General features: G+C 34.8%; 43 protein-coding genes, 2 long non-coding RNA genes, 3 other non-coding genes and 1 pseudogene across 71 annotated transcripts in view; 25 read left to right on the plus strand and 24 right to left on the minus strand.

Annotated features, from left to right (window-relative positions):
* Nucleotides 1–2,245: 2,245 nt before the first annotated feature.
* LOC123221651 (monothiol glutaredoxin-S7-like) lies at nt 2,246–2,996 on the plus strand. Its single transcript, XM_044644523.1, has one exon. It carries the CDS (start codon nt 2,549–2,551, stop codon nt 2,855–2,857), a length of 309 nt encoding a protein of 102 aa, XP_044500458.1. The 5' UTR covers nt 2,246–2,548; the 3' UTR covers nt 2,858–2,996.
* A 4,283-nt stretch (nt 2,997–7,279) lies between these two features.
* LOC123219990 (acyl-CoA-binding domain-containing protein 6) lies at nt 7,280–14,707 on the plus strand. 3 transcript variants are annotated; one of them, XM_044641972.1, is made up of 17 exons: nt 7,280–7,603; nt 7,747–7,836; nt 8,023–8,104; nt 8,177–8,329; nt 8,437–8,514; nt 8,621–8,725; nt 9,593–9,659; nt 9,735–9,796; nt 10,300–10,439; nt 10,587–10,713; nt 10,863–10,977; nt 11,594–11,682; nt 12,017–12,100; nt 12,181–12,534; nt 12,832–13,347; nt 13,434–13,493; nt 14,305–14,707. In XM_044641972.1, the coding sequence occupies exons 2-17, from the start codon at nt 7,799–7,801 to the stop codon at nt 14,383–14,385; spliced, it is 2,151 nt and encodes a 716-aa protein (XP_044497907.1). In that variant the 5' UTR covers nt 7,280–7,603; nt 7,747–7,798; the 3' UTR covers nt 14,386–14,707. The 3 variants fall into 3 exon arrangements, with proteins under 3 accessions (XP_044497907.1, XP_044497910.1, XP_044497909.1); XM_044641975.1 differs by having other exon boundaries at nt 7,751–7,836; XM_044641974.1 differs by having other exon boundaries at nt 7,773–7,836.
* A 322-nt stretch (nt 14,708–15,029) lies between these two features.
* Nucleotides 15,030–22,071, minus strand: LOC123221922 (anaphase-promoting complex subunit 7). The gene is made up of 18 exons (XM_044644902.1): nt 21,858–22,071; nt 21,692–21,760; nt 21,559–21,609; nt 21,048–21,185; nt 20,885–20,947; nt 20,432–20,547; nt 19,542–19,626; nt 18,984–19,043; nt 18,597–18,642; nt 17,695–17,768; nt 17,271–17,321; nt 16,963–17,163; nt 16,804–16,848; nt 16,565–16,658; nt 16,286–16,431; nt 15,964–16,193; nt 15,780–15,840; nt 15,030–15,583 (listed from the first exon to the last, which is right to left on the minus strand). Exons 1-18 carry the CDS (start codon nt 21,924–21,926, stop codon nt 15,497–15,499), a joined length of 1,686 nt encoding a protein of 561 aa, XP_044500837.1. The 5' UTR covers nt 21,927–22,071; the 3' UTR covers nt 15,030–15,496.
* LOC123221924 (E3 ubiquitin-protein ligase Topors) lies at nt 22,068–24,262 on the plus strand. Of its 2 annotated transcripts, none has more exons than XR_006503324.1 (5): nt 22,068–22,633; nt 22,742–22,799; nt 23,221–23,474; nt 23,625–23,725; nt 23,846–24,262. XR_006503324.1 is itself a non-coding variant. In XM_044644905.1 (5 exons), the coding sequence occupies exons 1-4, from the start codon at nt 22,158–22,160 to the stop codon at nt 23,681–23,683; spliced, it is 858 nt and encodes a 285-aa protein (XP_044500840.1). In that variant the 5' UTR covers nt 22,075–22,157; the 3' UTR covers nt 23,684–23,725; nt 23,846–24,262. The 2 variants fall into 2 exon arrangements, 1 of the variants encoding a protein (XP_044500840.1); XM_044644905.1 differs by having other exon boundaries at nt 22,075–22,633; nt 23,614–23,725.
* Nucleotides 24,263–24,488: 226 nt separating this feature from the next.
* Nucleotides 24,489–29,355, minus strand: LOC123221923 (probable serine/threonine-protein phosphatase 2A regulatory subunit B'' subunit TON2). Its single transcript, XM_044644903.1, has 12 exons — nt 29,024–29,355; nt 28,352–28,443; nt 28,079–28,141; nt 27,871–27,969; nt 27,557–27,715; nt 26,835–26,906; nt 26,583–26,715; nt 26,351–26,415; nt 26,024–26,099; nt 25,690–25,791; nt 25,351–25,543; nt 24,489–24,972 (listed from the first exon to the last, which is right to left on the minus strand). The coding sequence occupies exons 1-12, from the start codon at nt 29,160–29,162 to the stop codon at nt 24,735–24,737; spliced, it is 1,431 nt and encodes a 476-aa protein (XP_044500838.1). The 5' UTR covers nt 29,163–29,355; the 3' UTR covers nt 24,489–24,734.
* On the minus strand, nt 25,096–25,213 carry LOC123222246. The gene has a single exon (XR_006503569.1). It is a non-coding gene; the product is annotated as a small nucleolar RNA snoR104 (small nucleolar RNA).
* Nucleotides 29,356–32,821: 3,466 nt separating the features above from the next.
* On the plus strand, nt 32,822–35,432 carry LOC123220447 (probable serine/threonine-protein kinase PBL15). The gene is made up of 8 exons (XM_044642666.1): nt 32,822–33,337; nt 33,450–33,630; nt 33,726–33,958; nt 34,037–34,163; nt 34,247–34,318; nt 34,386–34,569; nt 34,669–34,801; nt 34,972–35,432. Exons 2-8 carry the CDS (start codon nt 33,477–33,479, stop codon nt 35,221–35,223), a joined length of 1,155 nt encoding a protein of 384 aa, XP_044498601.1. The 5' UTR covers nt 32,822–33,337; nt 33,450–33,476; the 3' UTR covers nt 35,224–35,432.
* A 2,106-nt stretch (nt 35,433–37,538) lies between these two features.
* LOC123221604 (GTP-binding protein OBGC, chloroplastic) lies at nt 37,539–41,879 on the plus strand. Of its 2 annotated transcripts, none has more exons than XM_044644457.1 (7): nt 37,539–38,552; nt 39,081–39,354; nt 39,601–39,892; nt 40,052–40,202; nt 40,927–41,035; nt 41,430–41,568; nt 41,663–41,879. In XM_044644457.1, exons 1-6 carry the CDS (start codon nt 37,573–37,575, stop codon nt 41,523–41,525), a joined length of 1,902 nt encoding a protein of 633 aa, XP_044500392.1. In that variant the 5' UTR covers nt 37,539–37,572; the 3' UTR covers nt 41,526–41,568; nt 41,663–41,879. The 2 variants fall into 2 exon arrangements, with proteins under 2 accessions (XP_044500392.1, XP_044500391.1); XM_044644456.1 differs by having other exon boundaries at nt 37,540–38,552; nt 41,645–41,879.
* A 5,147-nt stretch (nt 41,880–47,026) lies between these two features.
* LOC123219932 (ethylene-responsive transcription factor ERF086) lies at nt 47,027–48,169 on the plus strand. Its single transcript, XM_044641905.1, has one exon. It carries the CDS (start codon nt 47,152–47,154, stop codon nt 48,121–48,123), a length of 972 nt encoding a protein of 323 aa, XP_044497840.1. The 5' UTR covers nt 47,027–47,151; the 3' UTR covers nt 48,124–48,169.
* A 967-nt stretch (nt 48,170–49,136) lies between these two features.
* On the minus strand, nt 49,137–56,617 carry LOC123221200 (zinc finger CCCH domain-containing protein 58). 4 transcript variants are annotated; one of them, XR_006503233.1, is made up of 8 exons: nt 56,215–56,617; nt 55,941–56,080; nt 55,618–55,683; nt 55,037–55,156; nt 54,634–54,933; nt 54,227–54,544; nt 50,180–50,642; nt 49,137–49,418 (listed from the first exon to the last, which is right to left on the minus strand). XR_006503233.1 is itself a non-coding variant. In XM_044643963.1 (7 exons), exons 1-7 carry the CDS (start codon nt 56,291–56,293, stop codon nt 50,259–50,261), a joined length of 1,407 nt encoding a protein of 468 aa, XP_044499898.1. In that variant the 5' UTR covers nt 56,294–56,617; the 3' UTR covers nt 49,603–50,258. The 4 variants fall into 4 exon arrangements, 2 of the variants coding, with proteins under 2 accessions (XP_044499898.1, XP_044499900.1); XR_006503232.1 differs by having other exon boundaries at nt 49,642–50,642; XM_044643963.1 differs by lacking the exon at nt 49,137–49,418 and having other exon boundaries at nt 49,603–50,642.
* Nucleotides 56,618–61,807: 5,190 nt separating this feature from the next.
* LOC123219976 (transcription termination factor MTERF4, chloroplastic-like) lies at nt 61,808–64,338 on the plus strand. Of its 4 annotated transcripts, none has more exons than XR_006502959.1 (3): nt 61,808–63,162; nt 63,646–63,736; nt 64,025–64,338. XR_006502959.1 is itself a non-coding variant. In XM_044641955.1 (2 exons), exon 1 carries the CDS (start codon nt 61,989–61,991, stop codon nt 63,147–63,149), a length of 1,161 nt encoding a protein of 386 aa, XP_044497890.1. In that variant the 5' UTR covers nt 61,808–61,988; the 3' UTR covers nt 63,150–63,162; nt 64,025–64,338. The 4 variants fall into 4 exon arrangements, 2 of the variants coding, with proteins under 2 accessions (XP_044497890.1, XP_044497889.1); XR_006502960.1 differs by having other exon boundaries at nt 63,646–63,732; XM_044641955.1 differs by lacking the exon at nt 63,646–63,736.
* A 1,176-nt stretch (nt 64,339–65,514) lies between these two features.
* LOC123220311 lies at nt 65,515–67,671 on the plus strand. The gene has a single exon (XM_044642444.1). It carries the CDS (start codon nt 66,240–66,242, stop codon nt 66,780–66,782), a length of 543 nt encoding a protein of 180 aa, XP_044498379.1. The 5' UTR covers nt 65,515–66,239; the 3' UTR covers nt 66,783–67,671.
* A 1,892-nt stretch (nt 67,672–69,563) lies between these two features.
* Nucleotides 69,564–73,652, plus strand: LOC123221771. 3 transcript variants are annotated; one of them, XR_006503285.1, is made up of 3 exons: nt 69,569–69,728; nt 72,047–72,456; nt 72,606–73,652. It is a non-coding gene; the product is annotated as an uncharacterized LOC123221771 (long non-coding RNA). The 3 variants fall into 3 exon arrangements; XR_006503283.1 differs by having other exon boundaries at nt 69,564–69,728; nt 72,047–73,652; XR_006503284.1 differs by having other exon boundaries at nt 69,564–69,728; nt 72,106–73,652.
* On the plus strand, nt 69,727–71,947 carry LOC123221770. The gene is made up of 2 exons (XM_044644676.1): nt 69,727–70,563; nt 71,154–71,947. Exons 1-2 carry the CDS (start codon nt 69,757–69,759, stop codon nt 71,247–71,249), a joined length of 903 nt encoding a protein of 300 aa, XP_044500611.1. The 5' UTR covers nt 69,727–69,756; the 3' UTR covers nt 71,250–71,947.
* A 327-nt stretch (nt 73,653–73,979) lies between the features above and the next one.
* LOC123221553 (transcription termination factor MTERF6, chloroplastic/mitochondrial-like) lies at nt 73,980–75,107 on the plus strand. Its single transcript, XM_044644380.1, has 2 exons — nt 73,980–74,654; nt 74,744–75,107. Exons 1-2 carry the CDS (start codon nt 73,980–73,982, stop codon nt 75,017–75,019), a joined length of 951 nt encoding a protein of 316 aa, XP_044500315.1. The 3' UTR covers nt 75,020–75,107.
* Nucleotides 75,108–77,221: 2,114 nt separating this feature from the next.
* LOC123220075 lies at nt 77,222–78,996 on the plus strand. The gene is made up of 2 exons (XM_044642077.1): nt 77,222–77,390; nt 77,594–78,996. Exon 2 carries the CDS (start codon nt 77,718–77,720, stop codon nt 78,576–78,578), a length of 861 nt encoding a protein of 286 aa, XP_044498012.1. The 5' UTR covers nt 77,222–77,390; nt 77,594–77,717; the 3' UTR covers nt 78,579–78,996.
* A 1,964-nt stretch (nt 78,997–80,960) lies between these two features.
* On the minus strand, nt 80,961–81,881 carry LOC123221554. Its single transcript, XM_044644381.1, has one exon. It carries the CDS (start codon nt 81,879–81,881, stop codon nt 80,961–80,963), a length of 921 nt encoding a protein of 306 aa, XP_044500316.1.
* Nucleotides 81,882–82,867: 986 nt separating this feature from the next.
* On the minus strand, nt 82,868–88,349 carry LOC123221555. Its single transcript, XM_044644382.1, has 2 exons — nt 87,015–88,349; nt 82,868–84,872 (listed from the first exon to the last, which is right to left on the minus strand). The coding sequence occupies exons 1-2, from the start codon at nt 88,167–88,169 to the stop codon at nt 83,589–83,591; spliced, it is 2,439 nt and encodes an 812-aa protein (XP_044500317.1). The 5' UTR covers nt 88,170–88,349; the 3' UTR covers nt 82,868–83,588.
* Nucleotides 88,350–92,276: 3,927 nt separating this feature from the next.
* On the plus strand, nt 92,277–104,514 carry LOC123220569 (protein ALWAYS EARLY 3-like). Its single transcript, XM_044642829.1, has 20 exons — nt 92,277–92,508; nt 93,097–93,227; nt 94,105–94,203; nt 94,481–94,543; nt 95,155–95,232; nt 96,337–96,526; nt 96,803–97,062; nt 97,155–97,521; nt 98,304–98,381; nt 98,550–98,776; nt 98,879–98,935; nt 99,852–100,178; nt 100,260–100,438; nt 100,548–100,830; nt 101,152–101,397; nt 101,775–101,906; nt 102,355–102,498; nt 102,608–102,826; nt 103,625–103,927; nt 104,058–104,514. Exons 2-20 carry the CDS (start codon nt 93,123–93,125, stop codon nt 104,223–104,225), a joined length of 3,525 nt encoding a protein of 1,174 aa, XP_044498764.1. The 5' UTR covers nt 92,277–92,508; nt 93,097–93,122; the 3' UTR covers nt 104,226–104,514.
* Nucleotides 104,515–105,162: 648 nt separating this feature from the next.
* Nucleotides 105,163–107,052, minus strand: LOC123220570. The gene is made up of 5 exons (XM_044642830.1): nt 106,891–107,052; nt 106,660–106,814; nt 105,784–105,842; nt 105,588–105,692; nt 105,163–105,501 (listed from the first exon to the last, which is right to left on the minus strand). Exons 1-5 carry the CDS (start codon nt 106,986–106,988, stop codon nt 105,442–105,444), a joined length of 477 nt encoding a protein of 158 aa, XP_044498765.1. The 5' UTR covers nt 106,989–107,052; the 3' UTR covers nt 105,163–105,441.
* A 568-nt stretch (nt 107,053–107,620) lies between these two features.
* On the minus strand, nt 107,621–114,307 carry LOC123221626 (sucrose nonfermenting 4-like protein). Of its 2 annotated transcripts, none has more exons than XM_044644495.1 (13): nt 113,545–114,307; nt 113,376–113,463; nt 112,772–112,951; nt 112,332–112,466; nt 112,149–112,208; nt 111,745–111,834; nt 111,167–111,301; nt 110,543–110,687; nt 110,290–110,463; nt 109,861–109,924; nt 109,703–109,772; nt 109,347–109,461; nt 107,621–108,151 (listed from the first exon to the last, which is right to left on the minus strand). In XM_044644495.1, the coding sequence occupies exons 1-13, from the start codon at nt 113,682–113,684 to the stop codon at nt 108,036–108,038; spliced, it is 1,512 nt and encodes a 503-aa protein (XP_044500430.1). In that variant the 5' UTR covers nt 113,685–114,307; the 3' UTR covers nt 107,621–108,035. The 2 variants fall into 2 exon arrangements, with proteins under 2 accessions (XP_044500430.1, XP_044500431.1); XM_044644496.1 differs by having other exon boundaries at nt 107,621–108,127; nt 113,545–114,305.
* A 2,954-nt stretch (nt 114,308–117,261) lies between these two features.
* LOC123220298 (cysteine-tryptophan domain-containing zinc finger protein 3-like) lies at nt 117,262–125,850 on the plus strand. The gene is made up of 11 exons (XM_044642415.1): nt 117,262–117,754; nt 118,683–118,755; nt 118,873–118,982; nt 119,105–119,500; nt 119,585–120,891; nt 121,107–121,546; nt 121,641–123,181; nt 123,339–123,496; nt 123,676–123,836; nt 124,431–124,585; nt 125,126–125,850. Exons 1-11 carry the CDS (start codon nt 117,653–117,655, stop codon nt 125,342–125,344), a joined length of 4,662 nt encoding a protein of 1,553 aa, XP_044498350.1. The 5' UTR covers nt 117,262–117,652; the 3' UTR covers nt 125,345–125,850.
* Nucleotides 125,851–126,203: 353 nt separating this feature from the next.
* LOC123220299 (cullin-1) lies at nt 126,204–133,338 on the minus strand. Of its 3 annotated transcripts, XM_044642418.1 has the most exons (21): nt 133,185–133,302; nt 132,823–132,858; nt 132,418–132,568; nt 132,208–132,307; nt 131,475–131,660; nt 131,221–131,268; nt 130,934–131,137; nt 130,758–130,835; nt 130,467–130,556; nt 130,285–130,365; nt 130,114–130,176; nt 128,606–128,641; nt 128,442–128,528; nt 128,209–128,358; nt 128,068–128,123; nt 127,846–127,966; nt 127,555–127,716; nt 127,286–127,429; nt 126,952–127,170; nt 126,692–126,859; nt 126,204–126,600 (listed from the first exon to the last, which is right to left on the minus strand). In XM_044642418.1, exons 3-21 carry the CDS (start codon nt 132,555–132,557, stop codon nt 126,499–126,501), a joined length of 2,235 nt encoding a protein of 744 aa, XP_044498353.1. In that variant the 5' UTR covers nt 132,558–132,568; nt 132,823–132,858; nt 133,185–133,302; the 3' UTR covers nt 126,204–126,498. The 3 variants fall into 3 exon arrangements, with proteins under 3 accessions (XP_044498353.1, XP_044498351.1, XP_044498352.1); XM_044642416.1 differs by lacking the exon at nt 132,823–132,858 and having other exon boundaries at nt 133,185–133,338; XM_044642417.1 differs by lacking the exon at nt 132,823–132,858 and having other exon boundaries at nt 132,418–132,574; nt 133,185–133,327.
* A 7,210-nt stretch (nt 133,339–140,548) lies between these two features.
* On the minus strand, nt 140,549–141,192 carry LOC123221661 (nuclear transcription factor Y subunit B-1-like). The gene has a single exon (XM_044644541.1). It carries the CDS (start codon nt 141,126–141,128, stop codon nt 140,655–140,657), a length of 474 nt encoding a protein of 157 aa, XP_044500476.1. The 5' UTR covers nt 141,129–141,192; the 3' UTR covers nt 140,549–140,654.
* Nucleotides 141,193–145,440: 4,248 nt separating this feature from the next.
* LOC123221556 lies at nt 145,441–146,074 on the minus strand. Its single transcript, XM_044644383.1, has 2 exons — nt 145,772–146,074; nt 145,441–145,581 (listed from the first exon to the last, which is right to left on the minus strand). Exons 1-2 carry the CDS (start codon nt 146,072–146,074, stop codon nt 145,441–145,443), a joined length of 444 nt encoding a protein of 147 aa, XP_044500318.1.
* Nucleotides 146,075–149,094: 3,020 nt separating this feature from the next.
* Nucleotides 149,095–153,979, plus strand: LOC123221229. 3 transcript variants are annotated; one of them, XM_044644002.1, is made up of 4 exons: nt 149,124–149,184; nt 149,352–149,388; nt 150,448–151,206; nt 151,686–153,979. In XM_044644002.1, exons 3-4 carry the CDS (start codon nt 150,448–150,450, stop codon nt 153,351–153,353), a joined length of 2,427 nt encoding a protein of 808 aa, XP_044499937.1. In that variant the 5' UTR covers nt 149,124–149,184; nt 149,352–149,388; the 3' UTR covers nt 153,354–153,979. The 3 variants fall into 3 exon arrangements, with proteins under 3 accessions (XP_044499936.1, XP_044499937.1, XP_044499935.1); XM_044644001.1 differs by lacking the exon at nt 149,352–149,388 and having other exon boundaries at nt 149,095–149,184; XM_044644000.1 differs by lacking the exons at nt 149,124–149,184; nt 149,352–149,388 and adding an exon at nt 149,424–150,330.
* Nucleotides 153,980–154,856: 877 nt separating this feature from the next.
* LOC123221307 lies at nt 154,857–156,907 on the plus strand. Its single transcript, XM_044644116.1, has 3 exons — nt 154,857–155,328; nt 155,529–155,653; nt 156,395–156,907. Exons 1-3 carry the CDS (start codon nt 155,172–155,174, stop codon nt 156,677–156,679), a joined length of 567 nt encoding a protein of 188 aa, XP_044500051.1. The 5' UTR covers nt 154,857–155,171; the 3' UTR covers nt 156,680–156,907.
* A 189-nt stretch (nt 156,908–157,096) lies between these two features.
* On the minus strand, nt 157,097–162,836 carry LOC123221305 (mitochondrial thiamine diphosphate carrier 1-like). Of its 4 annotated transcripts, none has more exons than XM_044644112.1 (8): nt 162,692–162,836; nt 162,333–162,472; nt 161,525–161,641; nt 160,765–160,876; nt 159,042–159,169; nt 158,295–158,447; nt 157,721–157,870; nt 157,097–157,601 (listed from the first exon to the last, which is right to left on the minus strand). In XM_044644112.1, exons 2-8 carry the CDS (start codon nt 162,447–162,449, stop codon nt 157,383–157,385), a joined length of 996 nt encoding a protein of 331 aa, XP_044500047.1. In that variant the 5' UTR covers nt 162,450–162,472; nt 162,692–162,836; the 3' UTR covers nt 157,097–157,382. The 4 variants fall into 4 exon arrangements, with proteins under 4 accessions (XP_044500047.1, XP_044500049.1, XP_044500050.1 ...); XM_044644114.1 differs by having other exon boundaries at nt 162,624–162,754; XM_044644115.1 differs by lacking the exon at nt 162,692–162,836 and having other exon boundaries at nt 157,721–157,858; nt 162,333–162,684.
* Nucleotides 162,837–163,403: 567 nt separating this feature from the next.
* On the minus strand, nt 163,404–164,800 carry LOC123221557. The gene is made up of 3 exons (XM_044644384.1): nt 163,844–164,800; nt 163,581–163,769; nt 163,404–163,496 (listed from the first exon to the last, which is right to left on the minus strand). Exons 1-3 carry the CDS (start codon nt 164,798–164,800, stop codon nt 163,404–163,406), a joined length of 1,239 nt encoding a protein of 412 aa, XP_044500319.1.
* A 1,222-nt stretch (nt 164,801–166,022) lies between these two features.
* Nucleotides 166,023–167,610, plus strand: LOC123221558. The gene is made up of 3 exons (XM_044644385.1): nt 166,023–166,339; nt 166,622–166,821; nt 167,327–167,610. Exons 1-3 carry the CDS (start codon nt 166,023–166,025, stop codon nt 167,608–167,610), a joined length of 801 nt encoding a protein of 266 aa, XP_044500320.1.
* A 2,180-nt stretch (nt 167,611–169,790) lies between these two features.
* Nucleotides 169,791–171,018, plus strand: LOC123221654 (protein SRC2-like). The gene has a single exon (XM_044644526.1). It carries the CDS (start codon nt 169,859–169,861, stop codon nt 170,855–170,857), a length of 999 nt encoding a protein of 332 aa, XP_044500461.1. The 5' UTR covers nt 169,791–169,858; the 3' UTR covers nt 170,858–171,018.
* A 3,068-nt stretch (nt 171,019–174,086) lies between these two features.
* Nucleotides 174,087–174,625, plus strand: LOC123220104. The gene is made up of 2 exons (XR_006502984.1): nt 174,087–174,140; nt 174,223–174,625. It is a non-coding gene; the product is annotated as an uncharacterized LOC123220104 (long non-coding RNA).
* Nucleotides 174,626–179,195: 4,570 nt separating this feature from the next.
* On the plus strand, nt 179,196–181,379 carry LOC123221947. Its single transcript, XM_044644938.1, has 9 exons — nt 179,196–179,411; nt 179,714–179,754; nt 179,862–179,973; nt 180,063–180,118; nt 180,191–180,350; nt 180,461–180,495; nt 180,624–180,735; nt 180,832–180,887; nt 180,974–181,379. Exons 1-9 carry the CDS (start codon nt 179,301–179,303, stop codon nt 181,236–181,238), a joined length of 948 nt encoding a protein of 315 aa, XP_044500873.1. The 5' UTR covers nt 179,196–179,300; the 3' UTR covers nt 181,239–181,379.
* A 26,664-nt stretch (nt 181,380–208,043) lies between these two features.
* On the plus strand, nt 208,044–208,892 carry LOC123220241 (60S ribosome subunit biogenesis protein NIP7 homolog). Its single transcript, XM_044642326.1, has one exon. It carries the CDS (start codon nt 208,170–208,172, stop codon nt 208,731–208,733), a length of 564 nt encoding a protein of 187 aa, XP_044498261.1. The 5' UTR covers nt 208,044–208,169; the 3' UTR covers nt 208,734–208,892.
* Nucleotides 208,893–210,142: 1,250 nt separating this feature from the next.
* Nucleotides 210,143–210,213, minus strand: TRNAG-CCC. Its single transcript has one exon. It is a non-coding gene; the product is annotated as a tRNA-Gly (tRNA).
* A 3,160-nt stretch (nt 210,214–213,373) lies between these two features.
* Nucleotides 213,374–213,992, minus strand: LOC123220536 (flowering-promoting factor 1-like protein 3). The gene has a single exon (XM_044642783.1). The coding sequence runs from the start codon at nt 213,897–213,899 to the stop codon at nt 213,600–213,602; it is 300 nt and encodes a 99-aa protein (XP_044498718.1). The 5' UTR covers nt 213,900–213,992; the 3' UTR covers nt 213,374–213,599.
* Nucleotides 213,993–222,042: 8,050 nt separating this feature from the next.
* LOC123220131 (vesicle-associated membrane protein 724) lies at nt 222,043–225,011 on the minus strand. Its single transcript, XM_044642157.1, has 5 exons — nt 224,668–225,011; nt 223,656–223,797; nt 223,432–223,552; nt 222,485–222,547; nt 222,043–222,403 (listed from the first exon to the last, which is right to left on the minus strand). Exons 1-5 carry the CDS (start codon nt 224,855–224,857, stop codon nt 222,254–222,256), a joined length of 666 nt encoding a protein of 221 aa, XP_044498092.1. The 5' UTR covers nt 224,858–225,011; the 3' UTR covers nt 222,043–222,253.
* A 2,203-nt stretch (nt 225,012–227,214) lies between these two features.
* LOC123220402 lies at nt 227,215–229,381 on the plus strand. Of its 2 annotated transcripts, none has more exons than XM_044642617.1 (7): nt 227,215–227,460; nt 227,572–227,610; nt 227,701–227,754; nt 227,839–227,892; nt 228,785–228,838; nt 228,924–228,995; nt 229,097–229,381. In XM_044642617.1, the coding sequence occupies exons 1-7, from the start codon at nt 227,407–227,409 to the stop codon at nt 229,205–229,207; spliced, it is 438 nt and encodes a 145-aa protein (XP_044498552.1). In that variant the 5' UTR covers nt 227,215–227,406; the 3' UTR covers nt 229,208–229,381. The 2 variants fall into 2 exon arrangements, with proteins under 2 accessions (XP_044498552.1, XP_044498553.1); XM_044642618.1 differs by having other exon boundaries at nt 229,103–229,381.
* Nucleotides 229,382–231,126: 1,745 nt separating this feature from the next.
* Nucleotides 231,127–235,775, minus strand: LOC123219907 (probable protein phosphatase 2C 40). Its single transcript, XM_044641871.1, has 4 exons — nt 235,358–235,775; nt 233,138–234,344; nt 232,718–232,982; nt 231,127–231,535 (listed from the first exon to the last, which is right to left on the minus strand). Exons 2-4 carry the CDS (start codon nt 234,317–234,319, stop codon nt 231,402–231,404), a joined length of 1,581 nt encoding a protein of 526 aa, XP_044497806.1. The 5' UTR covers nt 234,320–234,344; nt 235,358–235,775; the 3' UTR covers nt 231,127–231,401.
* Nucleotides 235,776–237,315: 1,540 nt separating this feature from the next.
* Nucleotides 237,316–240,781, minus strand: LOC123221273 (alanine--tRNA ligase). 2 transcript variants are annotated; one of them, XM_044644072.1, is made up of 9 exons: nt 240,567–240,781; nt 240,334–240,480; nt 240,123–240,235; nt 239,521–239,613; nt 239,229–239,331; nt 239,069–239,143; nt 238,369–238,464; nt 237,787–237,871; nt 237,316–237,538 (listed from the first exon to the last, which is right to left on the minus strand). In XM_044644072.1, exons 1-8 carry the CDS (start codon nt 240,654–240,656, stop codon nt 237,812–237,814), a joined length of 777 nt encoding a protein of 258 aa, XP_044500007.1. In that variant the 5' UTR covers nt 240,657–240,781; the 3' UTR covers nt 237,316–237,538; nt 237,787–237,811. The 2 variants fall into 2 exon arrangements, with proteins under 2 accessions (XP_044500007.1, XP_044500006.1); XM_044644071.1 differs by having other exon boundaries at nt 237,316–237,545; nt 240,567–240,780.
* A 604-nt stretch (nt 240,782–241,385) lies between these two features.
* LOC123221274 (40S ribosomal protein S21-2-like) lies at nt 241,386–243,210 on the minus strand. Its single transcript, XM_044644073.1, has 3 exons — nt 242,791–243,210; nt 242,582–242,714; nt 241,386–241,582 (listed from the first exon to the last, which is right to left on the minus strand). Exons 1-3 carry the CDS (start codon nt 242,838–242,840, stop codon nt 241,517–241,519), a joined length of 249 nt encoding a protein of 82 aa, XP_044500008.1. The 5' UTR covers nt 242,841–243,210; the 3' UTR covers nt 241,386–241,516.
* A 2,133-nt stretch (nt 243,211–245,343) lies between these two features.
* LOC123220590 (heat shock factor-binding protein-like) lies at nt 245,344–248,358 on the minus strand. The gene is made up of 5 exons (XM_044642853.1): nt 248,248–248,358; nt 247,023–247,076; nt 246,518–246,541; nt 246,380–246,422; nt 245,344–245,784 (listed from the first exon to the last, which is right to left on the minus strand). The coding sequence occupies exons 1-5, from the start codon at nt 248,248–248,250 to the stop codon at nt 245,645–245,647; spliced, it is 264 nt and encodes an 87-aa protein (XP_044498788.1). The 5' UTR covers nt 248,251–248,358; the 3' UTR covers nt 245,344–245,644.
* Nucleotides 248,359–251,162: 2,804 nt separating this feature from the next.
* Nucleotides 251,163–252,895, plus strand: LOC123220588 (xyloglucan 6-xylosyltransferase 2-like). The gene has a single exon (XM_044642852.1). The coding sequence runs from the start codon at nt 251,378–251,380 to the stop codon at nt 252,764–252,766; it is 1,389 nt and encodes a 462-aa protein (XP_044498787.1). The 5' UTR covers nt 251,163–251,377; the 3' UTR covers nt 252,767–252,895.
* A 3,593-nt stretch (nt 252,896–256,488) lies between these two features.
* Nucleotides 256,489–260,467, minus strand: LOC123221304 (translocase of chloroplast 159, chloroplastic-like). The gene has a single exon (XM_044644110.1). The coding sequence runs from the start codon at nt 260,335–260,337 to the stop codon at nt 256,648–256,650; it is 3,690 nt and encodes a 1,229-aa protein (XP_044500045.1). The 5' UTR covers nt 260,338–260,467; the 3' UTR covers nt 256,489–256,647.
* Nucleotides 260,468–261,746: 1,279 nt separating this feature from the next.
* LOC123222214 lies at nt 261,747–261,942 on the minus strand. Its single transcript, XR_006503538.1, has one exon. It is a non-coding gene; the product is annotated as a U2 spliceosomal RNA (small nuclear RNA).
* Nucleotides 261,943–263,041: 1,099 nt separating this feature from the next.
* On the plus strand, nt 263,042–266,189 carry LOC123221321. Its single transcript, XM_044644142.1, has 4 exons — nt 263,042–264,213; nt 264,694–264,911; nt 265,533–265,742; nt 265,840–266,189. Exons 1-4 carry the CDS (start codon nt 263,112–263,114, stop codon nt 265,969–265,971), a joined length of 1,662 nt encoding a protein of 553 aa, XP_044500077.1. The 5' UTR covers nt 263,042–263,111; the 3' UTR covers nt 265,972–266,189.
* An 84-nt stretch (nt 266,190–266,273) lies between these two features.
* LOC123221322 (TOG array regulator of axonemal microtubules protein 1) lies at nt 266,274–267,822 on the minus strand. Its single transcript, XM_044644143.1, has 5 exons — nt 267,469–267,822; nt 267,249–267,355; nt 267,004–267,151; nt 266,717–266,911; nt 266,274–266,632 (listed from the first exon to the last, which is right to left on the minus strand). Exons 1-5 carry the CDS (start codon nt 267,679–267,681, stop codon nt 266,399–266,401), a joined length of 897 nt encoding a protein of 298 aa, XP_044500078.1. The 5' UTR covers nt 267,682–267,822; the 3' UTR covers nt 266,274–266,398.
* Nucleotides 267,823–268,987: 1,165 nt separating this feature from the next.
* Nucleotides 268,988–271,679, minus strand: LOC123221349 (annotated as a pseudogene).
* Nucleotides 271,680–271,918: 239 nt separating this feature from the next.
* The window catches only part of LOC123221348, a 5,203-nt gene continuing 2,511 nt past the window's right edge, over nt 271,919–274,610 (plus strand). Inside the window, exons 1-7 of one of the 2 annotated variants that reach the window (XM_044644194.1) lie at nt 271,919–272,239; nt 272,327–272,510; nt 272,612–272,680; nt 272,764–272,862; nt 273,724–273,803; nt 273,906–274,000; nt 274,100–274,610. The exon at nt 274,100–274,610 is cut by the window's right edge and continues 130 nt beyond it. In XM_044644194.1, the coding sequence (XP_044500129.1) occupies nt 271,983–272,239; nt 272,327–272,510; nt 272,612–272,680; nt 272,764–272,862; nt 273,724–273,803; nt 273,906–274,000; nt 274,100–274,610 (1,295 nt within the window). In that variant the 5' untranslated portion in view covers nt 271,919–271,982. Of the gene's footprint in view, nt 272,240–272,326; nt 272,511–272,611; nt 272,681–272,763; nt 272,863–273,723; nt 273,804–273,905 lie in introns of both variants that reach the window. The other variant, XM_044644193.1, reaches the window with a different exon arrangement.

The raw sequence follows: 274,610 nt of genomic DNA on the forward strand, positions 1-274,610 counted from the left end.
GAAGAGTATAAATCTAAACCCTAAAGTCTGGCTCTTGGCCTCCCAGTTGGGCCAATTATAATTTTCTGATAATATATACATATATATATATATATGACCTGAAAGTTACGTATCAATGAAAAGTATAAATCTATATAAAATACGCATACTTTTGACGTTACAATCAACATACCCAAGATTCCAACTGGTGACGAAAAGCTAGAAAAGAAAGTGAATTAGCTTTTACGTTTATTGGATCATGCCGGAGATGGCATCTTTCTTAAGCTTTTTCTTTAAAAATAATAATAATTGAATAAAAAATGAATGACTCAGAAAACAAAAAGTGCAAAATATATGAATTTCTTAATCGAACGCTTACTTCTTTTTTTTTTCTTTTATTGATGAAACAATAGGATAATGCTTCTCTTTAGTTGATCACTAAGATAATATATTCTTATACAGGAGCCTTCTCAATAAATTCAATATTTTTCAGTGTTTATGCACCATCTAAACTAATCTGGGTGTTTCTGTAATACGTCAAAACTGAAATGCTTTGACGAATTCCATTAAAATTCTATGAAAAGATTTTAGAATTTTCTAATAAATTTGGAATTTTAAGAGAGATTTTGTAGTATTAATTTTTATAGGAATTATGTATTTTGATAAAAATATAAATAAACAGGTTTGTATTAATATTATATTTAAGCGCTAATTCAGTTCTCCTTAATGGCTATTAATTCTCACCAAACAGTGGAGTGGACAGTGTTAGATGTTGCCTTGTTCCATGTTAGTTGGAAAGAGGGTTATTGTTAGAGTATAGAAAGTCTCACACCCATGATGAGAGAGACCTAATAATATATAACAATGGTATTAGATTCAAATTTTAACTCGAAAGTTTACTAGAGTGATTGGTTGATATGAAAGTTCACTCAGTATCTCGTTGCTCTTTCAAATTGTTATTTGTGAGAAACGTTGAACTGATGACCCCAAATCTCAATGTGTAAGATAGAAATTGTTGAATTTTTTTTGCAATAATAGAGAGTATGATTAATTGTGAAGAGTGTCAAATCAATAACCCGATATATGAGAGATAAGTTATGGGTTGTCCTACATAGATCATTGGAAAAGGGACTAGTATTAGTTTAAGTACAAGGGAACGATTTCCCCCTTAATCTAGTTGTTAGGGTGAGAGACATCTTTCTCTTGGTAGAAAAATGAATGCTGAAAGTGAATTCGAAGTTGCTGGCTTAGTTTATAATATATAGTTGTGTAGACAATATTTCGTACAATTAAAATATAGAGAACTCTTAAAGAAGTAACTTAGTCTATTTTATTTTTAATTTTATATATAGCTTATTTTATATAATTTCATACAATTTCAGATCCAAAGTTCATGCGGAGACTTTAGAAAAAATTATAAATACATAAATTACAGGATAGATTTGAAGGTAAAACATCTAGAGTTTTAAATAGCTGATCAAGATTCCAAACTTAATATAAATTATATACAGATCCGCTGACAAAAATATAAATGGAAAACTTTTTCAAGATCAGAAAAGAGAGAGGGAGAGCCGAAAGCCATATATAGAAGATATATATTATCTGTTGAAAACTGTATCAGATGGTTTTAAAGTTGAGTTTCTCTATTTTAAACAATGTAGAATTTAACTTCTTTCTTGGCTATCAGTTTCATTTCTTGAATAGGATGCGAATCTCATTGTGAGCTGTGACATGAACAGGTCCCAACTGGATAACCCATATGTCTCCAACTCAGCAGATGCCTCTAAGATAGCTATAGAAAGAAGAGAAAACGCACTTAAGTTGTCCAAGGTCAATAACACAAATTAAAGCAAAGAGTAATGATATATATGCTTAATTTTGTATATAAACAATGATGTATTATTATGTAATTAGATAATTAAAAATTAAAAATAAAATATACTAAATCATATGATAATATATTATTATATGTAAACCTTATTATTTAGTATCAAGCAATATGCCTAACATATGTAACCAACCCATTAATGTCTCTTAAATCTTAATATATGAACGGAACCAACCCTGGGTCCGAATGTTACTAATCGGATCCATCATAGGCTCCACATATGATAAATTTCTAGAACGCACTAAAAGAGAAACTTGGGAACCAAAATAAAAGGTAGACCATATTCATATGTCTACATGCAATATAAGCCGTACAAAGCACCAATCTCGAACTATTTCCGGATGCATAGATTCGTTCTTGAGCAACTTTATTTTCATCTTCAATCTTTTCAGCTAATGATCGATATAATGGAAACCGACCGAACCATCTAATGGAACATTCTCGCTATTTTTCTCTATCAAATCTGCCAGCCAATCCACATCTTCCCGCAACCTACAGAAATCCTATATAAAGAGTTGCATGGCAGCTCAATCATCTCACAGCGAAAACTCATCAAGTGTTCAAGCAAAGCTTTCATATATATAAATTCATCAAAAGCTCGAATAGCTTTAAATTGCGCAATCATCTTTTCTTTCACATTCTGTGAGTAGCGTTTGAAGTTTGAGTTTATTTCAAGGTGCGATGGATAAGGTGACAAGAATGACATCTGAGAGGCCGCTGGTGATCTTCAGCAGGAGCACTTGCTGCATGTGCCACACCATCAAGACTCTCTTTAGTGATTTTGGGGTGAACCCCGCCGTCCATGAGCTGGATGAGATCCCGGCTGGACGTGAGATTGAGCAGGCTCTGTCGAGGCTAGGGTGCAGCCCTACAGTGCCAGCCGTGTTCATTGGTGGTGAGCTGGTGGGTGGAGCCAATCAGGTCATGAGTCTTCATCTTAATCGGACCTTGATACCAATGCTTAAACGAGTTGGAGCATTATGGGTTTGATTAATAGTATTAACCCAACATGCACACCACGCACTAATTATTAATCCTACCGAGTCTGCTGTATCTTGTGCGTTAACTTTTAGCCATGTAATATTATGTTTCTTATAATAAAATTGCAGAGTTTTCTGCGCTTAATCCACTGAAACTCCTATTTGTTTAAGGTTCCGTTCCTTCGTGTTGCTTATAGCTGGCCGTATGATATTATGTGGTAGGAAGGTCAATTACGTTGATGACTGTTAAAAATATATTCTATAGAGATCAAAATTCATATTATACAAAATTAATTAGTTTGTGTTAAGATTAATTCACATATTTATATACTACTCACTTGACTCAATTTTATTAGACGTGATATTCTCTTTCTTTTTATTTGAGTCTCTAATATTTTTGCTCAAGTATAATTATTATAGACTATTATATTCATTATTTGGCTCAATAGGTTTTTAGCTAGGTTTGTCGTTATTTGTCTTTAGGAACAAGTTAAACTGTTAGATTCACCGTTTTGTCCAAAATATATTTGACCTATAAGTATAGAGATCGAAACTCATATTACACAAAACCGATTGACTAATATTAAAATCCAATATCACACTTATACACTATTTACTTTACTTAATTTTATTAGATATGAGACTCTTTTTTCTTTTTATTTGAGTCTCCAATATCCTCGCTTAAATGCAACCGTTATAGACTATTAAACCCACTATTCAACTCAATCAGTTTTTGGTTAGGTGTGTTGCCACTTAATATATTTTCGATATGGTATCAGAATATATGTCAAACAATGTGTCTAACAGTCTAAAGTGTTTATAAATACAAGTGACAATGCATCCAACAAAAAATTAATTGAGCCCAACAATAAATCTAACAACCTATGATGGTTTCACTTGAACAGAGGTGTTAGAAACTCAAATAAAAAAAAGAAGATTCTCACATCCAATAAAATTGAGTAAAGTAAATGGTATATAAGTATATGAATTGAATTTTAACATAAACTAATTGATTTTGTATAATATAGATTTCGATTTCCATACTAATTGCTCAATATATTTTCTATATTAACAACCTAACAAGTCCATGAGTTTAACCTGAAATTTTTATTGATTTATTCAGATTAATGTTACTCACGTGGTGCTGGGCGGTAAGGCCGAATGCCGATGTTGATGCACGGGCTCACCCACCTGCCATTTGCTAAATAGAAGATTGCTTGACTGCACCATTTATATTTAATTATGGACCGCAGACTTTCTATACTTCCACACAATGTTTAGCTTAAAACACATTTCCACATAATGTTTGACATTCTGAATTTGGTTCGCGCGCTGCTACATCTTCATGCAAGACAACATGGTGTATAATGGCTTCAAGGACACTCAACTTACCTGCGTTGGCAGGACTTACACAAAGCATGTGTGTAAACTTGCCATGTCCAATGATAACACATGCCTAAAATTTCCAGTTCATCACCTGTAAAATATCTCAAAGGGATAACACCTGTAAAATATCTCTAAGGGATATAACTTATGTAAATCTAAGACCTATTGATGTGCAGTATCAATTTGGTGTGATAGTCACAATTCACATCATCTATCACCATCGTAAAGATTAATAACTCATATTAAAACAATTGATATAAAAAAATAAAAAGCAAGCAAAGCTCCAATCTGTTTCATAATTCGCAAAGGCTAAAGGACTATATCCCACCCAAACTATGATGACTTCTCAAAGTTCCCCTAATTAACTTTGAAAAACCCATTTACCCACCTATGAGCCGTTAAACTTAATTGAATCCGTTGGTCATATCATTTTTTTCCCCAAACCATAAAAACTAACACTTTTCCCCCAACCTAAGTTTTCAAAAACTACATTTTTTCCCTAGGGTTTCCAAACTTCAGATTCAATTTTTTCAACGACCACCAACGCTCTTCAAACACCTACTCTCCCTCCCCGACGACACCTTCTTCCGACCGTGCGGCCTCTGATGCTCCTACGTGTCATCGTCGACGATGATGCCTAGGAGTGTCGGAGGCCGCACGGTCGAAAGGAGAGACCGTCGAGGAGGGAGCGTAGGTGCTTGAAGAGCACCGATCGTCGTCGAAAAAATTGGATCTGAATTTGGAAACCCTATGGGGGAATTGCAGTTGTTGAAAACTTGGATTGTGGGAAAAGTGTTAATTTTTAGGGTTTAGGGGTAAAAATTAAATTAAATTAAAGTTTATTTTTAATATTATAGATGAAATAATGATTTTATGTCTTAATCCGTTAATCTGTCATTTTTTTTAATAGTTCATAGATAGATATACAGATTTTTCAAAGTTAACGGATAAAAATTTATAAAAAAAGCATACCTTGGGTGGCAATTGGTCCATTGGCCATTCACAAAAATGATTAAGCTTCATTGGTAACCTCCACAAATCTAAACACGAAAAGAACTTCAATCAATCAAAATGAGACAAAAGACAGGGTTGTCAAAAACAAAGGACACGACAAATAAAGCACACTAGTGTTTTGGTGAGGATAGAGGCTTCAAGGCCCATGAGAACCATAATGGTTTTATGGCAATAATAATATAATAGTCATCAAGGTTTACTAGACATATGATAAAGATGTGAGAGATGATGAGCATGGGAGAGAGAGAGTGGCTTGCAAGGTTGAAATGTACGGGGTGAATTATTTGGGTAAGGGGGTGGTAGCTCAATAGTAACATTACGGATAATACAAAATAAGGGTGTATTAATGCAAATTTAAAAGCCATAAGTGGCATGGAGTTTTTTTTTTAATTTAGGGTGATATAATAATGTAAAAAAATATTAAAATATAATAATACAATAATTTAATTTTTGGTAATATTTGATATTTTCTATTTAAAATATGTTGAAATAATAAATTCTTTATTTATGTATAATATTCAAATCTATAATTATTATATTAAATAAATAATTTTTCTTTAAATATTTTAATATAATATTAATTTTATTAATCCTTAAAATCATCAATAAATTCATATAATTTAAATTTGAAAAAACTCATTTGTTCACCTGTTATACACAAATGTCTAAAATTGAGTAGAAACACCCACACGTAAATTAATAGTTTAATTTTAAAACGTTGTAAATAGGTTTTGAACTTAAGTGGTTTGGCTGTCCCAGTTTTGTCACTCAAAGATAGGGCAAAGGATATTTCCCACCCATGTTTTAGCCATTTCTCAATCACATACTCACATCAGATGAAAAACCCAATTATCCATCCAAAATTTAAGTTGTTTATTTCTACCCACATTTTTTCAGTAAGATTAAGGGGCAAATTAGTAATTTCATCAATAATATTAAATAATTAAAATTTTATCTCATTTTTTCCTTTTTAATTTGAAAAACTAATATTTGTCTTCTTGAATTAAGTTTTAAAAAATTCACTTTTTCCCCCTGAAATACAACAACTTTTTCTGACGATGGTTGAGAAGATTTCGTCCAGAAGTCGACCACCCCTGGACGACGATCGTCGTCCAAGAAGGACGACATCTTCCAGATCTGGATGACGAGCATCGTCGTCCAGATCTTTGGAGGAAGAATCATCATCCAGATCTTTGGAGGAAGAATCGTCATCCAGATCTGGATGACGCTTCTTCGTCCAGATCCGAACGAAGAATCGTCGTCTAGGACGACGAAGCATCGTCTTCCGGACCAAGAATCGTCGTCCAAGACGACGAAGCATTGTCCAGATGAATGACGAAGCGTCGTTCAGTCTGGACGATGTTTCATCGTCTATTCTGGACGACGACCATCATCGTCCAGTGAAGCTCAACGAGCGTCGTCCATTCGTCACTCTCCCTCCAGCCACGTTGTCGTCGATGGCCAGAGGGAAAGTGAAAAAAAAATTAGGGATTTAGGGAGGTGAAAGTCACTTTTCAAAGTTCAGGGATAGGGGTAAAATTAGTTTTTAAAATCGGAGGGGCAAAAGGCGATAAAATCATTTAACTGGAATATAAACAGTAAAATGATGGTTTTACCCCTCTATTTAACCTAGAATTTAACAGTAGTTTAGAGATGAATGAATGTTTGGATTTTTTATTTGATGTGGGTATGTATTTGAGATAGCGCTAAGACATAGGTGGGAAATAGTCCTTCTCCCCTCAAAGATACGTTATGGGTTAGTGGTACTTCTCTTAACCGTGGTAATTATTTTGGTAGCAACCAGTCCTACCCTAGCAGTGAGTTAAATACAATTTCACTCTGGCGTACAAATGTCGTCAGCTTTTGATTTCACCCGTGTAAAAGAGATTCGACAACATGCAGGAATCAATTCCCAAGGCCCAGAACCCGCCAAGCCAAGCAAGGGACAGGGGCCCTGCCCCACACTGACCGCACACAATTAATGCCTCGACTATCTAAATATAAAACTACACTACAAAACCTGGCCTCACTTAACGGTCATTTCGTTTCACAAATATGGTATCATGTGCCTCTCTTCACTTACCCGCGTATAATAGAACCGTCCACCATGTCTCTTTCTGTTTACAGCTAACATCATCGCGACCACGCTAACCTACGCCTCCTCTATCTCAGCACACGCAACGACTAGTACTAGTGAGCAGTAGCACTCTACAGTCTCTCCATCAATCAGTCAACAATAAACAAAAATAAAAAATAAAATAAGAAAAGAAACTTCTATTTTTTTCCTTCACTTTCTCTACAACCAAACAGAGGTTGATTGTACTGTCAGAGCTTTTGATAGCGGAGTTACTACTAGGTACATTAGTAGTAAAAACGGAATCATCATCATCCTTCTTCTTTCTGTTTATTTCACTGCTCTGAAACTAGTAGATAAGTTTTTTTTTCTATTATTTTATTTTTTGTGGTGATAGACTGATAATGCGGCTTCATTTTTGAAAGTTAGGGTTTGTCTCGTGAACTTGTAGTTGTTGTAGAGGCTATACTTTACAAAATGTTCGGTTTCTCTCGAAGACGCATGAAGCTTGGAAGGTGAGTTGTCATTTTATGCTTGATTTTATGTGAAGTTCTGAAAGTGTATTGGTAACTGAAAAGCCGGAGCTAAGTTTTTCAAGTTCGTTTGAAACTTAACTAAAATGTAACGTTTATTTTATATTATCTTTTATTTCTTTATTGTAATGGTAGATTAATCTAATTGTTACGAATCTGTTGCTTTAGAGTGAAGAAGGTTCAGCTATCAGACTCTGCTCAGGGAATTAAGAGTCCTATAAGGCCTCCAAAACGAAATAACAATCCCGATGTGAGGCTCTGAATTAGTTGTTATGCAGTTGTTATGCCAGCAGTGTCTGAAGCCATTTTAATTTTTGTGCAGGGTGAATGCGCTGCTCCTACAAATAGTCATTCTGATGAACGCGATTGCCAGTGTTCATCTGCTGTGCCCGAAACTAGTAGTGGCACATCTGGAAACTCTGAGAATTGGATGGTTTTGTCAATTGCTGGGGAAAAACCTGCCCCCCGTTTTAATGTAAGATATTATTGGTTCTTGAATAAATTCATGTTAATTAATTCGTGCATTGGTGTGTGTACTTGTTTTTCTGCTCAAAGTGAAAAGTTTAATTGTGTGATGAATAGCATGCAGCGGCTGTAATTGGTAACAAGATGATAGTGGTTGGTGGTGAGTCAGGGAACGGATTGTTGGATGATGTACAGGTAAAATTGACAAAGTGATGCTAGTGGCAAATGAGTTATCTAGAAATGATTCAGCTGCAGATTTACAAACTTTTGCTACTGCAACTAATCTCATTCTTCTGGTTAGGTGCTTAATTTTGACAGATTTACCTGGACGGCAGCTTCATCAAAACTCTACTTGTCACCAAACAGTTTGCCACTAAAGATTCCTGCATGCAGGGGACATAGTCTGGTATAAAATCTCCAATGCATTGGATTTTATATTGTAGTGATTGATAGTTTTTCAATAAAATCTGAAATCTGGCATTGTTCCCTATGTGATTCATGGGATGCCATTTGAATTTAGATTTGTGTATAGGATATGGCTAACCATAGTATATAACTAGAGATGACAGACATTTAGCCCTAGCCTGGGAAGAGAGAATGGTGACGTGAGGGATTTGAATTTAAGACCTTTTAGCTTTGACACTATGCTAAGAAGCCACTAAACTCAAAAACTTGATGATAAGGACCTGACAAAAGTACTTAGGTCTAACATTCTGGTTACCGTAGTATTATAATTTTGTCTTCCACCCTGTTTAAAGGAAGTGGGAAACGAAAATCTGTAGAGAGCAAAAAGTAAAGGAGATGACAGACATTTAGCCCTAGTCTGGGAAGAGAGAATGGTGACGTGAGGGATTTGAATTTAAGACCTTTTAGCTTTGACACTATGCTAAGAAGCCACTAAACTCAAAAACTTGATGATAAGGACCTGACAAAAGTACTTAAGTCTAACATTCTGGTTACCGTAGTATTATAATTTTGTCTTCCACCCTGTTTGAAGGAAGTGGGAAACGAAAATCTGTAGAGAGCAAAAAGTAAAGGAGCTGATAATCATATTCTTAAAAATTTAAAGAAAAAAGCAGTAGGAGATTGGTGATTAAGGTGCATAGAAAAGGCTGCAATGTAAAAGGCTTTTTTCTTCTCTCAACACAACAACTAGTTAGCCGAATTAAAATTGCTTAACCAATTAAGAACTATAATTCTTTTCACTCCTTGGGCTACAAAAGCTTCAAGGGCACTTGTGCTGAAAGTTCTTTCTGTTGTTTGTCTTGTACAGGTCTCTTGGGGAAAGAAGGTGCTCCTAGTTGGAGGAAAAACTGACTCTGGGAGTGACAGAGTTTCAGGTTGGATCACTTTGTTTCTATGGTTAATTTTATCATTTATAAGAATGATTCTTATCCTCTCTCTGGTCTTTTCAGTTTGGACATTTGACACAGAGACAGAGTGTTGGTCTCTGATGGATGCAAAGGGAGACATACCGGTAACCTCTTTTAAACTTATCAAATGTGCAAATCATACTTTTGGGTGAATGCCACTTACATTCATCATTAGTTTTCTATGGAGGGCATGCAACTTCATTATTTGATAAATTATATTTCCATGTGTCACATGTATACCTAATATCGCAATATAATAAATATCAATGTGCATAATTGCATTCACTCACTCATAGACTTAAATGGAAGTGCCTGTGGATAACAGGGCAAAGGTTTGGTGAATACTTAGTATATTTTATTGAGTAGAGTAGGCATAACATGATTGTGGGCATCACATTTCTTAAATGAGGGTAGGATAAGAGCATTTCTTGGGTAATATCCCATTGCTTTCATTTCTGTTTTCTGGCTGTTTTCTTGTGGAAGTATAACATGAGTAATCACAGTCCATTTAGAAGGCAGCAGCATTCTATAATGTAGACAAAATTAATTCCATCATTGAAGCTCTGTAGTCGTACAAAACCCTAACTAAAAGTTTTATACTTTACAGGTTGCTCGCAGTGGACACACTGTGGTTAGGGGAACTTCTGTTTTAATCTTATTTGGTGGAGAAGATTCTAAGAGGAGAAAACTAAATGATCTGCATATGTTTGATCTAAAGTCTTTGACATGGCTTCCTCTTCATTACAAGTGAGTGAAATCCATTATATTCTGGAATTTGTCAACCATTCACTGTTAACATTGCAGCTGATGGATGATCATGTTTCTTGTATCATTGAAATACCACATTTTTGTTGTTGTTCCCTCTCATGAACTATCATCCTCTACTTGTGACAGAGGAACAGGGCCATGTGCTAGAGCAAACCATGTGGCAGCACTTTATGATGACAAGACACTCCTTATATTTGGAGGATCATCAAAGTCCAAAACATTGGATGACTTGTATTCACTTGATTTTGACTCGGTGTGTCAGAACTAGCCAATCTAAGTCCCATTACTGATTGACCAAACAAATTAATTTCATCAAAGACAACATTAAAATTATATTAGCTGTGAAATATTGACAAGTTCTCTCTCTCTCTCTCTCTCTCTCTCTCTCTCTCTCTCTCTCAGATGATATGGACTAGAATAAAGATTCGAGGCTTCCATCCATCACCTAGAGCTGGATGCTGTGGGGTTCTATGTGGCACTAAATGGTATATAGCAGGGGGCGGAAGTAGGAAAAAACGTATGCTCAATGAGCTTAATAGTATATACTTGCACAATTTTTTATAGTACTGCCTTCTTTTATATGCTATGCCTTTGAGTTTGGAGGAAATAACAACCTCCAAGCTTGTGATTTTAGCTTGGGCTTGCTTATGGATGCATAATCTGAAAGGAAATTCCAAGGGTCTTATATCAGGCTGGTTATGGGTCTTGAGAAATACCTAAATCATATAGAAAATAAGAAAAAGAGAATGGGTACTGATGAAACTTGTACAGTACCTGTGATTGGTTGAGTTACTAAATTTGTTGTTAGAGCTTGAATGTTGTTATTAGATCCTTAACTAGAAGCTGAAGCCTTTGTGTAATAGTTAATATTTATATTAGAGCCAAGTTGGTCAACAGATGCATTGTTTCTTTTGAACAGTATCAATTTTCATGCTTGATGTGGTAGGAACTGGATATCATGTCTGATGTGAAATATATGCTCCTTAAATGGATTTAATTCAAGCTGAGCTTATACAACTGCAGATTCATGAAATAATTTGGTCTTTGCAATAACCGGAGTATTTATTTTATATTTTCACTCAATCGTGGCCTTAATTTCCTATTTACTTCCAAACCCATTTTGTCTGTGTTAGGACATGCTGAGACTTTGATCTTTGATATTCTAAAAGTGGAGTGGTCTTTGGCCATTACATCTCATCCATCTTCTGTCACAGGCAACAAGGTGAGCCATAATGAATTTTTGCACATAAAATTTCTGATTTTTCTATGACATATAACTGTAATGAACACCTACTCTGGATATAACATTCACTTCTACATGTCAACCATGAAATAAATTTGGTTTCCGTGTTTCATAGATTATCAACAATGTTGTTATAAATGATTACCCATAATTGTGGTGAGTTTTTGAATTTATTAGTTAATTTTGGGTTGTAGGATGGCTGAGTCATTATAGCTACACATATCATTTGTAGATGCAAAGCTCTCATTGGTGACAATAATATTTATTTTTCTACTTTGTTATTGTTTCCTCAAGATGATTCTTTTGTTCTCAGGGATTTAGCCTAGTTCTTGTGCAGCACAAAGAAAAGGATTTTCTTGTTGCTTTTGGAGGATCCAAGAAGGAGCCATCAAATCAGGTTTGACTTTGAAGTCATAAATTGAGCTATAGTTGATATTTCTTGAATCATCCATTATAATATTTTTTTTGATCTTTTAGGTTGAAGTACTGAGCATTGAAAAGAATGAATTATCTATGGGTCACCGATTCACACCAATTGGTAAAGGTCCAGGACAATTGCTATCGGAAAAACGCTCATCATCTGTGGCAATGGCAACTCAACTTAATAATGGGTCTTCCCAGCGTTCAGTTGACTCTGTTGCAAGGCAAAACCTAGCCTCTGCCATTGAACAACATGGTTCTGGTCGGAAATCTTTGTCAGAGTCTTCACTAGTTGATGCAAACACTATTTCTGGAAATGTCTCTCTTGGCAAGCAATTTCAAAATGAGGAAGAATACAGCACAGCTGTTAAGCCGGCAAAAAGTCTGGAGGATGAAACTTCTTTTTCTCAGGTAAGCTTTAGAAAATACCCTTGCTATACCATATCTATCAATCTTTAATTATGATGATTATGTGTGGTGTGCTTAAGACTCATAGATAATATGAAATTCAAACATCTTATTTTTATTTAATATTCATTCTTAAAATGAAAAACACAAAAAAAATCGCTATCTTAGGGGTTTGGTTTTTCCAGTCACAATAGAAGATACACTATAACACTCTTATTATCAGTAAATCATCCCAACCTATGGATTTATAAGAAAAGTATTCATAATCTTTTGTTAACATACCATTCTGGTTCGTTTCAGGCAAATGAACACAGAATAAACCAATCTGATTTGGGAACCCAGGCTAATATTGGTGGAGGAAAAGTCAATACGGATGAAGTGCTTTCATTTTATGCTGAAAATTTAAATATCCAAGCCGTTGGAAACTTTCCTGCAGAGAATGATGATGTAATATACGCACACAATGACAGTAAATCAGGAGCATTATCAGGTCCTTCAAGCATATATCAGTTTTATGAGGCGAAGATGGCCACTCTGATAAGAAAGAATGGTATATTAGAAGGACAATTAGCAGCAGCATTGTCAAATCGAGAAGCTGCAGAGAAAAATTTGTCTTCTGTTCTGAGGAGCAGACAGGAGTTAGAGAAAAAATTGGTGGATACAATGAAGGAGATGGAGTTGCTGAAAGGAAAGGTTGCTGGTTTAGAATTAGCACAAGAAGAGGCGAACAGCTTGTCGAATATTGTCCACTCTGACAATGTAAGGCTTGAGCATGATGTGGCTTTTCTAAAGGCAGTTTTGGATGATACCCAGAAGGTATACTATTGATGTAATCACAATCACAATTGCTTTAAACTCCTGTAAACAGTTGTGGGGATTGGCTGATTAGATGATTTTTGCAGGAGCTACACTCAACTAGAGGAGTCCTTGCAGGGGAGAGAGCAAGAGCATTCCAATTACAGGTACTGATTTCATAAACAAAAGTTAGAAAACCATAGCCTGTTTGATTCAGATGCAGTACGCAAAGTATCACATTGAATCAAAGCATTTTAAATAGTTGGGATCAGGGTTGCTAACAAGCCGAACCTAACTCAACTCGATTATTGTCGAAGTAGGTTTGAGCTCGTTAATTCTTGGTTCGGTGAGCTCGCAAGCTTAGGTGAGTTGTGTAATATCAATAAATCTCTAAAAGTTTGAAATTTTACACCTATACCCCCAAAACCCTCCCTTAAAACTTATAATCCCATTATATTTATATATTTTAGAATGAAAAATTTTATCAGGACCCCTTAGCTTTTAAATTTGCCACATACAACCCAACTTCAAATTTTGAATATAAGGGGTAATTAATAAATATATAAGCTAGAGGGTTTATTTGTAATTTTTCGTATCGAGTTTGAGTCAACAACTCCTATCTCTAGCTCTAGCATAGTCAGTGCAGTTTGATTGCAACCCTCGTTGAGATAAAATGCCACTGGCTTAATTAATACCCATTGAAAATGATATAATTTGACTCTGGTTTGCCCAGTGTAGTGGTTGTGAAGGTTTACCTTTCTGGTAAAGTCAGTCAAGGCTCTCTTGATTACCAAAAAAAGGATATAATTTGGATGCCACTGGCTTAACCTTGTCTGGAGTTATATTTACAGCTTCACATAATTTGTAATTTTTTGGATGCTACTCTGGTGCAAGGCTCCATCTTCTAGTAGACATAAATTTATCACAATAATTGTTTTAGATCAAATAAGAATTTTCTTCGTAAATTTTGCCTTGCAGGTTGAAGTTTTTCATCTAAAACAAAGATTACAATCTTTGGAGAACCGAGCACCTACTCCCAGGAAACCTTTCAACGTGTAATATGAAGGAGAAATCAGAATGAATAAGGTTACTGTTCTGTTTTCTGATGCGCACGAAGTGCTCTTTCAAAGCCAGCCAAATCGATCTGTTCACTCGGCCAACCACAGGAATCTCCATGCTAGGTTCCTAGCTGGTAGTATGATCAGAGGGAGTTGTTTTATTGTAATGTGCTGTATATATATGTAACTGAACTATTGCCACGATATATGTATTCAGTCGTAAAATTTATTTAGTCTGAATTTGGAGGATGTTCCTATGAACCAACGTTTATTAATGTGCAAAACCCAATATATGTCAAATAACTTTAAATTTCTAGTTTTAACCTAGAACAAAATTTCATCTCCTGCCTAAAGAATCTAAGCATCTCACAGAAACAGAGTAACTTGGGATAGATTTGAACTGAATGGCTCACACTTGGTCCACCGAACTTGGTTTTGCAATTTTAGCTCAATCACCTTTTTTTGGCAACTCTTCTCCCATGATGTTACTGTTTTCCCTTCAGCATTCTACTTATCAATTAGAATCTAACATTTTAGATTTGAGTCAGTTTAAACTTCCCTTTACTTGGGTTGATTCGTAACGAAGAACTAAAAGAGATTGTATATTATTTTCTACACAAATTCAATCCAGTAACACCTATGCACTGTTGCCAAACGAGAGGATCCATTTAATGAAAGCAAGTCAGCAGATCCTCGATGCAATGTTAGTCTACGGTTTCAATGTGTCAGCACCGTTCTTTAATAGTACAATGTGCATAAGTAATTTAGAAACTCCAATGGCTACATCGCAAACACAATACAAAACACAAACAAACTACTACAACATTGAATACATCGACAACACTATGCTATTGCAACTCTTCTAGTTGAAATGATTAAACCAGCTATTCATTTCACCTGTTCTTCTCAGCATAGCATTATCCAGTCCTTCAACAAATCTTATTTATGTCATGAATTTTCAACCATCGTTTTGGATAAGTTACTTGAAAAATGTGATACCTGGTTGACAGTTTGCTCTCACGTGTTGTTAGCATGGCACAACATGGCATTACATGACATTTTTCTCGCAAAAAGTGTAACTTCTCTCAAGCTTCTTTTAGTGTAGTTTAGCTTCACAAAAGCTCAGTCTCTTCCTGATCTCCATCAGCATCCTCAACCTCGTTCTCTTCATCTTCCTCAGGAGCATCAGGATCCACTCCCTACACAGTCATCATTTAACAGAGTTATTTTCCGCAAAAGCCACTTCCATTTCTTTTACCAAATCAAGTCCTGCCTCAAAGGAACTCATCACCGTGTTTTGGACTACCAATCACTTGACAGCAAGAAAGCCCTTATTGCACATGCATATTATACAGGGGGTAAAGGAAAGATAAAATAAATGGAAAGAAAACACACCTTCATCTGCTTCTCCAAGCGCTCTAACCCTTTTTTTGCAGCTTCATTCTGTGGGTTTATTCTGCCACACACATCAAACATGAATTGAGGACTTGAAAATCAACTCCAAAACAACTCAGGTATGGAAAGCTTTTCGGCAGACTAAAAGAAAGAAATTGGTGAACATCTTTAATAAAAATGTAACCTCAAAGCAGCCTCATAATGTGATAAAGCCTCTTCCAGCATATTTGTGGCAGCAAATACTTGAGCCAGCTTGACATGAAGGGAGTCATCAGCCCAATCTTTGAGATATCTCTCAAGCAGAGATACAGCGTCTCCATTTCGGCCCTCAATGACGTGGAGCTCAGCCAAAGCTAAAGCAGCTCCCAGGTAACCAGGTTCCAGTCTGAGTGCAGATTCATAGAATCTTTTTGCCTGTTACAAGTTCAGATGAGCTTAAACTTTTCACACCTTGACCAAAGGCAATCTCTACTTCAAGTTGATACAATAATTCATTACAGGTTTACCTTCTCTCGGCCACTAGCATTACTTGCATGTACATCCCCAACTAATTTTAAAGCCTTTGCAGATTGAGGCATTGCCTTCATTGCCTCCCTGGCAGCATAAAGAGCCTCCTTGACTTTTGAGAATGCCAAATAAGAATGGACCAAACCTGAAAATATAGTGTTTTTCTATTATTGTCTTTATGACAAAATGTACCATTCAAAGGCAGACATAAGATGCAACTTATTCAGGTGGAGTAATGAACAATTAAAATATCATATTTTTCCCCTTACAAATCGCACCTTGATAAGAGCGAAGATCAGGTCTCAATTCTTGAGCTCCTCTGAAGGCAATTACAGCTGCTTCTGGTCGCTTCATAGATAAAAGCAGATTACCCTATGGATATACAAGAAAATTTAGTTGATTGCTATTATTGATATACAAGTAAGAAACCAGAATATTCGTGGTGTACTGCATAAATTAATTATCAGAAAAACCTCAACAGAAGTGATCTCCATCTGGTTGAAGATTATTTCAGTACCTTCATTATATAACCTGGTATGTGCCTCTCATCAATTCGGATACTCTGATTCAAAAAAAATTACAGAAATCATGGGCACAATTGGAACAATTATTCCAAATTAATGCACTAACCTTGTTAAATCTATTCTTTTTTCCTTTAAAAAAAGGAACAACTAACCTTTTCAGCATAAGATAGTGCTGCTCTCTCATCTTTCCCTTCCCACAGCACAGACAAGGCCACAAAAACTTCTGGCCTTGAAGGATCAATAGTCAGCAAATCATGCACTAATTTGCTTAGCTTTGCATAATCACACTTCATCTTTAGAAGCATTGCATACTCATCCATGTACGCTATGATATAAGGATCAATTGATCGAACCTGCAAAGACCATGAATTTTAAATATATGACATGTTATTTGTAAGTGTGCATATATCTGGGTTGTTACAAATAATTCTAGGACATTTTAAGCCAGACGTCCTCTTACCTTTTCAAAATTTATTATGGCCTCATCATTCTTTCCAATAATTGCTTCAACCTTAACATATTTAACAAGTCAAACAGAAAAAAAAAATCAAAAATTGATGAACCAGCAATTTTAAGATCTAACATCAGTGGTCAGCTTCACTCTCTAAAATTTGACCAATACATGATAAACAGACAGTGGCCAGCATAAAGCATATCCATAACCTAAAAGGTTTGCTCCCTATTTTTGGCTTTTCCTAATCAAGAATTCCCACATTTGGAAGAAAACCAAAAAGCAAAACATTATGATGATACGAAGAACTCAGAATAGCATACTTTCCAAAACCTGAGAACTAGTCATACTTGCCACTGAAAAAGGCGAGGGAACACATAATTATCGGCATATCTTACGAGTTTAAATTCATTAAAGTCTAACTATATCCAACCTTTGCAATTTCAAGTAATAAGTGTGTGTTATTAGGAAAACGTTGTAAAAGCTCGACAAAGAGTTCCAAACCACCTGCCAAAACAGGAAAGGACCAAAGATGAATATATAATAATAAGTAACGACTAAAGTAAGTTTTCCAAGTAAAATATGAGGAATATTTTACATTAAAACTATATCTATGTATGAGGAAAGCTTATATAGAAGAAAACAAGTATGAAACTACAGTGAACAACATAATAACAGGTGAAATTAGTTGTTTCACATAAGATGAATTTTGCCAGTATTTGTGAGTCACATAACTCATTCAGTGATCAACAGAAAATTTGCCATTTTTATTTACAGTTACCTCTGTCCTTTGGTTTCACTTTCTTCAGGTTATAATACTTGTAATACAGACCCCTTTAAAAAACTAGATACAAATCTCATCAAACAACAATACTTGACATATAAGACAAATCAAAGACCATCATAAGAGCAAAACAAATTATCAATTATGCATGTAAAATTCATAAAATGGATTGTGCAAATTTATGACGTCCATGCAAGAATATATAATTCATTAAACTAATATTCAAGATTGACTATGTCTCATTCCGTTCAAGAAAATTTTATATTGACATGCCAGTAGCTTCCAGCATTTGCAGAACTAGATGTTAAATGCAAAGTTTACCCAAAGAAAAACTAAATGGCACATAGAGGGAATGCAGGATCAGTTTGGGAAGAAATATATCATCTATACCAGCTAAACCTCTTTTATCAAATTAAACGGTCATATGTTGCACAACTCAAGGTCAAAACAATTCAAGAGGTGAAGCATTGCCCACAAATGGCACACTTATCCATAGCAATGAATTGCACATATACATTAAGAAAATCTAAATCAAAATAAAGATATCTTACCTTTGTAGTCATTAGATGCAATACAACACTGTGCTTCAACATAACGCTGTGCAGGAATTACAAATTATTCACTGTTCAAAGTAAAAACTAGCAGGAGTACAAACAATGAAATATAAACAACATAAAGTAACTTTGTACAGAAATCATTTCAACTCCCAGTTTTGTTCATTATAAAGACTGCCAAAACTACACCAGCGTATGCTTCAAACTGATTTTCAGGATCAGAAATCAGTTGTCCTAGTGATACAGACAAATGTGTTAAGCCAAAACCCTATATTTTATTTGATGATCCCAAGTTTCCCAAATTTAAAAAAACAAAAAAAAACCATAAAGCTGTAAGCAGCTTAAAAATGGGACAAGACATTAACTATTTCCTTATTAACTTACTTGCAGCCAGCGACTTGAGTCAGTATGATCAAATGGAGGCTTTGAACTTCTATTAGGAGTCTGAATAAAGCAAGACAGCACCAAAATATCAATAAGTAAACAACTTAAATTAGATGCAAATAATAATATTTATTACTTCAATGATTCTATCAATCCTCTTTTCCCCCTCAATTAAAGAGATGCTAAGCTAATATTCAAACTTACTTTCAATTCGACTTAAGCTGTGTTAATCAGGAAGAAAATTACCATTCATTCAATTAAATTATCCTCTCCAGTGGATGCTAAAAGAATTGATGGTTGTATAACCATATCTATGAGGTAAGAAGTGTCATACATCATTTATTAAAGTTAATTCAAAACTCCTCATATCATATATTTTTATCAATGTGGTGAATCTTATCTTAAGACAGATTCAGCAACACAAGAAGCTCTTATCTGTACTCAAAAAGGCATAGGAAGGAACATTTATACTAAGACTATGTCAATGCCAATAGATTTGGAAACATGCTATATTTCTTATTTAGCTACATGAACATATATCAAACTTTAATCAGACACCTGAACAAACGATGAAATGATTTCCTTTGCCGAAGCTCCTAACTCCGCCAAAGCTGTGATTGCCTCAAGGACATAAGGGGAGTGCCTACCAAAAAGAAAAGTGCATGCTTTCAGAAAGTTAATTCAGTAATATTTTCACACATTGACACACTTATGTAGTAAGTATGTTATTGAAAATTAGAAATCTAAATGTAAATTCAGCCAACACTCACAGATCTGAAATACTTTTTTTGTTGACTAATAGTAGAGATAATATAATTAACCGAAATAATAATATAGACAATGCAGGCAAAGAAAAAGATAATCTAGCTTTGAGGCGCTAGAACCTTCTGCTTTCTTATCCTTCTCTTCTAACTGTTTCTTCCTCATTTCTAGTGCCGGATATCCACGATCACTGCCTTCTTATCCTTCTCTTCTTGCCATTTCTAGAAATAGTTTTAGCAAACCAACTGAATGTTCTCTCATTGCCTATTCTCTAACCGAACTATTTCTTTGCCTACTTTGCCCCTAGGACTAATACTTTTATAAACATTAAGGCCAGATGGCATAACGTATGACATGAGAAGTAAAAAATATGAATTATATAAATAATGAAGATGATTATACAATTACACACACTAATGCAAGTAAGACACAGAATTAAATGGAGCAACTATTATAATTTTCATGAGAAAAGGAAAAAGACCTTAGGGGAAGGGGGGAGTGGGCCTAACAATATTATATAATGCCAATAGAGTCATGAATTATGCAGCAGAAAATTACAAAATTTCTGTGTTTGTTATGTGAATCTAACACAACTAAATTGATTTTTTTCCAAAAGGGCCTGCAATTTATGTAATAATGACAAGAAATGCAGAAAGACTGAGGCATAGAATGAAGAACAAGTAAACCTTAAACACTCTTTATAACAAGTCACAGCCCCACGGTTATGTCTAGAATTCCGGTAAACCTTTGCCATTAATAGACTCATCTGCAAGTTTCTTGCTTTGATTGGAATTCCCTCTAGCTGTATAACAAAAATTATGAATATGCAAGATTAAATAAGAAGGGAAATGAAAAGAAAATTTAAGAGAAAACTGACACCATACACGCAAAAATTCATCATTCTTGATATCAGTTTCAAAATTCCATGTTAGCACTGAATGGCCTACACTGCAAAATGCGAATAAACCTGTGTACAGAGATTTTTCTTCATGAGCAGTGCTCATTCACATTAAATGAGAAATGCAAACATGAAGCAATAGCAATACAGACTGCAAATCTTGCAGAATGCATAAATGTGCTTTCAAGAACAAACTTGAAAAAATAGAATTATAAAGTAAATGAAAAGGATGAAGCAAAACCTCAACAAGAGCTGCTTTACCCTCACTCAGAGCAAAATAACATGATGCAATCTTATACTTCACCTGTAACAGAGACAGAAACAGATAAATTAAGAGATAATGATTATTGCAAATCATCCCATAAAAGATTTAAGATTTAAGTTAGGTGAGAATATTAATCTACCTCATTTTCATTAATTGCTGAAATGTTGACAGAATTTGGAGAAGAAGATCTGTTTGATGAGGGCAAAGGACTTCTAGAACTTGTTGAGTTTTGTTTGGGAACAGTCTTGTAATATTGCAAGGCTTGCTTGTAAACATGCTGTCGTCACACAGAAATAACACAAAGTGAAACCAAAACGATTCCAAATTCAGCAATTGTTAGGTATAAATCTCTGGAAAATGATGTACTGGTATTATATTTATATCATGAGAATATATCAACAATGAAATAAAATCAACTTTCCAGCACTATAAAATCGAATAACAAGCCATTAACCAACAAATACTGTCAATTTATGCACATCAAGCTCAATAAAGCATACAAGGTATCATCTCAAATAACAGTAAAGTGATAAATAATTTCACTAATTCTTTAAGGATCACCAGATAATCGTAATTGTAACGTAAACTGGTAAATTCAGCTCGCAACTCAAACAAGTAGCGCAACTACTATAAACTATAGATGCTCTTACAATTGCTCTGCGAAACTCTCTATCGCGAAATAACGCATCACCAAGAAGAATCTGTAAAATATTATATTAAGAAAAAAAACGTAATTAACAATGCTGAGCAATTATTTCAAAAACAACAAAAATTTTGACTGACTAGATTTTCCGCCTTCAGTTGTGGACTGGCTTCGCCATTTACAGCCGATGATGAAACGAGAAAACAACCCTAACAGAAAAATGAGTTAAAAACAAACAAAAAGTGAAATTAATTTACATTAATTTGAAATCAAATTAGTATTAAAATTAAGAGAATGCAAGATTACGAGCATTTGAGCAGAGTCGAAGAGGCCATGATCAAGAAGAGTGGTGATTTGGTCCTTGGAGATGTCCATTTTGCGAGACAGAGAGAGAGAGAGAGAGCGCTAAGCTCCAACGATGGCTTTGTTCAGTGTGAAATTCAAGTTTTTGAAATTAACACACACAAACCTGTCGCTTTTAATAAATAAAATATCTAAACCCGCTTTCTTTTTAAACCCTTACCACTGCGGTGTCGTTTAGACATTAGTAAATACTAACCACTCGAGTATTGACCCCAGCGATATTTTTCTTTCTCCCGGTAAAGAATGGACTCGTCTTTTTCTCGAAGATCAGATTGCTACCGCACAGACAAAGAGAAGAGCCACCTCCAGAAGTTCGTATCGAGAGTACTTTCACCAGCAATTCGGGGGCAAAATTGTCCAATATGTTTAAACCCTCTCGCCGATCGCAGAGCTGCGGTGCTTACAGATTGTAGCCACGCTTACTGTTTGAATTGCATCAGCAAGTGGAGCAGTTTGAAGCGGAGCTGCCCTCTCTGCAACGCGCCGTTTCATTCCTGGTTCTACAAAATCAACCTCTCCACTCGAAACTTCCTCCAACAGCGATTACTGCCTCTTTACAAGGGCAAAACTGTCACTTCTCAAACTCACTTCAGATCAAGGGATGAATTTATCGGCGGTAGGCAAGGAGCTAGACAATTGCCATGGAGACGATCGTTTGGACGGCCAGGAACGGTGCCTGACCACGCCATCGCTAATAGAAAACTTCAATGGCGTTCCAGGTAAATTACGAGACATATGAAAATTGTCAATGTTTATTATTTTGGCTAGTGAAATCAATTTACTGCAACGAAAACGTGAAATTGAAATTTGATATTGGTTTTTTGTAGCGTGTATAACCAACGCTTGCAAGCTGTGCCTTTGTCTCCTAGGAAATGCATTCACCAGGTACGATATTGATTCAATTGAATTGATTTTATTTTGAAAATTGCTGTTTCTATTTTTCTGGAAGAGACTTCAGGGATCAGACTTAAGGGTGGATACGAGCAGGATCTGAATAGGGGGCAGCCTCAAGCTGGGCTCGAATCCAAAAGTGCAGCTGTAGCTTGAGCTCACTCGAGTTAGTAATGAGTTTACTGTAGAAGCCACCAGATAGAAGAAAGGTCACCTAATATGAAGAAGAAAAATCGCCGGAGGGATGAATCTACCAATCTACCTGCGACTGGTTGGATTCAAGTCTGGCTTGCTTAAGGTGTAAACCGACTTGGCTTAGCTCGGTTCCACCCCTAATCAGGCCTTTCTTTAAGCTGCATTTCAATTTAGTAGAAATTCGCAGAGTTTGAGTTAATGGTTTTTTTTTTTAATTCAGAATGTTGTAGTGAATAAATTTGTGAAAGAAAGAATGCTGCAGAGAATAGAACCTTGGATCCAAAGGGAGCTCACTGCTATCCTTGGAGACCCAGATCCATCCATTATTGTTCATGTGGCCTCCTCACTTTATATTGGAAGCCTAGAAGGAAAGCTTAATCCTCCTTCAAGACTGCTTGGTGTTAAACACGACTTTTTAGCACCCTTGCAACGTTTTTTGCACAACCAGACTGCCATGTTCTGGCATGAATTGAGGTACATAAATGATATAATAAAAGCTTCTTGGAAACATATAGGCATGGAATCTAATTGTGAAATATATATGTACATGTATATATTTTGTTTGTTGGTTATCATATTTCATGATCATTATGGATTGAGAAGTATTTCTCAGATGTTTTGCAGAGAGTTCATTTACAATGGAAACATATGATTTAGTGGTTGAATATAAAGAGTTGGCTTAAGTGCTGCAGGATAATGTTTCCCTGATTTGTTGGCAGCACGAGGTATCAGTTCATTCACTAAGTTCTTTGTACTTCTCTCTGGCTTTTTCGCTTACGTTTCCTTTCCTGGTGTCCATTCTTCTGTCAGTTCCTAACTGCAAGGTATATTGTGATGTTTTGCAGCTTGTTTATTGAGGATGAGCCGAGTCTTATGGAGCAAAGATGTCACCTTTGATTCAAAACTCAAGAGTTGCAACCAGGAGCTCTTTACTGAACATAGTGGTTATGTCAGAGGGTAGCAGGGATTTATCTCATCATGAGTATACAGGAGGTTAATCTGTCTGCCGAGAAAAAGAAATCAAACTCTTAATCAGGCTTCATGAGATGCAGTGATGGAATAGTGTGAGAAGTATATGCAGCTGCATTGACATCAACAGATGCAGTCAAATAACCGAAAATTCCTGGATGACCCTAATCACGGAGATCGTCATGATTTTTTTTCATGTGTACCAGTTTGGTTTGTCATTACCATACGATTGTTTATGCATTTTCTCTTGTAGCCGAAGAGCTGAAATACAACCAACTTTCAATTAAAATCAATGACAGACTGAATTCATAGATTGCCAAAAAAGCTATTCAACTCTGTATATTTTTATGAACACACCCCTCTGATGCTCTTCGTAAAAGAGCCATGTATAAAACGAGATGATAAATAATAAAGTAAAGGGGTGTCGCCCTATGTTATTGAAGGTTTTCTATATTTGTTAATACTTCAAAGACCCCTGTCAATGTGGCTACAACTTACTCTTCCCTGTTATGGCATGCCTTATCACAAAAATCCCATGTGCTTTATGCCCAATCATAATCAGTAATACCAACAACAATCCCGTGGTCAAACATACAAAATCCAAAATACATCAAACAATTCCTATCACCTTCTACATCTCGATAACATATAAATACACATACTACGTGTTCATTACAAGATTCAGCAACGAATCAAAACAATAAATCAACATCAGCCACCATTCTTGTTAGTGCAAGCTCAGCCTTTAGATCACACACACAATTTTCATTCTTCTTCTGGTTCTTCGTCTTCTTGGAGAAGATTTTCTCTGTTGTCATGGGCCCAAAAACCACGCACATCTATGAGCATGCTGGCTACTGTCCCACCTTGTTTACAGCCTAGCAGATCGGCCAGTGTAATCTTTAATGGGTCAGCAGGTTTAACCATATCCCAGATCTCATCCCTTACATCCTCAATACATAATTCATAGTTTCCACCCTCAATCCATTTCTGGTGCACATCTCTGTTTTACACACAAGTGAAAATAACCGGTTTCAGCGGACAGAACATATATAAGGCTAAATTTAAAAAATATCATTAAAGCATGAAAACCATGAGAACAGCAGATCTCAATGGGTTTCTGAGTTTGTGTCTCTGGAGAAATGAGACTCGCAGAACTTGCTTAAGCCCTACAAGCAGGAAACTACAGAGTTTTTTTGTTGGAAGATTGTATCAGGCGACATCTCAGCTTTTGGATGTTCCCCTTCTTTACTTCCGTACATAGCTTACAATTGCTATGCTGCTCAAGAAACATTAAATTCCCCAAAATTTGCTTTCAGCAACCAAATAAAACAAGAGAATTCAAGCTCACAATTCAATAATAATGCAGAAGAGTGTTAACCTGAAAAGGGTGTGTATATCAGCTGTTGTAAGGTACCCACGTCCTTGCAGATCAAGACAGCGAAACAAGTATGTTAGCCCTTCTGGAGTGTCTTTGTTTTCTAGGGCCAAGACAAAGTCAAGGAAACTTTCAAAATCCATCTCCCTAGAATTTACTCCACTACTTTTTCCACGACGGACATGTTCATCAAATACTGTGGGTAGCACAAGTACAAAGAAGAACACATGAGAACCTCTCCTTGGTACTTTATTGATGACCTCAAAGTAGATTAACAAGCACATGAATCAACTACAAAAATTTACAGTTTATTTTCAAGAAACATAAGAATAGCATTGGTACCTCTTTCAATGAATATTTCTGTCAGTGTCCCATCTGCATATTCTCGAAGATTCTGCTTGCTCAATGTTCCATTCATATCTTTATCAAGGGAAAGATACATGTCTATGGATAGAATTAGGACCAAGTTAATTAAATGAACAATATAGACTCAGTTGTAAGCTAAGCTCCTTAAGAGCATCATAATATTTTCCATGAGCTTTACAACTTCTAGAAAGACCAAAACCACAAATGACAAAGTAGCTGCATATAACTAAGTACTAAACTACCACTATTGATGTACATTGCAAAACTAATACATATGAAGAACAAGGGAAATCATAGAACATGTACTCACCACATATGCGCTGTGCAGATGTCAAAGAAAACCAATTTTCAGCTTGTTCTGTATCAGTGACTTCTTCCTCACTTTCCTATTAAGAATAAAAGGCAAAAAATCAAACTGAGGCTGTCAATTGTATTAAACATATCATTATTATCAGCCAAAAGAGGAGTAAAAAATGCATTCTACGATTTACAGCAATGCCACTTTTAATAAGATACAAAGAATAGAAAACCAATATAAATTAACAATAACAAAGGGAAACTAGTAAATAGTCTTCAATGTATAACAAAGGAATCCTTGAAAACAGATTGTAACATATTTAAAAAAAAAACAATTTACCTGGTGGAGTTCCATTAGTTCCTGGAGACAGTTACTGAGTAAAACTTTCTTTATGCAGGCCTTTCCTATAACAAAAACCAATTGTCAAAAATTTTTGTAGAACCAAATCAATAATAAAGATCCAAGCAAAAAACAATTTGAAAAATATATATATACACCAGATTTTTTTTCATATATTACTGCTTTACAGCCATATGCATTCTGTTGTAAGTAAAACCTAGGTCATGCAAACCTCGTCTATGAGGATCACAGAAGAAGAAGAACTTGTGTGCTGCTATCCGACAATACATTTGAACAAAGCTTGCAGGCATATCCCGTAGCTGTGCCAGACTAGGAATCAGACCTCGTATATAGGCCTCCATTTCCTGCAAAGAAACAGAAACAACTATAGACTTAAAAGGTAATCAAAACAGATAGACATCAAAAATCAGAAGAAAGAGGGTTTATCCCCACTTTCAAGGTTTAGAAATCCAAAAGCTCATACATGAGGTTGAAGGAAACCATCAGAATCTTCATCAAGCTCACTCATATCAATTCTAGCCTGTGTAAGTGAAACCTGAACAAAATACACAGGGAGCAACAGTCATGAACATTGAAGCCACATTAATCAAAATTTAAAAAAAAAAGTAAAAAATATTCAAACTTGAAAGAAAAAGTAAACATTTCCTAGTCACCATATGGGAACGGGGACGAGGAAAAAAGATTCAGAAGTTGAACATGCTGCTTCAACCAACCATTTACAAAAGGAACCAAACAAAACTTCATTGACACAATCAATGGAATTTCCATCAACATTGAAAAACCCTTAAACCTGACTCCTCAACTTAAGACAGCTATAAACACAAGTCCTCTTTCTTTTGAATAAACAGAAAAGAGCAAAGACAGTCAACCAACATGAGCAAAGGGCAAAGGCACTTCATAAAAAAAAAAAAATGAGATAATCCAACCTCTACTCCCCAATCAGGTGAGTGAAAGTTATAGATTGAATCATCCCCAAAGGGGAAAAATTATATTACAATGTTTAACATTTTAATATCACATGGATTTATGCTTCATTAGATTTTGTAAATATGTGAGAATGAATATTGGCATACCATGACAGCATGCAGAGAGGTGAAACTGAATAAAATATGTCATAATATCATTTTAATGATTCAAGAAACCAAAAATGATATTTGCACAAATTATATTCCAAGAAATACCCACCGTACGCATCACATAAAGATAAAATGGCAAAATGGCAATTCTTCCAGACTCATCTTTCTCGAACTTCATAAAATTTGATGGGCTGAAAAAGCGCCGACACTTAGGGCCTATTTGCTCAGTACATACAGAGGCAATGTGGCAAAAATCTTCATAATTCATCTGCAATACAACAACTCAGGAAAGTTTAGCATCATTGTAAGATTAAAATTCATCTCTTATCAAGAAAATCATTGCAAATAACATATATAAAAAGCTTAGTCATGGATAATGTCTTAACATAGTGAGAAAGCAGATAAAATGAGAAATATAACAACCTTTTCTGCACCAGTGGCATCATCAATCACACAGTTTTCCCTCAAGCAAACCCACATTGCATCAAGATCATCAGCGTTTAGCAAAAGATCTGATTGTTTCTGCCAATATAAGTGAAAAGATTCACTTAGCAAACCACTAGTTGTTTAAGTTCTCAGTACTATAACAAGAAGTAGGCCAAACACGAAATCCAGAAGAAAAGAAGTGTACCTTTAAGAATCGGTACTTTGCCAGTCTTTGGACCCTGTGACTGATCGATCCTTCTTCAGGTTTCTGAAACAACAGTATATAGGAAGAGCAAAGGAATATCAGAGCATAATAAAAGAAAAGTAGGGAATGAAAATTTAAAAGATAATAAAACTTAACATTGATGTAGGTTTCTAAAAGTTATTTTTTTGGTGAAATTGGATATCATATAAAATGTGTGCTAATATATCAAATCATTCAAAGTAAAGTACTAAAGCAAACAATTCTTGCACTTGCCTTCTTGTAAAAACTAGGTATTGTACCAGCTTCAGCACTTTTTTGTTGTTTCTCTCTAAATATATCAAGCAATATTCTCTTTGTCTCAAGCTCTACAAAGGTGCAAACAAAAGAACCGGTTTACATTGCAGACAACAAAAGGAAAAAAAGTGTATATCGTTCCAAGAAATGCATACTCCACCTGCATGTATATGATAAACTAGTATTTCCACAATAACAATAATAGCAAATGTGCATTCTCGCACTTTCTTTAATAAACTCCTCATTTTTGTTTCTCTAAATAAAACAAATCACTTCAGCAAACCAGGTGCATTAGGCTCATTAAAATCACAAAATTCATTTTCTCATCCACAAAATAACCCAAATCGCTAATCTTATACTCTTCTTTTTTCCCTCACAATGTCAGCAATAAAAAATAAATGACTCATTAAGCACATTAGTCCAAAAGTAGCTACAAATCCACCAAATAACTTTCCAACTTAATTCACTTTAATAGCAATAAAATCAAATTAAGCAAAACAAAAGAAAAAACCTAATGAACTAATTATATTTTTTGTCACAAGATGTAACGGCAATCTATAATCAAGAACAATTTCCAAATAAAAAATCAAATAAATAAAAATTAATAAAAATACGAATTAAAACGCAAATTAAGTAGGGATAGATAATGACCCATTAGTGCTTCGGATCCGAGTCCAGCTCCAGATCCAATGAACCGGCGCAGATTACGGACCCAAGGCATGGACGAAGCAGGCGGGATCTTCCTTTGCGCAGCCTCGTGGCTCTCGCCATCGCTGGACCCACTGTACATCGCCGGTCCGAGTCACTGATCTGAGTCGTCAGTAACCTCTAACAAGTTCGACGTTCCAACAAAGTTAAATAAAAAAGAACACGAGAAATTGAATTTAAACCCTCGCTATGGTTGGGCACAACCGAGTGAAAAAAAAATTCAAAATATTATTTGATCTGTTCTTAGTTCATAATTTTGTAGCCATTTCTGAAAAAATGTTTTGGTAAAGTTATTTCCGAATTCTAAAATATCACTTCAGTCCATAAGAATTATTTTCTGGCTCTTATGTTTTTGTATATTACTTAAGACTCCCCTGCATTATTACATCTGTTTTGTGAGGCTTAAACTTTTTATATTTACAGTCCACCTGATAATATTTGGGGGCTAGATTTTATTAGAGTTGCTCAAACTCGAATTTGAGCTCACGTTGAATGAGTTAAATTTAAGACAAGTATTGAATTTGTCTTTATAAAATAAATTGAGCTTAAGTTAACTAAACATTGAAGTTTAAGTTAACTTAAATCGAATTTAACATTAAATTATTTTTAATTCAGTTTAAAACTCGATTTGTTGTTCTTGAACCAATCTCAAACTGGATTCAGGTAAATCTTAAATTGAGTTCAAACTCAAGTTTGTCAAAATAGTAAAGTCTCAGTTTGAGCCCAATATAGGAATAATTGACTCAAGCTCAATTCAGACTCAATTAAAAATTAATTTAAACTCTTTAATTTTAAAAAATGTATTTAAATTTTATAATTTATATATTTATAATTTATATATTTATAATTTATTTTATATTCAAAACTAAGTGGATAAGATTTTAATTTAGGGATGTAATTTCATTTTTTTAATATTTTAAAAATAATTAATATTTCATTTTATAATAATTAAGCTAAGTCAGGTTTAAGACAAATTGAACTATAGGCAACTCACAGGTAGTTTAACGCAATTTTAACTCTAAATTAGGTCATTTTCAAGCGTCACTCGTATCAAAATCCAAACCTAATTATATATAAAATAAAAAAAAAGGCATTACTTTCCGTCATTTCCCTTTCGCAAGATTGTAGGTGGGTCAAGTGGCTTTGCCATTGAAATGAGATAAGATGCAGTGGATTGTGGGTTCATCCAAGGGCAAGCAATTTGACAAATTTTTGCAGCTATTACAAAAACAATAGCAGAAAAAGGGATAAACAGACAAGTGGGAACATAAGAAAACAAATAGTGATTTCCTATTTTAGAGTGAGGTCTAATCCTGCAATATAACATAAATTCATGGAAGTTTTTACAGGCAAGGACCTTCCTGTTCCCCCAGGAAACAACCCTTTTTTTTTTTTTTCAAGTTATTTGTCCAATCCAGTGGACTCCAGCTCAATTTCCTACGTACATAATTTTACATCAATTTTAAAAGGTCAAAAGACTATTTCCCATATAAAGTTCGTCACACATTTAAAAGTTTAAAAAAATTGCATATTTTTTATTTATTATCTATTTTTGTTGATGAATTTTATTTAATATAAATGCAAGAAAGTCATTTTATATAAATTTTATATATTTTTCATTTCAAATTGATATTTGCTTGGAAGATAAATGAAAATTTTTAATATTTTTTAGGAGGGTTTTGGGAAGTTTTAAATAAGTTTGAAAATTTTATTATATTTTTAACTGTTTAAGAAATAAGTTTTTAAATTAGTAATTTGATATTTATATTAAATATTAATGACAACTTTATAATTCCAATAAAAAGACAAAACATGCTTTTCAAGGAAAACCAATTTGAATTCTTTAATTGAAGTGGATAATAGATGAAATTTTAATTTTTAAAAAATTAGGGGTGTGATTGTATTTCATCAAACCTTGGGTGGGACATAATAATTTAATCACCAACCTTTCTTTCTTCAACCAATGTCTTTATGCTTATTAATTAACCCTTGTTTTATGCACGTTTGTTATGATCTTTCAACTGGAAAGATGCTTTACCATTTGGGCCATTGTCAGTTCAACCACTAATGCATCTACAACTTTATACTAATTTTCACTTTGGAGTCTTTTGTTGTTTTGTTTCAGGTATCCGAATTTACATTGCGTTTTGGGGCTTTTTACTTGTAGCTTTTTCTTGTCCAAGTAGTAACAGATACACATCATGTGGGTTGATCATCTACAGCATTTGAGCCATCAACTCTTTTCCAAATTTGATTTAATAATTGCCAAAAAAAGTGATTTTATTCTCATATTCATAAATACCCATTATTTTTTTCTTTTTTTTAATCAATAAATATAATTATTATTTAAGTGATTGCAAAAAAGTTTAAACAGTATTTACCCAGAAAAACAATTTAATTAGAGTGTGATTGGTTTAAATAATTTTTAATATCAAAATAAAATATTATTATAGAGATAAATTATACAAAATTATATTTGATAAAATTTGATGTAAAAAAAAGTGAGTATGCATAGTTTTATTTGTGATTATATAAATAGAAGAAAACATAGCAATAGACAGATTAAAGCTTCCAAGAACCGTAAGAATGGACTTCTGATTTTAAATACTGTGGATTCTTACCATGAACAAGAGTGTAAACAATGTGCTGTTCATAGTTAACCATCCTGACATTTTACTTTACAATTCTGCAGAAAAAACAGGAGGACAGTCACAGCCAAAAGGATCTATTGTATCTAGGGTTTATACAATTTGAAGGACCACAAAGGCAGATCTTAACATGGGCACAATTTTTTTGATATGTGTCCCTGATAATTTAACCATAAATACCTAGATGGTCCCCCTTGCAGAAGAAAAGAACAAATAGAAGACAAGAGAGGACAATGGTTATGGAATGCTGTTTGACTGGGAGAAATTTTTATACTATTTCAGAAGACGTTCTGGTTTGCAACAGAACAGATTTATTTGCATATAGATGTTATTTTAGTTTTGGTGCAGTAAGAATGAGATTATACAAGCAAAAGAAAGACCAAGTTAGTAACCTTACTTGAACCAGATTCACTTCGGTCCTCACTCAAGCTACCCTTTGGACCACGGATCCTCATTTGCCTTTTAGACAAACCCAGAAAAGTACAAATTCAGGAACTCAAACAAAAATAAATAAGAGAGACTTACATTTCATTACAGCTCAGTAGGCTTCCCCACTCTTTGTTGATTGCATCATAAGAAACAAATTGTGTACACAAAAACAGGCAAAGAGAGAGAGGACATTCCAATAACTCTCATTTCCAAAATTAAGTCTCAAGCAATAACATCTATCTAGCCATGGAAACTGAGTACCTGTTTCTCCGTCAATGTCCTGTTTTAGCTCAGCTGTCATGACCCCATCGAGTAGCAGTTCCATCTCCATCTATATACAAAATTGGCTATGCCTCTCTTCTTTCCAGATCAGATGACAAGAAAGGAGCAAAAAGAAAGATTGAGCGAATTCAGGAAGACACTTGAAATTGATGGACTGACAACTACTTTTTTCTTTTGATCCCCCTTCAATAATTATGTCTTCTCCACTTCCTCTCCTTTTGAAGTCACTTTCAGGCTTGTCCACATCTATTTAGTAAAAACATCTTACATTTACAGTTGGTAACAACCACAAAACTGTCCACAGGGCCTTAGATTTCCAGATTGACAGATTCCACATTGTGTCCCAATTGTCCAGTGATATCACCGTGAGAGACTCTATACTTTCTCATCTCTCTCTTTTACCTTCTCCTATGAATAATACCTTCATATTTCTGCCTTCTCAAAAATTTAAACAATTTTATTATAACATCTACTCTTCTGCATCTACTACCGGTAGACCTAGCTTCTTTCATTGCCCATATCTCCATTGATCAGCAATTTATAGAAAGGGAGTGGCTTGGATTTTTTGAGGACGATAAGATGTTCTTCTAAGATGGGGGCTTTCTATAAGTGACATTTTGATAAGATGATAAACATAGGACAGCCAAGTGGGGTACTCAGAAAGACAAATGAGTTGTCTACTGAGTTGTTGTTTCCGATTTCAGCTGAATATTCAACATTACTGCCAAATATCTGATTCCATGTGGATTCTTAAGATCCGCAAGCTTTGTGTCTCTCAGTACATGTGGGCACTAGAGAAGTAGTACTGAAATGGCAGCAGCGTGTTGTTCGCATATTAATGTGAACAAGAGAAATTTCACTAAAAAATATCTTCTTCGACTGTAGTTTAGAGGCATAGGTATTGGAATGTTGAGCTCCTAAATCTGAAAATCCCCTCTTTGATGCAATTCTATTTTGAGTTATATTTATTCCTCTAAGCTGATGATAAGCCACTGATGAATTTATCACAGGTTCAATGATCAAGTTCTTGAAACCTTATGTCGAAATCGATTGCAACTATAGTTGGAGGTGCTACAGGAGCACTTGTTTTAATGGCAATATTCGTCGGACTTGTGTGGTTCTGCAAGTCACAGTCTAAAAATTCTTCAAACAAGAATTCAGAGACGGGCTCCTCAGATCCATCTGCATTTGGTAAGTGATAAATCTTCTGTGTGCAAAGAGAAAGAAGCTTCTTTTAGCCGCTCATCTCACAATGTGTGTTCATTTGTTAACTTTCCAACATACAGTTGAGTGGAATAGAGAGGCAGGACCCAGTTCAGCCAGAGACCAGCCTCAATTTGGACCTGATGGAGCAACGCATTTCACAATGGCAGAGTTGGGGCAAGCCACCAGGCACTTCAGTGAAAGTAGTCTCATTGGCCATGGAAGCTTCGGGCCAATATATAAGGGCTTGCTTCGTGACACTGTGGTTGCCATCAAAAGGCGCCCTGGTCCTCCTCGACAAGAATTTGTTAGAGAGGTATGGTTAAATTTTAACATATTACAAAATATCTTTTAAAACTCAATTAGAGATTAATGAGTTCTTTGGAGTAGACAGGTTAATTACTTGTCAGAGATTCGGCACCGGAATTTGGTTACTCTTCTCGGTTATTGTCAGGAGGGTGGATCTCAAATGTTGGTATTTGAATATTTACCAAATGGCAACATGTGCAATCATTTATATGGTATGGTTCACTTGTAAAATTCTGTTTCATATGATTATTTATGTTTGAAATGTTACAAGAATTTTTCTTTCAAACTTTGACAGATACTGGTCGAGAGTCATCTACTAAACTGGAGTTCAAACAGAGGTTATGCATAGCTCTGGGGGCTGCTAAAGGTAAAGGCAATGAAAAAGTTATCAAGAACTGGGAAGAATTCGAATCATAGTATTTGAATTTTTGCAGGTTTATGCCATTTGCATAGTCTAAGACCTCCCTTGCTGCACAAGAACTTTAAAATGGCGAATGTATTGGTTGATGAGAACTTCATTGCTAAAGTTGCTGATGCTGGAGTCTCAACACTACTAGAAAAAATACAAGAAGCAGCTCCATCCCACATGACTGATGTCAATGTTTTCAGAGATCCAGAGTAAATTGATTCCTTCTGATTCTCTATTTAGTTTTAGCTGTAAATTAAGTACCTTTCCCTCCTATTTAATCATTCATCATGTAAAACACCAATGCTTAGGCTAGAAGAACCAGGAGCCTTCATGGAAACGAGTGACGTTTACAGCTTTGGGGTGTTTCTTTCTGAGCTTGTAACCGGACATGAGGCTTCTCATATAGCCTCCTTAGGATCTTATGAAGCCATAATTGAATGGGTAAGTAAAATATGATTTCTTTATTTCTCTGAAACTTTAGTCCAAGGTTTCTATTTCTTAAAGTTATTAAGATTTGCAACATTAAAGGGGGCTCCAGTCTTGTCCCCAAGTCTTTTTTAGCAGCCAATAAACATGAACCTCATTAATGCTGATTTCTGTATCTTGCCAAGGTCCGATCAAGATTGAGTTTAAATGATTTTGTGGACGGCCGACTGGTGGGAACTTTCACAACGGATGGAATGAGGGACTTGATCAGGTTGACTCTTCAATGCATGAGCTCTCCTGGAAGAAAAAGACCCAGAATGGAAAAGGTCATGTTTGAGCTTCAACGGATTCATGAGAAAGAAATGGCACTAACAACAGTAATGGGCGAGGGAACTGCAACAATAACTCTAGGAAGTGAGCTATTTACTTCAAAATGAAGCCACATTTACATGGTGCCTGTGTTTGAGCCAAGCTTAAGCATAAAAACACCAGCAACAATTTGATTATAAATATCATTTTGTAAGAGTTAATGGGTTCCTGTAAAGGGATTAAATAATGAACAGAAACAAGCAGACCCCATACAGATCTTCTGAGTTTCAAGAGACAAGCAAATTCAGTAGAAAGATTTGGTCTTGATTGCTCTTCACATGTGTGGTCTTTTCCCTGAAAATCCCACAAGCAAGCAGAAGAAAGACTATCAATTCCATTAAGAAAGTTAATGAATTAAGCTAGACACATTCAAACTTACAACTCATGTTCTTTCTGCAAGCCCCATCAAGATTCCTTGTTCCCCAATGGACCCACCAGACGATTTCAATGGCGGGTCCAGAAAGATTTCAGGCAGCTTACTCTACTGAGAAACCACCTTTCTTTTCGTCATTTCAGGATCATGTCCATTCATCTATCCATTTCAACGTAAAAAGTCTACCTGTAAAAATAAGCAAGCCAGGTAATAAAAACAAAAGATTGATGCAACAAAACATACCCACAAGTTATCTCTTTTGGAAAACCTATGAAACATGAAATTCTACTAATAGAACAAGATTGAAATGGAATTCACTAGGCTTACAAAGTGTCTAGAGAAATGAAATGGCTTCAACTATTTGACACTCATATTTTTAACATTATTACCAATCTCTTTCATAGATAGATTAAAAGTCTTTTTCTTTATCTAACCATAATGAGACAATATTAATGCATATGTCTAGCATCGAATAAGAGGATCTGCACTTTTCTCAAAGAAGCCCCTCTCTTTCATGAATATTATAATTATATTGGGTAAGAGTGGATTTAAACTTAATTTGAATCTATAAAGGTCAGTGTGTGATCAAAGTTTATTCATTCGATTAACAAATAATATAGTAAAAAAAAAAAAATCACTTGTAAGATAAATTTTGATGCATTCATATTGATAAAATGTCGATTTTGAATTAAGTTTGAGCTAAATTTTTTTATAACATATACTATCAGGCTTAACTCTTTTTATGAACTATATTATAATTGAACATTAAGCTTGTTCTGGTTGGCTATGATTTCACCATAAAAAAAATATTATTCAATCTTATGTTACATAAAGTCATGTAATAATTGACGTAATCTTTTATCATCCACTAATGCAATTATTAACCCTTTGAGAATCTGATTGAGGGCATGATTAACTTAGAAAAATAACTTGGATGGCACATGCTTCAGGTTATTATCTTTTCAAAATGCTATTATTAGTCCACTAATTATGAAGCCATGACTCTAACAATGATAATCGCAAAGACCTTCTTTTTTTATAATAATGATTAGTGCTCTTGTTTATCATAATTAATTATAATTATTAAAAGTGAAATTAGCATTTTGTATGGTTTGGTGTAGGGTTATTGCAAACTATTTGAGTTTAAGTTTAGTGCAAATCGAGTCCAGATTTGATGTTAATTTGGTGAGTTCCACAACTCTATTTAAATAAAATATAATAAACTCAAACTCTTAAGGTTTTAATTCTTACATTTACGTCCTTCAACTCTTAATTTATAATTTGAATATATGAGACCATTATTTAATATTTAAATTATAAAGTTTATATATACATATATGTGTGTGTGTGTATAAAATTAAGATGTTAAAATGTAATTTCTTGGTTAAACTCAAGTTAGTGGTTTTTATCTTAAACTTAATCTCGATCGAAACTCTATCAACTTGATAAAGTCAAACTCAAGCTATAACTTTATATATATATATATATATATGTAATTGATCTAAGCTCAATCCTTGTATTACTCAATTTGGTTCAACTCATTTGTACCCCAAGTTTGGGTTTTGTGTTATTTGGTGATGAAAATAAGGGTAAAAAAGGAAAAGAATTGAGAAAAGATTTTATATTCAATAAAACTATGTATATATATTTTTAAGTATATAAACAAGTATATATATGATATGTGATTATATGATTAAATGATTATAAATTAAAATTAAAATTAAAATAATATTTAATTATATAATAATATATTATATATATTGAAATTGTATGCACATGATATCGTTCATTTGAGTTTTAAAGTTTTACAAATTTTAGGGTTAAATAATTTTGGCAGGATCTCAGATGGAACTGATTGTTCCAATTTTGCAGGTCCAATCCAACTAGACTCGGCCCGTTTTCAAATAAAATAAATCATTTCATTGCGAAAATCAAAACGATACCGTGTAGGGTGACAACAATAAACCTGAACCAAACGACACCGTAGTAGCATTTCTTAATTGCATTATCCAATTGGTGCACTGTGCCGCTTCTCACAAATCGAATGGCTTCGCTTTCGGCAAGCTTCGTATCTCCGATTCAAGTCGTATCTCGCTCGAGAACTCGGAATGAACCAAAACGTGCGAAAAATCTTCCACAGAAAAAGCATAACAATAAGCTCAAATTACGAAGCAATTCTTTCAAAGCCCTTCCGCAGCCACTGCCTGGCGGTCAAGCCACCACTTACACGCGCCTCCCGCCAAAAGACGACTTTTCTGTTGAAATTTCAGAAGAAATCAAGCTCTCAGATTTTGATGTAGCCAAGCTCAATATTGAGAATGATTCTGAAACTGAAATTGAAAATCTCCTAAGCGAAGATGAAGAAGACGAAGAAGAAGAAGAGGAGGAGTTGAATAATAGCTTCGGGATGAATTACAGAAGACTCGATATATTCGAAGGAACCGGGCAATACGATAGTGACGATGAAGAATACGACAGCAAATACGAAGACAGTGGCAAAGTGGTATATGTTGATGATGAGAATGGATATTACGAAGGCGAATTGGATGTGAAAGAGAAGGGAGTTCCTGCCGTTATGCGATGCTTTGACCGAGCGAAGATTTATGTAAAGGCAGGGGATGGTGGAAACGGTGTCGTTGCATTTCGTCGCGAGAAGTATGTGCCTATGGGTGGGCCTTCGGGTGGCGACGGAGGGAGAGGCGGGAACGTATACTTTGAGGTTGATGATTCGGTGAATTCTTTATTACCGTTTCGTAACAGCGTGCATTTTCGGGCCGGTAGAGGGTGCCATGGGCAAGGGCGGATGCAGTTCGGAGCAAAGGGTCAGGACGTGGTGATTAAAGTGGCCCCTGGGACGGTTATTAGAGAGGCTGGAAAGTCAGAGGTGTTATTGGAGTTATTGCAACCTGGACAAAAGGCTTTGTTGTTGCCTGGTGGTAGAGGTGGCAGAGGAAATGCTTCGTTTAAGTCTGGGATGAATAAGGAGCCCAGAATTGCAGAGAACGGGGAAGAAGGTCCCGAAATGTGAGTTCTTCCAACATTTTATATCCTTTGGAATTGCAGCATTTACTTACGCTTGTTGTGATTGTCAATAAGGCGGTGTGTGTGCATATTTTTTTATTTCGGGTAGAGATGCTTATTTTTTTTGCCTCAAATTGCTTTTAAAATTAGTTTGAGTTGATATTTAGGGAGAAATGAGAATTTTGAGCATCTTTTGTGATTTGTGTGCCGAAAGAACTTTATCTTAATAAGGGTTCAACAAGTTATTTGGGTACTTGTATTGAGAAGCTAAGCAGATACTTTATGTTTTTCTAATATGTACTTGCAAATTTTGAGATTAGATGGTTGACTTTTGTCAGGTGTCACAAATAGTAAGGATGAGTGAATTTCAATTTCTCCCCTTTTGGTCTTTTAGTAGTTTGGGGTAGTTGGAGGAGGTTCTTATCAACTGGCCTCCTTCTCCATTCAACACCAAGTTATAGCAGAGCAGTTTACATCTTTGCATGGCCCATTATTCATATGGACATTGGGGATAATGGTATTCTTGATCAGGTGGTTGGAGTTGGAACTGAAGCTGGTGGCAGATGTCGGAATAGTAGGTGCGCCAAATGCTGGGAAAAGCACACTCTTGAGTGTAATAAGTGCTGCTCAGCCAACAATAGCAAATTACCCTTTTACCACTTTGCTTCCCAATCTTGGTGTTGTTTCTTTTGATTATGATTCTACCGTGGTAGTGGCAGATCTGCCTGGTTTACTAGAAGGAGCCCACCGGGGTTTTGGTCTAGGTCACGAGTTTTTACGGCACACTGAGAGGTGTTCTGCCCTGGTATAGAATCTTTGTCATAGCAACAGATACCTCTAATTTAGCTTTATATTATTGAATTGTTGCATACTTGGAATCAATCAAATTGTAGAAGATGGAAAATTCCACAACCAACCTAGCATGCTTGTTATGACAATATAATTGCTAGTTCTTATTGCCATAGCTCTCTGTCACTCTAGTCATTTATTTATATTTCTTTCCAGTTATCTAATTGTAACTAATACAATGTCTGTCTCTTTGGAATCCTAGGTTCATGTTATTGATGGCTCAGGAGAACAACCAGAATTTGAGTTTGATGCAGTTCGTCTTGAGCTAGAATTGTTTAGTCCTGAACTTGCTGAAAAACCTTACGTGGTTGCCTATAACAAAATGGACATTCCGGAAGCATATGAAAAATGGTCTTTGTTTAAGGAAAGGTTACATGCTCGTGGGATTGAACCTTTCTGCATGAGTGCAGTGAAAAGGGAGGGCACCCATGAAGTAATTTGTGCAGCTTATGAACTTTTAAGGAACAGTAAACAAGCCAATAAAGACTTTGAAGGTTAAAATTATTGTTTAATTTTTAAGGCTTTTTTTTTTTTTAATTTTTTATGTTGTTTATTTTGTATTGTCTGCCTAAGTCTATGTTTATTCCAAATAGTTTAATCCTTATAATATGCTGCTTGTATAGTGTTGACTAGTTACATTTTTGATTGTATAGGTCCAGTAAACTTGAACCATGTAGCTGATATGGTACATAAGCAGAGAAGAGCTGCTATCAATGAATTTGAGATCTCTCATGATAGTAGTTCCAATACTTGGCATGTAGTTGGATCTGGCTTGCAACGTTTTGTTCAGATGACAAATTGGCGGTAATATATACTCATATGATCACTGCTATTGTTATTTTACCGAATTTCCTCATTACATTGTTGTATTGTGTTCAGCTGTCTCTCCTATCCTCATTTTTCACGGTGCCCTTATTATGAATGTGGATGGATAAATCAAAGCCCTTGCAGCTAACTTTTTCTTTTTGTAATCTGAGATAATTTCATATTTTTAATTTCCAATTAAGTAGTTGTTTGTGTATTTGGAAAATGTGGACCCAATTCAAATCCTATTGTCATTTTTTTGTTTCTTTGTTTGAACTTCTTCAGTTGTCATATATTTTTTTGGGCATATAAAATACACATACTCTAATATCATCCCACCTAAGACTTCCTATTTTTTACAATAATTTGAAATTTTTAATTCCCCCCACAAACATAAGACATATCTAGCATATTACTCAGGATAAACATTTATGTTTTTTTTTTTTATCCCCTAAATTCACCAATCAAGAATATGCATTTGCATGATAAAATTCTAAGCATTTTATTTTTATGAGATTTCAGTTGAAACAAAAGAGATATATTTCTCTGACTATTGGATGCATTTTTTATACAAAGGCCATATCTGTTGAAAAGTAGCAAATGCAGCTCCTACTAATGTTTTTACTTCCACCAAGCTCTACATCTCGAGAATATGCTTCAAATTCATCATGCATGAATTTTTCCCATCTGGGATTAAGTGCCTTTTTCTTTTCTGTGGAAACAGATATATAGATTCTGAGAAGAGATTCCAACATGTTTTGGAGGCTTGTGGCGTGTACAAATCCCTTATGAAGCTTGGTGTAAAAGAGGGAGACACAGTGATTGTTGGAGAGGTATGTTTTAACGACCATATAATTTGTCATTCACGTTTCCACGTTGTGTTGTATCTCTCCCTAGCTCTAAATATTGTGCTTTAGACCACATTTAAGCCATATGCATGCACATGATCAGGACCACATTTTCAAGACCATGTGTGTTTAGCTAAATGTAGAATCTATTTTTACCCTATTTTTTGGACAGATATGTGATTTAGGAAGGAGTTTGTCCTCATGATATTTGGCATGGTTCTCACATTTGACATGCAAAATAAAAACATGAATAGTTCCAGTTTATAGCCCTGATCTTCTCAGTTATGTTCTTTTCTCTCAGCCCAATACCATGCTGAACTAGGTTAGGTTTTGTGTTTTTATTTAATTGCCATATGTTCCGTTTTGTACTCCCTGCCAGATGGAGATGGTGTGGCATGACTATAATGAGAATTCCGATCCTTCAAAGGTGAAGAAGGGATCAGAACCTTCAATCAGATGGCCCCAGTGGAAGTGACATATCCGTGTTGTCAATACTTGTTCAACACCAGTCATGGCAGGTATCTATATCAAGTTTCAATTTCATTGCTTCAAGTCATTTGCATGCAGCTAGGTTATATGCCACTTTTCATGCAGAAAGAAATTTGCATACAGAGATCTGATCTACAGCTGCTGAAGCATCCAGGATACAATGAGTGGTTTTGGGAGGGATTATATAGAGGTTGGTTTAGAAGAGAGACAGCAGAGACAGATATAACATTAGACGTTTATGTAATATGCAGCCATGTGCCTGTCAAACCTTCACTCAAGGCTGCTCTATGTATTCAACAAATCATCCTCGAGTTTTTTATGGTAAAATCTGATTCCTTCATCATAGTCCCAATGCAAATTAGTGGTTTTATGGATACGCATTCTAAGTCAAAACAACTGGGCTCTAACCAATTTGAATATTTGAGTTTGAGTTGATTTGAATCAAATTTTTATTTAATCAAGTTTGAGTTTTAATTTATTAATTTTTAAATCAATTTTTAATTGACTTTTAAATTCAAATCAATTTTAAGATAAGTTTTATTTAATTTGGTTTGGATTAAATCAAGGCCTGCTTTGTTTTTTATGTCACAATTATATATTACGTATTAGTCTAGATCTAGAAATGTGGAGGTGTGAGCCCAAAATTCGTAAAGCTCCAAAGACAAGCCGTCCAATATGAATCAAACCGTCAGAATTAAATCTTTGACCCACTACTTTGTTCTTACTCTAATAAATCTCAATCTTCTTTCTGATCAACCTCGTATCTTCCTACCAACTGGTTGCCACGTATAGTGGGTCGATCCCTAGAGACGTACTTGTTTTCGTGGTAACAGTATTGACGTGTCGGACCTAACAGATTGAATTGTGTGATTGGCTCATGTGTAATACGTGTCAATTTTCCATTGGGTTCCGAACATAGAGGCAGATTTTGAAGCCCGCTTGTCTTGGCTTTTGCTTGATATGCTCACTTGCCCTGATCTTTCAAGATTTTTTACCCTAAATTTTTTCCAAAAAATGTATTCAGAATTATTCTATGTGGAACCCTTTTGTATGGCTTTCTAATTTATCATGAAGCCTTCTGAATTTTTTTTTTTTTAATTTCAGAATATCATTGATTATACAAGAATTTAAATACTGTGAAATGGGATAATTGAAGTGCATCTATCTATGATTAAAGCCTCAATAAGCATTAATAATTCTTTCTGATAAATTATAATTCTAAGTTAGGTACTATTTTTATAATAATATTATGCATACATATTTATTTTATATATAAATTAGATATACAGATAATATATCATCATGTAATTAAATGTTATTTTATCTTTAATTTAATATCATCTAATCATATAAAAACACATCATATATATATCTAAATTATATATTAAAAATATATATACATAATTTTATTAATTTTTATATATAGTTAAATTAGAGCTAGAGCTAGAGTCTAGAGACAGTCCATTTAATTTCAGCAGAGGATGAATAGGAGAAGAAAATATCAATATGATTTACACAAGAAGATAAGATAAATATATAAACATGTGTTCTTGATGATGACAATGTGATTAGCAGATATCTTATTTTGGTGTAATTATCATGTCCACATACAAAAATTATAATGCCCTATACTACAAAAAAGTTAAACGACATCAATAATAGCAAGCACACTTAATAAAACTACCTCAATTAGGTTTGAATTTTAGGCTTGTTACAAAGCTATATATGAGAAGCACACTAGGGATGGATTCAAGGCTAAAATCTATGTTCCAGTTCAGTTTACATTCTAATAATATCGTTTATATATGTTTTGTCAATATTGATCACACTACTTAAAACATTATTTTTTTTGTCAATTACTTTTTGACATTGTACATCAACTTAAGTTGAGTTTTAAAGAGAGTTATTTAAATTTAGTTTGATTCAAATTAATCCTTAAGTGTATGTTTAATGTGCATGCCCTACGCATATAAAGGGTAGTAGGATAAAATTATCTAGTGGCATGCATGCATGCGACTGTGAAAGAAAAAGTTTAGGTTATTTTCTATCTGGGTTGAGTTTAAAAATTATTATTTAGCAGCAAGAACACATGGTTCATATATGAGCATAATTCTCTAGTGGAATGACACGAGTGTGTTTGACTGCTTGACCTAAAAGGAGCCGAGTCTTTTGATAAATTAATATTTGATCGATAAAGCCACAGCCAGCTCCATTGCTGATCTGGTTAACTCTTTGCCTGCCTTTCGTCAAAGTCCAAGTCTTACGACATGCAGTCGTCTTTTTCCCCTGAATCCCGGATAACCTTTAGAACTTGAAACTTAAAATTTTGATTCTGTTGAATGTGCAGAAATTCTCTTGATGATTTGACCCAAAAACAACCAGTCGCATGTCACCAAAACTTGGAAGAAAATGAAAAAGCAGAAAGAGATTTAGAACTAGGCCCCTACCAAACTTATAGTATGGCCATTTAAATGTAGTTAAAAGCTCCCAATCGATCTATTTAAAAGAAACTGGTAAAAATACTTTTCTGATGAAATCTTTTAGTCTTGAATTCCAGGTCACAACTTTTAAGAAGAAGAGTTTATTGACTCAACTTTCTTCGTTCTCTACAAATGGTAAGCTTCAGCGCCAAGAAAAGCAAGTATATTTTCTTCTTCATTTTGCCCTACTCAAATTAATATATAATTATATGTTTAAGTGGGTAATTAATTGGAGCGGGTTGAATAAAATATTTTCATCTAGAATTCATAACTTCTAATGATTGCACTTCCCTAACAAATTATAGGGATTATATATAAGCATGAATTCAGATCAAGTCAAGCATGATTCGACCAATTTTGAAGAATATGAGCTTGATTTTCAGTTTAATATGTTGAGTGATACTTGAATTATTCTTTTATAGGCTCAATATTGTAGAATGGAGTTTAAACTCGATAAATTTAAAGCAAACCATCATCAGTATAGCAAAAATGACATCATTTTCTTTATATACTAGAATTGTTCTTAAGTTTATTAAATTAAACACCCTTATAACTTGAATTCAAGTTAAATAACGTCATATACTCATGACTTCAGTTTAATTTATAATTATTCATTTCAAACTCAAATAAGTCAGGTTAGCAATCTAACTTGACTCGAACCTATCCTATAATTATATATCGGATTAAGTTTTGGTCGAATTAAGAACATTAATTATGATCCCATGTTCTAAAATAACCATATGTCCATATTTCTTAGATAGGGTCGGTTGGAATGAATCCTGTCTACTTCAAATCTCTTAGTGGAGTAGTCAAGCAAGGCTCATGGATTGTGGAGCAAACTTATGTCATTTCTCAAAAGAAACAAAAACATTATAAATAATAATTATTTATTCCAAAATATATACCATCTGAAGTTTGTTCATCGATTGAGTTTCACTTCATGATATAATTTAGAATTGGGAAAATGCTAAAAACAAGAAACAGGTCGACCCATTTTGATTATGATTATTGTTGCCATTCCCAATACCATTTTAGGCATGTGAGTGTTCATCAAGAAGGAACAAATTTATAATTAAATTATACTAATAATCAATTCAATGTCTCTTAGTGCCCCACTTAGCGCAGCTTCATTTTAATTTATGTTGCTTTACAAAGTGCTTGATTGCCCTTTTGACTGTAGCCTTTTCCACTCACCTCTGGGGATCACAGAGAGACAAAGAACCCATGTTTTCAGATTGGATTTATCTGAATTAGTTCAAAGCAAATTTATATCGAAAAAATTTATTTCAAACTAGAGTTTTTGTTTAATAGTAACAGTTCAAAACATTAGATTTTGATTCAAACTTAAACTAATTTTAAATTCGATTCGAATTAAATCCTCACTTCCTTGATGTTTCTCATATTCCCACATAACATTTACTTGGTCTCTTTGCAAAATATACAAATGATTTATGCATTAATCTTTTATATGTTCATCAACAGTAGAGAGACAAAGCGCCGACTGTGATGATTCCAGTCCAAAAATGAGTCTTAATGATAATTCAACAGAGAGAGTCATAAATGAGAGAAATTAAGTGTATAAACTGACAAAAGAAAGATTAAACTTTGACTTAAGAGGCATTTATAGATTAATATAAAGGGGTACGTCTCTTTCTTCTTTGGCTTCTTGTTACTTTGATTCTGGACACGGGAGCCCTCTTAGAATCATCTTTGTTTTAACCCATTTTAATTCTGCTATTGAAAGAGATAAAGATTAATAAAAGCTTAACTGCTCCCTTTGAAAAATCCTGAAGCAGACAAGTAATTTCTTTGATTTATTTTGCTTAAAACGCGGATTCACATGCGAAATATTTGCTAATTGTCAATGGGATTTTTATTTATATACATATATATATATATATATATATATATATATATATATATGTCTTTTCAAATCTACGTCCGGTCCACTCGAATTGAAATTTTAGTTTAATAGTCCAATTCAAATTTAAGAGCTCATTAATATCATCATCAATATCATCATACCAAAGCTCTTCAACTACACTCTCAGCTAGTTCTTATTTAAACAAGATTTTCCTTCCTCGATCATGACATGATCCATGATCTGTGTTTATTAATTAATTTAAATTAATGTACTAATTAAGTTTGACATTCCTCCTAGCTAGAGCTACAAGGTTCCTTGGAGATTAATATTTATAATGACACTTAAAAACCTCAGTAGCAGAAGGAGCTATAATAATAATAATAATAATAATTATTATTATTATTATTATATAGTGTCAATTTCAGGTTGATTACTGGTAGCTCTCCCACGTGACTTGATCATTTTTTAATTTCATTTATTCTTCCCATGAACCTCACAAGAATGTAGATCGATCAATGCTTGCATTAGTATGATGCGATAATTATCTCATTAAGCCAAGACAACCAATAGTTATGTTTCTGTGAAACCACTTATTAATAAGACCCTTTAAATGTTTAGGATAATACAAGCTCGTAAGTGTTGATTTGATCTAAATTGACTTAATTCAAATTTATCGTTCAATTTAAATAAATCTATTTCAAACTAAAACTTTAACTCAAAAAATAATATTGAAACTAGCTTGTTTGTTTATTCGATTAATGATATTATATATTGTCGACAATAATAATTTGTATTAAGTTGAACAAGTTCAAATTGGTGTTATGAACTCAATTTAAACTCGAGATAACCCTAAATTAAGTTTAATTCGAATTAAATTTATTTTTATTAATATGTTATTATATGATTAGATAATCTGTTTATACAATAAAAATTATTGCCATTTTCATTCTTTTAAGTTATAATTAGAATTGGCTGATTGAAAATGGTAGAATTGAAGGGAGATGAAGTGGATTGAGAATCTAAAATTTTCATTTTGAGAGTTTATTTTTAAAAAATTTGTATGGAGAAGTAGGTGGAAAAGTTTGGACTGGGAATGGCACTTGCATTGTCCTTGATCTTCTCACTCTCTCTGTGTTCAAATCAGAGTCTTTAAAAGACTTACCTATTCTCCCCTACACTTCCTCACACTTCCATTCAAAATCAAAACCTTCTTTCTCCCAAAACTTGTTCATTCGTCTTCATTTCTCTTCACTTCTTAAAACACTTCAATGTCTGCCTCAAAAACCTTTGATAAGCCCTTTCAATTTTACGAACCTATAGGTCATCATGGTCCTCAAATGGGGTTCACAATTCTTCAACGAAACACATCCCCTTCTCAACCCGCCGAGAGAAGAGGCCGGAGAAAGCAAGCTGAGCCAGGAAGGTTTCTTGGCGTGAGGAGACGGCCGTGGGGTCGGTATGCCGCTGAAATTAGAGACCCTAATACGAAAGAAAGGCACTGGCTTGGCACATTTGACACGGCTCATGAAGCGGCTCTTGCTTATGATAGAGCTGCGCTTTCCATCAAAGGCACACAAGCGAGAACCAACTTCATTTATTCATCAGATAGCACTGTTAATCTCCCTTCTCTTCTTTCACCTTTTGATATTCAAGCTCTCTTGACGCCATCATCCACAAATAATGCTGCTGCTAATATTTATAGCCAGACTAAACAATCTACACATCTTCAAAACAACTCAGCTGAAATTTCCAAAAATGAGACTGGTAGTGTTGAAACTCCAGGTGGGTCATTCGATGATTCCAGTTTCTTTTTCTCTACTGATTCTTGTAACTCTGGCTACTTGGGCTGCATTGTTCCCGATAGCTGTTTAAACCCTTCTTCAAATCATCAAACTGGTTCTCTTTCAAATGAACAAAACAACTCTGGGTCAATGAGCTCAAGCTCAAGTGTGCCAACAACAATGGCATCCGAGGCTGGAGATTTCCCTTACTTTGGTGAAGAACTTAATAATGGATTTTGGAGAGATAATAGTCAACAGTCATGGGAGATGATGATGAACTGCGATGAACTCTCATCCATCATCAACAACAACCCTATAATGGTGGAAGACGGCAGTTGCATGGGAAGTTTGTGTTCGATTATGGATAACCCTGGCCATGGATTATTGCCTCAAGTCATGGCTTCTCCTTCAGCTCCTTTTGGTGGTGATGTAGTTGACTTTGGTTATTCACTCCTTTGAGTGATTATTGATTAATTATAAGATTGCATTGAATTGTATTATTTTATGCCTGTTTTCATGCACTTTCTTCTTAATTTATATATCTATCTATCAAAGTGTCTTTAGCTTTTTCTGGCCAGTCATCTCCTTCCTTTTTTGTATGTGAGTAGAACTATGCTTTCATATTTGGTCGAAAGCATTTTTTCGACCTAATTAAACCTAAACTGATCATAGTAAACAAGAGAAACATAGTCGCCCTCCTCCATTTTAACTGCAATTACATGAAAACTTTCCACTTGTGAGCAAGAAGAAAAAACTGAAGGAAGCTGATTCGAAAGGCTCCTTTTAAAGCCAAAAAACTGATGGTCATAGATGGAAGTCTCATTTCGAACTTTGGATTATTATAGGTAGTCTCTCTAAATTTGGCGATTATAGTCTGTGTACTCTCGGACTATGGCTGCATGGATGTCTCTCCTTTTTCGACAACCCTAATCTACCAACCATCCATGCCACAGTAAGAACTAGGTGCCATTGAACAATAATTTTCGCAACCCTTCTCTGATTTTCTTTCACCAAAGTAAATTTTTGGTTTAACAGAAGTCAAAAATGAAAAAGACAAAAAAAATCCACCCTTGTAAAGTTTCATGTTAGACCACATATACTTTTTACTTGAACTGTTGGCTGTAGAAAACGAGCGTGTGGTAATAATAAAACTAGACAATTTTCAAATGAAGCTAATTTAGTTGATTCCCTAAATTAAGGGTGGATCCGAAATCTTAAACAAAAAATCCAACTGGACTTAGGATCAACTCATTTGTCCATTAAATGACTTTGTTCATCTCATTGATAATAATATTCACTCATATAATATACTATTCACTCCGCCACCAATATTCTAGTGATATTGTGCACCATCTCAAATAAGTTCAATCCAAACTCAAACCAACCAAAGACTCGGCTCCTTAATCAGATCCATCCCTAATCTAAATATGGTTGTACTTTCACAACTACTGAACTGTTAGCAGATTTCAAGATTCAACAAAAGTACCTGAAACAGCAAATAAAATAGATTATGAATTGTTGCTTAAGAACATACAATGATACTAACTGAGCGTTGTGGCCCACTATGAACACTTGCAGAGTCTCTTTCAATAAATTCACAGAAACAGATGCGTAACTATTGATATTAATTTGGCATTTCAGCGAAATAAAACCTTGTTGTCCCTGTACTTGTATCTTTTCTTCTCTCTGTCAATGGCAACTTCACCCTCCAACTATCTTTCCATTACAAGAATTGAAATTGAAATTTATCATTACTGCGGATAAGAGTAAAGGTAATCATTATCAGAGTGATTCCATTCATAACAAGCTAAGATATCAACACACAAAAATAATTTGCCATCCCAGAATTCTGCAGATTCATGCAAGTAAATCTCCAGTCCAAAATTAAACTAGAACCCTATAGATGCATATAGATGTCTACCCAAAAAAGATCAAGAATGAAGAGATAAAAAGAGAGAGAGAGAGAATGATTATTACAGAGTCAAGAGTGATTTTCCATATATTTGTATAGGATAATAAATTTATTGCCATGTCTTGCATTATCTAAATCCCATATAAGGTAGCATGGTGATGCTTCCTTTTGAGTCTCTTTAATCCTTTTGATACCTTCAAATTCCTTTCTATGATGAATTGGAAGCTTGTTCCTGAACTTAAGAAGAAATCTAAAAAAGATAGCATGAACACACTGATCGATGTAAAGGAAAAATGCTGTGGGTCGGATCTTTTGCGTTCCGAAAAAGGTTGGAGCATAAATAAACATAACTCCAAAAATCGGAGGGGAAAACACAGACTTCCCTAATGGAACAGAAGATTCTTCCGTGGTTATTCAAAAGCAAGGTGTAAAGGCTATTGGGTTTTGCTTAAGCTCTGAGGTTTGGCCATGGCTTATTCAAGATAAAAAGGGCCGGCCATATAAGAGATTATATGAACACAGAGATAATCAGAGCTGATGGGGGCTAGACCTGAGTTGTGAAACCATAACAGAGAAATGAAGCCTCCTATTTTAACAACTTACAGAAAAAATAAGATTTGGTTCATGATTTTGATCAAAAAGAGGAATGAAGAAGAGCCTTTCTTCTTGCTTAGTTTGATGTTTAAGTCTCAGTGCTGCTGCTGCTGCCAGCAGTTGAAGAGCCAGAACTCTGCCCAGATTGTTGTGAGGTTGAATGAGGAATGGGTCCACTCTTTGAAAATATTGAACCCACTGGTCCACTAGTTGAGCTAATTGTTGAAGACATTCTTGTTGAAACAGGCTCCTTGCTGGATCCTGAAACAAGTTCTGGCCGCAAGTCTGATGACGAGAATGACGGGGCTAAGGTACCAATTGAAGAGCCCACAGGGTAGGGTGCGACCGGCATGTCAGCTAGAGAAGATGCAGATGGGCTGTAGCTTAGTGCTCCCATTGGATGATCAAATTTGCAATCACGCCCAAACTTGCATACTCCACGTTGCGTATAATGAGTGCAAGGAGGGGCACCCTGATAATCAGAGGGGAAAAATAGAGAGAGGAAAAAGAGAGAGAAAAGAAAGAAATATCAGATACAAAACAACTTTATCTAGGTCGCAAATATAGTAAACCAGATGCATGATTTTATGAATGACTGTAGTTTTGAAAGCCCACATTGACAAATGACAGCACAATATAAGTCCTCTAATCACTTTCCTCAATGACAAATATCAACAAGCTTTTACAGAACAAAGCAGAAACTTGTATTGCATTAATAACTTTTAGATAGCATGCTTCAACAAACATGTCATGATCTGCTTTGAGACAATTGTCTATATGTTTGCACATCCAGAGGCACCAGAAAATTTATATTTCCATGTTTACCTTACACAAGGGATAGAATTGAAAGAAAGAGAACTCAAAAGATTGAGAAGAAGAAATCAGCTTTGAAGTGGACCAATATGAGATATGAAATCAAATAATTACTACAGATAAATGGTAATTTGAAAGCAGACAAGTCACAAGTAGTAAGAAGAACGAAAATTAGGAATGAATAGATGATAGAACCAGAGTAACATCATAAAGAAAAGTAAGACAGGTTAGCAAAAAACATGACAAACATCATTCAAACCAAACCACATATGACAAGCAGAAGATCTTGAATGGCAAATGGTAGGAAATTATAACTTTAAGGCTTGACAGCTTTCCGCCAGTCCATAAGAATTAGTACCCCTTCAGTCTCCCCAATATATGCATTACAAAATCAACTAAACCTAAATCTACTGTTCCCACTAAGCAGCTCAAAATTAATAAAAACACAGCTATATTTAATGTCAACATTTTAACTCGTCATATTTCAGAATGTTGTAAATATAGAAAACAAGGAGTACGCCCTTAAAATAAATAGGCCCATATAAAAGAATTATATCTTTTGCAAATGATGAAGAAATGAACAGATGATATATTCTGTGCATGGAAGACACCATGATGAATGTGAATGAAGAATATGAAGCAGGAATTAACTTAAGTATAAACAATAAGATGGCACTAACAGTAGACATGACTGGACCTGTGAACCAATCCAAAACAGAGACACTAGGTTCAGTAAAAAGATCATTGAACAAATTTCTGTCACTGAATCTTATGTCTATTTCGTGATGAATTCTCAAATTTATGAATTTCTTAGACATCCTAGCATCCCACAATACAGCCTACAATTTCAACCTAAAAGATCGACAGGACTGAGCAGTGAAATATTTTAAATAAAACTATTTTGGCCTTATTTATGCGATCAGAATAAAACAGCAATCTTATTAATATTACCAATTAATTGCTCAACCTTTGTCCTCACCTGGATATGTTTAATATCAAGAGCATTGAGAGAGGAAGGAGGATGAAACATCTTTCTTGCAGGAGCTTAACTCCAGTTCAAGCATACAAGAGATAATATAGAGGGAACCATATTCATTATCAAAATCTAAAAAATCTTACGGTGAACTAATTTGACCATAAACTAGCAATATTCATTTACATGTACAATAGATTAACATACCAAAATCAAGAACTGTCATAATTCTCATTCCACATATTATACTCTCAATGTTTCTTGCATTAACTTTAGGATCAAATAAATTTCTTCAAATTTTACTGCAGAAAATTAGGGTGCCAACTTTTGTCCATATGCATCTATCTATCAAAAAAATTAGAGAAAGTAAAGCTGTCAAAGATGATAAATTGTTAAACAGAAGAAGAAAAAAGTTCAAAAGGATCACACTTATGATGGACAGAAAAACATAATAAATATACGCAAGTAATTTAATTCATAACAAAATTGTCAATCAGCACAAGGATATTTTATATATTAGGTTGGCAAGCAAAGGAAACAGGCTCATATTTTTCTTAAGTCAAGAATGAGTGCACATATTTCTTTCCAAAAAAGCGTTTGCTGAGTCAACTATTCATAAGTATCTAATTATATTCATGATCCAACCTGGGAAAACAAGGTTAGTAAGCATATTGTGAGCAAACTTGAAGAAGAATATGTAACATTTAAGTCTTCAAAAATGGTCGTATTTACAAGGTTAATCCTTACCCTTCTAAAAGTCCTTTGATTTACTCTAATGGCTAAGCAAATATGAGAAAACAGAAGGCAAAAGGTTTTTAAGAGAGTTTACATAATTATTACTCTGATAGGAAACATCGAAATCAACAAATGAATCAAAAGAAATGCATAAAATTGGGGAACCAGTAGTCCGTAAAACAAAACTGTAAACCAAACAGGAATGCATAAAGTTAAGCCACTATGGATTTCAAATCTCTAAGACTGACCCAAAAAAATAAGTAAACTCCACTTTCTTTGAAACAGCAGGGTTTGCTTTATTAATTGATTCCTAAAAATAAGACAACCATATTAGTATAGGTTTTAAGCCTTGCCATATTGTATCCTAATCCAATTGAACGAGAAGGATAAGTAACTAGGTAAGAAGAAAAGTTCCAAAATTCTAGATTCAGACACATCCCACCTACGCCACATGTACCATCACAAGTAAATTATGTTTGTTCAACTTTAAGGCCAGAGTCCAGCGGTGACTACTAAACAATACAAATCTCAAAGCTTAATCCCCATAAGCTAAAAAGAGTTGGCTCAAAAATATACACTTAATCATAATTCAAAGGGAACAGCAAAATAATTATCTGGCTGAGTTCTCTCCCAGAAACAGCAGAAAACAAAAAATTTAGATAATTTGTTATATCAGTTCCCTTGTAACAATCGTTCAATCCAATAAGCCCAGTCTATTTGTCCTTCAACTTCCCATATCAACAGTGGAAGCCAATCTCTTTGCATTCTTCAAGTAACTCACAGTGAACTCTTAAGCAAAACAAGAAGAGAGGAAAATCTATCAATGAATGACAGAGCTTTGTGCTTGCGCACCCTAACATGAACTCTAGGTTTAATGCAACAAGAAAACCTTGTGTTTGAGGAAACTTCCAATAAACTCAAGGAGTTAACAATGACATAAATGTTTCTTTCTTATGAGAACCTTACAACATTATAATGAGAAACAAATTTTATTTTCTGAAAAAAAAAAGAAAACCAATTAACATACATATTAAGTATATGTAGTAATTGTTAACACACAGAAAAGAGAATACACCAGGATGAAAAATAATTCATCAAGGAAAATATATATACCCAAAAAACTTGGGGGGGGGGGGGGGGGGGGGGGGGGGGGGGTGGTGTGAAGAAAAAAGCATGTGGATCCAGTAAAATTACAAGGATATGATGTCAACAGGGCCAGGCTTGAGTTTTAGGAACAGATAAATTTGGGCTATGCAAGTTATGTGACTTATATGCTCTGGCAGGCACCAAAGATCGGAAGCACATACAGGAAGGCTTGATAGCACTAATTAAGAATCTGCCATGTATTACATTGTGTAGCCCTTTCTTACCAATCATACTATTACAATTGCAAAAGTTGTTAACTAATTTTAAAAAATCATAGTAAAAGATATAGACAAAATAGGACAAATCAAGGTTTTGAAAAATATTAAAGAAATACTTTGTTCTATGATATAAAACATGATAATGCAAAGGAGTTGAAAAATAGTGCTTACTGGACGTAAAGGAAGACCCACGGGGCTGAGGTTGACATCAGTTTTTGATACAGTCATTTCTCGAGGATGATGATATTTACATGAGGATCCAAATTTACACTCCCCAGTTTTCTTGTAATATTGACAGTCTGGTTGCCCAGGTCTCTCTGGAAATGAGTGCTCCTTCTGGCTACTGCTTGAAGGACCAACTGTAGAAGGTATTGTTCGATAAGCTCCAGTATAGGCAGGTGCTGAAGCAGAGAGAGGGGTCATCCCATAAATTGAGCTTGATGCAGGAGTGGGTTGAGTGCCAGGAGGGGCAACTGGGTTCATGGGTGTCTGCAGCAAGGAGCAGCAACAGCTTAAGATAAATTGTATAGACAACATGATGCAGAAGATGGAGTGAATGACACTTCACATCTGCCTACCGGGTAAGGACTCCAACTTTGATAGGGAACCATGCCTGGGGAAACCAGCACAGTACCATAAGGGCCTCCATAAGGGCCTTGCCCATATGGGCTTGGCAACAGAGGAGGCCTTGCAACTACAAAGGGATACTGTTGAGCTGAAGGAACAGATGGCGATTGCACAGGTGGATATACAGTGGGTGGAGGTACTGGAGTAGGCACAGGTGTAACTTGAGAAGCTGGCTGTGGATGATGGAATTTACATGTTGTACCAAACTTACACTGCCCAGTTTTCATATAATACGAACACTCTTTTTCATCCTGTTTATTAAAACACCCAGCTTTTCAACCTTGTAATTATGAAATATATATATATGAACTAATAGAATTTTGGAAAGTGAAATATCAATTAAAATATACAAACCGGACGTAATGGGTAACCATGATAATTTAGGGTCACATGAGTGACAGAACCAGCTCCTTGTCTAGGATGGTGGTATTTACACGATGGACCAAATTTACATGTTCCAGTCCTCATATAGTACTGCAAATTGAATATAAATAACAAAAATCAGTTGAATCACAACTTCCTCAAACTGTCGAACAGAGAAAACACAGCAGCAACTAAAACCGTAAGTCAGTGTTTAACTACTCCATCCGAAAATTGATATGCTAAATATTACTAACATTTAGCTATGCATGTCAAATAATCAAACAACAGTTAAACAAAATACTGAATTGTATGACTCTGGCAATCTCAATATACAGGAGAACATCAATGCATGAACTATGATCACATGTGTCACAATCACACAGCATGTGCTGTACTCTTTTCTACAAGTTTCATCAGAAAGTAAATTTGTGCAGCAAATTGAGGCGGATATAGAATTATTCCAACTCTAATCACGTAGTACATAGATGAAGCAAACAATACTTTCTATGAAAAGAATCAAACTCATGTACATTGTCTGCAATCAACCACCTCCACAAGAACCAATTCAGTACCTTACACAAGGGCTCGTCCACTCGCTCTGGATACTCTCCTGCACCGGCTCTTGCAGCTCCCATAACCTACCAAAACCAATAATCACCACTTTCTCAGTTACTGATCGACAGGACAAATCACACAGTCACAATCAGATCAATTTCCAATCATCATAATCTCGATCATGCAACTTCAAATAACAAAATGCAATTAAACTTACCAAACTTGACAAGATCAAAACAGAATGAACGGTGCAAAACACATGATCACATTCTAAAAATCAATCAAAACCCTACAGTTCATTAAGCCCTAAGAAAAAATAGAGAACTAAAAATAAAATTACCCCGCCCCGGTCACGTGGATGATTGAACCGACACCTAGGCCCATACCCGCAAAACCCGGTCTTCAAGTAGTGACTACAATCGGCCTCGTCAGGCCGCTCCGGGTACGATCCCACAGCGACTCCCAACTGCCACATAGACTCTAACACATTTCCGCAATAAGAAAATCAAACTCAAGATCACATAAAACAGAAATCGCATTCAACATTTAATCATAATAACAAAATTGAAATGCGGATATGAAATAATAATAAACACGATTGTAATATAAAATACCTTCGAGTCCGGTTTCGGGTCTCCATTCAGGTGACGGATCGGACTGTGAACCTTCACTGACCCGACCGTACCGCTCCATAAGATGTGCGGACGGAGAACCGGACCAAGCAGACAAATAACCGGAGAAGAGAATCCCGAATGTATGTACAATGAGAGACCCCGATCGAATCGGACAGGACTGTTTGGTTGGGTTTTTTGTGTCTGTGTTTATGCGTGTGCTTCAAATTTGCTTCTTGAATTTACACAAAACACTTCAAAACACAACACAACAGAAACACAAGCAGTTTTTATGCTTCTGTTTGGTTTGGGTCTTCGGACTTTCTCTCTCTACTTTCAACACTCCCTCTTCAGTTTCAGTTATTCAAAGCGATCTTTAATTTATTTCTGTGTGTGTTTTTATGTAATAAATTTTATTTTTTTAGTTTTAGGGTTGTGTAAGTGTTGGTTCATATACGCGCCAAATAGACGTCAAATTACCGGGAATACTGTGAGTGGAAGTGTTAGAATGACGGAAATGTCCTTCAGTTGATGCATGTGATTGGATGATTAATTTTGTGACGAATTTGTCCTGGAGTTGAAGGGTTATTTACGAAAAATGTAGTATAGTGGCTGCTGGTGCAGGTAAAGGTAATGTTGCCGGGCAGAAAGAGGAGAGGACGAAGTGAAAAGATAGGTGAAGATTAGCGCTACGTGGCATCACGGGAGGGTCTTGCATAAAAGTGGTAAATAGTGCAAAGTTGAACTATATTTTTGAAACATTTTGCATAATTTACTAAAATAAATATACAAATTCATTTATTTATCATATAAAATTATATAATTAAATAAAATAGTCAAAACTCAAAGGTAGATAATAAAAAAATAAATACATAATTTATATCTATCATTATATAATTAAATAATTTTAAATTAAAATAAAATAATATTCAATCAGGTAATGATACATATAGATATGTATCTATTTATATACTCAAAATAAGTATATATAATACTTACATATAAATAATAGATAAAAATACTTGTAATAACAATAAATATTAATATATGTTTTGATGAAAAGTATGTCTATTAATCATTCTAACTAATTTATATACAGATATAATTGAATAATTTTAAATTACAAATAAAATAATATATAATCGATTTAAAATATGTTTTGTTATCTATGGTATAATATATACATTAATATTTCATATACTAATAATGCATACAAATACGGGTTGGATTTAAGTTAAGATATTTCAAACTTAATTCTCAATTCAATTCGATTAAGTTTAAAACCAGTAATCATAGGTCGAACTCAAGTCATAAGTATATGATGTTATTACGCTTAAGCTATGAGAATGTTTATAGTTAAAGCAACTTTATTTTACCTAATTCAAAATGATATTATTTTGTTATGTAATTTAATATAAAAACTATATCGTTTTGTTATAAATTTATCGAATTCTTGTATCTACGATATTAAACCCAGACAATTTAAGCTCTAGCATCATTTGTTTTATCGAACCTAAATTTTAAATTTATGTCCTTTTAAATTCATCATGTTTAAGTTTACCTCTTTATATGGATGGAGTTAGGATAAACTAAAACTTCAACTAAATTAGAAGGTATTTCTAATATCCTCAATAATTGAATAACATTATGACGCATTCATTCATTCATTTTAGCTATGGAGGGCAAACTTACGAGATTGGACAAAAACATTCAGGGGCAGTACACTTTTTTCCATGGGCCAACCATCAAATGCCACGTCCAACCAAACAAAGCTACAGTAGTCTTACTTTAACAGTTTTCCAACACTTAATTCCTCCCCACGCTCCTACTTAGACGGTAATGTACAAGCGAAGCAAATCGAATATCTTCTGTGGAATCATGAATGTAATAATCTACATGCAATTTTTTGCAAAATTATGAGAGTGATTTCTCCCTATAACCTTTTTTTTTTTTTTAATTTTTAAAAGGTTTTTTTTATGTCTAAATCATGCATAGCTTTTGAAATGAAAAGTTTACAATTGTTTATGACAAAAATTCACCGACAAAACTAAGTAAAATAAAAAATTTAAAAATATCTAATAAAATATCGATACAAAAATAAGAAAAATAGATTATTAAGTAATTATATAAATAAAAATAATTAAAAAATTGATTATTCTATAAAAATATTGATCAAAATATAGAAAAATTGGAATTATAAAACTCAATAAAATAGCTAATCACACAATAATAATAAATTTTAAAGAAAATAAAATTCACATAAATTAAGTCAGATACTCACCTTGCCAATTACATTAAAGTTTTTTTATTTTGTTCAAATTATAAAATATAAACATTTTTACTAATGTCTGAAAGAGTAGCGCGTGGGGAAGCATTGAACTTTTAAAGTTGTTAAAAGACAAATGAATCTCGTAAACATCATGTGAAGGCTGTTTCAGTTGCATTCCGTTGCGGTTACCAACGGCTGAGATTTAAATTACCGGAGGAATGAGACTTGGCGCGTAGTAGGTTACAAGTACATACAAAATAAGTGACGGGAAGTAGGCGGTTGAGGATGGAGTGATGGGGAGAGAAGGTACGAAAGCAGCCAGGTAGCCGGTGAAAAGTGGTTTTGTTTTGACATGGACAAGTTTTTGCCACGTGTAATGTTTAAAAGATTTGGTTGGTTTTGAAGCGTAGTAAAGTGACCGTATCTAATGGACCAGTGTCGGCGAGGTGAAGCGTATGTTGGTGACGGGTTTCGGATCTTTTGAAAACGGTTCCCTTCGGCAAGAACAATAATCACTTAACATTATTACAATTTATTGATTTTGTTTTTATTTGTGCATTTACAATAATGCCACTCATCAATTTTTAATTTAATAATTAACGCCTTTTAAATTCTGCAATTGAAATCTTGTCCCTATCACAATCATGTACGTAGAGCAAATCAGATAATGCACCCAAAGTTTGACCCAAAATGTTTTGGCCAAACGACTATTTCCCACCCAAGGTATGCTGTAATGACAAGTTTCCCCCCTTTAACTATAGAAATACCAAACACCCACCCATGGCTAGTTAAAAGTAACGGGGTTAAGGGTAAAATGGTCATTTTCTCTATAATATTAAAAAATAAACTAAAATATAATTTCCTTTTGCCCCCCTAAAGTTTGAAAACAAAAATTTTCCCTCAGCCTAAGTTTAAGAAAATGGTAGTTTCACCCTAGGGTTTGGTTTTGAAATCTCCGACGACCTCTCCTGCTCCGTTGCCGACGGCTTCTCCCTCCCGAAGAATCCTCTCCTTCCGGTGATCGGTTTCCTCCCATTTGGAGGCCCGATCGTCGCCGGAAAAGCTGTGGGAGACGAAGAACTTCGTCGGGGAAGACGAAGTTCTTCGTCTTCGTCTGACGAAGAACTTCGTCTTCCCCGATGAAGTTCTTCGTCTCCCACAGCTTTTCCGACGACAATCGGACCTCCAAATGGGAGGAAACCGATCACCGGAAGGAGAGGATTCTTCGGGAGGGAGAAGCCGTCGGCAACGGAGCCGGAGAGGTCGCCGGAGATTTCAAAACCAAACCCTAGGGTGAAACTGCCATTTTCTTAAACTTAGGCTGGGGGGAAATTTTTGTTTTCAAACTTTAGGGGGGCAAAAGGAGATAAAATTTTCAGGCGTTAGGGTTCTGTTAAATTTAACTGGTCATGGGTGGGTGTTTGGTATTTCCATAGTTAAAGGGGGGAAACTTGTCATTACAGCATACCTTGGGTGGAAAATAGTCGTTTGGCCAAATGTTTTTTGCATTTTTAGATAAGATAGATAAATCCCACCTAAAACAAAAAATAAAGTTATTATTTTAATAATATTATTTTATTTTTCAAAATTACCAAATAATCTAATATTAACAAACAAAATTACAAAAACCCCTTAAATTTTTAAATTGCTAAGAACCCTCATATATTTTTCCTTTTATCCTCACTCATTTTTTTATCTTTTCATAGTTTCAAGTTACTGTCAACGGTTTCATCATATTCCTCTAATTCCTTCGTTCCCTCTCTTTTTGCAATTTTCATCTTATTTCTTTATTCATTTATCCAACGATTTCAAATTATTGTCGATAACAATTTTTATTTGATCATTTAAAGGTTATCATTGATCATTGCTTATATCATAATAAATAAGAGGATAGTTAGGAATAATAATAGTGAGATCTTGACGGTAATAAAAAGAGTAAAATCAAGAGTTAAAATTTCTAAATAATTAATAAAACAAATTTGTAAAGTTTTTAAACATAATAATTAAATAATCATATTTTAAACGTTTAGGTTTAACTGATAAATGGGTTATTTTTAATTTTTTTCAATTATGAAAGGTAAAATTGCTAATTTTTTTTATTGTTATCTTGTTAATTATTTATTCAATAAAATTTTATTTTGGGTAAAAATGTCATTTATATTATTGAAAGATGGAAAAATATTTTTAGGGCAAATATTTGGTTAAAAAAAAAATGTACCCTATGTATGTATTTCATTTACTGGGGAATATTTTCTCGATATGTTTAGCAAATCTCATAATTCATTACAAATTGTTGGCTATAGATTATTTTTTCTCTATGAGGTGAATTAGCAATTATGAGTTAGTCTAGGGGGTATAAACTTGCAATATCACTATCCTAATGGACCACAAAACAAAATTTATTTTTTACAATAAATATGAAGAAACTTATTTCAACGTTGAGATGACCAGGAGCTTTCATACCAAATACTCTCTCTTTAATGACACATCATTCTCAACGGTCAATGGTCCATGGTCAACATGTGTTAAAAAGACATTAAATTTTCATGCACAACCAAATTGTTAAAATTAAAAAAGGGGAATAATAAAATATTAAAATAAAAAAAATTTAGATTCAAATTTTTATTATGTACTTAAAAAAAAATTGTTGAAACCCTAAACGTGAGACCACAAATTATGAAGAATAATACTTAATTATATTAATGGGTGATTATTTATTTCTAAATAAAAATTATTCATGATTTATAAGAATAAATTAATAAAAAATTGATAAATATAATATTATATAATTATAAATTTTGCAACATCGAAGAACAAACTCTGGATAAAGCCCAATATATTGGGCCACAATAGGAGCCCAATAGTGCATAGTTTGGTTGAGCTTGGGCTTTAATATTAAGACTTAGTTTGTTATCATATACTCTCAATCAGCATATTGTTTGAAAAACTCTACTTTGAAGGTTACATAGTAGGGTAAATAAATTTCAATAAAACCACACAGATGCATTTTTGGTATGTAAATAAATATATATTAATTTATATAATTATATAATTTTAAATTAAAAATAAAAATAATATTTAATTACATAATAATACATATAATTTTTAGATTTAAGTTGTCTAGACTTTTTTTTTCAAATTTTTAGATGAAAAAATTATCGTTTTACTTTTATGATATTAATTTATTTAAAACAAATTTTATTTTGTGGGTGAAAGTGTGATTCATAGTATTAAGGGGAAACATAATTTTTGTGCCAAACCTGGGTGGACAAATAACTCACTCTTGTTTAAAAAAATTATGGTTCCAGCTATGCAAATACAATGTTGTGTTTATACTGTGCAGTTTTGCCTGATACGTTGCCGTTTCGTAGTGTAGACTGAAAGTTCTCCATAGTATTCTAGGGTTTTAGTTTCTTCCAATTAACGGATTTCTAAGCATTCTGGCTTTCTGAAGGAGATGTCTCGAGCATAAGGTGATAGGTAAGTGTTTTCTATTATTTTTGCAACCATGGCGTTAAATTTTCTTCTCAAAACTTCAATTCAGAATCATGGAAGATACACTGTTAGTGCTTCACTAAACCATAGATTTGAATATTTTTTAGATTCAATGTTTGTCAAAAAAATCTCAACCAATTCAAATGAGCAATCTTTTACTGTCTCTTACCTCATTAATTCATGTGGGTTGTCGCCAGAATTTGCTTTAAAAGCATCCGAAAAATTGCAATTGGAAACCCCTGAAAAAGCTGATTTAGTCCTTACCTTGTTCAAGAACAGTGGATTCTCAGAAACCCAAATTTCTGACCTAATTGGAAGATACCCATTACTGCTTTTGTCCAATCCTGAGAAAAACCTTCTGCCCAAACTTGAGTTTTTTCTCTCCAAAGGCTTCTCAAGTACTGATCTTGGCACTGTTATAAGTCGGTACCCTAATATCTTGGGAAGAAGCTTAAACAACCATATAATACCTTCTTTTACTTATCTAAGCAACTTACTTCAATCTACTGAAAAGGTTATTAGATCAATTAAACGCTACCCTAGTGTTCTTAATAATGATCTTCATATTCTCGTTCAGCCCAAATTTAATGTTTTGCGAGATATTGGTGTACCTGAAAGACGTATTATTAGGTTATTTCATATGTGGCCTCGTGTATTCATAAATTATTCTCGTCATTTTGATGAGGCTGTGGACTTATTGAAGAAAATGGGTATGGATCCTTTAAAGTCACAGTTTGACAAAGCTATTGTTGTAATGTCATCGATGTCCAAATCTGAGTGGGATAAGAAGGTTGATTTTTACAAGAGGTTGGGTTTGTCTGAGGAAGATATTCTTTCTGCCTTTAGGAAGAATCCTTGGTGTATGGTGACATCTAAGGATAAGATAACTGGGGTGATGGACTTTTTCGTGAATAAAATGGGTTGGGAGCCTTCTGCCATTGCCCATAGGCCAATTCTTCTTTCATTGAGCCTGGAGAAGAGAATTATTCCTCGTGCTGCAGTTGTTCAGTTTCTTTCATCCAAAGGCTTGCTTAAGACCAATTTTATTTCGCTTACACCGTATAACTTGTGTGATGAACGCTTCCTGCAGAAGTTTGTGAATTGCTATGATGAAGCTCCCCAGCTAAAGAAGCTGTACAAAGAGAAGCTGGATCTCACAAAGATGGTCAAGTGATCAATAAATAGTGGTATGCATGTATTGTTTCTGACTTGGTTACATCAGAATGGTCGAAATTCTTTCTCACTTGATTTTCTATATTTCTTTGTATCCAGACTTTCTATAGTCAAATCAGAAGGAGCATTCGGTCCTGACTAATCTTGGTTTACTAGCATTTGATCTTGTTAGAATTGTGATAGGAATGCAGCAATTGTGACATGTACACATGAGAATTTGAACTTATGATATCAAGCCAAAAAGTGCTTTTCACCAGATTACTCATATGATTTATTTGCAGTTTCTGTCCAGAGTGAAGAATATGCCCAGCAATGAGATTCTAAGATTTATAACCATTATCATACTGAAATCTTTAGGCTTGCCGACTCCTGATACTGCTCTGTAACTGTTTCTCTTTTTTCCTAACTTCAGCTAAAGCCCAAAATTACTGTGTAATATTGATTTCGTTGATCTACTGAGCTAATTTTAATTTACAACAAAACAAATCATTTTTCAGATAAAAGAAGTAAATGACGGAAACTGTTGCCAAAGATCCAAAGATTTGTGTCAGAAATACAACCCTGGAATTTCAAGACACAAACAGTTTGGTAATTGGTTCTAAATTGCAATCTTCATCAACAGACTGAAAGCATGTTCTTTATTCTCTATTTCTTTTCTTTTCACTTAAACCAATCAATTCTTCACATGATATGTTTGTGATCATATGCTTGTTATTGTTAACTTAGTGTTATGATCCATATACAAAGTATGAGACTTTAATTCTACATTAAAAAAGAAAGTACAAGATTTTAGTGTTCGACCATGACTTTGGACTTTTCAATCAAACAACTACACTCTTTGCAAATTTCTTTACACATTTTAAACTTGTTTTTCAGGAGAATGCCTTTATGCTCTATGCAATTGTGAATCTGCGACACATTGTCTTATTAGTGAAGGTTCTCACCATTATTAAGAAAATTGATGTCTTCTGAAGAACATGCTAAACAAAGGCAGTTTGATCCAGCCAAATCTAGATTTAATAGATGGTGTGATCCTTCCCAAATTGTAGCATGTGATTTTGTTGGAATTGCACTTGGGATATCACGATTCAAGTTGGAATCACTCTTGAGAGTTGAGACAATGCAATTCAGGCAAAATAGTACTATCTTGATCTAATCCAACTGGAATTACAAGAGGATACTTGCTCGAATCTCAGCATTCCAGATATGATTTCTTATTAATTGCATCATCTCAAATGTGATATAATCAAGACGTAACCAACTAGTTCATTGATAATTTTATTAACGTTAATTTTATTTTTATAATTATTAATTATAATAATTATAAAATTTTGAAAACAAAGTATTACCCGGCTTCAATAAACATTATAAAGATAATAAAACTTATTTTCTATCTTTTCAATGGTAGCAGCATATCAATGAACAAATTTACTGATGAAACATGATAATGGGTGGAAAAACTGACCGTTAAACCTTATGGTATGAAAATGTTATTACTGTAAACCTTAGGTGGGCCGTTGGAAAGCTCAAAACTTTTTCTATCTAGACGCTGTCATTTAGGATCAGATTAAAGGCTCACCCAAGGTTCGATAAAAACCTAATTTTCATCTATTAACAATTAAAATTTCAAATTTTTACCTATAAACAGTTAAAAGTAATATAAATAATTAAATTTAGGGGTGAAATTATCATTTAACTTATAATATATTAAAAATAATAAAATATTATTTATTTTTCATTAGATTTAGAAAATTAATAATTTTTTTAATATTGAACTTTAAAATATTACAATTCCCTTTTAGAATTTTTCTCTCTCTTTTTTTGGCATCAGAACTGGTGGTTTCACTCTCCCTTCCCTTTTCCGATGCATCTCCGACGTAAATTCCTCTATAGTGACTCTTTTTCATCCTAAGATGAAGACAAATCATTTTTGTTCCCAGATGATCATCCTCATCATTAGAAGAAGACTATATGCCTTGATTTGATAAAGAAGATGAGTCACTATTGGGGGGTTTATGCAAGAGATGCACTGAAAAAGGGGAGAGAGAGAAAACCCACCTGTTTCGATGTCGAAAAATGTGAGAGAGAAACTCTAGAGGAAAAATGTAATATTTTAAAGTTTAATCTTGAGAAGAAATTGTTAATTTTCTAAATTAAAAGAAAATAAATAATATTTTATTATTTTTAATATATTAGTAGATAAATGACAATTTTATTTCTGAAGTTAACTAATTCTGTTAATTTTAACCGTCTATAAGTGAGAGTTTACATTTTTTATAGTTAGTGGGCGTAAGGGGACTTTCCACAAACCTTCGGTGGGACATAGTGATTTAGCCTAGATTAAATAATTTTCTCCTGCCTGCAAATCTGCAACTTTCCAGGGTTTCACTTTCCCCTGTTCAACGGCTCTCCGACCATGCGAGTTTAGAGAACAAATTGTCTCAACTCTGTCGCTTAGTAAGTATATTCCATTTTTGCAGTGATGTTTAATTTTCTCTGCAGAACTTTACGTCGATATCATGGTAGAGATGCATATTTCTCTAACCATAATAAATTTCAAGCTTTCATGTGTCCAGTATTTGTCAAACACATCTCAACCAACTCAAAAAAACAGTCTTTTACAGTCTCATACCTCATTAGTTCATGTGGGCTGTCTCCAGAATCTGCTTTAACGGCATCCAAAAAAGTGCAATTTGAAACATCAATAAAACCAGACTTAGTGCTCACCTTTTTCAAGAAAAATGGCTTGTCAGAAACCCAAATTTCAGATCTCATTAGAAAATGTCCAGTACTGCTTTCGTACAATCCTGAGAAAACCCTTTCGCCCAAACTTGAGTTTTTTCACTCTAAAGGCTTTTCCAGTGCTGATCTTGCAAAAATGATTTGTTGCTTCCCTCGTATCTTGGAAACTAGCTTAAAGAATCGTATAATTCCATCCTTTACGTACCTTAGTAGCTTGCTTCAATCTTCTGAAAAGACTATTACAATAGTTAAACGTTGTCCATCTATTATTTATCGTGATCTTCAAAATTGTCTTCCTCCTAAAATCAATTATTTGCTAAACAGTGGTGTGCCTGAATAAAATATTATTATGTTTTTTTACAATTGGCCTAGGAATTTTTATTACTACCCTGGTTTGAAAGAGGCTGTGGACTTTGTAAAGAAAATGGGTTTCAATCCTCTAAGGTCACAGTTTGTTGCTGCTGTTAATATAATGTTGTTTATGCAAAAAGCTGAGTGGGAAAAAAAGTTTGATGTTTACAAGAGGTGGGGTTGGTCTGAAGAAGAGATTTTCACAGCCTTTCGAAAACACCCTTGGTTTATGATTACTTCTGAGAAGAAGATTATGGCAGTGATGGACATTTTTGTGAACAAAATGGGTTGGGAGCCCTCTGCCATTGCTGAGCAGCCAATTCTTTTTTCAGTGAGCCTGGAGAAGAGAATTATCCCGCGTGCTTCAGTTCTTCAGTATCTGTTGATCAAAGGTTTGCTTAAGAATAAACCTCTTGCTGCTAGAGCATTCACGCAATGTGAAAAGTCCTTCTTGCAAAAGTTTGTGAATTGTTATGCTGAAGCTCCTCATATAATGAAGCTGTACAATGAGAAGCTAGATCTTTCAGAGAATAGAAACTGATTACAATAGAGAGATAGAGTGTAATGCAGTATCTATAACAAGTTTACATCAAAAACAATTTGATGCTTATTCTCTTTGGTACTTGATCTTGTATTTAGATAAAAATTTTGGTCAAGGTCACTTACGGTTTATTTTCAATTTCTTCCATATTTGTATCTTAAGTTAAAAATATTCTTAGCAGTGCTACTTTAAGTTGCAATCATACTGGAGCCTTCTGCCATTGCCCAGAGGCCAATTCTTCTTTCAATGAGCCTGGAGAAGAGAATTATTCCTCATGCTACATTTGTTCAGTTTCTTTGATCCAAAGGTTTGCTTAAGACAAATTTTATTTCACTTACACTGTATAACTTTTGTGATGAAGTCTTCCTGAAGAAGTTTGTGGATTGCTAAGATGAAGCTCCCCAGCTATAGAAGCTGTACAAAGAAAAGCTGGATCTTTCAAAGATGATCAAGTGATCACTAGGTAGGTATGTATTGTTTCTGACAAGGTTACATCAGAATGGTCGAAATTCTGTGTCACTTGATTTTCTATAATTCTTTGTATCCAGACATTCTATAGTCAAATCAGGAGTATTCAGTCTGGACTAATGTTGGTTTACTAGCAATTGATTTGCTTGGTGATTAGTATATGGTGATAGGAATGCAGCAATTGTGACATTTACATATGAGAATCTGAACTTATGCTATCAAGCCAAAAAGAGCTTTTCACCAGATTACTCATGGTTTATCTGCAATTTCTGTGCAGAGTAAAGAATATGCTCAGCAATGAGATTCTAAGATTTATAACCATTATCATTCTGAAATCTCTGGGCTTGCTTACTCCTGATACTGCTCTGTAACTGTTAGCCGTTGTGTTTAACTTGTTTGTCAGGAGAATGCCTTTATGCTCTATACAATTGTAAATCTGCAATTCATTGTCTTATTAGTGAAGATGCTCACCAATCATCAGGAAAATTGATATGTCCCGCAGAAATTGATAAAACAAATTTAGTTTAGATTAGTGACTGATTTGGATATAGATTTTGACTGAAAAAATTATTTTCCCGTGATCTAAAGTAGTAAAGTTAATCATCTACTCTATCCCTCCATCAAAGATTTTCATGTTTGTTCTATCATGGTGTGACAGTAAATGAGATAGATTTCTACCCCCTAAGCATCTTCTTTAGAAGCATTAGTTATAGAAGCTGCAGTCTATGCTTTGACCTGCAGTTAGATATCCTTCACTTAGAGATAGGAATCGATCACTTTTGTTCATCTGACTAAGATGAAAATCAATAACTTTTATGTCTTTTTCAACTCCTATTTGTTATTTTATAACACATAAGATACTTAAGATTAGATAAGCTAAGCGTTATTGCCTTTTGAACAACCTAGTAACTCTTTGTTTGAATATTTTTCAGGACATTTTTAAGTACTTCATAACATTTGTCTATGTTAAAAAACTATGATATATCCAATCTACACACTTTATGAATACCATTATTAATTTAATCCAAATGTCTTTGAAGTGAAGACATTATCTCGATGTGATTTCAATTGAAATTACACTAGGATAGGTGTTCAGAACTTACCATCCCAAATGTGATTTAAACCCAATTACACCATTTTGAAAGTAACATGATTGAAGTCTTATGTCAATAGTTTGTAGATGACTTTTTTAATTAATTTTTTTTTTTATATAATATTTACCCACAAATAAATAATGTTAGAATATATTATAAATACGTAGTTTTCTAAGTTAGTGTATATTCTAAATATATATTTTCCTATTATATAATAATATATATAAATTCATGTATTATTTTGACAATTTATATATATCAAAAATACAATTTATTTATATTTTATTATAGTATTAAAATTGAATGTTCTCGTCAGTATTTCCTTTATATACGTGGAAGGATGAATTCATTAATTTGACAAACTTGTGTCATCACATACATGAAAATATGATTTCGTTAGTTTGGTACACTCATATTGTCACCTACATAAAAAGATAAATTCATTGATTCAACATATTCACGTAATTATCTATATAAAAAGATGAGTTTATTAATTCGGTATACTCACATTGTTATCTTGTTAGTAAAACATTTTAATTCACTTTTATACCTTTTATTAATGAGATAACAGACGTTTTTACTTCTTGACTTTGCATCACAAACTTAATTTAGTACTTTCTTTGCCTAATTAGAGTTTGAGAGATCTAAGAACACGTTAAAATATATGTCAAATATATGATTTCCTATGTTAAAATTTGTCCTAAATATATGGTTTTCTAAGTTAACAAATATTATAAATATATGTTTTCCTGTTATATATTATTTTGTGTGAGCGTGTATATATATATATATATCAGTAATCAAGAATCCCACTCGGTTTTGTTGGATAGGTAAACCCTGGGATATAGTAACTGAACCCCCCCACAATCATTGCACTGAGTAAATTAGAGTTTTACAAACATAATAAAATTTCAAACTCAAACCTTCTTTTTGAAAATTTTATTATTTTATCAATTTAATATATAAAAAATATAATTTATTTATATTTTACTAGTAAAAATATGATTAAAAAAATAATTTAATTAAAATTTCAGGGATAAAGTGTAATTAAACATGGGCAGCCATTGTAATGACAACAAAACTTATTTTGTGTTTTTCAATCACAGTAGCATATATAGGTTGACAAATTTACCTGTTAATTGGGGGAAATTTTGACTTTTTAAATTAAACGATAGAAATTTTATTACAGCAAACATTGGGGGGTTCTGGTTACAAAACCCAAAACTCCTCCTGTCCAGACGGTTTCATTTACGAATAGATTAAGCATGTTTAACCTGCCTTCAAATCTGCAACTTTCCAGGGTTTTTACTTTCCCCTGTTCAGCGGCTCTCCAACTGGCAACCATACGACATTAGTGAAGAATTGTCTCAACCCTGAAGCTTAAGTAAGTATATTCTATTTCTGCAATCGTGATGTTTAATTGTCTCTGCAGAGCATTACTTCACTATCGTGGTAGAGATGCTTATTTCTTTAACCATAATAAATTTCAAGATTCCGTCTTCCCATTATCTGTCAAATACATAGCAACCAACTCAAAAGAACAATCTTTTACAGTCTCATACCTCGTTAATTCATGTGGGTTGTCTCCAGAATCTGCTTTAAGGGCATCCAAAAAAGTGCAATTCGAAACATCAATAAAACCAGACTTATTGCTCACCTATTTCAAGAACAATGGCTTCTCGGAAACCCAAATTTCAGATCTCATCAGAAGATATCCGAAACTGACTTTGTACAATCCTGAGAAAACCCTTTCGCCCAAACTTGAGTTTTTTCACTCCAAAGGCTTCTCAAGTCCTGATCTTGCAAAAATGATTTGTTGCTACCCTCGTATCTTGGAAAGTAGCTTAAAGAACCGTATAATCCCATCTTTTACTTACCTTATTAACTTCCTTCAATCTACTGAAAAGACTATTACAGTAGTTAAACGCTATCCAGCTATTATTTATTGTGATCTTCAAAAGCATCTTACTCCTAAAGTCAATTATTTACTAGAGAGTGGTGTGCCTGAACCAAATATAATTATGTTTCTTTACAACTGGCCTATGGCTCTTTTACACTACCCCCGTTTGAAAGGCGCTGTAGACTTTGTAAAGAAAATGGGTTTCAATCCTTTAAGGTCACTTTTTATTGTGGCTGTTTCTACAGTGTTGTTAACACAAAAATCTGAGTGGCATAAGAAGTTTGATGTCTACAAGAGATGGGGTTGGTCTGAAGAGGAGATTCTGTTAGAACTCATATATATATTTTCTGCAGGAAAAGAGGAAGCAAAAAAAAGAGAAGACCTTTGGCTCTGGGAGAAAAGATCAGGAAACCACTGCTCTATTACAAATTCAGCCATAGAAAATAGAGTGACGTGGCAAAAGAAAGGAAAGTGACGGCTGGAAAAAGTTAAAAAAGAAGGAGGCGCTTCAGAGGAGGCAAGAAGCAACATTTTGGGAAAAGTAGGGAGAGAGTAGTTCTCTTGGGAGCAGGGCTTAGGCAGTGGGGACTCTATTGAGTATTTTGTGAATCTCTTTGTGAAGCTGATTTACGTCTGAAACTATACTTCTTGATTAGCAGTTTATGCACAATTGATTTGTGGAAATAGTCATTGTATTGAAGAATTTACTTTTGTAATATTCACAATCAATATTCAATACAATACATATTTTCATCATTTGCTGTAATAGAGTTACATTCCTATTTTTCTCTATTCCATTGCGTGTATAATCTTGCTGTTGTTGTGGAAGTCTGCTGGAAACTGGGGAGAGTGCAGAGGAGTTGCCCAGAACAGGTTCTGTAGTCAGCTCTTGGCCCAGGTATCTATCAGATTCTAACAGCATTTCAGAAACACCCGTGGTGTATGATGACATCTGAGAATAAGATTATGGCAGTGATGGACTTTTTTGTGAACAGAATGGGTTGAGAGCCTTCTGCAATTGCTGAGCGGCCAATTCTTTTATCATATAGCATGGAGAAGAGAATTATTCCACGTGCTTCAGTTCTTCAGTATCTGATGATCAAAGGTTTGCTTAAGAATGAACCTCTATCAGCTAGACCATTCATTCTATGCGAAAAGCCCTTTTTGCAAAAGTTTGTGAATTGTTATCCTGAAGATCCCCAGATAATGAAGCTGTACAAGGAGAAGCTGTTCAAGCTGGATCTTTCAGAGAATAGAAACTGATTACAACAGAAAGATTGGGTGCAATGCAGTATTTATAACATGTTTACATCAAAGTCAAATTGATGTACTTGATCTTCTATTTAGATAAAAATTTTGGTCAACACTACTTACAGTGTATTTTCAATTGCTTTAATGTTTGCCTCTTGTGTGAAAAATATACTTAGTAATGTGACTTTAAGATGCATACCCACGTATCATACTGTAATATTAGACATTGCTTAGTCCTCTTACCGCTCTGCAGCTAGTTTCCTTAGCTTTCGGTTGTGACCTCCTTTTTCTAAGCCAGAAAACTTCATACATTGATATTGTTGATTTGACCACAAAGTCGTTGTTTAGAAAGGATAACAATTCATTTGATGGTCGAAATCTTCTGTAACATTGAAGCATAGAAAAGTGAAGCTGAATTGAATAGGTTAACAATTTCAATGGATTTTGTAGAATTTTTGGTGTGTATTTATTTATATGGTTTATTTATGTTTTCCCAAATCAGCCTGAAATTTTACTTCTCTCATTTGACTTAACTTATTAACTTGTTTCAGTCTACTGAAAAGGCTATTGCTGTCGAACAATTTTCAACTATTGTTGATTCTGATTGTAGTGAAGTGACACATGACTTAGCGGTTGACACTTTATTACACTCAAGCAGATGAAGCGGCTAAGAACATTTGGCCGGTCAATCTAGTTGTATAAGAGAGGTGTGAATTTGGGTTGAGCAAGAAGCTAGTGCGACTTGTGGTAGAGTTGCGACCAGGAGAGCTCTTTGGCCAAGAGAGTTGCGACCTGTGATAGAGCAAGAGTGCAACCTCTGAAAGACTAAGGGACAAGAAGTAGGTGAGACCTGGAGGACTAGTCCAACAAGAGCAGGTGTGATCCCTTGAAGCTAGTAGAAGAAGAGGTATTATATACGCGTGGGCAGCTTTTGACTGGGGGTATAAGTCAAAGTCTAGAGGTAAAACTCCTTTGCTTTAAGTATGGCCATAACAAGGGAGATTCTCCTAAAATAAGAAGAAATCTAGTGATAAGGATGTTGATGGAAATGTAGATGCAGGTTGTAGATATCATATGACTCCTAATAAGAATCTCCTAATTAATTTTCAGGGACAAGAAGCTGGGAGAGTACTTATCTTGCAAAATTAATTTGTTTGAGAGCTTGGAAAGTAGATTAGAGAACCATGTTATCCCATCCTTTATACTTGCTTCCGTAACTATCTTCAATCTAAAGGAAACAATAGTACATATGCTAAAAGCTTCGACCTATAAATTGTTGTGATCTTTAAAATCGTCTTACTCCTAAAGTCAATAATTTGCGAAACAGTGGTGTGCTACAATTGGCCTATGGCTCTTTTATGCTACTCTCATTTGAAAGAGTTGTGGACTTTGTAAAGAAAATGAGTTTCGATCCATTTAGGTCACAGTTTGTTGTAGCCATTTCCATTACCATTATGTTGTTAACTCAAAATTTTAAGTGGGATAACAAGTTTGATATTTACAAGCGGTGGGGTTGGTCTGAAGAAGAGATTCTAACAGCATTTGGCAAACACCCTTTGTGTATGATGACATCAAATAATAAGATTATGGCTGTGATGGACTTTCTTGTGAACAATATTGGTTGGGAGCCTTCTACCATTGCTCAGCGGCCAATTCTTTTTTCATTCAGCATGGAGAAGAGAATTATACGTTGTGCTTCAGTTCTTTAGTATCTGTTAGCCCAAAGGTTTGCTTAAGACCAGATTTACGTCATTTAGGCCATATAACATTTGTGATGAAGCATTCCTGCAGAAGTTCATGAATTGCTATGATGAAGCTGTACAAAGAGAAGCTGGATTTTTCGAAGATGATCAAGTGATCAACAAATAGAGGTAGGCACGTGTTCTTTCTGATATGGTTACTTCAGAATGGTCCAAATTCTGTGTCACTTGATTTTGTGAAATTCTTTGTTTTCAGGCTTTCTATAGTCGAATCAGGAGCATATATTCCTGACTAATTTTGGTTTACTGTTGATTTTTTTAGCTATTAGTATATTGTGATAGGAATGCAGCAATTGTGACAAGTTTGCATGAGATTCTGAATGGATGCTCTCCTTCTGTAGCACTTGATCTTATTTTCAGATTTACTTCAATTGAAGCCAAAAAGAGCTTCATTCCAGAAACCATTGCCAAAGATTTGCCTTGAAAATACAACCAACTGGACGTTTATAACAATTTGTAACCCCTGAATTTCAAGACAAAATTAGGGTGTTAATTGAATACTTCTAAGTACTAACGTAAATTGCATTCTTCATCAAAAAAACACAATCAACCACTTTGTCATGGATGTTGTGATTCAAGTTAAATCATATTGTGTGATTTGATTGGAATTGTATCAAAAATATTACAATTCAAACGATATCATGCTCTCCAACCGTGCGAGATTAGTGAAGAAATTGTCTCAACCCTGCGGCTTACGATAGTACGTGCTACTTCTGCAATCGTGATGTTTAGTTTTCTCTGCAAGACTTTACTTCGCTATCATGGTAGAGATGCTTATTTCTGTAATCATAACAAATTTCAAGATTTAGTGTGTCCAGTATTTGTCAAACATATAGCAACCAACTCAAAAAAACAGTCTTTTACAGTCTCATACCTCATTAATTCATGTGGGTTGTCTCCAGAATCTGCTTCAAGGGCATCCGAAAAAGTGCAATTCGAAACATCATTAAAACCAAACTTAGTGCTCACCTGTTTCAAGAAAAATGGCTTCTCAGAAACCCAAATTTCAGATCTCATTAAAAAATGCCCAACAATGCTTTTGTACAGTCCTGAGAAAATCCTTTCGCCCAAACTTGAGTTTTTTCATTCTATAGGCTTTGCAAGTGCTGATCTTGCAAAAATAATTTGTTGCTACCCTCGTATCTTGCAAAGTAGCTTAAAGAACCGCCTAATCCCATGCTTTATTTACCTTAGCGACTTGCTTCAATCTACTGAAAAGACTGTTACAGTAGTTAAACGCTATCCAGCTATTATTTATCATGATCTTCAAAATCTTCTTCCTCCTACAGTCAATTATTTGCGAGACACTGGCGTGCCTGAGCCAAAAATTATCATGTTTCTTTACAACTGGCCTATGACTCTTATATACTACCCTGGTTTGAAAGAGGCTGTGGACTTTGTAAAGAAAATGGGTTTCAATCCTCTAAGGTTCCATTTTATTGTCGCTATGCATATAATGTTGTTTATGCGAAAATCTGAGTGGAAAAGAAGTTTGATCTTTACAAGAGGTGTGGTTGGTTTGAAGAAGAGATTCTAACAGCATATCGGAAACACCCTTGGTGTATGATGAAATCTGAGAATAAGATTATGGCAGTGATGGACTTTTTTGTGAAGAAAATGGGTTGGGAGCCTTCTGCCATTGCTGAGCGGTCAATCCTTTTTTCATTGAGCATGGAGAAGAGAATTATTCCTCGGGCTTCATTTCTTCAGTATCTGTTGGCCAAAGGTTTGCTTGAGAATAAAGTTCTCTCTGCTACACCATAGAAGCTATGTGAAAAGCCCCTCTTGCAGAAGTTTGTGAATTGTTATGATGAAGCTCCCCTGATGCTAAAGCTGTATAATGAAAAGCTGGATCTTTCAGAGAATAGAAACTGATTAGCGAGGTGGAGTGCCATGCAGTATTTATAACATGTTTACTTCAAAATCAAACGGATGATCATTCTTTGCAGTACTTGATCTTCTATTTAGAAAGAAATTTTTGTCCAGTTACTTATGGTTTATTTTCAATTTTCTTTCATGTTTCTCTCGAGTGAAAAAATATGCTTAGTAATGTGACTTAGTAATATTAGACCTTGCTTGGTTCTGCTCAGCAGCTAGTTTCCTTAGTTTTCGGTTATACCAGTTTTTGCTAGCCAGCAAAATTGATACATCCATATCGGCCTTTTGACCACAATGTTGTTGTTTAGGAGTTCATTTTATGGTCAAATTATCTACTCTAACATTGAAGCACGTAAAAGAGAAGCTAAACTGAATATGTTAATGACTTTTATGGAATTTGGAGAATTTATGTGTGTGCGCGAGTTTATATGTTTTATTTAAGTTTTGCCAAATCCACCTGTAATTCAAATTCTGTCTCTTTACTAACTTGGTAACTTGCTTCAATCTACAAAACTTTGCCAGATTTATGAAGAAATTTTCAGTATTTCTCAAGCATAGTATAGGTGAATTGTTCAATAACTTTCGCGACTATGATGTTTAATTCCCTTCAGAAATTTACTTCACAGCCAGGTAAGTACACTAGCTTATCTCCACTGGACCTAAATCAATTTCAAGATTTTTTGTTGTCCGAAATTTGTCAAATACATCTCAACCAACACAAATGAACAATCTTTTGCAGTCTCATACCTTGTTAACTCATGTGGGTTGTCTCCAGAATCTGCGTTAAAGGCTTCCAATTATGCTCTATCCTTTCCTTCAATCACTCTAGTAACCTGCTTCAATCTAGTGAAAAGGCTACTACTGCTATCAGAGACTCTCCAGCCCTTCTTGATTGTGACCTTTAAAATTGGATTTAACCTAAAGCCAGTTATTTGCGAGATAATGGCATCCCTGAATCAAATATTGTTATGTTACTCTGTAAATGGCCTAACAGATTTTATAAATTACTGTGTCAGTTTGAAGAGATCATGGACTTGGTAAAGCAAATGGGTATGAATCCTGTAAGGTCACAATACAAGAGATGGGGTTGGTCTGAGGAAGAGATTCTCTAGTCAATCCGAACGTATCCTTGGTGTATGATTATGGCAAGAATGGGCTTTTTTTTTTATGACAAAAGTTGGGAGCCTTCTGCTAGCCAAGAGGCCAATTGATCTTTCATTTAGCTTGGGGAAGAAAATAATTCCCGGTGCTTCAGTTCTTCACTTGCTCTGATCTAAAGGTTTGCTTATGACTAATCCTTGTAGAGTTTTGCAAATTGTTGGGATGAAGCGCCGCAACTAATGAAGCTGTAGAGAGAAGTTGGATCATTCAAAGATTGCATACTGAAAGGTGTTATGAAAACAGAAGAATCAGCAATAGGAGATAAAGAAAATTTCACTACAGGTGGAAAAGATAATAAATCGAAGAAAGATTATTTTGTTCTATTTAATTATGTTGAATATTCATACTCATTTTTATATGCAATTTTGATATAAAATTTATATACAAATTTTAGTTGGCAGATATATACATGTGTATTTGTAAACTACGTGTCCTTAAAATGACATTTGTATCACTATTTATAAATTGCATGTCAATAATAAATTGCACATGTTTATCAATAACTTATGCCCGTTTTATTATAAATCAGACCTGTTTTATCATAGATTTTTTTAAAAAATTCATATTTCAAATATATACTTTATGAGTTTGAATTGCCCCTTTTCAAATTTAGGTCACCATTATATAAGAGAAATAAAATAGCGTATTTATGCATTAAAATGAATGAGATTAAGTGATAAAGTTTTATATTTTTTTCAATATAATCTTTTTACTTTCTATCAACTTTACTTTTTTTACCTCCAAGGGGATGATTTGGGTGGTAAAAAGGTGGGTTTTTAAGGTACGGAATTTGAGTTTAGGTCTCTCAACACAATATCAAGATAATACCCTAAATCCGAAGTTTTGGCCTGGGCAGTGTGGGAGTCATTTTGCTATAAGTGTCCTCCCCCGTGATTTTAGCTATAACTGATGACGTCTAGGGTATTGACGTCCCAAATAATACGCTGCCGTTATTATGGGATCTATAAATTTGTCAAGTCCACCCGAATTCCCAAACTCACTAGGGTTTTGCACTTAGTCGTTTTAAATTTCAAGTTCAACGCCCCTCCAGATTCATGCGAGATTTTTAGAAGAAATTTTCTCGGCTCTTAATCAGGTGAGTTTAATTTTGTCTTGTGCAGCCATGACGTTTAATTGTCTCTTCAGGAATCTACTTCGTAGTCATGGAAGATACGCTAATTTAGCTTCATTAAACCCTAATAATTTTCAATATTTTATGTGTCCAATTTTTGTCAAATACATCTCAACCAACTCCAATGAGCAATCTTTTACTGTCTCATACCTCATTAATACATGTAGGTTGTCTCCAGAATCTGCTTTAACGACATCTAGAAAAGTTCAATTTGAAACTCCCGAAAAACCAGACTTGGTGGTAAACTTTTTCAAGAGAAATGGCTTCTCGGAAACCCAAATCTCTGAAATTATGAGACAACGTCCAAGACTGCTTTTGTGCAATCCTGAGAAAGCCCTTTCGCCAAAACTTGAGTTTTTTCACTCCGAAGGTGTTTCAAGTCCTGACCGTGCAAAAATTTTAAGTCGATTTCCTCCTATCTTACAGAGGAGCTTAGAAAACCAAATTATCCCTTCCTTCCATTACCTTTGTAACTTGCTTCAATCTAGTGAAAAGGCTATTACTGCTATTAAAAGATCTCCGTGCATCCTTGGTGATGATCTTCAAAATCGGGTTGAACCTAAAGTCAATTATTTGCGAGATATTGGTGTGCCTGAATCGAATATTGTTAGGTTACTTTGTAATTGGCCAATCATATTTTTAAACTACCCCAGCTTTGAAAAGACTGTGGACTTGGTAAAGAAAATGGGTATAAATCCTATAAGGTCACAGTTTGTTATTGCCATTGTTACAATGTTGGTAGTTGGCAAATCTGAGTGGGATAAGAAGATTGATGTTTACAAGAGGTGGGGTTGTTCTGAGGAAGAGGTTCTTACGTCATTTCGAAAGCATCCTTGGTGTATGATGATATCTGTGGATAAGATTATAGCATTGATGGACATTTTTGTAAACAAAATGGGCTGGGATCCATCTGTCGTTGTCAAGCACTATAATCTTCTTACCCTTAGCTTGGAGAAGAGATTAATTCCGCGTGCTGCAGTTCTTCAATATCTGTCATGCGAAGGTTTGCTTAAGAATAATCGTTATAGCCCTGTTACAGCATTTCGAGTTCCTGAAGAAGAATTCTTGCAGAGGTTTGTGAATTGTTATGACGAAGCACCCCTGCTAATGAAGCTGTACAGAGAAGCTGGATCTTTCACAGATGGCAAGTGAAAGGAAAGCATCTTTTGTAATACGTTTATATCAGAATGGTACAATTCTTCTGCTTTTAATATGTTACTCGATCTTGATAAATTCTTTGTATTGGGACTGGCTTCACATTGAGCATCTAGTTCAGATTACTTACAGTTAATGGAAATTTTGGTTTTCTTCTTGTTAGATGTTGTCTCTTGACTGTATAATAAGCTCAGCAATGTGATGTATAATCATGTATCGAACTGTAATATCTGGTTTTTGACTAAAGCATAACCGTAGAGGATGTATCTGATGAGTGTTACAGTGTTACTGTACTTGTCTCATCAAAATGATTGCGCTTTTTTAGCAGCGGTATGTCAGCTCAAATCAACTCGGAGACAGAAGTTGTCACTTGCATACTGTAATAATCTCGAACAGAAAAAATTACTTTTCTCTACGGGAAGTGGGTTTATGTTTTTATATGTTTCTTCGTTGCCTTAATGGTACCGACTCTTAGCATTCTCTTGATGTACTATTAACAGTGGGAATCATTTGACAAGATTCTGTGGTAATGAAAATGGGAGTATTGAGTAAATCCACCCCAGTTCCCCGAAACCACCCTGTTTTCACAATGTTTTGGTATGACAGCTTCTTTCACATCCGGTCTTGGAGATGTTCTTTAAGCAGTTTAGATGCTAATTTGATGTTATCAGTTCATATATATATACTGAGGATTTTGCGAAGTATATGAGTTATGATGACAACTAATATTAGCAAAACTTATATTTAATCATTTTTCTGTTTCTCCTTACTGTTTTGCTACTGCTACTACAAAATGATTTTGGATGAGATTATATTTTCAGCTGATGGCTGAAAGAATTTTAAACTGTTGCTTTTTCAATATAACAGTAGCCAGCACCGAAATTGATTATAGTTGAAAAGATTGAAGCCTCTAACACCAGTGGCTGTGACATTATCAACTCCAGCGTCACGATGCTAAATTAGACATGGGGTTATTCATAACAGCATGACATTATTCTTTTGAAAGTTTCACTCCGCGTAAAACAACTGGGAAGGCAAAAATTGGAAAGAAGATACTAAAGGTGTGGGTTTGTCTTTTTCAAACTTAAAATAATCAAGACACCTTTTAATAGGGCATTTAGTTTGAGAAATATTTTATTACCAAAATGAAAAGATTATTTTGAAAATAGATTACTTTGAAAATCATTGGATATAAATTATTATTATGTTTGATAAAATTTGATAAACGAGATAGGTATAAATAATTTTTGTGTTTAATTAAAAATAATAATAAAATATTAGTATATTATTTTACTTAAATATCTTTGAGTATAATTATTTTAAAATGTTTTTTTATATTATTTATTATATTAATTTAAAATGCGATTATTTTTTTCCTAAAAAAATAATAAATAAATATATAGTTATAATAAAATGAAGATTATCTTGCTAATTTTTTAATACTTAAGGTGGAAGTAATAATCAAATTACCCTTTATATTACTCACCACATCACTAATAGAACATTACCACAATCTTTTATTACTCATAAATTAAACAAAATAATATAAATAATAAAATATAGATTATCAGAATAATCTTTAATGCCCATAACCAAACGTACTCTAAAGGTTTGTACAGGGTAAATTTTAATTGTAAATATAACTTGTATTACTGATATTGAGTGACTCTCACTTTCACAATGAAAAAACCCTTCAAAACAACAATAAGAGATGACCAAAATAAAAATAAAAGACTCCTTATACACTTGAAGTTCTTTCTTGTATAAATGATATAAAAGTTTGAAAAAACAACAAATTTCTATGGTTTTACCTTTTTAATAGATTATGCACACATGACACAATACCAAAACAGAGATACATCTTCCTGGTGGCACACAGAGACCCAAACCTGTTCAAAACACTGTTCAATGTTCATGTACATCATAAATATATGACAGATGAATAACCAACATTGGTTAGCATTCATTCATATCCTTACATCATTGAGCTACATTTTAACATAATTTTAAAAGTGGGAGAGACAATTTCTCCAGATGCTAAATCTATGTGCAGGAAATAACATCATACAAGCAGCTGTTCTTATGGGATTTTCTTCATTTGAGGTTAAAGTAAGAAAGCGAACGAATAGGCACAGTTGTAACAGGGCCTGGCACAGAGAGAGAGAGAGAGAGAGAGAGAGAGACTTGCAGCATGCTATTGGGCATTGAAATAGGGAAACAAATATTACAAAGATTTCATAATTAATCAAGACTAATAAATCCCTCTGACTGGGGCTACAAGATAGGAAACAAAGCATTTATAAAGATTCATCAACACCTGAAAAATAGAAACGATTTTGGTCTCAAAACTGAAAAATAAAACTCTTAGCCCATCTACCTTTATGCAGGTGATTTTGCTCTCTTTGAAAGATCTAACTTCTCTTTGTAAAGTTTAAGCAGCTGGGGAGCTTCATCATAAGAATTCACAAATCTTTGCAGAAAGGTTTCTTCAGAATACGTGAACAATGTTGGCATTTTAGTATATTTCCTACCAATCAAACCTTTTGATGACAGAAATTGAATAACTGCAGCCCTGGGAATGATCCTCCTCCCCAAGCTCAGATTAATAAGAGTCGGGCGTCTTGCAATAATAGCAGACTCCCAACCCATCTTTTTCACAAAAAAGTCCATCACTGCCATAATCTTATGCACAGATGTCAACATAATAAAAGGATACTTTCGAAATGCTACTAAAATCTCTTCCTCCGACAAATCCCACATCTTATAAAAATTGAGTTTCTTTTCCCAAAGGGATTTGTTGACTGTCAATTTCACCGCAATTGCTACAACAAACTGCGATTTCAAAGGATTGATACCCATTTCTTCTACAACCTCCACAACATTTTTAAAACCACTAGTCCTTGTTGTAAAAACACGAGGCCACATGTATAATAATCTGTGTATATTTGAATCAGGCACACCACAGCTTCGCAAAATATCAATCTTAGGAGCAACATTAATGTTCATACCCTCAGACAGAATTCGCAAATTGCCTCTAATAATACTGATAGTCTTCTCTCTAGATTGAACCAGATTGCTAAGTTCATTAAAAGTAGGGACTATACACTTTTCTAAGCTTCTATTTAAAATACGAGGGCATAGGGAAAACATACAAGCAACATCAGGCTTTGAGAAACCTACAGAGTAAAAAAAATTCAGTTTTGGCAAAATGTTTTTCTCAGGATTAGCCAAAAGCAGTCGGGGCTCTCTTTTGATGAGGTCTAAAATTTGTGGTTTTGAGAAACAATGGTTGTTGAGCATGGCAATCACAGAGTCTGGTTTTTCTGGGGATTTAAATTGAACCCGTTTGGAGATAGATAAAGCAGATTCTTGAGAGAACCCACATGAGTTTATGAGGTAAGAAACAGTAAACGCGTTTAGATTTGAAGCAGTGGAGATGTATTTAGTAAATAAGATGGATTTGTGATTTTGACGACAACAACACAGTTGGTGCGTTGGCAATCCATGCAAAATGGTTTTGCACAGAAAATAAAACATGGGAATTGAAATTAAAGACTGGGAGAGAAACGGCTTACGATTCTTGAGTGAAGGCGTTCGTCTTCTTTGATGGAGACAGCCTTTTGATACCTGTGTAACCTGCCAAAACCCTTGAGCTAATGGACACTCACACCGCCGCCAGAGCGAGCTCTTCTTTACATTGAATTTCTTGCGGGTCTTTGAAATTTAAAACAAACAGAACAAATTTGAGAGTAAAATTAGAAAACAAAAATAACTTCATAAAACGGTGCGTTTATGCGGGGCCATTCTGAGCCTTCTCCATTGAAACTCACTCATTCTTGGAAAAGATCAACCGTGGAGGACGTTTGGTTTTGGGACCAAAGGATTTTAATAATTTTTTATTGTGCAAGTCGTATTTATAATTCCCATCTTCGTTTCCACAGCATTTTCGTATTTAACTTCATATATATTTCCGTGATTCTATGCCTTCTCCATGGATTGTATAATCATATATTTGAATATTATTTTATCTATAATTCAAAATAAACTATAATAATTTGTAGACCCAATTATATATGTCAACAGCATTGTTCCCCTATATCATACTGATCCAGTTCCCAGTCTGATCAGCTTCTAAATATGTTCATTATCAAACCCCAGAACAAGAATACTAATCCCAACATCCACTGCTTGTGTCCAGTGTTGAAAAACTCTTTTGCTGAAGAGTAATATTTCATGCATCAACAATAAATAACCAACATTGCCTAACATTCATTCAAATCCTCACATCATTGAACTCCATTTTTGCATAACTTCTTAAGGGAGAGAGACAATTTATGTGCAGAAAACAGTATCATACAAGAAGCTGTTCTTATGGGATTTTCTTCATTTGGAGTTACAGTAAGAAAGCAAACAAGTAGACATAGTTGTAACAGGACTTGGCAAAGACACAGATTTGTAGCATGCTATTGGGTTAAACCTTGAAACATAGGAAACAAGGCATCTATAATCAGAACCTGAAAAATACAAACGATTTTGGTTTCACGCCCGAAAAATGCAACTCTTAGCCCATCTACCTTTATGTGGGTGGTCTTGTTTCCTTTGAAAGGTCCAACTTCTCTTTGTAAAGCTTCAGCAGTTGAGAAGCTTCACATCAAAAGAATTCACAACTCTCTGCAGGAAGGCTTCTTCACAACATATGAACAATGACAGGTATGATAGTATATTTCCTACCAATCAAACCTTTTGATGACAGAAATTGAATAACTGCAGCCCTGGGAATAATCCTCTTCTCCACTAATAGAGCCGGGCATCTTGCAATGCTATTGGCTTAAACATTGAAACATCATTGGGCTTATGGTTAAGTAGCAAGAAAGTAAAAGCAGGGAAACAAGATAGAAAACAAAGCATTTATAAGATCAATTAGCACCTGAAAAATTGAAACGATTTATGTCTCACACCTGAAAAATACAACTCTTAGCCCATCTACCTTCATGTAGGTGATTTTGCTCACTTTGAAAGGTCCAACTTCTCTTTGTAAAGCTTCAGCAGTTGAGGAGCTTCATCATAAGAATTCACAAATCTCTGCAGGAAGGTTTCTTCAGAATATAAGAACAATGTTGGCATTTTAGTATATTTCCTACCAATCAAACCTTTTGAGGACAGAAATTGAATAACTGCAGCCCTGGGAATAATCCTCTTCTCCAAGCTCAGATTAATAAGAGTCGGGCGTCTTGCAATAATAGCAGACTCCCAGCCCATCTTCTTCACAAAAAAGTCCATCACTGCCATAATCTTATGCTCAGATGTCAACATAATTAAAGGATACTTTCGAAATGCTACTAAAATCTCTTCTTCTGAAAAATCCCACATCTTATAAAGTTTGAGTTTCTTTTCCCAAAGGGATTTGCTGATTTTCAATTTCACACCAACTGCTGAAACAAAATGTGATTTCAAAGGATTGAGACCCATTTCCTCTACATCCTCCACGGCTTTTTTAAAACCACTTGTCCTCTCATTAAAAACACGAGGCCAGATATACAGTAATGTGCGGATATTTGAATCAGGCACACCATAGCTTCGCAAAATATCAATCTTAGGAGAAACAATAATGTTTATACCCTCATAAAGAAATCGCATATTGCCTTTAATAATACTAATGGCCTTCTCTCTAGATTGAACCAGATTGCTAAGTTCGTTAAAAGTTGGGACTATAAACTTTTCTAAGCTTCTATTTAAAATACGAGGGCATAGGGAAAATATACTAGCAACATCAAGCTTTAAGAAACCTATAGAGTAAAAAAAATTTAGTTTTGGCAAAATGGTTTTCTCAGGATTAGCCAAAAGCAGACGGGGCTCTCTTTTGATGAGGTCTAAAATTTGTGGTTTTGAGAAACAATGGTTGTTGAACATGGCAATTACAGAGTCTGGTTTTTCTGGGGATTTAAATTGAACCCGTTTGGAGATAGATAAAGCAGATTCTTGAGAGAACCCACATGAGTTTATGAGGTAAGAAACAGTAAACGCGTTTAGATTTGAAGCAGTGGAGATGCATTTAGTAAATAACACAGATTTGTGATAGTGAAGAAAATAATAGAATGGCTGTGTTGGTAATCCATGGAAAATCGTTTTGCTGAAAAAATAAAGCATGGGAATTGGAATTAAAGACTGGGAGAGAAACGGCTTACGATTCTTGAGAGAAGGCGTACGTCTTCTTTGATGGAGAGAGCCTTTTGATAACTGTACACCTGCCAAAACCCTTGAGCTAATGGACACACAACACTCATCCGGCCGCTAGCTAGAGCGAACTTTCTTTACACTTATTTTTTGGGTTTTTTTTTTTTCAAAATTAGAAAACAAAATAAAACAAAAATAAGTGTAAAATTAGAAAACAAAAGAGTGCTTTTGAGTGGAATTTTATTATAATTTTATTCCTATTTAATAAATTTTCAAGAAAAAATACGCTAAACCTCATTGCACTGTTTTACCGTATTCATAATATTAAAAGGTGTCCAAAATTATCCAATAACTGAATTAAACTAATTTTTGAACTAAAAATCAAACCAAAAATAGATTATTTAAAAAATCAATTCGGATACTGATTTAAAAATATAGAAAACTGGTTTTTTTAATTTTGTTATCTATTTGTATAATTTTAAAACCAATTAATCGAGCCTAACCGGACCAATTATTAAAAGTTAAATAAAATATTGAATATATTTCTAAAAAAATAGAATAAAATAATAAAATATAATTATTTTTTTAATTCAGTTCAAAAACTAGTTAGATGAAAATTTAGTTCAGTTAATTAGTATTTTTAATTCAGTTTAAAATCAATTAATCTTTAAATTAGTTTGGTTTCGGTTTATATTTTTTCTAAACCAAAAATTTGATTCAGTTCAAAAAATTGACAAACTCATCCGGTAATCGTTTTTAAAAACCCCTGCATATAATTTTTTAGACAAGATCACTAGATATCCAAGTAAAATTACAAGACATCAAACCTATCACTTGTCCTAACATCACTACATCGACAACACCATTTATCGTGCGAATAAGATGACGAGGATTGAATTTTGCCACGTTGCATTAAAAAAAAAAAAAGAAGAAGAAGATGAGAGGTTTGTATCGGATCTTCGTATCCGAATGACCATATCACCACAAAATTTACATAATTAAAAGAAAAAATTAGATATCCAATTTCCAAAAGACCTTATTCTTTCTACCTTCCTTTCACTTTCACCCTATTCTTCGACCAACCCACCCCTTTACCATCTTAAAGCTACAATAGTTGAAACTAGAACAAAATCATTGACGATTGAAGCCCTCCCAAAACTACTATGTCTTTTCACCAACTAATTAACCTATAACTTCAACTCTAAATCTGACCATTTTTTACTAAATTGGTTGATGTTAGATTCTCGAATTCCATCGACAAATTGTTGACATTGTTAATTCATAAATGAAGTCTAACGAAATTGACTTCTTTCTCCAACTACCTGTGATTGAAGTAGAAGTTGATAATGTTATTGTAGGTGGTAAGAGCTGAGGAGTTTGTATATGTGAGATTTCAATCAACCACCAAAAAACCTAGAGTTTTCAAATGTTTGTAAGGACTAAATTATAAGTTTTTAAACTTATTGAGAGAACCTACTTGTCATATTTAAATCGGTATGGTAAGAAATAAATAAGAGTTATTATTTTTCATTTATTATAAATTTTTAAATAGTAAATTACTATTTTACCCTTACAACATTAATATTTTAAACAAAGGTTGAATCAAGAAGTGAAAAAGTGTTCTTGGTTAAAACATTGAGTATGATAGCGCACTTAAAACAACATGTCAAGCTGATTCAGTTATCAACTATGTCAGCTTCTATACATGTTCATTCCCCAAAAACACATGGACTAATCCCAACATTCATTGCTTGTGTCTATCATGAAACACCCTCTTGCCAAAGAGTAATTCTACATGCTTTACACTGAATAACCAACATTGCTTAACATTCATTCATGTCCTTACATCATTTACCTCCATTTTCGTATAACTTTCTGAAGGGAGAGAGAATTTCTGCAGAGGCTAAATCTATGTGCCGGAAATAACATCACACAAGAAGCTGTTCTTGTTTGGGGTTACAGTAAGAAAGCAAACAAGTAGACATAGTTGTAACAGGACTTGGCAAAGACACAGATTTGTAGCATGCTATTGGGTTAAACATTGAAACATGAATGGGCTTATGGTTAAGTAGGAAGAAAGTAGAAACAGGGAAACCACTATTAGACAAATTTCATAATTAATCAGGACTAATTACTCCCTCTCACTGTGGCATAAAATATAGGAAAGAAGGCACTTATAAAGATCAATCAACACCTGAAAAATACAAACAATTTTGGTTTCACAGCTGAAAAATACAACTCTTAGCGTGTTTACCTTTATGCAGGTGATTTTGCTCTCTTTGAAAGGTCCAACTTCTCTTTGTAAAGCTTCAGCAGTTGAGGAGCTTCATCATAAGAATTCACAAATCTTTGCAGGAAGGTTTCTACAGAATATAAGAACAAAGTCGGCATTTTAGTATATTCCCTACCAATCAAACCCTTTGATGACAGAAATTGAATAACTGCAGCCCTGGGAATTATCCTCTTCTCCAAGCTGAGATTAATAAGATTCGGGCATCTTGCAATAATAGTAGACTTCCAACCCATTTTTTCCACAAAAAAGTCCATCATTGCCATAATCTTATGCTCGGATGTCAACATAATATAAGGATACTTTCGGAATACTACTAGAATCTCTTCCTCTGACAGATCCCACATCTTATAAACTTCGAGTTTCTTTTCCCAAAGGGATTTGTTGATTTTCAATTTCACACCAACTGCTAAAACAAACTTCAATTTCAAAGGATTGATACCCATTTCCTCCACAACCTCCACAACATTTTCAAATTTACTTTGCCTCACTTTAAAAATACGAGGCCAGATATACAGCACTGTGCCTATATTTGAATCAGGCACACCATAGCTTCGCAAAATATTAATCTTAGGAGCAACATTAATGTTTAAATCCTCCAACAGAAATCGCATATTGCCTTTAATAATATTAATGGCCTTCTGTCTAGATTGAACCAGATTACTAAGTTCATTAAAAGTAGGGATTATAAACTTTTCTAAGCTTCTATTTAATATACGAGGCCATAGGGAAAACATAAGAGCAACATCAGGCTTTGAGCAGCCTACAGAGTAAAAAAAATTCAGTTTTGGCAAAATGGTCTTCTCCGGATTAGCCAAAAGCAGACGGGGCTCTCTTTTGATGAGGTCGAAAATTTGTAGTTTTGAGAAACAATGGTTGTTGAACATGGCAATTACAGAGTCCGGTTTTTCTGGGGATTTAAATTGAACCCGTTCGGAGATAGATAAAGCAGATTCTTGAGAGAACCCACATGAGTTTATGAGGTAAGAAACAGTAAATGCGTGTAGATTCGTAGCAGTGGAGATGTATTTAGTAAATAGCATGGATTTGTGATTGTGAAGAGAATTATACAGTTGGTGTGTTGGCAATCCACGGAAGATGGATTTGCATTGAAAATAAAACATGAGAATTGGAATGAAAGACTGGGGGAGAAACAACTTACGATTCCTGAGAGAAGGCGTCCGTCTTCTTTAATGTGAGAACCTTTTGATATCTGTATAAGCTGCCAAAACCCTTGAGCTGATGTTCACAGAATCACAGGACACTCACCCAGCAGCCCTTGAGGGCTCTTCTTTAGATTGAGTTTTTTTTTTTTTTTTTTAAAGGGGGGTTGCTCTCGAAAGTTAAAACAAAAGCCCAAAGACTATTTCACCCCCAAGTTTTAATGCATTCTTAAAGCCACATAAACAAAGTTTGAAAAACTCAAAGTCCTACCTATTGACTAACTTATATTAAAAAAAGTAAAAGTAAAATTGTTATTTTATTAATTATATTAAAATAATATATAATTCATTATTTTTTTTTCTCACAGTCTTAAAAACTAGCAAATTTACCCTTCTCTAAAGTTTTCTAACTTTCAAAAGTAATATTTTTTTCCCTAAAAAAACCTAGGGTTTATTTTTTAGAGGCTCTTCGGTCACCGTCTCTGGCAATCAGAGAAAAAGCTTTAACCCACTATCTCACCGGCCACCTCTGAGGCTTCCAGATGATGCACCAAAGACTCATCTTTGTCGATTATAGAATAATCGATAAAGTCTTCATCAATTCTAGATGAATAGATGGAGACAAGGGTCTTCGTCGATTCATCTGGAATCAACGAAGACACATCTTCGTAGCCTCTTCTTCCACTGGAGAGTGAAGATTTGGTGGGTAGTAGGTTGAAACGTTGTCATCGGTTATCGAAGAACATCTGAAAAATAATCCCTAAGTTTTAGAGGGGGATGTTACTTTTGAAATTTAGAAAACTTTAGGCAAAGGTAAAATTGTTAGTTTTTAAAATTGTGGGAGGGAAATATAATGAATTTTATATTTTTTTAATATAATTAATAAAATGATAATTTTATCCGTACTTTTTTTAACAAAAGTTAGCCCATAGATAGGATTTCGAGTTTTTCAAACCACGTAGGTGTGACTTTAAGAATGCACTAAAACTTAAGGGTGAAATAGTCCTTTGGCCTAAAACAAAACAAATATATGAGAGAGTCCCTTTTACCAAAATCTCTATAAATTTAATTATGTGGTAAAAATTTCATGCATATCTAAAATAATAATAATAGGTCGGAGGACTATTTCCTTCCCAAATTTAATCCAATCTAAAAAACACACTTATAATAGTTCAAAAGCTTATATATTCATTCATAAGTTGACTTCTATTATCTTCTTTTTTTAATAGAAATAAGGGTAAAATCATTATTTTACTACTAAACCCTAAAAATATATATTAATTTTCTCTTATAGTTTGAAAAACTAACCATTTCCCCATTAGATTTAAGTTTTAAAAAGTTATCATATGCCCTCTAGGGTTTGAAAATCATATATGGCTAACTAATCGAGCAAACAGACTATGGTTGAACAATGACAGGACGACATCTGGATGATGCTTCTCAATGATGAAGCGTCATCCTTTGTCATCTGAATGACGCTTCATCATCCAAAAGTCATCATTTCATTGTTTGGCCATTATCTGTTCACCGGATTAGTTGGGTGAAAACGATTTTGAAACACTAGGAGGAGAAATTGTAACTTTTTAAAATTTAATCGTAAGGAAAAATTATTAGTTTTACAAACTATAAGAGAGAAAGTGATTTAGATTTTTAGAGTTTAATAATAAAATGATGATTTTACCTTTGTTTCTTAAAAAAAAAATCTAATATTGTTAGCTCATGGGTGGGTGTTTGAGTTTTTAAACTGTTATATATATACTTTTAAAATTTAACTAAAATTTAGGTTAAAAAACAAGTCATTTGACCAGACTTAATCCATGTTTTACTTTAATAAATCAAACTCAAATTAAAACTTCAATCTTATCAACAATTCCTTATTATAACTCTCACTTTGTGATTATCCTTAATTTGTCATAGTTCATTATTTAAATCAGTTCAATTTCATTATTGTGAAATTTAATTGAGTTGGAATTGACCTTTGTTCAAACTCGGTCATATTTAAATCCACTTTTATTCTAATTTCAATAATACTTATACCACAAAAAAAAAGTACAAATGTGAGTATAATTGTTGATATATTAAAATTGAATGATTTAAAATTAAAAATAATAACATATCGTTATGTAATAACACATTAGTAATAGGAGTGTCAATTGGGTTGGGTAAGCTCAAAGTCTAATTGTTTCGCTCAAAAAATTTTGTTTCGGATTGATAGAATTCAAGTTTCAAATGGCTTTGAATAATAAAATTTGTCTATTAAATTATGAACAGGCATAATAGATCCAAAAATTTATTGTGGATAGAGATGTATTTGATAGATTGTCAAACCTCATAGGAAACTATAAGAATATTTGGGCAACTTTTTAAAATTATAAAATATGTTTGAAAAAAATTTGAGACAAATTGAAAACTTGTAAAATTTGTATAAGGCCAAAGTTTTAATCTATTTCCAAACTCACATTTGCGGGTTTTAAAAAGCTAAATATCTATCTATTATCCAAACTATGTTAAAATTTTTGTTATTTATAAAGGTAAAATTATTATTTCAATAATATTATTAAAAAAAACATTTAATTTTATCTCATTTCCTTCTGATTTTGAAAACTAATACTTTCACTTTTATATAAATTTTTCTAGTTTTGAAAAATGACTATTTTCCTCTTATACTTAAGTTTTTTTTTTCCCTCTTTCCTGACTGTTGTTGTGTCTCTGACGACCTCTTCTTCCCACCCAAACTGTTTGTCAGCTCTCCCTTACCGTCAGGAGACTAAGAGATGTCAAAGAAATTGATGAATGGGCAAAGATTGAATCTTCTTCCTTTGTCTACCAAAGGACAGACGAATCTTCGTCTATAGACAAAGAGAGACGAATGGTCTTTGTCTTTCTTCGAAGAGAGATGAAAACGATTTGTCTCTCTTCATCAACAGATGAAAGACAAAGATTCGATCTTTGTTTGTTTGTCGATTTTATTGTTGCCTCTTGGGCTTTCAACGACAAGGGAAAACTAACTAACTGTTTAGGTGGGAAGAAGAGGTTGTTGGAGATGCATCGATGGTTGGATAGAGAAGAAAAAAAACCCTAAGTGTGGGGGAAAAATAGTCACTTTTCAAAATTAAAAAAAGTTTAAATAGAAATGAAAGGTTAGTTTTCCATTTTAGGGGGGGGGGGGGGGACGGTGTGGGATGAAATAAAATTAATTTTTTTTGGGGGTGGGTGGGATGAAATAAAATTAAATGTTTTTTAATAATATTATTGAAATTAAGATTTTATCTTTAAGATAACAAAAATTTTTAATAGAGTTTGGATTGTGGGTGCGCGTTTGGATTTTTAAAACATTACAGGTATAAGTTTGAAAATGAACTAAAACTTGGATGAGAATAACTCCTTTGGGCTTTTTATAAACCAAACTTAAACAAAAGAAATCTTAGAATCAATTAGATAAACTGCACATTTAAAACCAAATTTTTGTATAAATCGACTTTAAGAGTTAACAAAATTGATGAAACATTAAAATTTCAAAGATAAAGGTCTTAGTTTGAGTTTTTGTTATGCTTGTAAAATTTTTATTTATTTAGTGTAATGATTATGAGTCAGATTATTATACCGTAGATTTATCTTATTGTAGATCCAGTCGCTATATTTTAAATATAGATCAATTACTATACCTCAAATAAAGTTTTATCAGTTTAACAAATATAAATTAGATTTAATCCCTATATCTTAAATACAATTAAGTCTATCTAATAAATATAAACAAAATTTAATTATTATATCTCGAATATAGATTTACTTGTTTAACAAACACTCATAAAATATCTGATTATAAAAAAAAAAAATTTATAAACCCGAAGGCAGCGCCCTTAGTTGTACCAACAAAAGAGTCAATCGAAAAATACTTTTGAAATTACCGAAGTAAGCGAAGATCAGAGGTGAGAGATCAGTATCCAAGGGCTCTGATTGGCACCCCACCACTTATTACATGTTCCATATAACACCCAAGAAAACCTAAATTTAAATTTATTTTTAAATAAAATAGAACTAAAACTACTGAACACTTACACTCCCTTTTTCGCCAGAAAATATTTTTATTTTTAAAGTTTTCGCGGTTATATCCCAAAATTTTCTTCTTCAATTTCTTCATTGTGATTATTTTAATCCACCAGAACAAACGAAAGGATATTATTTTTTCTCTTAATCTTCTTCGCTGCTCGGCTTCTGTGCTTCGATCGCTTCGCTTTTGCCTCTTCTTCTTGGCTCTGACTCTTCAACAATGCCTCGCCAATCAGCTTCTCTTTGATCGGTGAGTGACTCAATTGGCATCTCGTTCGTTTCCTTTGTTGTTTCAGATCTTTAGCTTTTGCTCTCGATTAGGGTTGGGGAATTAAATTTTGTTAACTGCGAGTATTGAAGTTGAAATGAAGGTTTAGTTGGTTTGCGATTTTGAAATTGTGTTTTCTTTGCTTCCATACTTGGTTTCTCAGCAGTCAGCTACTAAGCTGATCTCTTCCGAACTATTTCTTGCTTAGTAGCTTTTGTGTTTCTGATAATTGTGGTTTAGCTTTTTGGATAGGTTTGATTGCATTATTTTATTTCTTTTTCTTTTTCTTTTCATATGAAGTCTATGGTGCTGTGAAAATTTAGACGTTAATTTGTTTTGTTATGATTTTTTTTTAAGTTGTTCTTCTTTTTGCCAGTTTTAATTGATCTTAATGGTTATTTTTATATCTACTATAGGCACGTGTTTGTGAGTTGTGTGTATGTTTGGGGATGTGGAGTAAGATTATGGTGAAATTAATTAAGTGATCATGGTTAACTGCCCTTTTTATATATTGGATCTGGAGTTTTGTGAAGGATAATAATTGGCTAAATGTCTCTTGTTATTTGGTAGGTTTCGGACTGTTGAGGTAGTCATTTATGGCGCCTTCAAGAAAATCTAAAAGTGTAAGTAAGCGGTATTCATATGCTAGCGAAGTTGCATCCAAGAAGAAAGGCGAAAATGCTGACAAAAGTGGGCAGCGGGTGAGTTCTGGCTTTGTTCAGGGGCTAATTCCATTCAAACTTTATCAAAATAAATGGGGCTTTCTCCGTGTTGTTTAATCAAAATGACAAATAATGTTCCAGTTATTTTCAGGTTTAGGTAGTAATGTGATAGCCCATTTATTCAACTTACTGAGTTCATAGGTTCAAGTGAACTATTATATAGAAATAGTTATAATTGCAAGAATTATATCCGAAGTGAAATGGTCACTCATTGGTTCACTTATTGATTCTTATCTATAATTTATATATGGGATGAAATCATAAAATAAATCGTATGTTGACACTCCCTTTAAATAAGTACTATGATCTTATTTAAAAAATATGAATTCTATGGCAGATTTCCTTTTTAAATTGTAAACCATAGTAATTCTTGTCATGTATCAGCAGAATCTGGTAACGTTCTACTCTTTTTCCTCCTTGGTGTGATAATTTGTTAAGATAATAGTTATTTCATTTTTTAGTTATTAACTTTCATATATAATAATTTCTTGCTCTAGAAAAATCATGCTTCCACATACTTAGTTCCTTTAATCCACCTTTTTCAACTCCTACCAAGTTTTTTTTTTTTTTTCTTATTGTTAATTCTTATAGTGTCCATTCGTAGAGATGCAATTGAAAGTATTAAACCCACAGTTATGAATTTCCATTTAAGTATATACCCTCAGATAAGTTTTATCACTTTATTGTTGTTTCAGATTATGATTGTGATCCTGACATAAATGATTAGTAGGATTTTTTTTTTCAGTGTAGTAAGATCCTCACATAAAATCAATAATGTTAACTTCTAAATTGTTTGTTCATGGACTCAGCAATTAGTTTTTTTTTTTTTTTCACTATTATTTATTATTGTGCTCAGAAAAGGAAGCTATCAGATATGCTAGGGCCACAATGGAGCAAGGAAGAACTTGAACAGTTCTATGAAGCCTATCGTAAATATGGAAGAGATTGGAAAAGGGTTAGTTCCAGCTTGCAAATTGGAATTATTGTGCAGTGATTCTATGAAATATAAATTACTAGGTCAAGTGCCATTACTTCGTTTCCATGGCTGATATGAAATAAATGCAAATTATATTACAAAGAACTTTGTTGTAACAGGCTTGTGACTTCATGTGTGAAACTTAATTCTACTACTTTATTATTTGGATCAATTCTGTATCTGGTATGGAACAATGCATTTATTTTCTGTGACAAGCTGCGGCTTCATTTAGTTTTTGTCTCATTTGCATCTATAGGTGGCTGCTGCAGTGCGTAACCGGTCTGCAGAAATGATTGAAGCGCTTTTCACTATGAATAGGGTAAGCATGGTCTTATATTACCTGATAATAAACTTTAACTTATTTCAATTTCTATACCTTGTGAACCTTCTAATTGTTCTCTTTGATGTTTACCATGTATAAATTCAACGTGTTACCTTTTTGCATCGTTTTGCTTCACTTGAGGCATCACCTTTCTTTGTGCATTCCTAGGGATTTCTCATACAAATTTAAACTGTGTTTCCACATTCCAACAGGCTAACCACTACTTTCAATTGGTTAGCTTAACTTAAGTGAAATAATGTTGTTCGCTGTTATGCAGTAATTTTCTAAAAAGATACTGCTTTCACTTCAGCTGAATGTCCTGGACAAATTATCTTGTAAAGGAAACTGCTTCATAGGACTGCATAGATGAAATTAGATTAGACTGGAATCACCTAATGTATTTAAAACTTAGACCAGTTTTTGTAGTTTTGGGTTTATGAAGCTCATATTGAACTTGAACAATTTAATTCAAGTGGCATAGATGCTAATATGCTAGTATGCATGTTTATATGGATTTTTCTTAAAATAAATCTAATTTTTTTATATTTTGACTACAAGTGAAACAATAAAGAAATTGATTTTTATCATTGCTTTTGTTTGTCTTTCAGGCTTACTTATCTCTTCCAGAGGGCACTGCTTCAGTGGTTGGATTAATAGCAATGATGACTGATCATTACGGTATTCTGGTGAGATTGAGATTTAATATATCAGGCTTGTGTAGGTTATAATATAGATCTCAGTGTAAGATGTTTTGTGCTTGTTGCTCAAAGTTGGTTTGCACTTGATGTGGGAATCAAAACAGTTGCTTTATTGTTGCTGCAAGTACAGCGCAAGCAAGGAGATAAATTAACCAGAAATCATTTTTGCAACAAATACAAGTGCATAGTGTGATGAAAAATACAGGATTTTCCTTTGCCAATAAGAAGTTATTTTTTGGCTACACAGACATCCAAGTAAATTCATGCAAACATATGAAAAGGATATATGAATCTGCCACACCATTTTTTTGTATGAGCCTCTGCACTTGTCTTCCATATATAATTATGTCTGTCCATGTGAGGGTATTTACTGATGTTTTAAATTGACATAAGGGGGTAATCAGATCCTCCCACTTTTGCTGGGTTGACTGGTCAAGAATATGACACGACCATCTAACCAGCAGGAGTGATTCCTGAACTTTGTTAGGAAATCAAGAATGAGCCACTTTTCGTGACAAATAAATTTCACCAAAAAGGGGGAAAAAAGATAACAAAAGTCAGACAGGAAGAGTGATGGAATCTCATTTTAGGAAAATTAATATGACTAGAACCTGATTTGGTGTTCTCTCATTCTCTCTCTACTTTTACTTCCCTTCCTCTGTTTTGCTTGCTATCTGTCTAGGGTGTATCAATCAAAGCGAAGTGTATTAAGTATCTGATGATCCATTTGATTGAGTAGCAAACTGCAACAAAGTATACAATTTTAAAATTGATAAAGTTGTGAAGTGCTATCTTTTATTGTCTGCCTGAAACTCTTTCTCTAGTGAAAATCTACCACTTCTCGCTCTCTTGTTTTCTCTCTCTCTTTTTTAATTATTATCATGCTTACCAAAGTGCACCAGTGATTTTGTTGTGGTGGTTTTTTATTTAAATTCAGTGTCCCAACATTTATAGCTGTATCCAAGAATGCATATTTGATCATTCATTCTATTTTATCTCTATCAAATAGCTTGGTGCATCTAGTTGGTTCAATAAGCTTATAAGGAAGGATGGGCTATATGGAATTAAAGTTAATATTTTGTGACCTGGCAGGAGGGAAGTGACAGTGAACAAGAAAGTGATGAGGGTACAGGAGCATCTCAAAAATCTCAGAAGCGTGCTGGTGGAAAATTTCGAAATCACACCACAAAAGGATCAGAAGAACCAGTTACAGATCTTCTCCAATTTCAGTCAGCTGCATCAAATTACGGGTGCCTGTCATTGTTGAAGAAGAGACGTTCTGGTAGGAAAGATTGTTTTTTAAATCTCTCTCTCTCTCTCTCTCTCATGCTTGAAGCTGGTAATGTGCTCTTAGTCTAAAGAACCTGCTTAGTGTGTTATTCACCTGTAGGTCTTGTTTAATTAAAGTTTGAGGACTTAGGAAGAGTTCTTTGTGTCCATTGACTCACATACTGTTCTTCTCCAGTAGGTTTTAAAAATGGTATTTCTGCTCCTCTTATTTACTAGTTCTTAAGTGCTACTAACACTTTATTTTCTTGTAATTTTCAATGTGTTCTAGGAAGTAGGCCTCGAGCTGTTGCAAAAAGGACTCCTCGTGTCCCTGTTTCATATTCTTATGACAACGATAATATGGAGAAGTATATTTCACCAATTAGGCTGGAAATGAAGCCAAGGGTTGGTACTATTGATGATGATGTTGCTCATGAGATAGCCGTAGCATTGACAGAGGCTTCTCAAAGAGGTGGTTCTCCTCAAGTTTCTCAAACACCAAAAAGGAAAAGGCAAACACCATCACCTGTTAAGAATAATGCAAGGATGGTAATTTCTCTTTATATGATAGTGTTTTTTTCTTTTTTTGGGCTTTTTCTAAAATCACTTAATGATATAAATTAATTGTGTGTGGTGTTTAGCATGAAGAATCAGAAATGACCATCTCCAAGCTTCATGGTAGTGAAATGGATGAGGATGGTTGTGAATTAAGCTTAGGGAGCACAGAAGCTGATAATGGATATTACACTCGAGACAGAAGTCATTTGATGGACAAGGAAAGTGCTGGTACTTTTGAAGGTCAACAAAAACGAAAAAGAAGCCATAGCAAGAGGCCAAATTTTGAAGAAAGTGTAACCAATCAGTTGGATGACATAAAGGAAGCCTGTAGTGGGACAGAAGGACAGACATTGGGTGCTGTTAAATTTGGCATGGAGGTTGATGAAAAAATTTCAAGGTCCACTTATAAGGGCTCGAGGAAGAGGAGTAAAAAGGTTTTGTTCAAAAGAGGTTAGTGATTGCATCTGATCCGAATCTCCTCCCTACTGTGATCTAGAACTCTGGATGCATTTAGTTCCTTTATTGAATATAGTGATTTCTTTGTGATCTCTGTAACTTTCTTGCTTATTATTTTTCCTTCTTCAGAAGGTTATACTGTTATGGAACTTGACATTTATTTATTTGTTCTTATGAACATCCATGTTGTTTGTGTCTGTTATATTGAGTAGAGGAAGCTAATTTTCTTCCCTATAGAGTGATTAGAATGATCTTATTGGATTTGCAACATTTTAAATTTAATTAAAAAGGAAGTTCTTCTTTGTCTATATCTGTCAAGGGGCAAGCAGTAATTAGGCTGCAGAAGGTTGGAAATTGGTTAAGTCACTTTTTTCTCTTCATTCTAAACTTTTAAATATATACAAAAGATGAAAATGACATCATTCTTAAAGGTTCACTGTATACTTCAATTTTGTGAACTGAATGAGTACTTACCACCCAGTCGGTGGCATCTCCCACAGCTCATGATGCTCATATGGCCACTTCAAAACTTGCTTGATTCTCTTGGGTGACCAAATTCATGTTTCTGCATATTGTGAGGAATTAAAATGTTTCTTTTTTTAACTAATACATTGTCTGACTGTTATTTGTTTCTTATTTCACTGAAATGACTGTAGTATCTGACTTTTGAGAAGTTTTGTATGCTGAATTGAGCTTCAGCTTTGACTTATCTTTGTCTCCTTCTTGTAGAAGCATCTGCTTATCTCTTAATATTTGTTATACTTTTGACTCTGTAGATGAAGGCTCTGCCTTTGACGCCCTGCAAACATTGGCAGATCTGTCATTGATGATGCCAGAAACAACAGTTGACACTGGTAAGAGATATCAATGGTGTAACCATTCTTTGCATTATCTTTTCTCCAGGCTTACAGCTATCTTGGGAGATTTCTGGTAGAATTCTGGGTGGTGTTAATTAATTTATGATTTTATTTTCAGCTGAGTTTATTCTGACCATGATCTAATCTTTTCTTTTTCTGTCAAAGAGTCATCTATTCAGTTAACGGAAGACAAGCCTATTGATCAATCTAAGTTGAAGGGTGTTCATTCAAGTCCTGGAGTTAAAGTTACTGCCCATAAAACATCTAAGCTGGGAAAATATTGCACTGATAACAATAGCAGTTTACCAGAAGCAGAGGAGGGAAATCATCAGATAAATGCTGGAAGCCGTACAAAGAGACAAAAGTTCTTGCCATTTAAGCTAAGGATGGATGTAAGTTTTTTGTCTACATTTTCCTTTATCTGCTGGTCAAAATTCATTTGTTCTTACTAGTTCATCTCATACACCAATGACCAAAGTTGTTTCTGGGTACAGATTCCAAAACCTGAAGATAATACTGATTCTCATTTGAACAAATCTCAGAAAATTGAGGTGTGTAATTTCTTTCTGTTAAAAATATTAATGGCTGATCTTTTGTCTGTTCTTTTGCCAAATTGATGGCTTTTTTCTGATTTCATGCTACTTAAATATTATAAAAATAATTATAGATAATGTGTTATTAATGCAAAATATTTATACATGTTATTCATTTCTGAAGTTTAACTGTGCTGAAGTGTACAAGTTCAGTGCCCGTTTACATCATTTAAGTTACTTTTTAGGGATTGGGGTACAATAATGCCTTGTAAAGTGAGATTGACTACATTCATAATAATTGATATTGACCATGGGTTTGATCAAATCACCAAGTAATTTCCTCGTTTAATCGTATGAAAGTACTGGCTGTCTGCTTTTGCCTGTCACACTGACTCTTAAGAATTGATAGTTAATGGAATTTGAAGTTCAGGTCCAGTGAATTTCTATTCTGGTTGGGGAAGATATTCATATAAGTTAGAAGAAAATTGACAAATTGTTGACTGTCTAATAAAGCTAAGAGAAGAGGAGGCATTTATCAGAGGAACTTTATTTTGTTAGCTCCTATAGAGATTAATTTTGGAGCAAACCAGATGTAACGAAGCTTGCACTCTGTGCTTGTGTTTTTCCTTTTAGTAAATATTGTTTCTCTTTGTCATTAGTTTGTTTAAGGGAAAGTTCCAGGTTTTAAAGCTTGTGCTGATTTTTTCTTTTTTTCCCTATTATGAGCCGTAAGTTGCTATTATTTATCCATATGGAAATGTGTTATAAATGGATGTGTCTGTTTGTTGCAATTTGATTTTGTTCTTTATAACTTTTGTGTGACTATTGCAGTTGAGTTTACATTTCTCTTCATGCTAGTTGGTTAAAAATTTTGTTTCTTTGTCATTTTTGGCCTATTGTCCTGTTTTCCAATGTTGTCCTTTTTTCTTTGTAGGCTACAGATGAGTTGAAGAAGCTTGTGAGTAAAGGTAAGCGCACTCACAGTTCAGCACAACCTAAACAAGGAAAATTGGTGAAACCTCCTGAAAGTACTTCAAGTACTGGTCAGAGAAAGGAATTGAATAATTCAGGTCCATCCATTACACACGTTCTGTCAACAGATGAGATCAATCTACCCACCAAAGTGAGGAGCAGGCGTAAGAATACTCCACAAAAATTCCTGATCGAGAAAGATACTAAGTCTTCTGAGGATCTTTTAAATGGACAATCTTATAAATCAGTTCCTTCTCTCTCTCTTAATGAAAAAATACTGAATCTAAAGGTCCAATGTGGTTCACTGTTCAAATTCATTAGAGTTTCTTGAATCTTGATTTTTGTCTTATTTTGTATATTATATATACAGGATCAGCTTTCTGGTTGCCTATCTTGGTACCTGGTACGGAGATGGTGTGTTTTTGAGTGGTTCTACAGTTCAGTCGATTACCCATGGTTTGCTAAAAGGGAGTTTGTTGAGTACTTAGGTCATGTAGGGTTGAATCATGTGCCAAGATTAACTCGAGTTGAATGGGGTGTCATTAAGAGGTATCAGCCTTTTAACTGATTTTCAGCATGGAGTTTCTACTGTAGTTTTGCTGCATTCTTAAGACATTTGGCCATAGACATCTTCATTATGATTTTCTTGTTGGCACAGTTCCCTTGGCAGGCCACGGAGGTTTGCTGAGCCATTCTTGAAGGAAGAAAGAGAGAAGCTTTATCAATACAGGGAATCTGTCAGAAATCATTATTCTGAACTTCGTGCTGGTACCAAAGAAGGACTTCCAACGGATTTGGCCCGACCTTTATTTGTTGGGCAACAGATTATTGCTGTCCATCCAAGGACAAGAGAGATTCATAATGGAAGTGTACTAACTGTTGACCGCAGTCGATACAGGGTTCAGTTTGACCGACGTGATCTAGGGGTTGAGTTTGTCGAGGTAAATCTTTTTATTGCAATTCTAATGATGCCTCATATCTTTATTTTGTTTTTGATGAAAAGGCTCTAAATATATTCATAGAAGTGAACATCTTTAACATAAATAATTGGCACCATGGAGATATTTGTCTTGTATTGTGATGCTAGGTCTGGAAAAATGGCAAAACACCAGACGAAATTCTAGAGGCTTCTGTTAGACTTAGGATATTGTGTTTTTTTTTTTTTTTAATGAATATTAGGCATGGTTGCCTTCTGAGACAAATTGCTTCTTACCATATTCTGGCCTCTCCCTTATCGTGACATAATTCCTCTTTCATGACAGGACATTGATTGCATGCCTTTAAATCCATTTGAAAATATGCCTACATCTCTTGCAAGACAAAATGTCATCTTTGGTAAATTTATTGAGAATCTCAATGAGCTCAAAACGAACGATCAGCCAAGAGAGAGGAATATGGAAGGATACATGAAATTCACCCCATGTGAGAACCTGGAGAACACCAATGGTCCATCTCATATGTCCCCTTCGACTAACTATCACATCAACCATTCATTACATCATCAAAAGGTAAGTGGTTTGTAGAATTTCCTTTTGTTGTATGCATATTAAATTAGGTAAATCACAAACCCTTGATGGTGTGAGATGTATATTTATAATATCACAATTTGTAACTTCAACAAAAGATAGGGTGCTCTTTTGCTTTTCTGAAAACTAATAATTTTAAATATGTATTTGTTTCCTGGCATTGTTGTCATGCACAACCAAGTGAAACATTATACCTAACCTAAACCCCCCTTTCTCTTTCTCTTTGAGTGCTTGTGTCCATGGCTCTGTAATCTCATCCCTGAGCTAAGATTACAGAACTTTCCAGAAAAAAATCATGTTTACCTTATAAAAGAAGACACTATTTTGCTCGGGGGATTTTATCAAGCTATAAATTGCAGGTTAAAGTAGGGCCTGGTGAAATCATTAATGCCCAGCATACGGCTGTGCAGCCTTCTGTTACTGTGCAGTTCCAAGTAAAGCAAGCTGATGTCCAAGCTCTTTCTGAATTGACTCGTGTTCTTGACAAAAAGGTATTTATAAACTTAAGATTTTTTTCCTCTGGTAGAATCCTTATCTAATATGAATATAAGTAATTCAAAGAAAGATGTCTCTTTTATCCTTGTTTAAGTGCCATTCTTTCCTAAATGCATTCCGACCATTTTTTAGTAATTAGTGTCACTGCTATCCTGAGGTTTCAATTTTACATTGTTGTGGAAGCCTTATAATTTTCACATATCATTCCAGAGAATATCCAGGAGATCTTTGAAACAATTCCAATGGTGCTCTAGTGTCATGATATGAAATTACAGAGAAAAAAACATCTTGGTTGTAGTTATTTTGATTAATATGGGTTATATTCTATACTATATACCCCCACCCGCCACACCCTTTGTCTTCTTTTTGACTTCTCTTTTCCATTGTTTCATCAGAAGGTTCATTTATAAATAATTTCAAGTTCTGATGATATTGATCTTGTAGGAGGCTGTGGTGTCTGAGTTGAGGCGCCTGAATGATGAGGTATTGGAAAACCAAAGGGATGGTGACAACTCTTTTAAGGATTCAGAACTTTTTAAGAAGCAATATGCTGCTATACTCTTACAGCTAAACGAAGTCAATGAGCAGGCATGAATTACCCTTGGACCACTTTCCAGATTCTTCCTTTTCCTTTGTCGTGAAACATTTTACTCTGATCATGTAACACTTGCTTGACTTGATTTTCTTTTCCATACAGGTTTCTTCTGCTCTCCTTTGTTTGAGGCAGCGCAATACATATCAAGGGAACATGCCTGTTATATGGTCAAAGCCCATGGCCAGCCTCGGTGATCCCAGTGCCCACTCAAGTTCTTATGATTACTCAGCATACCAAACCCAAGAATCTGGGTCTCATGTGGCTGAAATTGTTGAAAGTTCTAGAATTAAAGCCCAGAAAATGGTTGATGCTGCTGTGCAGGTAAGAAAGCCCATATAACCTTATCTCATTCCTCATTGGCTCGTTGTGGACATCTGCTATACTTGAAACACTTTATCTATACTAGTTCTTCTACTTCTTTAACCTTATCTAGATTTAAATATGTTTTTTTAACTATTTTAAGTATTTCAATAGTTTGCTTGTTTTCACATGGGGAAGGTAGCATTGTCTTGTGTAAATTTGTTCCCCTCATCTTTGTTTCTGTATCTTTGCAGATCTCTAATCTACTAATGTACCTTCCTCTACCTCTTCTTTAATATATGGTTTTATTGTTTCTTATAAGAAATTAAAAAATTGAACCCTGTTTTTATCCCTTCTTTTCTTCATTTTTTTATTCTTTTTGGCTGGTGAGTGTGGTTATATATAAGAAGTATATCAAGGGTACATATGTTAAACATTAAGCATCACACACAAATCAGATTTACCTCTTTTCGTAACTCGCCGGGTTTCCACATCCATTTTAGCTAAATGCTTGGCCCACTCGTGAAACCATTTTCCTTCCTTACTACATGACAAACATAGGTCAGGTATTTAGCACTTTTCAGTCTCAAGGGGATTTTTTCTTTTTGGGGTTCTGTGGCTTTCAGTTGAGACCTGATTTTTCCACTTAAAGGGAAAAGTTTCTAAAGATCTGTTAGGTACATGGCAATGAATTCAGTCTCTTGATCAATAGGGTATTAATTTAAATATTCAAAAAATTGATAATAATCCTATCATGGTTGTCGCCTCAGCTTAGCTCTAATACAGTGCATTTATTCTAACTGCATTAACCATTTTCAGGCAATGTCATCTTTGAGAAGTGGAGGAAATGGCATTGAGAAGATAGAGGAGGCTATGGATTTTATAAACAATAGGCTTTCAGCGGATGAATTAGGTGTTCCGCCCATGCCTTCTACCCCTGGAGATTCAATTCATGGCACTCTTACTTCACGAGTTCCGGATCAGCCAAACACCTGCATATCAAACCCATTGGTGAATAATGATGCACTCGATTCTAAGTTGAACAGTTTTTCTGACGAAAATGCAGCCCCAATACCTTCAGAACTAATTGCAAATTGTGTTGCTACGTTTCTCATGATTCAGGTGATATTGGTTGCAAATTTTCAGATTTTGGTTGTCTTGCTAAATAGTTGTTTTTTGTTAAATAAAATTTTATTTCGGCGTTATGATATAACTGACTCTTATTGCCTTAATAAAAAATAAATAAATGCAGAAATGCACAGAACGACAGTTCCCTCCCGGAGATGTTGCGCAAGTACTAGACTCAGCTGTCACAAGTTTGCAACCATGTTGTTCACAGAATCTTCCGATTTACGCAGAGATACAGAAATGCATGGGAATCATTAGAAATCAAATATTGGCTCTCATACCAACCACATAGTTCTCTTATGCTCGAGATTGAGTATGTAAAATCTGTACGCTCTCATGTTGAATTCTGTGCCATATCAGTTTTTAGATGTGTTCATCAACACTTTTATTTTATAATTATTCATATGAAACGCAGAATAGGATTCTATAGTTATATCAAAATAGCAAAATAGAACCTTTCAAAATAAGAGTAGCTGAGTAATTTCGACCGATTATGTTTCCAGATTATGAAGCATACCGTGTAATGAATAATGATTTTCATGTTGTTGTCAATGTTTGCAATGGAATGACTCTTTGAAAAATTACAAACACTTTACAATACAATTTTAATCTCATTCTTCGTTGTTTACCTGTTTGTCACAATCTTCTAATGAGACTAAAAGCTGCATGAGCTTAGTTGTTATAATTGGTCTCACTTTCAACCTAAAAAATGATACTCCGGCAAAGCACCTCTGCCTTTTCATTTGAAAAAAAAACATGACTGTTATGATACAGGAAAGCAAAAAATTGAAACAGCACCCAAATGTTGCTTTCAGATGATACTCGGCTCTTGAAATTCTATGAATATATCAGACTTAATTCAGGTTTTGAAGCATATTTTGGAGGAATTTGGCAACTGTTTCAATATGGTCAAGTTGAAGAGTCCAGCAATATGGTAAAGCTGAAGTATACAATAATTCCCAAATTACGTTTATTTATACGAATCACCAATTATGATGTGCCTAACAATTCTTTCCTCTCAGCAACAATCTTGTTCTCAAGGCTGGATTATGAAAACTTGAGTTTCGAAGCCCACTTACATTGCTCCAAAAGTGATTAAGAGCTCTAATTCTTTACCAGAACTTTGGGATAAATATAGCAAAACACCAACTTGGGCAAGACATAAAAGAGGTTGTAGTTGAAAGAAATCTAGTTGTCTAAAGAAAGAAATATTGCAAATGCTATCAGGGTGGTCAATCAACTGCATATGTCTCATGAATAATCAATAAAAATCCCTTCTCCACATTCTATAATTTCATTCAATAATCTAACCTGCATTACGAGTGGATTCCTATCAAAGATTGAAAATGGTTGGCATCCTCTGAGACTACAAAATTTTTATTAAGTACGCGACTTATCTCATTCCATTGATTTCAAGGCATTTTGAATCTCCTGCTTCTCCGAACAACTTCTGCTTTCCATGCCCAAGTAGATTTTTCAAGCAACATACTGGTTCAAGGACAATACAATCACAATTTCAACTTCTTTTTGGGCCCTTTCAACATAGTACTCTCATCATCCTTCACCATCTGAGCATAATAGAATAGACTTCACTATCTACATACAACATGAGCCAAAAGGACAAAGAATGCAAACACCATAGATGAGAAATCACCTGTTGTTTTTTCATTTTCTTTGTTTTCTCTTTTTTCTTCTTTTGCTTTCTCTTCTTTAGTTTCTTTGGTTCTGAATTTCCAATTTCTACTTCTTCAAGTGACTCCTGTCAAATTCACAAACCAATGACAAAATGATAAAAAAGAACATCTCAAACAGCCTACATATATCATTCAACGCTTATTAACTCTATACACCTCAAAATCACCAAATGAGGTCACGTGTCGAACCAGTCTTCCTGAATTTGAAGAACCACCTATGAGTAAAAGACAAGAAGAAAAATCAATCCAATTTCAACTCAAAAACTACTTGCTACATGCAGAAAAGCAAGCCAGACCATTTGTGTACCACATATAACCACATAGTCAGAGCCTAAACAAAGTAGTGAAGAATGAAGATTTTATGGTTAATTTGGAGCTCCTTGGCAACTCATATGTCACATCAGGATTTTCTCACAATAAAGTAGCAGAAAAACCATTAACTGATATCTTTTCTCATATCTGAACAACTAAATTTCAAAAAGAGACAACAAAGTCTCCCCTGGTTTTTTTTTTTTTTAAAATAACCGAAGCAGTAAAACTATATGCACTACCAATAAATCTAAGTATTAATGATGACATAATTCAAAATCACTCAATCATATGACAATGCATCATCAATATACAAATTAGTGCAACAATACACATATATTATTACTCATTGTTAGTGCAAATAGTTTTATTATAACCACATATTCCCAAATCTCTTCTAACTGAAACTCAAGTTGGAAATTCGGCCCTTGTCAACCCTTGCAATCCCATCACTATTTTTTTCTATTATTTAATAAGAAACTATGAAAGACCACTACACTAACTTTTAGGGGTCACAAAATGGAGGTTCATCTGATGAATGAACTGGTCTCTATTTATGCCTCTGGAACAATTCACCACCTTCAGCATTAATCACAAACCCAGTCCAATAGATTGGCATCGACACAACCTATTTAGTAGTTTCAAAGAATACTAGAATTAAATTGCCAAAGGTATTCTGCAATTACGAAGTAAAGAAAATAAGTAAATAAAAGAAGGGCATACTTGTTAGGGCAGTGTCTTGGGCATTCTTGACGGCCAGTTCAAGAACATCTGGGTTAATAGAAGACAACCCACTAGGGTCCTTGAGTTTTCTCTCGAGGAACTTGGCTAAAGCCGCGGCCTTGTTCGTGGTCAGAGGTCCACCAGGGTGCGCTAACCTGTAAACAAAAGTATATGCATAAATTCGAAGAAGAAAAAGAAGTAATGTAATAAATAAGAAGAAAAAAGAGGAACCTGGGTTGGGTACGGGAAGAAGAAGGGGGCAAAGCAGGAAGAGGAGCAAATTTGCTGCCTCTCAAAGCCCTCTTTTCTTCCTCACTTAATTCTTCCATCTATTTTGAAAGAGGGCGCAAAGAATCAACGAAGCAAAGTACATTTATAGCTAATTAAATCAGTGTTCTGAATGAAACACTAACACGACTCTTATTCTTAACACAAACATATTTTTATTGATTAAACCTAAATTGGTTCTCCATAAATTAGGCCCAAATCACTACTGGGCCTAAGAGTGTTGTCCCCCATCGTGCCCACTCATTGATGAACAGGTTCTCGTTCTTAACGGGTTAAACCTGAATAGCTCTTCATAAATGATATAATTACAATTTACTTCTCTTTGCCCCAATCTGGTTAAGTTAACATGAAATTGTTTCTTATTTCAATATTCCTTAACAATCTATGACATTAACTATTACAGCAAAATTTAATAAGAAATTCTTACTTTAGTCCTATCATCTGACAGATAAAATTATAAGTCCAATAATCAATTTCACAACTATTACATTTAATAATTTGGTATCCCCGATTTTACTTAAATTTAGTTGCATTGTTCGGCTTGTTGACTTGATGATTTATCTTCATTCTCATGGTTGAACTTTCTTTTAAAAATCTTTTGCTTCATATACAAAAAAGAAAGAAAAAAGTAGAAGGCAGGTTTTCATGAAGCAGCCATAACTCATAGCACAGATTAACAAACGTTAGTTCCTAGTTCCACATCTTTTTCACTAGTAACTTTGTATCAGAAATTAACAATTACAGGTTTCATCTCATGCTCCCCAAGAACATGGCATCTACATTACTGCCACAAAGTTTTTAACATCAGAAGAAATTATATGGGCGGAGGGGAGATGAGCAAAATTTTGGTTAAAAACTGAATGCTCTCAAATTACAAGCCTCTTTTTCTTCCAGCCTAAAATTCTAAAAACAAGGCATTCAAGAGCAAGAGGCCCTGTTCATTGATAAATTTTATACCAAACAAAGATCAAATCACCATTAGATGTACTCCGCAATCGATTTTAACAGAGGCATGAAACTTAGCGCAAAAAGTCGTGGAATATCTGAGACCACTGCATATTAGGTTGACATTCAGCTATTATTCTTATTTAACCAAGCAGGAACCTAAAAATGTCACTGATTGAAACAATGCCCTCCACACGCTTACTGCCCGCCTCCACAATCACAAGCCGTCGAACACCTGAAATCCAAGGTAAATGCACAGCTAATATATTCAATATAGCATTATAGCAAAACTCACACCTTGAAGGCAACCAATTACCAGTTGAGCAATATAACTAGCATAAAGAGACTAGAAAGCAAGTCGTTGAACTTGTGGTAAGTTGAGATTTAAGCCAATATATAGAATTCAAAAAGTAGATGCGACACAAGAATATAGGATACATGAATAACACATGCAGCTTTTGGGTGACAAACCTCTCATCATGTACAAGTTCAGACTCAACATACTAGCATAAAGAGACCAGAAAGCAAGTCATTGAAGTTGCGGTAAGTTGAGATTTAAAACCAATATATAAAATTCAAAAAGTAGATGCGACACAAGAATATAGGATACATGAATGACACATGCAGCTTTTTGGTGACAAACCTCTCATCATGTACAAGTTCAGACTCAACATACTTTATGCATCAGATTTTATTGCAACGTATATATTCGGAATAGCTTCACAAATTCACAGCAATCCTACTATTTTCTTTTTCCCCATAAAAAACTAATTTATTTATATAAACTGACGTGAAAACATGTGATTGTGTGCTAGAAGTAAGATAAAAAAGTAAACAATCACGTTATCTAATCACATGTTGTCACATTAGTTTGTATGAATAAATGTGTAAGATTTGTTTATACACAAATTACTCAAGAAATAAATGAATGTGCTTTGTAATGAAGAAAGCAAGTGATCTTGCAATTAACATCAAATTATGAAAGCATCAAATTCCATTACAGTGGATGGACGTCAATTATGTTGGAATTGCAAAACTTGAAAACTACAAATGAATATTATAAATTAATAGAAGTCTACGCACAACATAAGAAAAATATATCATTCCCAAACAACATGCTGGAACAATGGTGAAACATAAGGTTAAATCATATCATTATTTAACAAGAGTAAAAAGGAAACATTGACACAGCTAAGACAATTCATGCTGCAAACAGTTGACAAAAGCTTTCTAATAAAAGTGTTCCAAAATAAGATTTCCCTATGGTGCTCTATTGTATAGTAGAGACATACAAAAAAAAAGGAAGCTGACTACACAAATATCTATGACAGATTAAAACCATTCCTGCATCTAATAGCAATACCACAACATTTAGCCAATATCACGAAAATATTCACAGTTTAAAGAAATTAGGGCATATTGCAAAACAAAAATAAAAAGAAGAATTAGTATACCTGGATTTGCCAAACGCTCTATTACTTTATGCAACGAATCTGATGGTAAACACATCTGACATCTTTGAGTTTTAAGCTCATAAGGAGAATATGAGTCTTGTCCCAATTGCAATGCCTAAAGTTCATTTATTAAAGGAACAGAGTTAGAAAATGGAGTGAGCCAAGTTCTCTGTCAGGCATACCATTCAAAAATTTAATCTGAGCTTTGCTGTAAGAGTATGGATAATAAATATAGCATCAACCAAAGATAGCTGAACAACAAAGATAGATATAATACCAAAGAAAAGCAATAACTTATATACAAAAATGTATTATATTACTACTTACAAAAGGGATAAAATGAAATTTTACTCTACCTGATGAACAGTCATTTCATTAAGATTAATATGGGCATAAGCTCTGTCTTTTGCCAAAGCGGTTATGTCACTGTATAATAGTAACAATTATTACCCTCAAGTAAAGAACAGAAAAAAGGTTCTAATTCTAGAAATATACATCCAAAAGCAACACTTACCTCCGACAGTATATATCCAATAGCGAGTCATTATCATCAACTATTGGTATCGAACTTACTTGAGCTGCAACAGCAAAGCACATGGTGAAATAGCATGAGATTGTAGCAAAAATAGATAAATCTGGCTGCAGTCTAAATCCAAATTATTGTATTCATTAACATTATAAACCAACCAAATACAGCTTCTAGTATCAGTACTGATACAAAAACTAACATATTCTAAGGAGAAAGGATTATCCACCAAGGAAAAGAGAAGGCATGGTATAACAATAAACCTACGTCCACCAAATAGTTTAATATCATCATAGAAAAACACTATGGATTTGGAAGCATTCAAATTCAACTTCCAAAACAACACTAACTTATTTGCTTGCAACAATCTCTCTCTTCCGTTTAATTTTCTGAAATAGCTGAAATCAAGAAGCACACCTTGAACTAACAAATTTAATGCTGAACTAAGGGAAGCACTAGGTTTCAACATTGCTAACGGTCTTCGATTAGGTTCTCCAATTTTTGGAACCCATGTACCCACAGGAATTGCACAAATTGGTACATTTAGTATGGGCAACAACTCCGAACAATGCCTAAAATATCTGCAAACACCTGAAAATTGAGATCCATTAGTCAGAAATAAGCTATAAAATGTTCCTTGAACACAAAAAAAAAAAAAAAAAAAGCTTACATTTTAGTATTCCACACATTGAAGCAAGATGTAATAGCTGGGGAAATGAACCATCTTCTGAAGCCGAATAGATTATGGGAACTGTAGCCACCTCATTTTGCAAAATTTTCAAAGTAACATCCTTCAAGTTATCATTGGGACCAGCCTGCATAATCAATAAATATTGGGGTCAAGATACATAGCCATCCATCCAAGATAACACCAGAAGATGCTGGTTTTCTCAAACTGTGCAGCAGAAAGAAACCAAGAGATGAGACAGGTGGTAAAATGGATCAACTTAAAGATGCCAAAAGAGTAGGATCCTAATCAAGCTTAAATATGTATTCAATGTGATGTATTAAGGAAATTAAGATAGAGTACAACTCACATTGAAGCTTTGTGTGCATATATCAACAAGCAAAAAAGTTCTCACATAATTTGTACTGAAATAATAATATTGTAAATCTTCATTATTAGAGCCCTACCAGCGTTTTTGCTCTTCATTAATCCATTTAGATCTTTTGCCTTTTTAACCCTTTTTTATAAGAGCTGTATTTCTTATTACATAAAAATGTTAAAATAGAAAATCTGGATGGACCAATAACATATGACATATACAAGCTTGGCACAAATCACATCACTTACATGGATGAGAGGTCTTGAAAATGCCCTCCCATGCCCATCAATTTGCCCACTCAAATATGCTTTCCCCTCCTTCCAGGCTGAAATGGTGTGTGTTTCGAGCTCTTCCTCTGTCAGATTTGAGCAATGGTTCCCAAGCTGCATGTAAAATTTGACCATACTTTACAAGGAACCCAAAGGTATGATTCAATTGTAAAAAGCTTTGACTAATAATTCTAGCATAAAACAACAACATTCAATATGCTGAGCGAAAATGGTCAACAAAGATTCAAGTTAAGATTTCACAGAATTTCTAATACCTTTGAATTTTTTACATCTAAATAGATATATCCCATTTGTTAGTTCTAAAGAAGTAGAACAGCCATCAAATATTGCATTATAATATAAAATGAAAGAAAGAGTGTAGCATGAAGATTCCTGGTTGAGTTTCTCTCATCCGGTCTACAGTTCCACAATCTAACAGATTAGCAGATTCAAAATCATTAGACTTTTTCAATATTTAGTCTACCCAAGGATCATGAAGAAACAAGAATTTAAAAAAACTGACCACCAATAAAAAGAAATTGACTTTACATACATACCTCTCTTAAAATCAATATAAAATCTAATGCACTAAGTACTCCAACAATCTGTCCTTTGCAGAAGTCCCAAAGTGGAGCTATGGAGATACCCTGGAAACAACTTGCCTCAGAACAATTGCATATCAAGCTCTTTGACAGATAAAATAATAATGTTTCAAGCTTCCCATTTTTCTTTTTATGTTAACATCCTAAGTTCTATAAATACAATCATTGATGAATTTCAAAACAGAAAAACTGATGGGAGAGAGAATAAAAAAAGGCACAGGCCATAGACTAACAAACTTCTTGGTAAGCCTAAGCTCACTGGAACAGGAAGGATGATTAGTCAACCACCTCAATACACAAATTCCTTATTGCATAATGGAATCACTAACCCCACTGTCAAGAAAATATTATTTAGATACCTGCTCGTATAGTATATGAAATGCTTGTTTTACAGGTAAATCAATGTCCAATGCCACAACCTGTCAATGAGGTGTATCTAAATTAGGAAAAGATTGGTATTAATATTTTGTAATCATGTTCAAGTACACTATAAAATATAGATCTCGTGGAGGGCCAAATGGACAATGGTAAAGCATCCAAACCTTGCCTGACTCGGGAAGTAACTCATAAGCAGTGTGTGTAGATAAGAACCCAGATACACGATGACGAGAGACCTGCAATTCAGCTTCTGATACCCTTGGCATTCCCTCAGTCAAAGTGCCATCAGAAATCCGAACCTCCATTAAATCAGAATGTCAGACCATTTAAAAATCTCAAATTTAGTGAATCAGAGCCCAAAAGAAATATATATTCAAGAAAAAAAAGGATGCACAAGATGGACCAGATGACCACACAATAAATAAAAACAATACAGGAGGACGAACAAAAACTACATAGAAATGTCTGAATGATTCTGAAGCTGTCTATTCACTGAAAGCAAGGAAATGTTAGACCCCTTCATCAAAAGCACCCCCCATAAAGACAAACTAACTTAGAACCTCTTCCCAATATATCTATATATATACATGAAATTAACTCTCACCACACGTTGAAATGCTTCATTATCCACATCCATGTTAGATCCACAAGAAGCCAATGGATTAATTCCAGGCATGAAACTAGGTTCTGCAGTTAAAAACACAGTGTTCACAGTCCCGTATTCACCACTCATGTAAGGTTGGTGGTCGTCATGTTGCCATTCTCCATCAACAAAAAACTTAAACTGCATGTTACAAAGATTAAAGAAGTATATAAGTCTCCAGCATCAATTTAAAACAAAAACTTCCAGCAAAAATCTAGCAAATTTATGTACTACTTCAACATCTTCAAAACAAAAAGCTAGTAATTCTTAAGTGAGTAAACATGCACCAACTGTATAGCTCACTCAATTCATTCTAATTGATCTCTTCTCCAACAGCAACTCACCGGTAACAAAGAAATGCTTGTCTTAACCCAAACAAGTTAATGAATCCCTATGATTGTTCCCCAACCACGAAATTTTAAACCAAACACCTCTATCTTTTTTATTACAGTGAGAGCAACAGTAGCTAAAGCTATGAGGGTATGCATAAATTGGCCTCAGCACCTCATAAACACAAACACAATTTACCACCACTTTAAGAAACTCTAACACTAAAAAAACTCACCTGGTGGAAACCTGGTGGCACGCTCCAAATAATCTGGAATACAGTAGGACAACCTTCCACCGGCGACATTGGCAAAAGCTCAGACCACCTTCACAAAACCAACAAAAGAAAAGCCTAACCCGTGAAAAAATTAGTGATTTAAAAATAAATAAAGTTGATAAAGTGTTACCTATTAAAAGAACCGCTTAAAAAAACAGTTCTTCCTCCATGAGGCCAAACGAACCGATTTGGAACAAGTACGGCACCTGAAACTCCGCTAGTTTCCCGGGCAGCATCCATGCCCGGACTAAACATTTGCCCCGAATTCATAAATTTGCGTTCCAAAAATACCCCTCCTTCAATCAATTCTCCCAACTGTCAGTGTTCCTTCCCCTTATAATCACCGTAGAAAAAATTGTACGTCAATTGCAAAATCGTACGGATTTGACAAGTTAAAAAAATAATTATAAAAAAAACCCCGAACTTCGACAGAGTCACGTTGAACGAAACCCTAACAAAGAAGAAAAAGAAACAAAAAAACGGATTGAATGTGCTATAATCTTGAGAAGAAGATCGATAATGGAGAGAGATAAATACGATGGAATCCGATTTTCTTTTCGAATCCTCCAGGAAAAAAATTAGGGAATTTTGATAGGGACGTTGAAAATTAATAATAATAACCAAAAAAACGTATAAACAATAATATAAAAGATAATGATTCGTGGAGTGAAAAAAACAAGGAGACAGTCCAGTCAATCAAACACAAAACGCGGCGTCGCGTTGCGATAGAAATAGAAATGGTTGATGTGGCGGCGACGATGATCAGATGATGATGTGTTAACTGTTATAACTGTAAAAAAATAATCAGAGGGAGGAGGCTGGCCGTGGTCATTTTCTTGCTTTAAGCTGATCGTTTTGTTGAATCTCTTTGTTGGTTTCGTGCTATGTGCACGTGCGGGTCATGAGATGATAGGAGGCGATTCGATAGCATGGAATAATAAAGGGCGTGCTTTTGTCTTTTAGTGAGAAATGTAGTGGCGTGACGTGGCGTTGGCTGGTTTACGCTTTAGATTTTCGGCGTTCGTTTTCGGTAATTTCATACGAGGGACTCTGTATTCTTTTGCGCTATTATGGAAACCCAAAGCCCCTCTTATATTTTTTGGCCTTTTCTTTTATGGAAAATTTCTTTACCCACTCACTATATTTTTCAACCTCCTCTTTTTTTTCTATTTTCCAGAACATCCCTTCAAGTTTTCAAATTTGTCAAGACATCCCCTTATTTTAGGGGTGGATTCAAGCTTAGTGGGGTTTGGTTTGAATCCATGTTAAGTTTGATCAAGCAAAAGCTCTAGTTCAATTTGAGGTCGAGGATTTGTCAATATTGTATTATTATTGCATCAAAATTTTTTTTCTCTGATGATTTTTCTTCTTCTTCTTCTTTTGTGATAATTGCACTTATTTTTCAAATATTTTTTCTCTAATGATTCTTTTTCTTTTGTGATAATTTTCTTTTTAACGACTTATTATCTTTATATTTGGTCTCATTATTCACTAACTAATCGAATCGAATTTAAGATTGAGTTGGTTATTCTAACTCTAAGTTGAGCTAAAACTTTAGTTAACTATTCTGAATTTAATTCAAACTTGAACTCGAGTTGATTATTATGATTTTAAGTCAAACTCGAATTAATTGTTGTTTAAACTTGGTTTAATTCGAATCCACTCTTACTTATCTTGCTATTCATATCAAGGGCTTGTTTGGTATATTTTATTCAAATAGAATCATCAAAACATTTATTTATGGTATTATTAATTTACCAATGATATTAAATATATAATAAAAGATCAAAAACAATGGAAATATTTTTAAAATTTCAATATATTAAATAAGCCTGAAATGAAAATGTCTATAAGGGGCCGTTTGATTGAAGTATTTTAAATATAACTTTGATAATCTATATTTTATTACGTATATTATTTTGTTTGGTTTAGCAGTAATAAAATATTATAGTAATCTTCTATTACCAATGCTAACGTGGTAGGTAATATAAAGGATTACTAAGGTAATCTTGATTTTATTATAATTATATTATTATTTATTAATTTTTTAAGACAAAAATAAATTTATTTTTAATTAATATAATAAATAATATAAAAAAATTTTAAAATAATTATATTCAAGGGCATTTATGTAAAATAATTTACTAATATTCTTTTGTTACCGTTAACCAAATATATTAATTATTTATACCATTTATTTTTACCAAATTTTATCAAACGTAGTAATCATTTATACCTAATAATCTTCTCAGTAATTTATTTTTAAAATAATATTTTTATTTTGATAATAAAACATTATCTAAACTAAACACCCTATAAGAGCATCTCAAATTCTCTCAGAAGCCATAGAATAAATCTTATATATGCTTTATTTTGAAAGGGCTTGTTGCCTTCATGTAAATTCTTTTGGTCATTCCTGCTTAACCAAAACAAACACTCAATGTCAATTTTACCCTAATTGAGTAATATATTTTTTCCCATCCTAATTTCATCGAAAGTACAGATTGTATGTCTTAAGTGTTTGACCTATAAATACCCAAAAATGAAAAACCCATTGTTAAATATAAGTAAAGAAGGATAAAATAGTCATTTTGTATGCATTAAAATTTTAGCACACCATGTATAGTTATACCTTAAAAAAAATAAAAACATAAATTGTCATTTTCAAAATGTGAGAATGAGAGTATGTCATTAAAATGGAAAATGAGTATGAAATGGTAATTACGCCTAACAACAATTCCATATATTGTTTAGCATATTAAATAATTTTTATAATTTTCATACGAATTTTTTTGTTGCTGATTCATTGCATTTTCTTGTCAATTCACTTGGCTGATAATTTTTTATATGACAAGCTATACATGTCCAGAGGATAGGTCGACATATGCCCCAACTTAGAGTTAGATTCGAACTGAGTCAAGTTTAAACTCGGTTCGATTTATATATAGCTGAGCTTGAATTCGAGCTCATGAAAACCAAACTCAAACTCAATTCGAATTCAGTTCGACTCATTTTTTATTATTAAAACGATATTGTTTTAATACATATTAATTAAAACGACGTTATTTTATATCAAAATTTTTAATTAAAAAATTTGACGAATAGCTCAAGCTCGAGCTCACATTGAACTAACTCATTTCACACTTGTTTGAGTTGAGTTTGAGCTCGAACAGGCTCGATTTGAGTCCAACTCTAGCCCAACTCGACGCCTTGAAAAAACATGGTTGCGGGGGACTAGACCTGCTAAGACCTTTAGGGTCTAACTCACAAAAAATATAAATTAAAAAATAAATATATAAAATGACATCGGTTAGCTAAAGATCTACAAAAACACAATCCAAAAGTTTTATCCATTACCTTGAATTTTGTCGTGCCACGGTTTGACATATCTCACAGGATCTATCTTTTGATAAACCTTAATATAATGTAATTTATAAATGTGATAAGTCTTATTGAATTTGATCTGACATAATCATAATCGTGTATACGGCAAATATTTTAAATAATATGGTAATGAAACGTGACATGCATGGATCTAGACATAATTCAAATGAAAAACTGAACTAGATAATATATAAAAAAGGAATATAGAATAAATTTTGATGAAAATAAATATTGTGCAAATATTGTGTGAGATTTGAAGAATCATGAAATGGAAATGACAGAAAAGCCAAAAACATAAGCATAAACGTGACGACTCTCTGGAGCAGTCACAAGACTTCCAACTGACTCCAAGCACAACATCAATATTTAATTTTTAAATAGAAGCCCAAAAAACCGACACCGAAAAAGGGCAGGGGGAAGTGAAAATAAAAATCAAATAAATAATTTTGCAACCCAACCAAACACTCTACAAATAACAGGAAAACCCAAAAAAAAACAAAAAAAAACACGTATACGCAGCAGCACTCTCTCTGCCCCCCCTGGAAACTTCTGAAACTCACCCGACTCCGCCGCGTATCGGGTGTTCAATCTCCACAGTCTGATCACGAGATTGAAGTTTATAAAGAATAATATATACAGTTTATAAATTATATTTTTGATGGGTCATTGATAAAGTTTCAATGAGGGTTTGATTTAATAACTTTAAAGTTGCGTTTGGGTGATTTTCCCTGCGGGTTTTGGTGGGTTTTTGTTTTTTTGAGTATTTTTTTGGTGGGTGCCTTCTTGATTTTCCTGGTCATGTAGGGTTTTTTGGATAGGATTTTTTTTTTTTATATATTATTTTTTAATTTTGGATGGTAACAATGAAAGAGAATTTTGAGCTTGAAGAAGGAGAGGCTCACTATTGCAAGGGTGATGAAGGAGACATTAACCCTGACACTGATTTCTCTTACATTGTAAGGGTTGTTCTTTGTGTAACTTTTTTATCCACTGAATTCTGTGCTCCAGTACATTCAAGTTTGAGTATTTTTTACCTCTAAAACAAATTTTAGGAATATGCTTAATCGTGGAGATTAATTAAGACATGCAATGGTTATCAAGCTGAATTCAGTTTTGCTGTATGCAATGTATTGGTGGGGGATGTTGGTATCATGAGAAAGAAAATAAAATAAATTGATCTTTTTTTTCATTCTTTTCCGAAATTGAGATCGTGTTTTCATGGAAAGCAACATTTGTTATAGAGTTGAAAATTTAATCTTTGGAATGGGAAAAACGATTACAAAGGGTTCAAACTTTCTGTCGTGCATTTGTTTTGCTTGATTACCTCAGTAATTAAGCAGAGGATGAAGGAAAAAAATCTTTGACATTGGTTTTGTGTGTACATTTACTGGGTGCTTTAGTTGTTTTGTCCTGAAATGAACTTAATAGGGGATGTTTGAAGTGCTCAGTGTTGATTGATGGACAATGAGCAAAATTTTTTCTCAAAATTTTTAATTATTATGGGAAATGGTTTTGCTGAGGATATTCAAACCATACATCTGCTTTTCTAGAGATTTGCATGGTTTATCTTCCAGAACTTTGAAAATGACTTAGTTCCATTGGAGCCTGGCAATTGCTGACTGATTAATTCTTTCCAGACGAAATTTAGAGGAAAGAAGGCAGTCAATAAAAGGGTTGACACTATATATGATCCTAGGGCTCCAGAACTTGTTAATACATATAGTTAACCTAATGATATGAGATTCTTGTTGAATGGTAATAACAGCTAGTCTAATGATTTGTTGTTCCTCAAGTTACCTATGTTTTTGAAGATCGACTTTGGTGTTCATAAAGTGTTTCCAATTTAATGGCACTAGTAAATGGTTTAGTTTCTTTTTCTTGAAGGATGAGAAAGTTCACAATGTTCTGGGGCATCATCTAAAAGCTTTTGGTGGTGCAGTTGCTGTAGATAATTTAGGTAAGTGCATATAATGGAAGTTGATGGTAATGAAAAGGCTTTATAATCACAGTTGTGCAGGGTAATTAAAGTGCTTATGTACGAATGGTCTTATGATGTCTTAATTGTTCTGGATAGGGGCTAAATTCAATCCATATGGCACATTTTTACCTACATATGAACGGTTACCCTTGACTCCACAGAGAGACTCTGCTGCACTAAGATCCTGGTATAATTTATCCATGGAGGTAAATGCACAAACTTTTATTTTTATGTTTTGACATTTGCTTGTAAGCAAGTATATACAACTGAAAGTTACGGCTTGGGAAATCCAGTTTGTTTTAGCACTGTCAGTTGTGTTATAATGCAGAGTGCCTCTCAAGATTTAAAGCCCACCTCAAATGCGCCCCCCTCTGCAAGAGTTGCCATTGCTTCCTGCAGTGACCACTCATTGCAGAACTCAGGGATGCTACCTGGAGGTGTTTCTGTGAAGCATCACTCGCCCATATCTTCTCAAGTTGCTGAAAAGTTCAAGTTGAAGGATGGAAGTCCAAACAAATCAGAGAATCTGGCCAACCAAAGACCACTGAGAGTTCGAATAAAAGTGAGTTTTGATAAAATGGCTCACAAAAGTGCCACACTATATGGCAGTCTTGGGCTTGAGAACACTCCATCTTCATCATTGGGGAACAGTGCTGAGGAAAATCGAGGACATGATCCTGTATCTCAGGAGATTGCTGACGAGTCTCCCACTAGTATTCTTGAGGTAACAGTCCTTTTTATGTTTCGTTTCTGTTTGTTTATCACGAGTTGAACTTTAGGGATAACTGATGGTGTTTATTCAAAACAGATGATGACTTCCTTTGCAGTCCCTGAGGGTGTGCTGATATCACCACTTCATGAAAGTCTGCTTTGCCTGATAGGAAAGGATTCTAAAGGCCAGGAACCTGTGCCTTCCCTTAGGAGCAGACAAGAACATTCTGCCTTGTTATTGGATGATACTTTTGCCAATATGTGTGATGGGAAACTGTCAACAGAGAAGAAAACAAAATTAATGGGAATGAGTGGAAGACCTTTAGCATTAAAGCATATGACTGATATGAAGTATGAGAGTAATACAACCTCTCTTCCAAAGAAAGAATTTGAAATTGAGACCTCAGGGGGTAAGGAGATAAATGCTAATTCCTACACTGTGAAAGGCACAGGGAATGCACCTGAAGTCTTTGGGGAGGCTAATAAGAATGAGATGCGGAATATATTAAATTCATCCAACTTGTGGATGGAGGATTCATTAGAGTCAATATCTGGTCAGGACAGTGGTGGGAGTCAGAAGAATGGTAAAAGTGATTCACTGGATTGGGAACGGGGAGGGGTATGTTCTCAGAATGATGTTTCACATTACCATATGCATATTGGCAGGTGTAAAGACAACAAAGCTACTGCCCCTTCAAAATCTCATTCAGACAGATCCAAATCTAATGAAGGTGTGATAGCTCCTCGAAAACGAAAGGTTGATAAGAAACTTCCAAATAATGCACAAGATAAAACTGATGACAATGGCGTGAAAACTAATCCATCCATTGAAGTTAAAAGGTCAAATGGCAACCAGAGAAGAGGAAAAGTTGTTGCTCTTTCAGTAAAGGAAAGCTCGAGGAATGGTACTGGTGTGGCACCAAAAGATATATCTGCTACTTACAATGCTTCTACATGCAAAACTAGGATGCAGAAATTGAAATCGGGAAAAGATATTAATAAGTACAAAAAATTTTGTTATGATTTTGCAAATGCAAATTTGGGGAAGTCAAAGAATCAATTAGAGAGGCAGTCTGGCAGGAGGTCAAAGGACTCTGGCCCAAATACTATGGAAGTTGAACTCAAACACAATGCATTGTTGGATAAATCATGGGAAAATTCTAGTGGTAAAAAAGTTGCCATTCAAGCAATGCATGGGTCATTCATCAACAATGCTCCATTTGCCAGTCCTTGTAACCTGGGAAGTACACATGGTACTGAGAGTGTTGCAGCTGCCATGACTCCTATACTTATAGAAGAGAACTGGGTCTGTTGTGACAGTTGTGAGAAGTGGCGGCTGCTGCCAATGGGAACAAAGCCTGAACAATTCCCAGATGACTGGTTGTGTCGCATGCTAAACTGGCTGTAAGTTTCATTTGATTTATGGTGTTAAACAAAAACCTTAAGATAAATTTGTAATTCTTTTAATTATGCATGGTTGTCATTGTTTATTGATGCAGTCTCACTGTGTATGTGTTATGTGCATAAATTTAATTCAGTGAACAGAGATATGGACATCCATATATTTATAAAAACATTACTCTCTGTGATTATTTTTTTGCTTCTGGCATGTTGTTTAGGCCTGGGATGAATCGGTGTGATATCAGTGAGGAAGAGACAACAAAAGCTGTCAGAGCTTTGTACCAACCTCCGGTTATTGAGGGTCAAAATATCATTCAAAATTATGGTAATGAAACTGCTTCAGCAACAACTTTAGCTCATGGCAGACAGCATGACCAGAACCACAGGAGCCTCAGTTCTTCTGTTTCAATTTGTGGAAAGAAAAATAATGGCTTGAAGGAAACATCTAAAGCAGATAGCAGTGGTGGGATTCAGACATCTAAGTCCACCAAGAATGAACTGCAGGGTTTTGTGAAAAGTAGAAGTATAAATGACATGAACCATCCTCTTCCAGAATCAAAGATTATGAAGAAACCTAGTTCTCTCCATTTCAATTTGTCATGCAACTCTAATGCAGGGAAAGAAAAATTAAAATCAAAAGAAAAACAAGTGAATGGAGGTATCTACCTAATTTTAGACTGATTTTCCACTGGTTTCAGACTATTGATCCGATTGTGTATAATTAGTTAGCTTCTTTTGTATTATATCTTCAGGTGATGCCAAGCAGTTAAAAATAAAAAACAAGAGGAATGTTGATCAACATGATTATGCAACTTCGAAGAAAGCTAAGATAGAAGATGTGTGTGCAACTGACAAACTTAAGTATTCTGATGTGGACATTGGGAGGGTGGATCACCAGACAAATGCTGGTTTGCAAACTAAGGCAGGTAGGAAGAAAATGCTGGAACATGGGTTCTCTTATTTAGAGGAGGTGAAGGGTGATATGAAGGGCAAATTACTTCTTTCTAGGAAGAAATTGGGAGATCAAGCTGATGCCTCATTGGATGGTGGATCCTTGGATATGAAAACACAAGACATAAGAGATAATACCAAGAAGAAAAGAAAGCGGCTGGATAATCTTAATGGGCTTGATAGTAAGGAATATTCAAAGGCAGAAAGCAGTGAAAGTGGGTTCGGGTGGGAAAAGAAAACTGGGGTTCAAAAGAATGAGGGGCAGAACTCCAGTGCAAATAAACGTGCTGGTCATAAATCTAACAGTAGGCCGACACCTTTCATGTCAAATAACAATTATCTTTTCAATGGTAGGGAAAATGGTAGAAGTGTTGATAAGGACCAGCAACTCCAGAAACCCAGAATAAAACCTGCATCTCAACACGATTTGGATAACTTAGATTTAATGAGAAGGGTTTTTGGATCTGGAGAAGTTTCTGAGGCAACAACTTCAAGCTCTTCAAAGGTTACAGGTTCTCATAAAAACAAAGCAAACTTTGAAGAAGTCAAATGCTCACCTGTCGAATCAGTGTCCTCATCTCCATTGAAGACATTCTGTCCGGATAAACTGACATCAATGGCAGAGGAAATTTTTGGGAAAGGTGGTGGTGGAAGTAATCATCTTACTGTTGACAGCAATCCTGGAAGTTGCTGGAATGGGGAAGGTGTTGGTGAGATTAATCAGTCTTTTTTGAATAAGAGTGTGAAGTATGAATCCGACAATGACAGTCCTAACCATGCAGCATGCCAGGAAATAAGAAATGAAGATAAACACAGAATTCCTGAGATGTCTAGGTCTAAGTTTTCTGAGGATGAGAAGATTCTCGGTAGCTGGAGGGATCTTGAAGGGCAATTACCAAGTGATGTTAAAATAAAAAAGCATGTTGTAGTTAAGGAAAATCATGACTCAAATTTGAAATTGTATGCTAGTACCAATAGAAAAGTTGCCTCCCTGCAAAACTTGATACTGGAATATGAGGCTGAAAAGAAGGTTAATCATTTACAAAGAGAGGAAAGAAATGGGATATTGAAGTTGGTCTCACATTGTCAAAGTAAAGATGGACAGAAAATGGGGAGTCACCAATCAGTGCCAGGATCCCGAAGGGAAGGGGTGTTTGATGAAATTCCAGTTGGTTCTTGCAAAGATAATGTGTCAAAAGCTTCAAATCATCCAGGAATGGTGGGTAACAGAAATGGAGCTCGGTGCAGTCCAAGTCGTAGAACCATGAAGTCCTCCAGCCAGAATGCTACTATTGCTCTGAAAGAAGCCAAAGAACTCAGAGACTATGCAGATCGCCTTAAGGTTTCTCGTTTTGGTCTTTCCAGTTTTTAGACTAATTTTTGGAATTGATATTTGCTATTCTGTTGGCCAACAAACACACAAAAGATAAAAAACTAAGAGGAGTTTTTGGGATTTTGTTTTGATTTCTAACTTTTTCCTTGGTTTCATTATTTTATAGAGCTCTGGCTTTGATTTTGAAAGTAATGAGGCGTACTTTCAAGCTGCCCTACAGTTTCTTCACGGGGCTTTTCTTCTAGAAACTTTCACTAATGAGAGTGGCAAAAATGGGGAGTTGACTCCAATACAAGTGTACAACACTGCAGCTAAACTTTATGAGTAAGTTGAATTCAAAGTTGTAGAAGTGTTGCCTCATGCACATGCATGCATGCATGTATGTATGTATGTTGCAGAAATGTGTATCTTATCATGTAACTTTTGTAGTAGCCTTTCCTTTTTCAACTTATTTTGCACAAATGTGTATTTTATTTTGTAACTTTTGTTTATTTAATTCACAGATCTTGTGCCCATGAATATGAAAGATGTCAAGAGATGGCTGCTGCTGCTTTAGCCTATAAATGCATTGAGGTTGCATATATGAGGGTAGTTTACTGCAAACATTCAAGTGTAAGTAGGGATCGGAATGAGTTGCAAGCAACTTTACACATTGCTTCTCAAGGTAATGAAGTGAAATGGTGATTAGCATATAGAGGCTTGTTCCTATTTGAATGGTCTACCTGCTTTGATTGCTAATGCATTCCTTTTGACCTTATACGAATATCTGGTAGGAGTAAGTTCTTAAGAAAAGGTTGGACTGTGTAATTGTTTGAGAACTTCATGGTAGTTAAACTATTGATAGTAATTTTTCAGTTTTGAGGTTCAGATTCTTAGCTAAAATCACACTAATCTTCTGCTCGGAAGTGCTTCAAATATATTTAATCACTGAGGAGAAGTGTTCCACTTAAAAATGGGGTGCTGAAAATTTATTTATTTACTTTTAATGAAGATATATTCTCTTTTATCTCTTGAATTTGATATAGCGTTTTGTAAAATTTGCGCTGTTGCTTCTTCACTTCTTTTGACTTGGAATTAAGTTTTAAATTTGTGATGTTTTTGAGCTAAGCACGTGTTACTACCCTGCAATCTCCCATGTGATCAATTTTCTTGAGTAGATAATATTTACTTGTCTTGAAAACATGAAAATATATTGATTCATGCTGAGCTCCCTGAAAAATTGTACTTCATGTAACACTTGCTTGAATTATTTCTTCAGGTGAATCTCCATCCTCCTCTGCATCAGATGTTGATAACTTAAATAATCAAGTGGCAGCTGATAAGGCTACTTCATCCAAGGGTGCTCCTTATATTACCAGAAACCATGTCATAGTTGCTCGAAACCGCCCAAATTTTATTCATTTGCTTGACTTTGTAAGTTGATCCTATGTGGTGAAATTTTTTGTACCTGTTTATGATTGTTCTTTTAAAGGTGCTTTGTCCTAGGTGCCTGTGATGAGATGGGCATCACTTTAGACATTTTGTAATTGTTTATGAGGCCTGGAGCATTACATGTATATTCAACATTTATCGGAGAAAACTATGCAGAGCACCTTGAGTATAATTTGCATTAAGAAGTGTTAACGAGGCTAATGGGAATTCTCAGCCTCTACTTTCAGCATATTTAGTGCTATACAGGGACCAGATTCATTTGTCATGAAAGTTTGTGTTTTATCTTTGGTAGACTTGCTTTAGTTATATAAATTTTAAGAGTGATCCCTGATGTCTTGTGCATAGTATTGTAGTTGTTGGTTTATCTCGGCTATGCCATTAAAAATAAGGGGAGTTATTATATATCATATCAGTTTTGTTAGTGGTATCATAAGGTTTGATGTGTAGTTCCTGTCTAGTTTGGCTATGTTTATTCTGTGATGATGAAAGGGGATGAATATTTTAATGTGTACTGTTTTGCAGACACAGGATGTAAATTTTGCTCTGGAAGCCTCAAAGAAATGCCAGAATGCTTTTGCAGCAGTTAATGTAACCCTTGAAGAGGCTCAAAATACAGAGCATACTGCTACTATTAGGAGGGCGATTGATTTTAGCTTCCAGGATGTGGATGGACTTATTCGTCTAGTTCGGCTTGCGATGGAGGCCATAAGCCGTTCTGGTTTTGGTAGTGCTAGGGATTAACTGACACTGTAGATATTGTGTTTGGTTTATATTTCACCACTGGGTAAGGCATCAAGTAAAGAAACTGGAAAGAAGGTGTCTGCCTGGATTATCTACAAAGAAGTGGCCACTGACAACTCTTCTTTGTACATGTGTATAAAGTGAGATTGATTAGCAATTTTGTACATTATTTTTCAGCTTGTTCTTTAGATGGATAAGAGCACACAACATTTACACCATTTAGGCCTTTTTTATGGGTAGTGCAAGGAGGATAGTATATTTTTTGGGGGCAAATTGGGGGTTATTTAGCAAGTTAGTACTACATTTTTTGGCTCCAAACTTCTTTTGTAGCTGAGCAAGCAAAATTATTTATAGAGATCAAAATCATGAGGCAACCGTTTTGAGGAGATTGAATACTGTTATAGGGATATGACCATCCAATTTTCTAGCAGCAGCTTTCAGTTTTCTAACTGTAATGAAAGATTTAGTTGGGCAGAAAATGGAATTCTCTGGGAAGCTTCCCTGTATATTGTCAAATTGTCACCTTTAGCTTGTGTGTTAACTAAAATTGCCAGCTTGTCTTTAATTATCAGTTGATTGTATGCACTGATATTCTGTTTGGACAGATTTTAATTTGGTATTGGTATCGGAGGATGCAACGATGAAATGTGTGAAAAATATAATGCAATATAACAATAACGAGATCAATACACCTTGTGATACCAAAAATGACCAAACTCCGTTATCTTGCAGAAAGCTACTTCCATTATCCAATTTCCAATGCTTTGCTTCAATGCATGGTCCTTGTTAATATCTCAGCCTCGATCTTTCATCAAGAAATATGTGTTAACTGTAAAAGAATAAATTGAGGGAAGCATAAAAAGAAAGACATTCCACCTGATACTTCTTCCGACTTACAATCAAAATGCAATTTTGATACATGAAAATACACATTGCAGCACGGTGAAAGCAAGAATATACAAATTTCTCCATCACCGGTTCACAATCTATCCGTATGTTCTCCACACCTGGCTCCATTGACAAAGTTTACAAGCTTCGCAGATCCTCTGTTTGTGGCTGCAGCTGTGGCAGTTTCATATGCCCTATTTCCACCCTGACCTGGCCCTCTTTTTCCAGCAGCAATAGTGACTACTTCAAGTTGAACCCATGCCACATCATGCCAAGTACCTGAACAAATTGGGATTATTTTTGTCCCTCTCAAGATAGTCCCGAGTGATGAGGTCTTCAATCCTCTTTTTAATTGCCTTGAAATCAGGCTGCAAAGATTTACATTTCAATTAACAGCAAGTTATAAATTTGGAAAGATAAGGAAGATACATTATAAAACAGAGGAATTGCCAGATAAACCTTGAACATGCGGCCTAACTGCTCAACACACTCCAGCACCAACTGCTGGTGCCCCAAAACCTTCCTACTCTTCATGATGCGAACAATTGAGGCATCGATTGCATACCGTCTGTCCTTGTCAACATCTTCAATCACTTTCTTTTTCTCATCTACAGGAGGGAGAGGAATCTGCACATCAAACATGTTACAAATCTTTGTAGAGAAAAATCAGTAATTATTAAAAGAGACCAGAACAAGATGTTTAGAAACAGTTCCAGAACCTTGATCCTCCTCATTTTATCAGTAAACTTGGAGTTAAACTCAAAGTGATCTGTCGGGGAGATGCTTTTTGTGTTTGGCTCTTTGTTGAGAATCTTATACTTAGCACATGACAAGGAATGAAGCAATCTAATAACATCATCATCAGTCAAGTTCAACTGAGTCATGATCTCTGAATAACTCAGCCTATCTGAGGAATTGAAAAGTAGCAATGCAGAAGCCTGCAACCAAAAAATCCAGAGTTAGCAATAAAGAAACCCATTTCTGAAGTCCGATCCCACACACTCCAGACCGAAAGGTATTAAAAGGCCAAAGAAAACAGGGTGAGCTTATTACTTGATAGGTTGTGACAATCAGCTCCGTCGTTCTTGTTTCAAATTTCCCAATGAGGTTACAAGTCCCCAGTGAATATATCCAAGTAAGTTTTCTGTGCTTGGTTTTTGTCTGATAGAATTCTCTAAATACTTCAACACATTTAACCTAAAGCAGAAGAGTTTAAACAGAGTAACATTAATGCACAGTTAAAAGAGAAAAAAAATTAAGTGTGTATGAGTTTAACATGTGACATAACAACTCTTGTCTGTACAAGATATTTATGTGCTTACCATCTCTGCTGGAAGGTTAAGATCAAATGATTTGTAACTTGGCCAGAAGCCTGTGGTCAGAACGGTAACTGCCAAATCAATCCCTGGATTTGCATTTGGGTTATTGTTTAGATATTCCTCGAAATTGTTCTGATTTTCCTTTGCCAATGTCAGGTCCGTAACCTAGAAAAAGTAAATAAGCGTATATGAACAAAGAATAAAAAATAACTCCCACCCTCACAATGTGCCCAACAGTATCTGCATTGAACATTGAAAACTTCCAATTCACCAAGGATAGTAAAGTGTACTGACCATCCCCTCCATCTTGGAGGTGAACTGACCACCACACTGCTGCTTCAGCTTTGTCAAAATACTTCTTTCATGGTCATCATTAGCACTCTTATCAAAAAGAAGCCGCCGAGCAAGCTTTTTCCTGCCAGAAGCCATGCAATGTAAAGTTAATATTTCTAAAATGACTGTATCTTAAAAATATAATTATAGAGCGATTTAAAATGCAACATAGATGGCATATACCTGTAAAATTCAGCAAATAAATCCTTGTCGCTGATATATGCAAGCAGCTTCACTACCTATAGTAAGATGAAGAATTCAATAGCAAGGTTTAACATCATGTCCGCAGAAGCTATATCAACACTAGACAACAATGTAACGGACCTTCTCAAGCGTTTCTTCAATTGCTTCATCACTAAGTTTTTCACTCCCACCTTTCTTAAGAATATTATCACAAAAAGTGGCTAGGAGTTCTGCACTTGAGCTTCCAGAAACGCCCTTGTTGCAGAAGACCTCAAAAGCCTCCTTGAGAGACTGGAGGAAAACACAAAACAATCAAATATTACAGGACCATGGGATGTGATCTTAATAATTTAAACCAATTATCTATTACAGACCTTGTGGAAGAGAGTGTGATTCTGGAAACAATCATTAACATATGCCAGGTACTTGTCATGTAGCTCAATCACTTTCCTAACAAAAACCTGAAAACCAAGAAAATCAGTCTTTCTCACACAAATAGTCCTCCTGCTCAATTAAAAATGAAAAGTAAAAAATGTACCTGTTCTTGCAAACCAACTACGTCCCTTTTTTCAGCCTAGAATTGAAAAAAAAAACAATTATTGGCATGATAATCCATGAATATCTGTAACAATTATGCCATGAATAAACAGAAGCCAAGCACACTGTTGTAACAGCTGAAAAGAGTTTCCAGCTCAAATAGGAATAAAACTCCCTAAGCTCAATTCCAGCACCTTCTCAAGCATAAAATAAGACAAACAGAAGCTTTACAACATGACAATATAAAGATAGTTCTGAATACATAATATCTTTATTTCAAGCATTAATATTTGTTCCTTTGAATGCTACAACATGTACCATCTTGCCACCATGACAACCTCCAAAGCCACGTGTGAGATTCCTACTTCCCAGTTTAGCTAAAGTTAACTAAATTGTCAATCGTGTCATTCAGCAACTTCAACTTCTCACTATAGTGAAGAGAACCACCAGATGACCTAAGCTTCCCTAGGAACAATTATTGAATACAATGTGTCTTAATGCATTTTAAACTGTTTCTAATTTCCATCCATTGGAGCATCTTCACAACATGCATACAGTAACTTGCTTTTTTTCTAATTTTATTATAAAAGTTCTTTGTTAGAAGTTTCATAGGTAAAGACTCTAGATAAATAGACAGAAAGGACTTAGCAACTAACATGAACACAATGTTACTATTTCTCATTCTGTGCTGGCCATAACTTTAAATTGAGCACAAAAGTTACACACTTTCTAATACCACATTATGCAAAAGATTCAACTCCAAAATTTTATGTAGGCAACCAACCAGATATCACCTTCCCCAACCGTGCTCAGTAGCAATTCCTGTACCTGCCACAAACACAGGGGTTGGACCAAGCTAGGCAAGAAAAATGGACAGGTTGGAGTGAAGACCCATTACTTGTGCATACATGTGACAGTAACTGTTCCCATCATCTAAAAGCTACTATTGACCAAGAAAACGTGGCAGGTGTGAAATGTGACAGACCCATCAATGTGCAGATAAGAATAATTTGGTGTACAAAATAACTTTCACTTGACATTTGTTGTCTCCAATGTGGAGTAGGTGAATATACTACAGATAGTTGAGAATACACCAAACACACACAAGAAGCGAATGATCTATGTTGTGTGAAGGCACCGAATTTAACGATTTTTTTAAGAGACTCTTGCAGTCTTGCTCACGTACACTCAAAAGGAACAAGAGTAAACATTACTACATTGACAAAACCCAAAGCCCCAGAAAACAGAAAGTATACCAGGAAGCACCAAGGCAGAAGATCAATGCCTAAATCTAAACTGGAAACTCTATAATTAAGAAAAGAAATAAACTTCCTTGAAGGTGATCCCAAAAACAATTTTTTAATGCCTCCCTCCATCTTTAGGCAATCGTTAATGCACTACAATAATGCAAAGTACCATCCATATATGAATGTCAACAACTGTAAATGTATGGCTTTAAAGGAGTCTGCATGTGTAAGTTGATTAAGCAATGAACTGACATATACAGACCTTCTTGTTGCTTGCCGCATCCTCAGCCTGTTTAACCAAAGCTGTACCCTCAGCTGTAACATGCTGCACAGGGAGACAGAGAAAGAAAACAAATTAATGCACAAAAATCGGAAGGAATAGAAAGCACTGCACTTGAGTTGCATTTGACTCAATAAAAAAATAAATAAGCACCTGTTTAAATATGTTGGAAACTGGGTCTAATCCTCGAGGTATTTTAGAAAAGAGCCTGAACATTCTTGACAAATCCTCCACCTGAAACATCAATCACAGAATAGTAAGAAAACCACAGAACTCACTGGTTAAATTACAAATCCACAACATATATTCAAAATATATGAAAATTCAGGTCATACCTTGTCATCTCTAAGCAGTGCATGGCATCCTGAGTGCTCTTTTTCAAGCAGTTGGTTTGCAAATACAGTCAACAGCTCATGCTGAACTTTCTGCAAAGGAGAAAATAGACTTATTATTACGACAATATAGATAAAACATAAATCCTTGAATAGGGGCTTCATAAAATGGAAGAACTGAAAAGTACATGATGAGGTTCAAGATTTAAGTATCTTAGAAACTAGACAAGCATCCTCCATTTGACTAACTACTCTAAACATGATGGATATATTAAATAAAACACAATGGCAAACCTCCAGTAACTTTGGCTCACTGCTAGAATGCAAGTAATGAGCGACCCTATCTTTCTCCCGTTTCAGACACTCCTCTGCCTGGAAGTACCAACAGAACATTAGAGTCATTTAGGAATGCACAAAAAAACAAAAAAAAGGAAAGAAAATTCAATCAAACAAGAATATTTAAAGCATACTTTCAACATATAATCTGGACAAGAATCTTCTAAGATCCAGCTTGATGCCTTCCGAGAATAATATCCAGATGTATCAACGAGCATGGCTGCCTCAAAGTCATTTTCATAGCAATCCATTTGTCCCATCCCAATTTCAACAAATATATCTAAAACATTCTTCAATAAAGCTCGATCGATCTGTTCACCCTCCCGTTCTTGATCAATCTGATTTAAAATAATTCTGTTAATAAACATTAACTGAATAATTAACGTGTCTGGCGTGAACTGTGGCAAGAAACAACACATACCAAAGATATTACAGCATCTCTCACTTTTCCATTCAACTCCAGGTAGACCTGAAATTTAAACAATGTGCCCATAACATTACAATGTCAAATGACGTGGTATAAAGAGAATTGACATCATTTAAAAGAATGAAACTAAAAGTAAATGTTAAGAAAAAAAAATATTAAATAGCTATAGCTTTCAAGAAGAAAGGAAGAGAATAATCAAACAAACACAAACGGGTAATGCAATAGCACCATGTTCAGTCATAGCATACCAGATCACGAAAACAGGAAAGCCCAACTTCATTAAGGGGTGGCAGAGACCTCCGTGCTATAAAATAACGATCAAGATAATGGAAGAATCGAGAAAGCCACCTAACCATAACCTTATGGTTTGTCCACCGTTTTACAAGCTCTCTCAACATAAACTCATCATGCTTCTCTCTTATAGATGGCAATACCTGAAATACAAACAAAGAAGTGCATGGGAACAATATTTAAAATGCCATGGTGTAAAATGGTTAACAAATAGATCAATGAATGAGAGAAAATGTCATTCGTCAATTCCAACAATAAAACCATTCAACTACATATGTAGGGAGGCAAAGCATATTGTTCATGTCTTAGCAATTTGTTTGCATATATAATACTTCAATCCAAAAAACCAAACATAACAAATCCCCGTGTACACATCTTGGCTCACACCGTCAATTAATATCTTTTTACATACATTACATGTGCATCAATGCAGTACATATACACTATAAAATGAGCTGTTGGAAGTGCATCTAATTGGGGCAGGCTTATGACTCAATTATGAAATATTTCAAACTTCATTATGCATACACAGGCAGTATTGTTGATCATGGTAACCAATTTTGTTATAAAACATGTGGCACTCAATTCTCAAATTAAAAACCATAGAGAAAATTAAACTATTTTGAAAGCAAATTATAACTTATACATATATAGAGAGAGAGAGAGATGCATCAAGACCAAAATTCCTACCATGGAGGTAATGTATTCTTCAAAAGACTCTCGGTACTTGTCATACAGCTGCTGGGAATAGTCATGGGGAGGTTTTTGAGTACACATGTTGTAGATGGTTCTATACACAGTTAAGAAAGCAGCAACAATAACTATAAAAATTTTGATTCACTCAATAAAATAAGTTTAATTAATAGATATTAACAAACAAAATCTCATAGAAATGGATACGTATAGAGCATCATGTAGTCCTCAGAACTAAACTGCGGCTCCGGCAGCCCTTCCAGAATATTCTTCAACTTTGTAATTCCTTTCTGCATAAACTCCCATCCTTGTTCTAAGTCAATCGTCTTCCGTTCACTCATCGTCATATTGCTAAACCCTAATTCTCAATTCCCAGAAAACCCAGAATCAGCAAAATCAAAATAATCAACCCTCATACGCAGCTCAAAATCATGTAGATGAAAATTACTTTTACTATACAACAAAACCAAATGACAACTCAAAAAGTAACATAAGTCCTGAACTACAATAACTTAAAAACACAACACCAACAACTCAATTAGATTCTAGTAAGAAATCAGCACAAAAAACCCTAAGTACAGTTCATATAATTAGACAACAGCTAACACACACCTGACTCCAGAGCTCACAAATTCCCCTTTCCTAGCTCTGAAACCCACAATCAAAGAACCCAAAAAATGTGTTTGGCAGCTAAAAAACAACAAAAATAAAGATAAAAGGCCTAATCATCATTTCAAATTACGATAATTGTTGTAGCTAGCGCAAGCGCTTAAGCTAATTTGCATCACAGTCCCGGAAACCAAACCAAAAAGCCTAAGATCATAATCACTCGGGGTAAAACAAGCCGAATCAAAGCTCGACTGAAATTCATCGGCTCAAAATTAGGGAAAAATCATGAAGAAGGAAAACAGATCTAAAACAAAGGCGAATTGGTCTGTAACAGACCAGAAGAATAAATTGAATCAGGTAAATACCTGAATTGAAGCACAACGGAACAAGAGAAAAGAAGTGATGGGCTGGTGGAAGCCCTTGAGTCAACAGAGAAACAGAGAAATGTCAGACCCCTCCCGGTCTCGCATCCTCTGTGATCAATTTTTTTCCTTTTTAACAACATTTTACAATTTATAGAGATTTTTTAGATAAATTTTGCTTAATATAATTAAAAAATAATACCAAAATAGGCTTGTAATTAATACGACCTGGGGCTGGATTCAAGCTGAATCGAGCTCGGCTTTGGTTCGATTTTTTTTTATGGTCGACTCAAGTTCGGCTCGAGTTCGATTTGTTTTCGGTTCAGCTCATTTACGACTCGACTCGACTCGCTTTTCATATCAAAACGGTATCGTTTTGTATAAAAAATTTTTTTAAAAAATCTATTAAGCCAATCTAAGCTAGCTCAAACTCGGCTTGAGCTCAATCGAATTGAACAGAACCCGACTCGTTTCGGGCTCAAACTGAGCCGAGCCGAACTGAACTCGAGCTCGAACTGACTTGATTCGAATCCAGCCTTAATACGACCATATTGTACTGATATAGAAAATGACCAAGAATTTAATTAATAGATTTTAAATTGACGAGAATACCCTCATATATTAATCAAAATTTTAATTGCTCATCCAGTATTTCCAAAATTTTAGTCGGATGGATTTAAATTATAATTTAATTTAGTTCAATTTATAATTTATTTTAACTTAGAATAATAAATTAAAAAAATTATAATTTACGTTTTGAGTTATAAAATTAAATTGTAAATCATATTTTTATAAATTACATACATATAAAATTATATTTAGGGTTTGATTCAAATTGAATTGAGCTCAAACTCAACTCAATTTGTATATAACAGAGTTCGAGTTTAAACTTGAACTTATGGAAGTCCAACTCAAACTAGACTCGAATTAGGTTTAATTTTTTTCGAGCTTGAATTTTTAACTATTTCATTATCAAAATGATGTCGTTTTAATACATATTGACCAAAACGATATTGTTTTGTATCAAAATTTTTAATTAAAAAATTTGAAGAATAACTCGAGCTTGATCGAGCCTATATAGAGCTGGTTCATTCGAACTGAGCTCGAACTCAAGCTCGAACAGACTCGGTTTGAATCCAACTGTAATTATATTTGATAAAAAATTTTAATAGAAAATTAAAAGTATTATTTCTTTTTTATATTTATTTTGTTGTTTTCTTTATATATTTATTAATATATATGTTATATTTATTTTATATATAAATTTTTACTATAAAAAATAAGTTTAATTTTTTTATTAAATATAAAATATTTATAAATAAATGAATTTTAATTAATTTAAATAATAATAGTTTATTCTTTATATATTTATTAAAATATGATTATAATAACTTTAAAAATATATATTAAATTATACTCTAAATATTTACTGATGGAATAGACAATATAATCCAAAAGTTAGGATATTGTTGACATTATTATAATGATCAATGAAAGAAGTCAATGAAAATTAAAAAATAAAAATGAAGGAAAATGTGATATAATTTTTTTTAATGAGAAAATTGTTTAATTATAAATTTCCAGAATTTAACTTTTCAGCAAACCTTTCAAGAAAATATAAATTACAACAAAATATACAAATTAATAAATATAAATATGTATTATTTTATTAATTTGTCATTCTAAAAAAAAAAAAAAAAAAGAGTAAATCACTGTATCCCGCCCAAGATTTCAGAAATTGTAGTTGTGAAATCTCTTTGAATCACTAAATGGCCAAATGACTATGTCCCACCTAAGGTTTGATGTTTTCTCAAGTTTCCACCCTTTAACTATAGAAACACCGAATACCCACCTATGATCGGTTAGATTTAACAAAACCCTAACGGTGATAAGGGTAAAATCATTATTTTCACTATAATATTAAAAATAAATTAAAATAGAATCTATTTTACCCCCCTAAACTTTAAAAATTAAAATTTTCCTCCAACCTAAGTTTTAAAAAATCGCCATTTCACCCTAAGGTTTCATTTTGAAATCTCCAGCTCCATTGTCGACGGTCTCTCTCTTCGAAAACTTTCTCTCCTTTCGACAAATTCTTTCCTCCCATTTGGACGTTCGATCAGAGTCGAGAAAGACGAAGTTCTTCGTCTTCGCAGACGAAGACGAGATGACTCAACGTCCTCTGGGAAGATGAGTCGTCTTCATTTGGAAAGACGATTTCTCTTCCCAGACGACTTCTCTCTGCGTCGGATGCATAGTACAAGAGTTGAGGGCCGTCGTCGGTGGAAGAGAAATCGTCGGGAGGGAAAGACGACTGGTGATGGCGCCGAAAAAAGTGAAAGGGTTTGGAAATAAACCCTAAGGGGGAAATATAATCTTTTTAAACTTAGCTTAAGGGAAAATATTAGTTTTTAAACTTTTAGAGAGGAAAATGAGATTAAATTTATCACCGTTAGAGCTTTGTTAAATCTAATCAGCCATAAGTGGGTGTTTGATATTTTCATAGTTAAATAGTAGAAACTTGAGAAAACATCAAACCTTGGGTGGAAATAGTCGTTTGGCCTTACTAAATTGCAAACTCCTGCCCAAAATACTATTCCATTGGAAAACTAATAATAGAAAGACATCGGCACTAAAGTGTAATCTGATCGGAATTTTATTAGGGCAAGTGTGATTTGATAAGAAATCTAGATATGATTTAGGTAGGGTATCAATCGAAAAGTTGAAATTTCAACCACCTTCATCACTAAACAAGTCAAATCCACCTCTTTTTTTTTTTTTTTATCGTTACTGATATTATCCACCATGAGTAATATTATGTGTATCTATTTTGAGTATATAAATATATACACACTCATATATGTCATCATATGATTGATTATTATTTTATTCTTAATTCAAAATCATCCAATCATATAATGACACATATAAATGTGTACACATTTATGTACCCAAAGTAGGTACACATAGTTTTATTGTATCCACCATTTGTAAATGTAGTATTATAATAAAATTATATGTATATATTTTAAGTGCATAAAATAAATATATTGATAATGTGTCATCATATGATTGAATAATTTTGAAAATCAGATAATAATATATTATCTGTGTATCTATTTTGTATACTCAAAATATATATATATATATATATATATATATAGTATTATTATTTTCTATATAAAAATTTGTCTTTCGTAGAAAGCTGACGATCTACTTCTACTTGGTTATACGATCCACTTCATTTGCAGATCTATTTTCATTTGCAAATAGATCTGTAATTAATGCCTGTAGTTTTGAAACGATTTGTCGGGTGTTTGATGGCTAAGAAAATGAAAGAAAGTGCGAGAAAGTAAAGGAACTATAGAGTCAAACCAGAGCAAAATTTTTATATAGAGGCAAGGCTCTTGACATACACCATTCAATTTGGCAGCAGGGTCCATATTGGTAGGTGGAAAACATAAATGGAAGACTTTTTTATGTTAATTTATAGGCAGGCAGATGACACTGCTGCATACTTTCTCTGTATTGGCCATTGGCAATCCACTGAAGGTACGGTAATGTCCACATTCACCTAAATGCTTAATCAATAATATCAATTCAAGAGAGAAAATGCCAAAATGGTATTGATTCAATGTTTCACTTAAATATGACCGGTGAAGTGCGTAGTGATTGCAAATTAGAAGTCTCTTAAAATTAATGAAAAAGCTTGAAATTTTTGTAACTTTAACCTACCAACCAATTAATCTTATCCCATTTACAGATACACGTACGGCCGTTACATCTTCGTTTTCCTCTCGATCTTTCCATGTTTCTTCTGAATATTTTATGTAAAACTATACGTGGTTATGGCAAGATTTGACTGAATATGTATCGCCCGTAGCCAGAAAATGTGATTTTCAACCAGTAAAGTTATAGTCGAGGGGTTTCTCCTTTTCTATCTTGTGCATAATTTATGATTATGCCAATTTGCTATGGTTGCATGCCTACGAGAATTAAAGGCTCCGGTAGAATCTAATTATAATTATATTTCGGTCTTGACACTGTAGATAGCAAAACAATATTCTTTACATCAATTCATATTAAAACAATATTGTTTTGATCGTTTTTAATCATCTAAAGAAAGCTAGTTTTAAGCTCAATTGAGGTTGAGCCAGCTCTTGCTTCCGTGTCTTATGAAATTCAAGTCAGGAAAAGGATTGGAATTTATGTATGGTCATTGTCATGATCATCTCCTCAAACCAACTCATGCTTGAGCAGAACTATTCCGATGTTTTACCCCAGTTGGCTGATAATGTATACTTGAATAAAGGTGATTATGGTCAGCTCCAAAATAAGACAGTTTCCATATGGAAATAGAATATCGAATGCAGCACACCTTTGATATTTAGCCAAAGGAAAACGTTCTAATGCAAAATATGGATCCTTAGAGGTTTCAATAACCTTTCATCTTAGCTAGATATTTGTTGGGAGAGGACACAATGCTGAGTAATTAATGAGTTGTTTTTCGTCCTCTCATTTTAGTTAGAATTTATTTTGTGAAAAAACTTTTTAACATAAGGAAGTTAAAAAACCACGACAATATTGAAAGTATAAAAAATTCTCTCTAAATAAGTGTATATATAACGAACTGTTAAGATTTAACAATCTTAGCAAAGCGAACAAGATCTTACAAGGCTAAAGTCTCTCATAAAAAAAAAATCCAATTTGATATTAATAACTCTATGTCCAAAACTTTAAACTAATCTTCACTGTTTAAAATGAAGAACAATAAATGACAAACCTTTCCATAGAATTTTAGCTCCTCTCAATCTTTTTTGATCTCTCGCACATTTTAATTATAGGTATTATGTGAGATATCTTTTTCTTAATAAAAATTTTATTGTATTTGTAACATCTAGCCCAATAGCTCCGCTCATTATCAAAATATTATTTGTTTTGAATATGCACTCCGTTATGATTTTATTTTTTAAACTTTACATTCTAAAACATATCTTAATAATTTAAAAACTTACAAATTATTTAATAAATATTCTCTTGTTATTTTCAAACGATGTGGAATGTTCACAAACCTAGCATTTACATTGTCACTGAGATACACAATATTTTTTTTCATGTTTTGTCAATATGAGATTTTCTAAAGAGTGTTACATTTGTCATCATCCTCCTTAGGGGATGTTGCATCCTCACTAAGGTACCCAATACATTGAGATGCCCAACATCTTTTTTGATGTTTTATCATTGTGAGATTTCCCTCTAGGTGTTGCATTCACCCCACTTATGAGATTTAATATCCTCTTATAGTCAGACTTAACGTCTTCATTAAGATTTGTTCTACTATCGTTTAAGACAATATGCAGAATAACTTTAATACTATTTATAACATCCGATCCAATAATTTGATGTCAAGATAGATTTATCCCTTAATAACGACATGTAGAGTGACTCACATATATATATATATATATATATATATATATATATAAAATATTTAGTTTAACAATTTGACCAATTGTTAAGACATTATCTATTTTGAATAACAATTTATCACGATTTTACTTTTTAAATTTTACAACTCAAAACACTTTTTAATATCTTAGAAACACACATGCTATTTTACGATTTTTTTTTATCATTTTCAAGTGATATAATAAACTTATATATATCCAACATTTTTATGTGATTTATCAATGTAAGATTTATTTAGAAATGTTGCACTATTCCTAATGGGACTCTCATAATCCAATTTCAGTGCGATTCATTTTCATATAACAATTCTATTCCTCTTACATCCTTTAGGATTTCATTCAAATAATTCTTCATATAGGTTTGAAATACTATATAGGCTTTACTTGGACGATCCTCAAATAACAAACCCAACCCAACAAAATTCTCAATGCTCACCCTAAACGATGTCAAGCAGAAACAAAACTAGCTAATTGCTCTAGCTAATGGCCATCTACAGATGCTTGTTGCTTTAAATTAAGAACAAATCGACCCAGAGATAAAGTAGTGTTTGTACAATACATGAGCTAGTTCCAGTAACTAAAAATAATAAAAACATTAATAATTACTTGTAAGTTTTGCTTGCAGGCTGGGACGATCCCTTCTAATTATATTTTTACAATTAGTTATCTCTTATATAAAAATAGAAATCATAATTAAACCCACTAAGAAAAACAGTCTTATCATTTAAAAGACTGATGGACCTTTTTTAATGAGTTATTATAATCACGTAAATGTTATTTAAGATTAAATTTAATCTGAATCAAACTAATACAAGATCTAAATTAAGTTCTATTTGAACTCAAAAACACTTAATCATGATTAGCTTGAAAATATCTTGTAGATGATGTTGAAACAAACATATTGATGAGAGAACTGAATGGCATTTAATTTGACTTGATCGTTGAGAGTTGTTAGATCAAACAAATATCCTTCTAGGAATAGAAGAAGAAGACTGTCACCTAATACGGAAATGAAATATGGTAGGCCGTTCTTTTCAAGGTTATCTTTTTTGTCTCCTTTATCATTTTCTTGCGGGTGTGGCCAGAAACACAACATTTCATCACCATATATAATCTATTTCTTAATTTCTCCTAATTAAACAAACCCTAATCTTAAAACAAACATGAAAATAACTCAAGTATATACTTTGGGAATATTACAGTGAATGTCAACAAGGTCAAGATCTTACTTTGTATGTTTTTTTTTTTTTGCAAACAGTAAAGAGTATTCTGGCTGGTTGGCTGAATGGTGGTCCCTGAATTCCCAAATTTGAGGGTAAAAGAAAACCCTAACCCTAGACAGATATACTTTAATTACCTCTGGTCAACATCTGTTGATATATGTGTATATATACATTGATGTGGGCTATTAAAAAACAAAAATAGAAAAAGAAGAAAAACCCTAGACGACAGATACTTTATACCAGTATAGTTTGGGAGTTGATGATACCTGGGGCTCGAGCTATAGGGCTTCATCCCCAAAAAGAAGTTCATGAAGACAATTATAGCAAAAGCTGAAAGCCAGTTTAATTTTAGAGTAATATACACATAACAAAAACTTCATAAAATTAAACATGATGTGTCTAACTGACCTTTGTATATGCGTTTCATCTTCTCCTTCTACATGACTGACTGCATAGCAAGAATGATCAGTGACGACCCCAAAATCATCTTAGTTGATTTTCTTCAGAGAGAAATGAAGAACAAAAGAGATGCCAGCGCATTCAAGAATATCTCCATTGGTGAACCCAGAAGTTTACACTTAATTCCCAACAGTAAACTAATTGCAGATCAGAGCTGAGGTTAAAGTAGTGCAAGATCCATATAAATCCCATGCATAAAATCAATTAAGAAGCTATATGGAAAACAAAAAACCCCTAATTTGATCTTTAAATTCATCGGTATAATCACAAACAAAGCTAGAAATTAATCACTTTGCCTAAAGCCTAACAAAGACCTCAACCAATTAATATGGCATTGAGTTGAAACTAAATCTTGTAGGCTGATTATGATGATGATCAGTTACATATAAAGATGGTTCCTCCTTTTGATCTTCAGTATTGCTGTTACTCCCAGCAGCCTTCTCCTGCTGATTATTTGCTCTATCTCCCTCTATTTCCCTAAACTTATGCAAATACCTTTTTAATGGCCCGGCGTAGTTATCAAAACCTAGCGTTCCTATAGCCCAGCAAATATCATCTCCATTCACAGTCTTCCGCCTTTCTTTTTTGCACTTTTCCGAAGCTTCACTGGTGATAAAACTTATGAACTCTGAAACACATTCTTGCATCGTTTCTTTAGCTTCCTTTGATATTTTCGCGTTTGGTGGCAAAATCTGCTTCATGATTCTCCCCACGTTCGCTATTGGCAACAGCCGCTCTTGCTCCTTGATACCTCCATCTTCAGTACTCGAACCACTTGCTCCAATATTATCTCCCATTTAAGATGCAATGAACTTGGCCTCTTGTGTGTCGCAAGTTCACACTTTGCAGCTTGCGGGTCAAAGTCTCAACTCCATTAATCTTTATATAAATTACATACATAATCATTTATATAAAATTACATATATAATTTTTATATTCAAATAATAATATATCATTATAGGATTAGGTAATTAAAAATTAAAAATAAAATAATATATAATCATATAATAATATATTATTATTTATACATAAAATTATATACAAAAATTATATATATATATAAAATTAATCCCATCAGAGCCGTGTATTGTATCTTTATGTTGAACGTGGGATGTGATGATGCCGACCAGGTCGACTTCAATGCTGGGGTCGAGGCTCCCTGGCGCTCAGCTCAATCTATTGGGACACTTAATAATAATTAAAACTCTAAAAATTGTGATTATGATTCTCTTAAAAATTATTAATGTGTTGTCTGGATTATGTCCACGTTTCCATGTTGGCAGCCACTCAAAAGACAACAATCATATTAACCTGCATCTTGATCAGCATGAAACAGTGCATGCTAAGAGGGCTTAATTAATTAATTTTGATTATAATTTTAATTAATTAAGATTGAACCTGATAATCCAAGAGGTAAATCATGGGTATGTTTTCTGTTCCCAATTCTGCCTTTAGACTCCACCAATCAGCTGAGGCTAATTAAGGAATCATGTTTTGGCGTGGTTCAACCGTAACTTTTACTTTAAAAGCTGATGATCAGTAATTAATTTTTTCTCAAGATTACATCATTCAATACGACAGCGGATGATTTGTTTATTTGTTTTTGTTTCGTAGTTTTGTGGTATGGGTTTAGCGTCAGAATCAAATTTATCAATACTCCCATGGCCGTGAACTCAAATGTGTTGTATGTTGTGACATGGAGCACTACGTTGCCTTATAAATTGACAAGTTAGATTTACATGAAACAATACGTATTTAGAGCAAGTTAGATTTAATGTATAATATGTACGATAACATATCATAAATATAAATATAATATATTATCATATAGTTAAATCTTATTTTATATTCAATTTAAAATTATATAATTATTTGATAATATATATTAAATATATATATTTAAAATAAATATATATAATTTTATTGTTATTCAAATATTATGGATTAATTATTGAAGATATCTCTTTCTTCTCTAAATTGATTAAAGTGGTACCACTTCATATATCTTCAAGAAGCTGTACTTCTCTGATGATGAAGAATAATATATGAATAATTCGTTGAACTTCCAAGGTGGCTATTCACTGATTTTTCGTACTGTTCAAACTTCAATGGATGAGCTGTTGGTTGGATAGTATCAGTTAGTGGGCATGGGCAGTTAGAATATTTTGGAGCCTTTTTCGAATTAGAATACTGACTAATCTTGGCTTCTGGTAATATGTCCTTTTAACCTTGATTAATTATCTAATTAGATCAGTTTTAATTTCATTCAAAGTCTAAACTCAGTAGACTCGCATGCCAATATGTCATCACAAAGGAAAGTCCTCAGTAATAGATTAATTGGAATATGATTGTGATTTCAACTCTGTATGCACAAGTTCACAACATAATTTGTTTATAATTTAAATGGTTCAAAAGAGAAATATTAAATAAAATTAAGAATATTTTTATAGAAAGAAGCCATAAATAAAGTGATAAATGTAGCTCATATAGCTTTACTTTCAAGAGTTTTTATTTGGTTTTACTCTTAAAAGTGGTCTAAGTAGACATGCAAGAGCGTTTGATAAAGGAATTCATAAGAAGCAATGAGAAGTGTTTCCTTGGTAAACTTGCATTTACATAATAAAATAAAATACCCAAGTGGACTAATGAAGATTACAAATCAATGCAGATCCACTTCCTTCATTTGACGTTTCTGAAGTTCAAGAATTCCAACAACACTGCCTCAATTAAAAAATTACTTAGTGGCTTTACTTTATATATTTATCTATCAATGAGTTATATGTTTTGCTATGCATGCTTGTTCAGTTGTTCTCTTCTGCTTTCCCAACAGGAATCCAGTAAACAAGTTAACCAATATGACTAAAGAAAATTGAGTTGAAGCAACAAAAACCAATGATTCATATATGAATAAAGAAAATAGACTATGGTTGCTTTTATTTATAGCCTTGTTTGAGTCAAGATTCACAACATAGTCTCTAGATTTAAGATTTCACCAAAATTTAAAGTCATTTGACATGTACTTTGATTTTTCATCTTTTGCTTTGAATGCCCCTTTTTTTTATTTCAATCTTATCCTTTGATTGAGATTGAAGATAAAAAGAGAAAACTTATGATTAATTTTTGTCGTCACTGGATTGTGGTATTAGAGAGACTCCCAATTTGATTTCCTTTCTCTTGTATTGGCAGTTTGACACTGCAAGCATTTCTTAGTGTATGCCTCTTGTATTATGGCTTTTATTTTTTTGTAATATTTCAAAAAAAAAAAAACAAAAACAAAAATCAATAACAGTATTGATGATGAATAAACCAAATATAATGTTAAAGAATCTTAGTACCTTTGAAAATTTCAAGAAAAATTTTAAGAAGATCCAGTGTGGTACTTCTGATGGATCACTGTTACTCAATTGTAATATAAAAAAGATTCCTCTTCTCCCTCCCACTCACTGATTTGTGTGTTGAAAATTTGATATTGATTCTGGATTTAGGGTTTGGACCACTGGAGTTTGGTATTTTGGAGTCACAAATTAATTAAGGTTCTAACTTTGTGATTGTGATCAAGTGTTTGGATCCAGTCAAATCAATAAAGAAATCATAAAACTATTGACGTCAACAACCTACTACATACATACATACATACATACATACATATATAGTATATAGTCTTTCCTTTTATACCCACTTGCCCTAAAGCCTGACCATGGCTATGGATATTCCTGATATGATTTTTCTGAAAGAGACAGCCACAATTTAATAACAATGATCTTGTTGAATTTCTTATGAATGGACTAGTTTTGCTTTCTCATATTAATTTTGAGTTTGTTGAAGAGTTGAAGATTATATTATGATCCAAAGGGAATCAAGTTTTTGCAGTAACAAATTCTTGATTTGAAGTTTTAAGAAATCCAATTTTTTTCCCATGTATTATATCATGGACAATTTGGTTGAATAAACATCCGCAAATGGTGCATCATGAATCTCAGCATTTTCTGCGTGCCTGATGAGAAAGCAGAAGAACGAATCCCTCTGTAAACCTCGAGCCAATCTATGGTTGACCTCACGTACTCGTCTGTCACTCTCTCCTTCCCTTCATCTTTTCAACACAAAATGAGAACGGTTTCTCAGCCAGATTGGCTACTTTTGCAGTGGCAAACGCTGTAACGACACAGTTTCCCACAAACCCTTTTAGCAAAGGTGGTGATATTTTAGACCTTATGTCCACTGCAAAAAGAACCGTTGAAAACTCATCTGTTGTAAACCGCCTTTGTTCTCGCTATCCATATGTGAGCTAAGAGGACTTCGAAGCTTGAGCATGACTTGGTCGTGGCTTTATGTTTGAGGAAGTTGAACATTTGGGGAGTGAAAGAGATGAGTTTGTGAATTTGCCAGAAAAAGTTAATGGAGATGGAGAAGCCTGATCTGATGCAGTGAAACAAGAAGCCAGAGCTGAAATCTCTTTTAGTGTTACATATTCACTGTAAATTTTGGATTAGGTTTATTAAGAATGTTTATACAAGATTTATCATATTAGTGAATTGAATTAGCAAGTAATCAAAGGATAATAACAACATAAAAAAACAACAAAAAAACACAAGAAATACTTGGTTCAAGTTTCGATTTGAAACCTTACATCCAAGGCAGAGACAAGTCTTTAATCGAATCCACTATTAAACATAAGCAAATACAGCTTACAAAACCCTCCGATTTACACCTCACACGACTATGACACGCTGTGAACCAAAGTCTCACACCAAGCCTTCATCGAGACTCAAGATATTTACACAACCGAAGAAAATCAAAAGATTTCTCCCTAGTTTAACTAAATCACAAAAACACAACCCTAATTTCAGAGAGCAGAGCAAGAACAAGGAAGCCGACCCACACAAAAGAAAAAAGTCTCTCGCTCAACCCTAATAAAGTCCTTTATGTACTTAGGGTAAATATTCAGCACAAAAGACTAAATTACCCCTTTTGCTTCAAATTACCTTACAGACCACTAAAGACTCCATATTGACAAGATTACCCTCTAACACATTTAAGCCACATTTTACATTCACTATGTGGATATTTGATTTGAGGTGGACTTCTTGCTTTCAACCATGTTCTATCATTTTATGAATGTTGAGTTTGCAGACTTTCCCCTCTACAAATAGAGGCAAGATTCTCAAGCATCTCACTTGCTGATCTTCCATCAAGTATCGCATGGTTTGTCACAAACCCAATTGAGAAGCGTCCACATGCAAACATGGTGACCTGCAAATTAATGCTTAGTAGTGGAAGAATTAATAATTAAGCAGTGATTGCCTGGATAGTGAAAAGTATTGTTTCTGCGATACTTTTCTGTAGGCCAGGCCGATGAACAAAGTGTTGAAATGTATTACAATTCGGAAGAGAAAGATTTCCAATATCCTTTAACATAAATTTTGATTTTGCAGTCACAAACAAGACTCCAGCGTTGTTGCATAAAAGCTCTAAGTCTTCCAGCCATGAAATAGTAAGGAAAAGGAAGCACCTCAGCCGCAGATTTCTTCACTCTTTGAGCAGTGTATTGGGTTGATGAGGAAGAGTTCTTTTTTGAAGGTGAGTGAAAGAAAAAGACTGTGTCAACGGGAAAAGTCACAGCTTGGTCAATGTTTGATAAGAAAACAGTCTCCATAGGAGTTGGATTCTTAGGAGAAACCAGAATTTCTGGTTTAACCTTAGCCAAGTCTAGTTCATTCATGGGATCAATACTAGTAATGTCCATGGTGAAATAATTGGCGCAGTTGTTTTGGTTGTAAATATATACATGTACTGAGGTGGGTTAAAGTTCTAAGAGTTAGCTAGGAGTAGAGATTTTTGGTGAGAGAGGCATGGACAATGGTGTGAATCCTAATAGATGGGCCAAGGAAGTTTTGCGTATTGACAAAACTAAGTCCACTGTTCCTAAAACGTAGGCAGGAAACTTCATTTTCTTGCTTGTAGGGGAAACAAAGACTTGCAGGTTTTAACTGGGGTGGATGCCATTACAGCATCTACGAATCTATAGCTCGATTATATACTTATTCATTTTTTACCATGGATGATACTGTTTATTTCTTTCTCGGATGATATTGTATATTAATTCGAATGAATTTGAGTTAACAGCTACTTGTTTGCTTGTATTTACACTTTGATTATGAGCAAGAGTTATTGGATTAAGCCCGTTTAGTCTTTGGGCTTTTAAGGTTTCAGATCTGTGTGGTTGAGACGTATCACTAAGTCCCATTAGTGAAGCATATGAGTAATCAGGATTCCACCAATGCTATCAAATGATTGGTGTGATTGATTCTCAACTGAAAACTGGGAGAGACTTTGACATTTTTCTTTCTCACAAAGTAGTTAATATTGATATAAAGGATTATCATTAGGCAAACACATGGCAAATTTGTGTAGTTAGAGGTAGATTTCACTCAAGTTTAACTTGAATTTGGTTAACAACTCGAATCGAAAATGCTTGGATTGAATTTGACTAGATTGAGCTTGATCCGAGCACATAACATGGGTTGAGTAAGTTACTATAAACAAATTCGGTCTCACTTGATTTAAATCTACTCAAAATCTCATTTGGGTTTTGGTTAAAAGAAAAAATATTTGTTTAGGTTTGGTTGAAACGTCAAAACAAAATTTAGAATTAGCCCAATAGGGAGTGCACCCACAACAATAAAAATAGAATTTGTTTAACATTAATTGATTTGAACCAGCTCGATTTGTAGCTTGGATCAAAAATATTTGAATCAAATTTGAATAAAATTAGCTTAGTTCCTGTCAAATTTGAGCTTATTCCTTTCTTGATCTAAATTGAGTTATATCTTTTCGTAAACTCTATTTGAATTGAATTTATCCCTATTAGTAAACGATTGCATAATAGTGTATTTAGATAGTATTTCAATCCGGTTAGCTTAATTTGACTCAAATTCATTATATCAAATTTAAACTAAAAGGATTAACTTGTTTTTAAAATTAAATTAAATTTAAATTAAAAAGAATTTGATTTAATTTAATTTAATTTAACTCGTGAATTAAGTAGATGACTCAATTTAGTTTAAATTTAATTCATTATATAATTCGAATTGAATAAAATAATTATTAAAATAACGTTTTTTTATCAAAAAGTTATAAATTTAAATTATAAATCTAAATTATTAATTCAATCAATTGATTTAAATTATAAATTTAAAATAATTTATTTTTTACTCAAATTAAATTTATATTATTTATAATTTTAACTCTATAAATAAATTCGAAGTGGAGATGCTCAGAGTTCACTCAATACCGTACATGCAAATGCAAGCGAAGTCAAGCGAATTACGCGGTCTCAAGTTTGAGCTTCTGACCGAAACTTTCAAAATTCCAAGTCGTTTTGGTCAACAGTTTATAATTAATCTATGGGCATTCTTTTCAATAACTAGGATGGAAAACAATATAATTATTAATTAATTAATTAATTAATTAATATTTAGATCTCAGTGTGGGAACACGCAATTTGTTTTAGTTAAGAATTTAATACAAGAATTTGAAGATTCTTTTATGCTTCTAATTTACCTCTAATCAATCAATTACTGGGATAAATAAGGTAGAGAGGCACGTGACAGTCACGTGCATGAGTTCAACTTGGAAGCACTCAGATTCTTAGAACCGTCTATTTGTTTATGGATTTTAACTATGTCAAAATTCCATCAAAATATTAATGGGAGGATAATCCTCTGCAACGGATGCACACGCTAGTTTTCCGCACTCATCCTCTGGAAGATTGCCACGTTTGTTAGGCGAAAGCAGCCACCTCAGCACAAGATCCTTTCTTCAAGCCTTTTTAAACTTCACGTGGCTTACAATTATTATTATAATTATAAACTTAATTATTATTAATAATCTATATTATTACTTTTAATTTACAAAACACAACAAAATATTAATTCGTCATTTAAATAAACAAATCCATTTAAAATGAAGCTGTTTTCCCCACGCGCACATGCCATCCCACGTTCGGCTCAAAACTCCTTATCGGCTTCTTCAGATAATCTCCTGCGACTATCAACTGTAATGTATATCCTACAACCTTTTTGTAATTGGGCCATCATCTATAGATCTCCCATTCTGCACACGTACGTGGTAGCACTCTATTGGACCCAACAGGTTTTTGCCCAAGATTGTCACAAGTGAATCATCCTCACATGGGTAATAATACGATAAAACCGTATAAGATTTTCGGTTTCATAATGATTTTAAAGATTGAGGGTTACTATAAAAATGAAATATATAAAAATAGAATTATGTGTGACATTGATCAAAGATTAGATCATACTTATATTGATTGATCCAATCATATTATTATAGTTTTAAAATTTGGATTCAGTCAATCAATTGAGTCGAAGTGTTTAGACTCGAATTTGGATTAAAAGGTTTCCGATTCATGGCCAAGGGCTTGAAAGTATTTTTGAGCAAACCTTGTGTGGATGTGTAATTGACTCGTGCTTAAATGATATAATAAAAAAAATTAGAGGGGCGCTTCTGTCTAGGAATCTTGACGAACCGCCACGCGTTCAATGTATCATTCCACGCTCTAGTAAAAGGCGCGTGGAGACGTCAATTTTCATCCATGTAAAAACGTACCAGTGGGTCCTATAAACAATACTACAACAGCAAAATAAGAAAATAAATAGAAATAAATAAAAATAATATTTTTCCATTAAAATTATAAATAATTTTCTCTTTTTCGCTTCGCTTATTCGCTGCTTTAAATACAGAAAGGGTCTTCTGTATCTCATTTTCTTCAAATTTCTATCATTTTTCTCTTCTCGCCATGAAACCTTAACCTCTCTCTCTTTCTCTTCAAAGGTACTCTCTCTCTTTCTCTATTTTTTTTTTTTTTTATGTAAACATATGTATATATAAGTTTGTGTGAGTTTCTCTTTCTTTAACTGCGAACAAGTTCACGTTTTGTTTGTTTTTAATCTATAAGTTGCTGTTAATCGGTGCGTAACAACGAATACCCATTTCCTCAGGTTGCTTCTTTAGCTTGGTTTTTGACGTGTTTTCTTTGTAAGTATTAATATTAATAATATTATTGTTATTCTAGTTTTCCTCTACATGGAAGCTTAATACTTATAGTAAAATTGTCTTTGTATTGTTTTGTGCTTTGCTTCTGCTACGATTTAGTGTACTTGTTCTTATCTTCTCTCTTTTTACGCTTCTTTTCATCTTCTTGAAACCTTGAATTTCTGGGGATCGTAATAGAATTCTCATTGTAAATTGTGTTTCTTGCTTTGTGTTTATTATTTTTTTATTTGTTTGTTTGGGTAGAGTGTTCAGCTCTGAGAATTATTTGTTTGATATGACCATAAATGCGCTTACTGGGTACTGATATATATTTTTTTTTTGTAAGTTTTAGTTTTTATGGTTACGCGATTGTCTTCGTGGTTCATTTCGGGTCCAAAAATGGATCTGGGTTTGTTTTGTTTTGTTTTGTTTCGTTTCGTTTTAGTTTGTGACTGCTCTCTATTATTGCGTTTGTTTTTTCTGAATATTGCTTATTTACTAGGAATTTATATGCTGATTTGTCTTGAGTAATATCTGTTAACTGTTAATATATAGCGAAGTTTGATTTCACATTTTAAGTTTCTTTGTGGTTTTTATTATTTTTATGTCCTGTCTTTTGAATTATTACTGTTTAATATTCTGAATTTTGATCAATAGTAAAAAAAAAAAAAATTGTGTATGTTTCATGGAGGGTTGGAACTGGGAAATTTCGTTATCTGGTGAGTATTTCGAATATTTTGGAAGTAAGAAGAAATACACTGTTCTGATAGCTCATAAGCTTCTGGACCTTGCCAATTGCCATTCCTTTTTATTTATTTATTTATATTATTATCTGTATAAATTTGTAGTCTTGTTTAGATATCTCATGGAAGTATGAGAATACTATTATTCTTGCTAACTTATCACTACAGAAACATTAACAACATGAGACTTTTAGATTCAAAGGTATATAATCTTGAATAATAGGCTTATTCTATTCTTTGCTGATAGATAAGTGTTTTATTCTCTTTTTTGCTGTCGTTTGAGGTATAATAAAATTGGAGTCCTCAAATTTTGTTGCAGATGGATGGAATGCAAGAAAATAATTGTGCGGCTGTTCTTGGCGATACATTCACTGAGAATTTACTTTCTCCAGAATCTACTGATGTATGTGATGAATATAGGGATCTAGAATTGCTTCCTCGAGTTGGAGGTGAGTATCAGGTCGATATTCCATCTCTAGTAGCAGAATCTGACTGCCTCTTGGACACCAAAAATCCAGCTCACATTCCCCATACATTGCTTATGGGACTACCAATACCAGTAACTTGGATCAATGAAGAAGTTGGAAGCCATAAACATGAACCATCGGAAGCTAATAGTCATTCAGTTGATACCTCAGGATGTGCTAAAAGGACCCAAAATGTTACTGGAAGGCGCAATTTGAAACCAAAAGTTGCGCCTAAGGATATAGTATTGGACATAGGGACTGAAACAGATCAGAAGCGTGGTGGCAAAGGCTACTGTTTGGTTCCTGGTTCAACACATGACTCATGGAGCGATATTGATAAAGCCAGTTTTGTCCTTGGTTTATATATCTTTGGAAAGAATCTTGTTCAGGTAAAGAAATTTGTCGGGAGTAAAGGGATGGGGGAAATTCTTTCATTCTACTATGGAATATTTTATGGGTCTGAGAAATACCGTAAGTGGTCAGAATGCCGGAAAATAAAAAGCAAAAGAAGTGTATACGGACAAAGAATTTTTACAGGAATGAGACAACAGGAATTGTTATCTCGTTTACAACCCCATGTGTCAGAGGAAAGCCCAAATACACTATTGGAGGTACTTTATCTGTTGTCTCAACATGTTGCTGTCATGTTAAATGGAAAATGTATCAAATGAGTGTGGACAGATCATATAAAATCCATTTTCCTTGCATGCAAAAGAACATAATTCATAACTATAGAGAACTTATTGTAAGATTTTATTCAGCACTTGTTTAGGAACTAAGAGTGGTTTATTTGTCTGTTTTAACTCTTTTTTGCTTCATCTTCAGTGCCATACTTTTAAGTGGAAGATAATAGATATTAAAACAGAATATATTAGTCCTTTTTTTGGGTTCCACAAATGATTAGGTCATCCCTAGATCAGATTGCAGTTATTAGCATATTTTCATATTTTTCTTGTGAAGTTCTTGTACTGTCTTCTGTTTAGTTCCTAAGTTAAAAGAAATTTTGTATTATGTTTACCCTCACAAACAGTCAAGTCATCTGAAAAAGATTTTGTTTTACTATTATGTTGTAAATCTTTTCCATTTTTAGGATTCCAAGGCACTTGGGGAGGGAAAAATTTCTTTGGAAGAATATGTTTTCGCTTTAAGGGCTAAAGTTGGGTTGACTGCTCTTGTGGAGGCAGTTGGAATTGGTAAAGGGAAGCAAGATCTCACAAGCATGGCCATGGAGCCTTTGAAGTCTAATCAAGTTGCTGCTGGCCGTCCAGAGATACCTATTGGCAAAGCATGGTCCAAGCTTACATCTGTGGAGATTATCGATTTTCTAACAGGAGGTCACAGGTTAAGCAAAGCACGGTCAAGTGATCTCTTTTGGGAAGCTGTTTGGCCTCGTTTACTAGCAAGAGGTTGGCACTCTGAGGAGCCAAATAATCATGGTTGTGCTGCAGGGCCCAAGAATCCACTGGTCTTTCTTGTACCTGGTGTCAAGAAGTTTTCAAGAAGGAAATTAGTGAAGGGAAACCACTATTTTGATTCTGTCAGTGATGTCCTGAGTAAAGTTGCTGGTGAACCTGGTCTTCTTGAGCTTGAGCTTGGAGCTGATAAGGGAGATATTAGCAAGGAAGAAAATGGATGGGCCAATAAAACTGAAGTGAACAAAGCAGACTCTGCTGATCAGCAGCGGCACTGTTATCTCAGGCCCCGTACTCCAAATCGTATGGATGCCATGAAGTTTACAGTTGTGGACACAAGTCTTGCTAACAGGGGAACAATGAAGGTTAGAGAATTGAGAAGCTTGCCAATTGAAATGAGGAGTGCTCCCAACGCCAGAAGTCATTCTCAAGATAGTGACACAGAAACTTCTGAGTCAACAGATGAATCTGATTCTTCTGGTACCATGTGTTCTGATAGGGAAGAGCAAAATGGTTTGAAACCAACAAAGATGGACATTGATGGGTCTTTTGACAGGTTGGTCAGGAATTCTTCAAATGGGGCTGATTTTGATATGGATGTACCTTCTGAAAAGATCCCAAGGAATGCTACAAATGGGCCCTTGTCAGCAGGTGGCCCTGATTTGACTAATGCGCCTGTTGTAAAATTGTCAGACCAGAAAAGCAGTATGTGCAATGACATACAAGCAAGAGATGGAATAAAAGTCGAACTGAGCCAGAGAACAAAACCTAGCAATAATGTTCATCTAGCCCCTGTTACAAAAAAACGTCGGAGATTAAATGCTTGTAATCGCAAAGAGACAACCAGTGGCACAATGAATGAATTGGCGGGTTCGATGGTAAAACAAGATGAGACCAGATGCTGTGCTGGCTATGCTGATTCCGGTGAGAGTGTTACCTCTGAAGTTGATTCATCAATTAAGATGTTACCATCCACCAGCTCTCTGTCTAAGGCCAGCTTAGTTGTAAGTAGTGAAGGCACTCTCAGTAATACAATTTCTGGCATTGAACATTCTAGTGAAGAACCTTTACCTCGAAGGGTGATTGACCTAAACTTGCCCATGCTTCCAGATGGTGAAACTGATCAATTTTTTATGAAGGAAGAGACAGAAGGACAACCAGATCAGACAAGCTGGCAACCAGATGATTCCGGTGCACATTTGCATACTTTGGAACAGCAACCTAACATGATCAATCGGAGACAGAGTACAAGAAACCGTCCACTGACCACTAAAGCACTTGAAGCTCTTGCTTTTGGATTTTTGAACACTAAACAGAAGCGGAGGTTCGGAGATGCTTTCCCATGAGAAAACCCCTTACCTTCTTGTAATGCCCGTGGTAGGGGGAGAGTTAATGAGAATCTTGGCAGTGCTGTTGCTGATTTGCATGACTATGAGAGGGGAGATGATCTGTGTAGTGATAATGACAATATTTTCGCTTCAAAGTAAAAATTGAGGGAAGATGGATCAAATCTTGGATTAAAACTTGATTGAGTGCTCTGATTATAGTATAAGCATGTAACTTCCAGCAAGTTTTCATATGATATAGAAGATTGTCATCCCCATTGGCTACTCTGTGATTTGCCAAGAGCACAAGAAGGTTTATGCTCTCAACCCTAAGAAACCTGTATTAGAGATTTCATGAAATCAGATTGTCCATGAGACCATTGGCATCATGCAAACATTCTGGGAAGTATCAAGACTGAGGAGACAGCGGTAGTTATTCGTGCAGTTGCTGGAATTCGAATTTGAGTGGGATAAGTTTCAAGACCAGTTGATTACATTATGATCACGTTTCTCTTCCCATTGTAGAATTTATTTGAGTTCATTATATTCCAACACAGAATCCACATTGATACTAGAGGTTGCTTTATTTGATATGTTTGTTTTCATTTAAAATCACCACCCCTTAATGAAGTGAAATTTATGGTCTATCAGTTGTACCAACATTCAACAGAAGTGGAACAGTGTTTGGTTTCTTGCATTTTGGAAAAGCAGATGGACTTTCTGCTCTAAGCAGTCAGTTTCTGAAGTAATTTCAGGTGTCAACTTCAGTTGCTTCAATTCAACAATTATATATTGGCTGCTTTACAGGCTACTGTTTTTGTCCTTGGCCTTTGTTGCCTTTTTAAGGTTTTATACATAAAATCATTTAAATAAGTTAATATCAGATTAAAATTATTCATTTCTCAGGCCAAATTATTTATTTGAGTAATGTCACTGTACACTAACGAATGGGTATAAAAGTATATTAATTGATGAATAATCGTGTGAATTAGTGATTTAATTATTTATTTATTTTCAATTTAAATTATTTAATTATATTAGTATTTTAATAACTATTTATTATGTTTTAATACCTGATTGGGGTTTGATCTCCTCAAATTTCTGGTTCCAAGTAACATGGGTTGATTACTATTAGTGATTGGATTGGTAAATTGTTTGAAGGTGATTTTGTAAGTACTTTTTTAGATAAAAAATATAAATATTTTTAGCTTGAGACTGTAAAAATGAACAAAAGTAGTAAAGCTACAAGGTTTTTTAAGAAAAGGGTTTATACTCAAATTATATTAATTTCATAATTAGTGAAATTTTAAATTATTTAATATAAATAAATAAATAAAAATAAATAAATATATATATATATAAATATATATATATATATATATATAAAATATATATATATATATATATATATATATATATATATATATATATATATATATATATATATATATATATATATATATATATATATATATATATATATATATATATGTAAAAGATTTTCAGTTGAATCAGCCAGACCAATCCGGATTTAAAAACCAGCCCATTAAAGACATCATCTGGTGCACGAAGCAAGGACAAGAGTGGGCACTTGGCTTGCTAAAAAGCTATCCACGTGGCCTTCTGATTCCCGGACCTCGATCGTTTTAACAAGCAGGCACGTGCTTTCCACATTCATCTTCCTCTTCTTCATTTCTTCTCCGCAGGACCCAGGGCCATACTTAGGGTTTATCCTTTTCATATAAACAAATCACAATCCCGTATTTTAATTTAGAATTCGAAGCTTAGCAGTTGCGGTGTCGTTTTGAGTTGGTCATTAATAGTGAGTTCAAGAGAAACATGGGTCAGGCATTTCGTCGAGCGACTGGAAGGATTGCAGCCTCTTCGCCTCCAACAAAAGCGAAGACCGCCGTCTATCGGAAACCACCTGTGGGCCCCGCCGAAGAGGTCAAGATTTCCCGGACTGCTGCTCCATTGGACGGTCGCGATCGTCCTGGTAAGCAAACTCCTCTTTGGCTTCTAATATTCTGATGGTTAGAGAATAGCATTTGAATTAGTTAGCATTTTGGGTTACCATTTGCTGGTGGAAATTGTTGTAAATTTGGTCATAGAATGATTTGCGGAGAAAATGTGCTCCTCTCACCATAATTGGGAGAAAATGTGCTAAATTCTATAATTTTGGGTGATGTTTTGAAGATGAGGCTCAACTATTCAATGCCGACAATGTGCTTGAAGAAAGAGATCCCAGATACGATGAAATGCTTGGTCAAATGCTGGGAAGAGTTAGAACAAAGCCTGCAGGGAAACTTGAGATGGGTGAGGTGAGATTTTGAATATTGGTGCTTGCTATTGAACAGATTGCAGTTAAGATTTAATATCTATCAATGTTAGATGGTTGAAAACTGTGGTTAGAATTAGAAACATTTGTTCGAGTAAGAGTAGGATTTGATCCCAGCCAAGCCCAGGGCCAGCTCAAATTCGTCTGAGCTGGTGTACAAAATTACCAACAAAATAAATAATGTCGTTATATTGGTAAACTGTGTTATCAGAAAGACAAATGAGCCAAACTCGACCCAAAAGGTAAATTCGATACAAACTCGATTGGTCCAAATCCACCCTAGTTCAAGGGTGCTCTTTCTGGTACCCGAGAATTGCTCTTTTGTGCAATGTTTATTTCTGCAGTGTTTTTCATTCATGCCTTGAATATATGTACTGTGGCTAACCACCATTGCAATAGCATGGTGAGAAAATATATGCATAATAATAATATTGTATGTATTTATTTTTGAGTATTCAATTGGATACTCAGATAATGTGTTATCGTGTGATTGAGCATTAAATTATTTTTTAATTTAAAATCATTTAATCATATTATTTGGATACCAAATTGAGTACTTAAAACTAAAGATACATAATTTTTGTGTGCACAAAATGGTTCTTTCTACGTACATTCAGTGTTTATACGATAATCGTGGTGGTGGTGGTGGGGAGATATTCTTGAAACTTTATCATGTCGATTGTGTCTGGTGTGTGATTTATGAAATTCTAAAATAATGTTGCAGTCCTCGGTTCGGGAAAGAGAGAAGAGACCAATGCCAAAACTTCGAAACACAACGCGAGATTCTACTAGATATGAAGAAAGGCCAGCCCCACCGGGAACCTTAAATGTAGCACAGCTTCGCCACATCATGCTTCTGCATCAGGGAAAGGCTGAGGATCATGACGGCCCTATGGATGCCAATCAGATTGCCGAGAAGTACAGGCTCGATGTTGAGCAGGTTAAGACAATCTTTCAGTTTCTAGCAATGCCTCCAGAAGAGGGCAGTAAACAGAAAAACAATCAGTAAAGACCTGACTTCCTCTATATAATGAAAGTGATGTTACACTGAATAAGGAACAGTGGTCAATTTTGAAATTTTTTTATATGCAAAAGATGCAAAATATCCCTTGAATCATTTCATTACGTCAACATTAGGCAAGTTTGTATGAAGGGAAACATTTGTCCTGTATGAGTCACTGTTGTTAGACTCAAACTCAATTTGATTTAATTAATACTCAACAACTTGAGCTATCAATTGCTAACTCGAGCTTGGTTAAAAGAAAAAACAAAACCTTATAATTTGTATATTTATCAATTATGTATTAAATTATACCTACAGGTTTATTGATATTATAAAACTCGCATAAACAAACCAACTCAAATAACTGAGCTAAAAAACATCAAGCTTATTGTGCCTCCAACCGTTTGGAGCACTAATCTAACATATCATAATATTTTAGTTTCTTTATTGAATGCAATATGGTTCCCCAACAAATACTGTATCTCATATATGATTATGAAGTGTACATCACCGGCAATAAAATTCTTCTTCATTGACTTTCCAACCTGAAAAATTGGAGATTCTACCACTACAAACATATTGCCTGTAAACTAGTAAAAAAATGTAATAGGATTTCCCCTCTTTCCCCCAAGATGATCTTTTTAAGAATGAAAGAAAAAGAATGAGATTGATACAAGAAGATCAATACAGAAAAAAAATAGAGTTAGATTTAACTCAAAATGGACTCTAACCAATCGGACGCATATTCATAAACCACAAATGTTACCGCACTAGCAGGTGCAGCTTTGACAGTTGATGGAACAATTCCCTTGTACAGGCCAGCCCAACCCTCTGATTGCAATATTTGACCTAGTGCATCAAACACATTTTTATAAGCACGGTTTTTGAGTCGAGCACCATATTTTGGGTGCCTCTGCAATCCTTCAATCTGCAAAAGCCAGAAGGAAAAAAAAGCAGCATATTACTATATATATGCCATGCAAAAATATTGATGAAGAGACACAATTTACTGATAATAAGTAATTTCAGGAAGAGCAAATATCAAACCTGGAATCGTTTTTTGACCACGTCAAGTGGATGACAGACAAGTTTAGCACATGTTCCAGATGCTATCCCACAGAGAAAAAGCTGAATGCTTGAAGGACTGTCGACTGTACCAGTGGAGCTTGTACTTGAAGATCTGCTCTGATTCCAGGCCTCCAAGAATATAGTAAAAATTCTTAGTATAAGAACAAAAAGCTACTCCAACAGCTAGTTTAAATGATGAGTGGAGAGAAATTTCCACCAAGACTTGGCAATTTTACCAAATTATGGTTTCTCTCCAACATTCTACTAGAGAAATTTTGTTGGATATCAATATGGCAAATTTCACGATCAGCAGCAAGCAGCATGATTGCAAGGGCATGGTGATATTTGAAGGAAAATAATACAATATTTCTAAACAAATGTAATTTTGATGTTTTAAAACATAATCTCAATCCTAACATGGAGCACGCAAAACCCAAAATAGTTCTCAAAACCTGAAAATGCAGTCAATATATGTGTGTGTGTGAGAATATATATAAACATACACACACACACGCTTCACGCAAATTCAATTGAAAGGAAACTAGAGGCTCACCCTGGTCCAGCGTTTAAATGTGTCAAAGGTGCCAAATTGTATACCAGCATAAGGAACAATTTCAATCAGTGTTGGTGATAATCCAGCATACAATCCTCTGAAGCCACGGGTTCTGACAATATCAACAAATGCAGACCTCATGGTTGGATAAACCTAAATATAGCCATTTACAAGTCAAATAATGCTATTAAATGAATTCAGATGGCCTTAGTTCTTCTGTCAAATATTTAAATTGAGTAATGGAATCCACATGCTTTCTTTATGACAACTTTTATCAGTAATTCCATTTTTATATGGTTAAGAAAAGATAAAGATACATCTTTTCCTGGCAGTTCACAATATAGGAGAAAAGGGTCAAATGGATCCCAAAAAAATAAATAAATATAAACACAATGGATAGGTCAAAATGCTATTAGCCCATCTTGAAATCAAACAGTAAACTTTGATTTATTGGAAAAAAAAAGTATACAAATATTGAATATGAAGGATCATCTTATACAATACCAAGATTAGAATTGATGGTTTAATAGGAAATTGTCTAGAACACTCGTACAAGAAAAATAGCAAAATTAGGTCAAACTTGGCAATCAAAACTTTCGAATTTCTAGCCACAAGTATATAACGAAAAAGAAAAACAAATGATCAATGATTTCATTGACTTGTGAAGTTTCAATTTCAGTTTGTCACGTTCAAGGAATCAATTTTAAAACACTAAAAAGGTCATACTATCCATTTAGTCAAACATACCTTAGGTTCTCCTTGTGATGCTAATATGGTCCGTAAAAGATCAAATGGATAAGATCCAATTGTAGCTGCACATCCAGCTAATCCTCCACTCATGTAGGACAAATAAGGACTCAAATTTATGTGATTTTCTGTAACACAACAAAGAATGAAGGCACAAAATGTAATAGTGAATAACACCATAAACACAAGATACCATGTAGAAAATACAAACTCGGGCATATGCACCCTCATACTTTAGTATAGGACTGAACATAAATTGAATGAACCAGCTCATTTTTCAAGAAAAAGTTAGTGAGAAATAAGTCCACAAGCACCACTTCAAGCACAATATTGGAGCTACAATAAACACATAATCAAAGGTGTATAAACTGTTAAGCCTCTAAAGGTGTACAAAAGAAGAAACAACGGACAACATGGGGAAAAATCGAAATTTGTAGCTGCGGATAATAACAAACTAGGAGAACTCACACAAAATGTGAGTGACAATGTGACAATAGGAGATTAAGAGGGAGAGAGATTTGAATTGGATTATAAAAAGAAACGGCCGGAGATTTTGGATTATGAAAATGGTCACTGCACTTTTGATGATGCCGCTTGGACTTTTGAATGCTCTGGCAACATTTAAATCATTGATGAATGACATATTTCGGCCCCACCTAAGGAAATTCATCCTGGTACTTTTCAACAATATTTTAATATATAGTAAAGACAGAGTATCTCACCTGGAAGGTTGACGGGTTGAATTGAGAATTTTAAAGGGAAATCAAATCTTAGTTAACAAGAAGAAATGTGACTCTGGGCAGTCCCAACCGGAGGATTTGGGACATATTGTGTCAGCAGCAGGGGTATCAGCTGATCCAGCTAAGGTAGAGAATATAATTAATTCGCCACAACCAAAAAACAGTCAAAGAGTTGCAAGGATTTCTTGGGTTGATTGGTTATCATTGCCGATTTGTAGGAACTATGGACATATCACTGAACCACTTACTCGTTTGCTAAAGAAAGAAGCATTCAAGAGGTCATGCGAAGATCAAAAAGCATTTGTATTAGGATTGGGACACTTGTCCTTAATCTACTGGTAGTTTTCATTATAAATAGGGTTTTTAGGTTTTAAATGAGAGGAAGGAAAAAAATATATTAGGGTTTTGTAATTTGCGTAGCCAAGGTTCGTTGATTCAAGGAGGTCTCTAACGCCTCGAACGGATGGACAATGGGAGACCCTGGACTCTTTGAATTATTCAGTTTATCCTTGTAACCTTTTGATCAATGAAATAGTGTGGGAGTGGGTGATAACAAATTGGAAGAAATCACACAAAATGTGAGTGACAAAATGGCAATAGGAAATTAAGAGGGAGAGGTTTAATTTGGAGAATAAAAAGAGGGATGACTGAAAAATTTGGATTATGAAAACTGATCAGCTGATTGAGGTTTAAGAGAGATCGTTGGTTCCTCAAAATACCAGAGTAGGTTATTTCTTTTCTTTCTGAACTCATTTTTTACTGTAAATTGGATCTCTTGCTAGTTGATAAATAAGATTAGTATTTTTATCATTCATCAGATTGTCTCTGTAAAGTGTTTCGGGGTTGTGATTGTGATTTTGCAGGCTGAGTTGTCAGAGGGCCAACCTGTAGTGGAAAAAAAAAAAATCAAAATATCGAATCATAGCTAGTAGGTGCTCCATCTGTAATCACATGATTTTTTTTTTTCCTTTCTCTTTAAATACCTGTTTTAGAAGAACCAGCTGCAAGCGTTTTTAGTTTGTGTAACACTGTAAATTGTATGGCAGTGTACGGCATAACCATAAGTAAAGCAGGGACATTTCCACGCCAGAAACCCTGTCATAAGCAACCATCTTAAATAAATATAAAAAGGAAGCAAAATATTCGTCAAATCAAATTATGAAAAAATCTACAATAAACTTCTGAAGGCAACATTAAGATCTCATCATTTATCAACCGAAGATAACAACAATTATGGAATGAACTAACATTTAGTACCGAAAGAAATCTGCACCAAGAAAATGTAGAATAAATTATAAAATTTAATAATGGTAACTGATACAAGTTTCTGTAAATTAATTCCAGATCTTAGAAAATAAATTGAATTACCTAAAGAAGTCCTAGCAGTAGAAGGCTATAGCTGCATTAGTGAAAAAATGTATAATCAATTTTCCAAGGCTTATTTTAGTAAGTAAATAAATAAAACCAAACACGTCAATAGTCCCAGTTGGCCATGAGAAAACGACTACTGAGGACTTCATTGCCCAACTAAAATCAAATAGCTTTGATAACTTAATACCAAGAATAAACAAAAAATAATTTATCAACAAAGTTCCAAGTTACTAATGAATATGAGTGAAAGCCATAGATGTCCATCCAAGAAACTGAGAACTAAAATGATTGGATTAAAGTTTAAACACACAACTTGAATACTGTCTAAAGAAAAATAGACAAAATGTTCCATCAGAGATAGATTTATCATACCGGTAAACCTTCCTCTCTAAATATATCCTTCGTTGCTTGAAACATTCCAGTATATTTTGACGACATATACATATTTTCACTCAGCAAAGTCCATGAAGTGGTAGGCTCCAATTGGACCTGTCAAATAATTACAATTATATATAGAAATATAAAAAGCTAACTGCCATAATTTGCAGCCTACCTAGGCACAAAATCTTGTTTATCTGACCCTATGTACTATTTAAGCTTCTCAGTCATTCTCGGTAAGGGACATCAACTAAAAAAATAAAGAGATGAAGGATCATACCAACATTTACCATAATTTACCAAAACAGAAATTCGTGACTAATATCAGTTTCTTACACATAAAACAATGCACTACACTGTGCAATTGTGCCAAATAAAATAAACCTATTTTCGCATCAGAATCACAGGCACAATTTAACATTTCAATAACTCAAAAAAATTCTCTTTCTAAACACACCTAAAGAGCTTAAGTTGCAATTGGAACTCTCACTGAAGCCTACAATTTATAAGAAGTAAGAATGAAATTTCAAGCTAATTATCAAGCAATTTAGTAAAATATAAAATCTGATTGTCGAAAACCCACTGAAAATTGTTATATATATATATATATATTAAAATTGACATAACTAACAATCTAATATCATAGATTTCCTGCTAGTTCAGATAGATAAATAGCATATCGTAGCACATTCCGTAGTTTCAATTACAATCCAACTAACTAAGATATCCGTTTCGCATCTAACAGTAAACAGCTAGTAAACAATAAACAGAAGAAATATAATTGAAGGAAAAACAAAAGGACCTGGAATCGGATCTTAATAACATCGAGAGGCGAAGTAACTGTGCGTGAGATAGCACCTGCAATTGCCCCAGCCGTTGAATGAATAAACGCACGTTTAAGCTTTCCCGACTCCTCCATCACCGGCCAAACCACTCACCTCTCTATAACCAAACAACAATAACCATAAAAGCAGAAAACCAATCACGAAAAAAAAAAGGTCAAAGTCATTCCACCGCAAAATGAATATTAAAATATAAAATTAAATTAAAAACTGAAACGAATAAAGAAAGAAAGGAAAGTTCTGCTTTCAACTTTCAAGATTTATCTGTGAATCGTGAAGCGAAATTCGGAAAATAGCGGTCATCGAAAGTGAACGATACCGTTTGAAAAGAGAGTAAGATTTTGCCGCCTTATCGGTTACAGGACGGGACGTGACGTGACGTGACGAGGAGGAATGGAGGGTTTAAAAAATGGTAGTGTCGCATTTCAATGGCATTTTCAAGTGTTTAATTTATATTATTTGGGGCTAGCTTGAGTACAATACGAGTAATATTTTCCCTAAATAACAAATATAGTAATGTATTTTTTCAAACTTACTTTTTTGTTGATTGCATGTATTTTAAAAATAATAAAAATTTTTTAATGTTATTAATGGTGATCAGGGTGATAGTTGTCTTCCGACCAAAAAACCCATACTCATCATCATCATTACAATAAATATTGATATTATTCTTGATGATGATGAATTATCTAATTTCATCATTATTATAAAAGATTTTAATTCATAAATATTTTAATTATTATAGTCCATAAATATATTATTAAAGGCGATTGAGGGTGATGGAGATGTTGACAGAGTGGTGGTGACGGTAAGACATATAAGATAATTGGATAATATAAGGTATAAAAATAATTCAACTTCAAAAATTATAAAAATTAGAGAGTGGGGATATTTTTGTCTTTTCGATATAAAAATGTGAAAATCCCTTGTCCCATATAATAATAGAATAATAAACTAAAGACATGACAATAATCTGGAGACGAAATTGATGTGAAAACTATTAACCAACTCTCTCAATTAGCCAAGACGAATTAACACAATAAGATCTCAGACCAGTCTACTGTATTTCGGTTGGAGGGCCAGGATCTATATGTTTCTCTGCGCCAAGTCTCATCACGTAGATACTGAAATTAATTTGGTAAACTGGTTAAAATTTTATCAGTAGGAAAGAAAGTAGAAATTTTGATTGATATTAATGGGAAAATCACCTCCATGAATTGATCGTCTTTGTTCGGAATCATGTGTAAACAGTCAGAGAAACACGAAAACCAGTTACGTTTTGGGGCGACGAAATCTCTGAAACTTGATTGTTTAACAGTTACATCTAACGAAAATGATGGAACGCTGACCATTGGAAGAAGAAGGCCTCTCAAATCTTCAGGAATTCTCTGATATTTCTGCATGCAATATAATAAAAATAAAGCATATAGCTTTGGATTGAATAGAAATTTACCAGGCTTTAAAGCTTTACCTGTTTGGATATTTTCTCTATTTCAATATGGAGATTGAAGAGTTCTGCCATGGTGAAGCAGTTGACTCTGACTCGAAAGTCATTGCCACGGCTGAACTTGGCTAAATCCGCAATAAGTTGAAGCAACTTCAACTCCTCATTGCGATCTTCTTTGTACAGATGAACACGGCAATCTGCAGTAACTGGAGTCGACAAGAAAGAAATAACGTTACGGCCATTGTACAGAAACCGTTGCAGAGATGGGGCCTCGAGTTTGATTGCTTTCAAGCGGTGACATTTCACCACATATAAACAGTCAAGCGACGAAGAACAAACGTTTAACGTTTCCAGCATGTGGCATTTCTGCAATCTCAGCTCCTGAAGAAACGGCAACTTTCCGAAAATCTGGGCTTGAAGCCAGTCGTCAGTTATGTTGGGGATCTCCAGATACATTTTCGTCAAGGGTTTATAAGGCAACGTCGGCAATCCAGGGCGCCAGTTACAGCCGCCGAGCTTCAACCCGTCGGGAAAACAAAGGTCTATCTCGTCAATCCAATGGCACTCAGATAATGCTTCCTCGAGAGAGTTTTCTTCAGGCAATAACACATCAACCAGAATCAGCTTCCGCAAAGAAGTCGTGATTTCAGGATGATTTATCACGTTCAGTCTGCCATCAATTAGGATTAAAGCTGATTCAGTAGAATCTGAAGGCACGTAAATATACTTTATACTCTGTTTTTTCAGTAGCCTTGGTGATTGTTGCGCTGGGAGATTTTGTTCTTCACGAGAGAGTCTATCCCATAAACGCTGCCATTGCTTGGACAAAACAATGGTTCGAGTTGCGTATTTTGGAGGTAAGAAAGACAAGATGCATTGCAAAATGTTGTCTGGCAACAGGGATATTCGATCAATTTCTTGATCGTCTCCACTTTTATTCTTGTTCTGCCATTTTTGAATCGATTTTGTTATTTCAGCCATAACTTTTCTGTGAATGCTAAGATTGAAGAAAAGGGATTTCTGGATTTGAAATTTGAATGATTTGGTGTGTTTAAATTTGTACTGTAATCTTGGAGATATGATTTTGGCTAATCTTCCTAGACATGATTTGGTGTTAAAGTATCCTGACTTGTAGGATTTCTTTGATTCTGTTTCTTGAATTATTCTTTCTTGATGACCATAGGATTAAGGTGACGGTCGGCTATGCCCACATGAACCGATACAATCTACAAATTTTGGGTATGACCTAAACTTAATATGATCTTCAAATTTATAGATATGTTAGGGTTAATAAGAAGTCATATGATTAGGAAAACACAATTTATAGAAAATTTTTTAAAAAAATATTATATTTTGTAGGCTAATCTATAAAAAATCCTATAAAAGTATGATTTATTTTATTTTGGATTGTGTCAAAAATTTTGTTATGAGTTTTAAGGTTTGATAAACCAATATAACTTATCAAAGTTTATATTATAAAAGGTTTTGGTGTGACCTGATTTATGATACGTGTAATTTGACTATTTTCAATCATACATAACATAGGTTCTACTCAACACAACATCAAATATAAGTACAAGTTAGTAGGGGGAAGTAATCCATGACAAAAAGTTTTCACTAGGATATGTGCTTTTCAATCTCCAATGTGATGAGCAGCAGCATGACAGCCGTGAAGGCAAATGTTAGTGCAAAATTGGGTAGTCTAGAAACACTTAAAACCAAATCCCTTTTACTTTTCCTAAAGTTTCATACATTCACATCTAAAAAAGTAACGTGGACACTAGAGAGTGAAAAAAGAAAGTTGAAATATGAATCTATTATTATTGAACAATGATTGAAGTAGACGGTTAAATACTATCATTGGAAATATATATATATATATTTGAACTTTTTAAAACTATATTTAAATCGGACTTTTAATTGTATTTAAAAATCCAAAATCAGTGAGGTTGAATTTATCATAGGAAAAACAAAGAAGAATTGCAAGCTTCTTAACCGTGGTTAACTTACTGACTGATTATTTAACCATAGTTAAATTCCGCGAATTCTTACCCTTTGTTGGGGCGGCATTTGATTTTCAACTTTCTGACTTGTCAAGTCAAGAATTGCTTTGGAAATCCTAAAGGTACGTTAACTTTTTCCTCCAAGTTTGGTGATTTAATCAAAGCAACCGCCACCGGAGCCACCCCCGCCATGCCCATGAATGCTGGTGGGTATATACCGCCGCTCCTCTTCCTCAGGGTTATGGTTATCGGCCGCCATCTCAAGTGGGTATCCTGGTCAGCCCGGATACAGAAATCCATCAGTGCAACAACAGCCATCTCAGGGTCGTGGGTATCCTGGTCAGCCTAGATACAGAAATCCACCAGTGCAACAACAACCATCTCAGGGTCGTGGCTATCCTGGTTATGCAGGTCGTGCTGAAACCTTACAAGCAGGCTTCTGGATTGACTCGACAAGGCTTACCAGAGTTCCATCAATTAAAAAAAAAAAAAGTGCATTGAAGCCAATGGAGATTAGGTTTTCCGAGAAATATCTGTTCTTACTTTCAGTATTTTTTTTTTACCGGTATCTTAAATTTGTATCCAATACCTGTTATCACCATTAATAATTACAATTAGTAATAACAATTGTAATGAGAAATGTGTCAATACTACTTTGAAACTATACATAATTATGTTATGGTGAACGAACGAAAATGCAATAAGTATAAAAAATTGTAATAATTAATTAATATCATATTTATGAGAACTCAAAAACAGTAATAATTAATTAATGATGCTAAATCTTCATGAAACTCAGATCTGCAGTCTTTAAGAAAGACTTTGTGGTGGCACCAGCATCAGAAGCTGAATTAACTGAAAGTAAACCTGCTAAATCTTCGGCCTGTTGTGTGGCTAAGATTCCTTACAATGTAACTGCTCAAGACCTTCCTTCTTCTTTGAAACCACCGAAAAAGCGGCTCAAACCTGATGATTATGGAAATGATGTAGCAAACAGCAGTATTTTTTATCATCTGGGAAAGATGTCTGTGGAAGAACTGGAAAAACTGAATGTGCTCAAGTTATTGACTGCAGAAAAGAAGACTGGCTGCAACTGAGAAAACAGGATGTCTTGTGTGCATGAGAACCGCAAACTTAACCATTTTGTAAGATTTGCAGTATGCGATATCTTCAATTTGAAGCAAGGAACAAGTATGTCAATACCCTTAGCAGTGAGAGGAGCATCGATTCATCACATCAGATGATTCATTGCCATTTTGAGTCAATTTTCTACCAATGAGTCGATATTGGTTTACTGATTGAACAATACAATAAGTTGATCAACCTGTTATGGCACACCCGCCACCGGAGCCAGCCCCGCCATGCCCATGAATGGTCTTCTGGTAATGGTAAAGTAAAAGCTGATCAACCTGTTCCGCACCGTACGGTGTTCATTCACATACACCGTACTCGCGGCTACCGCAACTAGTATATTTTTATCTGCTGCCGCCTGCCAAAGCGACAGCAAGCGGAACTAGTGGGAATCCAACGCCGGCGCTCCCTCAGAGATATGGGTATATACCGCCTCCTCCTCCTCGGGGAAATGGTTATCGGCAGCCATCTCCGGCTTGTCGGTATCCTGGTCAGCCCGGACACGGATATCCACCAGTGCAACAACCGCCTAAGAAGAACAATTTTGGAGCATGGGTAGGAGCTGGAGCTGGAGCTGCAGCTGGGTTGATGGGAGGACATAGACTTGACAGGGGGGCTGGGCCGCCCCGTGGCCTGGCCGCTGCTGTTTGGGCGTAGCCCATTGGCGGCATGATCCACAAGTAGAATTCCCCTGTTTTGGCACAATCCATGTGTGACAAGGCCCGTAACCCTCGTCCCTTTGTATTAACAGCGCCTATGGGCGTTACAGCAGGCAAGCCCAGGACCCCTGTTTTTGTACGGCCCATGGGTGGCAAGACCCGTAATTTTACGTATTTTTCTAAACCTGAGCGTTATGCACGCCATGCTTAAACATTAAAACCAGACTTGTGGATTGATTCGACACGGCTCACCAGAGTTCCATTAATTTATTTTTTTTAAATAGTGCATTGAAGCTAATGGCGATTAGATTCTCCGAGATTTATCTGTTCTTTCAACTTTCCATCTTTCTTTTTTACTTGTATCTTAAATTTGTATCCAATGCCTGTTATCGCCATTAAAAGCTCAAAGTTCTTAAGTGGAGAACAATTAATAATTACTGTTAGTAATCAATACTACTTTGAAACTATACTTAGTTAATAATAACAATTCACATAATTCTGCGTCCAAGAGAAAGCTGGTAAACTCTTGATTTTCCTGGCGACATTATGAAGAAGCAACATGGTGATGATAATAATATGATGAAAGGGGAGGAATGTATTGGCACAGTGCAGTTGGTAGATCACAACATCAAAACCTCTGTTGTCTATCATTCAAATGTTACTTCATCTGCCTGTGCAACAGTGAATATCAACGGAAAGAACTTGCACAGAGTCATGCCTCCGCTTCCTCTCCCTCCAAACAGGATTTTTTGTGTGCTTGAGAACCACAAACCTGACCATTTTGTAAAGATTTGCAACATGCAATATCTTCAACTTGAAGCAACGAACAAGTATGTCGATACCCCCAGCAGTGAGAGGAGCATAGATGCCTCTAACCATATGCTAAACCTTTTGATGAGATGCCATGACATTGCTGCCGAGTTAAAGTTTTCACTAGGATATGTGCCTTTCAATCTCCGATGTGATGAGCAGCAGCATGACAGCCGTGAAAGCAAATGTAAGTGTGAAATTAGGTACTCTAGATAAACTTAAAACAAAAACCCTTTAACTTTTCCTAAAGTTTCATATGTAAAAAAGTAATGTGGACACTTTGGAGTTAAAAAAGAAGGCATAGGAATCTGTCATTATTGATGAATGATAGAAGAAGATAGTTTGGTACATTGACACAATTGTAATACAGCTTGAAAATTCCTTTAGAAGATTAAAAGGAAAAGGTCCCAGAATGGTTCTTGTTCTTCTTCTTAGCCATGCAGTTTTTTATTTTATAATATTGTTGCGATAGGTATAAGATTCTTTATAAAAAACATCTAGCGGTTCAACTCTGGAAAACTTGATAATATTTTTAAGACTGCAGGAAGAAGAATCATCAGAAATAAAAGTATTGAAAGGTTGGTACCGCGTGTGCGTTGCGTTGCGTGTTATGCATTTTTCTGTAGACAGTTCTTAAGAGTCCAAAAGAAGCTTAAATTCCTTCATCAGAAGAACAATCTGCTGTGAAAATATACTTCACAAGTTCCTCCATCAAACCATAATGGGAAAACCAAAAGTTATTTGAGTTGGATGGAACTTTCTTTGTTTCCAGATGTTTTAGAGTAGCATCTAATGATTTCAGACTCGGATCAATACGTGATCTATAATAATGAGATAGAAATTCAAAAAATGTGTGATCCAAAAAATTGGTTAAATCACTTGTTCAAAGGTTAAGAAACTTCAATCAATGATTGGATTAATATTAAAGGATAAATCAATCCAATTGGAAAGTATAGAGAAGTCACATTACTCTTTTATTTAAAAGGAATGTGTATGAATGATTTAAAATAAAATTACTTAATTTACAATTGATGTCATCATTTTTTATATCAATCTTAATATTTTTTGAAATGAAATTACTTTATATATAGAGCCGGCCCGGCCAATGGGTTTGATCAAATTGGTTGAATCGATCGATGAAATCTGACCTTTAAAATTATTGATAAATTGAAATACTATTTTAAATTTAGACTTTTAATTGTTTTTAAAATTCAAAGTCAATGAGGTTGAACACTGTTACACGGAAAACAAAGAAGATTCGCAAGACTTCTTAACCGTGGTTAACTTTATTCACCAATTACTTAACCATAGTTAATTCCGCGTTTTCTCACGCGTTGAGGAGGCTTCTGTGTCCCAACCCGTACTGTATAAAATCCCCCACCTCTTAATCTCTCCGTCTGTTTTCCTCCAAACGATAACTTCTCAAAGTCTTAGCAATGGCTTTTCGCCCCTTGGAACTCAATATACTCTCCGCAAAAGACCTTAAAGATGTCAATCTCATCTCCAAGATGGATTTGTACGTCGTCGTTTCACTCATTGGCGATCACTCAAAGAAGAAACAGAAGGCCAAGTCCCGTGTGGATCACGACTGTGGCCCAAATCCCACCTGGAACTTCCCCGTGAAGTTCACCATCGACGAGTCGTTGGCCCAGCAGAACCGCCTGGGCATCGAATTCAAGATCAAGTGCGACGGTATCCTCGGTGACAAAGAAGTCGGTGAAGTCAACGTTCGCGTGAAGGACCTATTGGACGCGCATGGAGACCTGAAAAATTTCAAATCTCAGACTTATCAGGTGATGAAGCCCTCTGGAAAACCTAAGGGTGAGTTAACTTTTTCCTACAAGTTCGGTGATTTAATCACAGCACCCGCCGCCGCATCCGCCCCCACCATGCCAATGAATGCTGGTGGGGCGTATGGGTCTTATGGAAATGGTAAAGTAAAAGCTGATGAACCTGTTATGGCATACCCGGCGGCGGTGGGGTCCAGTTCTGCACCGTACGGTGTTCATTCACATGCACCGTACCCGCCGCCACCCCAACAAGGATACGTGTATCCACCGCCGCCCGTCAAAGCGACAGCAAGCGGAGCTAGTGGGTATCCACCGCCCCCTCCTCCTCAGGGTCATGGGTATCCACCGCCTCCTCCTCAGGGTTATGGGTATCCACCGCCTCCTCCTCAGGGTTATGGTTATCCACCGCCTCCTTCTCAGGGTTATGGTTATCCACCGCCACCTCCGGGTTATGGATATCCGGGTCAGCCACCAGTGCAACAACCGCCTAAAAAGAACAAGCTTGGAGCGGGAGCAGGATTGGGAGCTGGGTTGATCGGAGGACTGCTAGGTGGTCTTTTGCTTGGAGAAGTTGTTTCCGATGTAGCAGATGCCGGTTTTGATGGCGGTTTTGATGGCGGCTTTGATGGTGGCTTTGATTTTTGATTTTGTCTAGTAATTTAGATCTAAAGTTGGAACTTTTGTCTGCTTTTACTGTTTTTTTAATGTTGGATTTTGATGGGATGGTTGGGAATGGAATAAATTAGTAGCATCACAATCGTGTATATACTAATAGAAGAATACGAATAGTATTTCTGCACTTTCAATGGTTGTGTAAAGGCCTAAGCTTTATTCAATTTTCCTCTGCAATCTGTGTTCTAATGGACACAATCTTCTCTTCTTTTCTTTTTAGACTACATTTTTCAAGAGTTTCAGTGTCCTGAAATGTCACTTAGACCCAATATTTTCACTGGGACTGTGCCTTTTAAAGTGACTATTGATAAACTGCAAAACATATTTTGTGGCTCTGAAGATTGATATTGTGGCAGTTGTTTAGTGATTTTAAAGTTGAAACACAGATTTGATGTATGGAATATGGATGAGTCTGAAGCCAGTTAATCCATTTCTGGTAATTCGTTCTTCTCAATTCTTATGTAATTGGAATTGCAATCTAGAAAAAACAGTCTCTTATATCAGAAACAACCTCAAAGAAGCAGGTCTCAACTTCTCCCTCACTACTCAGAAAACCCAGAAAGCATTTTGTTGTGTTATCAGTTTTCGCCATTATGGCAATAGAAGTTCATGGATTGGCCCTGCCCACCTGCACTGTTTGCCCCTACTCTGCCGTCACAAAAGGGTTCCCAATATGAGCTTCTACTTGTTGATATTTTCAATGTGAGAACTAGGCAAATACTTTTTCTTTTACTTACTGTTGACAACACAATTTGCAATGTTTTTGCTGTAGCCATTTGGGCAGATTCCTGCACTATTAAGTCCAAGATTTCAAACTTTTTGGTAATATTACAACCCTGCAATTATTTTTTTTTTCACAGATCTTATGTGTTGGTGCGCTAAGTTTCAAATACAATGTAACATCTTAGTTCATTTGTTAGACAGTTTTTACGTTAGATTTTATAATCCAAAACACGTCTGATTATTTACATTGTATTATCATCCCCAAATTATATGTTTTGATACTATTTGTAACATTTTGATCCAAATAATCTAGTTTTTTTTTTTCATGTTTTTGGGTTATCTAACCCATAACACATCTTGATAGTTTAAAAAAATCTTAGCATTTTAATACGTACATACCCAACATATCCCTTATGTTATGCCAATGCAGAATTTGGTTAGAGATATTAAATTAATGTTGAAGACAAGGAGGGAGTCATCAACTATGTAAATAAAAACAAATAAAATCTATAACTTCTTAATAAAACATTGATGGATTATATATCCAAATTGGATGATATATTGACAGTAAACAAACTATTTGGACAAAAATGTTACATATAGACCAGTTAATTATTAAAACACAAATTATAAGGAGTCAAATAATTGCTTAGAGACAGTGTAATACGAATTTTAGGGGAATCACAATGTATAATGTATTTTTCCCGTATTGAATTGGTCTAGTGGCAGAGCCAAATTTTCCTTCGTCTCTTTATGGCTTTTCCATCCAATATTTATGCATTTTTTACATTAATTATGATAACAAATTATTTAAAAAAAAGAGTTGCTTGTTAACGTTCAAAAGTCACAGGCCAGTTACAACAGAAAACAGAACCAACTGCCTTAACTTCCTGCTTCTTTCACTGTCTCCAACTGCATAAACTAATACTCTTAGTATCAGTTTAAGATTCAGTAACCCAGTTGAAATCTAGAAAATAAGGATTCAAGATCTGCCGCAGGATTTTCTTGGAGAAGCACTTCTTCTTCTTTCTTCACTTGAGATCTTTCATCGACCAAACTTCCAATGGCTTATAACAATGGTTTTCAGCAGTTTCCTCATGACAAGCCAATTTTCATGTGTGCAAGATGCTTTACCCACTTTTCTTCGGCGACGGAAGTGATCACAATGGTAATATCTCTATGTCTTCTCTTCTTTCATGGTTTTCACTTGCTTTCGTGGTTTTCAATTTTCTTTCTTAACTCATCAAGAAAATTGTGAAACTCCATTCGTTAATACAGGGTTTTCTGGTTTCTGAAATTGACATAGAATCCTGAAATTTCTAGTTGATCATAAAGAGTCTCTTTCTTGATTTGATAATCAATCTTGAATAATTTCATCGTGGATTTTTGTTTCTTCTAAACCATCTGATTTGATAATCTAGATGACTATTATTTTCAATGCATTTTGCAGGAATTTTGGAATCATACAGTAGCATTTCCAGAATGGTGAGATATTAACCGATGGGTGAACTTAATTGCATAATCATTCTTTTGTATATTAGCACCAATAATATATCTGACAAACTTAGCTTCATTATAATTATGATGAATTATGCAGTAGAAACTTGGTCATTGACCCTCCAGAGTACCAGTTTCTTGATCAGAACGGCACTAGCCGGAGAGCAAGAGTGTATTGCAGAAAATGCTACACCATGATGGGCTTCAAAATTGTATATAAAATTTCTTCATTCTCAGAAAAACATTTTTAACTCCTTCAAAGTTGGCTAACGGTTATGTTAATTGTCTAGGTCCGCGAAGATAATCCCAATCGTAGAGAAGCTGAAGGGACAATATTGCTGCATGCGTAAGTTTCCTGAAGTAGTTTATGGAAGAAACACAATTATATGTTTTTAATGTTTTTTAAATTTCTGATAGGTCCAAGATGCTGTTTTGGAATGGTCACAATATGTTTTCTCTAATGCGACGCTTAACAAAGCAGCCTCGATTGCCACCACATGCAGATCAGCCTCCATTTATCTTGTGTAAAGTATGCAATGCCCGATTTGTTTCGAGACATGGATTTTTCCAGATGGTAAAATCTCTATCTCTTTTACTCTTTCTGATCCATTTTGTTTCATAAAATCCGCTTGATCTATCTATTGTTTACAATGCATTTTGTAGGACATAAAGACTACTAGCATTTTCTTAACAAATTAGTGAGATATCCCTTCATCTTTGTTTAAATTTTGGTTTCAGACATAATTTATCAGCCAAGTAATGTTCCTAACTATTGTTTATGATTATGATGAATTATGTAGTATGAACTTGGTGGTGATTGATAACCCAGACCCTCATCGAAATAGCCCTACAAGGCTAGCATTTGTTAAATGTAGCGGATGCGCCAAGACGCGGGGCATGAGAAGGGTAATTTTTTAAAATTTGTTTTAGGAATACTTTTCCATTCCACATTGTGTAAGCTGACTGTTATGTTACTTGTCCAGGTTCCTGAAGACAATCCAAATAATGCAAATCAAGGAATTGTTGGTCTGGATATGTAAGTCTGGAAGTGATTGATTTATTGAAGATATTCAAGTATATTATTTGTTTGTAGGTCTAATAGAAAAATCTTATTGTAGGACCTTGGTGAATATTTGGAATGGTAGTGGTCATGAGGTGTTTTCTTTAATGAGATATGTGCCAACACCAATGATACTTTGGCCGTTGCAACAACTACATCTACCACCACCTCCACCACCCTCCCCCACAACCAGCACTGGCAATGGTCGCTTGAGTTCAGCTGAAATGAAACAGTTGTCGCTAAGGATAGCTTTGAGTTGAGTTGGACTTTGGCATAATATTGTAGCACAGTTAGCTATCTCAGTTGACAAGCAATAGTAGCACTGGATTTTTCTTTCATTTTAGTTTTAGTTGTTTCAGTTCACATTTGCATTTGGTTGATTCTCATTCTGTTAGTACTCTAAACAAATGGGAAGAAAACTTACTGACATTGAGACAATGGGAAATATCCTTTGATGATCATGATCATATGCTTTCTTATATTGTTCCTTTTATTGTTGTCAGAGATTCTACTCAACATTTTGCTTTATGCATTTGAGCTTCAATGTCTGCTGCTTTTTGTCAGGGTAACAATTATGATACATTGTTTTAATATTGTGTATTATTCTAACTGAGTCTGCTTGAGCCAAATTGCTTGACATCTCTCTCGCATACACTAACAAACTTCCTCTCATATCTGTCTATGGCGTTTTATAGTCACCACTGATCTCAACTTTTGAGTTTTTTCCCCCATGAATATTACACTAACAACAGCTCAAAGAAAAATGGAATCAGATGCATTTTCAATTTTGTCATAAAAGTACATGGATGGCACTGCCTGCCTGCCCTGTTCACTCCTGCTCTGCCTTCATGAAAAGGGTGTCGAATATGTGCTTGTACCTGTTGATGTTTTAATTTGCGCACATAAGAAACAACCTTATGTGTTGGTGCTATGTTTACAGAATCAAGAGCCATCTGCAAGTATCTGGCAAACAAAAACAAGGATAAAGTAGAGGCCTTCCAGTTTGATGGTCCAATAATTGCTTATTCCACAATTAGCCCTCAATTCACCAAGCAGGAAAGTTCCTGATAAGACTGAGCTTGGAAGTTAAGCTTGTCGTCCCCATATTAAGCAACAGATTATAAAAACCCTCAAGAAAAACTGTCGAGCCCTTCTTAATTATTTTAACTCTAGCTTGACTCTTCGGTGAGATTATACCAGCTTTGTTTCAGTCTGTTTTCAGAATTTAAATATCATTGTGGTGTTTTTTCCCAGACTCAAGGGCCATTTCTAGGTACATAGCTAGCAAACAAACACAAGAACACAGGTACTGATTTGCTAAGATCAAATGGTGTCAAGGAGTCAGCGATTACAGAGACTTGGATGGTAGTTGAAGCTGAGCTATTTGATGGTCCAGTAAGGCCCAAATTTCCCCATTTGAACTTGGATCAAATTGTTGGGAAAGCTACAGATAAAAGGATTGTAGAAGCTGAACAAGGGTGGAAAATCGGAATATCTCTATCACTAGCGTTTGGCTTTAATTTACTAGTTGAACCATTAGTTTCCTTATCAAATATCAAGAAAATGGTGAAATTCGATTCCTTAATCGTTCACATGGGTGTACATTTGCTGTTGATCATAAAGTGTGTAATATCTACGCAACATTTATGAATAATCAAATTTGATAATATTGTTTTCATGCATTTTGCAGAATTTTATTGAACGGAAAATCAGTTGAAAAGATACATTTCAACTATCAACTCCTTCCATTATAAATAAGCATTCGAAAGATGAATATGAAACTCATCTCAGATATAGTTGTCCTCTAAGATTCAGTAACCCAGTAAATCTCAAGATCAACATTCAAGAACTTCCGCAGGATTTTCTTCGAGGAGCACTTTCTTCTTCTTCTTCACTTGAGAGCACTTTCTAAAGTTCCGTAATTGTTTTTTGAAATTGACCTCCTGTCTTGTCGAGACTTGATTACAGACTAATGTTTGAGCTAAAAAGTAAGAAAAAGAAACCCTAAATCTGGATGCAACAAGATTCGTGGCATGAGAATTGAAGATCGACAATCTGGATGATGTAGAACGACAAGGAACTGTTGGTCTGGACATATAAGTTTGGAAGTGGTTGATTTATGGAAGACATTCAAGTATGTTATTTTTTGGTAGGTCTGACAGAAAAATCTTATTGTTGTAGGACCTTGCTGATCAACCTTATCTGCCATTGGAACTTTTGTAGATGAAAGATCTTCGGAACTTTAGTAAGTGCTTTCAAGGGAATAGGAAGAGAAGTGCTTCTCCAGGAAAATCCTGCTGAAGTTCTTGAATCTTGATTTTGAGATTTCAACTGGGTTACTGAATCTTAAAGGACTCCGATATTTGAGAGTGTTAGTTTATATAGTTGGAGACAGTGAAAGAAGCGGGAAGTTAAGGCAGTTAGTTCCCCAGACTCCTCCACAACCAGCACCCCCAGTGGTTCCTCAAGTAGAAGTTGAGTTGGACTTGACATGAAATCGTAGTACAGGGTCATAGACTCGGTTGACAAGCAGTTGTGGCAGAGCATTATTCTTTCATTCCAGTTTTGGTTGTTTCAATTTACATTCGCAGTTGGTTGATTGTCATTCTCTTAGTACTCTAATGAACTGGGAAGAAAAATTCCTTCAAGACATTGAGAAACAATATTAAAATGAAGAATACAATGTATGTTCATCAAAATATCCCTGTGACGTTCATGATCATATGCTTTCTTATATTGCTCCTGTTATTGCTTCTTCAGTTACAAGTAAATGTAATTCACTTCAATTATAACTCCCCAACCTTGGTACCATCACGAAACCAACAACTTTGTATCTCTTCCCATGTTACTGCCCATGTCTCAATGATTCATTCCCATGTTACTGCCCATGTCTCAATGATTCACTTTGAGCCGTGACATTCAGATAAACCAGGTTTGAATGATGAGGGCAGGCAGAGAAGAAAGGCATTAAGGAAAAACACAGGGAATTGAGAGTTTTAGAGGGCTCCAGCCTAGGGGGAAACTGGCATTGTTGTAGCCAGGATCCATTGGTATTTTGTTAGCATTTATTCAGAGTAAAGGCAGCACACTTGGGCTCTATTTCTGTAGTATCAATCAATAAAAGTGATTTCCCATTAAATTTAGTGGTGTTCCTTTTGAAATACATTATATTACATCTGCTGATTTAATTTTAAGATATCGATAACTTAGAAGTTCACCAATTATTTAACCAGTTTGATAATTTTGATGAATTATGCAGTACTCAATTGGTAGTTGATCCCCCCGAAGACCATTGGATGCTTCAGAAGGGCACTACGACGATAGCATGTGTGAAATGCGGAAGATGCAATGCGACGCTGGGCATGAAAATGGTAATATTTTTTTGTGAAATTTTCTACTTGCCACCACCATAACCAGCACCATCAATGACTGTAGAGGCTATCCGAAAGTTGGAGTTAGGCATTGAGAAAACTTAATACATTGAGAGAAACGAAAACTTGTTAAATAAAGAATACAAGTTGGGTTTCATAAAAAATGTATGTGATGATCATATAATATTTTACCTTTTTCTGAGAGAAAAAAAATTATGTGGAAAAATATTTGCATAGTAATACTCCAATCTTAGAGGTGGATTTGATTTGAGTTTGAGTTTGACTTGAACTTGAATTGAAAACGTAATACCCAATGTGAGCTTGAGTTTAAGCTTGTATAAACTGATGCACAATATCATTTAAAAACTGTTGATAAGGTAAATAGTATCATCAAAATATTAAACAATGTTGTCCATACAATGAACATTGTCACCGACTGAACAAACAGGTATGTGATGATCATATACTTCGTCTTTTTTCCTTTTTTGGCAATTTCAATAACACAAAATTGTAAATAGAGAGATTTGTATTTGTTCTCTGTTTGTTCTCTATTTCAATAACACAAAGAAGTATGTGATAATCATATACAAACTTTTAATATATGAACTCTTGTTGATAGATACGTACGCATAGAATTGCAGGTTCATGTCCTTAATAAATTGTACTTTTCTTGCCCATAAGTCAACATGTTTTTTCGTAAGTAGCTATCATTCTACCCGTTGTCATTGTATTTACTTAGTGTAGTGAGAAATTTATATATGAAATCATGTGGTTTGTATCGCAGGAGTAAAGTTAATCTCTTCACTACAACCATGTATCTCTTTAAAATTCCATCCTCATTTTTTAAGTAGACCGGTGAATTGTTTAAAGATAATATTTCAAATAATTTTATATAATTTATTATTAAGTATATTTAGTTTATTGTTATATATATTCAAAATTGATAAATGAAGTCTTGAGTTTAAATAATAATAAATTTTAAAAAATTATTTTTTATTTTGATTGGGATTAATTTGGTTTTTTATTCGATCTAACCTGATAATTTAAACGGTTTAGTTTAGTTTAAAACAGTTTAACTCAAAAAAACGATTTTCAAACAAACTAAAATCGTTTTGCTTAGTGAGTCTTAATTCAATCGACGAGACCAACCAACCAATCTAGTTTTCTGTGTCAAGTGAGAGAAGTTACTCATAATTAATTATTAATGAAAAAAATTATGATGATTTATAACACTTTTAATATTTTATACATATTTTTAATATATAATTCAGTTTATAATTAATATATTATGATTGAGTGATTTTAAATTAAAAATAAAGTACTTAATTATATATTAATACATTATCTGAAAATCTAATCATATATTCAAAGATATTTACTTATAGTATTGCTCGTATAAATAATACAATAGGAATACATTTTTTATGCACAGGAATTTGTGACCATACAGGACTGAATGAAAAACAGAGCATTCTATGTTTCACATTTATGAAAACAAATCGTATAAAAAAAATTGCCACGTTTAACAGAAGTCAGAAGTCAGTTATAACAGAAAACAGAAACAACTACCTTAACTTCCCGCCCCTTTCACTTTCTCCAACTATATAAACCGACACTCTCTGATATAGTTGTCCTTTAAGATTCAGTAACCCAACTGAAATCTCAAAATCAACATTCAAGAACTTCCGCAGGATTTTCTTGGAGAAGCACTTCTTCTTCTTCTTTACTTGAGAGCATTTTGTAAAGTTCATCGACAAAGGTTCCGATGGCAGATAACGTTGATCTGGAGCGATTTGATTACGATTCAGGCTTGCCAATCTTCATTTGTGCAAATTGCTATACTCACTTTGCTTCTCCGCCCGGAGATTGCACAACAGTAATATTTCCATCTCTGCCTTTTCTCTGTACCTGTGAGAATCTTTCTTTACTTACCAAAATATCAAGAAAATTGTGAAATTCAATCAATTCCTTAATTTAGGGTTTTAAGGTTTCTTGAAATTTGACCTAGAATCCTGGCTTAATTGATCATATGGACTTACATTTTTAGCTCATCATAAAAGGGGTCTCTTTCTTGATTTGATCAAGTATTTATTTACATTTTTGGAATAATTTCATTAGGATTTTTGTTTCTTATAAACTATCTGATTTGATGACTACTGTTTTCAATGCATTTTGCAGAATTTATTCAAACGGACAATTTTACTTCCAGAAATACAATGGTGAGATTTCATAATTTTTTTGTATATTAGCAACAACAATATATACTTAAGCTTCTTTATATTATTAAGTGTGCGCTTAAGAATTATAGTTATGTTGAATTATGCAGTAGAAACTTAGTCATTCGGCCTCCAGGGCACCAGTTTCTTCATTGCAATGGCACTACCTGGCACGCAAGGCTGTATTGTAGACAATGCTACTCGGAGATGGGCTACCAAATTGTATCTTCTTTTTACAAAGCTTTTTTCATTTTCAGGAATATATTTTTTGAGTTCAACGCCGGTAACCTTACAGTTTGTTACTTGTCCAGGTTCGTGAAGATAATCCCAATAGAACAGACCAAGTAGGGATGATTGGTCTATATATGTAAGTCTCCTGAAGTACATTTTTATCTTTTTTATATTTCTGATAGATCCTGATAGGAAAAACTTGTTGCAGGTCTATGATGCTGCTTTGGAATGGACACGATCTGTTTGCTTTAGCGCAATGCCTGCCAAAGGAGCCTCCACCACTACCACATCAAAATGCTGAGCCACCATTATACTTGTGTAGAGATTGCAATACCCAATTTGCTTCCAATAACGAACTATCCAAGATAGTAATATCTCTATCTCTATTAGTCTTTCCGATCCTGTTCACTAGTTGTTTGTTTATAAATTTTTGTAACCTTTTTGCCAAATTAAGAACTTAGATTCGTTAATTTTGCAGGATTTCAAGGTTCCGAGAATCTTCTTTGAATCCAGGTGAGATATTTATTTATGTTTACTCAATTGTTGGTTTCACACTGAACTTTTTTAGACATTGACACAAATTAAGTATACAGATGTGTCTAACAAATTCAGTTTTATTATGATTTTGATAAATTATACAGTATGAACTTGGTCGTAGATCCTCTAGGCCGCCATATTCCACATATGAATGGCACTACGTGGGTAGCAATTGTGAGATGTAGCGGATGCAACAAGATTCGGGGCATGAGCATTGTAACCTTTTTAATTGAGTTTTCCGTTATTTTAGGAATACTTTTCAACTACAAAGTGAATTACTTTTGTAAGCTAACTGCTATGATACTTGCCCAGGTTCGCGAAGACAATCCAGATGATGTTGAACGAGAAGGATTTGTTGGTCTGGATATGTAAGTTTGGAAGTGGTAGATTTATGGAAGACATTCAAGTATGTTAACTTTTTTTGTCGGTCTGATAGAAAATCTTATTGTTGTAGGACCTTGCTGAATATTTGGAATGGTTCTGGCCGTGAGGTGTTTTCTTTAATGAGACGCTTGCCAATGTTAAAGGACCTGCCCCAGGTTCCCTCAGACTCATCCACAACCAGCACCCCCAGTTATACCTCAAGTTCAAGTGAAATGCCCCTTACTGGTTCCTCAAGTTCAGTTGAAATGCAAGAGTCCCTTACTGGTTCCCCAATTTCAGCTGAAATGCAACTGTCCCTTAATGGTTCCTCAAGTTCAGTTAACATGCAACAGTGATTGCAGAGGATATCTTAGAAGTTGAGTTGGACTTGGCCTAAAATTGTAGTACAGGCTCACAGACTCAAGTTTACATTTGCTTTGGTTGATTCTCATTCTCCTTGTACTTGAATTGAACTGGGAAGAAAAACTTATTCAAGACATTGAGAAACGATATTAAAATGAAGAATACAATGTATATTCATCAAAATTTCCCTGTGATGGTCATGATCATATGCTTTCTTATATTGCTCCTTTTAATGCAACTTCAATTGTAAGGAAATGTATTGCTGCCAGAGTCTACTCAGAACATTTTAATTCTGTGTAAAGGGCTGTATTTTCTAAACTGTATACTTGTTATAGACTTTTCCTTCAAATTCTGGAATATTTTTCTACTCTAAAATGAGTTCAAAGATGGTAAACAAAAGCTTATCCTACTTGTCCAGGTTCATTTTTCCAAATCTATCCCACCATCGCAACCCAAACACAAGCCTTTTCTTCCTCTTGTATTCTCCAAGAGTGTCTTTCCTCACGTGAGAGAGAAAGATTGTAGAAGGTGAATTGCTTCAGAATTGGGGAGTGTATGAGCGGAGCTGTGCGCATTATTGAAGAAGCCATCCCTACACTATCTAGTTGTTTTCGGTAGGGCTGGATTCGAGCCGAGCCGAGCTCGGGCTCGGCTCGAGTTCGGCTCGAGCTCGACTCGAGCCGAATTCGGCTCGGTAACGGTTCGGCTCGGCTTGTTTATTATATCAAAACGACACCGTTTTGTATATATATATGGATCAAAACGACGTCGTTTTGTATAAAAAAATATATCGAGTCAACCCGAGCCAGCTCGGGCTCGGTTCGAGCTCGATCGAACCGAGCTGAGCCCGGCTCGTTTCGGGCTCGAACCGAGCCGAGCCGAGCTCGAGCTCGAGCTGGCTCGGCTCGAATCCAGCCCTAGTTTTCGGTGTTACTCTCCTAATGAATATAAGGCTAGACAAAACCAATAACCCTTGGAAGTTGGTGTGCTCGGAGGTGTCACATGGGCAATTCCGCTGTGCCAAATCCCAGGCAAGCAGCTGCGCCAATGGTCACTTGAGTATAGTTGAAATGCAACAGTTGTTTCAATTGTAGTACAGGCTCAATGAATCAGTTGACAAGAAATCGTACTAAAAAGTCAGAAGTCAGTTACAACAGAAAACAGAACCAACTGCTTTAACTTCCCGCTTCTTTCACTGTCTCCAACTGTATAGACTAATACTCTCAGATATCAGAGTCCTTTAAGACTCAGTAACCCAGTTGAAATCTCAAAATCAAGATCTGCCGCAAGATTTTCTTGTTCTTCACTTTAGGGCATTTACTAAACTTCCAAAGATCTTGGCCAATGTTCATATGTGAAGGATGCCATGCTCAAATTGCTTCACCGCGAGTAGTGCATAACTTGATAATATCTAATGCTCTTACCAGTATGCGTGTGATTGTCTTACCACCATAGTAAGATTTCCCTTCATCTTACTGCAAATTTTGGTTTCAGAGTGTGCCCTTAAGTTTAATAATCATGATAAATTATGTCTATGTAGTTTCAACTTGAACGTTCAGCCGCAGCTGCACCAATATGGCACAAACTTGATAGCCTTTGTGTCTTGCTCAGGATGCAACATGGTGATGGGCTTCAGAAGTGTAAATTCTTGCAGAATTTTCTTGACCATTTTTCAACTGCAAAGTGGGTTCAAACTTTGAAACCTATTCCCTATCTCACTTGTCCAGATTTCTGAGTCTGAGCAAGTAAGGTTTGCTTTGTACTTGTAAGATTTTGGAAAGAGTTTAATGGAAGACATTCAGTTATAATTATAATTTTCTTCTTCTTTCTGATAGGGCCTAACAGAAAAATCTTCTTATTGTAGATCCTCGCTGTGCTATAGGAATGGTGAGGTTACATTTTCTTTAATGGATCTGCTGCCGCTGCCGCCGCCACATCCATATGAGCCACTGTTCTTCGTGTGTAGATCAAGTGATACCCACGTTGCTTGGGAGCAAGGACGGATTAATATAGTAATATCTCAAGCTCCATTTCTCTTTCTTATCCTATTCAGTACCGTTTGTTTATATGTCCAGAAGGCTTCTCTGTTATGTGTAAATCTTTCTTTTCCTATCCTTATCAATATCAATGGATTTTGCAGCATATAGGGCATTGGATTTTCTTCTTTTCAAAGTGGTGAGATATCCCTTCATCTATACTCAAAATTTGGTACTCAAACAAAATTAATGCCATTAGTAACATTTTTGGTCCAATAACCTATAATCCATTTTCAAGATATTGATAGCTTAAAAGCTCACCAACTATTTAACCAGTCTATCCGATATTAAGTTATGATAATTTTGATGAATTATGCAGTATTCAAGTGGCAGTTGATCCCCCTGAACACCGTTGGATTCTTGGCACTTCCACGGCAGCATTTGTGAGATGCGGAGGATGCAACGTGGCAATTCTTGTAAGCTAACAATTATGTGACTTGTCCAGGTTCGTGAAGATGATCCACATTATGGATTCCGTCTACCAAACATTGGTCTTTTTATGTAAGTTTTTGAAACTAGTTTCAGGAATATATCAGAATATGTGTATATTTGTTGTATTTCTTAGAATGGAATTTGGAATGGAACTGCAGGACCAGGCTGAAGATTTGGAATGGAATTGATTTCAATGTGTTTTCTCTAATGTTACGCTTGCCAACGCCAGGGCAGTTGCCGGATCACGAAAACTTGCCACCACCATAACCAGCACCATCAATGACTGCAGAGGCCATCCGAAAGTTGGAGTCGGCAGTGAGAAAACTCACTCAATACATTGAGAGAAACGAAAACTTATAAAATAAAGAATACTAGTTGGGTCTCATAAAAAATGTAATGTGATGATCATGGGGTATAATAATTTACCTTTGTTTGAGAAAAAAAAATCGTATAGAAAATTGTTTGCATACTAATACTTCAGTATGTAGGGTGGATTTGATCTGACCTTGGGTTTGGCTTGAACTTGTTTGACAAATACTTCATACGTGACATGTGTATTTGTAGGTTGCATGTCTAAATAGGTCGTATCTGTGTTTCTGCAAGTCATTGTTTTTCTACCTGCTACCGGCTGCATTTCCTTAGTGTAATGGGAAACTTATCCATGGAGTCATGTGCTTTGTACCGTGGGGACAAAGCTCTCGCATCCAAATTGAGATCAGTGGTAGATTACAAGGCTTAATCTCTTTACTACGACCACGTATCTCCCTAAAAATCCACATCTCAAATCCTCATTTCTCGGATTCGGATAACCCCCTTTCAAAATTTGGATCACCATTTCCCAATTTGTAACCCCACGGGACAGAATGAAAAACAGAGCATGCTATGTTTTACATTTATGAAAACAAATCATATAGGAAAAAATTGCTTAGAAACACTCGAAGTCAAATGCCAGTTATAACAGAAAAAACAAAAGCAAATCCCGATAATGCAGTCCTAGAAGGAATGGTTGCTCTGAAAATGTAAGTATATGGAAGACATTCAAGTAGACTTTATTTTCCTGATAATAGAAAAGTTTTACTGTAGGCCCTTGCTGCAGTTTTGGAATCGCGGAGATATATTTTCCTTCGTGGTAAATGAGCCAATGCCCCGACAGCCGCTGCCGCCGCTACAGCTACATGAGCCACCATTCTTCCTGTGTATAGTAAGCAATACCCATGTTGATTGGAAGCAAGGAGTGCATAAAATAGTAATATATCCATCTCTCAGTGTTCCTGAACCTATTCAAGAAATTTTTGTTTATAACTTTCAGAAAGCTTCTCTGCACAATCTGCATCATTTGGAAGCGATTAAATCAATCATTTGTGGATGTAGGATTTGCCTAAAAGTGTTATGGTTGCTTTACAAATTTATTTTATGAAATGCAATCTATACACAGTCATAGATTCCGAGTAAGAAGATCCTAAAGGATGAGGGAAGATCAATAGATGGTCTCTTAGTGGGGGGAAAAAAAAAGTACTGCCTGGTGCTAGGGTTTGGGTTTAAAACATTATTCAAATGCTTTTTAACAGAATAAAAGCATTATTCAAAAGAAAAAATGTAATCTGCCATTGAACAGTATAAAAAATATTATTCAAAGGTTGCTTAAAACATTCTCTTATACAATAACCAAACCTCAAAGCACGGAAATTTGCTTAGTTGTACTGAAAGTCAGATGTCAGTTATAACAGAAAAAACAGAAGCAGCTACCTAAATTTCCCGCTTCTTCCACTTTCTCCGCTGTATATAAACTATAATCCCATCAGATTGGGCTGCAGTTAGAGATTGAGCAACCCACTTGAATTTCCAAAACCTAGAACTGCTGCAAGATTTGATTGTTCTTCCCTAGAGAGCACTTCAGAAATTTTCAAAGATCTTGAGAAACTTGATTATTCTTTGCCAATGTTCATCTGTGGAGTATGCCATGCCGAATTTGCTCCGCCAGAAGCAGTGCGTAGATGGGTAATGTCTTTATCTCTTCCCTGTAAACCTTATCATATATCAATAAAATGGTGAAATTTGATTCCTTAATTGATCACAAGGATGTACATTTCTTGCAGAATTTTTTTGCGCGGGAAATTATCATTTCACAACCATAGTAAGATACATACATACATACATATACATATATATATATATATATATATATCTCCATCTTACTCAAATTTTGGTTTCAGACTTGGACAGTATGTTGAGTGTGCATTTAAGTTTATACTGATATGATGAATTCTGTCTATGTAGTAACAACTTGGACATTCAGTCTGCAGAGCACAATGATCTTGATGGCACTACTAAAGCATTGGCATGTTGTGGACGATGCAAAACGGAGATAGGCCGCAAAATTGTATATAAATAAATATTCTTTATGGAGTTTTCCTTAATTTTCTTGCAAGTTTTTCAATTCCAAAGTGTGTTCAAATCTGGTAACCTAAATTATCTTAATTGTCCAGCTTCATGTAAATGATCCCAACTTCAAGTATATGGAAGGACTGATTGCTCTAGACTTGTAATTTTATGGAAGACATTCAACTTCAGGTATGTATTTTTTTTTTTTTTCCTGATAATGGAAAATTCTTATTGTAGGACCTTGCTGCATCTTTGCAATGGTCACGATATATTTTCCTTGATGGTACACATCCCAATGCCCCAACCTCCGCTGCTGCCACCACATAGACGTGAACCACCGTTCTTCTTGTGTATGGTATGCAATACCCAAGTTGCTTGGCGGAACGGACTTTATGGAATCGTAATATCTCTAACATTTTCAGTGTTTCTGAACCTATTCAACTAGCTTTTGTTTATAATCTTACTTTTACCTAATCAATATCAAGTATTTATTTAGAGAACATGAATGCATATTTCTTGTTGATCTAAAAGTGTCTCTTTGTTATTGTGATAATCAAGTTTTCATTTAGATATATAACTTGAATAATGTTGTGTATCCTACATTGGTTGGGAATTAAGTAGATCCATATGAAATTCCAGCCTAATAACTTAAAGGGCCAGTTGAGGGAAGGTTGAACCTTACTTCCTGACTGGCTTAGTTCAGGAGACGGGGAGGTTTTGTCAGTCTTTACTCCCCGATTGGTCTACCTGGTCGGGAGGATTGTTAAATATCCCACGTTTGTTGGGAATTAAGTCGGGCCTGGATTGAGTTAGTTTTTGGGATGGGAAATGCAATTTCTTGATAGTATAGGGATGGTAATAATATCTGTACACAGTCATGTACAATAAAAAATCTGCTTGATCTAACTGTTGTTTTCCATGCATTTTCCAGGATGTGGTGAGTTCGAGAATCTTTCTCTCTGACAGGTGAGAATCTTTTTTCTCAAATTTTGATTCCAAACTTATTACCACCAATAATGTATATAGACGTGTTTGACAAACTTAGTTTGGTAATTTTGATAATCTATGTAGTGTTGAATTGGTGGTTGAGCCCCCTAGGTGCCATTTTGTTCATCAGAATGGCACTACAAGGCTAGCATATGTGAAATGCAATGGATGCAACGAGGCGCTGGGTATGCAAATGGTAATATATTTTTTTTTACATAGTTTTCCGTTTTTTTTCTTTTTAGGAATGTTTTTCTACTCCAAAGTGAATTCAAATCTTGTAAACTAACTCTTATGTTACTTGTCCAGGTTCACGAAGAAGATCCTAGTCATAGATATCGAGTAGGTTTAGTCGGTCTGGATATGTAAGTTGGTGGACGCTGTTAATTCATGGAAGAGATTCAAGTATATTATTGTAGGTCTGATAGAAAAATGTTATTGCAGGACCTTGCTGAAGATCTGGAATGGAACAGGTCACGAGGTGTTTTCTTTAATGAAACGCAAGCCAATGCTAATGCGCCCGCCAGTGTTTCGACATCCAGACTTACAACAACCACCACTGCTGCCGCCAATGGGCACTTAGGTTCTCTTGAGTTGGGAATTGGCATGCAATAAATTTGTCCATAATGTCTGTTGATGGCGCTGGACTACTCTTTTGTTTCAGTTTTTCAGTTGTTTCAATTAACATTTGCATTGGATTGATTCTCATTCTCTTCTAGTAAGAAAGGGAATTATGGTTACTGTTAGAAAACTTATTCAAGACATTGAGAAACTAATGAACAATCATATGTTTTCTTATGTTGCTTCTTTTATTGATGCTTCAGTATTGACCAGAGCTGAAAAAGATAAGCACCATTTGCCATATGAGCTACTTCATGGACACTTACCTTGATTTCAATTTCTTCAAGATTTGGCTGAGGATAAGAGTTTTTACTTGAGATAAAAACTTATCCTAAAATATCGATATATAGATATCAACAGAAGATCTGTTAGGGCAAAAATTAGAAAAATAATGCAAGCATACTCTCTGGAGCTAAAAGCAGTAGGGTGTGAATTTTTTTGGAAAAGATCTTGGAAGAAATCTCTGTACCTGGACCAAGCCTCCTTCCTGTCCGGGTCGTTGGTGAACATACCGCACAGCGATGTTGAGGGTAGACTGGGAGGTCGGTTGGTCGAGGTGGGTAGCTGTTAAAGGAAGGGGAATGGCTTTGTTTAATATACAGTTTTTGTACAAAGAGAAAAAAAAAAAATTTTAGGATTTGATGAATTTAAAAAAAAAAAAAAAGAAGGGATATGATTGGATTTATTTTGGAGATAAGAAGATATCAATTGTTTACAATTAAAAGAGTCTTTATCCTTTGAATAGATTTTTATAAGCTATAAAATTGTTTTTTTTTCCAAAAATTTAGACCTCACAAGAAAAAAAAAAAAGTTTTTATTTTTATACTTGACAATTGAAAAAGGGAGAGGTGTAGAGTTATTTGGATCAATAAAAAGTGTTGGAGATTTGAGTAAGTTTAATCTTTCAATTTCATTTTAATTAGTTAAATTAAATTTAGATTTAAATTATGTTAGCATCATAATTAGGTCAATAATTATGTTTGTGCATATAAAAAGCTGCTCTATTTTTGGTTTTTGGGCAGGGTAACAATCTTAATCCATCATTTTGACACGACATTAAAACTCTGTGTAAAGGGCTGTATTATTCTGACACAGCATAAATAGTGGCCCAATATTTACGCTGGAGATGGGGCAGTGGAGTTTTGGAGTCTACTTCTTCAAGTTCATGAGGATATTCCCCATATATAAATAGTAGCCTAATATGTTCTTTCTCTTGTATTCTCCCAAAGTGTCTTTCCTCATTTGTTTGAAAAAATCGTTCTCTTAAGGTTAGAGAAAGGTTTTCAAGAGTGTGGCTCCAATGCCGACCAGTTTGTAAAAAGGTGGTCTAGTTTCTTCTTCAAGATTCTGCATGACTCTACTCTTAAACTCCCAAACAACTCCCCACCCTTGGTATCATCACGAAACCAAAAACTTTATACCTCTTCCCATGTTACTGCCCATGTCTCAATGATTCACTTTGAGCCATGACATTCAGATAAACAGGTTTGAATGATGAGGGCAGGCAGAGAAGAAAGGCATCATGGAAAAACACAGGCAATTGAGAGGTTTAGATGGCTCCAGCCTAGGGGGAAATTGGCATTGTTGTAGCCAGGATCCATTGTTGTTTTGTTAGCATTTATGCAGAATAAAGGCAGCACACTTGGGCTGTATTTCTTTAGTATTAATCTATAAAAGTCACTTCCCATTAAATTGAGTTGTGTTCCTTCTGAAATACATTACGTTACATTTGCACAAAATATACTCCATTTACATCAAACTTGGCAGGACGACTTGAGTGAAGTTGGAAATACATTACATTTCATCTGCTGCTCATCAGAATTATATTTTTGTTATAACATCAATTTGGCTTTTCTCTGTGTTTCAAGTTACTATGATCAGATGCCTTTCCCAATCTGTACCACATTGAACAGAATAAAAAACCTGCATTATTTTAGATAATTCAAAATTTACCAAATTTTCAATTCAAATGATGTTTAAAACATTCTGTCAAATTTTGATCTCAAAGTACAGTAATTTGCATTTTTATACTCTGATTCAGACGTCAGTTATAACAGAAAAAACGAAAGCACCTACCCAAATTTCTGGCTTCTTTCACTTTCTCCAATGTATATAAACTGATGATCTCATCAGATGGGGCTATGGTTTGAGATTGAATAACCCACTTGAATTTCCCAAAGCAAGAACTGCCCCAAGATTTTCTTGTTCTTTACTTGAGAGCACTTGCTAAACTTCCAAAGTTCTTGTCCAATGTTCATGTGTAGAAGATGCTATACCCAATTTGCTTCAGCGGAAGTAGTGCATAGCTGGATATTTCCTTCATCTCTTCGCACTATGTGTGTGAATCTTTCACCACCATAGTAAGATTTCCCTTCACCTTACTGCAAATTTTGGTTTCAGAGTGTGCCCTTAAGTTTAATAATCATGATGAATTTTGTCTATGTAGTTTCAACTTGAACGTTCAGCCACAACAGCACCTTATTGGCACTACTTTGATAGCCTTCGTGTCTTGCGCAGTATGCAACATGGTGATGGGCTTCAAACGTGTAAATTCTTGCAGAGTTTCCTTTAATTTTCTTGACCGTTTTTCAACTTCAATGTGGGTTCCTCAGTTTGATCCCAATCATGCAGACCAACAAGGATTGGTTGCTTTGTACTTGTAAGATTTTGGAAAGAGTTTATGGAAGACATTCAATTATAATTTTTTCTTCTTCTTTCTTTCTGATAGGACCTAAAAGAAAAATCTTCTTATTGTAGGTCTTTGCTGTGCTTTCAGAGTGGTGAGGTTACATTTTCTTTAATGGTGCCGTTGCCAATGGATCTGCCGCTGCCGCCGCCGCCGCATGGACATGATCCACCGTTCTTCCTGTGTAAAGCATGTGATACTCTTGTTGCTTGGAAGCAAGGACTGATTGATATAGTAATATCTCAAGCTCCATTTGTCTTTCTTATCCTATTCAGTACCGTTTGTTTATATGTCCAGAAGGCTTCTCTGTTATGTGTAAATCTTTCTTTTTCTATCCTTATCAATATCAATGGATTTTGCAGAATATAGAGTGTCGGATTTTCTTCTTTTTGGACTGGTGAGATATCCCTTCATCTGTACTCAAAATTTGGTATTTAGACTAAACTGATACCATTAGTAACATTGTGGTCTAATAACCTATAACTCACTTCCAAGATATTGATAGCTTAGAAGTTCAACAACTATTTAATCAGTCTACCCAGTATCAAGTTTGATAATTTTGATGAATTATGCAGTATTCAACTGGTGGTTGATCCCCCTGAATACCATTGGATACTTCAGAATGGTACTTCGACGATAGCATATGTCAGATGTGGAGGATGCAACTCGGTGTTGGGCATGAAAATAGTAATATATTTTTTATGAAATTTTCCAAAGTGAGTTCAGTTCTTGTCAGCTAACAATTATGTGACTTGTCCAGGTTCCTGAAGATGATCCCGATAATGGACTCCAACTAGAAAACATTGGTCTTAATATGTAAGTTTTTGGAACTAGTTTCAGGAGTATATCATATTATGTGTATTTTTTGTTGTATTTATGATAGAATGGAATTTGGTAACTGCAGGACCAGGCTGAACATTTGGAATGGGATTGATTTCCATGTGTTTTCTATAATGCAAAGCTTGCCACCACCATAACCAGCACCATCAATGACTGTAGAGGCTATATGAAAGTTGAGTCAGGCATTGAGAAAACTTATTCAATACATTGAGAGAAACGAAAACTTATTACATGTTGCTAAGGATAGCTTTGAGTTGAGTTGGACTTGGCATAATATTGTAGCATAGGCTAGCTATCTCAGTTGACAAGCATTTGTAGCAGTGGATTTTTCTTTCATTCTAGTTTTAGTTGTTTCAGTTCACGTTTGCATTTGGTTGATTCTCATTCTCTTAGTACTCTATATGAACTTGGAAGTAAAACTTATTCAAGACATTGAGAAATACTGTTAAAATGACGAATACAATGTATGTTCATCAAAATATCCCTTTGATGATCATGATCATATTGCTTCTTTTATTGCTACTTCAATTATACGAAAATGGAATGCTGACAGAGATTCAACTCAAAACGTTTTGCTTTAGGAATGAGCTTCCCTTGCTATCACCATGAAACCAACAACTTTGTACGCTCTTTTCCCGTGTTACTGCCCATGTCTCAATGATTCACTTTGAGCTGTGACATTTAGATAAACCAGATTCGAATGAGGAGCTGCAACTTTAAATAGGAGGTCAGGCTGATAAGAAAGGCATCATGGAAAAACACAAGGAATTGAGGGGTTTTGAGGGCTCTGGCCCAAGTGGAAACTGACATTGTGGTAGCCAAGGTCCATTGGTATTTTTTTAGCATATATTCTGAATAAACACAGTACACTTGGGCTGTATTTCTTTAGTATCAATCAATAAAAGTCATTTCCCATTGAATTGAGTTGTGTTCCTTTTGACATCTGCTGCTCATCAGAATCATATTTTTGTTATAATTTCAGTTTGCCTTTCCTCAAGGTTTCATGTTATAATTTCAGTTAAAAACATTCTGTCAAATTTTGATCTCAAAGTACAGAAATTTGCATATTTATACTCAGATTCAGATGTCAGTTATAACAGAAAATACAGAAGCAGCTACCCAAATGTCCCTGTTCTTTCACTTTCTCCACTGTATATAAACTAATAATCTCATTAGATTGGCTGCAGCTTGAGATTGAGTAACCCACTAAATTTCCCAAAGCAAGAACTGCCGCAAGATTTTCTTCTTCTTCACTTGAGAGAGCACTTACTAAACTTCCAAAGATCTTGGCCAATGTTCATTTGTAAAGGATGCCATACCCAATTTGCTTCACCGCAAGTGGTGCATAGCTGGATAATATCTAATTCTCTTTCCAGTATGTGTGTGAATCTTTCACCGCCATAGTAAGATTTCCCTTCGTCTTACTGCAAATTTCTGTTACAGAGTGTGCCCTTAAGTTTAATAATCATGATGAATTATGTCTATGTAGTTTCAACTTGAACGTTCGGCCGCAACAGCACCTTTATGGCACTACCTTGATAACCTTAGTGTCTTGCGTAGGATGCAACATGTTGATGGGCTTCAAACGGGGCTCTTACACAGTTTACTTTAATTTTCTTGACCATTTTTCAACTGCAAAGTGGGTTCAAATCTGGTAACCTATTGCTTATCTCACCTGTCCAGATTCCTGAATCTGATCCCATTCATGCAAACCTACAAGGATTGGTTGCTTTGTACTTGCAAGATTTAGGAAAGAGTTTATGGAAGACATTCAATTATGATTTCTTCTTCTTCTTTCTTTCTAATAGGGCCTAAAAGAAAATTCTTCTTATTGTTGATCCTGGCTGTGCTATCGGAATGGTGAGGCTACATTTTATATAATAGAGCCGTGCCCAATGGCTCCACTGCTGCTGCCGCTGTCGCCGCCGCATCCACGTGATCCACCGTTCTTCGTGTGTAGAGCATGTAATACCGACGTTGCTTGGAAGAAAAGAATGATTACTATGGTAATATGTCAAGCTCCATTTGCCTTTCTTATCCTATTCAGTAAATCTTTGTTTTTCTATCCTTATCAGTATCAATGGATTTTGCAGAATATAGAGCATTGGATGTTCTTCTTTTCAGAGTGGTGAGATATCCCTTCATCTGTACTCAAAATTTGGTATTCAGACTAAACTGATACCATTAATAACTTTGCTGGTCCAATAACCTGTAACCCACTTTCAGGATATTGATAGCTTAGAAGTTTGCTGATTATTTAACCAATTTACCCAGCATTAAGTTTGATAATTTTGATGAATTATGCAATATTCAATTGGCAGTTGATCCCCCCGAATACCATTGGATCCTTGACACTTCAACGGTAGCATATGTGAAATGCGGAAGATGCAACGCGGTGCTGGGCGTGAAAATAGTAATATTTTTTTATGAAAATTTTCAAAGTGATTTTAATTCTTGTAAGTTAACAATTATGCGACTTCTCCAGGTTCGTGAGGATGATCCCTTCTATGGATTCCAACAAGAAAACATTTGTCTTTATATGTAAGTTTCTGGAACTAGTTTCAGGAATATGTCAGACTAAGTGTATTGTTGTTGTATTCTGATAGCATGGAATTTGGAATGGAATTACCGGACCAGGCTGAAGACATGGAATGGAATTGATTTCAATGTGTTTTCTGTAATGGAATGCTTGCCAACGCCAGGGCAGACGCCGGATCACGAAAGCTTGCCACCGTCATAACCAGCACCATCAATGACCGCTGAGGCTATCCGAAAGTTGGAGTGAATATTGAGAAAACTTATTCAATACATTGAGAGAAACGAAAACTTATTAAGAATACAAATTGGGTTTCATAAAAAATATAATATGATCATCAAATAGTATATAATATCATATAGAAAAATATTTGCATAGGAATACTCCAATTTTAGGGATGGATTCGATCTGAGTTTGGAGTCGGCTAAAGCTCTAATTGAAAATATAATGTCTAGTATGAATTTGAGTTCAAACTTGTTCAAATTGATGGATAGTGCCACCAAAAGGTTGCCGACAGAATGAATACTACCATCGGAGTGTTGAATAGTATTATTGGTGCAATGAGCATTGTCACCAGTCAAACAAACATGTATGTGATAATCATACACTTTGTTTTTTCACAATTTCATTAACAAGAAATTGTAAATGAAGAAGATATTTGTTTTTTGCTCTCTGTTTAGCCACACTCTCACCTTATATATTCATAGAGTCTCGTGGTTTGTATTGTGGGGGCAAAGCTCTCGCTTCCCATACGAGATCAGTGGTGGACTACAAGGCCTAATTTCTATGTTACGACCACATAGATCCGGAAAAATTCATATATTACATTCTCATTTCTCTGTTACGACCGCATCACAATTTGGGATCAGGCCGGCAGAATGAAAAACAGAGCATGCCATGTTTTACATTTAAAAATTACTCAGAAACACTCGAAGTCAAATGTCAGTTACAACAGAAAAAACAAAAGCAACTACTTTAATTTCCCGCTTCTTTCACTCCCTCTAACTGTATATAAATTAGAGTTCTCACCTAACTGCTGCAAGATTTTCTTGGAGATTCTTTTCCTCTCTTCTTCTTCACTTGAGAGCACATAAAGTTCCAAAGACTTTATCAAGCAAAGTATCAATGGCAAATAACGATCTTGAGCGATTTGATTTTGATTCAGGCTTGCCAATCTTCATGTGTCGACAATGCCTTACTCACTTTGCTAGGCCTCAACGAGAATTCAGAACAGTAATATCTCTATCTCTTTCCTTCGTTATGTCTCTATGATTTAATTTAGGGTTTCATGGTTTCTTGAAACTGACTCAGAAACTTGACTTAATTGATCACATGGATCTGCATTTCTTATGAATACTGTTTTCGATGCATATTTCAGGATTTAATTGAACGTGAAATATTAATTCCAGAACCATAGTAAGATATATATCCCTTCCTCTTACCCAAATTTTGGTTTCAGACTTGGATTGTGTGTTGAGTGTGCGCTTTAAGTTTTATACTTGTGTGATGAATTCTGTTTTTGTAGTATCAACTTGGACATTCGGCCCCAAGAGCACCATTATCTTGATGGCACTATAACAGCATTGGCTTATTGTAGAGGATGCAAAACTGAGATGGGCTACAAAATTGTATATAAATATATATATTTATGGAGTTTAACTTAATTTTTCTTGAATTTTTTTCAACTCCGAAGCGTGTTCAAATCTGGTAACATAAAAGTTCCTTGTCCAGATTTGTGAAGGCGATCCCGATAATGCAGCCCTAGAAGGAATGGTTGCTCTGAAAATGTAAGTATAAGGAGGACATTCAAGTAGACTCTTTTTTTTTTTTTGTTTTTTTCCCTGATAATAGAAAATTTTTACTGTAGGACCTTGCTGCAGTTTTGGAATGGTCAAGATGTATTTTCCTTCATGGTACACGTGCCAATGCCCCATCCGCCACTGCTGCCACTGCATCTACATGTGCCACCATTTTTTTTGTGTATAGTATGCAATACCCACGTTGCTTGGCAGCAAGGAGTGTATGGAATAGTAATATATCTATCTCTCAGTGTTTATGAAACTATTCAAGTAACTTTTGTCTATAATTTTCAGAAAGCTTCTCTGCACAATCTGCATAATTTAGACGTTATTAAATCAATCTTTTCTAATCATTTCCAAGCAAAGTGGAATTTGCCTAAAAATGTAATGGTTGCTTTACAAATTTTTTAACGAAATACAATTGCCAGATGGCACTGGGATGGGAATATTGTGATCATATCTATACACAATTATGTGTAATAAAAAATATGCTTGATCTTATTACTGTTTTCCATGCATTTTGCAGGACATGGTGAGTCCAAGAATCTTTTTCTCAGAGAGGTGAGAAATCCCTTCATCTATACTCAAATTTTTGTTTCAGACTTATTAGCACAAACTAAGCTTGGTAATTTTGATGAATTATGTAGTATCGAATCAGTGGCTGAGCCCCCTGGGCGCCATTTTCTTCATCCGAATGGCACTACGCTGCTAGCATATGTGAAATGCGGAGGATGCAATGAGGTGCTGGGCATGAAAATGGTAATACTTTCTAGATAGTTTTCCATTATTTTTCAGGAATAATTTAAGCCAATTGTTATGTTTCTTGTCCAGATTCGTGAAGAAGATCCTAGTTATGGATTCCGAGTTGGAAAAGTTGGTCTGGATATGTAAGTTGGTGGAAGTTGTTAATTCAAGGAAGACATTCAACTATATTATTGTAAGTCTAATAAGAAAAATTTTATTGCAGGACCTTGCTGAAAATTTGGGATGGAATTGGTCACGAAGTGTTTTCTTTAATGAAACGTGTGCCGATGCTAATGTACCCTCTGATGTCAGAACATCCACCACCACCACCACCATCACCATCACCATCACCAACACCGCCGCCGCCGCCGCCACCAATGGACACTTAAGTTGTGTTGAGTCGGGAGTAGGCATACATTTGTCAATAACCTCTTTTGACAAGCAATTGTGGCGCTGGACTATTCTTAAATTTAGTCTTAGTTGTTTCAAGACATTGCGAAACAAATGCACTTTCTTGAAAGGAGCTTATATGCACCATTTCCTTCATAAATACTTCCAAAGTAAAATGTCGATAATAACTGAAATCAGAACTACCTTAATCGGGTGCTTGTATTGTAATGTTTTCCGGTAATTACTTGTATTGTAATGTTGCTTGCTCGAGAATTTATAGACCAATGTGGACAAGTAGGAGATGTAGAAAACAAAAAATTTTTAAGGATAAGAGGAGATCAACAGATGATCTCTTAGTGGGGAAAAAAAATGTATTGCCAGGTGCTAGGATGTGGGTTTTTGGCCCGTTCATTGCGAATTTAAGCCACTCAACCCTTTCCGCTTCAGCACAAAAGGTACTTCAGTCTGAGAAAGGAAATCATTTGGAAAATGTTTACAAAGTAGTACTCCAATTTGTAGAGGTGGATTTGATCCAAGTCTAGGCTTGATTTGCGCTTGTATTGAAAACATAATGTCTAGTTTTAGTTAGTTCAAACTGATACACAACATTATCACCAGTTGAACAAACAAATATGTGATGATCATATATTTTTTTGTTCTGTAATTTCAATGAGAAATATTGTAAATGAAGAAGAGATTTGTTTTTGTTATCTATTATGAGACATTCTCTCCTTATATAGACACTTTTTTTATACGAATTTTAGTTGACAGATACTTAACACATATATTTGTAGGTTAAATGTCTTTAATAGATTGTATCTTTCTCATCTATAGGTCATACCTATTTTTTCGCAAATCTATTATTATATCCAATGTCCACTGCATTCACTTAGTGTATTGAGAAATTTATCCATAGAGTCATGGGGTGAAGCTTTCGCATCCCATATGAGATCAGTGGTGGACTAGGTGGACTAATATCTCCGATACGACCACATATCTATTTGGAAATTCACTTCTCAAATCATCACTTCTTGAATTCAAATAACCTCTTTCAAAATTCGGATCACCACTTCCGAATTTGTGACCACACTGGGCAGAATGAAAAACAGAGCATGCTATGTTTCACATACTTTTGAAAACAAATCACATAAAAAAGTTGCTTTGAAACACTGGAAGTCAAAGGACGGTTGTAACAGAAAAAACAGAAGCATCTTCCTTAATTTCCCGCTTCTTTTACTCCTTACTGTATATAAATTAATATTCTCAGATTGGCTCTACTTACAGTCTTTAATCAAGAACTACAATTCTCAACTGACTGCTGCAAGATTTTCTTTGGAGATTAGAATTCCTCTTTTTCTTCTTGAAGATCTTTATCAACCAAAGCTGCCATGGCAAATAACGATCTTGAGCGATTTGATTATAATTCAGGCTTGCCAATCTTCATGTGTGGACAATGCCGTACTCACTTTGCTACGCCTCAGGGAGAATATAGAGCTGTAATATCTCTATCTCTTTCCTTCTTTCTGTTGGTATTCACTAGTTCCTTCTTATAATTTAAAGAAAGCTTCTCATCACAGTCTGGATATTGTTGAACCATTAGCTTCCTGTCTCGGTGATTTAATTTAGGGTTTCATGGTTTCTTGAAACTGTGCTAGAAACATGACTTACTTGATCACATGGATCTGCATTTCTCATGAAAACTATTTTCGATGCAATTTTCAGGATTTAACTGAACGGGAAGTTTTAGTTCCACAACCATAGTAAGATATATATCCCTTCATCTTACTCAAATTTTGCTTTCAAATTTCGGTTTCTCGTGAATTCTGTTTTCGTAGTATCAACTTGGACATTCAGCCCCAAGAGCACCATGATCTTGATGGCACTACAACAGCTATGGCGCATTGTAGAGGATGCAACACTGAGATGGGCTACAAAATTGTATGTAAATATACATTTTTTTCAAAAGTTTTACTTATTTTTTCTCGAATTATTTTGAACTCCAAAGTGTGTTCAAATCTGGTAACCTAAAGGTTATGTTACTTGTCCAGATTCACGAAGGTGATCCTGATGATGCGGCCATAGAAGGAATGGTTGCTCTGAAATTGTAAGTTTATGGAGGACATTCAAGTATATACTTTTTTTTTTTTTCTTTTTTTCCTGATAATAGAACATTTTTACTGTAGGACCTTGCTGCAGTTTTGGAATGGCCAAGATTTATTTTCCTTGATGGTACACTTGCCAATGCCTGAACCGCCGCTGCCGCCACCACATCAACATGAGCCGCCGTTCTTCTTGTGTATAGTATGCAATACCCACATTGCTTGGAAGCAAGGAGTGTATGATATTGTAATATCTCCATCTCTTTCTTATTCAAGTAACTTGTGTTGATAATTTTCAGAAAGCATCTCTGCACAATCTTCATCATTTAGAACCATTAGCTTCCCTTCCTTTCGCTGTATGTGGGAGTCTTATTTAGAAAACATGAATACATAATTCTTGATCAAAAGTGTCTCTTTTGGATTCGCTTTCAAGATATTGAGCTTTGCTTTTGAGTTTTGTAAGACTAAACATGTCTTTTAACAATTTAGAAGCTATTTAACCAATTTTTTCATATTATTTTTAAGCAAAGTGGTGTGTCCATAGATACTCAAACTTCCTTGATGTGGGATTTGTCTAAAGTGATATGGTTGCTTTACAAATTTTTTTATAGAATGCAATTGCTTGAGAGCACAGGGAAGGAAATATTTGTAATAATATCTATACACAGTTACGTATAAAAAAATCTGCTCCATCTAACTATTGTTTTCAATGCATTTTGCAGAAGTTGGTGAGTCCGAGAATCTTTTTCTCAGAGAGGTGAGATATCCCTTCATCTATACTCACATTTCGGTTTCAGACTCACTAGCACAAACTTAGCTTGGTTATTTTGATGAATTATGTAGTATTGAATTGGTGGCTGAGCCCCATAGGCTCCATTTTCTTCATGCGAATGGCACTACGCGGCTAGCATATGTGAGATGCAGAGGATGCGACGAGATGCTGGGCATGAAAATGGTAATATTATTTTTACTTGGGTTTTTTTTTTTTTCAGGAATGTTGTAAGCTAATTGTTATGTTACTTCTCCAGATTCGTGAAGCTGATCCTAGTTATGGATATCGAGTAGGAAAAGTTGGTCTGGATATGTAAGTTCTGTTACTTATTAATTTATGGAAGACATTCAATTAATATTATTGTAGGTCTGAAAGGAAAATCTTTTTGCAGGACCTTGCTCAAGATTTGGAATGGACCTGGTCACGAGGTGTTTTCTTTAATGAAACGTGTGCCGATACTAATGGACCCACTGGTGTCAGAACATCCAGAGCTACCACCACCACCAGGTCCACCATCACCACCGTCACCACCACCAATGGACACTTAAAGTCGTGTTGAGTTGGGAGTTGGCATACAATTGGCCTCTTTTGACAAGCAATTGTGGCACTGGACTGATTCTTTTTTTAGTTGTTTCAAGACATTGAGAAAGAGATGAACAATCATTTGCTTTCTTGTATTGCTCTCTTGTTGATACTTCAATATTGACCGAAGCTGATATGCACCATTTACTTCATGGATACTTCCAAAGTAAAATGTCGATTATAACTGAAACCAGAACTACGTAATTGGGTGCTTGTATTGTAATGTTGCTTTTTCGAGAATTTATAGACCAATATGGATAAGTAGGAGATGTAGATAACAAAAATTCTTGAGGATAAGAGGAGATCAACAGATGATCTCTTAGTGGAAAAAAAAGAGTAATAACTGATGCTAGGGTGCGGGTTTGAAAGAGTGAAAGTTTCTGCGAGAGGTGTTCCAACAAGGACAATAGTTGCTATTTGATCTTGAATCCAATCGTCGAGTTGGGTGGTGATTTTTTAATCGAACTAGATGTGGATATACAAGTGCGAGGGAAAACCTCAAACTAGCTTTTGAACTGGAAAAGGTCGAATAGTACTTAGGAAAACATTGGACAGAATAAAAGAACATCATGCAAATGTTGAAGTACAGAAATTTGCTTAGTTTTTCTCAAAGTCAGATGTCAGTTATAACTGAAAAAACAGAAGCATCTACCAAATTTCCGGCTTCTTTCACTTTCTCCACTGTAGATAAACTAACAATCTCATCAGATTGGGCTGCAGCTTGAGATTGAGTAACCCACTTGGATTTCCAAAAGCAACAACTGCCGCAAGATTTTCTTGTTCTTCACTTGAGAGCAATTAGTAAAGTTTCGATGGTAAATAACAATAATGCTCTACCGAAGTTGATGTGTAAAGTATGCCATAACCAATTTGCTCCGCCGCAAGCAGTGCGTAGATGGGTAATATCTGTGTCTCTTCCCTTTATGAGTGTTAATTTAGCCCTAACCTTATCAAATATCAAGAAAATGGTGAAATTCGATTCCTTAATTGATCACATGGATGTACATTTCTTGCAGAATTTTTTTAGGCGGACAATTATGATTTCACAACCATAGTAAGATATATATGTATCCCTTCATCTTACTCAAATTTTGGCTTAAGTTTTATACTGATATGATGAATTCTGCTAATGTTGCTCTGGACATGTAAGTTTATGGAAGACATTCAACTTCAAGTATATTTCTTCTTTTTTATTTTTCTCCTCATGATGGAAAAATTTTATTGTAGGACCTTGCTGCATTTTTGGAATGGTTTCGATGTACTTTCCCCGATGGTACACATGCCAATGCCCCGACCTCCGCTGCTGCCACCACATACACATCGCCCACCGCACTTCTTGTGTAGAGTATGCAATACCCACGTTGCTTGGCAGGAAGGAGTTTTTGCAATCGTAATATCTCTATCTCTTTCAATGTTTCTGGACTAACTTGAATGATGTTAAGTATTGATTGGGAATTAAGTAGGTTAATTTGTAGTTATGACCTAGTAACCAAAAGGCCCAGTTGAGGGAAGGTTGAACCTTACTTCAGTTGGCCTGCCTCATTGGAAGAGCTATTAAATATCTCACATTTGTTGGGAATTAAGTCGGGTGCGGGTTGAGTTAGATTTTGAGATGGGAGAGATGTAATACCACTTTTGAAGGCCCTATGGAATATTTCATTGTTAATTTTGTTTTTCCTTTTATGAAATGCAATTGCATGATAGCATAGGGATGGGAATATTGTAATAATATTTTTACATAGTCATATATAATAAAAAATCTGCTTGATCTAACTATTGCTTTCCACGCATTTTGCAGGATTAGTTGGTGGTTTAGTTGGTATGGATATGTAAGTTGGTGGAATTGTTAATTTATGGAAGACATTCAAGTATATTATGGTAGTTCTCATAAGAAAATCTTATTGTAAGAGTTTGCTGAAGATTTGAAATGGAACTGGCCACGAGGTGCTTTCTTTAATGAAACGCAGGCCGGTGCTAATTCACTTGCTGGTGTTAACACGTCCAGACCGACCACCACCACCACCCCAAGTAGTGCCACCGCCAACGGGAAGGTTCTATTGACAAGCAATTGTGGGCGCTGAGGTCTTTCATTTCAGTTTTTTAGTTGTTTCAATTAACATTTGAAAGAAGAGGGAACTGTGGTTGCTGTTAGAAAACTTACTCAAGACGATGAAAAAGATATTTTTGTTAAAAAATGACCAAAATACCCTCATATAAAACCTAAAAAAAAATTTATAATCTTAGTCAAATTTTCCCCAATCAACTGTGCACAAAAACAAATTTTCACAGGTCTTCCACGAGTTGTTTGATAGAAAAAAATGGAATCAGATGAATTTAACCATTTTCTCATGTGCTTTGAGGCATCTCAAAATGAATCTCTCTAATAGTTTAGTAATAGTGGTGACCACCCTGGACAGTATCTAAAACAAAGCATACTCTGTTCACATATAATTGTAAAAAGTGTAAAGACATTCTAGGAGTATGGTTTAAAATATTTTGTTATGAAATTGGAGATTAAAGGGGAACTCCCGGGCACCACACTGGAATGTTCTGCATACTGGAAAACTCGTTCTTCACTTGAAACACCTATTCCGGAATTCAAATCATGAATAAACTCACATTCTCAGAACTGCCACAAGATTCTCTTGGAGAAGGAATTCTTCTTCTTCACTGGAGAGCACTTAATAAATTTCCAAAGTTCTCGTATTAACCAAAGTTGATGACGCTCTTCCGGAATTTGATATTGTTTTCGGCTTGCCAATCTGCCTGTGTCAACGATGTCGTACCCACTTTGCATTAATGACCCAAGAACAGCTCAAAATACTAATATCTCTTTCTCTTTCATACTTTCTAATCCTATTCAATGTCTTTTGATCATAATTTCCAGAAAGTTTCTCCATACAATCTGTACGGTATAGTGTTGAACCATCGGGGTTTCCTTTCTCTGTCTGTGTTAATCTTTCTGTACCTATCCTTATCAATACCAAGAAAAAAGTCTTTAAGGGTTTCTGGGTTTCTTGAAACTTCACTTAATTGATCATATGGATGTACCTTTATTGTCGATCATAAAGTCTTTCAGGAATTTTTTTTTTCTAAAGGAATGCCCGTTGCTGCATTTCCTGCTGCATCTATGAATAATCAAGTCTAGTTTATGAATAATGCAATCCCTTGATCTAACTGTTGTTTTCAATACATTTTGCAGAATGTGAAGCGGCGGGATATGATCAATTAAGTCAAGTTTCAAGAAATGCAGGAAATGTCGTTCCTTCTAAAAATAACAAATGCCTCAAGGACTTTATGATAGACAAGAAAGGTAAATCCACGTGATCAATTAAGTCAAGTTTCAAGAAACCCTGAAACCCTTAAAGAATTTTTTCTTTTCATTGATAAGAGAAGGTACAGAAAGATTAACACAGACAGAGAAAGAAAACCCTGATGGTTTAACACAGTAAACTTTCTGAAAATTATGAACAAACGCCATTGAATAGGATAAGAAAGTGTGAAAGAGAAAGAAACATTACTATTTTGAGCCTTTCTTGGGTCATTAATGCAAAGCGGTACCGCATCTTTGACACAAGAAGATGGCAAACCGAGAGATCGATCAAATGCTGGAAGAACGTCATCTGCTATTGCAACTTTGGTTATTAAGAGAACTTCGGAAATTGAATAAGTGCTCTTCAGCGAAGAAGAAGTCCTTCTCCGAGAAAATCTTGTGGCAGTTCTGAGAATATTAGTTTTTATAGTTGGAGAAAGTAAAATTCTGCCAAAGAAATAGACTAATCAACGGAAGTAGCAAAGAAATTGACTCAAGTCTACCACTTATTGCGTAATTCCACCCAAACTTTGACATTCAAAAAAAAAAAAAATTAAATTGCTTTCTAAGAACCCACAGCGCAGAATTAAGTAGCCGAGTAACTCCAATGAGCTATTGGGCTTGGATTTCATTCAAGGCTATAAACCTTCGCCTATCAAAAGATGGGTAGATTTGATTTAAACTGAGTTTCAAATCGATTTGAATTCAAATCAAAAGCTTAATACCCTGTTAGAGTTTGAGCTGTTTTAAACAGGTACATATTCATCAGAGGCCATGTTGTAAACAATATTATAGCAATAGACAATGTCAGCAGTGGGATAATTAGTATTATTAGACAAATGAATGAACTGTTTTCAAATTGAAATATTGAACTAAAACTTTATCTGGAAATCAATTCGTTTATATTGAACCATAGAGTCAATTCAAACTATCTTAAATCAGATACACTCTCAAGTGATAGACAATTAGGGCTTGAATTGAATTCGAACTCCTTTAAACTCAAATTTGACTCGATTTAAGTGGAGTCACGCTCAAACTTGAACTTGTTTTAAATATGTTCGAGATTAACTCATTAAGTGAAGTCAAGTTTGAACTCAACTTAAGTTCAAACTTAAACCAAATTTTGAGTTCAATTCGATGCTAAAGCAATATTGTTTTAATGTTTTTACTTGAAACTCTCTTTCCAAAATTCAGAGCATTATGCATCTCCAGTTGTGTCAAGTTTAGATTTTATAGTCATATATAAATCAATTTGCTTAGAAATACTTGAAGTGAGATGTCAGTTATAACTGAAAAAACAGAAGCATCTACCCAAACTTCCCGCTTCTTTCACTTTCTCCAACCATATAAACTAACATTCTCAGAGCTGCCACAAGATTTTCTCAGAGAAGCACTTCTTCTTCGCCTCTGGAGAACACTTAACTAAATTTCCGAAGTTCTCTTATTAACCAAATTTGCAATGGCGGATGACGCTCTTCCGGAATTTGATCGTGCTCTCGGCTTGCCGATCTTCTTGTGTCAACGATGCCTTACCTACTTGGCATTAATGACCCAAGAACAACTCAAAATAGTAATGTCTCTTTCTCTTTCACACTTTCTTATCCTTTTCAATGGCGTTTGTTCATCATTTTCAGAAAGTTTTTCATACAATCCCTACTGTACAGTGTTGAACCATCAGGGTTTCCTTTTTGTGTCTGAAAAAAATCTTTAAGGGTTTCAGGGTTTCTTGAAATTTGACTTAATTGATCATATGGATGTACCTTTCTTGTCGATCATAAAGTCTTTCAGGAATTTGTGGTTATTTTTAGGAACGCCCGATCCTGCATTTCTTGAAACTATTGCTTTCAATGCATTTTGCAGAATGTGCAGCGACGGGCAATTTTCTTTCCACCTTTAAGATGGTAAGAAAGATATCTTCTTTATCTATACACAAATTTTCCATATAGAATCTGAAAATTTAGTTTTCATGTAGTATCAACTTGCTGGTTGATCCTCCGGAGAACCACTTTACTCAAAATTCAACTACCTGGCTAGCACGTGTGTTTTGTAGAGGATGCTACACGATAATGGGCTATAAAATTGTATGTCTTTTTTTATCTATAGATCAGTTTTCCTTGATTTTCTTGAATATTCCTCTGTTCCGAAAGTGGGTTCAAATCTTAAAACTTGTCCAGGTTCGCGAAAATAATCCTGACCGTCTGGATCAAGAAGGAACAGTAGTGATGGATATGTAAGTTTCTGGAGACATTCAAGTTTACATCTTTCTTCTTGGTGGATTCTGAATCTGATAGAAAAATGTTATTTTAGGGATGTGTTGCTGTTGTGGGACGGTAGTGATTTGTTTTCTTTAATGGTACGGGTGCTAATGTGGCCGCCGCTGCCGCCGCTGCCGCCACCACCAACACTACTATTGCCAGCAGACCCAGCACCACCAGCTCCACAACCACCTTCATCCACAAGCTCCACTAGTGATCATCAGAGGTTTTCTTCATTGGTTCCCCTGCCAATGCTACAACTATTATTGCCACCACCATCAATTATGCTATTGCCAGCACCAGCTCTCCATCCACCTTCCTCCATAGGCGCTGCCAATGGTCATCTGATGTTTTCTTCACTGGTACGCTTGCCAATGCCACCACAGCCTTATCAACCACTACTAGTATTACTACTGCCACCACCGCCACCAATTATTCCACTAGTACCAGCACCAGCTCCACAACCACCTTCACCTATGGCGAACCCAGCCACCGACCCCAGAAGCACAACCGATGGTCAGAGTGACGGCAGAGGATAACTTAGAGGCGCTGGATTATGGTTCACTTTAGTTTTAGCTGTTCTGATGAACTTTTGCATTTCGCTGATTTTCATTTTCTCAGTACTCTTAAATGAACTAATATGGGTAGTTATCGTCATTGTCAAAAACCTGTTCAAGACATTGAAAAAAGAAATTAAAAAGAGGAGTTGCCTTATGCATTGAGCTCCCTTGTTTAGGTGACAATAATCTAAAATTGCCCCCGGAGAGGTGGTGATGGTACTTTGGGATTATTCAAATGAAGCATGAGAGAATTCTTAAATACGTATAAGAATTCATATATGGAGATGATAAAGATATTAAATAAACCTTAAGGATAGTTTGAGTAACAAAATAAGAGACTTTCTGTTTTGAGTTTAAATCTTTTCTAACGGCATATCAAGATCAAATTTTTAACTTATCTATTTCGTTGATTGTGGGGTTGGTCACCAGACTCAAAATTTGTCCTATCTAGTATAATTAGTTCAATCCCCAAAAAATGATGATTCAATTCAGATAAATTTTCTACTTATTGAAATGTTAAGTAGTATGTGAGCTACTAAAACCCTAAAACCTGTTAGCTTATATTTTTGGTTAAGGCCGGTTTGTCTTATCATCACCACAGACATTGTGAGTTTTAATATTAACATGAAAACTTTTCAACACATTGAGAAACAAAAGTAAAACGAAGAAGTCAGCTTAATATTAAATTGAGAAAAGGTGAACTTAAATAATAAGGAATCCAATATGCTGCCACAAATTGTTCTCAAAATATTGTGTTTTTTATGTATTGTGATTCCTTGCTTAATTGTTTTTGGTCCTGGTTTAAAATCCATTGATGTAATATTAGTATGAATTATGATACATCATGTTAATTACTGTCTAAAGGTTTGTATTTAGGGCTAGATTAGAGTCATCTGAATGTGAATAGTGATATAAAAAAGGCAACATGAAGTAATAAAAAAAAAAAAAGAATTGTTGGAAAAGAAGAATTTATGGAGGTGTGATCAGATTGATGTGTCCTTAAATTTGAGTTAAACCATTGAACTGAATCTTCAATTTGAGTTCAATTAGTTCAAACCAAATATAAATTTGAACTCAATTCGAATTTACCTCTAAAAGTATTATTCCATCTCAACTATGGCATTCAAAAACAAAAAAATTTTAATAGGAATTGATATCATCTACGAAAGGCCAAATGACTATTTCTCACCCAAAGTATATTATTATCTTAAGTTTTTGTCTGTTAATTTTGAAATTTTTATTTACCCACCTATGGATGATTAAAATTAAAGAAATTTTAACTCCTAAAAATTTTACCTCTTTTTCCCCCTTAAACTCAAAAAATTAATCATTTCTCTCCTAGGCTAAGTTTTAAAAAATGGCATTCTCCCTCTAGGGTTTAGTTTTCAATCCCCAGAGTCAAATACAACGTTATCGCCGATGACAAAGCTTCCCTAACGCATCACCATACTCTAACGTTCTCTCTTCTCTCATTTGAAATGTTGATCGATTTGAATTTAGCATCAGAGATTGAAAACTAAACTTTAGGGAGGAAATATCATTTTTTAAAACTTGATCTAAAGAAAAATGATTAATTTTTAAGTTTTTAAGAAAAAAAAGATTAAATTTTAATTTATTTTTAATATTATAGATAAAATAATAATTTTATTCTTAAAATTGTTAATTTTAAATCCTTATAAATAAATAAATAAGTTTTTTAAAATTTCCTGAGAAAAAATTAACATAACAACGCCCTTTGATAGCCCGTACGAAAACAAAAAGGAGAATCCTCTCTTAGCCTTTCCCAATTGTTATTCCTCCTGGTAGACAATTCATCTCCTTAAGCCTTAAACAAACGAGACCCACAGCATTACAACATACAGGGACACAAAACCCTCCTTCACATCACAAAAAATGCGCCCGCTAGACGAGGCCGAAACGACCGCCGTTTTCGAAAAGCTCTTCAAGTTCACTGGCAATAACCTCAAGAATATCGTCGAAAACCCATCTCACGAGGGTCCTGACTCGAACCCGGGTCGATATTGTTTCCGGCTCCATAAGAACCGTGTCTATTACGTCAGCGAGTCCCTCGTCAAACGCGCCACGAACATCGCAAGACCAAATCTGGTCTCTCTCGGCACGTGCATCGGCAAGTTCACGCACAGCGGCAAGTTTCACCTCACAATACAGGCGCTGAATTTGGTTGCGGCAAATGCAAGACATAAAGTATGGATAAAACCCACATCCGAGATGTCGTTTTTGTACGGCAACCACGTATTGAAAGGCGGGTTAGGGAGGATAACAGACAGTATTGCCCCAGGTGATGGAGTGGTGGTGTTTTCGATGTCTGACGTGGCGTTAGGATTTGGCGTAGCGGCGAAGAGTACACAGGATTGTCGGAAACTGGACCCCAATGGGATTGTGGTTCTGCATCAGGCTGATATTGGAGAGTATTTGAGGATGGAGGATGAACTCTGAAGAGAATTTAGGTTTTTTTTTGGGGGAAGTTTTTTAGTGGTCTTGTAAGTGGAGTTATTAATTATGAGCGGTTTGATTGTTAGATTGTCATTGTTGTTGAATTATAATGAACTCGGGTTATGTTTAATATCAAATGCATGCTATACTGAATTTAGTATACTTTTTTTTTTTTAATTTGCAGTCCTGAGTTTTACTTTATGAGCATTTGATTTCATCTTGAATTTTTTGGGGTTGGTTCTGCTGATATTAGTCTTTTATTGGGCTCAAACACATGAGAAACTTACTAGTTTTACTTCCCAATACCCAAACCGATTTGAAGGCAGGGGGCCAAAAGAGACTGTCAAGTGTCAACACAGCCAGAATTGTATCTAATTTTAAAAATATGATGAGAAGGTTGTATTAGGGGAATTTTTTTTGAGATGTTAAGGAGAATAGCTGGAGAAAATTTTGATGTTCTATGAGTGAAATTTATTTGGGTCTGAGACTCTTATGTGAAGCTTGTTTTGGGAAGTATGGTTTGGATGGTTTTGTTATGTATATAGTATATAGTTATCTGGTTGAAACCCAGATGCAGGTCTTGTTTACACAGTCGATTGTTTCATTGTGATTATATAAATGATTTTAGCAGTTGCTTTGATCCTCTTTGCTTCCTTTTTGTATGAAAATTGCCATGTTAATTATGTAGTTGTTTTCTGACTGTTGATTTCTTCTTAATGTCTTTGCCATTTTTTGTCAAAAATGTGGAAGTGCTTTCTCAATTCTGCTCAAATTATTCATGTTAGCGGTTGTCTAGATGACTGTCCATCGTATTTGGAAATTATAATTTATGTTTGTAACCTGTAAGCCTATGTTGGGATTGAGTTGGTTTTCTCCTGATTGATTGGAGCAGCATTAGAGTAATAAGAGTTAGAGTTTTATGCAGGAATGCAAATCCTTTCTGAGCTGTACATATTTAGAGTTTTCTATGATTCCCAAATGAAAATTAAAATGGTATGTCAGTCTAATGCTAATGTTTTAATACAGCTTGAAGATCTCCTTCCATGCTCGTGGGCATGATGCTTTGTCTGTCCTTCCTGAGAGTTCAAATCTGCATCTGTTAATTGTAAATAATGCTGGTAACCAGCTTAATGTACAGATTATAGAAAGAAGAAAATCAGCGATGTGTTTAGACTTTTTTCACTACTTAAAAGTATTTATATGCTGAATTCGGATTTGTGTCAGAGTAGACTATATTGCTGAAAATATGCAGCAGTTCATACACAAGTGTCTGTAAGCCAAAAAGTTCTGTATCTGGAGGAAAACGATCACAGTGGCTGGAACTGCCTGATCTTGCATATTATGCATCTTCTTCCTGTTGGGTCACTAAAATTACTGTCAACTGAATCTCCAGTGGCAAAAACCAATCTTCTTGCGCATCCGGGGAATCGAACCCCGGTCAGTACCGTGGGAGGGTACTATGATACCACTACACCAGATGCGCCTTTTGATCGATCTCCAAGCTCTTAATATTAATAAAATAATCATTCAATTTGGCACTGCCCTCGATGCAATGTTGAGAAGTCAACTGAATCCTCGCAGAAATGAAGTACATCTTTTGCTCTGTTGTGCTGACGAAAACAAATCAGATTTCGGTGGATTGATTTCTTTCTGACACTGTATATTTTATGGAGTTAATGCTTTGCAACATTTGGACTTCTGTCTTTTTTTTTTTTTTTTTGCAAGAAATGTCAAAAAAATTTCATACATTTCGGCTGTACAAGCAAACCGATTCAATAATCTTACGATGTTTCTAGCTGTTCATCTCCAATTAAGCATATGAATCTTGCAACCACCAGGTTAAAACTCGTCAAAGAAAAAGAGGGGAAAAAATTAAGAATAGCCTGCGAGGCCATATGGCATGTGACATGTTAAGACAAAAAGTCTGCTTCTCTCTCTCTCTGTAATCAAATCAAATTCGTGAGAAGACAATATAGAAATTTTATTGCCAGTTGCGCTATCCTTTTGCTGATAGATAGAGCCAAAGAGGCAGCTCATTTTTATTCTCCCCTATGATCTTTTTAGCTTTAATTTCGTCAATCTGAAAGGAGGCCAGAGAAGGAACTGACTACTCACTGAAAAAAGTACAATGAAGCCCATTCCGAGAAATGGGCTTTGACTGGCTTCAATCTCCAATTGGTAGATGGCTCCAGATCTCTTCTCTCCAGCCACATGATCATCACTCCTGATTACACCCTTGTCCACTCTAAGTTGGCTCGATTAGTTTTATTTAAAATTCGAGTTTAACAAATACAAGAGTGAGAGTTTGAGCTCAAATTGGAAATAAAAATGATTTACTTGAATTAGAATTTATATATTTATCAAATTTAAAGATTTTATAGGTATAAATATAAAATTTTAAATTTTTAAAAACATATAATATTGTATTCGAATATAATCATACACTAACAAACTTAAACTCAATTCGAAAGTAAATCCTAAGATACGAATAACTCGTGGGTGACTTGAGCTGTTTGTAGCCCTCATCCACAAAAGGTAGTAATGCTATAATGCAACTTCCATGTCAATACACGTAAGGTTCCAGCAAAATAGGGCTAAAAGTTCCTCTAACTTTTACAGGAACTTGTTGCTTGGAGCCATGCACAGCATGGCTTAGCCTTGAAGTTTTGGGTTCATGCACTGTGGCCATTTCAATAATATATAACTATATCTTTTGAAGAACTTTTCTTGCACAAGCATTCAAAACAGAAAGAATGGGTTTCTCTGTTATGCATTGTCATTCTTTTATCCACAATTTTCATTTTTCCTTTGACTGCGTTGCCGCAGTCTCTAGTGGAAATATCATCGCCGCCATTTGAACTCTCTTCACCTGTATCTTCTTCATCATCCTGGTAAGCCTGTTTGAGGTTGGCGAGTTTGCAACAGTTGTACGTCTTTGTTACATGGAGCAATATGAGATCAAGTTCCAGCGTCTTCTATTCCGTAAATACACAAACAACTCAATTATTAGCAATATGAAAGCTACTCATGATCGGCATGGCGGTCCCATGTAAATTAAAGTTGAAGTTAATTGTTTCGACACAATTATGAAACTTCCAAGAGAGTTAGAATGAGAAGCTACCGTCTATGGCAGAGAGGCTGAGATTTGTCATAAAAAATATTGGACAATGGAGTTCTGTGTAGTCATGTCTAAAATCCATTGAGCTTGAACTCTAACCAAGAACTAACTCAGAATACCAAACCCCATTTTACATACACATAGAGGAAAAGTTTCCAAAATATGATCAAAGTTTGTATTATGAATAAGCATTGTTGTGGCTGCTGAAATTTGGTACCACCATGGTCATTCTGGTAGCAGAATCTTTGGTTGCTCTAGCTTGTAGCCTAAGAAATTTGAAGGCAGTTGTACACCAGCTGGCAGCTTCAATATTTCATGGTGACCCACCTCCTTTCTTGGGCATGGACTATCAGATTATCCTATTATAAGTTGTCCTTTTCTATTTCTGGAAAAAATTATTCTGAATTCGGTAAATCTGGATAAACTATAGGCTTTCCATTTTAATTATTACAAGTAAAATAGTAGTAGAATGTTGTCCACATTTAGGAAAGTGTTGGATTTGAGTGGAGATGGCTTTAGTTAGGTTTAGGAAAGTGTTGGATTTCAGTGGAGATGGCTTTAGTTAGGTTATCACTCAGCTTTATCAAACTCGAAATAAGTTGTTTTTAAATAAGTTTGAATTTGAACTTGAGCCTAGAGCATTTCGTACTATTTAGAATCAAAACGATGTTTTTTTAATCAATATATAACAAAATAACATTATTTTAACTGATAGTGTGATGTGATGATATAAACTTTAAAATTAATGGTTTTGTTTCAAAAATGTAATTGGATTCGAATTCGGCTCAACAAAATTACAAATTTGGTTCAAAACACTTAAAATAACATTATTTTGATCAAAATATATATTAAACTAATGTTATTTTGACCAATTATAAAAAATGATATAATAAATATCAAAATAACGTTGTTTCAGTATTATAATTAACTGTCCTCTAATAAAGTCAAACTCAAATAACTTGGTTTGAGAGGACCTTATCGGGCTGAGTTTGGAAGGAGGGTATATTATTGGATTGACAGGCGCAAAATTGCATAAAATATTCTATAGATTGATGGAATTTATATGGGGTCAGTTGTTGATTCTTGACGTTGATTTTTGCCATTGTATTGAATAGGAAGAGCTGAGTTGTGACCACCAGGGCACCATTCCCTCTCCTCTCATGGAAAAATTCTACATAAACGGTGGACCAGTCCACTTGATGATAATCACTACGTGCCATCAACGTGATGGTAAGCAAACCAAGAAATGTGGCTTCACGTGACCCACCTTATGCCCTTTCTTTAATTTGCATCTCGCAACAAAACACAAGCAAGCCAGCAACAAAACGCAATATTTTCCAAGATATGCATTTTTTTTACTATACCTAAATTCATAACCTACGTGTCATTGCCCCTTAATTCGATTTGTCACCTCACCACTAGATCAAAATACAAGGAACGAGACTTAAATTTTACATTGAAAATTATAAACTTCTAATATAAAAGGTTTATCTGATTTTTAATTGGAAAGTTCATTAGAGAATAATTAACACAAAGAGAAACCCATTCTCATTACTTCAACAATGACTGTTGTAGTAATAATATACAGAAGGTTCCATGTCCAATATGACTCCAAGCAAGCCCTTATTTACATTGATAAATTACTTCCCGAAACTATATTTGTAGTCAGGGAACTGCTAAATTCGACAAATAAATACAAGAAGAAGAAGAAGAAGAAGAAGACCATAGATTCCATCGGCCAGAGGGGCTATCTACATATCCCTAACTTCGAAAACGTTGCGGTTCTTGACGACGATGTCGTACATGTGTATGGACTTGAACTTATTGAAGTCTTTAGGAAGAGAGATGAGATGGACGGTGGATCTTTTGTGGAACTGAAGAAGATCAGGATCTTCATAGTACCTCTCCCAGCCGAGAGCCGATAGCTTACGCTCAAGAACTGCGTAAGAAGTGATAACTTCATTGGAGGGAGTATGTACCAGCACTTTGCGAGCTATCTCGCCGTCAACTAAACGAACAACCCCACCTTTGAAAACCCAAACGCCGGCCATTTCAAGGCGGAAATGGGATAACGGGTCGATGAATATGTCGCTAAAGAGTGCGAAAGTTTACAAGATTGTGAGTTAAATTTGAAGATGGAGTTGGGCATGGTATTTATATAAGTGAGATGTGACAAGAGTAGGGGTCCAGTGAGAGAGATAGAGATAGAGAGGTAAGTTAATTTAGGATCAATTGGGCACGTTTGTTTGGGACACACGTACCATCACCAATGTGCAGAAGATAGGATTGAAGAGAATCCTGTTTCTTTTTTTATTACTAGAGTACTCTTTTAATTAGCTCCACCATGGGAATATTTGATGTTTGCTTGAAGAAAACTATTCAGATGGAGACTATGTCTACAGAAAGCTAAAAGATAATGACCCGGAGTTAGAAAGATTGCGTAGCTTTCCAAAATGACTTAATTTTATTCTACGGATCAATAAGATTTAGGATATCAACACTGTCATTCTATCAATATCAGTATTTTACCAATGAAGATTCGATGCCGACGTTTCTCTTACACGATTCAAAGAATTCAGATCGGGAGCAGTACATGCATGTAAATTTTGACTAGTGAAGAAGAAAGAGGAAGAGAATCGGAGATGAATAAAAATGGAATAAAATTTTGCGTAGATGTAAGAGTATAAAATCATGTCTTTTTCCAAAATCAGTGGCTGGTTGCAGAGTGGGGCCAAATTGGAAGGGATTCTCAATTCTGGTTGTTGGAAGAGGAAGATTTCTTTTACCGTAAGGCTGCTTTGTGCCTAACTGTGTTGACTATTCACTTCATTTGTTTGGCTTTCTTTAGAATTCATGATATATGTAACTTTCTTTTACTAATATGATATGGCTAGATAAGAACTACCTAGATGATGTTATTTGTTAGGAAATTAAAGACAAATTCAACACAAAAAATAAGCAACCTAAGAATATAAGATATACACAAAAAAATCAAATTGGAAAAACCCAGAGCAATGGATAAAAAAAAGTTTTATTAAGAATGAAAAAAATTTCAAGATAAACCAAGAAATTATTTATTCTCTCTATGCATGCTCTAAAACTTTGTTCACTCTTATGGGGCACACACTTGGCACTTTCTTCTTTCTCATATTTTAGGATAACTTTTATATGCAAATTTTGGTCATAAGAAAACACATATCATGTGCCTCCAACTCGACATTTTACAATCAATTCAATTGTGGTTTGTTCGATGACAACATTGTCGTAACTAGTTGTGTCCACTTAACCGTAGATTGTTCTAAACCTTCTTCCCATAAACTAGTTATCACAAATCTTACCCACTTTGATCAACTAAGTGAACACATGAACAAGAGCCAAATTATTACACACACTAGTGTAGTAAGAAGTGTAATCACCTATCACATTAGCGAAAAATCTTACCACTCCGAGTCACCTCTATGCAACAATATAACATTATATTTATATTGTGGCTTCTAGATATATGTATATATAAATAACTTTATGCCATGGATATCCAATGTGCTTGAATTTCCAGGAAGTATTGAAGTGATTGATGATTTGATAAGGATGAGACGTTTATTCTATTAAAGTTTGGGGATGAAAGGACGTTGAAGATAACTGGCTAGGGTATATTACGAGTTAGAATAAATTAAAGTCCAATCAAGAGCTGCAGCTACGTAATTGGCTAGTTTTTAAGTATTGCTCTTTTGTACAAGAGGAGGTGACTCTTTTTACACTATACACAATTCAGGTAATTCTGCTTGTGATCATAATTAGCGAGCTAGCCTTCTTCCAAAAGTGGCTTTAATGGTAAAATATCTTAAAGATTTCTCGAAGAAGAGGCAATTAGAAGGCAAACCAACAACTTAGAAGTCCGCAAAAGTAATGCTAGATTCTGGCACCAATTTAACACAACTAAACCAAAGTTTGATTGATACATTTGCAGGCCTTTAGGATGCTCAATCTCTCTATATCCAGCACCATGGTCACACCCAGACTTGATTTGTGTCCCTCTCCTCATGCCTCATGGTCCTCTGATACATATTTAACCGACCAAACCCAACACCCATCATCAACAAATATCTCTTTGCTCCTTCAATGTCAACTTCTTTAAAATTTTTCTCAATCTTTATTAATTATTGGACCACAAAGAATTCCAAACCCCCCAAAAAGTTGTTTCTTCCTTCAAAATATCATACTATCGTCCAGATCTTGATATCAAATAATTGATTAAATAACATAAGAGTTATGCATTTTGGGTTATTACCATGACAAACTATTTGTCCCAAAACAGACAAAATCTTAACAATAAGTTTGACAATTAAACCAAGATATTATAAATGGTATTAAAGATATTTTGTCAGTTTTGTTGAACTGAATACTAGTATGTATATACATCTACTCACATCACTTGCAAAACCGATAAACAAAAGAAAACATCTTAACGGTGGTCCGATTATTGGACCAAGATATTATCAAATATTAATTAATTAAGTAATTTTTTGAAAAATAACGACGATATAACACATTAGACAAATCTTATATTGACAAAACATGAAAGATATTGAGTCTATATAAATATCTTAAGTTGTTCAAGAATGATAAAAGAATATTGATTAAATAGAATGTGAATTTTTAAACTATTAAACGCATTTTAAGTTATAAAATCATAACAAATTGTTGGCCCAAAGCAAACAAAATCTTAAAAATAGACATGACCACTTGACCGAAATATTAAATATGATATCAAACATACTTCATGAGTCCAATTAAGTTAGCTACTGATATGTACATATATCTCACACCGCTTACGAATCCTGACATTACTAATGAGGTGGCATCTCTAAAGATTTTGCACGGTATATTAGATGGACAGTTGTTTACAAGTTACAAGCACCAAAGTCATTTGAGGCTCGACGTATGCCACATGAGCTTCTCTCCAAAATTGTGTATTCTTATAAGGGAATTCAAGAAGATAAATCAGGCTCAACCGGACCTCCTTTGTGAAAATGCATGGCTGCTTTAATCCTTTATTGCAGTGATGGTAGAAAGAATCATTGAGTGTTTAAATCTCAACATATATGAAACGAAAGCTCCTTGTATGCATATCTCAATCATTCACAATACTACAAACCCATGTGGCTATTGTCGTCTCTTAAAAAAGCCAAAATCTAAAATTAACAAAGCAACATGCCCGACCTTAGCATCATATATACTTCCTTTTCATATGCATTTGCCTTTCGCTATAAACCTCTTCTTTTTTGCAAGGAAAAGCACTTTGAAACGTCCTAATCACTAAAGAAAAATCTGTTGGTTTCTTATAAATAGTTATACATTCTAGCAACATCTAGGGTTTTGGCTATCACATGCAAGGTTGGTTTTTATCAAATGTGTTTAGTAATATTAACAATTACATGTCAATATGTGTTTGGATTATTTTGATTTACAAATAAAATAATGCTAATAACATAATAACACATTATTGTTAATACTTATTTCTTATTAGTGCATATGGTTTAGTTAAAAATAAAACTACATGCATTTAATTTTAAATACCCAAATAAATATCCAGATAACATATCGTCATATATATACCCAATTTTAAATACTTAAATAAGTCTCCAGATTTTATATATATATATATATATATATATATATATATATATATATATATATATATATATATATATATATATATTAACGATTATATGTCAATATGTATTTCGATTATTTTGATTTACAAATAAAGTAATCCCAATAATATAATAACACATCGTTGTTAATACTTATTTTTTGTTAATGCATACGATTTACTTAAAAATAAAACTATATGTATATAATTTTAAATACCCAAATAAGCACCTAGATAATATGTTGTTATTATATATATATATATATATATATATATATATATATATATATATATATATAATTTTAAATTAAGGATAAAATAACACATAATCATATAATAATAAATAATTTAAGTACTCAATTAAATATTTAACATTGGATGCACATAACATTACTCCGTACTTACTAACAATGTCACTTCATTCAGAAATGATTTTTAATTACTTGTTAATTATACTTTAAAGAAACGTAATTTAGGTAATATACCAATACAATTATAGATAGTGCGCATTACTTTAGTCAATAAATATTTGATTTTCTTGTGTTATTGAAGCTCTTCCTAGGTTCCGGTAATTAATGATAATAATTTAGGTAAGTACACATTACGTTACTCTTAAAATATTATATATAATTCCATTTTGCAAATGTGAATATTAATAATCATAGATTTATATATATGATTTTATATAGTTCTTCATCTTGTGCACGACTTTTCCATCATTTAATTTATTTTTTAATTAGCCTAAGTAATTGCATCTTTACAAGCAAATACAATGATTAAATATTCACTATTATATTCGAAATTCTTAGCAAATGTGAAAGAATATTATTTCTTCCCATTAAGAAGAAGAAAATCAATGTGGGACTTGAGGTACGTGATGCTCTCTCTCCCCCCTAATGGAGAAGAAGTGTAAACCACTATGCGATGCGAAAGGCTAATGGCTCACTCAAATATGATTAATTAGCGAATATTCAAAGAGAAAAACTATTTGAAAAAAAACTAAACATATTTAAATGAGCAGTGTTATGAGTATTAAGTTTTGAGTACTTAATTGAATACTTAAATGATATATCATTATATGATTATGTGTTATTTTATCTTTAGTTCAAAATCACTCAATCACATAATGATATATCATTTTGTTACTTAAAACTGGATACATACAGTTTTATTATACGTATCTGGGTATCTTCACATCAAATTTTAAGTGTTTCAGTTAGTTCCTCATAACTTGACAAATTAATGAGAGGAAAAAAACAATTGGGTGCATTAAAAGGTTGAGTCTTTTACGATGGTGCTTGTTGGAGAACATTGGGATTTTTTTTTTTCTAGAAAATAAATTTAAAAAAAAAAAAAGAAGTGAGAATTTTGATGTAAAGGGAATAAATTTAAAGCTAATTATAAAGAATGTTTTTGCTTTATCTATTGTTAGGATTATGCCTAACTTTGATTAAAGAAGATATGGGAATGAGACCATTTCCACTGATTTCAAGAATAAAGTATTCAACATTTAGAATCTAGGATTGATTCCTTCATACTTGAAGGGACAAGTTTAGAGAGGTAAATAATCCTTCCAAACACATGATTAATTTATCTAATCATACTTGCGTCACACAGATTCATCATTAGTCTTAATATTTATAAATTTGTCATCGATCAATTCCTAATTTATAAGGAATATTTCATAAATGTAATTAGATGTTATTTTATATTAATTTAAAATCATATGATAATATATCAATATTTGTATCAAAATCACATAATAACATATCGATATTTGTGTCAAAATCTTACATCTTTATCAATGCTATGCGACACTCATGTAAGAATGTTTGTTGCATGTTTTATGCCTTGTTGAGGTGGTACACAAGCAAGACCTCTCTACTTTATCCTAATATTATAAGTATATAATTTTAAATACATAATTGAGTATACAGATAATTGTTATCATATAATTGAACACATAATAATATATTATTTATATACTTAGTTATGAAAGTTTTATCTTTTTTTAAAAGCAATTTAATACTTCATCTAAAGTTTTTTGAAATATTATGTGTCTTGTTGGAGACTAAAAATCTCTGATATGATATTAGAGCACGAGTCAAACGACAAGTCTAACAACCTAAAGTGTTCTTAGATACAAGTGATAACACATCTAACCAAAAAAATCAACTGAGTCAAAACGATGAGTCTAATAATCTAGATAGTTATATTTGAGTAGGGATATTGAAGATTAAAACTCTTACATCTAATAAATAGAATATAAGAGAGTAATATATAAATATTAAGAATTGAACCTTAATACAAATCAATTGATTTTATATAATATAAATTTTAATTTCCATACCTATAGGTCAAATGTATACTCTCGGCTCTCCTTGCCCCTAATATCTCAAATGCCAACCTGGCATGCAATGTGTCACAAGCTGCCCGTTTCGACAGCGTTCACGTGGGACAGTTAGCTGAAATTTAAGCTAAGTCAGGTGTGGACGAAAGTTGGCAGAGTGTGACAATTAGGATTGGGTCAAACCCCTTTTCCATGGCTGCCAAGAAAGCTCGGCTGCACAGCACAGCTTCGGCGAATCTAGTTTTAGGGTTTTGTGTTACTGGATTTTGCTTAGGTTACACAGGCCACAAACCCCTATATGGATCCGACTCTAGTCCATCATTCTTTGGGTCTTCATGGGCTCCATCTGGGCTTGCTTCAACACGAACCCAATAATATGTGTTTCGGCCAATCAAACCCAAATTTGGTTCGACCATTTTGCTCCACGCCAACCAACAGTGATAGTTATTTTATTATTAAAATAAAAAGATTATCATAATAATAAATTATTTTATTAAATATAAATTATTACTTTATTTAATAAATTTTAATAAAAATTGATAAATATAAATAATTATTATATTCAGTTAATGGTAATAAAAAATATTATTATATTATTTTAATTAAATACACTTAGAGTTAATTATTCTAAAATATTTTTTATGTTATTTGTTATATTAATTGAAAATAAATTTATTTTTACCTTAAAAAAATTAATAAATAATGAGATAATTATAATGAAATAAAGATTATTTTAATAATTTTTTAATATTTAAAATAAAGATGATAATCAAATTACCTCTTATATTACTTATTATATCACTATGGTAATTTATATAACAACATATATAACTCATTTCAATTCAAATGGGAGATTTAGTTTGATAACTTGACTTCTATTCAATTCGAATTTCTTTTTAATAATATTGTTTATCTTGTTGGAGATAAATTATACAATTTATTTTAGGGAGAAGGATTATTTCCCACTCAACTTTTGATGCATTTTCAAAATGTCACCTACAGCAGATGAAAATCCATTTTTTCCACCCATGAGCAAACTGCCGTCCAATTTTTCAGTTAGGGTCAGGGGCAAAATCATTATTTACTATTTAAAACTTTAAAACTTTAAAATTTTACTGTTTCCCCCCTCCAGGTTTTAAAAAATAATAACTAACTCATCCTTAAAGTTTGAAAAGTTTACATTTCACCCATAGGGTTTGCTTCCTTCTCTGGCCACCACCGACGGCCGACGCATTCAATCGATCTCTTATCTCCGATTACAAAGGACGACCCTTTGTTGCCCAGATTTGGACGACGAAGTGTCGTTTAGATCTGGAAGAACAGACGAAGGACGACGCTTTATCGTCCTTCGTCGTCGTGTTTGGACGACGCGACAAGCGACGAAGGACAACGAAGCATCGTCCTTCGTCATCTGGGTGGAGCGACAAAGAGGTCTTTGTCTCTTTGTCGCATCGTGCGACGAAGAGATCTTCGTCTCTTCGTTACACCGTGCGACGAGGAGATGAAGATCTCTTCGTTGCACCACCGCCATCGCACCAGGAGAAGAAGGAGGCCGGTGATGACGCCGGAGACAACGTCGGGAGATAAAGTTGAAGAATGGAGGTGAAATGCTAGTTTTGAAAGTTATGGAGGGCAGCTGTATTTTAAAAAATATGGAAACCCTAGGTTTGGGGGTGAAAATGTTAGTTTTCAAAGTTTAAAAACTTTAGGTAAGGTAAAAATGTTAGTTTCTAAAACCTAAGATGGGTGAATGGTAAGACCCTCACATCAATTTTGAGAGATTAAATTGAGAGGTATTTTTGTCATTTCATCTAATAAGGGTAAAATAGACATTTTACCCTTATACAAACAGAAATCATCTATATTAACAGCTCATGGGTGAAAAAAGTGGATTTTCATCTGTCATGGATGACACTTTAAGAACGCATCAAAAGTTGGGGGTGAAATAGTCCTTCTCCCTTTATTTTATTGGTGATATAATTCATTTCATTGATAACTTTCGACAATACAAATGAGTATGAACTAGAACTTGAAGCGACCATTTAAAATTTCAAACCCATCTAGTAACTCATCTACAATCAAACATGGTAATAATTTAATTTTAGTTCGGCTTATGAGATTTATTTGTCACATTATAGTTTTTACTATTAGACATAACAGAAATCTTCAACCATTTTCCAGTTCAACATTCTGAACCAAAAACAAAAATTTTATAACAAAAATAGTTTTAAAAAAAAATCCAACAAACAAATTTCTACAGAATTATTTGACAAGAGCAAGTACAAACACAGGATACAAATTTCTCAATTATCATGACCAAATATGAGACCAAAATTCCCCTGCTGATCAGAAGCCGTTGAAGATATTCTGTTGTATATCACACTGTATGCATTAATGAATTTCTAGTTCGTGCAGTTAAATCCATGACAGATCGAAAGCCAGATAATCAGAACTAGAGCTAACAAAATCCCAAGAACAACCAACTTTATCTTCATGTTCTGATACCACATTTTTCTTCGGATTCGTGTCCCAGTTTCCCTGTATACTTGAGCCTGAAATACAACAATGAAAGCAGCTCGGTGTTGAATGAGAGAAATATGATGCTTTGTAAAGTTTCCATCATGCTAACTTACCTCTTTTTGCAAATTCTCAGTCTTGTCAGCAAGATTCTGAATGTTTTCCCCTCTTTCCATAGCCTGAAAGGCATATAAGGATAAAATAAGCAAGAAAAGCAAATCTCTTACTCATGATTCATCAGTAATTTCACCTCAGCAACAAGCTTTACAACTAATCAAAACAACATAACAAATTACAGACAGATCTTTTATCTGTTTAAATACGGGAGAACTAAATCGACTACTCCAGTACTACACGTTAACCATTGTACAGCTGATACCATTTCTGACTAATGGTGATTAGAAACTCAGAGTCAATCTTTATCTTTCAACTTTCCAGCTGAATTTACGAGATGAAACAGTTGACACAATACTTGATGTTAAGATAGACTAAAAAGGCCACACACTGGAATAATTCTGTCAAAAGGCTCAGGTTCTAATTTTGATCACTCCACACAACTTTGCTTAGGCAAGTCAAAACAGGTTATGACCTCCAAGATTTTGAAACATCAAGAGCAATTTCTAGGTTCATTTGGCCACACTCCATATAGATTACACCCCAATAGGAGTCATGATAAGGGCCCTTAGTAGTTAGTACTTGGTTCTCCACCATCTACTACACCTGTTTGAGCGATGAACTCTACAAGTATTCCACCATCCTAATTAAGACTGAAAAAGACAATTTTCCTCTAAAAGCACCCTTGATAATCTAGACTCCACTCTGATAAAGCTATGGAAATCATGCTCTTCAAATATCCTTAAACCTAAGGCCACAAAACAGAGGTACATGGTGCTCCACCCACCATTGCAAAAACTTCCGCACTAAAAGGGTAACTTACAGGTAGCAAGAAAACTAGAAGCACAAAAATGCAAATGCAAAACATGATAGAAAGTGCCATATACAGAAGTTAAAGAATTGACAATACTCAAGAAAAATGAGCATATTCTGCAGCTAGATGGCTTACCTTGTCAATATTCTCTAACATTATGCTTTTAACTTCTGAAACTTGAGCCTTAACTTTTATTAGCTTTTCAATCTCTCCAGCGTGATCAATGATATACTTCATGTGCTCTTTCATAATTCGGCTGTAAATTAGAAGTTATGTATATTCAATTTAACATCTAATTTCTACAAAAAGCATGGAAATTTCATTATATCATAACTAGCAGATTTTCTTTTTGAACATACCCAAATTCCTTGTTTAAACTTTTGGCCATGGCAGTATCTGCTTTACCACCCCCATATCTTTTCCTAAAGTCTGCTTTCATACGTTCCAAAAATGCAATAGAGATCTGCTTGCTAACAGATTCTTTTGCAACAACACAGTAAGCTGCATAGATGCAGAAATCAAAATGTCAAGAGGTGTGGAAAACCCTTCAAATGATAGAAGTTGCAAGTATTAGCTACAATATAATAAAATAAAATACTCCACTGATCCATTTAGCACTAGCAATGATGGCTGCAAACACCACTATTCTTTGGCTTTATCTCCTCCTCTGGTTTTCAAGCCACCACAAGTCACATAAGGATAAGATTTCAAGCCAGAATCCATGGCTCATTTGGTATGTGCAAGACCATTCAAAGCATGAAAAATCTCAAAAGAGCATACTTTAATAGAATTCTACAACATGAAAGCATGCAGATATTCTAGCAATATTACACACACCCCCCCCCCCCCCCCCCCCCAAAAAAAAACACAATTTATATATGCATATGTATATGAACAGTGAGCTAATTGGATTTCTCGTTATCTGAAAATTAGCATTCCAAAGCTTCTTACTATGATGGCAACCACCCCATAGGACAATGCAAGCTCAGCAACTCTTTGAATACTCAGCCAAAAGATAAAGAAACAAACAACTAACAATAACGATCTAAACCCACCTTCCACCATCCAATGATAAACAACTAACTAGAAAAATCCAAAATTTCTCTTATATATACATATATATAGAGGTTTATATTTGTTGCAAACAAAAAGTTCAGAGAAAGACACAACACATACAGCTTCTTCTATCAGCCCTAGCAATATACATTCAATCACAACAACTGAGCTCTGCTCAAGCTACAACTAGAACATTAAAAAAGGTTTTCACATTAGATCCAACCACTTTGAGTTATTCTTCAAATTCAATTCAGTGCAGCTCCTCAAAAAATGAACAGTTAAGTGAAGAGATTGAGAGAATTAGAATTAAATTACCATAGCCATCTTCCACGAGGAAGTTGAAGGTGTGGTGGTCGCAATTGTAAGTGAACTTGTTATTAGAAGAAGGGAGTCTCTGCAGGCACTGGGCTGCAATCGCCGGGAAGTTGCCAGTGAACTCGGTGTACTCAGCCAAGATCACCGTTCCTCGTGCCACGAAGCTGTATATGAAAGATTCCTGACTCATTGAGTCACAACTTGGCCGTAACACGGAGAGAGAGAGAGTTTGAGGAACAAGAACAAAATCAGACAAAAAGAGAAATTGGCCTTGTTCTACGTCAAGTGTTTGTAAGGCTTTGTTTGGTTCCGGTGTCTTTTTTGTTGTTGTTGTTTTTTTTTTTTTTTTTTACTTTTGTCTGAAGAAAGAAATATTTTTATTTAAATTTTCACAAATACAAAGCAATGGAAATCTCCACCTTTTATAAGAGTGAAACGACGCGTTTTGACTTGGAAATATCAAATTGACTTGGTAAAATGAAGTCGGTCAGGTCAGGGTTTTGATTATTTTGTCTTGAAAAGTAATGACGTGAAAAATGAGTAAATCGATGGAGATAAGCAAAGAATAGATAGATGTGAGCGAAAGGCAGCGCTAGAGAGAGATACAGAAGACGATTTATTCAGTAGAGGCCAAAAGACTTGTTTCTACCAAGGGTAACGGTAATTTCAAAACTCCAACTTTTGGACGGAAAATATTGTTAGATTTTTAAATTAAAAAATATAATAAAATTTTAATTTTTAAATATTTTTGGTTAAATAATAGTTTTATTTTTAATTTTAATTAAGAATTTTCATATAATTTTATTTAAATATAAAATTTAAAATTTTTTAAAATTAAAGAAAAAAAAAAGTTGAGATCTACATCAAACCTTAGTGGGAACAAATCTATTGGCCTTCATTAAATAATAAATCAGCGGAGTTATTAAATGAAATCAGGTGTAGGTGGGTGTAGCCTTAACTTTCTTTTTGAAAGGTGTGAATGGACGGAGGGGCCAGTCATCGTCGGATTGGTGTTGATCCGATCAAAAATATGATTAGTCACAAATTGATCGGTTTAATTTAATTGATTTAATTAACAAATTAATAAAGTTAGTATAAAATTAATATGAGCCGCTGAATTCGGTATCAATTCCCACAGGCTAACGTATTTATTTACAATTGTTTGTTTCAGTCAAAAGAGTTATGGGACCGGCCAAGGTAGGTCTTGCTGCTAATTAATTGAACCTGTAAAAATTTTTGTTAGTAATTCACTGGGGAAATCCTTTTGGCCTAAATCAAAGCTTAGATCTGGTCTATAATAAGTCGATGAGTATAATTTTTGAAACACTCAAGTCTATGAAAGTTAACCGTCTAAATAATAGGAAAAACAATTGAATGACAATTTCTAACCCAAGACTACAGATCATATTTGCCATACTGAGACACTTGAATCTTAACGGTGGCCATGCCAAAGGCCCGTGAATGACATGAAATGTAACGAAGCCTCACAAATTGTGGTCAAGTTTCTGTTTAAATAGAAAATGATTTGATTCGAATTTGATTTAAAATTATAGAACTAAATTAAGTTTTGCTCGAGTTTGGCTCTGATAACAAATGACTCAGTTTAGTTTGATTCAAATTATACTTGATTTTATAGTTTGATTCGATTTGAATTAACTATTTGAATTGATGGTTTAGATTTATAGTTTGAATTCGTAATTTATTAATAAAACGATATTATTTTATCTAAATAATATTCAAAAATTTTTATTTAAGTCATAAATTTAAACTATTGAATTCAAATTGATTCGAATTAAATCAAACCATAAATTTAAACTATTGATTCGAGTTAGATTTAAATCGAACTAAGTCAAACATTCTTTAACTCATTCATCTTTCGATTTGAGTTTAATTTAAATTTAAATCAAACAATTTTAAATCATATTAAATCAAATCGAATTAACCTAGATTATGCCCATGTGTACTCACAAAAAATCAGTAAGTCAATAATGTAATATAATTTTAAAAAATATATTTAAATTTTAAAAATAACATTTTTGACGAATTAATCCATAAAAAAAAAAATTCACAGATAAATAACTTACTATATTTTGGGTTGTGTCATGAGTCCTGAAAATTTCTGAATCAACACAGCCTGCTAAGATTTGTATTTTTGCAGGTTTTGATATGACCAAACCCGTGTCATAATAAATCGTATCAAATCTGGTAAGGCCCACCTGAATTATTCCTCAAATGAACCTCATGAACTCTTCATTTTTCAACCTGTTGGCTGATGGTCTGACATAAAAATTCAAAGTCTCTCAAAATCAAAATTTCAGTTAAGAGTCAGACAGTCTAAATACTGTATGTACTCTTGATTTATTATCATCAGACTCTTGATCAACGGCGTCTGATTTGAGTAGTAGTGAATCATTTATATCATGTAAACAAATAGCATAAAACTTCACCAAGTAAATGAAAGCCACGTATACCAAAAAACAAGGAGGGGTCCCACTGGAAAAATAAGGTGATTTAACTTTATCTGCCCGCCCGAAAGCATTTCAGACTACAAAATTCAAACTCCAATTTGTTTTCTTTCTTTCAAACTTCCATCCAACTCGCTCTCTCTCCTGTACTTCGTTCCCGACTCTCGTTTTACTTCTCAATTAAGCTGTCTTTAATAATTGTTGATTTAATCTCATCTTCATTAAAACCCTTACTAAATTTTCTTCTCATTCAAATTCGATCCCGTCTCTGCTAATGGCCAATGTTGATTCCACTGCTTCTGTGTCCTTTTCTGGTCCACTTGTACCCGTATGCTTTATCTCTCTCTTTGTTTCATTATCTACAAGCTCAGATCTGCTTTATTTCTTTGTTTATTTTTTTTTTTCAGATTTTTCACTTTTTTTTATGTCGATTTTGCAGAAGAAAGAAAATATTACCCCCATTGGCTCTAAAATCACTGTATGTTACCCATTTTATGTTTTTTTTTTCCTTTTATTCTTTTAAGTTGGCTAAGTGGATACTGAGTTGGATTATGTTTTTTGTTGTTAGGAATTGAATGAATCGAGGGCCGAGCTGCTTAATAGAATTCAAGGACTCAAACAGGTGAATTTGAACTATATTTTGTTTCAATTTTTGTTTTTGTTTTTAATTTGATTGTGATAAAATGGATGTTTGTTTGTTTCTTAGGATTTGCAAAACTGGAGATCGAAATTAGACACTCAAGTCAAGATCTATCGCGATGTGAGTTTCTTGGTTCTTTGTCTTAATGTGTTTGACGTTTGTTGTTTTTTCTTGTTCGGAAATCTGTTGCTTTACATCGATCATGTTATGTATGTACAGAGTGCTTTGTTTATGATGATGTCTAGATGGGAACGAAATTTGACAGAAATTGTGTTTGAAGGCATGGAATTTGATAGTAAAATTAGAATAAGATGGAATTGGGGTCGTGTTTGTAGGAAAGATTTTGAGTAGTGTATTTCCAGTACCACTCTGTTGTGACTTCGGAGGCTAATTTCATGTCATTTGTTTGTGTTTTCAGCATTGAACTCCCTAGTGGAGAAATTTCTGGCTTAAAACTATGGGTTATTTTTTCATCAATGTGGCCATCGAATGAGACATAAAATTGCAAAAACTCTCTTATTTGGCAAAAGAAAACATTTTGTAGAGTTCATCTAGTTTTAGTACGACCAAGCTCAGATACCACATTTTGGTATAATCATGAACATAAATAAGAACACATAACTTTCTAGGATTGTCAATTCATGCTTACCTGTGTCTGCTGTGGGTGTTGACAAAGAGGACGCCATCACTAATCTGTGAACAATTCTGTCTTTTTACTCTTTGATTTTCTTCATTTCAGAATGAGGTGAATTTTTCTGTGCATTGAGAGAATGAGAGGACCTGTTTATGTAATCGTTCAAAAATCACTTTCTCCACCCATGTCCATCAAGTGGGTGGTTATTGTTTCGAGATTTCAGAGATTTTCCTCTAATTCTGTATTATCCCATTAGGCTTTTATGGGTCACTTAGATAAATGCGGGTTTATCTTACAATTCTGTCATCTTTATCTGTGTTGCCTTGTGAAAGAGGAACTCATGGTTTCCTTGATGTAAATTTTTTAACTTATATGCAGGAACTGTGTGAAATGAAGAAATCACTGAGTGTTGAAGTTGAGCAGCTTCGATCAGTGAGTAATGCTCCTATAATGTGTCACATTTTGGTATATTTGGGGAAATTCTATTTTGAATAACTTTTTTCCTGAATGAAATTAGGAATTTCAAGAATTGAGGACCACTCTCCATCAACAACAAGATGATGTTACTGCTAGTCTCAGAAATTTAGGGGTACTTAATCTTATCTTTAATTGCTTCCCCAGACTATTAGTTTCCAAAGATCTTAGAGCTTAATAAGAACACCTTGACAAATGCTTTATGAACTTTTGCAGCTGCAGGATGTTTCAGGAGATGCCAAAGAAGTCCAAGATCCCCAGGTCAATGAAAAAGATGAGGAAGTCCATCTCTCTGTGGAGGATGACGTTAAAAAGGATGAAAACTAGACTGGTTTCAAGTTAATTTCTCTTTCTCTGTGCTCTCAGAGGTAATCTATTCCCCCTATCTATCCAAATCTTGAACCTTGTATTTGTTCACATCTGTTATTGCAATTTTGCCCAGACTAAATTCTCTTCTGAATCGAGGAAATTAAATTGTGATCTGCTTAGGTCTTTGTTCAATCACATGTACTTCTACTATTGTCTCAGCCAATCCGGGCAACTTAAAAATAATAAGCATGCACTAAAATTTTTCATGTGCAGTAACGTTATTTGTATTCCCCTAAATTTCTACAAATAGCCTTAGACATCAAATTGTGGCATTACAGCTGTAGCATTTTTAGAATCCATGAGGGGTAAAATACAATTGAAATAACCATGGAAAAGATAACGTAACAGAAGGTTGTTGAGAAGAAAACTTTACAAATGGGGATGAATTTAAGCTGAATCGATCTCAAACAAAGATTGGTTTGTGTCCAAGTCAAAATCAAAAAATCTAGTTCAAGCTTTAGCTATACATTTACCTTATTTACAGTAAGTATAATGATGTAAATTGATGAAGAAAAGAGCTAAATATTTGGGCAAAGACAATGACCCCTGTTTAGACCATGTTTTTGAATTTAGATCGCTTTTTTTGGGTCAAATCTGGTTTGTTTAATATAATTAAATGTTAAACTGTTTAAATAAATATTAAAATTTAAACAAAATTATGCATGTGGTACATATTCTTATTAGATAGATTTAATTTGAGTCTAAACAAATGTTGAAATTATTGCGGCTCTAAGGCCAACCCTTGCAACTGCTTGAGTTTCAATAATGGTAAATTTTTGCAGTCATGCTAACTTCGGCATTATGATTTGACCGAATTGATTTGAAAATTGAATTAGAAACTGATATATGAGCCGACATGATTCGGCCAATTTCACCGCAAGTCAAATTAGTCCAAATAACCAAATCTTCCTTTAGCTTGAATTGGATTGGCTGCCTGGTCCTGGTCGAATCGGTGGTTGCCCGGTCCTGATTGAATCGGTTAGATCAAACGGTCTGATCTGATTTTAAAGCAATGGTTTAATTTAATCTAGTTCCCATTTGGCATAGAGAGTTGCAGTAGTCAAAAGCATTTCCACAGCCATATGTATATTTTGGTCATTAGCAAAATTGTAAAGCAACTTTTAAAGAGGTCAAAGAGGCTTTTGAGGTCAGGATGGCCCATCTTCTGCCTGCGGGACTGAAAATTCATACAAACCAATAAAATAAAGTGACAAAAATCATTAAAGAATAAGGTAGATCCACTTGTAACTTTGCTTTAGCAAACTCGAAAGGGCAAGCAAGCTAAAATAATGAAGAAGTGGCTGAAAATAAGTGGGATCTTGTTGATGACAGAAGCTAGGCCTAAATGAAGTCTTTGCGGCATTCATTTGATAAAAAGAAAAAGGTTAATTAATATACTAACCATTTAATATTTCACATCGACTTCAATCCATCCGATAAGTAATATAAATAAAAGAGATGGTAGACCGGTAATTGGATCGGTTGACCAGTTATTAAACCAATCTAACTATTTAAATAAATATAAAATCTAAATTACATTTAAATAAAAAAATGAATTTAACCCGATAACACAAGTATACCAAATCTTTTATTTTTCTAATAACATGTAAAAAAAAAAAAAAAGGTTAAATCAGAAAAGCATGAACTAAACATCATTTGTGACCTGATGATGCTGTCTAAAATATGTAAAGGACTCAAGTTTAAGTCCCAAACTTTACAAAAAAAAATAAAAAATGATTACAGTAAACAGTCGATCAAACCATGAACCGATGGATTTGAGCCATTTCGACCTGGTTCAAAATCCAAACAGGGTTTTATAACTTAACTGGATTGGACCAGTCAGTTTTATTGGTTGAATATCCTTTGAAAGAGCTCAATTCACTTAATCACAGATATTAACTAACTAATATGAAGAGTGTCTAACAAAAATTGAATGGCAAAATACAGATAAATGAAGAAACAGAGTTTTTGCCATCAGCTGCTATTATGCAACCTCAAAACCATAGCTACAATTACAAAGTTGAAACTATAAAATCCAGAGGTTGAAGAAGGACCATGCTGACATCAAACTATATACTATATACACTTTCAAGCCAAAACAATAAGGCTAAGCCTAGCTAAATGACAAGTTGAACACGGATTAATGCTCATATCAAACCTTCATGCAAGTAGATGCCCTGGATGTGCGCTGGTTTGTTCCGAGGATAATAACAATTACAGTTACATCGTCATGATATTTTCTCCTCATACCGGCTGGAATACGCATCAACTCTTCCATACTGAAACCTGAAAGCAAAAGTTATCAGTTTCAACTTGTTTTATTTCCATTCTTATATAGAAAATTGAAATTTTGACTTGCAATTTGTTTATTGAATTGTTATCATCCACAGTAAAGATATTGTTCGTTTTGCTTTTAGGCTTTTGATACTATTTGTAATATGTTGGTATAATAATCCAATCCACTGTCAAGATATTGTCCATGATAGTTTTATTTTTGTGTTTTGCAATCCAAAATGGGTTTTGACGGTTTAGGAGTTATTTAACCAATTTTCTGTTAGCATCCCCAGGCGATATGAGATGGTCATACATAGGGTTGGACTCGAACTGAGCCAGCTCGAGCTCGAGTTGGCTCGGTATATATTTTTTTTAAATTTTTTATACAAAACGACATCGTTTTGATCCATATATATACAAAACAATGTCGTTTTGATATGAAAAACGAGCCGAGCCGAGCCGTAAACAAATCGAGCCAAACTCGAGCCGAGCCGAGTTCGGCTCGAGTCGAGCTCGAGTCGAGCCGAGTTTGGCTTGAGTCGAGCTCGAGCCGAACTCAAGCCGGCCATAAATAAACCGAGCCGAGCTCGGCTCGGCTCCAATCCAACCCTACTCATACATACCAGTATCTCTCGTGTTTTGTCGATATAAGATATGTCTAAAGGTATTACGTTTATCTCTCTTATGAGACTTAACATCCTTACTAAAGTTTGCCCCAGCAATGCTCAAGAGAACATATAGAGTAACTCTGATACTATTACAGATGTAAAAAATGAATAATATCTTAACAGTGGATCAGACTATTGGACCAAGATATTATAAATGTAGGTTACATTTTATGTCACTCCAAACATAAAAACTTTCTCTTGTTCATTCAAATATTCCTAATTCTATAAGAAATCAAGATAAAATTAAAATTGAACCCTTCTATGTGGGAATCAAAATATAGGAATGTGAAAATTTGTAGATATTTTAACAAGTGCCACTAAAATGACTATACCATTTAAATTGAAGATTGACTTGATCCATATTCTTTTATGGAAAAACTCAACTACTTAAGATGTTATACTAGAGTGTAGACTTCTGTATGTCTATTCAATATCGGAAAGAAGAGAGTTTGGAAAAAACTAGTGTGCACTTGAGATGACAAGAGAACAAATGTTTCATAAGGACCTGAGTCACCGAGCAACATACCTGCACACTCTGCTGCTCTCTCAACAAGATTTTCTAATAGAAACTTTGCTGGATCACCAGAGGGGTTGCTCAAGATATAAGAATGAACAAGCTCTACCGCCTCCACGTTGCCAAAGAAGTCAAATAAACCATCACTCGCAACTATAACAAAATGATCATTCTTTGCGATTTTGTGCACATTAAGTGATGGTTGAGTGGAGATATAAGGAGGGCTTATGAGATTGTGAACTCGAAGAATGCCCATTAACGCATCATTCAGTTTTTCCTGAAGATTGATAAATACAAATATAGGTTTAGACAGTTACAGAAGGTATATTGAATCAGCGCTATATAAGTTGCATTAAGGTAAAAGCCAAGGCTCTAAATTTGTATATTTCGATGAAGGAAACAAGAAGTCAAAGAAAAGTATTTTATATGTACCTTCTTTAGGTAACCGACTCCAAAAGCGCGAGTGACTTTTAGTTTTCCTTTCACTTTTCCAGAAACAACTGCCGCAGGGTCATCAGGATGTTCAGAAAGTAGTCTAGTTCTTTCAATTTCATTATCAACAGTGTGACTATCAGTGAGCTGAATAGCTTTCAGCCACTTGTTCCCACTTAAATTGTTGCTGTCATCATAACTTGCCAACAAGGCTCGACTGTCACCTAGATTGAGTGTGTACAAATCATTGCCATAAATAAGCACAACCAGAACACATGAACCCACAGAAACTAAATCAGGGCGTTCCTCCATTTCCTGCTCAACCATGTGCAAAAAATCATTCTCAACTTGACTAAAAGCACGTTGGAGGCTATCAAGTACTGCCTGGCGATGCGAACAAGATATTTCCATTTTAGGACAAAGACTTTCATTGTCGAAACTTTTTAGGCTTAAATTCTTATTAATACTCTTTCTTAAAGGAAAATTTCCCTCAGGACTAGTACTGCTGTCCTCAGGAACATATCGCAGGGACCCATCCAAGTCCAAACTGTCAGTTGCGCTGATGGCATCGCTCTTTGATTCCAATTCAACTAAATTAGAGTAATACAAAACAGTTTCGTACAATGTTCCAGCCAGAAAATCAGCTGCATCTCTTCCGTTGAAACCATCATAAATTGCACAAAAGAGCCACCCGTGTTCTTCAGAACAAACAGCTTGAACCCTGTCCTCACCAGCTGCTCCACCAGCCATCTGCACATCCATAGCACTAAGAAAGCCTTCACTTCTCGAAGGTGCACTCATAGATTTTAACAAATAAGAATCATATTCAAGTAGATCACTAGGAGAAGATGGACTGCAACTTAGGATTGACATACTGCTTTGAAGAGAAGATGATAACATATCCAATCTTGAAAAACTTGATGATGAGGGAACCCGACGAAATGAAGTTGGGGAGTCCAAACTTGGAAGTATTTCCGTCGCTATCAAACCATTGCAGATATTTGTATTGGCCAGTGTGGCATTGGCACTCAATGCAGCACCTGACAAGCATGAGAAACTACTAACCTTATGGAGTTGAAGTCCAGGCACAATTTCACATTTGTTTGGTACCTCACAGGAGCCACTTTCATGGCCATTACATTGATAGCCAAAACTTACTTTAAACTCTCCTTCAGAATTCATTGTATTTTCTTGTCACACTTTATCACTGAAACAGTGTAAGCATGTCTTTGTTAGGTCTTACAACAGAGAACTAACATATCATACCAATAAAGGCATAATAAACAATTTAAAAGGATTGGTTCAGATAACAAAAATAAACTCTGATCTAGAGACCACATTAGTGGCCTCTTTTTGTCAATAGCGTTTGTAAAAATACATCATAAAATGCCTAGAAAGAAAATTAAAGATTTTCATCCAGTGGCACTTGAAATCTCTCCTTTGGTAAATAACTAAGAACAACTTCCTACAATCCAACATATTGCATCCGTTCAAGTACTTGCAATGTCAAATATATGATTTTCAAGCTCAATGATAAGAGTCAACACCTAGAAGGATATTATAAGTCAGTTAGAACAAATAATGCAGTCTTGGCTATATTAGGATGTTGTTTTTGGAAACCTCATAGAAGGATTAGAAACCAAGATGGGTGTGTTCATATATCCATATAGTTAATCTGCAGAGTTGGATTGATTTCCAGGGGAAGAAACAACAGTTACACAGAACTAACTATGACACCTTACACAATTTACTTTCAATCCACAAAAAATATGTTCTTGTAAATGTCCTCTACTTTACAATTTAGAAACAGAAAAACTGAGGCAAAAGACTCAATATTAATCCTCTTCAAACCAGATTGCTTTCTCAGAGAAATAGAACGGTGGGTAATAAGTAGAAGAATGTCAAAGAAACTTCCTTTCCAATACTCTCATCTTTACTTCACGTCGCTTACTATTAACCACATAAAAAAAGAAAAAAGAGTCAAAACAACAAGGAGAGACTGCATACACATTCACTACAATAAACAACAAAGTGAATTTTGAATGTCATTTATCAATTGAAAATGTAACTCAAGGTGTTCAAAAAAGAGAAAAACATCACGAAACCAAGATATATATACAGAATAAATCATAACAACAAGAATAACCTATGGATGGAATAACCAGAAACCCTACAGATAAAGACAGAAAAAACTGAGTTAAAAACAAAAACCCAACTCACCTTTCACGTCTTGTGGTCCAGAAGAAGGTGACTCCGATGAAGAAACCCACGAAAATGAAGAAAAACTATATATTGAGTGGTGGTTTGAGCAAGAAGAAGAAGAAGAAGTAGAGTATACGTGTAACAGTAAACAAATTTGGGAAAGTGTTGAAAGAAAAGCAGTGAATGAAAATGAAAAAGCAGAAACACAAAGAAAGAAGGCGCAGATCCAAAGGAGAGATATAGTGGAGAATCAAAAAGATTTAAAGACAGAGATTGGATGGTTGAGAAGAGTTTTTACTAAACTTAGAGGACTGTTTTCCATGGCTCTTGTTTTGGGCCTTCCTTTTCTATCGTCAGATTCACTATTACCGGTAATGTCGTCTTTTGAGTACAAATCCGACTTCAAAAACTTGAAAACTTGGGAACAGAGACGCAGAGTATTGCTGCCTGGCTTTCTCGTACTTAACTTGTATCATGATTTCTTCAAATTGACATGAATCTTCTCTTTTATTACAGCACTGCCATTCTGTTTTTTATTTTTGCGTATTTATTTGTTTCGTTGTGTTTTGGCTGGCTAAAAATTTTGGATGGAAAGCAAATTGGTAATAAGCCAACTAGATGGGATCACCGGAACGATAAATGAAAGAAAATTTGATCAGAACTAAGTCGAGCCTAAACAAAAGTCAACTCAAACTTAGTTAGAGTTTAAAATAGTTATTTTAAACTCAAATTTAACTTGTTTAAAATGATAAAGAGTAATTAAGTATAACATTCCAATTACGAAAGTTTTTACTATTCTCATCTATTTCTATTAGGGATTTTCCTTCCTAAGGGGGAGGGACAAGCTAGAGACCCAATTTGGAGGGTTAAATTATCATATTATCCCCATAAGTAACGCTAGAGAATGTTATCGATCATACAAAAGAAAAATAAAAATCAGCAAAGTGAGTTTCACTCCAACTCCACTGTTGAAATTGCTTCAAGTCGAGTTCAGCTCATTTTGATCAGCAAGGCAGTCTTGTTATGCAATTTTGATCAAGGTACATGTACAAATTATATCAGTTACCGGTTACCATGTCTGGAGACGAAATAAAGCGGGTGAACATTTTCCAGGGCCTGGATTTGAAGCATAATGTGTCAAAGCAAAGATTATTATGCCCCTGGCAGTCAACATTTTTGTATAGCAATGGAAGATCAATTGGCAAAAATGACAGCAAAATTCCCGTCTTTGAAACGGGATCCTCGTTTATTTGGCGCGTGACAGAAGAAGATAGGTTGACGGGGACTGACCGAGACGCCTGAAAAGTTTAGGACCTGAATAACATCTTCTTTCTTCCAAGCTGCTGAATCTCAAAATATGGACCACATTATTTACAGGTACTATTTCCAGTACGTACGCTCACTAAATTGCCAATTGGAATTCACCAACCTGAAACAATTTCCAATCCATTTCCACCGCTCGATCAGGGTCACATCTCTTATTAATATCACTAAAACCACAAACAAGAATTCAAATATCTACACAGGATTGTGAGCTTTCGTCGTGTATTAAGAATCCATAACCACCAAAGCTTTGTAGTTGTACACCCACTTTTATCCACCATTCAACGCAACAAACATAACCCAAATTGCAAATCCTCTCCTCTTTAATTTCTAAACTTACTTGGCCTGTGAAAAAAACTGCACTGGATTTCACCGGATTTAAAGAGTAAACTAATGTTTTTAAATGGCATATATTCATCAAGTACAATTGGACCAGATGAACCAGCTGATCTAGTCGGAGTTTCAAAACCATGAAGTAAACCAACTAAGACTGCAAACAGTCTTAGAACCCAATTGCACCGAGGAAATATGTCTATATCATGTTTGTTTAGATGAAAAACAAAAAGATGTTGTGCAACAGGTCATATATATATATATATATATTTATTTATTTATTTATTTATTACATCAATACATTTAGAAGAATAGCAGTATGGCATGATAACGTCTATTAATTAGCTGAATAGCTCCACGGGAGGTAGTAATTATCTATGACAAACAATGCTCTGAAGCAAGTTTTTACCTTCAAGAATACTACAAAGCTGTCAAGAGAAGACAACACAAAGTGGGAAATGTCTGATTTCTAGTTGGATCAACACAGCCAATGTTCTTGTTTCCTGCACTTCATTATCCTCCCCAGTTGACATAATCAAATACCTGTGAACAAAGGCACACAAGAGTGTGCAGAAATATAAATTATTAGACGGCGTCAAATGTTAGAAAGGTCTAAATGGCATATTTTTTGACATATCGAAATTATAAGGATCTACTTTTGACTTTTGAGTAGATCATCTTTAATGACCCAGAAATGCTTCATTGATGCATTGCATATCTGCCAACATCTAAAAAAGCTAATTGGTTTGAACATGCATGGTTTCATATTTTCATAGAATTGCTTTCCTTACCAGAAATGAAAGGCTAATCCCAGCATTAGGTCCCAACGGTGTAGAAAACTTTGGTCATTCCCTTTTTTGTTCGAATTTGAGAAACCTGGATAAAAATCAAAACATGGCACAGCAAGCTGAGATCTCTGCCCAGATTTTCAGACACTCCAAAAAAAGGTCCTTTAAAATTATAGATGTTTTCTTTCCAGACAGCATGACATATAATGGAGATGAAAAGATCAGAAGCTATAAAAATCACGGCACAAACATACAAAATTATATATCTTTTAACCCATTTCTTCTCATTTTAAACAAGTCATAGTTATCCATGGGATTTCCTCCATTACCCATGGTAGAACTGGAAGTCTAGTTTCAGCTATCTCATATCTGATGAGATTCTAGTGCGAATGTTTACACCTCTGTTAAATAGGCAAACATAAATTCCAGACAGTCCCATCAATCTTGTTAATAATTTTCAATTGATTAGTAATCAGGTCAAAGGCTACAATCACATCCTGAAGTATATCCGCAGGTCATCATCAGAGGTGGTGGGCGTCAATCATAATACCATACTTCAGTTTGAACTAAACTGATAATGTATACCTTCATGCTTACAATCTCTGAAATGTCAGAAACATGTGTACCGCCACAAGGACAACCAGGATTATCCCCCAACTTCACAATTCGAGGAGTGCTTCCCTGAAAGAGATGCAAATAGGGCTATAATTTGTAATACTGTGGCACTTGAACAGAATAAAATGCAGCGAGATATACTGAAAGACTGAATGAAAGATGGAACTAGACAATACAAATTCTATCTACAGATAGTTTGCCAATCAAACACGTCAATATCTCTACATATATGTCCATATAGTAAGCATGTTGCCAAAGACTAACAAATAATTTCATCGCATGACAAATTCTATATTAAAAAATAAGACTATCTAACTCAGGCGCCCATACATGTCCCCGATAACAGCATTATAGTTTGGCATGATATTCCAATTTGTTGTCTAATGGAGCTCAGCAACTGTCCCAGAAATGTCAAACCTTCTTATTCACAGTGTGACATGATCTAACCAACCACATTCTTTCAAAGAGTCAGATTTTCAGAATTCATTAGAAAATGTCCCTGATCAGATTGGATGTGGGTGTAGTCAAACACAATCAATCTCTGAAGGAAAATTCTATGAACCCATATTTGATGCCCAAACTAAAGAAAGCTAATACTTCTTTGACATATAAAGGCACCACAGACAGACTAAAGATTCGAAGATAATTTTTAGCAGTATCAATTCGTGACCTTGGGAATGTAATCAGGAAGGCAACCACCACACAGTTTAGAAGCTTCTTCATATGGTAATACAGCAACAAAAACCTGAAACAAATAGGAAAAGACATTTTTAGAAAGAATGATTCAATCACATCACATACTCCCAAAAAAAAAAAAAGATTGCATCTACCTTCCCTCCTCTAGATATTAATGCATTAACTTCTAACTCCAGTTCTTTTGCTTTGGTTTGCACTTCATTTTGAGGAACTGAGCCTTTATATTCGACATATGGCCTAGGAAAAAAAACGTTTTCATTTTCAAAAAAAAAAAAAAACCAAAAACTTGCATATACAAGTTGCACCACTTATGGGTAACATAACTATGGACACATTTAGAAAGGACACAATAATCTCTTCATAAAAAGTAAGGAAACAAATAGACAAAAATAGCATAAAAAATTTTAGAACTGATTTGTAACACACCCATCAGGGAAATGGTAGCCTTTTCCTGGCTCCAAATGCCCTAAACCGATAATCTGCATGCATGCATCCAACAAATGCCCAGCTGAGTGCAGCCTGCACAAGCAGAAAAAATAAAAGTGCAGTAATATAACAGATATCATAAACAAAAACTAATAATTCAATCATAAAACTAAGAAGATTAATATACTTAAAAATTCAATTTTTTGAACAAAACCCAATAATTCTTTACATTTAATACTAAATCATGTCATCATAAACACATAAAATTCACAATAAATTAGTTATGAAACCCAAAGAGAAAAACAAATAGAAAAATTCACAAATACTCCAATACGGGAAAAAATCACCAGCAGAAGATGGAGAAAATTTTACTAAGAGATTAATTTTGCTCTCTCTATTCTGCAGCACTCTCTCTCACTCTCACTCACATTCTCTTACACCAAATCTCTCCCCTACCACGACAGATCAACATGAAAATTCACATCTCAAATCCATACCTCTTGAATTCTGACAACCCCTTGTCGGGTTGCCACAATACAAAAACGATCAACTAAACAATTAGCGCACAGGAAGATAAATAAATGTTTCTTACAATTTCATACCTGGAATTCAGTATGCGCCTTGACTCATCAACAAATAAAGCAACTTCCTTCCCCTTCTCTAACACCATTTCAAGATCCCCGCCAGAGCTCTCAACGACCCCATAATGAAAAACCTGTTTAAATTAAAAATAATAAAACCAAAATCAAAATAGCTATCAATTCAAAAACAGAAACAAATTACACAATTATATTAAGGATGATAGTAACTAACAATCCCATCCTTCGATCGAACATCTTGAACAATAAACTTGAAGTCAGAATCGACGGCAGTGATGAAGCCAGTGTCGGAAGGTTGACCTCCGCCTTGTGGATGAAATATTGTCGACTCCAGTATCAATGCACGCCTACCATCATCGCCCTTCAAGTTAAACCAGAAAAAAAAAAAAGTATATGTTAATTGATAATAGAGCATAGTTTTGTCATCAGATAATTTAATAGTTCTACCTTGAAGTCGGAAATGAGTATCGATTTTGACTGAAGTTTGGACGTGTCTTCGTAGTAGTCGAGCTTCGTCGGTTTCACTTCCTTGTCCATTCTTTCTCAGTGATCAACTTCGTTACAACTTACAAGCCCAGCTCAGTTCAGTTCTTGGTTCATTATTTTCTTCTTTCAGTAATTACTCATTTTTAAGCGAGGCTTTGCCCGTGTCTTTTTCTCGTACCAAATACGAATCAAAGAGCACACCGCCCTAAACGACCGTGTTAAAAAAAAAACGGTGTCGTTTGCTGATAATAATCAATGAAAAGACTAGAGTGGATTGACTGGCATTTTTACATAAAAACTAAGTTAATAATAGAAAATCGATTCAATTGGAAAATTGAATGTCTATTACAGATTAGTTTGACCAAAAATCTAAATAATTTAATTTAAATAATAGAATTTTTTTTATAATAATTAATTTAATTAATTTGGGAGTGAACCGATTGAATCATATTGCACTATGGTTTAATCGTCAAATTAAATTGGTCACTTAATAGGAACAAACAGAAAATTCAACCCTTAAAATCACGCCACGAGAATGCTAATTTATTCTTTAGAAATTCATTGGCCACTTCAAGGTAAGTTTTATCTCAAACAACAAGTTCAACGACACACTTAAGAAAAAGGCAGTAACACATCGCAGCATGTATATGATCCTTAACAGTACGTTCATTCCATTTTTACCTATAATGATTCTTTGCCGAATGTAAAGGTTGAAATAGGGTGTGTGTGTGTGTGTGTGTGTATATGAAAGAAAAACCACCTCATTCAAAGACTTGAACAGATCAAAAACTCTAAATAACTAGTTTCAAAATAGCAATATTTCATAGGTTATAGAAAAAATTGGAGAGCTGAAATCTTCATAAAGCAAATCCTTTAATTGAAGCAGGCAAACCATCCATTATCTCATTCATCTAAAGCTGTCGGACTTCAACCTTTTTCTTCTGCCAGAGACGGTCCAATGCACTGTCAGCATCTCCCTTAATAAAGGAAAAGGAAAAAAACCATAAGCACAAAAAAGAAATGCATGCCTGAAGTTTTAAGTACAAACTAGAAATCAAACTATCACAGGCAAAAGCCGGTTCAAGATGACAGTATTTCCAAGTACGCCGAAGGTATATATAAATTTATAAGACCATATTGGACGAAGAATTTCACATAAATGGAAAAGTAGTTGAGAACAATCACATATAAATTTGACTAGCAATCTAGCTGTCAACATTTACTAATATGTTCATATGAGAAAAAGTACTATATATTTTATACGAGCCTCTTTTACATCTACATATTTACGCACCAACATTTAATCTCTAAAGAAGCTTGACATGAAACTATCACTAGCCAATATTCAACAAGCCCAAAGCCCCACAACTCTGAACATGCAAACATCTTATAGAGAAAGAAAATCATAAAAATTAAAAAATAAATAAAAGTAAAATACTAAAGCCATCTTTCTCATCATTCTGCCAAATAAAAAGAGAAACCTCTGTGATTAAAAAGAATCACATGAAAAAACTATATAAAAGAATTTCAACAATTCATAACACATGTTACAAATCTCAAATAGGTGTTATTCTTCTACAACTGCAAGAGAAGCACAATATACCAATTAGGGATAGATTCAAGTCAAACTAGCTTGAGCTTGTTTGTGAGCTCAGCTCGATCGAGCTTGAGCTCGAGCCTAGACAATGTTTGGTTTGCCAAGCTTGTACGCATGAAGAAGCTCAATTCAAAACAGTCATAACAATATTGTTTTGTCTAACACACATCAAAACACCGTTGTTTTGGCCTTAGCCTAACTTGAGCTTGGTTTGAGGGGAGCTTGACTCCCTCAAGCCCATCCGAACTCAAGGTCATCTCAAATCCAGACCTAAGACTAACCAAACAAATGATTGGAACCCAACAGTCATTATAAACTACAATTCTGCATCAGATGGGTTACAGATGCTTAAGAAAATCAAACGAAAACGAAGAAGCACCTGAGCTCGGACGAAACCGCAAAGTGCAAAAGTAGAAAACTGGCCAGTGTAAATGCCATTCTCATCCACGTGACCAATGTTTATCTGAACAGATGCATGATCCTTTGAAGTAATCAATCTATTTGTAGCCGAACTATAGAAAATACAATAATCAAATTATCACATTTTACCCAAAATCACAATTTCTCAAACCAAACAACGCATCATACCATTTCCTGGGAATATAGAGATCCATGTTTTGACCCTCGTCGTTCTGCATCTTGTCAAGTGGATCAACTACTGCTTCTCGATCGAGATCCTGATTCAATTCAGTAAATCATTAAGTCCGAATCAACTCAAACAAATGTTAACAATATTAAAAGCATAAAAGACCGCCAAATCGCTCTGTGGATATTGTGCTGCCAAACTTTATTTTGCTATTCAAAACCTCAAAAACCCTAGTTATGAAGCAGTCACCGAAATCTTCGATCACATTAATCCAACGGCCGGGCGAAAAACAAATTATAATATTTAGATAGAGTTGATAAATGTTATCGAAAAAAATTAAAAATGAAAAATAATAGCGAAAGCGACTCAAGCGTCTGCTGCGGAGAGCAGCAAGCACTTTCCACACCAATAATGCATGTTCACATGATTTTGTTAGAGACAAAACACACCAATCCTCAACTTCCTTGTCACAATACCTGTCCACTACCCCGCCTTTCTTCATTTTTACTTCACCCTTGCCATGATTTTTCTTTGAAATTTACAGTCGATCCAATTATTTTTTAATTATGTTCACATCAACGTCCATTTTACACCTTAAACACAAATTATTCCTAAGCTTATAAAAATACGAATATTATTTGAAATCTTTTGAATATAATTTTAAGCCTAAAAGTTATCATAATATATATTAGATTTTAATATATTACTTTTCAAATACTTTAAAATTTTAACTTTTTTTTTTAAATAACAATTTAAAATTGACTGTAGGGTCAAAAGATGATTTAGTGGATGTTGAGAAAGTCACTGAGATCCTTTGATTTTAAGTAAAGGAGTCACATTAAAGTCAAGTGGCAACACCGTAAATAGTTATAAACCCAGTGGCAGTTTCCTATTAGCTGTCACTTAAAATCCTTTGCATTCCCACACTTCGACACACAAATGCAGAGAGAGCTTCCAGTTCCCAAAAATGAGAGCCTCAAAATTCAGCGCTGTTATTCTCTTTTTATCTACAATAATCCTGGCCGTCCACGTAGCTATCTCCTCCGCATCGACCACTAATATCAATGGGGGTTACCAGCTGGGCTTCATTCCAGTGAAATCGGAGTGCGCCGGATCCATCGGAGAGTGCATGGCTGTCGAAGACGAAGACTTCGATTTGGAGTTTAGCATGGACACAGAGATCAACCGGCGCATTTTAGCGACGAGGAGGTACATAAGCTACGGTGCGCTGAGGAGGAACACTGTGCCGTGCTCGCGACGTGGCACATCGTACTATAACTGTCGAGCCGGGCCTCAGGCCAACCCTTACTCTCGTGGGTGCAGTGCCATTACTCGTTGCAGGCGTTAAATTTTTATTTAATAATTTTTATAATTTTAGTTTATATTTAATTTTAAAATTGTTAATGTATATGTGCTTAAATGGATTGTTGTTATATATATATATGATTGAACTATAAGAATGTTTATTTTATTTATAATTTACAAAAATCTAATTATATAATACCATATTATAAATAAAAATATTGTTGTTTATATAAATACGTACGAAAGAAGGGGAGATTGAATTATTGAAATAAGTTCATGTGATGTAAATTATTATTGATTTGCCCATTTTTATATTTTTTTGCAATTTCCATGGTTTTATTTTATTTTTTGTTGGTAATCTAATTTCTAGATGGGTTCAAATTTTTGCACTGGTTTCAGCTAAAAAGCTTTTTCTGGCTTGGTCTTGAGTGGAGCTAGTGTACTTGTGGATTGAAATCCTCAACGTAGATTTCCGACAAGAAATGTTTGCTTCATAAAGATTGAGGCCCAAAAAAAATAGTTATTTTAGAAAATAAATAAATAAATAAAAGAAGTTGATGAAATGAAAGTAAAATTAAACAAGTGATTTTGGAATATACGTCTCATTGCGGTTGTATTTTATATAAAAAGGCAATATCTTCATAAAAATTTGGTTTAGTTGGAAGTAAGAGAAATCACACTCGAACCAGCAGCCATTGGCAAGGCTGGAGTATTGACCCGATCTAAACAAAATTAACGTTAGAACAATATATAAACAAACAAAATTACGACCTAACTCATGATAGTATGACAGTTTTAACCATTCAATAGCTAATTAAACTTTGAACATTGATCTGAACTTAACTAATCATTGTATAAGATTGAACCGGTTTAAGGGGCAGGCTGGTTCTTGTGCTGGGTGAAAGAGAAATGCAAATGTAAATATGTAATTATAATTCTCATAAAAGCACCCAAATTCAGTGGATGTGATCTACATCATTATGGTACCTTATCTTGTTTCTATAGCCACTCAAACACAACTCATATGTCTTTGTCATATTAGCATTTGAATTTTAAAAATCTACTGAACCACCGAAATGGAGGGCCACCATTCAATTCTCTAGAACTTAAAATAATATAAAAATAATAATTAATACATATATAATTATACTTCCATCTGAATTAATTACCTTAATTAGTGGCATAAGCATGCATCATGGTGAGGCCACTGGGTGTCAATCTGTCATTCAATAATGAAAAAATAACAATAATAATAGCAAATACCCGCTCAGATTCAACCAAATCTACTTACAAGTAAATATAAATCCAGACTGACATTCAATATATAAGTTTTGAATGAATTAATACTGACTGGCCATTTCTGCAGTGAATCAGAAAAACATATTTTAATTTCTTGCTGAAAATAAGACTCAAAAGTAGCCTTAAATACAAATCTCTAGATAGTCATCTGCTTTTAAACTTAAGTTTAGTATTTCAGATGACAGATGCAAAAACACAAAGACGGCAGCAATCCATTTAGTATTCAACCGGAATTGTATGGAGTCACAAACCTTAAAATGAACCATCACCTACCTTGGGTTCATCCTTCGGCTTGGAAGGAGTTGAAGGAGAAGAGCCCTCTATACCCATCTCAGATCTGAGATCATTAATGCTCTGCTCTAGCTCATCTATCCTGCTGCCCATCTCATCGAGTGCAATTGTAGTCAAGGAAACCAAAAAATCTACTAAACGCACCTCAGTGTCAAGTGTGTTAGGGAATATGTGATGCATTTTAGAATATAAGCAGCAATAAAACCTATAGAATTCAGTGTGTAAAATGAATTCAAATCATGTGAATTTAACTATCCTCTCCATAACATATTCATGACATCTTACAGAAGTAGTCCAACATTCAAAATCAGACATTCCATAAGGGTATAAACAAACAACATTAAATAACACAAGAAAATATATAGTATGAAGTCTAATTGAAGCATATGATGCTGTTTAAAACCAGCTTAACTCCCTACTTGAAACCTCAAAACGTTGAAGGGAAAAATGAAGAAGAGGTCATCGCAGCAATGTGAATGTAACATTTGAAGAGTACTGAAAAAATGTAACACACAATCATAAAAGAGTCGAGCAAGATACCACAGAACACTAATGACACCTTTCAAAAGCTGCAAAGGACTAACAAAATTATCTAATTTTACCAAAATGTCAGAACAACCCCCAAGAAGAGACATAATTCTAATTGTTTTTGATCCCCGATCACATGTCACAAATTGTCAAAACAGAAAAGGATATTCTTCATAATGATGGACTCAGACATTGTCTGGAACCTAGATTGCTGCAAGATGAAACAATAAAACAAATTCATCATATCTAGATACATTCTGTAATCCCTATTAAGAAGTTTATACAATAGAAAAGAGAAAAACAAACCATCTGCTGGAGAAGATTTTGGACCTGCAAATGCAATTAAATGGATTTAGCAACAGCTCAGGACTAACTCGCTTACACAACTGTAACTTTGCAAATGGCCAGCAAATGATAAAATTTTAGACAATATACAAAATAAAAATGTTTTCTCTTTTCTTTGTGCATACATGGCAATAACAACTACCCAGTGTCTTGAAAAATGTTAATGGACATTGAACATAGAACAAACTATATAAAAGGAAAGAGGAAGCCTTAAATGCACAAATGATATGCCCATGCAAATCAGTCCTTAGTATATATGCATGAAGGATTCTATGCATGACTTCACTGGGAGTCGTACTATGACATTCCAGCTTAAAAAGATTAAAAACTGCTAAATCATGAAATCTCAACCAATGAATCCATTCATATACTCATCCTGACAAGTTGCAACCTTGGAAAGATAGATTTATTCAAGATTAAAAACAATGATAAACAAATATTTGTTAGATCGTGCATAGTTACTCACAAAAGCTGTCATATCTGCAGTGCTCTGTTTCGAATCTTCTGAATCCTGTGCATCCTGGTTAAAAAAAAAAAAAGGGAACTTATGCAATATATTACAAAAATATACGCAATAATATGAAATGTTCTCATCAATATATGCTAACAGTATCCACTGCAACTGATTAAACATCATGTTCATACAATACGAGCACTGAAAGAAAGAAATCATTCAGTTGATAACAACAAACTGAGAGAGCATCCACTGTCAAATTTATACTTTGGCACCAAAGGCTACCCCTACCTGCTAAGTGGAGGAATACATGAATATAACGCCCAGCCATTTGCCATTTGCCATTTGCCATTTGCCATTTGCTAGGAGACACTTTAATTGTAGTTACACTGATTTTAGCAATGAAGAACTTGTTTGAAACTTGAACAACCTTACAATAAACCAACTCCACACCAAGCAACCTTACAACCAACCTACTCTACACCAACCAAAGCCAGAAATCCATCTCTAAATAGGCCCTATGACCAATCACAACTAGAAACAATTGTTTGATAAACCGCACACGCGAAAGAGCTTCCAATATCTTTCTCTCAACGTGTCAAGATACTTTAGAATAAACCTAGTACACAGCAAATAGTAAATCAAGCAAATCCAGCCTTGGGTGACAGAGGCAAGGCTTTGTGTCAGATTATTCAGCTAATCAGCTCTGGCATTTTATGCGATTACACTTCAATCAATAACTGTGACACTGTTTCTTCAAAATAAACCTATAGTTTCTACAAGTCCTGAGCAACTCAAAACATTATAATCAACGAAATCAAATTGAAATCCTACCTGCTACCAAATTTATAAACACAAAATTGAACACAATTCCTTGTAAACTAACAAAACCTTTGATCAATCTCTCAACAAAATTACAATTTATGCTTTAGATTTCAGCTCTGAAGTCCGAAATTTTCTCGACAACCAAACAGAATAACACAAATAGATTTATAACAAGGCAGAAATAGCATTTCAATGCACTGAATTGTGTAATCCAACAGAAATGAAACAACACTATATATATTATCCCCGTAACGAAACATGGATTATTTAGACCGAAATAAGTGAAAATTCAAAATCTCGGCTGTATCTTCCTCGTAGCAAAAAAAATAAAATTCAACATAATAATTTTCAAAATTAAAAATCAAGAGAAATTTTCGTAATAACGATTGGTAATTTTAAAGCTAATTCATACCATTTTCAAATTCCTTGTTCGACGAAGCTTAGAGCTGCAGTTTTCCCCAACTTGATTTTCCGATGAGGATTGAGAAAATTATAATCACGTGTAAAATTAAAATTACTTACTTATCCCCTACTTGGTTTGCGAAGAGGGAAGCCAAGGTTTGGGATGTTTTGGTAAATTCCTTTACTTGTATAATCTTAAAATAAATCGATGTTCATTGTTAACACGCTCTTTTTATTTTGCTTGATTTGAATAACCAAATTAGATCCAACTTGAGCACTGGAATTTTATAGTTAGTTGGATTTGTTAGGACAATCATAACTCAAACTTAAACTAATGAGCCTAAACTCAAGCTCAAGGTTTGTTTGAATGATCTAAAAAAAGAAAAAAAATCATTTAAATACAATAAATTGTAAGAAAAAGTTACTGTAGAAACAAGCCCTTTTACTAAATTAATTTTTTATTTGAAAATTTATTATAATTTAAAATTTTTATTATGTAATGTTAATGTTAGTGATCAAATTGGCCAATCGGAACAATCCACATCGGACCAGCCCTTTTACTAAATCAAATTAGGCAAATTGACAATTATTTTATGAATAAAATTATCAATATATTATAGCATTTTAAGGTGAATCCATCTAAATGTGGTAACTTGATCGTGCCAAATATATCTATATGAAAATTATTTATTACAGAAAGATCTTTTTTGTCAAAAATATGCCTATATTTGCTCCATAGCATTGATTTTTCTATTTTACACTTTATCACTTTCCATTCAGTCTTCATCTTTCCAGTTCTGCACAACTGTTACAAAAACCAGTGAAACCGTTCCCTCGGCCACCACCACCACCACCGCCATTGTCACCAAAACCCAAATCCGTGAACAAAATGGTTATCACTAAAAGTATTTTCCGATCATTAGCATTTTCTATTTCTAATACAGTCCCTCTAATTTTAACCCTTACCATAATCTGTTCATTCGGTTCGGGCTCCAAGTACAGTGCCTTGCCCAAACCGTTTTGGTTCCCTCCTCTGTGGCTGATCCACGGGGCCTCATTGGGTTCGTCTTTTTTCATGAGTCTCGCCGCATGGCTCGTGTGGGCCGACGGCGGCTTCCATGCAGAAGCCGACGCATTGCCTCTTTACATTGCCCAAGTGTCGCTAAGTGTGACTTGGGACCCTCTCGTGCTCGTGATTGGAGCCACCTGGCTGGCCTTGGTCTTTTGTGTAATACATTTTGGGACCCTTTTTGCATGCTACATAACGTTCAAGAAAGTGAACCCTGTTGCCAAATATCTTGTTAAGCCTTGTTTGGCATGGATGGGATTTCTTACCATTGTTACTTACAAGCTTATTTATCTTTGAGGCTTTTCTCATCGGTATAGCGTTAAATTGTTATTAGATATGAAAGCATATGTTTTTTAGGGTTAGAAGGTTAAACTGATTAAATATTTTCGAATCGATAACCAATTCTGATTAGAAATCAAAAAGCAAATTTGAAGCAAATACTATACATGAGTTGAATTGTATTATGTAAGGTATATTTCAATGACAAATAATAGCAATAATAAATATTATTATATATTAATTGAGTTTTGATCTAAACAAATAATTGATCTAATTCAATCTCATTCAGATTGATTTAACTAACAGGTGTATGAACTGTTTCAAATAAACATAAAAACATTATTCAACCATCAAAATTATGATTTGCTAGTATGTGATATATATTTTTTACTATATTAACTCAGTTTGAATTCTAACAATTGTAACATGAAATACAATATCTTTGGTTTAGTGACACATATGACAATGTATCATGTAGTGCGCCGCCAAGGCTGGCTAAAAGCTAAGATTCAAGGCATGTCTCATAGCCCTTGGACTATGCCTTTGTGGGCATTTGAATTTGCTTATCAAAAATTAATTTTTTATATATTTTTAAAATTTAAAATTTTTGTTTGAATTGTGCCGAACTGATCCACAAGCATTCTTTGCATGCTTCGACATAATCCACTTTAGAAGCGAACTTTGGTATAACTCATAATTTTTTTGACCTAAACTTTTTTAATCTTGAGTTATATTATCCCATAGGTTTAACACGACCTCTGAAAGTCTATTATTAGGTTATGGGATTTAAGTTTTGAAAATTACAAAATTGTGTAAAATAGGAGGAACCGAATTCAAATATAATCTTATTGGTTAAAAAAAAAAATTAAAATATGCAAGTTCATTTCCACCACTCTGCAGAAGACCAAAAAGTTTAGACAACTCAAAATGCAAGTTGTACAACTCAGCATAGCATGAAGCCATGGCTAGACATGTGCTGGTTCTCACCATATGCCGCTTTGTGTGGGCAAATAGACCCATTGATTATTTTCATTATTTGACCCCCAATCTATTTAAAATTATTTATTATTATATTATCATTATTTTTATTTACGATATTTGAAAGTGCCATATAATACTAATAAATTCAGGTGCATTTGAATTGTTATTTGATGATAAACAAATACGCCAAATGTCTATTTCCCACCAAAGGTTTGATGATAAAATTATTCCAAAAAAATTTATTCTTTTTCTCCTGTCTGTCAAATATTAATTACACTTTTTAATAATACAAATAAATTATTTCATTTTAAATGGGTTACAAATTGGGAGGAAAAAATAAATTTGGTATAATTTTAAAAGTTTAGAAGACCTTTTTTATGTTATTTTAACCATGCGTGGGAAAAAGTGATTTAGCCAAACAAATACGAAGAAAAACAATATTAAATATGGTAAGTAATTACAGTTGGATCTTACCAGGCCTGCCTTGATGATGCCATCGGGTCCCACTTTTAACATCAACACTGCCGACTTACGTACACCTTCACGCACCATACAAATCCTTCGCCCGGAAAACATGATAAAATTTTGTCTTAACAAAATTTTACTTCGTTACTCTTTCGGAATCTTCCTCTCTTCTTCTCTTCCCTTGTTCCCACTCAACTCCACCGACTTTCACTGCCCTTAATCGTCTCATTAATTACAATCCTACCCCTCCATCTGATTATTATTTGGAGTTCAGATCCTAAACCTCTCTTCCACATTTTCTGAACCTTCTGTGTTGCTCTGACCCATTCGACTCGGGCGAGTCAAGATGCTGGAAGGGTGTTTCGGGACTGAGCGAATGCGCCAGATCCAGAGAGCGATTCGCCAAGGTAAAATCACCTTCCTCTGCCTGTTCTTGACTGTCGTCGTCTTACGTGGCACAATTGGCGCCGGTAAATTCGGGACTCCCGAGCAAGACTTCAACGAAATCCGAGATCACTTCTACGCTCACCGCAAGCGCGTGGAGCCTCATCGCGTTCTCGAAGAAGTTCAGACGGCCACCTCCACCAATGGCGACACCTCGAATGAAGATTCGAGCAAAAACAGTAACAATTACGAAGAATTCGACGTGTCTAAGCTGTTTGTTGACGAAGGAGTGGAAGAGAAACCGGATCCAAACAAACCGTACTCTTTGGGCCCTAAAATTTCGGATTGGGACCAGCAGAGAGCTGAGTGGCTGAAGAATAATCCGAATTTCCCGAACTTTCTCGGGCCAAACAAGCCTCGTGTCTTGCTTGTGACTGGTTCAGCTCCTAAACCGTGTGAGAATCCGGTGGGCGATCATTACTTACTGAAATCGATAAAAAATAAGATCGATTACTGTAGATTACACGGGATCGAGATATTTTACAACATGGCGCTTCTTGATGCTGAGATGGCGGGTTTCTGGGCGAAGCTTCCATTGATTAGAAAGCTGTTGCTGTCTCATCCAGAGATTGAGTTCTTATGGTGGATGGATAGTGATGCCATGTTCACTGACATGGCATTTGAAATTCCTTGGGAGAGATATAAGGATCGTAATCTTGTAATGCATGGATGGAACGAGATGGTTTATGATGAAAAGAACTGGATTGGTTTGAATACGGGTAGTTTTTTGTTGAGAAATGGTCAATGGGCTTTGGATCTTCTTGATGCGTGGGCTCCAATGGGACCTAAAGGGAAGATCAGAGATGAAGCTGGGAAGATACTCACTAGAGAGCTTAAAGGTAGACCTGTTTTCGAAGCTGACGACCAGTCAGCTATGGTGTATTTGCTTATTACAGAGAGAGATAAATGGGGTGAAAAGGTTTATTTAGAGAACCATTACTATCTGCACGGCTATTGGGGCATTTTGGTTGATCGTTATGAGGAGATGATTGAGAATTACCATCCGGGTCTCGGAGATCATAGATGGCCGCTCGTTACTCACTTCGTGGGATGCAAACCCTGTGGCAAGTTCGGGGATTATTCAGTGGAGAGGTGCTTGAGACAGATGGATCGAGCTTTCAATTTTGGAGATAATCAGATCTTGAACATGTATGGTTTCACTCACAGATCGCTTGCCAGCAGGGGAGTGAAGAGGGTAAGGAATGAGACTAGCACACCTCTTGAAGTGAAAGATGAGCTTGGATTGCTTCACCCTGCGTTTAAAGCTGTTAAGGTATCAGCATCTTTGTAGTTGATGTTGCTGTTGTTTTTGTTCTTTGTTAAGTTATATCATGATAATGATACATGTCAATTTGTACGTGATTGAATTTAAATTACATTGATTTTTGAATCAAAAAGTAGCATTGGCGTTGTTGTTATAGTTTCCCTAATGTAATTGATATCTTCATGTCAATGCTTTCATATTTTATGGACCAAAATGCAGTGTTCTTTGAGGCAGTTAAAGGAAATAAGAGAATGGAAATGGAAAGCACTAACCTTATGTTCTGTTTTGCACTTTCTTGTAATCTCGTTTGTCCTTGTTTCTTGTAATAAGAGAATGAATATTAAGAGTTTGACATGTTAGAGGGGCACCTGAAAGAATAACAGGCAATTCATTTGTAGAAACCAAAAATCTGTTCCTTATTGTAGAGAGAATGTGATTGGTTATCTAATTATCTACTCGCTTTACACCAGGAACCTCTGGTTTCCTCATGGCCGAAAGCCATTAAGCATGTCTGTTCTTAACAATGAATCACTGTAATCATCAAACAAATCACCCAATTCCAGAAGTCTTTCCCTCCCAAGTTTTTCAGCCACCATTTCCAACTAATTTCTGTCGGAATTGGCAACCATTTTTTCAGTAAGACACAAGACGCCTAGGGTTCCACTGCCTGTCTGGTCCTCGTCGAGTGAACGAGGAGAGGTGGACAGCCACAATTGGGCTCATAAGCAGTCTGGGTTTATCCCATAAACAGCAATTTTAGAAATTCTAATAGTTTTTCTCTCTCTGACAACCGTTAAAACTCAAAAAAGAATATTCAGATCACCCTTGAGCTTGGGGATAAGATAATTTAAGTTCCTCAAAACTTCAACACTTAGCTGACAGCTGCCACAGAAGGAAGTGGTTGAACTGCGATAACATTATAGCAGCGACTGCAAAGTGTGGGGTGTTCTACAAATGATCCAACTTGCAGAGAGTAATTCCAGCATCTTTTGCATTTTGAGCCCTCGGCATGCGAGACACCAATCCAAACCCTATCCTTTTTATAAATGTTATTTTATCTTTAATTCAAAATCACTTCATCATATAATGATATATCAATATTTGTAACCGTGTTTGTAACCGCTGTAAGTGCATGAAGTAATATTGTAGTCGATTATGGTTCAAGAAACAAACCTGGACAGGGAAGGTACCAAAGAATTTTTTATACCTGAGATGTTTTGAATACACGTTGCAATGTATCTGCATCATTTTTAGCTGCACACATCTCACGCAATCTAGAAGCCAGAGTAGCATCATCTGTATGTAGATAAACCTTTGCCAGTACGAGCAACATCCAGCACTTTTTTTACCTCTGCTCTCAGCTGGTCAAATAAGAAAGTAAACAATGTTCAACACGATCATCTAAACCAAAAGCTAGCAAGTTTTTAAATAATACAAAAACAAGTTTTCGATGTTCCTTCTATAAACAGGGAATTTAGGGAACAATTGTTAGATTGCTTCATATTTATTTCACGAAGATAAACTTTGTAATCTGCAGCACTTGAAAGTTCAGTAAGAACTTGCCAACAGAATAAATAGAAATGCTTTTAAGATCTATAAACAAGCTAAGTTTATCGCAGAACATTTAAGAGCCAATAATAAGAAAAACATGCAGCGCTACCGATTTTATTAAATTTTGATATATTAAGATAACGGGATATTCTCATATAAATTTGCACTGCAGGCACTCTTAGGGCTGCAAACAATCCAAAGCCAAGTTTGAGTGGCTTGAGTTTAGCTCTTGAACCAGTCTCAAACCTGTTGGTGGTCAACTCGGTGAGCTGACGGTTTGACTCAAATAATATATTAATAAACCTTTAAAAGTTGAAAATTTTGCGTTCACACTCTTAAAATCTTACTCTTTAACTTTGAATATAAGTAATTGATAAATACATAAGTTATAAGGTTTAACTGTAATTTTTTAAACCGATCTTGAGTTAACCTTAAGCCAAAAGCTTTCCTGCTCAATGAGCTCTACCTAAATGCGATTGAGCTGGAGCTCAAACCAAGCAACACTCTGCTCAGCTTGGCTAGATTGCAGACCTATGCATTATAACAAGACCAAAGCAAAACTGAACACATTCAAGAAATAGAACCACTAAAATTAGAAAACCCTCACTTAAGCTATTTAGCTGTAATTGGGTGGAAACCATGATTACCTCAAGAAATTTTCCCCAGAAGTCAATTTCTTCAATAGGGAAATCAAGCCATCTTTCATTCAACATGGGCCATTTTGATTCAAAAACAAATTCAGTAGCAGAACCATCTTCAAGTGTATACTGAAAGGGGAGGTTTTGCCACACATCTTCAGCCAAATGTGGCAGAATTGGAGCAATTACCCTAACAAAGGATAGGAGATGTGCTGAGAGAACTGTTTGACAACTTCTTCTGGTAAAACTTGCTGCACCCCTGAAAATGATTGAATAACTACGATAAGTGATAGCACTCTTAAAAATCACCTACCTTAACACTAAGAATATATATATATAAAGCCAAGAGTTAGCAATTGAAATTTCCTGAGTTGGATTCACACAGACATCGCTTATCATGCAAATATTTTTAGCTACAGCAGCGCTGATGATCTTGAAGTGATGAATAAACTGTAGCCTTCACCATGTTGTAATTTTTACTTTTTGAAGATTAGAAGTGTATGTGAGCATGCTTTGAGTATTAATTGTGCAAACATTTCCAAGATTTTGGAGGCAATAAACAATCATTTGACAATCTCATGTGCATAGTAATAAACAATTGCATTCAAAGCAGCCTGGCGAAATCCTTCCACTGATGCAAACCATTGTTCAGTTGCCCTGAATATAGTGGGCTTTTTAGTTCGCCAATCATATGGATACTTGTGCTCTGCATAACAGAGAAGATGCAGGAGCTTAATAAACAGATTGATAAAGCTACCTTTTTTTCCTATTAACAGTTAACCAGAATCTAATAACCAATTCTATAGGGAAAAAAGCAAAGCTTACTGTATGACTCTTCCAAGATAATGGACATTTGTTCATCCAAGTAGTTTAAAAGTTACAACAGCACCATTTCCATCTCCAAGAACATGAAGCCCACTGAACCGTCCGGTGTCTTCAGTAAACTTTCCATCATCATCTACAGGAGACACCATAGGTAGTCCATATTTCAGGCCAGTCACAAAATCTTCCTCACCATGACCAGAAGCGAAAATTAAAAGGGAAATTAAATCAAAACACAAAAACATAGAGCGAAAATTGTACTTAATTACACTAAATTTGCTACAACCAATTCAAAACCTCAGTTCTGCTACAGAAAATAAAATTGCACAAGATAGCTTCCATGTTCTCTTTGTCTTCAACAACGGCTGTGTTAAAACTAGAAGTGTTTAGAACTCAAAACCGAATAACACAAAATGTTCAATAGCTTGAATCTACATTTTCATTTACCTTCACCATGATATTATTCTACTCTGTTGGAAACATTATTTATTCCTGAAATAATATTATTTACTCTTTCGACAGTTCTTAGATAATATTATACACTAATAAGAAAAAAACTTGAACTACTCTTCATTAATACTTGGTTCAACTCGATTTTATCTCAACATACATTTGCGTGGAATTTAAGCTATCATATTTACAGTACATTTGTATCCCTGAAACGACAAAGTCAAAAAGTTGCTCTTTTAACTAGTCTGCTTGGCTCAGCTACAATAACTATAAAACACTCTCCCCAGATGAAGATCATGAACTGCAGTAACTATGCAAAATAGGTTCATCTCATTAATGTTACAGCTAATATTGGCAGATGGAACAAAAATGAACAGTGGAAACTAGACTACAATAAGATTAGAATAAAAATACTAGTCCGATGGTTGCACACAGCAGATACTATGTTTAGTTTTTCCCACTAGATCCTGAACAAATATTCCTGAAGAGGGATATTGCTAATGGAAGAATACTAAAGAGTGCCATCTGAAGTTGCTCTGAGCTGCTTAATTTTACAGTTATTTGCCCATTTCGCCGGTTGTTCAATCCAACAAGTACTGTCATTTTCGAACCCAATCCGATGGAGAACTGAGACTGTAGGTTGGCCACCATAGTTAAGTCACCTCTCCAATTCATGAGCAATAGACTTAAACTGGAATGGTCCCAGCTGTGTGAGTCAAGAACTGGTCTCACAAGAAGCTGAGATGTGGGCTCTAAAAATCGGTATCTGCAAGTAGGATTGTCACCATCAAATGTAGGCGGCAGAGGAAGATCAGGTAAAATAACTGGCACAACTAAAGGACTTTCATCTTCATTGTTGAAATCACAGTCCTTCCCGACTCCTTTTTTCTTGATCTCCCCCAACCTCTTAACCTCCTCTTTCCACTGTTTCTTCTGAAGGAGCTTGACCCGATAATCATACTCCTCAAAGTATGCTTTCCTTTGCTCCTTGCTCAGCTTAGCAACCTGAGATTTCCTCAGAGGCTTGAAGGGTGGAAGCTGGGAATATTCATCCTCATCTTCTAGTTCAGAATCTGATAAATCACCAAAATCAAAATCTGAGTCAACTTCATCACCACCCTGATCAGCGGAGAGTTTTGGATAAGTACGAAACTGCAACAGTGATGACAACAAGTAGGATAGAGGTGCAGGTCGGAAGACAAAAACCTTCTTATGATAAAAGGGATCTTGATGTCTTGACACAGTAGTTGCTTCATATAAGATCTTTAATGAGAAGCAAGCTAGTAACAATTGTAGTTTCCAACTCTCTTCATTTGGGAGCATATTTTTACCAAATCTATTCTTCCGAAAGGTCGGACAGTTCTCAACAAGAGACACTGGATGTGTCATGCCTGGGTTCATCAGGCACAGATTACCAACTGCTTGGCTGATATCTTGCTGAATAGCGCAGGATTGTTGAGCAACAAACACCTCATATCTAAGGGGAGACCCAGATGGTCCTTCTGGGGGATCAGAAGCAGCATGAGTTAAACACACAATAGCATTTTGCCATATTGATGAACCAAGAGAGCTAGTAATTAACCTTAACAATGGAAAATTATTAGCGTCTCTAACATAGCTGTCTAATCGATCAACATAAAGGACAACATCTGGAGGGAACTTCCTCATAAACTTCTTTATAGATGCTAATATTTTCTTGTTGATAGTTTGTTCTGTCATAGGAGATCTGAGGCCTGGTGTGTCAAGCATTGTAATCTTAACTCCGTCTATAATTCCATCGATAAGTTTCACAGAGGTAGTCCCAGGTTCAAATGCATCAACACTGGTTTTTTCTTTGCCAAAAATAGAGTTAATAGTTGCACTCTTTCCCACTCCAGTTTTCCCAAGCACCAAAATATTCAAAGAGAAGTCCAAATCATCTTTACCTTCTGCTTCACATTGCATAGCAACCCTCTTGGCTGATTCAAGGCTGAATGCTACACTGGAATGTCTCCCCATAGCTAGACCCAGTTTGTCTAACACCTGTGCAACAAGGGAATCATCTGGCGAATAGCCTACTCTCCGGATGAGTCTCAAGAATTTCACTCTCAAGAGTTGTATCTTCTCAATCCTCTTTTTTTCTTCATCACTGAGGTTGTCCTTTGGTACATCCTTAACAACATTTGGTGGTGCAGCTGAGGAACCTGAGCTAGAGGAATTTTCAAGAGTGAATACTGTTGAAGCAGAGGTGTCTGTAAGGCCACCACCATCTGACTCAGCACTAGTTGCAGCTTTCAAGAGAGCAGCCAATGCAGCAGAATCAAATAATTCATTTTCTTCAGCATTCCTATCAGTTTCCACTTCATCAGCCGAGTCCAAGATGATCTGTCCATCAAATCTCCGTGACTGATCTTGAAAATCTCCTGCCGAATTGCTGAAAATCAATTCTTCAACTTCTTGATTTGAAAGTAAACTTTTTTCCCTTCCTTGTGAATGAACATCATCTTCTGCTTTGGGTTTTACTTCATGGTCTGAAATGGAACTTTGTTTTACAATCTCAAAGGGATTGGAACTATTTAACACTGAATCCAGTAATTTATCATCCTCATTAGTTGCAGGCAATTTGCCATCCTGAAGAGTTGAATTTGGTTCTGACTCAGCGCTAGTTGTGGCTTTCAAGAGAGCAGCCAATGCAGCAGAATCAAGTAACTCAATTTCTTCAGCATTACTATTATTTTGCACTTTGTCATCCGAGTCCAAGATGATCTGTCCATCAAATCCCCGTGACTGATCTTGAAAATTCCCTGCTGAACTGCTGAAAACCAATTCTTCAATTTCTTGATCGGAAAGTAAACTCTTTTCCCTTCCTCGTGAATGAACATCATCTTCTGCTTCAGGTTTTACTTCATGGTCTGAAATGGAACTTTGCTTTACAATTTCAAAGGAATCGGAAATATTTAACTCTGAATCCTTCAATTTGTCATCCTCATTAGTTTCAGGCAATTTACCATTCTGCAGAGTTGAATCTGGTTCTGAAACTTCAAAATTTACATCCTGAACTTCCCCCCACTCAACAATGCCATCTTTGGATTTGACTGAGTTGACTGCTAATGGGTCATACAAATGTACCCCCATATCAGTTACTGGTTCGCTTTTACTTTCCAGGTTTTCTTTATCATCACCTTGGTCCAGAGAAGCACTTCCACTTCCTATTAGAGCACCATATTCTTTCTTCTCGTGTCCATCGCTATTACTTGATTCAATCAGTTTCCATTCAGAACCTTCAAGTGCTGGTCCTCCCTCAACACTATTCTTAACAACCTCGAAATCCTCTTCTCTACCCTTCATAAAGGACTCAAAGTGAGTCTTCTGTGTAACACCATTACCCTTATCTTCAGTCGATTCAGCTGATACTGGTTCATCAACAAAATCATCCACCAAACTTGAATCTGAAGTGTCAGTGAGCATCACCGGGGACAGTGGCTGAGATAACAGCTCCTCTTCTCCTTCTTCTATATTCATTAACTTAATTCTAGGTGCACTATCAACTCTCCCAAGAGTCACAGCACCAGGAACCTTAACTACATATGAAAAAACACCATCTTGCTCTTCACTCACCATCCTCTCATCACCAGAAACCATCTCATCAAAGACATCATCATCCATCGTCAAATGGGCAAAAGGCTTAACCCTTGGCTTATTCACCGCAGCTAAATCAACAACAGGATCATCATATTCATCATCTACTATAGATTGTTGAGATAATTCTTCATCTGGGTCAGCCACAGTGGATCCAGTTGATATGTATTTATCGACAAAACCACTTTCTTCCAAATTTTCCTCATCTGGGTTACCCACAAACGGTCTCTCCCAAGCAGTCTCAAACTCCTCACCACTCACAAGCCCCTCACTGTCACTACTAGTGATACTTTCACCACTACCATCACCACTGTCAATAACAGTTATTTCATAACCATTCGATTCCAAATCATCATCTTTGTCACCATCACCATCATCATCATCATCATCTATAGTAAGAGGAGCACGGATTAAGAAACAACCTGCAGATGATGAGCTGGAAAGTGTAACCTTTTGTTCGTTAGCCTGGGGCTCTGGTGTTGTGGAAAGAGAGACATGAAAATAAGGCTTAGAGTCCATGGATTTTCGGTGTTGCTTTTTGTGTTCTTCCAAAAGAGAAACACAAAACCAACAGAAACCAAACCTAGAAAGGCGAACAGTTGGGCTCTGCCAAAGATGGCAATGACCTTAGGGTTTTTTTTTTTGTTTCTTTCACCTTTTCTTTATTTTATTTTCTTGTCTTCTGTTTGGTCCATAGAGATTGAACGTGGATTGAGTGACAGGAATCCATTTTCAGGCTTCATGGGGCCTTGCATTTGGCTGTATGCGAGAGAATAAGACACCCTTATATCAATGACACCACACACAAAACCTGATTTTCCCAATGAACAAAACAATTTTTCATGGCAGTTGAAAGATCCACGGTTTCTACAAGGTTTATGTGGTTTAATTTTGCTTATCTTAGCCATTCCCAAGGCATATCTTCTCGTTCATAAATTGTTTACCCATTTTCTTTATTATAAGGCTTTACATGTGAATTAAGGGAGCTATTCCATTAAAACTCAAATTGGTAGAGTATAAATATTATAAATACTGACTTACCAAAGTTTGTTTTGTGCAGTTTGGCAACAAATTACAAATGCCACCACATTGTTTGAATTCACTGTTTCTTTTCATATATTTATATGGCAATTGCCAAATGTCGCCCATCCACAAAAGGGAAAAAAACAAATTCTCACCCAAGTTTTATCAAAATGACAAATATATATTTATAATAGATGAAAAACTTAAACACGCACTCAAATTTTAGTGTGTTAAAATACACTTACATATTTTCTATTAGGGTTAAAAGACAAATTTATCATTTTATCGGTAATATTAAAATAATTAAAATAATTTCTCATTTTTCTCTTTTAATTTTCAAAACTAATATTTTTTTTCTTGAATTAAGTTTTAAAAAATCTATTTTTTTTCCTTAAAATCTAGTTACTTCCTCTAGTGACAATCAACCGATAACATAAAAGTCATCGTTAATCATCATTCAAATGTGAAGAATAGTTCATCATCCAAACTAGATGACAAACACTGTTTTTATTGGACGTGATCTATCATCTAAATCTAAACAAAACATATCATTTAATCTCTACCCACATCAATCATAAACCAAAAGAAAGAGTTAAAAAAATTAGAAATTTAAAAAATTATTTTTCGAAATTAAAATATAATAATTAAATATTAATTTTTATAAAAATAAAATTATATATTTTTTAACATTTTTATTAAATATAAAATTTATTATTATATTTAATAAAAAATTTACCACCGTCTTAAAAATATATTAATGTTCAGGTTTTTCGCCATTGGACTTAACCTTGATTAAAATTGTCCTTTGCCCTCCACGGGTCTAAGTCAAAGGTAATTAGGATTTTAAACTGATAAACAACGCCCAGGCTTGGGCGCCCACCGTAAATATTTGAAGCCTTGTTTTGGCGGGGTGCGCCAGGCCCTTGCTGTAGTGCAACGCATGGGCGACGCTCGAGAACCCCAGTAGCAAGCTACCGTGATGGGCTCTCCCCCTAAAAAAATAAATTTAATATCATGTGAGCCAATGGCTCACGTATCAGATATTAAACTGATAAGAACAGATACTACACTTGATCTTAGCCAAAAGGCCGAGAAAGGTATGCTTTGTGAAGCTGCTGGACCTCCAATTTATATTACACCCATTTTATCTCCTGCTTTCCATTAAGCGATGTGGGACGTTTATCGAGGCTCCTTCCCGTACAATATCTTTGCTTGGCAAACATCAATTACATCACTGTTTTTCAACAGGCAATTCTTCCAAAAGTATATTTGAGTAAAATTTTTTTCACATCCAAAATTAAACAAATAAAAAAAGGTTCTTTGCTCAGCAAATTTGTTGCTTATTTCTGAATAATTTGGTAAATATATGATAAGTTATAACTATCAAGAAAGAAATAGATTAAAAATATTTAGGAAAATAAAGACGTGACAAATATTTAGAAAAATGGTTCATTTTGAAATTAAATAAAATTGACTATAATATAATTAATTTTGGGTTCTATATCCAAAAATATATTATCTTATGGAAATTTGATAAATTATATTATAAATTATTATTATTATTATTATTATTATTATTATTATTATTATTATATATTATTACACGTAAAAATAAAAGCATTATTATTTCTATTCTAATGGTTAATAATTATTTTAATTCTTTTATTTTTAACATTCATCATAAATCATTCTGAGTCCATGAATTATGTTATGTAAATTAAATAGTGGAGTTGTGTGAAACACAAACATAACTCTTATGAAGCATAGAAAAGTCAATCAAGGTTGCATCGATTAGAATTGGCTCAAGTTTGATTTGATTTTCAGTTTGAATAAATTAAGCTTATGTTGAGATAATTTTTGCTTGAAATTAAGTCAAGTTAATTAAGATCAAACATTAAAAAAGTTGTTGACAAATTTGATGATTCTTCTTCTTTTATCTCTTGCGACTCTCTTTTTCTTTTCTGATGATTTTATGTTTGATTTTATACTGATAATTATGAATTTGAACAAAACTTGAACAAATTATTATTTGTGTTTTGTTCGATTTGAATTCACCATTCAAATTTGATACCTGACCATTCAATAGGTTAGTTTTGAATTGGGCTTTCGGCCCATAATCTACCCTAAAATCAATGGGCTCTCCAATCTTCCCGATTTACAAAGTTCGCACCCGGTACATGTTAGCACGAGCAAAAGCTTTTACTAAATTTCCAGCTAAAAGCCTAGGTAAAAAGCCAGGCACCCCGCGCCGCTGCCTCCCTCCATCAGCAATGGCCGGTGCACACTGCGCCGCCTTCTCCGTTTTCAAATCACTTTCTAACACCGCCCCAAAATTACTAAAACCACTCCTTTCTTCTTCCATCTCCTATCCTCCTCGCTATCCAAAAAAGCTCACGAAGCGGAAAAATCACTTGCGCCCCAAAATCCTCAAAATCCTAAAAAAGCCATACCCAATAGAGCCCGTAATCCCTATCTTATTGCCGCCTCAAAACGACATCATTTCCGAACCTCAACTCGATGAACTCGTCGGAGTTGTCCCTGCCGTTGATGAAGTTGAGGAAGTTCAGGTCACGGGGACCGAGAGCGTTGCAGGAGGGTACAGTGGCATTTTTGGTAAATTGTCTGCAATGTCTGTCTTGAAAGTTGGCTTGGGTTTATTTGGGGTTTTGATTTTGCAAACAATTTGTAGTGTTTGTTTTCTGGAAAATTCAAATTCCGACGAGGAAAACAAGAGTTTGGATGTTTCAGATACGGGTATTAATAGAATAAGAAAAGGCAACTTTTTGATGGATAAAAACGTGGTTTATTTGGATGAAACTGAGTTAGAATATAGAATTAATGAAATTAGGGCAATGGCCAGAGAAGTGCGGAAGGTTGAGGACAAGGCACGGGGAATTGATAACGATAAAGATGGCATTCCTGACGAATTTATGAGTTTTAATAGTAGAACAAGCATTGAAAAAGAGATTGGCACAAGATTGTCTAAGTTGGAGAAGAAGTTGAATTCTAGGAAAGGGAAGTCACCCGGATCATACATGAACATTTTGAACGAGGTTAATGATATTGAAGATGGTAAAGAGATGGATGAGACATTAATGTTTAAGAAAAAATTTAAGTTTAGGAATCCTACGAGTTTGAGAAGTGATGCAAAGGGGTTTTCAGGTTTTGGGGATAGTTCAACGTATAAGAAAAAGAAGAGTGGTATTGCTAGTGCAAATCGTGATTCAGGTGAAAGCATTTCGGGGACAGTGAAAAAGGAGAAGAATGAAACTGAAGCATCAGGTAGAGGTTCAAAAGGCTTGCAAAATAAGGCAGAAAACTTGGAGAAGAGGCAAAAGGAAATGGGAGTTGGGAACACTGACAAGAGGTTTGGTAATGTCCTAAGAGTCTGTATTGTTTTCTTAATGTTGGCGAACTGCGAATTAGGGCTGGATTCAATCCGTTACGAGCCTGAACAAGGCTCGGTCTAAGCCCAGTTTGAATCCAAAAGAGCCAGCTTGAGATCCACGAGCTGAGGCTCTAACTCGGAACAAGCCCAATCCTTGGCTTGAAATTGGCTCGTTCAATCCTACCCACTCGAGCTCAGATCAAATCGGGCCATACTGTGAATTTCTTACCTTGATTATTTAGCTTTTGCAGTCATTGTGAATTGACCAAAACAGTGAATATGGTTTACTGTGTTTATGATAGGAAGGGTTATGGTTTAAAAAAAATAAATATTGAAACTAGGGAAAGTCTAATAACTTGCTAACTGCTAAGAAAATACTGTAATAAGTCAGTTCTATCATAAATTGATTTTGAGAGTATTTTTGTTTATATCGATAATAACATGGGTTATCTTTAATCTTTTAGGTGCTAGCCTGGAGAAGAGTCGTGGAAGGTCTATGGTTGAAGTTATGAAGTCTAGAGAAACAAAAGATGTAGATGTGCCAAAGTTGCAGAACTTCACAAAAGGAAATCAGGAAAAGCCCATGAAATTTGATAAAGATTCTCTGGGTGGAAATGGTTCATCAGGTGATCAATCAGATATCAAGTCTGATTTGTGGTGGCTGAAGCTTCCTTATGCTTTGGTACATCATTTAAACTTGTAAATCTTTCCCTTGTGGCATTATATTTTAATCAAATGCATAAACTATGGCACTATAGTTTAATAAGTTGAACACAACATTTTTTCTCTATCTTTTTGGTTTCATTAGGGTTTTAAAATTTATATGCCCCTCCTTATATGTGCATAAGCCTTATTAAATATGTGCTCTTTTCCTTTTAGGTGGATGGTTAGGTATGAGTTGATTTTTCACTCATAGAACAACTTTTTATCGTTCTCTCAAGTATAACCTCATGGATGATTGCCACTAGATGACATTTATGCCTATATTAGAGGTATCTTTTGGTAATTCATTATGTTTAACATCGTTGTTATTTTCCTTTTTAGATTCACAAACTTTGCATCTCATATATTCCATCTAAATCTTGTTAACTTTAACACGTAGTGAGAAGAACCCTTTCATATATCTGACTCTAGATCTTGGCGTACACTGACTTTCAACAAACAGCGGAAATTAACATAGCCTCTTTATTAACCATGGATGTTTGTTGATGCTGTTGTGTGTACTTTGTTATATTTGTTTTGCATTTGGGAGATGTGTCTTTCAATTTCTAATAGCATCATGCTGTTACTTGTTCAACTGCAGGCTATTCTTATGCAGAGAGGTTTGGACAATGATGGTCCCGGAGGCCTTTTTACATTAAGAATTAGTTCTCAGGGGCAGCAGCAGAGTGAGATTTCATATATCATTGCATTTGAGGACCATGTTGATGCTAATAACTTTTGTTGTCTACTCGAATCATTTTTTGAGGATCTAGGTGATTTTAGTGCTGACATTGTTCCTCTATCTGTGAAAGTAAACATTCTAACTTGATTTCCATTAAACTTCAGACACATTTGTTAACTAAATATGCATACTGTTACGATGGGACTCACTGCCTGAGAACTTGCAGGAACTTCATGAAGAAGTTAAATCAGGTATGAAAAACGTTATTGTTTTGAAGAAGAGGCAGCTTAAGCTTTATGCTGGACAGCCATTTGATGATGTTGAGAAGGCCTTATTCTCGCTGATAGAAGAAAAGTAGCACAACCTTTCACTGCTTTCTTCTACGGTTTTGTGTCGTGGACATGGGAACATTTGTTAAATTCCCCTCTTTTGGTGACAATTTTGTGCAGGAAGATTCTTCTGGTTGAAATCACAATTTTGTGGACAAAGTAAACCCTAGCCCACTGTATTTGACGATTGCACTTCTTCTATTGATGTAGCTGAAATAATAGTTGAATGTTGCTTGTTTTCAACAAATGAAGTTCTCTTCTTAGGATATTGAGCAGTTATGCTGCTCCCAATAATCAATCTTATTGAAGCAACGTACAAAAATAATCATTTAAAATATAGTAGTTTATTTTAACATTTTCTTCTTCTCCACAAGTATCGAGAAAAGTAGAAAATTGACAACAATATATTAACTTGTGAACACTAACTCCTGCAGCCTCCCATCATTAACCTTAACTTTATTGTGAAGCGGTAATTTTGAGCATGGACTGTGCATCAATGGGTGGCAAACTAGATTGGCAAAAGCTTTGCCATGCTTCCTGCTTCTGCTCTTCATTTTCAGTAAATGCATTGTACATGGAAATTACAGTACTTCTTGCTGCTTCTCTTGCCTCAGGAAGTCTGTCCTTCAACAATTCGGCTGATATTTGAACCAGTAAAACCAACCCAAACTCTTTCATTTCTTCGGCCCCCTGGAATTGTTCATTACGCTTCATTGTAAAGGACAGTTAAAAAAGAAAAAGAAAAAAGTACTAACAATACATCAAAGATTATACCATCCTGGAGACACATTTAGAAATGGACACGGCTGCTTTTGCCCTGACTCTAAGGTTGGTGTGGCTAACATATGTCTTGAGCTTATGAAGCAGAGGCAGAGGAGTAATGAACCCCACCATTGAGTTCAGCGTCCTGTCGGCTTCTTCACAAACAAACTTCTTATCTTGGGAAGCTTTAAGCAGTAGCTGAAGTAGCTGTAAACCCAAAACAAAAACCAACTCATTTAACGATCATATAGACCATGACTGTACATTCTAAACCAGTAAAATCAGAAGGGAAAATTTACCATGTTGTCAAATGCAGTAGAATTGGTTGCGTCGAGTAATTTATCCCCGAAGGCATTGAAAATATCAGAAGCAGCCATGATAGATGTCTTACACAAAGCGCTTCTTGGGTTCTTCATAGCCTTTACCACTACTGCCATCACTTTCTCCCTGTAAAAATAACCATTTCATGCAAGTTAGCCGACTGCCCTCCCCATCAAAACTGACACATAAACTCAAAGTTCTTCCAGAGAAAATGGTTTCTTACAAAATAGGGGCCAAGAGAGAGGAGTGAAACAATGCAAATCGCCTGGCATTATTAAGCGATTCGCAAACCTTTGTCCAATCCTTTGAATCTACTCCTTCAACTAAGCTCTTAAATTTCATAACGCCAAAAAAACGAAAAGCAGAAAAAAGGAATTGGGTCCGCGCTAAACTTGATAGAATTTGAAAAAAAAAAAAACCATAAATAAAGAGAGACGGTTTACTGTTATCTTGGACTCTGGATCAGGTATGGCTTCGAGATTCTCAGATGGGATGTAATCAATAGCTGCATCTGAAGATGGTGGCAATGGAGCCTTATTTTCATCATTTACTCCAAAATCAGGCTGTTTTTGGATTTGAACTGCGATTTTCACCTGCTTTTTGGGCCTCTCTGGTGTAGTTGTTGGAAGCGCATTATCGATGGGTCTCAACGCCATTAACAGCGAAAGAAGAAGAAGAAGACTGTAAACTTTCAAATATTAAAGAGAGTGATTCAAGATTCTCTAATCGCAAATAAAGAAGGTAAATAGAGGTTGCTAATCGTACATACGTGCTCCGCCTTTCGAAAATTTGAAATTTAAAAGAAAGTTAAAAGAGACGTTAGGGCTTTTTAATAACGGTCATAATCAGTGCAACTCTTAAGGTCGCAAATATGGGGCCCGGTCCTTGGTCCAGGTCTAACGCGGAGGGTTTAGTTGGTCAAACCCAGGCTATTAGATCCGCCGCTCAAGGCTTTGGGCTTGGCCTTAGAGCTAGAGCTTTTTTGCCGTACTCAGACCACGGAACCTGCGATGAGTACCACCATCCTACTGCAACACGTGGCCGTGTTGTCATCATCCCTTTATAAATTAAATTTCTTTTAAAGAAAGCTGGGTTTAAATCGAAATTGGTTTCAACAAAATGAGCCAAATTCTCTAGCTTGACATTGAGTAAATTGGATCGAATTCATCTAATTGTTGGAAAATCCTTGACAAATTTGTTTTATTTGATGATTATTCGTCTTTTTTAATATTTTTTTATATTTTTTATCATGATTAACTTTTTTTTTAGTGCTTTTGGATTATTTTTTCGATAATCTTATTGTTAACTCAAGTTAGATTGTTTGAACTTGAGATGAGTTAAAGTCAATTTCTATTCAAACTCAATTAAATTTGAATCTAATCTTAATTGTGAATCAAGCTAAACGGCAATTTTGCTTTGTGGGAAGTAAAATATGGTTTCAGAAATTATTTTTTTATGATGTTGAAAGCAGAAGAATATATTTGTTCTGTAATTTAAAGGGTTTTAATTTTACCATATGAAATCTCCTAAGTTCATAACAAAGTATATGAAGTGAACAACGAGCAAAAGCATCATTCACACTATTTTGACACAAAAACATTAGTCTTTCATGCATAAAACTTGTGTGAATCTTAACTGTCAACCTCCAAGTATTTCCAAGTAGAGTCATAAGACTAAACAGTTTTGAGACTCAAGTCTTGTCATATGCCTTGACAATAACAGATACAACTTGCAAGTGACTGTGGCCCAAAATATAGGAAGAAAGCATGGCAGTTAGCTCTGCGTTGTTTTTATCATCAGCTAGGCAGCTAATTTTCAGTTTTGTGGCAAAGTCTCAAGGGCCTTTGGTGACATTCTACACCAGTTCGAACAAGTTCAACTTTCAATTGAGCATTATAACTTTGATCCCAACTCGAGTCAATTAGTGAGAAGAGTTTAAGTCAAGTAATGACACTGGAAAGCTAACAACAAAATTCAGTTCATTCATTTTATAAGACTGACAGATACATTAGTAATAGAAATTAGAAAAGAGGAATCGAGGATACACAAATCGAGTGGAATCAATCAACTAGGTAAAAGAGTTCAAGTCAAGTAATGACACTGGAAAGTTTACAACAAAATTCAATTCATTCATGTTATAAGACTGATAAGTTGCTCACAGCAACTCTGCTGAAAGCAACTTAAAACCAGTAAGAAAGGGATGAGATGAATACTTGTTACCAAGCTGCTGTCCAACAAATTGTGCATCAGCAAGGAAAATAATATGCCCTGGTGGCTCAGAAATTCTCCCTGTAAACCAGATCGACTGAGTCCTTAACAGGCATATAAAATAGAATAACACGATGTTACCAAGATCTTGCAGTATGTTGAGACTTAATAGTTTCCCCCGGAACAGCCCCGACAATAGCTGCCTGCTTGAGACACTCAGCTTTATGAAGTGCTTTAAAGGAACAACACAATTTTTGGTATGAATACTAAAACCTTTCTGTCTGGTTTCCTCAAAAAGCGCACAAGCATCCAGTGCTCTATATGCATGGCTCAAACCTTCTATGATAGTATTCTAACTAGAAGAATCAGGTTTACCCCTGTTTGCCTTGAACCACTCAAAAAGCCCATTAGTCTCTATAATATTCCCTGCGTTTGCAAGTACTGAGAGCATGGTAGTGTAGGTGATGGAATTAAGTTCTAAACCTTGCTTTTGCATCTCTTGCCAAAACACAAAGACCAATTATGATAATAATATATGTTACATGGTTAGGAGTGCATTTCAAGTCTTTAATGAATTGAAAGCAGACAAAGGCTTCATGATAATGTATTGTCAGGTGTCAAATCTTTCTGCATCAACTCTCCTATGATTATATATGCTCATCAATACTACCAACTTTCCCAAAACCATCGACCTGACTAGTATGTATAGCTACATTTAATTCTATGCCTTTTGATTTTGCTTCTTTGAAAAGCATGCAAGCTTCATAAGCCTGTCAAATTTAGCGACCCGTCAATGACAGAACCACAGGTAACAACAGTGGGGTGTTGACCTTTCGTCTTCATTTCCTCCAGCAACTGGTAAGTTTTGTTCACCTTACCTCACTTGCAGAATCCATCAATAACGGTGTTTAAGCATGGGTGTCCAGAACACAACCTTGCTCCTTCATTGGATAGAAACACTGATAGGTTTCATGGGCAAAACCTGCTTTCACAAGGCCATGAATCAGGATGGAATAACTCGGTACATTGGAAATGAATCTCTGAGCCTTTATTTCCTCAAACAAAGCCCTGTCTTTCTCATTTTCCAGAGCTTTGAAAACACCCATGTAGGTGTTAAGGAGCATCAAATCAGGAGAACAATCACTGTGGAACATTTCCTTGTATATTTTGTGACCATCCTCCTTCCTGCCACACTTGATAAAATTTCTAATGAGAGATGTGTATATAATAGCATTTGGAACCTGATCAGAATCCAATATCTTTTCATAAAGCCCGTATGCATCATCCACTCTACCATGCTTGCCCACGCCATCTATAAGTGAACAAAAAGTTACAGCATCTGGGTGGCAGATTTATAGTCCGTTCCTTCAAAAATAGAACAAGCTTCTTCAAGCCTTTGAGCTTTACAGAGTCTATCAACCATCATGTTTACAGTCACCACATTAGGAAACAAGCCAGTTTCTTGCATGGCATCCCTAACCTTCAAAGCAGCCACTCTCTTCTGCTTCCCCAGGCAAGTAAGAATGCAATTATATGCAACGACACTTGGTATGCACCCCTTTGCTTTTTGCCTTTCAATTAAACTGTATGCTTCATTAAACATTCTAGATAAGCCATATTGCATCATCATGGTTTTAGACACATAAACACATGGAACTTCCCTGCTTTCATCCGTCTGCTCAAATATTGCCACAGCTTCCTCAAGTCTAATAGCATTGCAGAGAACCCCTATCACACTAGTATAAGTTACACTGTCAGGTGCCAGCCCATTTACTTTCATCTGTGAAGACTTTCCAGGCAATATCTACCCTTCCTACCTTACCAAAACAATCTATACATACATTATAAAGAACAACATCAACATGAAAAGAGTGGTTCTTCATCTCATCCAACAGGGAGAGAGCAGCATCAACGCTACCGTCCTTGGCAAAAACATGGATAATAGTTGCAAACAGATGGACTCTAACTGCATAACCTAGCTCCTGCATTTGATGAAAGAGAGCAAGCGTGAGATCAGATTCATGAACTGCAGAAAGAGCGCCAATCAAGGCTCCGTAAGCTGAAAAAGCAGTCCTGCATTTGAATTTCCTCATGACAAAAAGCAGGCCTGAATTTGAACTAAAATGAACTACCACTCCTGCAAGCACCACCACAAACAGCAGCTACAAATTATGATTTCAAATCATGCAAAGTTATGTGTTAGAAAAAACGAGCCTCACAACATTTAGATTCACCTGGGTTGCGTAAGAGCGTCTTCATTTTTTACATGTCCAAGCTGCCACTCCGAACTGCCACTCTCCTTTAAATTTACTTGGGCTCCATCAAAAGAAAAACTCTTTTAACCGTGATTGTTTGGATGCAATGAAAGTGCGATAGAAAACTATAATTTCACTAAGATGAAGCGAGGAAATTTCGAGAGAATTCACATACCTTGAAGAGAAACCACAGAGGACTTTGATTCTGAAAGAGGGCCATGTTCAGTTCAGACGGAGAAACAATGAAACGACATCATTTAACCTTAAATTATCAAAACACATCGTTTTTTCAGTTTTCATTTCAGCGGGAACAAAACGCTGCGTTTCATTCATGTTTCTTTCTTTGTCTTTGGTCCCATCCCTCTCACAGGCCACAGCACACAGATAGATACATGTACAAATACAATTCACAGAGCCAGCTCTTCCACAAGCAATGTCTTCTCAGATCTCCATTCTCTCTTAGTGAACCAAACTGACTTTACACGTGTCATATTATGGAACCGCAGTACTCCAAGCCCCGATTGTACGGGCCCCATCCGCAAATCAAATTGACGATTCCGCCGTCGCAGCTCTCCGATAACGACCGCAGCAGCAGCGAGCTGCGTGCGCTCGATTGTAATCTAACGGCTCTATGCGATCACATCCAAATGGAGGGCTTCAATTCCGGTTCGTTCTCCGATATCGTCGTTCATGCGATGGGGTCCACCTACCATTTACATCGTTTAATCCTCTCTCGCAGCTCATACTTTAGGTATTCGTATTTGAAAATTTTGTTTCAAGTTTTACTCAGAAACTAACTTTAATTTGAAATATTGATTTTAATTAATATAATGTGAAGGAACATGTTACATGATCCATGGAAAGAAGCCACTGCTCCAGTGGTGACCTTACATGTAGATGACAAGAATGTGAATGGTGAAGCAATTGCTATGGCTTTGGCTTATTTATATGGCCATCACCCAAAGCTTAATGATACTAACGCGTTTCGGGTTCTGGCTGCTGCTTCATTTCTTGACCTTCAGGTAGAAAAAAATCTTTTGTTTTGTTTGTAAAATTTGATTATGTTAGTGTTTTTTTTTTTTTTTATATATATAATTACGAATTGATGTTCTCACGGTTACAGGATTTGTGTGCAATATGCACGGATTTCATTATATCTGAGCTGTGGACTTCGAATTTCTTAGCTTATCAGGTTGAAAATGCTGTTATTTACCATACTTTCAATGCCATCATTGTTTCTTTAGTTGCTGAAACTGTGCTTACTTTTAATTTCAGGTATTTGCTGAGAATCAAGATTATGGGATACATGGAGAACGTGTAAGAAATGCTTGTTGGGGTTACCTTTGTCAAAGTGGCGCCATGGAATTGAAAGAGGTATGTGTTCCAGCTTGCAATCACTAAATGTCAAAGTAAGAATGTGATGTGAAGCTAGGAAAAATAGTTTTGTTTATTAGATTATAGTTCTCAGAGTGCAATAAGATTGAAACTTCAAGTTGTTATTTTGTTTTTACTTCCTTTGTCAATTAGGCATCTTATAATCCTAGTAGCTAGGGTCTAATGTAAGGTATTAAGTGTATGTGTGGGGTTTCAGTGGGTTGCTTGATCGGTTGTTATCCTCACTGTTAATTTTTTTAAGCCTTTTTTATACCTACTTTAAAATTCCTTTTCACTTTTTAATTTCTATCCCTTTTTCTTTCTTTCTTTCTTTCTTTCTTTTTTTCTTTTTATGAAACACTGGTCCATTTTGGAGCACTTGTTCAGGTTTAGGGTACAAATTTAGTAATAAGGCATGATGCTTTAATTAGATGGAAAATTAGATGAAGGAATCATTCTATGGTTTACATTTTTAAATATATCCCCCACAATTTTATAGTTTTCTAGAGAAAACAAAAAAAAAAAAAAAGAAAGAAAGAATCATACCTTCTATGATAAACTCTGCTACTAAATTGAAAACAATTTTCACTTCACTGCTACTTGATTTTGATAACCTTGTCATACATGTTGCTCGTTTAGTAAAAGGACTTAGCCTTATCAGTTTAACTAAATGATAATGACCCATACTGTCCAACAGATTCCCCCTGTAGCTTCTTATGTACATAAAGCTACAAATATGTTTCCAATTGTAACTTCCTGGTTCAATTTTCTGAAGATTTTACTTATGTTTACATTTTTTTTTTTAAATTTGATTTTTCATCTTTCATAATTTTTTTATTGATTCTCTCAATAACGAAAAAGGTTCTTCCAAAACTTTCCTCTCAAAGTTTGCATGCATTGCTGACCTCAGATGAACTTTGGATACCTAATGAAGAAAAACGGTAAGAACTATAGGCACTAAATGGTTTTGTGGTTCAAGTTCTAAACTCCTGTAAGTTGGATAACTCTTCTTTTTTTTTTTTTTTGTACCTTTTAAAATTAAGGTTTGAGCTGGCTTTGTATGCATTCCTCGCGAAAGGTGCATTTTGTAAGGTAGAACATTTTGAGCAAGGAAGTTCGAGTTCTTATATGGGAACAGGTATACCTTCTGATTCTTGTAAAGTAATGGGAACAAATTTGACCAATAGCTGCATGAATAAGAGGTTAGAATCTGAACTAGGATGCCTAAACTTAACAGATGATGTGGAGAGCCATAATATGGCTCATAAACTCCTGGTTGAGCTTGCAGACTGTGTAGTTGACCTACAGACAGGAGTTTCTGATTCCAAGCAACAGATGCAACAAGCTGTATACACTCACCCAAAATTGGAACCTGTATACCCCAACAATATGAATCAGTCTTCATCTTTGGATAGCTCATATTCAGATACAGAGAGAAATAGGACTTCTTGTTCTTATGTAACGCCAATTGGAGTTGGAACCAGTGGGCTTGGGGCTAGTGGTGTTGCTATGGAGGGACCATCTGAAGAAGGCTCATGCTACCATTTGAATGATAATAGTTGGCTTGCAAGTGACCAATCGAAGCATTGTTCTTCAATGGGCTCTTCATGTAATGGGATTATGATGAATGATTGGGGAAGATGTGGCATGCCTGGTCTTTCATGGGGTGGCAGGGTTGTGGATAGAAGACAGGTAAAAGGTTATGCGAAAGGAAACTGTGGGGTTCATGGTGAGGAATATAATGCTTT

This window comes from Mangifera indica, chromosome 7 (assembly GCF_011075055.1).
Source record: "Mangifera indica cultivar Alphonso chromosome 7, CATAS_Mindica_2.1, whole genome shotgun sequence".
In the NCBI taxonomy this organism is placed as follows: Eukaryota; Viridiplantae; Streptophyta; class Magnoliopsida; order Sapindales; family Anacardiaceae; genus Mangifera; species Mangifera indica.

Bases quoted from the DNA above. Each gene is read 5' to 3' on its own strand.
- LOC123220570 (XM_044642830.1), bottom strand. From the start codon at position 106,988: ATGGAAGAATTAAGTGAGGAAGAAAAGAGGGCTTTGAGAGGCAGCAAA. The intron at 106,815-106,890 runs GTTCCTCTTTTT...TTTTGTTTACAG, and splicing joins TCTTCCCGTACCCAACCCAG to GTTAGCGCACCCTGGTGGAC. The intron at 105,502-105,587 runs GTGATTTCTCAT...TATTATGCTCAG, and splicing joins AGAAAATGAAAAAACAACAG to ATGGTGAAGGATGATGAGAG.
- LOC123220299 (XM_044642416.1), bottom strand. From the start codon at position 132,557: ATGACGATGAGTGAACGGAAGACGATTGACTTAGAACAAGGATGGGAG. The intron at 131,138-131,220 runs GTATGTGTTGTT...ATTTTAAATCAG, and splicing joins GAGATGCTGTAATATCTTTG to ATTGATCAAGAACGGGAGGG. The intron at 126,601-126,691 runs GTTTATCTGGCA...AAATCTTTGCAG, and splicing joins AGTTAGGCCGCATGTTCAAG to CCTGATTTCAAGGCAATTAA.
- LOC123219976 (XM_044641955.1), top strand. From the start codon at position 61,989: ATGGCGTTAAATTTTCTTCTCAAAACTTCAATTCAGAATCATGGAAGA.
- LOC123221923 (XM_044644903.1), bottom strand. From the start codon at position 29,162: ATGTACAGTGGGTCCAGCGATGGCGAGAGCCACGAGGCTGCGCAAAGG. The intron at 28,142-28,351 runs GCAAGTGCAAGA...CTGTTGTTTCAG, and splicing joins TACCTAGTTTTTACAAGAAG to AAACCTGAAGAAGGATCGAT. The intron at 26,100-26,350 runs GTAAATTGTTTT...TATTCTTAATAG, and splicing joins AACTAATGGAACTCCACCAG to GAAAGTGAGGAAGAAGTCAC.
- LOC123220590 (XM_044642853.1), bottom strand. The intron at 246,542-247,022 runs GTGAGTAACTAT...TTGCATTTGCAG, and splicing joins CTGCAGATATGACAGCTTTT to GTCCAAAATCTTCTCCAGCA. The intron at 246,423-246,517 runs GTTTGTTTTTCT...TTCATCTTGCAG, and splicing joins AAAATCTTCTCCAGCAGATG to CAATCTAGGTTCCAGACAAT.
- LOC123219990 (XM_044641972.1), top strand. From the start codon at position 7,799: ATGTTCGGTTTCTCTCGAAGACGCATGAAGCTTGGAAG. The intron at 10,978-11,593 runs GTATGCTCAATG...TGTCTGTGTTAG, and splicing joins GGGCGGAAGTAGGAAAAAAC to GACATGCTGAGACTTTGATC. The intron at 12,101-12,180 runs GTTTGACTTTGA...TTGATCTTTTAG, and splicing joins AGAAGGAGCCATCAAATCAG to GTTGAAGTACTGAGCATTGA.
- LOC123220298 (XM_044642415.1), top strand. From the start codon at position 117,653: ATGGTAACAATGAAAGAGAATTTTGAGCTTGAAGAAGGAGAGGCTCAC. The intron at 121,547-121,640 runs GTATCTACCTAA...TTATATCTTCAG, and splicing joins AGAAAAACAAGTGAATGGAG to GTGATGCCAAGCAGTTAAAA. The intron at 123,497-123,675 runs GTAAGTTGAATT...TTTAATTCACAG, and splicing joins ACTGCAGCTAAACTTTATGA to ATCTTGTGCCCATGAATATG.
- LOC123219907 (XM_044641871.1), bottom strand. From the start codon at position 234,319: ATGAATTCTGAAGGAGAGTTTAAAGTAAGTTTTGGCTATCAATGTAAT. The intron at 232,983-233,137 runs GTACATATAAAA...ATCAATCTTCAG, and splicing joins GAGTCGGTTACCTAAAGAAG to GAAAAACTGAATGATGCGTT. The intron at 231,536-232,717 runs GTATGTTGCTCG...TTTTGCTTTCAG, and splicing joins GAGAGCAGCAGAGTGTGCAG to GTTTCAGTATGGAAGAGTTG.
- LOC123221947 (XM_044644938.1), top strand. From the start codon at position 179,301: ATGGCAGATAACGTTGATCTGGAGCGATTTGATTACGATTCAGGCTTG. The intron at 179,412-179,713 runs GTAATATTTCCA...TGCATTTTGCAG, and splicing joins CGCCCGGAGATTGCACAACA to AATTTATTCAAACGGACAAT. The intron at 179,755-179,861 runs GTGAGATTTCAT...TGAATTATGCAG, and splicing joins TTACTTCCAGAAATACAATG to TAGAAACTTAGTCATTCGGC.
- LOC123221654 (XM_044644526.1), top strand. From the start codon at position 169,859: ATGGCTTTTCGCCCCTTGGAACTCAATATACTCTCCGCAAAAGACCTT.
- LOC123221200 (XM_044643963.1), bottom strand. From the start codon at position 56,293: ATGGAGCGGTACGGTCGGGTCAGTGAAGGTTCACAGTCCGATCCGTCA. The intron at 55,684-55,940 runs GTAATTTTATTT...TGGTTTTGGTAG, and splicing joins ATCCACGTGACCGGGGCGGG to GTTATGGGAGCTGCAAGAGC. The intron at 54,545-54,633 runs GTAGGCAGATGT...TCCTTGCTGCAG, and splicing joins AAAGTTGGAGTCCTTACCCG to ACACCCATGAACCCAGTTGC.
- LOC123221554 (XM_044644381.1), bottom strand. From the start codon at position 81,881: ATGCTCAACAACCATTGTTTCTCAAAACCACAAATTTTAGACCTCATC.
- LOC123220569 (XM_044642829.1), top strand. From the start codon at position 93,123: ATGGCGCCTTCAAGAAAATCTAAAAGTGTAAGTAAGCGGTATTCATAT. The intron at 98,382-98,549 runs GTAAGAGATATC...TTTCTGTCAAAG, and splicing joins AGAAACAACAGTTGACACTG to AGTCATCTATTCAGTTAACG. The intron at 101,398-101,774 runs GTAAGTGGTTTG...TATAAATTGCAG, and splicing joins ATTCATTACATCATCAAAAG to GTTAAAGTAGGGCCTGGTGA.
- LOC123221304 (XM_044644110.1), bottom strand. From the start codon at position 260,337: ATGGACTCTAAGCCTTATTTTCATGTCTCTCTTTCCACAACACCAGAG.
- LOC123220588 (XM_044642852.1), top strand. From the start codon at position 251,378: ATGCTGGAAGGGTGTTTCGGGACTGAGCGAATGCGCCAGATCCAGAGA.
- LOC123221661 (XM_044644541.1), bottom strand. From the start codon at position 141,128: ATGGGAGATAATATTGGAGCAAGTGGTTCGAGTACTGAAGATGGAGGT.
- LOC123221307 (XM_044644116.1), top strand. From the start codon at position 155,172: ATGGGTCAGGCATTTCGTCGAGCGACTGGAAGGATTGCAGCCTCTTCG. The intron at 155,329-155,528 runs GTAAGCAAACTC...GATGTTTTGAAG, and splicing joins GGACGGTCGCGATCGTCCTG to ATGAGGCTCAACTATTCAAT. The intron at 155,654-156,394 runs GTGAGATTTTGA...ATAATGTTGCAG, and splicing joins GGAAACTTGAGATGGGTGAG to TCCTCGGTTCGGGAAAGAGA.
- LOC123221604 (XM_044644457.1), top strand. From the start codon at position 37,573: ATGGCTTCGCTTTCGGCAAGCTTCGTATCTCCGATTCAAGTCGTATCT. The intron at 39,893-40,051 runs GTTAAAATTATT...TTGATTGTATAG, and splicing joins AGCCAATAAAGACTTTGAAG to GTCCAGTAAACTTGAACCAT. The intron at 41,036-41,429 runs GTATGTTTTAAC...ACTCCCTGCCAG, and splicing joins ACACAGTGATTGTTGGAGAG to ATGGAGATGGTGTGGCATGA.
- LOC123220131 (XM_044642157.1), bottom strand. From the start codon at position 224,857: ATGAGTCAGGAATCTTTCATATACAGCTTCGTGGCACGAGGAACGGTG. The intron at 223,798-224,667 runs GTAATTTAATTC...GCATCTATGCAG, and splicing joins CCTCGTGGAAGATGGCTATG to CTTACTGTGTTGTTGCAAAA. The intron at 222,548-223,431 runs GTAAGCCATCTA...TATGCCTTTCAG, and splicing joins TGTTAGAGAATATTGACAAG to GCTATGGAAAGAGGGGAAAA.
- LOC123220075 (XM_044642077.1), top strand. From the start codon at position 77,718: ATGAGACAACGTCCAAGACTGCTTTTGTGCAATCCTGAGAAAGCCCTT.
- LOC123221770 (XM_044644676.1), top strand. From the start codon at position 69,757: ATGTTTAATTGTCTCTGCAGAGCATTACTTCACTATCGTGGTAGAGAT. The intron at 70,564-71,153 runs ATTCTGTTAGAA...GGTATCTATCAG, and splicing joins GGGGTTGGTCTGAAGAGGAG to ATTCTAACAGCATTTCAGAA.
- LOC123221273 (XM_044644072.1), bottom strand. From the start codon at position 240,656: ATGGACAAGGAAGTGAAACCGACGAAGCTCGACTACTACGAAGACACG. The intron at 240,236-240,333 runs GTTAGTTACTAT...TAATTTAAACAG, and splicing joins TTCGATCGAAGGATGGGATT to GTTTTTCATTATGGGGTCGT. The intron at 238,465-239,068 runs GTCACGAATTGA...CATCTCTTTCAG, and splicing joins TTCCTGATTACATTCCCAAG to GGAAGCACTCCTCGAATTGT.
- LOC123221922 (XM_044644902.1), bottom strand. From the start codon at position 21,926: ATGGACATCTCCAAGGACCAAATCACCACTCTTCTTGATCATGGCCTC. The intron at 17,322-17,694 runs GTTGGATATAGT...AAATATGTTAAG, and splicing joins TATTACTTGAAATTGCAAAG to GTTGAAGCAATTATTGGAAA. The intron at 15,584-15,779 runs GTGTGTTTTCTT...ATGACTGTGTAG, and splicing joins GCTTGGAGAAGCAGATGAAG to GGAGTGGATCCTGATGCTCC.
- LOC123220402 (XM_044642617.1), top strand. From the start codon at position 227,407: ATGGCCAATGTTGATTCCACTGCTTCTGTGTCCTTTTCTGGTCCACTT. The intron at 227,893-228,784 runs GTGAGTTTCTTG...ACTTATATGCAG, and splicing joins AAGTCAAGATCTATCGCGAT to GAACTGTGTGAAATGAAGAA. The intron at 228,839-228,923 runs GTGAGTAATGCT...GAATGAAATTAG, and splicing joins AAGTTGAGCAGCTTCGATCA to GAATTTCAAGAATTGAGGAC.
- LOC123221229 (XM_044644000.1), top strand. From the start codon at position 150,259: ATGAGAATACTATTATTCTTGCTAACTTATCACTACAGAAACATTAAC. The intron at 150,331-150,447 runs GTATATAATCTT...ATTTTGTTGCAG, and splicing joins TGAGACTTTTAGATTCAAAG to ATGGATGGAATGCAAGAAAA. The intron at 151,207-151,685 runs GTACTTTATCTG...TTCCATTTTTAG, and splicing joins GCCCAAATACACTATTGGAG to GATTCCAAGGCACTTGGGGA.
- LOC123221651 (XM_044644523.1), top strand. From the start codon at position 2,549: ATGGATAAGGTGACAAGAATGACATCTGAGAGGCCGCTGGTGATCTTC.
- LOC123220241 (XM_044642326.1), top strand. From the start codon at position 208,170: ATGCGCCCGCTAGACGAGGCCGAAACGACCGCCGTTTTCGAAAAGCTC.
- LOC123220447 (XM_044642666.1), top strand. From the start codon at position 33,477: ATGTCGAAATCGATTGCAACTATAGTTGGAGGTGCTACAGGAGCACTT. The intron at 34,164-34,246 runs GTATGGTTCACT...AAACTTTGACAG, and splicing joins CATGTGCAATCATTTATATG to ATACTGGTCGAGAGTCATCT. The intron at 34,802-34,971 runs GTAAGTAAAATA...TATCTTGCCAAG, and splicing joins ATGAAGCCATAATTGAATGG to GTCCGATCAAGATTGAGTTT.
- LOC123219932 (XM_044641905.1), top strand. From the start codon at position 47,152: ATGTCTGCCTCAAAAACCTTTGATAAGCCCTTTCAATTTTACGAACCT.
- LOC123221553 (XM_044644380.1), top strand. From the start codon at position 73,980: ATGTTTAGTTTTCTCTGCAAGACTTTACTTCGCTATCATGGTAGAGAT. The intron at 74,655-74,743 runs GTAAAGAAAATG...TGAGTGGAAAAG, and splicing joins TGAAAGAGGCTGTGGACTTT to AAGTTTGATCTTTACAAGAG.
- LOC123221321 (XM_044644142.1), top strand. From the start codon at position 263,112: ATGGCCGGTGCACACTGCGCCGCCTTCTCCGTTTTCAAATCACTTTCT. The intron at 264,214-264,693 runs GTAATGTCCTAA...TTAATCTTTTAG, and splicing joins GAACACTGACAAGAGGTTTG to GTGCTAGCCTGGAGAAGAGT. The intron at 264,912-265,532 runs GTACATCATTTA...GTTCAACTGCAG, and splicing joins TGAAGCTTCCTTATGCTTTG to GCTATTCTTATGCAGAGAGG.
- LOC123221555 (XM_044644382.1), bottom strand. From the start codon at position 88,169: ATGTTTTATTTTCAATGCAAATCCATCTTCCGTGGATTGCCAACACAC. The intron at 84,873-87,014 runs TAAAGGTAAACA...CGCTCTAGCTAG, and splicing joins AGAGAGCAAAATCACCTGCA to CGGCCGGATGAGTGTTGTGT.
- LOC123221558 (XM_044644385.1), top strand. From the start codon at position 166,023: ATGCTGGTGGGTATATACCGCCGCTCCTCTTCCTCAGGGTTATGGTTA. The intron at 166,340-166,621 runs GTTTTCCGAGAA...CATGAAACTCAG, and splicing joins TTGAAGCCAATGGAGATTAG to ATCTGCAGTCTTTAAGAAAG. The intron at 166,822-167,326 runs GTATTTTTTATC...CCAAAGCGACAG, and splicing joins AAATGATGTAGCAAACAGCA to CAAGCGGAACTAGTGGGAAT.
- LOC123220311 (XM_044642444.1), top strand. From the start codon at position 66,240: ATGTTTTTTTACAATTGGCCTAGGAATTTTTATTACTACCCTGGTTTG.
- LOC123221626 (XM_044644495.1), bottom strand. From the start codon at position 113,684: ATGAATTCGGGGCAAATGTTTAGTCCGGGCATGGATGCTGCCCGGGAA. The intron at 112,209-112,331 runs GTTTGGATGCTT...CCTCATTGACAG, and splicing joins TACTTCCCGAGTCAGGCAAG to GTTGTGGCATTGGACATTGA. The intron at 109,773-109,860 runs GTAAGTGTTGCT...ACTATTATACAG, and splicing joins TTGGATATATACTGTCGGAG to TGACATAACCGCTTTGGCAA.
- LOC123221274 (XM_044644073.1), bottom strand. From the start codon at position 242,840: ATGCAGAACGACGAGGGTCAAAACATGGATCTCTATATTCCCAGGAAA. The intron at 242,715-242,790 runs GTATGATGCGTT...TATTTTCTATAG, and splicing joins CTCTATATTCCCAGGAAATG to TTCGGCTACAAATAGATTGA. The intron at 241,583-242,581 runs GTGCTTCTTCGT...TCCTTTATTAAG, and splicing joins GCGGTTTCGTCCGAGCTCAG to GGAGATGCTGACAGTGCATT.
- LOC123221924 (XM_044644905.1), top strand. From the start codon at position 22,158: ATGGACTCGTCTTTTTCTCGAAGATCAGATTGCTACCGCACAGACAAA. The intron at 22,634-22,741 runs GTAAATTACGAG...GGTTTTTTGTAG, and splicing joins AAACTTCAATGGCGTTCCAG to CGTGTATAACCAACGCTTGC. The intron at 22,800-23,220 runs GTACGATATTGA...TTTTTAATTCAG, and splicing joins CTAGGAAATGCATTCACCAG to AATGTTGTAGTGAATAAATT.
- LOC123220536 (XM_044642783.1), bottom strand. From the start codon at position 213,899: ATGGCCGGCGTTTGGGTTTTCAAAGGTGGGGTTGTTCGTTTAGTTGAC.
- LOC123221556 (XM_044644383.1), bottom strand. From the start codon at position 146,074: ATGGACATTACTAGTATTGATCCCATGAATGAACTAGACTTGGCTAAG. The intron at 145,582-145,771 runs GTTTGTGACTGC...ATTAATTTGCAG, and splicing joins TGCAACAACGCTGGAGTCTT to GTCACCATGTTTGCATGTGG.
- LOC123221305 (XM_044644112.1), bottom strand. From the start codon at position 162,449: ATGGAGGAGTCGGGAAAGCTTAAACGTGCGTTTATTCATTCAACGGCT. The intron at 159,170-160,764 runs GTATTTAAAGAG...GTTGTGTTACAG, and splicing joins AGCTGGTTCTTCTAAAACAG to AAAATCACATAAATTTGAGT. The intron at 158,448-159,041 runs GTATGTTTGACT...GGCTATATTTAG, and splicing joins CATCACAAGGAGAACCTAAG to GTTTATCCAACCATGAGGTC.
- LOC123221322 (XM_044644143.1), bottom strand. From the start codon at position 267,681: ATGGCGTTGAGACCCATCGATAATGCGCTTCCAACAACTACACCAGAG. The intron at 267,356-267,468 runs GTAAACCGTCTC...ATGAAATTTAAG, and splicing joins ATCCAGAGTCCAAGATAACA to AGCTTAGTTGAAGGAGTAGA. The intron at 267,152-267,248 runs GTAAGAAACCAT...TTATTTTTACAG, and splicing joins TCTCTCTTGGCCCCTATTTT to GGAGAAAGTGATGGCAGTAG.
- LOC123221557 (XM_044644384.1), bottom strand. From the start codon at position 164,800: ATGGCTGAAATAACAAAATCGATTCAAAAATGGCAGAACAAGAATAAA. The intron at 163,770-163,843 runs GTAAAGCTTTAA...TATTGCATGCAG, and splicing joins TAGAGAAAATATCCAAACAG to AAATATCAGAGAATTCCTGA. The intron at 163,497-163,580 runs GTGATTTTCCCA...AATTAATTTCAG, and splicing joins AAGACGATCAATTCATGGAG to TATCTACGTGATGAGACTTG.